This window comes from Diospyros lotus, chromosome 10 (genome assembly GCF_014633365.1).
Source record: "Diospyros lotus cultivar Yz01 chromosome 10, ASM1463336v1, whole genome shotgun sequence".
Taxonomy (NCBI): domain Eukaryota; kingdom Viridiplantae; phylum Streptophyta; class Magnoliopsida; order Ericales; family Ebenaceae; genus Diospyros; species Diospyros lotus.
In genome coordinates, this window is record NC_068347.1 from 24,185,105 (window position 1) to 24,473,462 (window position 288,358).

The 288,358-nt window shown below is 37.0% G+C and overlaps 8 protein-coding genes and 1 long non-coding RNA gene across 32 annotated transcripts; 3 read left to right on the forward strand and 6 right to left on the reverse strand.

Moving 5' to 3' along the window:
• The first annotated feature begins 1,534 nt into the window (after positions 1 to 1,534).
• On the forward strand, positions 1,535 to 7,753 carry LOC127811591 (syntaxin-52-like). 3 transcript variants are annotated; one of them, XM_052351589.1, is made up of 6 exons: positions 1,535 to 1,822; positions 2,683 to 2,904; positions 5,995 to 6,197; positions 6,286 to 6,386; positions 6,512 to 6,556; positions 7,459 to 7,753. In XM_052351589.1, the coding sequence occupies exons 1-6, from the start codon at positions 1,818 to 1,820 to the stop codon at positions 7,588 to 7,590; spliced, it is 708 nt and encodes a 235-aa protein (XP_052207549.1). In that variant the 5' UTR covers positions 1,535 to 1,817; the 3' UTR covers positions 7,591 to 7,753. The 3 variants fall into 3 exon arrangements, with proteins under 3 accessions (XP_052207549.1, XP_052207550.1, XP_052207551.1); XM_052351590.1 differs by having other exon boundaries at positions 1,535 to 1,725; XM_052351591.1 differs by lacking the exon at positions 7,459 to 7,753 and adding an exon at positions 7,065 to 7,452.
• Positions 7,754 to 8,295: 542 nt separating this feature from the next.
• LOC127811592 (V-type proton ATPase subunit e1) lies at positions 8,296 to 28,168 on the reverse strand. 2 transcript variants are annotated; one of them, XM_052351592.1, is made up of 4 exons: positions 28,001 to 28,168; positions 27,722 to 27,858; positions 26,735 to 26,782; positions 8,296 to 8,657 (listed from the first exon to the last, which is right to left on the reverse strand). In XM_052351592.1, exons 2-4 carry the CDS (start codon positions 27,817 to 27,819, stop codon positions 8,591 to 8,593), a joined length of 213 nt encoding a protein of 70 aa, XP_052207552.1. In that variant the 5' UTR covers positions 27,820 to 27,858; positions 28,001 to 28,168; the 3' UTR covers positions 8,296 to 8,590. The 2 variants fall into 2 exon arrangements, with proteins under 2 accessions (XP_052207552.1, XP_052207553.1); XM_052351593.1 differs by having other exon boundaries at positions 27,995 to 28,154.
• Positions 28,169 to 29,387: 1,219 nt separating this feature from the next.
• Positions 29,388 to 43,689, reverse strand: LOC127812055 (DNA topoisomerase 1-like). 13 transcript variants are annotated; one of them, XM_052352342.1, is made up of 17 exons: positions 43,375 to 43,682; positions 41,612 to 42,881; positions 41,190 to 41,384; positions 38,457 to 38,537; positions 33,583 to 33,642; positions 33,383 to 33,477; positions 33,121 to 33,277; positions 32,850 to 32,975; positions 32,468 to 32,548; positions 32,185 to 32,275; positions 31,967 to 32,100; positions 31,016 to 31,084; positions 30,834 to 30,923; positions 30,375 to 30,478; positions 30,121 to 30,289; positions 29,895 to 30,014; positions 29,388 to 29,799 (listed from the first exon to the last, which is right to left on the reverse strand). In XM_052352342.1, exons 2-16 carry the CDS (start codon positions 42,833 to 42,835, stop codon positions 29,946 to 29,948), a joined length of 2,745 nt encoding a protein of 914 aa, XP_052208302.1. In that variant the 5' UTR covers positions 42,836 to 42,881; positions 43,375 to 43,682; the 3' UTR covers positions 29,388 to 29,799; positions 29,895 to 29,945. The 13 variants fall into 13 exon arrangements, with proteins under 13 accessions (XP_052208302.1, XP_052208303.1, XP_052208309.1 ...); XM_052352343.1 differs by lacking the exon at positions 43,375 to 43,682 and adding an exon at positions 42,984 to 43,043; XM_052352344.1 differs by lacking the exon at positions 29,388 to 29,799 and having other exon boundaries at positions 30,121 to 30,296; positions 43,375 to 43,687.
• A 1,885-nt stretch (positions 43,690 to 45,574) lies between these two features.
• LOC127812334 (fimbrin-3-like) lies at positions 45,575 to 56,282 on the reverse strand. 4 transcript variants are annotated; one of them, XM_052352762.1, is made up of 16 exons: positions 56,107 to 56,281; positions 55,738 to 55,802; positions 55,360 to 55,501; positions 55,021 to 55,191; positions 54,533 to 54,771; positions 54,256 to 54,427; positions 54,130 to 54,168; positions 53,876 to 53,944; positions 53,658 to 53,774; positions 53,067 to 53,278; positions 51,887 to 52,042; positions 51,277 to 51,476; positions 49,336 to 49,493; positions 49,157 to 49,253; positions 48,612 to 48,703; positions 45,575 to 46,304 (listed from the first exon to the last, which is right to left on the reverse strand). In XM_052352762.1, exons 3-16 carry the CDS (start codon positions 55,444 to 55,446, stop codon positions 46,008 to 46,010), a joined length of 2,106 nt encoding a protein of 701 aa, XP_052208722.1. In that variant the 5' UTR covers positions 55,447 to 55,501; positions 55,738 to 55,802; positions 56,107 to 56,281; the 3' UTR covers positions 45,575 to 46,007. The 4 variants fall into 4 exon arrangements, with proteins under 4 accessions (XP_052208722.1, XP_052208721.1, XP_052208723.1 ...); XM_052352761.1 differs by lacking the exon at positions 55,738 to 55,802; XM_052352763.1 differs by lacking the exons at positions 51,887 to 52,042; positions 55,738 to 55,802 and having other exon boundaries at positions 56,107 to 56,282.
• A 9,491-nt stretch (positions 56,283 to 65,773) lies between these two features.
• Positions 65,774 to 69,059, reverse strand: LOC127811901 (uncharacterized). Its single transcript, XR_008025799.1, has 3 exons — positions 68,725 to 69,059; positions 66,474 to 66,703; positions 65,774 to 66,306 (listed from the first exon to the last, which is right to left on the reverse strand). It is a non-coding gene; the product is annotated as an uncharacterized LOC127811901 (long non-coding RNA).
• Positions 69,060 to 83,326: 14,267 nt separating this feature from the next.
• LOC127811501 (glycerophosphodiester phosphodiesterase GDPDL3-like) lies at positions 83,327 to 106,706 on the forward strand. 2 transcript variants are annotated; one of them, XM_052351424.1, is made up of 9 exons: positions 83,327 to 83,609; positions 86,579 to 86,872; positions 96,182 to 96,294; positions 96,434 to 96,932; positions 97,424 to 97,462; positions 97,614 to 97,895; positions 99,991 to 100,133; positions 105,149 to 105,632; positions 106,084 to 106,706. In XM_052351424.1, exons 1-9 carry the CDS (start codon positions 83,495 to 83,497, stop codon positions 106,380 to 106,382), a joined length of 2,268 nt encoding a protein of 755 aa, XP_052207384.1. In that variant the 5' UTR covers positions 83,327 to 83,494; the 3' UTR covers positions 106,383 to 106,706. The 2 variants fall into 2 exon arrangements, with proteins under 2 accessions (XP_052207384.1, XP_052207385.1); XM_052351425.1 differs by having other exon boundaries at positions 105,236 to 105,632.
• A 6,623-nt stretch (positions 106,707 to 113,329) lies between these two features.
• On the forward strand, positions 113,330 to 117,548 carry LOC127810896 (pirin-like protein). 2 transcript variants are annotated; one of them, XM_052350487.1, is made up of 6 exons: positions 113,330 to 113,582; positions 113,782 to 113,831; positions 113,970 to 114,008; positions 114,118 to 114,146; positions 115,646 to 115,812; positions 116,887 to 117,548. In XM_052350487.1, exons 1-6 carry the CDS (start codon positions 113,482 to 113,484, stop codon positions 117,392 to 117,394), a joined length of 894 nt encoding a protein of 297 aa, XP_052206447.1. In that variant the 5' UTR covers positions 113,330 to 113,481; the 3' UTR covers positions 117,395 to 117,548. The 2 variants fall into 2 exon arrangements, with proteins under 2 accessions (XP_052206447.1, XP_052206448.1); XM_052350488.1 differs by lacking the exon at positions 113,782 to 113,831 and having other exon boundaries at positions 113,342 to 113,582.
• A 14,624-nt stretch (positions 117,549 to 132,172) lies between these two features.
• LOC127811387 (meiotic recombination protein SPO11-1) lies at positions 132,173 to 139,116 on the reverse strand. Of its 4 annotated transcripts, XM_052351198.1 has the most exons (16): positions 138,970 to 139,116; positions 138,587 to 138,684; positions 138,397 to 138,496; positions 136,039 to 136,112; positions 135,825 to 135,926; positions 135,407 to 135,480; positions 134,802 to 134,818; positions 134,271 to 134,340; positions 134,160 to 134,196; positions 133,999 to 134,046; positions 133,848 to 133,906; positions 133,755 to 133,786; positions 133,568 to 133,673; positions 133,226 to 133,346; positions 133,063 to 133,126; positions 132,205 to 132,958 (listed from the first exon to the last, which is right to left on the reverse strand). In XM_052351198.1, the coding sequence occupies exons 2-16, from the start codon at positions 138,639 to 138,641 to the stop codon at positions 132,832 to 132,834; spliced, it is 1,086 nt and encodes a 361-aa protein (XP_052207158.1). In that variant the 5' UTR covers positions 138,642 to 138,684; positions 138,970 to 139,116; the 3' UTR covers positions 132,205 to 132,831. The 4 variants fall into 4 exon arrangements, with proteins under 4 accessions (XP_052207159.1, XP_052207160.1, XP_052207158.1 ...); XM_052351200.1 differs by lacking the exon at positions 138,970 to 139,116 and having other exon boundaries at positions 132,176 to 132,958; positions 133,221 to 133,346; positions 138,587 to 138,730; XM_052351197.1 differs by lacking the exon at positions 138,970 to 139,116 and having other exon boundaries at positions 132,210 to 132,958; positions 138,587 to 138,730.
• An 889-nt stretch (positions 139,117 to 140,005) lies between these two features.
• Positions 140,006 to 210,470, reverse strand: LOC127811386 (NAD-dependent protein deacetylase SRT1). The gene is made up of 14 exons (XM_052351196.1): positions 210,133 to 210,470; positions 181,002 to 181,031; positions 180,802 to 180,894; positions 151,738 to 151,857; positions 150,218 to 150,318; positions 149,897 to 150,005; positions 149,531 to 149,610; positions 146,997 to 147,075; positions 145,700 to 145,753; positions 144,955 to 145,051; positions 143,798 to 143,880; positions 143,173 to 143,240; positions 141,363 to 141,468; positions 140,006 to 140,299 (listed from the first exon to the last, which is right to left on the reverse strand). The coding sequence occupies exons 1-14, from the start codon at positions 210,229 to 210,231 to the stop codon at positions 140,006 to 140,008; spliced, it is 1,413 nt and encodes a 470-aa protein (XP_052207156.1). The 5' UTR covers positions 210,232 to 210,470.
• Positions 210,471 to 288,358: the final 77,888 nt, after the last annotated feature.

Here is a 288,358-nt window from a genome sequence, read left to right on the forward strand (position 1 = left end):
TTGGATGCATGGTATGTATTAATTAAACTTAATAATTAATAATTTAAATATAATTATTATACTCAATGCTCAATTATAATTAGATCGATGAATGTAATTTAACCTAATGCTCACAATTTACATATACTTACGTGTGATTTAAATTTATTTATTTGTAAAATTTTTTACTAAATTATTGAGTCAATTAATTAAAATTGTAAACAAAAAATCCTAACTAATAGCCCTAACATATCTAAAAAATATAAGAATTAATAATTATTTTAGTTTTGTAATTAATTTAATCACTGTATTTTAAGAAAAACTAAATGAGTCAATGTATTTTTAGATTTCGGGTCAATATTTGATATTAAATTTAAAAAAAATGCTACATAAGTTACTGCATTCTCAAATTTGATGATATATTAGCTATTATGGTAAATATTTTCTTAACTTAGTCCAATGATGATACATATTTTAATTATTTTGATAGCATTAACTCTATATCTAATTAAAATAATCTCATGCAATAAAAAACTTTAAAATCAAACCCTAAACTTAAATTCGAATAATTCAACACAATTATAACATGCTTTTTTTAAAAAAAATAGAATAGTTAATTTTACCTTAAATTTAAAGATATAACGACTTATTTAATAATTTTTTAAATATAATGACTAATTTAACTTAAAAACTAAAATATAGCGAGTTATTTGACACTTTATTCAATTATTTTTAATAAGATATAAACACCGAAAAATAGATTTCATCTTGTTCACAATGGTATATTATTTATTATTTAGTAATAATTTTATAAATTTATTTAATTTTTTATGTAATAATTAAATCCAACACTTAAACTTTAACACAACGGTATAACAATATTTAGAAAAGGAAAATGCTATCGGTACATCATTGTATACATTTTGGGTTACACAATGATGTATCAAGGTCTAAAATGCCCTCATCCAAGGTGGTGAGGCGCAAGAGACGAGGGGTATTTATGTCATTTATGTGTCATATGTAACTCAAGATGTACATAAATGATATACAAATAGCTTGACCATTTAGAAAAAGGTGTTGAGGTTAAATTGATTAGTTATGCAAATATAAAGAATAGTGTTAGGAATTATTATTTGTAATGATATCTTCAATCATATGATGCATTTTTATTAAAAAAGAGTAATGAGACTATGTATAGTTATCTCTCCTATTTAACACATATTTTAATAAAAATACGACACACAAGTGATGACACATTTACCGGTCATGTCTCCTTGCATTATCTATAAAAATACTATTGTTATATAATATGAGTATTACAAGTATTAATGTTCTGAGCAGTGGTTGAATTATGATAAGTTAAGATTTATATAAATAAGTTAGTTGAATTATGATAAGTTAAGATTTATATAAATAAGTTATGGATTTAGTTTTCTATCCTGCTCAATATTCAACAATGATTTATTTTTTTTATTAAAATAAAAAAATACAAGCATAAAGGACGATAATTCAAAAAATATTTAAAGTATTAATAATACGGGCACTATGTGATATGGATGAACTGCGTTCGACGCGTGACGTAAACGGCGACGAGTCGGGTCCCGACAAAGTCTCCTGCTTAGCGGTGGCGCTCCTTCACGCTGAAAAATCAGTTTCGGAAGCTTCCAAATTGCAATCACACCTCTATAATTCCAACTCGCCGATTCCCAATCCTCACGCTTCGGATCTTTGATTTTACCCAAACAGGTGACCATCTCTCTACAATTATCCTTCTCGATTCCTATACCAATTGATCCTTCTCATCTTCTCAACTTTGATGCTCCTTTAGGGCCCCCGATATGAGGTACTATTAAATTGCAGCGCCCCTAGGTCTAGTTTGGTGCCAATTTGATTGTTGATCGTTCTTCTAGGGTTTAATTTTGGTTTGCTTTGTTTGGAAGTTGGATTTCGTTTACCTGTTCCTCGACTTTTATGTTTCGTGTCAATAAGACAACTTTTGTGCTTGAAATTAAGGGTTTTTTTTTTTTTTTTTTTTTAATTTTTATCCTTGGTAACTTTTGGGGCGGGGATTTGTGGAGATGAAGGAAAGTGATAGGAAAAACAAATGAAACAATTGAAGGTAGACTTAGTTATTGCATTATTGTTTGTCTCGTTGAATTAGAAAATGAGAAAAAATTGGTTTGTAATGTATCGAAAAAAAATATATTCGTCATCAGTAAAAAGATGCACTCTTTCAAGTATTTTAACGATGCCTTGCAAAGGATTATGTCCATGTTCTTTGGGCAACCAAATACTTTCATTATATGGAAATATTATTGGAATTAGAAGGTGTGCAGTGGAAGTGGAAAAATGCTGCTGTTCTTGTACATGTGGTTTGCTTCATTTCGTTTCATTTTTAGAGTAGCTGTAATGATCATGCCGTCTTATATCTCTATAAGTTCCTCTGCTTACTATTTATCAAAATTTTGAACATAAGGCCAAATTCCATCTTCTCCGACTACTTGTCTTAAGCCAAGTCCAGGGTTTAGTTTTGTTACTCTTTTTTTTGTGTGTAGAAAGGAGAATGGTTCTGTTGTTACATAACTTATTATCATGTATGTGGTTTACAAGTTATTTTCCAAGCCTAACCAAAAAGAAGGGTAATGTTTCTGAATTATTTTGAATAAAATCACATGTAGAATAATTTTTTGCTGTCCCTTTCAGGTCAATGGCATCTTCTGCAGATCCATGGACAAGAGAATACAATGAAGCAGTTAAGCTCGCTGATGATATCAACAGTATGATTTCTGAACGGAGTTCTTTACCTGCTTCGGGACCAGAAGCACAACGTCATGCATCTTCTATACGGAGAAAAATTACAATATTGGGAACTAGACTTGATAGTTTGCAGTCACTTCTTGCAAAGCTTCCTAGCAAACAACCTCTGTAAGTTCTCCCAACATCATGCATATGTTCAATTATGCAAAGTTGCACGTGTGTGATGATATTTACATGAAACATAGCAGTGGAGATACAAAAAATTTCAAAATTAATTTACATGTAAGACATAAATTTTGTCTTACATTTTGTTAATTTTGAATCTTGTATTGCTTAAATAGTTTTACTTTCTTATGTTTTAGCAACCTAGATGTACAATGTCAATATCTACTTTAATGTGGGCCGGTGGGTCATGATCCTTATTTTAGGACAGTAATGGAAGAGGATATGTAGTTGTTAATGGTTCTTATAGAACTAATTACCTAATATAATTTTAGAGCTGCCAACTCTGAAATATTACTCCTAAAGGAGGAGGAGAAATCAGATTGTGTAAATCAATCTAACCTTAACCCCAACGACCTTTGGTATCCCAATTAAATAGTGATGGAATACAGTTATGGATGGGATAACATAATAATGGGACTAAATAATACTGCCCACATTTGATAAAGGAGGTATTACCTAAATTGTAACTATTCCTTGTTTGTTATCTCAAATTATGAATGAGGTATTATTGGTCCTTAATTGTTGAATGACCAATATGCCCAAAAATATTATAATTATATAAAATATATAAAGTAACGCATAATTAAAAATGAATTATATACATAACATTATAAAAAATAGTTTTGTAAATAGATTCAGTAAACGGTAAGCATATTTATATTATAACAATTTTATATCTCCATCTCAGTATAGAATTGATCAAGGTCAGTCTAAATCATGAGAAAATCCTCACAAATTGTATCATGGGGAAAACCAGCCAGCATGCACAGCAGTGTGATTTGTGAACAGTGGCAGTGGGCAATCAGAAACTGAAGGAGAAGAAGGGCCCAGGTGAGGATCTGGAAATCAGGTCTGAAAATCAGCAATGGACTGAAATAGAAGAGGAAGACTAAGAGTGAAATCAAAGAAGAAGAAGAAGATTGAAATCGAAAAAGAAGACTGAAATTAAAGAAGAAGAAGACTGAAATTGAAGTAGCGGTGGCAGTTGTGGATTGGAGAGTTGAGGGAGAAGAAGAAGGTGGTGGTGAAGGAGGCAGATGATAGTAGTAGTGGAGAGAAAACAGGCAGAGAGGATATGCGCGGATTGAGGAGAGAGAATGTGGCAGTGGGTTTTATAGCAAAGGGAAAAATTGTCCAATCATGATAAATTGTTAATCCTACTGAAGTGGGATTAATTAATACCTGTGTGTGTTTGGGGGGGGGGGGGGGTAATTATCCCACATCAATGTGATAAATTTATCCATGGCATAGTAAATCCCACCAATCTTAAAGTACCAAACACAATAATACTGTGCCAGAAGGTATTACCCACTACTAGTCCACCTACCATATGGCTCATAAGGAATTTGAGTGAGGTTGCATAGATACATTATCACGGTTGAACTAAGCCTGAATGGGACATAACATTTCATGCTTGAGTGGAAATGTGAAATCTAAAAACTTTGATACATAGATTTATGAGAATGCATTTGATAGGAGCCCCACTTTAAGCGTACTTGGCAAGAACCCTTCTTGGAAGCATTGCAGAAAACTGCAGATTGTGAAAGGTATGAAGCCACTTAGAAGCTCTAAATATCTACAAAACATAATTATGCCAAGGTACAGGTAGCAAGTGGAGTGGTTTGGGAAGTAGTGATAAGCACTAGGGAGGTGTCCAACTATTGAGGACTAGAGGGTCAAGGTTAAGGAAATCAAAGGAATGAAAATAGAAACTCTATTGAGTTTAATGGAGGAGCTATTGTGGCAGATTGTTTCTTGTCTTTTCTCTTTGCATGAGAAAGAATAACCTTTATAGCTTTGCAGAATCTTGGAGGTCAAGCTCATCCGTGAACATTCATCAGTTTTGCGTGGATGCTCATCCATCTTGACCCTGAATCACTTGACAATGCCAAATAACACATGCTCAGCTACTTGGTTGAATCATGCTTCAGGCTATACAAGGGTCACTAAACACTCTAACTGAATGTACATAAGAGCACAAAGAGTTCTAACTTGTTTTTGCCACATTAATTTTTGTTGTTAGTTGAGGTAAAAACCCCTTTGAGGGAGGAAAGTTTCTCATAAGACCCACTAATTCACAGGTTCCTGGAGATCTGGTGCAGGTCTCTCAGGTCTTGACTTAAACCTAAATTCCATGTTTGGGCTTGATCCAAGTTTTTCTGTAAATAAGAATTTCATTGAAAATAAACCAATAAGTGTCTACAGCTTAAAGCTTGGGCATGCCCCGAGCTTCACAATGAAAGAAAAAAAAAATGCAAGAGAAGATCTAAACTACTAATATATGTATGTACAGGCCACCTAATAAATATGTTCAAATGTCAGATGAGATCTAAACTACTAATAAATATGTTTTGAGTAGTATGAGGGAGAGTGGCCTGTTTTTTTGGGTGCTTGGGGGTTGGGTTCGGGGGGGGGGGGGGGGGGGGGGGGTGCGGGGGGTGAAGGTGCTTGACTGGGCCAATGATGAATGAGCTACTGACTCATCCTCGAAGGCAGGTGTATTCTCAAGCAAAAGTTGGTGCAACAGAGCTGAGGGAGGTTCCTCATACGGCAATACCATTTCCTTCCAGATGACAAGTCTTGCTGTTTAGGCAAGCAACACACATACATCCAAGAAGATAATCGGCAGAATACTGCAGAAATTGCTTAGCCTGGTGGTGCAATCCTTTTAACATCTAGAAGAATGTGTAGCTTTGAAATCCTAACTTCTACTTTTAAACCATAAATGTGATTATTGAGTTCATGCTTGTGCCACGCACTTGATTGGGCATGTTGAATTTCTTCTTTAGAGCTATGCAACAATATCTAATTCAAATTATTTTAAAGAAAAGATTAGCAATCCCAATTCTCAGGAAACCTTTGAAGTAGTCAATCAGTTTGGTACATGGCATTTCCTCTGTTCATATTTGTTGATCAAATTAGATGATTTTATGGCAATGAGCTGCAAGTTGATAAATGTTTGATAATTTTTGCTGTCATTTTTTTTCTTTAAATCTTTCTTGAAGTTTATTATTATTATTTTTTTTAACACAGAACAGAGAAAGAGATGAATCGTCGCAAGGATATGCTTGCAAACTTGAAATCAAAAGTAAACCAGATGGCCTCCACATTGAACATGCCAAATTTTGCAAACAGAGATAGCTTGCTTGGGCCAGAAAATAAGGTTGATGCCATGAGCAGAACGAATGGCTTGGACAACTATGGCGTTGTTGGTCTTCAACGGCAAATAATGAAAGGCAAGCTGTAACTTCTTCAAAACTATACGTGTCTGATTCTATTTGACTTCTGGGTGATGGAGTTGTGTGTTTGCTGCATTTGAAACAGAACAAGATGAAGGCCTTGAGAAATTGGAAGAGACAGTGATAAGTACAAAACATATTGCTTTGGCGGTTAACGAGGAACTTGACCTTCATACTAGATTAATTGTATGTTTCTCTACCCTTGGTTCGTTTATCTATTGGCCACTTCTCATTTTTATACATAGAAGTATTCAATGATAAAAGAAATAAAGTACAATCTCAGTGTTGATACTTACTCTCCCTCTGGGCAGGATAACCTGGAACAACATGTAGATGTTACTGATTCTCGATTACAGGTGATGCTCATCTTAGTGATGTACTATTCTGAATATTTATTCTAACCTTGCTTGGCATGTGTAGCCTTTGTGATGTAAGTTTTTAGCACCATTAATTCTTCAAAGAATTGAAGTGGGATTAGGAATTTAAAATTTATATCATGTGGGGAGAATGTTGGAAATACATTGCAATATATCATAAACAATACAGGAATATTAAGAGAAACACCTGCTAGTGGAGAACAGCTTACTAAATGAAGAATGTGCATTGAATAATTGTTCACTGGTTGTTTGCTCCATTGCAACCTGAGGCTGCATGGGTTCATGAACCATGATATGGAAATAGCCTTGACAATGTCTGGATAAGGCTTACATCTGCCTTTCTAAACATGCAGCGGTGGAAGCCACATGGGTTGTCCTTCGAAGCAATTGAAATGAACTTATAACTTTGTAACTATGTGGAAATTATTTTTAATATATAACATAGATCCTATGCTGATGGTTTGGAAATATTGAATAACACTTGAAGCAATCAGGCCATGCACTTGTGCTATCTAATTGCCAGGAACGTGATTCGAAACAATTACAGTGAGTTCTTCCACACCTTGTATGGGTATTATTTTCTTAGCAAGTGATAATAAGATGTGTCAAATTTTAATGCATTTCATTTTTTGAAATGTTATGTCTTTCTGTTCTGAAAAAGGGAAGTAAAAATATCTAAACAAAGAATTCAGCAACTGGACATGTTATAGATGTTTCTGAATTGAAACCATTGATTGTGAAACTGGTATCGTAAATGGGGACTAATGTTCAGTTATTGGAGTCTTCACATGCATCTCGATAAAAGTGACTTCAATTTTCTTTTATTTAGGACCTGACTTTCTTATATTCTTCCATGTTCTGTTATATGACAATGCCAACAGCGAGTTCAGAAAAAGCTGGCAATTTTGAACAAACGCACCAAAGGCGGTTGCTCCTGTCCGTGCCTCCTTTTATCAGTCGTCGGGATCGTGCTCCTGTTTGTTGCTATATATTTGCTGGTCAAGTACTTGTAATACAAACGGAACACAAACATCATCTTCCTCTACTGTGTAACTCTGTATGTCGGTGTGGAAGTGACATTGGTTATTTCAGTGTTGAAAACTTTGTTATTGGAGTTTTGTGGTTTCGTTTTCTCATCCAATATAGCGTTGAAGTGGTCTTCTCACTTCACTTGCATGTCTCTTTCAGATAACCGTGTATCGCTTGGACCCTGAACTATATTGATCTTTTCGCCATGCCATGTCCTTCTGGCTTCGGTTTCAATTTCTGGATCGAAAAAATAAATGAAGAAAGTGTTATGGGAGTATATTTATAGTGCCCTGCACTGCATGCAATCCTTATTTATCCAATTTAGTTACTTTTCGAGCAGAGGAACAAATTTTTTTTTAAATAAATGTTCATATATATATAGGGATGGGATTCGATGTGGTTGGGCTTGAAAATAGTTGAATATTGAGTCTTTTGCGTTCCCGTGATGTACAGTACATATTATAGAATACCATTTTTGGTACGGTTTCTTGTAGAAAATAATAAGCCCCTTTTACATTCATTGAATAAAAAAAAACAAAAACGCTGTATAATGTCTCATTTACAGGAATTAATTAACAGAGTGAAAATGTGCTTTTTGTTATAAAAGTGAGTGAAATTATTAGAAAAAGAAACGAGAATAGGATAGAGGGCATTTGCAAAAAGAAAAGAAGGCTGCAAACAATTTACAGTGAACATTGTAATTCTTCTCACTCATGTGATGTGGATTTATTATTACTAACTTTTCAAGATACAAACTGCCCCTCAGCAAATTTTTTCACCCAAGCTTCACATACATGCAGATCTTGAAACTGAAAATGAGAGACCCCTAGAAGTTCTAACAGCATGGTGCCAACCAACAACAATACAGCAAAACCAGTCTGAAGTTATTCACCGACAATGAAATTACATACAAATATGAGATGAATAAGATGGCTCTTTGTTTCCATTGAATCCTCCACGAATGGATGCTTTGCACGTAATACTTCACTCCCCTTCACTCAAAATTGGGACTATGAGTGGTTTCATCTGTGCAAGATACACGATTGCCCACCTGCACCACAAAAGAAGAAAAAATAAGCAATGAATGTAGTTGATCCATGGGAACAAACAATCTAATCTGTTAGCATCAAATAAAAACGAAAACCATAATTCATAGGAGAGTGGTTTTCCCCACGTTTCTCATCTTGTATTCTAGAGACCAACTCATAATTCTATATCAGGTCCTTTGATCTGACCAGGTTAATTCTCTGCTAATTGGGAGAATTAGGGCAGAACTGAGAGAGAAATATAGTGTTCTAAAATGCGCTAAGCGCTAGTCGGGCGCTAGGTTGGGGCCTAATGCCTAGGCAGGGCATAAAAAATTATTTAATTAAAATTTATATTATCCCAAATATACATACATACATAGATGTTCATATATATATATATAAACAAATCATATATATAAAGAGGCTATATATATAAATAAATGTATCTCTATTTATATACACAATTTATCATAAAATTATAAACAAATCACATATATGATATATCTATATATTGTTAGAATTATTATATTATATATAATATTGTGCACATATATATATATATATATAGTCATAAACAAATCATATGCTCGGCTCTCATCAAAGCCTAGTAGGGGCAGGATGTTTGGTCTTTTTCGGTGATCACTACCATTGTCAACTATAGTGTGACCACAGCCCAAGTCAACCCATGCCAATTGACTATCGTCGCCACTGCTTCGCCACTGTTCCATCACCGTCTCCTTCCTTTAGCACTGCCAGATCCTGCTGTTCCATCATCGTTGCTCGTATCCGGTTGTCGGATCTTGGATCCATCCATCTGATCTGGAATGGAGATGGAGTTGAGTGACAGAGAAGCCCAAACCATGGTCACGAGAGGAGAGGATATAAAAGAGAGGGGAAAATTGGGCACAAAAAGCATGTCTGGGAGGCATCGCCCGGGGCCCGATTAATCAGGCCCAGCACCTAAGGGGGCGATTTGAAGGTATTTGCGACAGCCAGGGGCCGCCTAGCACCTTGCCGGCACCTAGGCCGCCTCTTAGAACACTGGAGAAATGTGAGGAAGATTCGGAGTGAAAGGAGAAAACAGAAGTAGGAGAGAGAGAAAGCAAGACTGAGAGAGAGAAATAGAGAATTTCTGGAAAAATGCTTTGATGATCTTTCATTCAGCTGGATTTGGTTTTTATTCTAATCCAGACGGTTTAGTTTGAATAGATTTGGTCATGTCATTATGCCATTGAGTAGAAGTCCTGAGTTCTAGGGGACCTTCAGAAGTGGGGGACTCTAACTTAACGTGCTTCAAGAGTTGCTCATCCTGACACATCGTAGAATTAGTATAATTGAAGTGCTTGCGTTTATTCTCCCTATCATGATCCCTATTCCTGTATTAATCCTTATGAGGTATTCTAACATCTCTTGTGTCTGGTTAAAATTTATGAGTTGGGCTTCTTGTTGGGTGAAGGCCTCTAACGGGTTAGATTCCATAAGAAATGCTGGTACATAGGCTTGAGTAACATAAGGCTGCACAATAGGACCGCTACCCATATAAAGGAACAGATCCTGTATTTTACAAATTCTGTCAACCAAACAGGACTAAAAACTTCTAAGTCATCTTATTCAGCTGAAAGTGGGCTGTGCACTGCACAACCTCTACAGTTGGTTTGTTCTGCCTTCAGTTAGGGCTCTAGCAAGGGCAAAGGCAACTTTGGGAGCCTGATGGCAAAGGTGACATGATCTCAGGAACAGCAAATCAGTGATGCAACAACACACAAGGAATTTGTCCAAGATGCTACAGCTGAAGCAGTGATTGTGGGAGTCTTTAGAATATCAATGACAGCTTTCATTGCAAACAGAACAATAACCATAAATACAAACAGCACATTAACAGTGACTGTAGCAGCTTGAAGACGATCAGAGTTGTGCTCTGATACTGGATGTGATTTTTGGAGAAAGAAGAAGAAGACTAAGAAAAAGAGGAAGAAACCAGAGAACAGGAAATGAAAAGAAAGTAAGGAAGAAAGAAGAAAAAAAAATCAGATAGGAGAGGAGAGAATTGTCAAATAATCAATTTCATTCAATCTTAGTTGTCGTCGTTTTTTTTGTTTTGGTTGATGGAGAAGTTTTTTTTTTTTTTTTGGGGGGGGGGGGGGGGGGGGGGGGATTACACCCATAAACCATATTCCTAGGTTAAAAAAGCTAAAACAACAAAAACTCTTCCAAAATAATCCAATCTATTATCTGAATCCTACAAAAAATTCAGAATAAAAATAATCCTAAAAGTAATCATTATCATACATATCAAGCTTTAATCTCAATAAGTAGGGTCGGCTGATGAATTCTAGCTCACCAATCATTTTATCCATGCCATATCTTTTAGAAGGGCTTTATAACTTCTATCATACCCACATCTAAATGTCACCAAGTTTTTCTTAGTCTTTCTCCATCTCTTTCATTGAAGTTCCATTTTATCCCCTCTTTTCATGGGAGCCTTTATTGATCTTTTCACATAATTAAATCATCTTAATTGTGTCGTAGGTATCTTATCTTTAATAAGAACTGCTCCAACCTTATTACAAAAAACCTTACTTTTAATTTTATCTTTTCTTGTAAGCCCACACATTCATTTAACATCCCTATCTTTGTTACACTCATAATTTTTCTATTTGATGCTTTACTGCTGCTGGTCATTATAAATGTCTTATAAATTTTCCTTTTAACTTTAACGAAATCTTACTATTCACATAAAATGTCAATTTTTTTTCCATTCTAACCATTCTACCTTTAATTTTATGAGTAACATTCTCATTAATCTGCCTATCTTTTTGGATGATTAATCCAAGATAAGAACTGGTCCTTTTCTGGGTTGACTTGATCTTTGAGTTTCATTGTAACATCATCTCTACTTAAATTTCTTTTGAACTTACATCCCATATATTTGGTTCTCAATCTGCTCAACTTAAACCTCTATATTCTACAGTGTTCCTCCGTATTTCGAGCTAAGAGTTCCTGCCTTCTTATCTCATCTACCCCAACAAAGTCATCTACAAATAGCATAAATCAAATCACCTCTACCTTGATATATTTAACAAGTTCATCCATTACTAGGGCAAAGAGAGAAACGCTTAATGGAGATCCTTGATGCAATCCAACCACAATTGGAAAAGCCTTAATATTTCCCCCATATTTTCTTACATGTGTTTCTACTCCATAGTATGTCCTTATAACTGATATATAAGAAATTCGGACTCCTTTATTCTATAAGATCTCTCTAGGGGCTTTGTTATAAGTGTTTTCTAAATCTATAAACACTATATTTAAATCCTTTTGTTTATTCTTATATCTTTACCTTAGGCATCTAAGCAAGTATATTGCTTCCATTGCTGACCTACCAAGCATGAAACCCAATTAATTTTTAGACATCTTGTTTCCTTTTCCTAACCTTTGGTCAAATCACTGTTTCCCAAAGTTCCATAATGTGACTCATTAGCTTGATTCTTCTATGGCTTCCACAATATTTTAAACATCTCATTTCTTTTTTTAAATAGGCAACAATGTGTTCTTCCCACACACGTCCAACATCCTTCTTGATTTAAGGATTACATTAAGGTAACATTTGTTAAAATGAGTAAAATAAAGTTGCATTAAGATAACTTATCTGTAAGATCTAAAACAATTTATCCAAAAGAGTGGAAGAAATAAATTTATTTGGAAAGTACAAAATAAGAAGTCACATGACTTCTTTTCAGATAAATTTAATAAACACAATAGAAATAACTTTTGTTTGGGATATTTTTTATATCCCACTTTTTCCGGTCTATATCTTGGTTAACAAATACTACCTAAATAATTTTGTTGACTAAAAAATGTCCTCTTCTCTTGTGCATTTTAAGAAAGACAACTAAAATTGGAATCCCATAAAACTGATACTTATTGGACCAAGATATCTCTTATCTTGACTGTGTCAATATGAAAATTATCACTAGCTTTGGTGCCCAAAGACCACAATAAGTGCTGGGTTAATCCTTGACTAAGCCCTTCCCTTTGCTGGTACTTGCAGAATCTGGCATGTTGAATATGCAATGATGAGCATTGCTAATCAGTAAAGGTTTAAAAACATTTTCAGGCACGATATGCAATGAAATGCAACAACTTGCTTGTTTGCTGAGGGTCACTTCTGGCTAAACTGACTGGATATCCTCGACAATTGTCTAACTGAGAGGGCCCCTCAAGCTGCTGCGAATGCATTCATCCACCCAACCAAGGATACCACAGCCCTGTTGACCTCGATGCCACTAATGACTTTCTATAGCCATAGACTCTCATGAAAGCTTTAAAAAAATCACTTTAAATGCATAGAAGCTGGAAATTTAATCACGTACCATTTAACTATGTAGTTCATGCATGCTTTTAAAACTAACAGTGCAGTAAACTAGACCTATTTCTTTCTAGTCTTCCCATGTGTGACCTTCTCATGGATTTAATGTCCCTATCAAACAAAACATGAAATGTCGTATTACTAACCAAGTAACCATCTTGGGGTTTATTTATGCTAAACCCTTAAATTCATAGGAATTACATATGATATGCCCTACAAAACAAGTGGACAGAGTGAATTAGCGAAAACAAACGAAAGAATTGGAGGAAGGAGATAGCGGCACGTGGCCAAGCAGGGAGCCCCCACGTGCATGGCCACGACCCGCCATGCAGGCACAGCAACAACCCCGCGTGTGTCGGTGACCACCCTCGCGCCCGCACCGCTGCATCATCGCCCATCCTCGCGCGACACGGGGGTGCCTCGAGCCCATGTTGCCATGTGCAGCCCAGCCATGCCCGGCCCTGCGCGCTGTTGGCCCCCTCGCCCGCCCGTGCTCGCGCCTGCACCCTGGAGTGAGCCTTACACGGGGGTGCCCCGCACACACCCCCGAGTGACCTTCACCCAGTGACCCCTACTCGGGGGTGCCATGGGCACGCCCATGATCCGCGCACCATCACTCCCGTGAGACCCGATCAAAACCACCTCCGAGTTACTTGCCGAAGAAATCAAGTCACTTCACACTTGGTTGTCTCTTCCATCGCTATAAATAAGGGAGTCCTCCCCCCAATTTGGTAGACTATCTCCCACACTCGCATTTCCTTCTTATATTCGACTACTCTATACTTTCGAGATGCTAACTTAAGCATCGAAGGACCTGTGCAGGGATCTTCACCTACGCCCCTAACCGATCTTCTTTTTAGACATGTCATCTATCGTTCTCAATCCACCAGTGAGACTCATCCATTGCTGTCGCTACTCCCGGGAAAGTCATCCATCACTGTTGCTACCCTTGGAAGAGTCATCCATCGCTGCCACTCCACCCCGAGAAAGTCACCCATCGCTTTTAATAGTCACCCATTGTTTGGATAGTTTACACGTGAGTCCTCTTAAGGCGGTTTTCCATCTATAAATTTATTGTTGTAATCGAGCAACAACATCATATTTACCCTCAAATTCCTTGAAAATCTCACTTTAACCCTCAAACTTCTAGAAATTACATGTTTTGACTTATTCTCATCCAGAGGTTTCATTTATGCCCAAACACTTTTTAAATGAACACTAGGGCCCCAAAACCATCCAATATGTACATAAAACCCTTTTACTTTCCTAATTTGCATCTTAGCCCTAAATTTTATAAAATTTGCATTTTGAGCTCATACTTTACCAAAACCTCATTTAATCCCAAAAACTGCACCTTAATCATGTTAAGGCCCTAAAGACTTCATAATAAACCATTTAGCCTATTATTTTCCAAGAATTACACCAAGACCCTTAATATTTCCAAAAATACCACAAACCCCAAAATTTTTCACATTCAACTACACCACAACCTCTATTTTCTTACCTTCTTTCATTTCAGCACCTTAAACTTTCAATTAATTGCATTACAGCCCCTGGATTTTATAAAAATAGCACAAAGACCCCATGGCCAAATTTAGCAACTCCTTAAACTTCAAATTCTTTCAATTTCTTGCAAATTCCTCACTTCCAACCCTGAATCATTGATCAAGAGACCTGATTGAAGCTAAAAACAGTAAGAAATTGGAAAGAAATCAAGCAAAAACTGGAAATCAAACTCACTGGAAAACAGCCCTGTTTTCTGAGTCAATCTGTCCAATTATTAAACTTTTTCTGAACCTAATATCTTGCTAATCCTTCACTCATATAAGTCAATACAGGAGAAAACAGGTACTAGGAGTCTTCCTTGAGAAATTTCAAGCTCAAAATCTTACTGGAAATTGGAGAAAAGTTCACTGGAATCTGGTTTCACTGTTTTCTGGCAAGCTGCTGCTTCCTGCATTTTCGGGCGCTGCTCCAGCCACCTCCGGCAGTCTCCTTCACTGGCAGCTCCTCCTGGTTCCCTGCGAACCCTCCAGCTTCTTCTTTCTTCCTTTTCTTTCTTTTTTCTTCCAGTTCTTCTCATTCTTTTTTCTGGCGAAACCCACTATGCACACACATATATATATATACTTTGCTTAATTACACAATTATCCCATAATTTCATCTTACTTCACTAAACTTTAAATAACCTCACATGGACCCATTCTAAATTCTCCTTAGTTCATTTGGGTCCCTCTTTAATTTTTTTTGGGCCCCCACAAGTTTCCAAAATTCCATAAGTGCCCCCTTTTAAATTTCCTAGCATTTCTTTCTAATTTTGATCCTAACTTTCAAGCTTTAACTTCCTCGTGCTCTCGAGATTTCTTAGGAGATTCCTGAGTCTTACCTAGCTAACACGTCGTCCCATTAGCTTGTTTCACCTTAACCACTTGATTATTCCTAATCAAGGTGATTCAAATGAATTAGTTCTCTAAAATTCACAATCAAATTCTTTGAGTGAATTTCAGCTTATAAATAATATACCATAAAAAAACTAAGTAATACAAAGTATTATATGTCCGAGCTAAAGAACTAAAGTTTAGGGGGTGTATAGTGAATTTACTTACACTATTAGCAATGGAGGGGGTGTTATAGCTAATTTTGGAAATTTTAGGGACAAATTGGGTGAATTCTAAAGTTTAGGAGGAGTTTAAGTCAAATAGCCAAAGTTCAAGAGGTGTATGGTCAATTTACCCTAGTTGTTATTATAACGGTTGGTTATTTGTCATTTATGATTTTATAAGTTTGCACCTACCTCCTTATAGGTACATATTAAAAAGAGTAGTGTATAAGTATTTTATAAGCATTGTGAATAAATGTGCGCCTCATGCCTAAGGCTCGCACTTCGCCTTGCGCCTAGGCCCCAAACATTAATTTGCACCTCAATGTGCCTTGCTGATGCGGTCACCAATCAAGACCTAGCTTAAGGCCGACCTGACCCAAACTGGGCAGCCCAGAACTGGCCTAAACAATGGTACCGAAACAATATTTTAATATTTCATAAGTTTTAGGATTCTACTTGTTTTAGAATTCTACTTCATGTTTGATTAGAGTTTTATTTCTATTAGAATTCTAACTGGATGATTTTATTCTAGTTGGATTTTGTTTCTAAGTATTAGATGGATTAGCCAAAATCTATAAATATACCTAGAAGTTAGGGATTGTAATAAGTTTTTTATTCAATAAATTCCAGCAAACTAGTATGATTTTTTCCAGCAAGTAGCTTCAGTTCTTGCGTTTAGTTGAGAGTCTAGCTTTGACCGTTGAAGTTTGTTCTCTCAAGGGTACTTGAAACTTATTGTTTCAAGGGTTTTTTTGTGTATTTTCTTTACACACGCGCTACACTCTGCGTCAGGTGGTATCAGAGCGGTTAATCAACCAAGCAGATGGCCAATCTTGAAGGTAACGGTAGCAACTGGCCTCATGACAGTGATCAAGGGTTGTCCGCGGTTTGGAGAGCAATCGAAGAACAGCGGGAAGTAACTCGTACTATTCAACAACAATTGGAGCAAATCAACAACTAGTTAGGTGCCCCACCACGAGTTGATGATGATAAGAACTTGAATAATGGGGTGAATCAAGACGGAGTGGGAAGACCACCCATTAATCATGTCCTTGTTAATCCTAGAAGACCAATGATTGAAGATAGTGATGAAGAGTATGATCTTGGTCGAGCAATAGCTAACCCTGGTGGTAGAGGGATTAAGAGGAATGCGCATCAACACAACCATTGGGGCAATGATGTGTATAAACTAAAGGTTGATAGTTCTACCTTTAGTGGAGATCTTGATATTGAGGGGTTCCTGGATTAGATCACTAAGGTTTATCGATTTTTCAAATACATGGAGATCCCAGATGAACAACAAGTCAAGTTAGTAACTTACAAATTGAAGGGCAGTGCATCTGTTTGGTGGGAGTGACTGAGAGAGACGAGATTGAGGGAAGGTCGACACCCAGTTTAGACATGAAGACAAATGAAACAGCTGTTAAGAGGTAGGTTTTTACCCCCTGATTATGAACAATGCACAGGGAATGAAGAGTGTGAATGAATATACTTTTGAGTTTCTAAGATTGGTAGAGAGAAACAAATTATCAGAAAGTGACAATCAACAAGCAACTCATTACTTGGATGGATTGAAGCCTGCTATTCGTGATAAAATTGGGGTTCAGATGGTCTTGAATGTGCAAGAAGCAATGAACTTAGCTTTAAAGGTTGAGTTAATGTTGAGTGAGAGAGCTTGTAATGACAACTATCGCCGGTATAGTGGGAATGAAAATAAACAAGCAGCTTTTGACAGAGGCAAGTCGGTTCAGGGAATGCAACATTGCAATCCACCTAATACAGTCAACCCAAATAAGGCTACAACAGGGGGAAACACTCGAGGTACTACTTTTAATCTTCCAAAATCCAATAACCCTTATGCAAAGCCTGTTCTCTTAAAGTGTTTCAAGTGCAATGAGGTTGGGCACGAGTCTAGTGATTGCCCAAGGAGAAAATAAATTAATATTATAAAAAGAGAAGAGGAAGATGTTGTTGAAGAGGAAGTATATTGCAGGCTTGATGGGCAGGATGACGAAGAAGCGTATGGACATGAAGAGTATACTTGTGTAGTGAGGAAGTTAATGCTATCTCAAAAGAATGAAGATACTACTTAGCGACATAAGCTTTTTCGCACAAGGTGTACGGTGAAAGGAAAAATCTTTGAGCTGATTATTGATAGTGAAAGTCAGGAGGATATTATAGGAAGAGACGTGGTGGCAATGATGCAACTAATTCCTAAAAACATCCAAGCCCTTAAATGATTGGATGGATTAAAGAAGTTGATGGCATACGTGTGGATAAATGCTGCAGGGTGCCTTTCTCTATTAGTAAGTATTTTGACGAAGTTTATTGTGATATTGTTGATATGGATGCTTACTATATTTTATTTGGGAGGCCTTGGCAATTTGATATGGATGTTAAGCACTCGGGTAGGAAGAACACATATCAGCTTGAGAAAAAGGGTGTGCATTATACTTTGTTACCTATGGTGGAAAGGAACCAAACCAAAGCTTCTAAAGTGGAGGGGTGAAATTTTCTTACCATTACACATAAGCACACTGAGTTTGTGAGGGAGTGTAAGGATACCCGAGAGGTTCCTTTTTTGGTTGTCAAGGGGGAGAGTGTGAGTAGATTACTGAAGGTGAATCAAATTCCAGTGGAGGTGTAGGGATTTTTCGAGGAATTTCACAATGTGGTTCCTGAAGAGTTTGCCTATAACAACGTCATGCATAGTTCAACAAGAAGATTGCCATTTTCCATCGTATACATGAAAGTTCCTAATCATGCATTGGATGTGGTAAAGTTGCCAAAGGTACTAGATTTTAGTGTTGTACCTAGTGATTTAGCCGGGTAAGTTCAAGCGATTCAAGAGGATGTCAAGCAAAAGTTGCACAAGGTGATAGTTGACAAGCATAGGAAGCACAAGGTATTTGAGGTTGGAGATGAAATTATGATATTCTTGAAGAATGAATGGATTCTAACAGGAAGCAAAACAAACTCAAACCAAAGAAGTATAGTTCTTACAAGATTACAAAGAAGGTCAATGACAATGCTTATGTTGTGGATTTGCCTAATCATATGGGTATTTCCAAAACATTCAATATTGCTGATTTTTCTTTGCATTTGTCAGATGTTGAGTTGTCATACCGGATCATAATTTGAGGACGAATTCTTCTCAAGTGGAGGTGAATGATGCGGTCACCAATCAAGACTTAGCCCAAAGCCGACTCGACCCAAACTGGGTGTTAGGTTCTGGTCTGACAGTAGGAATTCTTCCGTAAATTTGGAAGAACGGGCAAAGGCGGGAAGCATTGAGAAGGAGAGATAGGGAGAAATTAGAGAATAGAGCTAGAGAAGAGAGAATTGAGAAATGAAAGGGAAATGAATTTGTGGTATAATCCTCACATAATTCCCCATCCTCGACTTATTTGTTATTTATAGAGGGTTTACAAGACTTGGCAAGGCAGTTAGGGAATTTGCCTATGCGCGCACCTTTTGAATTATCCTTCCCTATTTTATTACATCAATGCCACTACTCACCTCTAATTACAATCATACCCTTGGTCTATGACAATTCCCCCCCCCCCTAAAACCTTTCTTGTCCCCAAGAAATTAAAGTAGCCTTGTCATCCTGGGAAACCGTTGCAGGAGGTTAGGGAGATACTCCCAATTGGTGTTGTCCGGGTGTAAGTGAGACCATTGCACGAGGACTTGAGTCAATGGAGCAGTTTCGTTGTAGATCACCGTTTTGTCAAGCACTGCCAAGGGTTTACCCTCCTCTTCTATGTCTTCAATTGGTAGTGGCAATGCACTACTTGCTACGTCTGTCGGATCGATAGACTTCCTTAGGAGCGAGACATGGAACACCGGGTGAAGTCCCACTCCCTCAGGCAACTGGAGACGGTAAGCTACAGGACCCACCCTAGCCAAGATTTTGAATGGCCCATAGAACTTGGGACTGAGTTTAGAGATTGACCCTTTGCGGAAAAGGTGTTGTTGGAACCTTTTGACCTTTAGATAGACCTCCTCCCCTTCTTCAAACTGCCTTTCTGTTTGATGTTTATCTGCCAACTGCTTCATTCTTTGATGTGCAAGGGCCAATTCCTGCTCAATGGTTAGTAGAGTTTCTTGTCTGTGCTTCAAATACTGATCAACTGATGTTTCCGTGAGAGAATAGTGCATTACAGTCGGAATGATGGGGGGCAGGTACCCAAACAGAGCTTCGAAAGGGGTCTTTTTGTGTGCTGTATGATAGTTGGTGTTATACCACCATTGGGCTAGAGCTACCCATCTACTCCAACTTCTTGGCTTAGAGACACACAAGCACCTAAGATAAGTCTTGAGACATTGATTGGCTCTCTCAATCTGCCCATCTGTCTCAGGATGGTAGGCAGAGGACAGATGTGGCTTGATTCCTAGCCCCTGGAATAAGGTCTTCCAAAATTGGTTGGCAAAGACCTTATCACGATTAGACACTACAGCCTTAGGTAAGCCATGTATTTTAAAGACCGAATCCATCAATTTCCTAGCCATTTCAATGGCTGTGAACGGATGAGCCAACGTGAGGAAATGGCTGAATTTAGTCAATTTGACCACCACCACCAATAGAGTGTCAGCCTCCTCTGATTTTGGTAATCCCTTGATAAAGTCCATTGAAATCAGTTCCCACGCTTGGGATGGCATTTCCAACGATTGTAGGAGGCCCGAATAAGGGATTTGCTCATGTTTGCACCTTTGACAGGTAGTGCATTCCATGACAAACCTGGTCACGTCTTTCTTTAACCCCTTCCAGCAGAAAAGTTGTTTGACCCGTTGGTAAGTTACATTGAGTCCTGAGTGTCCACCCATGGGGAGTCATGTAGGCACTGGAGGATCTTCTTCTTCAATTGTTTGTCATTCCCAATAACCACTTTGTTTTAGAACCTCAATAGTCCACCTTTTAATTGGTAGTTAGGGTTAGAAGTTGCCTGCACTAAGATCTTAGTAAGCAACTCTTTGATCCACGGAGTCTGGTTATAGTTGTGGGTAATGTCTTGCACTCAATCTGGAACTAAGGCCGAGATGGCCAGACAAGAGGCTGTACCATCTCTCCTTGATAGAGCATCAGCTGCTCTGTTCTCTTTCCCTTTACGGTAGAGAATGATGAAGTCAAATCCCATAAGTTTGGTAATTCCCTTTCTCTGTAACTGATTATGTACTCTTTGTTGGGATAAGAATTTTAGACTCTCATGGTCTATCTTAATGGTGAATTTCTTGCCTTCTAAGTAATATCTCCATTTTTCCACAGCCATTAATACTGCCAGTAGCTCCTTGTCATATATACTCAACCCCACGTGTCTTGGGGCCAATGCTTGACTTAGATAGGTCACCGGTCTTCCTTCTTGGCTACGCACAACCCCTATACCGATGTCACATGCGTCTGTTTCCAAAATAAACTCCTTGGAAAAATCTGGTAGAGCTAATGTTGGGGCCTGAGTCATGGCTGCTTTAAGAGATTCAAATCCTTTCTCTGCTCCCGGTCCCCAACCGAAACTATTCTTCTTTAGCAGATTAGTTAGAGCCTTGCTAATCACCCCGTAGCCTTTTATAAACTGTCTACAGTACCCAATAAGGCCTAAAAATCCTCTCAGTTCCTTCAGGGTCTTAGGTCGGGGCCAATTCTTCATAGCTTCAATCTTGTGAGGATCAGTACTAACTCCATGTCTAGATATGACATGGCTCAAGTACTTAACCTTCTCTTCTACGAATGAACATTTAGACCTTTTCACATACAACTTATGGAATCTAAGGATCTAAAATGCCAGCTTGAGATGAGATAGGTGTTGGTCTAGGGTGGAGCTGTATATGAGGATGCCATCGAAAAATACCAATACGAATTTACACAGATAGGGAGCAAAGATATGGTTCATTAATACTTGAAATGTAGCAAGAGCATTAGTTAGGCCAAAGGGCATTACCAAGAATTCGTAATGCCCATGATAGGTTTTAAAAGCAGTCTTAGGGCAATCAACCGGGTTCATTCTAATTTGGTGGTAACCGGAGGTCAAATCAAGCTTAGAAAAAATGGATGCTCTGGTTAATTTGTCCAACATATCTTCAATAATGGGAATAGGGAATTGAGTCTTGATGGTTAGTGAGTTAAACTGCCTATAATCCACATAGAACCTCCAAGTGCCATTTTTTTTTTTACTAGGAGGACTAGTGAGGCATATGGGCTTTGGCTTGGTTATACCAGGTTTTTGGATAACATATCTCTTATAAGTTTTTTATTTCTGCCTTTTGTATAGAAGAGTATCGGTAGGTTTTTAGGTTTACTGGTTCACTGTTGGGTTTAAGGTGAATGGAGTGGTCAAGGATTCGATGGGGTGGAAGGGTTTGGGGTGTGGCAAATAGATCATCAAATTCCATTTAACAAATTGTGAATGGGTCTAAGAGGATGTACCTTACTGTCCTCAACTTTCAAGGGATTATCCCCGTATGAGGCATGCTTTTGATCTCCAATTGCCCTTACCCCCACGTCCACCGCATAAATTGAATATAGTTATCCCACGATTGTACTCCCCTGTTCCAGCAGCTTTTGATTTCTTTTCCCCAAAACGGCCTTACATTCCCCAGTTTCCTAACTACCATGTAAATCACTTGTTAGCCCTCCCAGTTAAAGGTGACCTCCAGGGTGTTAAAATCAAACACCAAGGGGCTTATTGTCTTCATCCAATCTACCCCCAAAACAACATAGCACCCTCCCAACTTGAGTATTCTCAAATCAGCCAAAAATTCACGCCCACTCATTAGCCACTTGAATCCCATACACCTGAGTTGACTTACCATCTTAGTCCCATTGGCTATTAGGACTGATAGAGGGGGAGTTTCTTGTAGGTCGCACTGCAGGCTCTTGGTGGTTGCCTCATCTAGGAAGCTATGAGTGCTGCCATTGTTGATCAACACTACTAGATTCCTTTTCCGGACCAACCCCTTCACCTTAATGACCCTACCAGCTGCTTGGCCTTGCAGAGCATGCATGGAAATTTCACCACCTTCATTCCCCTCAAGAACCTCTTCATTTCCTTCTGTCCTAGCTTCCTCCACTTCTTCTTCCTCCTGTCCTTCCATAGTTAGGAGGAGATTCTTACACTGGTGGCCCTGTCCATACTTCTCTCCTTAATGAAAACATAGCCCTAACTGTCTCTTTTGGTCCACCGTTAGGTTCCTTGGCTGTACAAGTTGAATGACCTTACTTGTGGGTCCTCCTCTCAGCCATTGTGAATTATTACCCTTGTGATACCCCCCATAGGTGTGATCCTCCCGGCTACTTTTAGATGACAACCTATGTCTACTAGCAAAGGCCTCCATCGATAGCTCATGTTGGTGAGCTTGTTCAACCGCTTGTGCCACAGTTGTGGGGTACAACATCTTAACTGTCGGCCTAATTAACTCTTCTAGCCCACTTATAAAGCTTGAAACAAAATATTCCTCATCTAAGTAGGGATGGGACAATGAGAGTAAGGACCTCAACTCCTCGAATCTAATTTGGTATTCCTCCACCGTTCCATTCTGATTCAATTTGTTAAACTCCTCAATTACATCAGATCTGGTCTTCTTTCCAAACCTCCAGCACAGTTGGCTAACAAACTCCGACCAACTCAAATCCATCCTACCATGGCTCCAATTTTTTAACCATGCATCCGTCACATCATCTAAGTAGGAATCAACCATACATACCTTATCACCTTCAACAACTCGATGTTGATAGAACATTCGTTCACATTGGCGTATCCACCGCCTTGGCCTGTCCCGATCAAAGGTCGAAATCTCTATTCTCGGACCAAAATGGGGTGGATTAATCCCTCCATAATACCTGTGATTCACTCCTTCTCCTAATTCAGCTTGATCTCCTCCACACCTTGGCTCTTGAGGTCACACTCTGTTCACCGATGAAGTCAAGATAGGTGTCGATGTTGTCCTCGGGGGAAAATTAGTTAGCAAATTGACATTTGGCTGTTGAACAAACATGCTCAAAGCTGCCGTCAATTTCTGGCTGAGTCCAGCGAATTCTTCTTGAATTCCGTTCTACTCCGGTGGATCTCCTCTTGAGTGTTTCGAATTCCCAACTCCATCGTCTCCATTCTGTCATCCACCTGCTCCTGGTGCTGTTGCAATCCTAATTTGATCGCGTCCAATCTCTTCTCCATCTGCTTAGCACACGTTTCGTCAGCCATCACCTCTACTAGGTCGTTAACTTTGATACCAAATGTCAGTTTCTGGTCTGACAGTAGGAATTCTTCCGTAAATTTGGAAGAACAGGCAAAGGCGGGAAGGATTGAGAAGGAGAGATAGGGAGAAATTAGAGAATAGAGCTAGAGAAGAGAGAATTGAGAAATGAGAGGGAAAGGAATTTCTGGTATAATCCTCACATAATTCCCCATCCTCGACTTATTTGTTATTTGTAGAGGGTTTACAAGACTTGGTGTAGCAGTTAGGGAATCTGCCCATGCGCACGCCTTTTGAATTATCCTTCCCTGTTTTATTACATCAATGCCACTACTCACCTCTAATTACAATCATACCCTTGGTCTATGACACCAGGCAACCCAAAACTGGCCCAAACAGTGGTGCTAGAACAATAACAGCCCAAATAGTAGCGCTAGAACAATAGCGAAACTTCATAAATTTTAAGATTCTACTTCATGTTTGATTAAGGTTTTATTTCTATTAGGATTCTAGTTGGATAATTTTATTCTAGTTGGATTTTGTTCACAAGTATTAGATGGATTATCCATTATAAATATACCTAGAAACTAGGGGTTGTAATCAGTTTTTTATTCAATAAATTCCAGCAAACCATTTCGATTTTTTCCAGCAAGCAGCTTCGGTTCTTGCGCCTAGTTGAGAGTCCAGCTTTGGTTGTTGAAGTTTGTTCTCTTAAGGGTACTTGAAACTTATTATTTTAAGGGTTTTTTTGTGTGTTTTCTTTACATAAGAACTACACGTTGTGTCACTTGCGCCTTTGACAACTAACAATACCTTGGCCTCCAATAGTTCTCAAGCCACAACACCCCTTTAGAAAGCCAAAATTCTCTAATTGTGGCAATTTCTACACCACACAAACTCTTTGATTGTGCAATTTTTAATGCTATCAAAAATCTTCATGGCCAACCTCTTTCTAAGCAACATGTTTTGCATTTGGTTCTCCACCATTGCCATTGGCTAGGTTTAAGAGCTAAGGATCCCCCTCCCCTTGCAAGATAACTATGGCCTTGTGGGTTGGAGGCTAGAGCTAGAGGCATCAATATGGTGGCTAGCCCTATTTCTCCTCAAGGGACTTCAAACTAGTAAAGTTGATACCACGAACCATGTCTTACTGCATGCTCAATTGGCTGACTCAACTCTAGAGATATCAAGGCCACTATTCCCATTACTAACTAAGAGCATTTGACTAACAGGTCTTTAACCACATAGAATTGACCAGCTATCCCTAGGCCATGTGTCCTTGGCATATTATGATCAATTTCTCATGTTCCACAATTCCTGGGACACTAAAGGAATGTCTAGGAAGGAATTTTGGGAATCAGTTTAATTCTACTTGTCACAGACCATGACTCCCTGGTGCCAAGGCCCAACCTTGCATTGAGGGTGGTCTTTCAAGTTTCAATATTCCTGCAGGTTTATTAATATATTGGCTATGAGTGCAGGTAACTATTTGGATGCTTTATATTTCATGTTAGAAGCATGTAGCCCAAGGGTTACATAAGTTTGCCCCTCCTCTCTATTCCTCAGGAGTTGGGGTACCACACGAGGGGATCTGCTAGTTCTGTGACATACCCCTTAAAAGACTAGACTAATATCTCTTGCACTGCCAAATAGAATGTTGCCACTTGCCAGCAACTTAAAATGGTGACCCTTCCTATATAACCGCCTCCATTAATCAACAATGGTTCTTCAGTTCTCCATAGATATATAAACTCAACCACATTTTAGATCCACCTTCTCTCTGCTCTAGATTGCTCTAGTTATTCAACACCACTTGCTGGTGATGCTTCACGATAGCATCATCAACATTTTATTAGGAGGTATTGACTACCCCACTTATCCTCCACCCTATCACATGCCACCTAACTTTAAGGGACAAGACAGCTTACTAACAAGGAGTTCCAAACATTTTGGTCTGAGTACTTCATAAAAACAAGGGACCTCATTCTCATCAAATTGTTGTAAAACACTAAAGAGAAAGTTTCAACTTGAGAGAGAAATTCAACCATGGCCACATGCAGTTCCAACCAGGAATGACAAAACAGCAAAAATCAATTTCCACTATACAATCCTTGCTGTTAATTAAGCTTTTTCCAGGTGGCAGATACCCTAGAAAATAGCTGTACAAAGTACAGCCATTTCCAATAAATTTTCTCCATGTAACTGCCAAAGCTGGCAAAGGTATCATTCAAATTAAGGTCTATATGTTCTTCACATAGTGTTACTAAACCATCAAGCCATACACAAAAACCACAGGGAAAAATTAACCAGCTGAGAATAGTCACCAAGGGATGGGGTATTAGTACTAAAAGATTCTGGAACATTCACCCGAGCAGTTTTCACCATCAAGAAAAGGAACAAGGTGGTTATCATACATGCTGGACTGGCTAACACAGGCAATAGATCACAGATAAAATAGCTTTAGCAATATTTTCACATGATGGCTGCTCCCAGGCTCAAATCTATTTCTTTTGTAGTTCAATGTTGTTTCCATACAGCTCTTCAGAGACGCTATGAACTTTTAAAGCCTCAAGACACTTTAATACTCCTTTTGCTTGGGGTAGTCAAAGTCTAAAGAACCTTTGTTTCATGTGGTGACCAACTTGACTTGCTACTTAATAGTGGTTTCAATTCTTTATTAAATGATTTACCTCTGGATATCTTTGAAAATTATATGGAACGCGTGCTGCTGGGCTTTGGGTATCTGACCTCTATTTTCATGGAGTTATCCAACATATTGACATACCATCATATTGTTACATCAAAAACAGAATGTAAATAAAAATGTTCTGAGATCCATGATCACAGTGTCAAAAAGAGTTTAAAGGATGCCATGAGATCCAATTTGTATGGAACATATTTTGGTGCTGAAAGAAAGAAGTTCCACATAAAACTACACTTACATCATCCAACAGCATACAGTTGCAGTAACAACCAGTGTTAGGTGGAGCCTGGAAATCAAGTAACCAAACACAAAATTAGTTATCAAGGAATTAAGAAAAAAATGCTTGGTTGGAAGCTGCATCACATAATACATGCTAAATATGCAGGTCAAGGTGAAAAACATGAATAATTCAACATCATAACTGAAATAAATTACCCAAAGTAAGGTCAACAAGATTTCTTCCTGAGTTTTCTTAAGAAACTCAATGAAGCACGCATATCTAAATATCCAATTCATAGCCTCAACAAGCAATAGGAAAAAGGAGAATACCAGTATATGGAAAGGATGCTGACCAACCAATAAGATATGGAATAATACAAGCTCCTCCCCACCACAAGCAATACGTAATGTAAATCAAGCTCATTCTCTCACGTGACATCAACATCTCCCCCCCCCCCCCCCCCCCCCCCCCCCCAACACACACACACCCACCCACACCCACCAAACACACACAAATAGAACTTCACCAGCTCTACTCAGTCCAGTTAACAGTTAAACATTCCAATCCTGGGAAAATTAACCCAATATAAACATTTAATATACTGGACATCTAAATATGGAACTTGCAAAATGGTATAAAAAGTATCTCATAAAACTAGACACTTCACGAGTTCCTGTACAAGAAAAGTTGAATGAAGGATTGTGTTTGAGAAACCAATAGAAGGCTACTTTCATACCAACCAAAGATTAGGCTAATGATATCTGTTTCTAAACGCACCTCCCTAGACAAATAAGAGTCAAAACCAAATTGTCGCTTTTTTCTCTAGACAAATCGTGAACTGGTTACAATTGCTATTGATACTTAGTTGAGCAAATAGCAAAGTAATTAGCCTAATCCACGTAGCAAGTAAAATCAAACTGGCTGCCGCATAAGAAAAATTCAATTAGCAAATCCAGGGGAAAAGGATCGAGACAGACAGAGACAGAGAGCAGTTGAAAAACGTACAGATTCGTGGAAGGCCCTCTATTGCAGCAGATTCTGGTACAGAGACACGCAATGACTCCAATCACCGCGAAAATGAGGGTAGTCACGAAAAACCCCATCCTGATTCGATTTCACCAATGGAGAAGCCAAACCAAACTCTACAAAGAAATAATAAATACATTACGATTCGATCTGACAAGGCATTGTCACATCCAGTTCGCAAACTGCAAATCCGGAAAATTCACCAAATCGAAAACAGGAAAAGAGACAGCAAATATGAAATTGAACACAAGCCTGTACATAGAAAGGATGTGTATGCGGGTTAGGTGAAGAGAACGGCAAATCTCCGGCGATCGAATCGGCCGCGGTTCTCCGTCGGCGGGAACTAGGGGCTGTGAAAGTTCGGCCTGGCTTTCGTCGATTAGCTGATTAACGAAATAGTCTGTCTCATGAACTCTTCTCCGTCCACAGGAACATGATTCGGTCTCGAATAATTTGGATAGGCCCAGCCCAAGAGGAGAGTCCTAATTCATCTTTCAATAATAAGATTGGCCCGGCCCATTACTTGTTTGGAAAAATTATTTTCCCGTAGGCCCGACCCAACAATCAAAGGGCTAGCCTATGGTTTAACCCCCATATTTGCAACTTAGTTGAGCTCACGGTAGGATTAATTCTAATTTTTATATTAACTGGGAAACTGCATTAGTTATAATTGGATTGGAAATTTTAAATTTAAAATTAATCGATAAAACAAAATCAATCCAACTTAATAAAATAAAATTTGATTAGACTAAGTCTCGATTTTAATATTTATATACAATAAGCAAAACATTAAGATTTATAAAATCTATTTAAATATAAATTTTGAGAAAAAAGGCAGCAAAACTAGGCAAGCAAAACGAAGAAACATATTAATAAATACTGAAGACTTGATAATGTTTCATGAGCAAATGCTCATTAAAAGATCAAAAAAGTTTAAAGACTAAAATATTTTTTTGGAGTAAAAATGTATAAAATTCCCCTTAATTGAGGGGTCTAAAGAACAAATGAAATAACGTTAACATATAAAAAATCCTTCAAGAGTTTTACAAAAATAATAAATATTATTCATGAGATTCTTATTTCAAGTGAATCTCAAAATGCTAAGATAAACATTATTAATAATAATCTTAATCTTAATAGATTTCAAAAAACTCCATACTCCTCTATACAAAGATGAACTACAATTTCAAAATAGGTAGCTCTTTAATATTGATTTCAATATAACATTCAAGTTTTTAGTATTTAACTTAAGTATTAGAGTATTTACATAGAGATTACATGTACCTTCTAATTGTTATATTTCTTATAAAGTGCAAACAGTTTGATAACAATATTTCTAATCAATAAATTTATTATTGCATTTGAATGACAACATTTTATACATGTTGCGTTGTACTAGATTTATAGATCTAATTGTCTAACACAAATTTGATTTAATGTCAATTAAGTTAAAAAAAAAACTAAAGCAAGTGAGATTAGAGAGGTAAAAGATCAATCTACATTGGTTAAGATAAGTGATCGATATTACTCTAGTCCACTCCATGTTACAATATCATACCACACTAAAAATTTATTATAACACAATGATATGACGTCAATTTACTAACACAATATCCCAAATTAAGTTTGCCAGGACAGCATGACATAACAAGAATGATAGCTGCTAATAATAAGCAAAGAACAATGGTCAAGCAGTGAAAAGGCTTGGCTTAATTTCTGGTGTCTATTCTCAGCTTTCTAGCTATGTACCATCTCAGACTACAGAAGCAAGGAGAAAAAAGGAAAAGCTAGCTACAAGCTAACGCACAAAGCCCTCAACATCCACTTAAGCCATTGGCCGGAAAGGCCAGGCCAAAGTTCCTAAACAGTTACTGTTTCACTTACATTGAAAATATGTATACTTTTGTTGAAAAAGGAAAAAAAGAAAATTGCTCTAGCACATATATGTTTGAACAGCTTAAGAGGCCTCAGCAGAGACTGGCACAAAAGAAAATTGGGGCGCCAGAAACAGCTCATCTTATAATTTGATGAAGATGCTCAACAAAAACATGAACCTCCTGTTGGAATAGCCATTAGGACCAAAAAAATAGTAACTTAAATGCCGGAATATTTTCCAGAAATTAAAAGAATAAAAAGAAGATAAGAGGCCTACCAGGGGCTGAAGTGGAGAGGGAAGTGATGAACATGGCTGGCTGGTAAGACCTCAGAATCTGAAGCTGGGATCGACGTCCATTGCCCAAGCAAACTTTGCTAGTAGGGACTTGTTGAAAATCTGTATAGCATATCTTAATTATAAGCATAAAACTTTTCTCAAAATAATTCCTTCAATGAAGATTCGAAGAAGAAAAACTCAAAAGTATGTTAGCAAAGCTCTTCACCTTCTCGATAGGAACTTCTTGTCGCTTGCACCAAGCAACTGTGATCCTAGGATCAAGGTAGTTGATCTTTGACGTACCCAATGCCACCGTTTTCAAATCTTCTTTTGTTTCCTTGTCACGCTCCATCTTCTCAATCTTTGTAGTGGTCTGAGCAATCTTCCTCTCCAACCTGTAAACTAGACTTATTTTTAGGGCCAGTGAGGCAGCATCTCGATAATGTTATCTTAAGCATGATAAAAGTCCCTGGGGCTTACGCTTCAGGGTTCATGTTCTTCTTTGTCTTTCCATCAGCACTCTTCAGTGGGGGCTTCCCTTTCTTCACACGAGCCAAATCTTTTTTTAACCCATCCAAAATGCCCTACAGACAATATAACAGAGTATGCTTAAGAAGCAACAAACACGATAATGCCACATGGCTTAATAATGAACATCAAGGAAGGTTCCCTAAACACGAAATCATTGCATTGTCAAATGCAGAATTTGATTGGATTGCATTCATGCAGGGGGAATAAATGAAAAACAACCACCCAGGCAGGGCAAGCACATACACTGCTCTGACTCTCTCTCTCTCTCACACACACACATGCGCATGTGCGTGCGCACACACAAACAAAGGCCATGACCAGGTAAAACGAATGAAAATCCAATTCCTATAAATGTGAACCAATCCTTCTGTTGAGCTTTTGTTCTAAGAGTCCAGATATTTTCTCTACCTTTAACTCTTCAATCTTTTCGTTCAACTTCAACATTTGTGCAGAATGAGATTTTGAGACGGTGCGTTGATGGTTACAGATGATAGCAACCTACAATTGACAAGAATTTAAATTTGTCAAGAACAGGACAGAAGCATACCACCACTATCTCATGAACATTTTCAAGTAGCAGACAGTCGTACCTCCTTATTGGCATGCTGATAAACAACTACTTTCTCAGCAAAATCTCCACCCCTAGTTTCCCTATTCAACTGTCATCACAAAGAATAAATTTCAGAAAAGAAAATATCATGGAAGAAAACTGGACAGAGACATTTCAGAAGAGGTAGTGACTGCATGTGGATTCTCTTGGAAGAAAAGACATTTTAATTAATAACTAAAATGAATATAAAACAGGTCATAATACAAAGACTTGTTTACACCTTTAGGATGAAACAGCTGTTTCTTGGTCAATGAAACATAAGCTCACTAAAAACATGAATGTTACAAGTCGTGGATTACTTTATGCTTCAGGCCAACTATAACAATCCATAGCCCCCATAACTTAGCCTCAATTTTGCCTCCAGGTGCTAGTACAAAAGTAGCAGGGATTAAGGTTCCATAAGTTAATGAGAGTTGCCTTGCCACTGCATCTGAATCCTTGAAATTAAGTTACCTACTTTGTTACCCCAAGATAAGGGAGATAGATTGCTTTTGCAACAGAATCGAGGAAACAGGGGTAAGTTCAATAGTTGGATTGACTGTCTGACAAAAAGGATATACTAGATCAACCAAATTTATACCCTTGCCACAGAGTACAATTTTTGAGTCCATGCAACAGCTTCAGATCATTCCGGAAAGATGTAAAAGAACTGCAGAAGAGGCAGACTGGATTCAATTTTCAATTGAATTATGATCCTCCTTTCTCTTTAAAGTAAAAGTTTTGCTAAAAACATTTATGGTTACAATAATGTCAAAATTACAAATTTAAACATTTATATATTCTTTCAATGCACCATCAGGTTACCATCTTCCAAATAAGCACCAGTACCAAATCCCTTAGCCACGTTCAACTTAATTAACACAGTATGCACATATCACAGGAAAGAATATTGACTTCAAGGTGTGAAAAATCCCAGCTCCATCTTAATTACCATCTCATCCAAGGTGATAGATGCATTGTACGTACGGAAGACTTTTGCTGTAAGACCGGGCATAAGTTCCTTCAAATGAGCATTGAGTTTACTGGTATCCAGTTTATCAAAGAGATCATCACCACCACTTTTTCCTGTTAAAAAATTAATGAAACATTCTTAGATGTTCTGATTATGAATGGAATAAAACATATTGATACAGTAGCCCATCCACTAACCAGTTCTGAACTGCTGAATTGCCTTGAACACGGGAAGTTCAACTTCAACCTGATTTAGGTATCTAATTGAATCTTTACCAAGGAAGTCAAACTGGAAAACCAGAAAAAAGAAATTTGCTCGTTACTAATTGCAATTAGCAAACAGCATTACATTATTACATGTTTCTAAAGCATCAAAACATTCCAGGAACTTAATTTAGTTCAACAGAGCATGACGCCCATTTTAAATCATTAAAGGTTAACGTTAAAACCCCTGCTATATGAGATATAAAACACATTATACCTTCAGAAAGTTTGGAGGTATTGGCTCTACATTTTCTACTTTCAATGTGCAGCAACCAACAGTATCAGCTTCATCATCATCCTGTAAAATGCCAAACAATGATTAGAAATAGTCTCTATTATATTTGTTGTCACATAAAAGGTGACGTGTATATAGATATATATACACACAAATATATAAAGAAAATAAAACAGTGGGATCACTGTACCATGATATGCATCAATATGTTCACTCAGGATACCTAAACCAGTTACCTGCTTAGGCATATCAAGAATGATGCTCCAAGAAGAAGAAGAAGAAGAAGAAAAAGAAAAAGGGCATTTGCTGAACAAGAGAGTAAAACAAAAACAGAAACAGGATGAACATTTAATGCAAACTATACCTTCTCATTGCCTGCCCTGAGAGCTAGTTTATCAATAAGGTAAGTAGCAACTGCTACTTGCTGCTTTGTGATATCCTTACTTGCAAAATTTTTCGTATAGGTTACTCTAATGCCTTGTATATAGTCCTACAATAAAAATAAAAACTGGGTTATAGCTAGGGATTGGAAAGTTTGGGAAGTTACTATTACACTGGCTGAAAGGGAACAAAACAAAAACAAAATCCAAGAAGACAGAGTTCATTGGATACACATGGATGAAACTTTATGTAACCTTTAACAGCCTTGATTTCTCATATTTCTCCTTGTCACTTTGCCCTTTCAAGGAACTGCTAGCTGCCAAAAACACGTATTTGAATTCCTTTGGATTGATTGGATCATTCCAAAAAGCTAGCCATGTAACTGTATTATCATGCCTGATTTCTTTCCAACTGCAAGCAATCAAACACCATAAGTTAATTTGTTATAAAATGAACATCTTAAATAGAGATACACTGCTGTCCTTTTTCCAATTAAATGATTGCAGAAACAACCACCTTTCACCAGGAATAGGGCATTCTGGAACTGGAGCATCCTTTCCAATATTTATGGTAATATCACCCGCCTGAATACGTTTTTTCAACTTTCCCATCTGAACCACAAAAACTAAATGTCACAATAAGTCCTCAATGAAATTTGTAACTCATCTCAGACTGTATCAATCCATCAATTGTCAGAAGGAAGATAGTACTAGAACCTTTGGGTGCTCTCCACGGCCTCGAAACAAACCAGGTGGTTCAACTCTAAAGTTTCCAACCTGCAGATTTAGAAAGAGTGAGATTCTATTTGTGTGCTCAGAGAATAAGGAATGTGTCAAAAGCAGTTATAGCATTAAATAATTTCATTAACCACAACCAGCAAAACTAATGTGGATGGAAACTCAGATATAACTTTGTTATATTAGGACGGCAGGTACAATAGGGAAATTGTATTCCACTGCAACCAATAAGTTACATATGTAAGCATAATTTTTAAGAGCTTCGGTAGGTCAAAAATTTTCCCTGAGTAAAGGCAAAATATTTTAAATAACGTGGGCTCTGCCCCCACAAGAAAATGAGATTCCTACAGTTGAATGTAAGAATGATATTCCTTCTCAAGGGAGTAGTCTCATTCTGTCTCAGGGAGGTAGGCTAGAATCACACTTCATGTCTTGCAAGGACCAAATGTGGATGAGTTGGGATCGTGGTAGGGAATGAACGGCCTATGCCCTAGTCCTCACCGTGATAATACAAATATCCTGGATAAATGCATTTCATGACTAATATACATGGAGAAAGGAATTATCTTTCTTTCATATCAATCAACTAGTCATGGCTAGTCTATATACACACACAAGGAGATTACAAATCACATCCCTAAAGGATTGTGGTGATCTCCTAAGAATCATCAATCAATGGAAGAAGGAAACAAATAAAATCGAAGAAGCTGTAAATCCTCCTAGATAGAATCCTACTGTACATAGCCTAAAATAGAGAAGATTTTGTGACTTAAATGCTGAGATATTTGATCTTTTACACTCCCCCTCAAGCTGAGGTGAAGATATTGTTCATCCCAAGCTTGGAACTTAGGTCGTCAAAGCTTTTTCGAGGCAATGCTTTAGTTAGGATGTCTGCAACTTGAGAATTTGTTGGGGTGTAAGCAAGTTCAATGACATTTCCTTCAATTTTCTCCTTGATGAAGTAACGATCAATTTCTACATGCTTAGTCCTGTAATGGTGTATAGGGTTCTTGGCAATATTGATGGCAGATTGGTTGTCACAGAAGAGTTTCATAGGGCCTTCGATCTTCATTTTGAGTTCTTCCAATAATCTTTTTATCCAAATCTCCTCACAAATCCTATGAGCCATGGCACGAAATTCTGCTTATGCACTACTCTTGGATACCACTGATTGTTTCTTGCTCCTCCAAGTAGCAAGGTTGCCTCACACATAGGTGCAGTACCCGGATGTAGACCTCCAATATGTGATTGAACCGCCCAACCTGCATCACTATAGATTTCTACCCCTCGGTTGGAACCTTTCTTGAAGAAGAGGCATTTTCCTGGAGTTAGCTTCAAGTATCTCAAGATTCTGTAAACTGCCTCCATATGTTCTTCCCTTGGATCAGTCATGAATTGGTTCACAACACTGATTGAAAAATCGATGTCTGGTCAGGTGTGAGACAGATATATAAGTCTTCCAACTAACCTTTGGTACTGGCCCTTATCAACTGGAGCACCCTTCTCTTTCCTTCCAAGTTTGGTGGTAGCTTCCATTGGAGTATCAGCTAGTTCACACCCAAGCATCCCGTATTCCTTAACAGATCCAAGACATATTTTCTTTGAGACACAGGGATTCCATTGCTAGATCTAGCCACCTTCATCCCCTAGTAAGTATCGGAGATTTTCTAAATCTTTGATCTCAAACTCGTTGGCAAGGATTTTCTTTAGGCCACCCATTTCTTCTATGAAATCACCTGTAACAATAATATCATCAACATGTACAATCAAGATGGACATTGTACCTTTTGAAGACCTCTTCACAAATAGTGTGTGTTCTACTTGACATTGGGAGTAGTCATAAAATTTTACCTCTTGTGAACCTTTCAAACCATGCTTTTGGTGACGGCTTAAGGCCATATAGAGATCTTTTTAACTTGCACACTTGATTCTTTGTAGCTTGTGTCTCAAAACTTGAGGGAATCTTCATATACGCTTTTCTTCTAAGTCACCATTCAAAAATGCATTCTTCACATCAAGTTGAATCAATGGCCAATCTAAGTTTGCTGCTAGAGATAGGAGAACCAGAATGGTCTTGAGTTTGGCCACAGGTGCAAAGGTTTCTTGGTAATCAACACCATAATATTGGGTGAAACATTTTTGCAACAAAGTGTGCTTTATACCTGTCAATACTCCTATCTTCCTTATACTTCATTGTGAAAATCCATTTACATCCAACCGACTTTTTACCTGAAGGCATATTAGTGACTTCCCAAGTTTGATTCTTCTCTAGGGCACGCATCTCATCCAAAATTGCAGCCTTCCATAAGGGATCTTTGAGAGCTTCTTAAATGTTGGTAGGGACTTGAATTGTATCCAAAATTGGCTAACTCAGGTCATTCTCAGGTGTTTCACCAGAATATTTTCAGAAACAGTGTTACCTTCCTTCTTTGAATCCAAGTTGGATTGTTGGTCAGGTTTTGTCAATGATCAATGTTCTCCCTGATCTTGAGCATTTACTCTCCTAGAGTACACACAAAGCTTTGTAGTTGTTGGTAAGCCAACTTCAATAAGGTTAGATGGAAGATGAGGCTCAGATTGGGAAGGAGCCTCTTGGATTTCGAGTAGCTAGACTGGAGTGGGAGGTACAATGACCATAGAGTTTGGAGACAAGGGTGTAAAAGGAGTATGATTACAGAAAATTTCAACATCCCAAGACTACATTCATTGGTAAACTCACTCTCCCCTTGAATGATAGGATTAGGATAGAAGGGTTGATTTTCAAAGAAAGTGACATCCATAGAATGGTAGTATTTTCGGGTCGAAGGAGAAAAGCACTTATACCCCTTTTGATTTGGTGAGTATCCCAGAAATATACACTTGATGGCTTAAGGATTGAATATTCCACGATTATGAGGATGAATGTGTACGAAGGCTAAACATCTGAACACTTTAAGAGGAATAGTGGACACAAATCGAGAATGTGCGTAGATAATCAGGAGAGCTTGGAAAGGAGTTTGGAACTGAAGTACTCAAGAAGGCATCCGATTAATTAGGTAGGTGGCTATGAGAATGGCATCCCCCCAAAAATGTGTTGGAACATTAATGGAAAACATGAGAGACCGGGTAACTTCAAGAAGGTGATGATTTTGTTGTTCGACAATACCATTTTGCTAAAGAGTGTCAACACAAGAACTTTGATAGATAATGCCTTGGCTTAAAAGATAGTCACCCAGGACAGAGTTGAAATATTCTTTGGCATTGTCTGTTCACAGAATTTGAAATTTTGAACGAAACTAAGTTTGGATCATGACATTGAAGTTTTTGAAGACTTGACCAACCTCGGATTTTTCTTTTAGGAGGAATACCCATGTTAATCGAGTGTGGTCATCAATAAATGACACAAACCATTGAGAGCCCAAAACATGTTTTATGCGAGAGGGACCCCATACATTACTATGAAACATGACAAATGAGTGAGAAGGTTTATATGGCTATGTTTGAAAGGAATTGTGAGTATGCTTTGACAATTGACACACCTCACATTGAAGCAAATTTGAATTTTTATTCTTGAATAATAAAGGGAACAACTTTTCAAGATATGCAAAATTCATGTGCCCTAAATGAAAATGGAAAAGCATGGCTTGATTATTAGAATTGAGAATAGAAAAATTAAAAGAGGAACTCCGAGATCCCGAATTACCAACTTGCAAATCTTGTCCTCATGAATAGTTATTGGTGGTGAGTAGGTATAACCCCAAACACTGCCTAGCACTGTCAATCGTTCTCCCCGAATTCAAATCCTAAAATTCACACATTTTTGAAAAATTTAGTGACACAATTATAATCCTAAGTAAATTTGCTGATGGATAATAAATTGCAGTCCAAACAGGACATGTGCTAATTTTAATTTCTTCCCAATATAACTGGTTTAGCTTCAAAAACTGTTGAAGTAGAGGAAATAAAAACAATTAAAGAAAAGATTGCATAGCCTAGAAAGCACAAAATGAAGACCTTTTTCCCATGACCATCATAAATAATATACAAAAAATACATAAAATCCTAGCAAGTATATAAGCAAGTGAAAGCCTGAAAACCATCTGGAAAATTTGTTGGATGGAAAAAGGAGAAAAGCTAAAGGACTTTACTTTATTAGTCTTTGTGGAAAATAGGGAGTAAAGTAAAATAGGTTGAAAAATAGGAGGAATTTTAACTTTTAATGTTTAAACTTTATTAAAGTAGGTGGTGACTAAAGCATCATGGCAAGCATGAAGTTGTGGGTCCGAACCTTCCCGGGCCCCTTGGAATGGACATTTACAGTTATTTCTCATTTACCAAAAAAAAAAAAACTTTATTAAAGTAGGCGAGATATAAGAAGGCATAATGATTTCCATTTCCAGCTCTGTTTTCAACTGGATATAGAAAATAGTAAAAGTGGAAAACGGAAGAGAAAAGCAAAATCAATTTTTCTCTCCCCTGCATCACTTTGCACAAAGTGGAAGAAATAGTTATCACCAAATGCCTCAAATCGTTTAATCAGCATATTGTTCTCAGCAACTAAATTGAATTACCTAGTTAACATATTAGATAGCCTAAGCAGTTCTCTAATCTTAGGTTTCTCATTCAATTACTTTATACTGAATAGATGGCTATGATATTGGCATGCTAGCCTGAGATGTCTCTTCCCTTACGGTGGATGGAAAAAGGAGGGGGGGGAGGCTGCAAACATGCTATGTACTAAAAGATACTGAATGAAATAATTTAGTTTTGTTTTCTTCTTTTTTAACAGGTACACAATAAAATTCATACACACAAAATGATGCATAAGTCCCATGATTCCAAAGCAAGATACATAAGTCCAAGCTAGTGGTAACCTTCTCCTTGACACCATCAACGATAGCCCACATGTACTTCTCCTCCTGCTTCAGTTTCTCTTCTTTCAAGGCCTTCTTCTCCTGCATGAATAGCAACGCTCAGACTTTATTATGAGAAAAGAGAAAAAAAATGAAGACAGATGAAAAGCTTTGTAGGTTGGATGAGACAATTATTGAAACATCCCCATAAAAATACCAATAGTAGTACTATGTTGGTTCTGATGATGAAGTCCTAGTCCACCCAAAAGCATTAGTAGATAAGATAGCGGCATTTCTTAGAGGTGTCATCCCATAATTTCCATTTATAGTGAACAAATGCAAGCTTGTAGCAAATTAATATTTTGAGAGTAAAATCAAACAGATCTTGGAAATAAGATTAAGACAACCAGGAACTTGAACTGATTAATGCTGATTCTTTGGCATAGAAGACTAGGGAAAGTTATTATTTATGACAAACAAGTATGCTTGAATTCAGATATAAATTCAAATTGAATGGAAACAAGAGAGGATGAGTTCCTCCTTGTGGGTATACACGTCACACCCTCAAGGTAGCATGTTGATGTTAAATCACCGTCTCCATAGCTATCTAAATCTACAAAATCAGCCCATCAAGGATCAAGCTCTCCATGTGATTCTGAGTTCATTAGGTCGCATGACATCCTTATGGCCTCCATCTCCAGGTATCCATACTAAATTTAGCAAACTAACACAATTGCCTACCTATGGGTAATTATTATAAGGCTGCTAGAAGCACCTCCTCAGCTTGGCTGATGGATCTCTCTACCTAAGCTCCTCGTAGAGATGAGATGACACATTCTTAGTCAATATAGAAATCTCTATCCAAGTAAATCAAATCAACCACTCATAACAAGGACATTCCGGGCACTCCCTGGATAAGCCAATAAGAACCAAGACAACCACTCTACTACCCCTCAAATACCGAAAAATGGTACTCTCCTTTAAGGATGTTCACAACACCTCCACAACTTGGCCTATGGAACTTTCCACCCGACGGCTCCACTCACCATATGTTCCTTGTCATGTACTCTTTTCTACCATATTGAGGTCAGGACTCCACTTACTTTGCCTCCCAAGCAACAAATGGGAAGATGATTATGATCTCCGATTATTAGACGGCTCCAATGAGAACCTAGGCTAACACAGTCCCTAAGTCCCATCTTCATAGGACTTTATAGACTAGGGATAGAGCTATTAATTCTGTAAGGCCTCCCCTCTCCTTGCTTAAGAGTACTTGCTCTTAACTACTCACAAGCAATAGAGTAAAGCAAAACACCCACGCCTCATGTTCAAGGACAATGGTACAGCTACTACCACCAACGCCGTGATTGATGATGTCACCCATGCCCCTTATTCCCATTTTGACTTGACATCCTTAGTCCCTACCATACAAAAAGGGTCTATCAATTGTGAGTGGAACAGTAGCACAAGAAATCCACAACCACGTACCCTTCATTCAGTCATTCAACAAACTCAGAACACTCTGTCACTCCATCATCTTTTCTTCCTTTAGTAACTTCTTAGCTCTCTTCCTTCAAGGAATCTAGTAGTCTCCACACTTGACAGCTGCTGCAATTTCCAGCAACCTCCAGGCTTGATGGTTGCCAAAATTTCTAGCATGTTCCCCAGCTACTGCACCGCGGACTTTTCACATTAGACTCCACTAGAAAATACCTTGATCACCTGTACCAGTCTGGCATCTATCACATCTTCCTAGGACTTTCATTAGTCCATACATCAAAGAAAGAACCCTCAACATTCCGCTTCAAACAATAGACAATCAGTGCTGGCCCCTGTTATCAAAAAATCATAGTCCAATTAACAAAATAAAGATTAAAGATACAGGAACTTATAGTTATGACTACTTGTTGTAGTTTGTCATAATGAATCTTCTTATTAGTACAGACAGATTCTCTTAAATCACAATGAGGGGTAATTGCAAAATTTGTTTGTACATGAAAGACTAGCCCTGTCTCTCTTTGTTGGTAATCCAAAGATCCTAATTCCCCCATAAAAAAACAGTTTCTTACCCTTTGCTTACTTCCTCAAAGCTTCTGAAAAGTTTTCATTTCAAAATGCCAAACTCGGTGATATCATGATCATTGAGGAAATAGAACTTCCCAATCCTACCACTTAAAGTGGGAAAATCCCTTAATCCAGAGGTGCTCTTGCAAGATCTAATTTAACCAGTAACGACAGGCTCAAAAAACCCAAGTCCTTGAAAAACCCCACATACCAAGTAATTGTCCGGTACACTGCAAAATGGTAGGGCAGCCAACTGTGACACATAATTGGGACCTGGACCAGGTAACGACTTTTGTTTACCGAATCAAAGAAGATCAAAATCAAGAAATTCAAATAATCCAAGGTCAGTAGGTAAAAGATTACATAGATGACAATGATGATGTAAATAATAATTTCAATAACAGATACACTTGTATAACTGAAAACTTGAAAGAATCAGACACTGCAGAAGTTAAACTGAGCTGGAAAATGAAATCATTTGGGGAAGAAATTCAATAATAAGTGCAGTTATAGTTTTTACTAAACTTGTCTACACCACATTGACTAGACAGAAACAGATAAATGGCAATTCTGAAAGTAAAAGAGGTCAAAGTAAGTGAATAGGTTCAGAATTTATGAGCAACTAATCAGGTTGAGCTCCAGCATCATTTTGCAGCACAAAACCAGAAGTTCTTTAGGCAATGAACTTACTTCTGAGCTCATTTGCTTCTTCTTCTCCTTCTCCTTCTGATGCCATTCATATATTGGGGTAAAATCACAACCTTCCAACCTCTGAATTGCATGGTTTTTCCCGAGTATTTTTCTCCAGTCATTCATGAAGTTCTCTTTGAATTTTGGTTTGTTCATATAATCAGTATCTAACATCACTGCAAACATTGTTCCAACCTATAACAACAACACCAAGCATTAAAAACATGGTTGCAACCTGCAAAATAGAATTTATATATAAAAAAGACAACATGAAGGCCACTGACAAAAGAACTTCAATGAATGCAATGACAGCAATACCTTTATGCAAAATGAAATAGCAATAAGAGAATAAATAAGACAAAACCTCCTTGGCAGACTTAAATTTCAAAGATAAACAGAATGAGAGAATAAGTGGGACGAACCTCCTCTTGTTCAGGAGTCAAATCAACTGGCTTCCCCTTATAGAGCATCTTGACCCCATGAGGCTTGTATGCAGGAGGGAAAATGACACCATTGTGGACCAAGGTAGTCCATTTTTGTCCTTCACCAGAGCTAGGGGGCACCTTTGACGACTTGGAGTACTTTGAATTCTTCACTACTTTTGTGGACTTCTTACTTGTCTTTTTGAAAGAAGATGAAACAACTTTTGCTACTTTTTGTTTTCCGGAAGACAATTTATTCCCCAATGTAGGTGACTTCTTCATTCTTTGGGAGATAGGAACATGATCATCATCTTCTTCATCTACCCCTGATTCTGCTTTCTTAGATACTTGCTTGCTAACACTTGGTGAGGTTCCATTAACCAGTTTTGTCCTTTTAATCAAGGACTGACTTGAAGATTTGAATTCATCTGCTGTTCTCTTATTCAACAAAGTAGAAGATTTTTTAAGTAGGTTGTCTTTCCCAGGAGAACCATTTTGTTGAAGTTTCAGTGCTACAGGCTTAATTTCATCAAAATCACAGGACTTTTTATTAGCTGGGCCTCCATTTGACTTCAACTGGAACTTTGATGACAAAGGAATTTCCTCATCTAAGTCCTCATGTTTGATTCTTGGTTTCTGATTTGAAGATGAACCCAGATTAGAATTTTTTGGTCCCTTGTTGGCATTGTTGGAATTTCCCTTTGATAATCCAGTAGAGAGTTTAGAGCTCAGTGGCTTATTATCTTCTGAATCCTCAGAGTCACAATGAGGTAAACCAGTATTGAACAGCAACTCCTCCTTAATAGCTGAGGCGGTATTCTGTTGAGAAGAATGTTTTGACTGATCAGGTGCTGAAGCTGGCATTTTTGAATTTTCCATTGTTCTCATATGTGATGCTGTGGGAGATGAAGTTGAAGTTTTTGGGCTTGCTAAAGGAGATTTAACTGCTGATGCCTTGGCAGATGAATTGGACACTTCAGGATGTGCATTGGGAGCCGATGATGCCATGGTAGATGGAACCAGTTTACCCTTCTGGCAAACGGAGTTCTGACCGTTAGGAGAAGGTGCTTCATCAATCCGCTTCCCCAACTGTCCATCATGCCTTTGAGATGATGACTTCTTCGTTGATGATGTCAGTGGATTTTGCTTTGATGCTGAGCTACTTCGCTTAAAAACTATAGGTGCATCATCATCATCAATCTCATCCATCATTTTAAATTTCATGCAAGCCTGAGCTATTGTCTAGTTGGCATGAATATCACATCAATCTCTGCAAAATTATAAATATTTAAGAAAAGAAGGGGAGGGAATGGGAAAAGGAGGCCAAAGAATGATCTTCTTGGGATTAATTTCAATTAGACAAAAAAGTTACATGAGTACTTCTGCAAAGCTTCCATTCTATGATGAATATATAAATCAGATTCAAGACCAGAAAAAAAAACCACCAAATATTACATGAAGTCAAGCACATGATGTAACTGAATCCCATCTGAGATTCCCAACATTAGTGGAAGAAAACTGTCATCTGATTTTAGAACTAGGAACAAACTCGCCAAAATGTACATCCATATTCACCGTACTTATCATGTATCCATCCAGCTATTATGTATCCACACAACATATGAACAACCTCATTACTCCCCAAACCTAAGCTAGTTTTCAGGTTCCAAACCCTACAATCCAATCGCATTTCGTTCTTCCAATAACAAAATAAACATATGTATGTATATAACTACATATATACAGAGAGAGAAATGCGTTACCTAAACCAAGGTCGGATCTGTGAGGGTAAATGCTACCGGAAGAGGAAGAAAATGCAGCGGAAAGATGGTCTAGAGAGAGAGAAGGGGGGGGGGGGGGGGGGGGGAATTGTCGATAGAACAAAAAGGAACGCAACGCACGAGAACTTGGAATAACAGAAATGCGGTCAAGTCTCTGGGGGGGGGGGGGGGGGGGAATTGTCGATAGAACAAAAAGGAACGCTACGCGCGAGAACTTGGAATAACAGAAATGCGGTCAAGTCTGTGTCTCTCTTTTTCATTCTTCTTCTTCTTTCTCCGTTGCCACTTGCCCCTGAGAAAGCGCCACCGCGACTGGACCGGAGGACAGGTCCCAATGGTAGTGGAGACTCCGAGCCGGCTATTTGAACCCGGAACCAAACGGCCCGAACCGATTTAGTATATTTTTTTAAAAACAAAAACTAATTTGATAATTTCACTTTTCAATTTTAATCCATTTGATTTAGAAAAAAAAGGCAATTTGGTTAATTTGACTCTTGATAAAATTACAAACGTATCCATTACAATAAGTAACGTTATTTTAATTTTTTATTAGGTAAAATTTACTAAATTCCTTTAAAATTTACAATTTGACCAATAACTCTCTTTGACATTATTTTCAATTAAAAAAATAAATTTAGATGCAGAAAAAGAAAATGACTGTAATGCCCAACTAATCTTCAATAATTAAACATAATGTTATTATTATAAATTAATTAAAAATAAAACTAACAAACTTATTATAAAATAAGGTAAAATTTAGAACCGTTTGATTGACTTTTTGTTTTCAATTTTAATATTTTGCAACCAAAAATACAAAAATAGCATTAATTGATTACCCAATTTTGCTTTTAAATATTTTGAAAAGATTTAAAAAATAATAGAATATTAACTTTAAAATATTATTATTTCTTAAAAAACAATTCTTCGTCTTGAGTTTATAGCAATTTTTTTACCATGATTGTTGCCAATAAAGAAAATAATTTCCAACCTTTGAAATTTGAAACACAAATGCAGTGTTTGAAAATGTAATTAAAAGTCACATTTACTAAGAAAAAACAAGGAAAATTAAAAAAAAAATTGTATGTTTAAAAATTTAATTAAAAATGGTGTTTACAAAATAAAAATGCAAGAATATTTGATCAAAAAATTCAATTATTTTGAGATTACTTTACTTCCATAATTTCAAAGATACATTGGAAACTAATATATTTCTATTTTCAAAAATAAATTGAATTTTAGTTAGGTTATAAACTAGTTAACTTTTACCCTTCTTTAAGATAAATTAGAATTTTGTTTGGGTTTAAGGATTAACAAGAGTTGATTATATTTTTACACCTCTTTTTTTTCTATTTCTTCCTTTTAGATCATCAATTAGAACAACTTTTCTCCACTCAAGTTTGATATTTTGAATTTTAATTAATTTATAATAATAGAATTGTGTGTAATTTTTTAATATTAATAGGGACACTACAATATTTTTTTTTTGGCATGTAAATATAATTTTTTAGCCAAAAAATGATATCAAGTGAGATAGTCAATAAAAAATATCCCGGAGATTAAATATCTTAAATTATAAACTTTGAAGAGATTTAATGGTTTTTTTTTTTTATTCTACCAATACAGGCTAATATCTAAAATATCATAAATTCTTTTTTTAAAATACACAGGAAATTTGTCATTTTGTACTCCAACAAAATGTCAAATTAACAAATGGATACTTCGCTATTTCTTAAATGTCAAAGTTATTTTTTGTAATTTTGTTAAACTTCAAGAGCATTTTTAATAATTTACCCTTTATGTAACTATTAAAAATAAGATGAAATTATTTTTTACAAAAATATATTTTAAGGATAAATTCCATCCAACGCCCTATTATTTAAAGAACTCCCTATTATTATTATTATTATTTTAAATCACTATGTTTTTTTTTTAAAATCCGTTTGATCACATCAACTTCCTATGCTTGATATGTTTGGAATGAGCAATAAGTGTTGAAAACTTGAATTCAAAGTTTAATTTATTAAATAATTAAAATTATATCTAAATACATCTTTTAAAGTTATAAATCACGCTAATAACTTTTTTAATTTTCAATCAAAATGTCATCATTCCATATATAAAATTGTAAGAACAATTACAGTATTGCGTCTAAGTAAATAAAACACATACCAACCATCGCTCAAATCAAACACATCATTGATTTATTGCAATTGTTTTCAAGCAAATACATAACCAAGTATTCCATTTACAAAATCCCATCCACGTGGATAGAACAAGTCTAAACAGAGAAGAAAGAAAGAGGGAAAGAAAAGATCATTACCGTGGAAGGAATAGAACTTAAAGCCTATACAAAAGCAGCTTTTGGATCAAGCAGTATACTCCATGGCCGTGCATTTTTCTTTGCTTGGAAAAGACCACATGCAAAATCCAATCCATCTGCACCTTCCCAGCCAACAGCAGTGTCCCTTCTCCACCTCCTTTTGCCTCTCCCATTTTCGTGCAAAATGTGTGCAAGTTGCAGTTCATTCTTTGACAAGAGTTCCTTGCTTGCCGTGACTCGAGCATCCGCGGTGGCAGGATTAACCTCGTTTTTTACCCATAAGGGGACTCCAGCATCAGGCGATAGTGGGATCCTCATTTTCCAACTGTGAGGAGATTGTAGTATCAGACGCCGTGTCATCGATTGTCAAGCTTGAGACATCGCCACCCAGTGAACTTTCATAAATTGTCAAGCTCGAGATATCACCGGCCAGTGAACTTTCGTCTTCGCTGTTGGTGGATGGTGCTGGAGATGCACTAGGAGGAGTAGCAGCAGTGGTAGATGATGGAGATGACTCGGGCTCTTCCCCAAGTTGCTGAAGGCTCCAATACATGATGCTGGCTATAAGAGTGAGGATCATCTTCTGATTTACCTGCCATTGCATGAACAAAATGTCAGTTGTTTGTCCTCTACGTTATCGTTTCTCAAGTGACTCCAACTCGTAGTTTTGCTAAGGGAAGTCCCTTTCGAGATGAGGGCAGAAGTTTAGCCTGCATTTTCCCCATAAAGAAGCAAGTTCGACTTTTGCAAGTTACCCATCAAAATAACGATCATAACAACGATAGTTTTGCATAGGGAAATTGTACAGGTCCTGAATGAATATATGGTTAGGGACTAGAAGGCATAAACCACTATTGTATAATGCAATGTCAACAACTCTTTCTAGATTAGTCAGGCTGAAGGTCTAGACACTAGCGTTTCTAAAAAAAAAAGGGGGGTTAATAGCCTGATTTATTCTGAATTTAGGGTCATTTTGTAATTTTATCCCATTTTAAGAATTGTTTCAACTTGGTCATCGAACTTTAACGTTAGTGTCAATGTTATCCTCAATCGGTCATGCGTGTGCTCCAACATACATGGCGCCTGGAGTGGCGTGTTAATGTGTCCATAATGGACACATTAACAAGATGACGTTGTTTTGTCATGCTGATGCTGCAATGCACAAGGCAAAACAACGTCGTTTTGCCTTGTGCATAAAACACCCAAAGTCATTGTTACTCAAGGTTTCAAAAGAGGAGACGAACTCTACAGCAATGGCGACGCATGTGAGAGAGATGGAAGGCGACGCATGGCGAGAAAGCAATGGTGACGGCCATGGAAGCGAACCACACCGACGGTGACGGAATCGACGCACGGCTTCAATGGTGACAAAATCAACAGCAATGACAAACATTAGCAACAGCTAGGCATCGGCTTCTCTCTCTCTTAGGTAACCCAGCTTCTCTCTCTAGGTCACACGTCAAAATACTCTTTGTAGCTGTTGTCACTGTCGTTCCGTCACCATTGTCGTGCTTCGGTTTCGTCTCCATTGTCGTGAGTCGCTTTCGCCTCCGTTGTCGTGAGTTTGTTCTGTTGAGTTGGCTATCGTCGTTGTGCGTTGATTTCGTCAGCTTCGATGTGAGTCGCTTTCGTGACAGTCGTCATTGCTTTCCCATCATGTGTCTCCTTCTGTCTCCCTCACGTGCATCATTGTCATTATCACTGTGCGTCGATTCTGTCACTTCTGTGGTTGTTGCCCTCGTCGTGTGTCACCTTTTGCCTCCCTCGTGTGCATCGCCATCGAGTTCCTCCTCTTCTTTTGAAACCCTAAGTAACAAATACTTAGGGTTTCAAAATACACAAGGCAAAATGACGTCATTTTTCCTTGTGCATTGCAGCATCAGCATGCCACCTCAACTGCCACGTATGATGGGATACACATATAATACCCTAAGAGCCCAAAAAAGGGTAATATATATCGAGAATAAGTAAGGAAGGAAACAACACCAGCTGGATACCTTTTGGACTGAATGTAGGCAAATAACTCCTGGGTTAAACGTGCTTGAGCTGAGGAAGCTCAGGGATGGGTGACCCCCTGGGAAGTTCGCGTAGGCCCATCAAGGTAAGTTGTCTCGGTCCTTCTTATCGCTCAATGTGGAATATTACATGTGGTATCAGAGTAGACCCTTGGAGAAGGCAGTCCAATAAGGGCGGGGAATGGCGCCAGGGCGCGAGGGCCTGAGCAAGGAGTGGCTCCTAACAGGCTTCTAGGATGGCAGCTCCCAAAGGGGAGAGCTAGGACCAATTGTAAGGTAGCATGACGAGAACGTCATGTGCTCAAGGGGGGGGAGAATGTAATACCGCAAAACCCAAAGAAGGGTAGTATATATCGAGAATAAGTAAGGAATGAAACAACATCAGCTGGATACCTTTTGGGCTGAATGTAGGCAAAGAACTCCTAAGTTAAGCGTGCTTGAGCTAAGGAAGCTCAAGGATGGGTGACCCTTTGGGAAGTTCGCGTTGGCCCATCAGGGTAAGTTGTACCAGTCCTTCCTATCGCTCGATGCGGGATGTTACAACACGCTTGGCTGATTGAGGATAAAATTGACCCCAATGTTAAAAGTTCAATGACCAAATTGAAACAATTATCAAAACGGGATAAAATTGCAAAATGACCCTAAGTTTGAGATAAACCAAGCTATTAACCCAAAAACAAAAAAGTTCCAGAGTTCCTTCCCTTGTCTTTTTGTTGCTCTCTCCTTTGGAGAGAGCCAAAGCAAATTAGCATGTGCACTCCTAAACAAACCACTAGGGTTCCTGACAAAATGAGATGATTTAACAATGGAACCTTCTGTTCTCAATTCAAAAATGGAATTAATGGGAAAACAGATTTGAAACCCCATCTTAATAGCACTCTCACCTGAACTATGTCCTCAGGTAACAAGAAAATGGAACATCCAAGCTTTCGTGCAACACTGATTATGTATGTTGCGTTCAATCTCTTCTCCTCATCTATCACAAACAACAAAAATAAACCAACTTTATAGTCACACAATAACTTTTTCAGAATAAAGAACTTGATGGATTAGTACTCATTTTTCTCCATCAGCTTACACATGATATCCATTCCACACCCCCCCCCCCCCCCAAAAGAATTAAAAGAAAAAGAATCACTGCTGATAATGAAAATAGAGAGAGTGTCTCAACAAATAAAAATTTCCCTTAATAATGACCCGAATATTTTGTTTAATGTTTCCAGAATGTGTAGACCAAGCAGGCTAAGATGGTTATAGCATTCTTAATCATAAAACATATGGACGATATTTTGAAAAGCTACTGCATCTTGTATTTGATCCAGTCATCAACAATATGTCATTTGACAGGGAGGGGTCACATTCCACATTTCCTAAGCCAACTAAAGTTTATAACTTCCGCTGGAACTCTATGCTTTGCAAAAAATCATACCACTTTCACCCTTGGTTACAAGATTCCAATTCACTACCCTTGGCTCAACCGCACTGAGAAGTTCAAGGAAGAATAATCCACTTGAAAGGTTCTTATCCTGATAACGGGACCACAACAGCACTAGTCAGTCTTAATTTAAAATAAACAGAAGGGTAGAAATGAATGTCAAACTTCTTAACCTTAAAACTCTCCATATGAGAATTTCTGCCTGTGCTCTTGACTTTTTTGTTTGCCCAATTCATGATATGAGAGTCAGTAATCTCCTTCCCTTGGGAACACGACCTCAGGTTCTTCAGGAGTTGAAGGATATTCAACCGTAGCAACTGCCATAGGAAAGCTGAGAAAAGAGAAACAGATGATTTGAGCATTTGTATTTCCAATATTTCTTTTCTCTAAAGTTTATTGACAGAACCAATCCAGGAAAAATAAAAGAGCTCCCAACATAAAGGGAGTTATCATAGTAGAACTTCACTTGCCTCAAGGACCATGTTTTTTTGCAATGGCAACCCAAGGTAATACTTAAAAGAAAAATATCTTCATTAGTCCTAACCTTTGTTACTTGGATTTCAATAAACTCCAAGATGGCGTATATTCTGAATTTCTATCTATTATAGTCTTGACCCACAATGGAATTTACAAAATCAGCAGTATTACGCTTGCTTGGATTCTTAACCATAGGGTATTCGGATACTATCACTAGGTTGGTGACACATCATTCATAATGTTAAATTGACTTTTGAAGTCATACTGACAATACAAATCCATGCAAAAGAGCGATGTAGCAAAATTTTACGCTAGAGGCCATTCTTGACGCAATCCTTCAACACCATCTTCATATGGAAAAGTTTCGTGAGATGGTGAATGAAGATAATTGATATGGTCACATTCCATTACATAGTTGATATTATGAAACCAACTTGTACAATAAGGAAACATGAGTAATTGTTTGATCTAACTAACAACTTTACCATTTTCCATCTTTTCCATAGCTTGCTTTACTTTACTTCATTTGGACAAACATGTCTATAGAATACATAATTTTTTAGAGTTACTTAGATGTTCCAACATGACACTTGTTTCTCCACATTCATTGAATAGCTTCAACCAATAATCTTTTAATCTCTTCTTGATCACTCCCTCATTTGCCAACACCTTTTGATTTTTGTTTTTTATGCACTTCAATTGGTTCAAATCCCTTAGTTTTCTTTCTCTTGCTACCAGCTTATATAAATCTCTTTCCCTATCTTTTGTTTTGAGTTAGTGGTAAAAAAAAATTTAAGCATTTGACCTTGCTTTTTCCAAAATATATCCCTTTAGGTTTTCTTTGTTGCAACATGTACATAAAGTCTTAGATCAAGCCCCTCTTAATTTTGATTTTTTATCTTGTATCTCTTCATTCTACCACCAATACTCTTTGATTTTGAGCTTTTGCGTTTAATTCAAGCCTATGTTAGCAGTTAGGAACTTTCCTCTTTAACTTTACAATCCCCATAGTAATCTATTTGAACAACTAATAAACTACTTTTATATGTGACCAAGTGTTCATTCTGATTCTTGAACATGGTATTAGCTATGATGAGATCATATACAGTGGCAAAATTTAAAATAGCTTTTTTCTCATTATTTCTTTCTCCAAAAACCATAACCTCCATCCACATCTTTATGCCCATTCACTTTTCTACACACATGACCATTTAAATCATCTCCTATAATGATTTTCTCTCCTCTAGATATTCCTTGCAAGTTGCAATAGTCACTCTAATCCTCCCAAAATTTTGCCTATATCGCTTCTCCCATCTTGTGGTGCATACGTGCTAATAATATTCAAAATCTATTCTCTTATAACAACTTTAACTATGATATTTCTATCTCCCAACTTTAACAGAGTAACAATATAAAAAACCCTCAGGCATTAGGAAAAGCAATAACATACCTGAAGCAAAAGGAAAGCGTACGTAAAAAGGAGAGAAGAACATTGGGAAATTAACTTATTTTAGAAAAATATCAATTTCAGGCATGAAGAACATTAACTGGTAAACCAGAATAATAAACCAGGCAGAAAGTTAGGAAAATTGTATAATCCATCAGGTCTAGTAACAGCTTGAAATGAAGGAGATTACCACAGATGAGCTTCTTATTCCCTTGTACGATATCATTTCCTGAAACATTCACAAGGGAAAACTTTAAGTGCTTTGCGATCCTAATAACTTGGTTGCAGTTCTCCACTTTTCTAAATGGCATTTTAATAGGAGGTTTAGTTGTCTGTTTCCAGTTAACAGATCCTGGAGAAATTTTGTCCAGCACTTCCAAGAGTATCCATCTGCATGCATGAGGGGTACAAAGAGTTTAAAAGCACTCCTTGGTCTAGGAAGGAACAACTTCATGTTCCAAGAACACTCTGTTGTGGGACTCAGAGAGTTATCAAATTTTGGAAGATTGATTAAGAAAACAACATTCGGTTGGTTATTGTTACACTTGCTGGGAGTTTTTTATCCAAAAAAAGAAAGTCGTTCCATTTCATAATAAATATCATAAAGATTAGAAAATATAGTTAATCAGTTAAGATACAAAAAATAGAAAGAAAAAACAAATGAAGCATATTGGTGACTGCCCTCATACATAATCAAATAATATCCAGATACTCCGGCAGATATCACATATGTATATTTTTTTTTTTTTTTTTAAAAGATGAAGAATAATTAGGGACATGGAACAAAGGTAGAACTATACCCATTTCTGACATCCTCAAACAAGTTATTAACATAAGTAGCAATTCCAAGACTATTGATCCATAGTCGAAAGCATCTTTCATCCCTAGAAAATTGCTCATCATCTGTCATCATATTTGCAAAAGAAAATTTTTTGTTGTCTGTAGAGAGGCCATTCCTGCAAGAAAGATCTATATTTTACCAGTTCTTGAATCTCTCCTACCAAAATATAAAGACAAAATCATCAACAAGGTACAGCAAAAGGAAATAAATTGGCAGATCAAAGTTTAATGCCATACACATTAATGGATCTGCTCTGTGTGTATGTGCATGTGTCTGGTAGGATAAATACCTAGTTTCTGCACAATGTTGAGTTGGAATACCCATGAAAAGATAAAAAGAAGAAATGGCTCCCCAAAGCAGTTATAACTATGAGAAGAGAAAATGAGAAATCATTTGTTCCAGTCAACAATCATGAAACTTCAATGGAAAAAATCTCCATGAAGAGCATGTTCACCCTAAATCACAATTAATAAATGTCCATGTGCCAGCACCAAGAAAATCCCATAGGTCCAAAGGTGTCCACTATCTACTCAATAACACCTATACAACAACAATATTCACAAGCCTTAATCACACAGATGGGGTTGGCTACATGAATGTAGACCTTGAGGCTCCAACCATCGCTATCATTGGCCATATCCTTTGTAAGACTATTATATCATATGTCATGTTAAAGAGTTTTCCACTAAATTTTATTTGGTCTTCCTCTATATTTAGCTACAAACTTCATTTCATTCACTAACCTCACACATATCTCTACCAGTCTTCTTCTCACATATTCCAAACCATCTTAATTGCATCTCTTGCATCTTATCTAAATAGGCACTCCTCAAGCCTTATTACGTATATTTTTTTTTTAATTTTGTCTTTTCTTGTATAGCCACACATCCACCAGAACATCCTAATCTCAGCTATACTCATCTTTTCTACTTGTTGATACTTAATGGCCCAACATTTTGAGGTATATAACAAAGATTGTTTTATAGGTATGGGATAAAAGTTTTCACTTTTTTGCTCTGGAAGAATTTTACGATCGCATAAAATGTTGTGTACAATAAATAAAACTGGAAGCAAAAAATCTTGAACAAAATTTACAAGATGTCATGAAGTTTATATTACAAAAGTAGTCCAGTTCCCACCTCTGATGGAATATTTGTGCAACAAATGCAAGATTCAGATTTGGAGAGCCTTCAACTATGTCCTTTGAGGTTATGTAACATTTGCAGTTCATTTTCTCTGCATGCTCAAGTACCAAGTTAGCCCTTTTTTCAGGATCCTTGGCATCTAAAGTGGCTGGACCGCAATGTTCAGGTGCAAGAACATTAAGCAGATATGCATAAGCTTCTCCATCCTGCAGTGCATGAGCATGTGATATTGGTTTGCAGGAAATTGGTTTGAAGCGGTAATATAATATTAGGTTCAGTGCCATGTGTCAAAATGGACCAAAATGTGATAAATATTTTCAGGCCATGGCAAGGTAATTAAGCAGATAAGACTTGTTCTATATGGTTGTGAAAAAAGGAGATCGCGTGGTTAATAAGTAGAAATAAGGATAATAATACATCTATACAAGAGGTCCTGTACCAAGTTCAATATTGGATATTCTGATGCCTGGCAAACAAACATAACAACAGATGACATACTTTTCCATCCAAACAATGTATATTGAAAATGGCACTCCTTGAGGCTTAAGTAACCCAGTGCCATTTGACAAATAAGGTGCCAGATACCTTTAAATCAGAAGAGAAATTTGTAACAGTTTTCTTGTAGCCCGCTTTCTTAAGATTAAAATTCATCCACTTTAACAAGACCCTTTCAGGGGTTAATCCCATAAGCTCTTCAATATCCTGGAAAATATACGATATATGATGATCATACACCCCTATTCAAATTAACACAGAAACATAAAAATTAAATAATCAAATTCAAACAATCAGTGGTCAATTACATTGTTGTCTTCCACCAATTCTACAAGCTGTGGTGACTTCCTGAGGCTGAGATCTGCCAACAGTTGGATCTAAAGTGCACACAGTTAATACAGTACCAAACAAAGTGAAAGAACTATAAGCAACAATAACTCTTCAAAACTAGAAACTCTATGCCTCTATTTGTTATAACATGCTGCCTTGCTTCTGCGTAAATTTCCCCTTAACATTCTGAAAGCTAACATGCAAATATATGGAAAAGATGATGTATATGCACCTTAATAATTTGACTAGTCAACCCAAGAACCAAATGTGGCTGCAAAATTGAAAAAAGTATATATATTATCACACCATGAAAATCATCATATATAACTGACAAGGGAACTAAAAAAGACAGCCTCACTCTTCCTTCAACCAGATCCTGGTTGCCAATGTTAACCACTGTGCAGCCAATAGCCTTTGCTGAGTTGAGACAAAGGGTATGATTTTCATTCCTTTCCCAAGGGTTGAGTATTGTTTTGATGTTTATAGCTCGTTCATCAATTGTGCCCGGTACAGCAATGTTGATAAGCTTACTGCATTTGCAAGCCATAAAAATACATCAAAACTACTCTGAACTACATTGGCCTTATGTAACATAATAAAGTAGAGTACTATAAAGCACACCCTGCTTTAAGTACCATAGAAGAACTCCATCTTTTGCAAGGTTAAATAGTGCATTTGTAGCTGGATCTATAGGAAGAAATTGCTTCAGAAATGGGTCTTCCCTCAGATAGCTATTGATATGCACAACATAAAATGCTTTCTCTGATTCACTAACAGTGTGAAGAAGAGTAGTCGTGGTAGCCTTAAGGAATGATGATGAGTTCTTTTGACAACCCAATTTTTCTGTTGCTTGAGACTGCAGATACAAATATGTCTGCGCATTCAAATATATTAGTCCTCATATTATTTACAAGCTTGAAAATCCAGTAAGACCGGAAATTCTAATTCATATGCGATATAGTTGGTAAATTCAGTACTTCTAACCATGTGAAAGTAGAATTAGGGCCTAAAACTTGTTATTTTAATTCTTCTTTCCATCCAAATATTTGTTCAACTATGTAAAATTAAAAAAGAAAAAAGAAAAATACATCATATAATATGGAAGAATTGTCACATAACTCACCCTGAGGAAGCCTTCAAAATCAAACTCATTATCCATATCAGAACTGATCTTGCTCAGTATTTCCCTAATATCCTCTTCCTTCAACATGTCACCAAAAGCTTTCAGTTTCACCATTGAAGAAGGCAAATCTCCTATTGTAACTTTACCATTCTGATTCTTTAGTGAAAGAAACTACGAAGAAAAACAGAGGAGAAAAAAATAATAGCAGGGGTCAGCTAGTGTGACAAAATAATCGTCAACAAACTTGCTCAACCAAATCAACTAGCAGAATTCCTATAGTGAATAACAATCTGAATTCTGAAAGGAAATAATAAGAGGAGAGGGACTATAGAAAGATACTTTTGATTTGAGGCTGCGAAGTTCAACCTGTGTGAATTGGCTCTGAAGCAATTGATCAGAAACAAGAACACCCTCAAAACTAGACATCTTCTTATGTAGAACTCACTATCTTGGAGACAAAAATGGATCGCCAGTTTTCTTTCTGCTCAAATTTCAGTAAATTCAGCAAAATTCAACAAAAATATATAGACCAATAATTCAAACAAATACCAGACGCAGTAACTGATATTCGTATCAACGTATTCAGACAATAACAATGGCTAATGCAAGTTGGCAGCAAAATTTATAACAGTCTCCAAATTCAAACATTGTCAATAAATGCTACGAAAATCATTTGAAATCCACAAGGAAAATGTGGCATTGAAGAGAATTTAAAACCTGAAAACCGCAGAAACTAGAGACTCCGTGGTTGGTTTCTTACTTTTATTCAAGATCTTTTGTCCCTAAAGTAACGAAAATAAACTGGTTAAGAAGCAAGGACCGCTAACTAATTAATTAATAGAGTTCTGCCGGCAATGAAGTTACGAAAATGAATTGAAATCCAAAAGAGAAAACACGAAAGAAGAGAATTCGCAAACACATAGAAACCGTGGAAACCAGAAACTCAATAGACTGGAATCTCTCTTTCCTCGAGCGTCGCGGCAAAAAAACTCGTTAGGCACCAATTGTCAGACCTCAAGGAATGATTTGAAATGGAATTGAAGCGAAGAAAGAAACCGAGAGGACTGAAGACAATTCACAAAATACCTGTGGAAACCAGTGATTCAATCCGTTGAACTCCTGGTTTCTCTCTTCGTTCAGGCCTTGGAAAACCGTTCCTCTCGATTCTGATGCAGAAACACGGAGAGTGCATCGAGTTTTGCTTCCACGGAGAGCAAAGAGAGAGAGAGAGAGAGAGAAGGCACGGGAGACACTTCATAAGAGGACGAAGCGTTGGAGAAATGAAGAGCTGACGCGCGGCCGCATGGTGAATAGATGGACGCGCTCTACATGTCAGACAGCTCGCGGCTTCGGTTGCCACGTGTACGGCCACCTCAGCAACTTCGGTGTCCTTTCTTCAACTACCTGCGAACGTGTTTACTGTTTAGCGCCTGTCCTATCATATCAGGCCAAACCCGATACCAGATACTCTCTCCGAAGGTAAATGTGATTCCCATACTTGAATTTGATGATTTTTAATATTAATAATATTTTATATATTTATATTAATACAGTACATAATATAAAATATCACCATAATTATCAAATACTTAAATTAAGTATTGATATAACATTTTTATTAAAAGTGAATCAGTTTATTTAATTTGAATAATAATAATTAAATTCTTACCCTTATTAAATAGTAAATTGAACTATTTTTACTAACGAAATTAAATATACGAAGTTTTGCGAGATCAAATGCCCTTATTTTGTAAATTAACAAGTCACTTTTACCTCCAAATTTACAAATTACCTTTGACTTTAAATCTTACGAATCATATTTAATCTCACATTTATTAATTATATGAAGTCTTGAACCTTAAAAACTATCATTAAAAACATTTAAAAAATCTTAAATCATTAAAAATTATCACGAGGGATATGTTCCATAAAATCAGCAACAATAATCGATCAATCATTATTGCAATCAATACTTGATAGTCACAGCTCTCACCAATAACTACCAACAGTACCCATGGCTAACTGTGAAAGCATGTTTCGTATTAACTTTTAACACTTTCTTAAATGGAATTAACTTGATGTAAACATTTGAATGGTGCTCCCAGCAAGCTTCATGACAGTCATTACTAATTCATTCAGTGTAGGGAAACTTTTAAGCAATGTGGAGTAACATTTCATGTCATGTCCTAAAAACAAATACATTGGTGGCCCATTGCATCATCATCAGTGTAGGGTTATTCTAACTTCTTCTATTTGTTGGTCCACATACATTATTTGTTTTTGACAAAAATCCAAATGCTCTCAACAAATTAAGTTGCATCCTTAAAATTCTAAATGACAAAAGTTATTGACCCTATATATCTAAATGTAACTTAAATAAAAAATATGAAATGATATTTTTCTTTTCTTAGAATTAAAAAAAAAAACATTTGCGAAACACCATTTTTGTCAAAAATAATAATAAAAAAATTAACTTCCTTGTCCTTGAAAATTTTAGAATAGTTAGTCCCCTTTAGTTTCAAAAATTATTTTTTATGTTCCAAAAGATATAGCATTCATTTTTAGAAAATTTAAAAATATAAAAATGATATTTTCTAAATCATAACATAAAGTTTAAAATTAAGAATTTGAGTTTTTTTATTTTATAACAAGAGAAGCAATTATTTAATAGAAAATTTGAGTTCTATTTTGGAATGATTTTTTGCAAACTTGATATAGAGCTCTTGTTAATTATTGTTGGCTTTCTAGATATCCTTGTAGCAAGCCTTCTTTCTTGCAAAAGGGGATCTCTAACCATGCCCTGTGGTGGTTAGTATGTTGGAGTCTAGTAGGTTTAATGGGGGTTCATTCCACTTCCTTAACCATTTGGCATATTACCCTTTGTTTTTTAGCAAAGTGGCTGCCAGTTGGGTTGTGGAGGTTCGTGGGTTTCCTATGTTTAGGTTAGTTCAAAAGCTCAAGGTGGTGAAAACTGCCATGAAGCTCCTCAATAGTTCTACTAGTCATGCTATCGAAGCAGTGGATCTTCATGCTTGATTGTTTCAAGTGTAGCAGTCCCTCATTGATAGGCCTAATGATTCTGCTATCCGTCAAAGAGAGCTTGAGTTGAGTAGGGAATTTTCAGCTACCTTAGCTCAAGAGTCTGATTTTTTTCGTATTCAAGCGCGAGTCAAGTGGGCTGTAGAGAGGGATCGATGCTCTTGTTTCTTCTTTTGAACCGTGATGGCTCATCATAATCACCATCATGTCCTTAGTTTGCAGAGGGCAGATGGCTCAATTACAAATTATAGCAAGGATATAGTGGGCACCTTTATGTCTTATTGCCAACAGCTCTGGGTAGCAATACTCATGTGGTAGATTTTCGTCTTGAAAACAATACCCCTTTTGTGGATAGGCAACTGGCTCATGATCAGTGGACGGGGCTTATCGCAATAGCAACCCCTGAAAAAGTTAAGTAGTCTCTCTTTAGTATGGGCGATGATAAAACGCCCAAGCCAGATGGTTTTATTGTCAAGTTCTTCCAAAAGGCTTGGGAAGTGGTGGACTTTTATGTGGTAGAGGTTGCTCACAGTTTCTTTGTCACAAGTCACTTATTAAAAAAGGTTAATACCACTATCATTAGTCTTATTCCCAAATTTTTTTACCTGGAGTCCCATAGTCAATTCATGTCAATTTCTTTTTATAATGTCATATATAAGGTCATCATTCAAATTTTGGCTAATAGGCTTAAAGCGGTGCTTCTGAGGTTGGTGGATGAGACCCAAACTACCTTTGTGCGAAGTCGGGCGATAGTTGAAAATGTCTTGCTAATGTATGAGTTGGTCCATTAATACCACTTCTACAAAGGTCCCTCATGCTGTGCTATGAAAGTAGACCTAACTAAGGCCTATAATTTTATGGAGTGGGATTTCCTTCTTGAGGTCCTCTGTTTGATGAATTTCTCTTCTTAGTTTTGTACATGGGTTAAGGAATGTGTCATGACTTCTCGTTGTTCAGTTAAGATTAATGGAAAATTGTATAGTTTTTTTCCCAAGTGATTGAGGATTGAGGCAGTGGGACCTATTATCGCCCTACCTTTTCGTTCTAGTCATATAGGTCTTATAGGGCATGGTGTGTCAGTATTCCCAATCTACAGATTTCTAGTTCCATTGAAAGTGTAAGTAGACGAGGATGGTGGTGCTCACGTTTGCTGATGATTTGTTGTTGTTCTCTCATAGAGACTTTTCTTCTGTTAGCATCTTGAAGTCTTGTTTGGAAAGGTTTGCTTATTTGTTGGGTCTTCATGCTAATCCCTTGAAAAACAATTTCTTTATTCTGTGTAGTGACGAGGCTTTAAGGGAGGAGCTCTATCTTGCTTCGGGGTTTGTTTCCTATGAGATATTTGGGGGTTCCTTTGTTGTCCATAAGCCGTCGTATAAGGACTGCAAGCCTATTTTGGATAAAGTGGGGAGTAAAGTGTGTTCGTGGCATAGTCATTCGCTTTATTTTAGCAGTCGACTTTAGCTGGCATATTCTGTTATCTCTATCATTTATTTGTATTGGGCCTCTATTTTCTTTTTACCTAAGTGGGTGCTCAAGGAGCTTGAGTAACTAGTGTGAAATTTCATCTAGAATGGTAATGAGTTGGATTCCTATCAGGCGAAGGTTGTCTGACAATTCGTGTGTTGTCGTAAGAAGTAAGTGAGTCTAAGTCTAAAGCCTTTATATGTTTGGAACTAAGCTCTAGTTGTGAAATGGATTTGGAGATTGCTCCCAGGTGATTATGAGTCGTTATGGGTTAAGTGGGTCCACACTTATCGAATTAAGGACAAGTGTTTTTGGTTTCTTCCAGTGCCTTATTTCTATCCCTAGTACTAGAGGAAAATGTTATATGTTTGTCTTTTGGTGCGTGACAAGTTTGGTTGGAGGGTTGGTAATGGTAGCAGAATCTTCCTGTGGTACGACCAATGGCATCATCTCGAGGTACTAGTTGATAAATTCTATAGCCAGCTGCCCCGATAATTGGAAATTTCTATTTGTACTCGTGTTTTTGAGATCATTGTCGATGGTGTTTGGTCTTGGTCGAATAGGGCTTCCTTGGGATCTCTGGACATTATCCAATAGCGTATGCTTGGCCCCCCATAGGTTGAGCACCATGATGAGCTTCGGTGGCTCCCAACCCCTAATGGATCTTTTTTTTTTTTTGTTTGGTCTGCTTTACAGGTTTTTTGTTGCAACATCTGCATGTTCTATGGCATCGTTTGGTAAGGCATAGTATTGTCATTCTTACTCATGCACTTATTTGCTAGTTAACAATTAGGGAGCCCTTATATTCTTTTGATTGTATTAACCTGTTTTACCTTTGCCTAATAGGTATTTTCTATGCAAAGCAATAGTGGAACGGCATAGCCATTTGTTCTTTGATTGTTCATATTCTAAGCAGATATTATCCTTCTTTGGGCATTCAAATAAATTTGGATGGCCTTGGCAATAATGGGAAATTGAAGTGTTACTAATCATTTGATTTTGTAGGCAATGGTGTACTTTATCTGGAAAGAGCAAAACAACATATGCTTTATGGAGCAGAAGCACTCCTTGTCCTAGTTGACGTATCAGATTTAGTGTGTCGTGTGGGTACGGTTGGTCGCCTTTCCCTTTCCTCATTCCTTTCAGAGCCGCACTCTATGGCACTTTTGGCGACTTCCAATCGACCAGTCCTTTGTACTCCACTAAGGCGTTTCGCTTAGTATCTTGGGCCTACATCATTGATTATGCACTCTCGCTTTGCTGAATGTCTTCTCCACTAGCTTGGGTTACTTAGTAGTGAGGGGGTTGATAGTATACTCCTAAATCAATCTTCTCATAAAACATTTGTATGGGTTATAAGTATGCTAATGCACTCTAAGTTTTCCTTAGTGTCCTTGCTATGTTGATCCTCACTACTGCTCTTTTTTGGGCATCAAGGTCTTCAGTGTTTTTGTTAATCATTAATTGGCCTTTTCATATGATAGTTGTGTATCCTTAGTTTTGAGAATGTTATCTCTCTTCAGTGTTTAGGTTTGTTTTCACTGTTTGTTAGTTTTGTCTCTTTATGTTTTTGTATGGCATGAGATGTTGATATATGATTCAAAATATATTGATATGTTATATTTTATTTTATTAATTCATGTAAATGACATATGGTATATGGTATTATATTTTATGTTAAATAAATTGACAAATATATAGTTCGTGTGCATTTCATTTGCATTGCATTGGGCTAATATATATGTGTTCAATGGCTGGTTGTTTGTGGACCATTGATTATCACCTTAGAACCCCTTGATCCAAGGGCTGCCATCATTTCCCCTCTTTGCATATAAAGGCATTTCAATTGTCTATTAACAAATGAGAAGAGAGAACTTCACACACGAACAAAAGAATAAACCATGCGGGACAAAGAGAGAGATGAACGAAGCGAGAAATCCAACTAGGTATCGATTCTTTCACTATTCTCATGGTTTGGTGAGTATGAGAGATGTATAGAGAGATTGTCGATGTGGGAGTGCAGGGTTGCTCGATTATTGAGCGTGTACTTTATTTTATCATCTTCATTACTTTGTAAGTTGGTTGTCGAGTTTTTTTTTATTTCTTTAGTTGTAATATATCTTTGTTATCATTGTAAATCCATGGTATATTATAGTGGATTGACTAAGGTGAAGCCCTACCATGAGTAGGATTATTTTGATCCAAACACATAAACGTTGTGTTCTTCAATTTTTGTTTTTTGTTGTGTGTGTTGTGTTCATATTTCATTTATTTGATTTGTTCCGATTTGGATCTTGGTACTATTGTAGTTTGTTGTGTTATTTTCGCAGAATATTAACATGAGACATGTTTTGATAATTTGTAGACGCTTTGTAATTTTTGTTTTATGCAAAAATTATTTATAAGAACAAAAATAAAAATCCTAGCAAAAATGCCCTAAGTTATTCCCTCAATCTCTCAACATTATGTTTTCATGAAAAATAATATTCAAAATCACTATATTTTTATTAAAATAATAGTGATTGACTTATGCTACAATTTAAGCCAGCAATTTCTAAATCTATTTGTTTTTTATGTTTTTTTTTTTTCCTTTTACTGAAATCATACCCATATTCGCCGACTCCCTGATAGACGCTCGGCCTAGGCCAAGGCGGTGCGGCCCATGGGCTTCAAATCTATAACAGGATTGCTTGGGCCTCTTCCCTTAACAAGAAAAGCCTTGAATTGGGCCTCCTTTCACATTTTGCAGCATTTCAGTTCATCATTTTCCAACCCAAAAACCATAAACTCTAAAAACTTTTTAAATGCTATTTGTAAGAGTTTGTCGTTTTGTTGGTATGGATCAAATTAAAAAAATTATAATTAAAATCGAAATTCAATATTTTGATTTTAATTTTAGTAATTTAAGTTTGATTTAGTTACGATTTTAGTAAAAATTAAAACCAAACCAAACTATTTTCAATCATAATTAGATGCCTTTTGAAAAGTCAACTACACTTCCCTAAGACCATCTCCAACCCAACCCCAAATTTGGAGTAAAATCTCAAATTTGGGATAAAACTCTCTCCAACCCACTCCCAAATCCTACCTCAAATTTGGGGTTATGAATAATATTACCCCAAATTTGAGGTTGCACTATTTCTTTACCAAAAATTTGGGGTAATATATTTATTCATATTTTGCCCCCTCATTTTAATTATAACAAAATTTAATTCCTTTTGTATCCTACCTTTATATATTTTTACATTTTTATTTACTTATTATTAGTATTAATAATATTTAAATAATATTAATCAATTAATTAATAATAATTAATAAATTTTATCGTGTTCATTATAATGTTTTATTAATTGAGATAGTAAATGTAATGTTTTTAATTTTTAATATTATTGATAATTAATTTTTTTTAGTAAATTATATAATTTTTAGGTAATAATTTAAATTGATATATAATAAATAAATAAATAATTTACATTATAAAAAATATTTAAAACAAAAAAATAAAGAAAAAAAGAATAAACTATTCCTTTACCCCAAATTTGGGGGTTAAGGGTTGGAGAGAAATTAGTTCTTACCCCAAATTTAAGGTGAAGAGTTGGAGATGCCCTAAACATAAACTACTCTATAGGTAGGTTGTACCATTAAATTTCACTGTACACAAATAGAGTGGTGGTTGCTGCTAAAACTTCCATAATAATGCTAAAATTTATGGATTCAACCATTAATGTTATGGCAATTGCCACTATTATAGCTTTTTGGGTTATTGTAAGTATCTGTAAATTTATCTATGAATAGGGACTAAAAATTCTTTTTATAGTTAAAATAAAATAAGCTTCCAATTTTGTTTAGAAAGAAAAGGAATTGATGTAAAAGAAGAGGAATTTTCTTGTAATTTTTAACCACACAAGGGGTGAAATCGTAAACCTGCAAAAGATCGTGGAAATGGAAGTGGGGAAGCGTGCAACTATCCCACTCCAACTTCCTCCATCTCTCTCTCTCTCTACCCAAATGCAATCAATCAATCAATCAATTTTAGTTAAAATTATTTATTTTTTTCATTTATAGATACATTGGAAGCTGAGAGCTTTGATGTATTCAACACCAAATCAAACCTTCATTGGATTGGCTTGGCTAGGCTAGGCTAGTGCATATATTTTATTTAGCCAGCCTGGAAATGATTAAATCTGAATGCAGGTTGCAACTATGGGCTTGGGGGGCTTCATCGAAATATTTTACCCAAAAAAAGTAGATATTTTTGATTGTATTGTAAATAATAAGTGTACTTGTTGTCTTGTCTCTTATATATAAGGTTCTTTTTGTTTTGACAAAAACATATAGCGCCGCGCTTGAAGCGGTCGAAATCTGGCACCATACACCCAGCAAGGCAGACCCACGAACGTCGTTTTCCTGTGAATAATAGAATAGATTCGATAGCTTATGGCCCAAACTAGGCTTCTATGGCTCTCTCTCTCTGTACCCACTACTAACTACTACCACTACTACTACCCGGCTATGAGCTACCTTCGAGTGAGAAACGTGAGAACCTGCTCACGTTACGTGGGACCCGCAGCTTCATGCGCACCCGCACCTTATTCTTGCCTACGTGGAGAATCACACAAACCTCCTTTTTGCATCCTTAACCTTATTAGACTGTACATTAATAAGTCAGGTCAATTTTTATTAATAAAATCTTAAAAATTATATGAATTTTAATAAAGATTATTATTTTTTTTTTTGTAGTTGTGATAACAAAATTTATTATAAAGTACAAAATAAAGACTAATAATGTAATTAACTTTATTAGTTAATTCATCTATTTATTTTTTTTATTTTTATATCTTTGTGTGTCACAAGTATTTATTAGATGCTCACCAGTTAATCAATTTGTATGAAAATGTAAGAAAAAATGAAAATGAGGTTATAAGGGAGCTGGGACCTATTGATTTCTTCAAGAAAGTAGGGAATTTTTTACATCATAATTTGAAACTTTTTTTTTTTATAAAGCTACAAATTTCATCTCATTTTTTAAATTTTTATTCGTTTAATCTTCTATTTTTTATTATTTATATTTTTTAAAACTCACTAAAAATTATTCTTTTAAGCAACGTTTAAAAAGATTTATCTCTAATGACTTGATCTTAATTTCCACCTAAACTCTTCTTCTTAATTTAATTTATCAAGACAAGTCTTTGTGTATGCATTCATTTTATAAATTTAATTTAATTTAATTCATAACTCATATTAAAGAGTTCAAAATTTTAATTTGTTTTAAAATACTAAATTTAGCCTTATTCTTTAAAGAAAAAAAAAAACATGTTCTGACATGATAAACAAAAATCTTTATAAACTTTTAAAATAAATTTTAAGTCGCTATAACTCAAAATACGAACATAAATGTCATTTATTTTCTCCAATATGAAATGACATGCTTTAGATACAAACTTAACTCATATAATGGGTTTAACATGCTCAATGCATTCTAATATCACTTAAATAAAACCTATACATATTTTTAATTCATTACACAAAACATGTATAATATTTACGAAATATGACATGCCACAAAATAATAATAAAACTTTCAAATTAAGTTTCGAGAATTTATTTTCTTTTAGAGCCGTTTGTCTCACTTAAAATATTTGAATATTTCATGAAATAAACTCAAGATAGACCCTCTTATTAATTTAATAAGAGGGTCGTAAGGTCCCTTTTGAGGAAAAATAAACCTAGTGAACTAGTTTTAGTGTCAATCTATTAGACAATTATTATCATTATTTTATTAAATATTTTTTATTTTTTTTACACATATACGTGTACAATATATCGAGTATCGTTTAGTCCATTTTCTTTGTCAAATAAACTATCTCTAATTAAATTTTTTCTTCAACTCCTACTTAATTAATTCTTCTAAAAATGTATTCTCAATATTCTATATAAGATTTTGGGATATTAACTAGGATTGTATTTTTTTCTTTTCTCATCACTAGCATAATCAACTTGAAGATCGATCTACACATTCAAATTTTACCGACAATCTCAAATTATCTCTAAATTAAATTTATACTTTTGTCTCGTAGGGTAGATTCAAATAATTAAATTAGTGTTTAATATATTAAAGAAAATAAGTAAACTAAACGAGAAACGGCAAGCAAGAGCGATTGAGTGAGGCGAACGACCTCAACGACACAAAGTGAGTGACAGTGAGAGACAACCAGCAACAAGTGAGAGCAAGAGAGAGAGAGAAGGGCAAGGCGGTGGACAGCTTGATGCTTGAGCAAGAAAAAGAGAATTTTTAAATTTATTATAGACATAAGTGTAAATCAAAATTAATAGCGTACCAAGACCTTGATTGAGTCTACACAGGATTCGCCCCTGTCCAGGTGCCTTCCATTTCCTAAGTGTTGCAGGATATTTAATTCAGTTATAATAATTTATTGACATTTTTGCAATTGGAATTTAATTAATAAAGGGTTAGGTTTGATCTTGGATTTCTGATGATTTTATTAGAACACGGAGTTGGATGTCTCCGGAGTCCAGCTCAGCTGCAACGTGATGGCTGGGTAATGAGCTGGCTTGGCTTAGGGAAGCTTCGCTCACGCCTCGCGGCTTCTGGATGCTTGTACTTTCATCGTCAACTCAACTGGCACAGGGATCCTTCTTATTATACTAATACCACTCCGCAAACCACCGATATTACCGGGTTGTTGTTTCTCTTTTGTTCTGTTCGTAGCCATTTTGTCTCCTCTTCGTCATCATAAAATGACACGATAATGACATTCCCTGTTTTAGTTTGGACTATAACGTGTTAATATTTTGTATATTATACAAAACATATTATATAGTATGAAAGATAATGTATAACTAGTGATGTAGGGACAACTAAATTTGGTAGCTGCCCCAATCTTGGTTCAAAAGGTGAAATCGCTCACTTCGGACGTCCTCCATACCTGACCCGATAGGACGTGGGGGGTTAATCATGATGACCTAACTGGATGCAGTGGCTAGACCCAGACTCACCGCGCACAAGAATCTCCCTCACTTTGGAGAGAGGTACCCCACACTGTCTCTTGCAAGACTTGATCCTCGATTTTGGTCCAAAATTCACCACGAAAGACACTTTATGCCCCCTTCTTGATCAACTGGGCTGCCCATGCGGGCAGCTATCCCAATCTTAATCCTACCAAAGCTCACATTAGAGGAAAAGTGGAGTTTAGCGACCATAATAATTCCGTCGCTACTTAACTACGACAGATTAATAACAAAAGGAGTTGTGATGGATTTCCAAAAAATAATTCATAGCTATAAAGACTAAATTATTAATAATTGCAACAGATGTAGAGATGAAATTATTTCGATTGCTAAATTTTGCGACGGAGTTTGTACTCCATTGCTAATTCATATTTAGTATAGCAACGGGACAAAATGCCATTGCTATTTAGGGACGGAATATATTCTGTAGCTATATAATAATGAAATATGGTTTCATAGCTAATGTGGAATGCGTGAAGTGATGACATTTCTATTTGGTTGCTAATATTCAATTTTAAAGTAAAAATTTTGTTAAATATAAAATATAATTAGTTTATCATTTATTTTATATATTATTTTATTAATTTATATTTTGTAATTTATTAATTCCACTTATAATATAAACAAGTACAATTAATAATTATCAAAATAGCACTTGCAAATGGAGGAATAAAAAAATAATTATTTATATATTAATACAAAAAATAGAACAATATATTAATATAAAACGTCACATAAAATATAATTAATGATTATTAAATAACATTTGTATTCTTAATAACATTCTCCTCTCAAAAATAGAAGTGAGAACCATACAATTAATAATTCACAACAAATACAAAATAAAAAAAAATGTAACTTATAACAACAAAAATAAAATGAAAATTGATAATTGAAATAGAAAACTAATAATAAATAAAATAAAAATAACTTGTTATGGGATTAGGATGGAACCATAGTGTTGCCAAAATATAACAATTGATATTTGCGATAGTGGGAATGAATTTTTGTTGTCTACTAGCTTTGGAAGGCGTGGGATGCCTTTGAATGAAATGGACCTCCGAAAAAAAAGCCTAATTTCGAGAGGAGATAAGTGGCTTTGAGAGGAAGGCCTCTAGGAGGAAAGATGTGGCTCTAAGAGGGCGACATTCGAGAGGAAATAAGTGATTTCAGGAGATTGGACTACGGGCTGAATAAATGGCCCGATAGGAAGGGACATTAAGAAGAAAGAATTATTCGATTGGCTAGCACTTTGGGAAGAAATCACTTGGCCTAGGAAGCTGACACTTCGAGTATAAATGCTTGGCTCGAGAAGAATGCATTTTAGGAATAAACCATGTTGTTCGACTGGAAGAAACCCAAAAGGTAGATGCACTAGTCCGGGAGGACAATTGCTTACTTCGGGAAGATGGTAATTTTCTCTAGATGAACTACAATCACGAAAAAAAATTAGAAGACTCACGGAAATTTCTTACCCAAGAAGACCCTTCGATACTTTTATACGAGAGTTATAAAATTTCACAACAAAACATCTTGCAAACAAGGTAACCTCCTGATGCAAGTAATACAAATTTCACATAAAAATCTTAATAGAAACTTACAAAGCATATAAAATAAAGATAATGGGTGAATTCAGTCACATCTGTCCAAGTTTCAATAAACCTCTTTATTTTAATATAATACTTCACCTGTACTCTAGATTTTTTGCATCTTTGATTTAAAAGATGAGAAGACTTATTATAGAAAATTTTCTCAACTAACCAATAGAAACAAAGGACACAATAGTTGAACGTCTTCGATAAGTACTTATACTTTATATCAAAAGTTACCAAATATAATGCATAAAGAGAAGATAAATCTTGTAAAACTAATTTTTAAAGATAATAGTATTCTCAAAGAACAGAGACTATCAAGTCAACATGGATCAAAATGAGAACTACTACATGAACTAGAAAAAAAAAGACACAAAAGTTTTGTTAGGGATATAAAAAGTATAGATGCGTACGTTATATAAAAATAACTTGCTTGATACAAGGATATATATCAGTTCTAACCCGCTATAATATAAGAAACGTAAACTACAATATTTAACTACTATTACAACAGTTGACACTATCGACAACATGAGCTTATAATTAGCAACAACAAATGAACAATAACAGAGGTTACCAGACTAAAACAACAAAGCGGAGAAGACAATTGAACAGCAACGCTTGCAGCTGGAACAACAAGGAATCAGGAACAAATTTCTGGAACGTGGAAAAGGCAGGAACAAAAGTAGGTCGAGTCGAGCTTCGCGTTGTCCTAAAGACAGTTAGGGCCCTGCATCGGCAGCAAGCAGATTATGGCGACTGTCTTAGCAGAATGAAACAACATCTCCAGTGAACAGCAGCCACGAACAACCGGAACTAACAGAACTCAGGATGAGTTTGCTCTCAATAAAAAAAACTCGAGATGGGAGGAAAAACTTAAGAGGAGAGAAAACGTGAAAGCTGATGAAGGAATGAAAATTTCACACACATAAAAATAAGCCAACACAACCAATATATAAAGGCACCTCATTCTCTTAGCAATGAAGGAAACTTGGTGACCAAGCCAATCTAGAAGAACTTGAGGACCAAGTAAATCTAGAAGACCTTGGGAGCCAAATAAATCTAGAAGACCTTGGGGACCAAACAAGGAAAGAAAATAAAAAAATAAAAATAAAAGCCACACACATACACACACTCACTTTCAACAAGTTTAATTCTATCGAAAGCGCTAGCGTGCTCCCTTCCATCCTGTCTAGACATCATGAGATGGTTCGATCTGCTTTGCACCCATTTCCTTCAAATCTTGACTCAAATATAGTAACCCAATTTATTCATTATGTCTTGAAATTTCTTTTCGAAATCTTTCTAGCTCAATTACTTTTAGTTTGAGGGTCGTTTCTAAAATTTAGATATGTCATTGAGTTCTCAATTATGCCTTTTTTGACACCCATCTTTCAATTATTTTAAGTTCGAACTCGTTCTAATTTTACGTTAATTTTTTTGCCGTTTCTTTGAAAATAATTTAGGTTATTAGATATATTCCCCTCCCTTTTTTTTTGGGGGGGGGGGGGGGGGGGGGGGGGGGGCGCGGCCATACAACATTGTTATAAGCCGTTAGTCTTCATGGAGATGGAGAAAAACATGAAGTAGATGGTAATGTGTTTTTTTTTCTTTTTTATAATAATGTTTCGTAATGATGTCCTATTATTGCAACAGACTTATAAATTTAGTTAATTAATTTCAAAAATTAAAAATTTGTTATAAAATTTTAACAAACCTAAAAGTTTGAGTACAAAATCATAAAAATTAAAATTTCAGTTTAAAATTATAATAAAACTAAAAATTTAATATCTTTTTTTTATAATTTACCCTATAATTTTTTAAAGCTAGAATTGGGTGTACAGACTAAGTGTAGAAATAGTATTGATAATATTTTTTTTTGGATAAATGAGATGATATTAAAAAAAATTACATGCAAAAGCTGCAATCAAAATCAACGATTTATAAGATCACCAAAATTTATGAAATAAAGTTAGACTAATAGTCTAAAATGCAATAAACTCAAATTGAAGGACCAAACCATGTATTAGGGAAATAATATACACATAATTTTTATAAATTGACGTAACAAATGTAAATTTTATAATAATTTAATTCAAAATTAACAATAGACTTATTCATGAAACTTTTTTAAGCAGAAGTCTTGAGATTTGTTGAAGGGTCTCAAATTTTAGATTTTTTAAAAAAATTTATTGGTAGTTAATTTGTATTATTATATTTTAAAAGGTATACTTTAATATTTTATTATTTAATTTAAGTATACTCTTAAAATATGCATTACTCATATTAAGAAAAACAAAAATTGACTATAGGTTTCTTTCAGCTTTGGCTATTTGACTTATACATTTTTAAAATTTAAAATTCACTTAATTAATTCATAAACTTTCTAAACATTAGTCACGAGACTCATACCACCTACTTTATTACTAACAACATTAAGTAAATTGATGGTACATTTCTTAAACTTTGAGTCTTTGACTCGGTTGGAATTTCTGTTTTTTTTATTAAATCGGTTATTAAATTTTCTAAAAGACTTAGATTAATTTGGTAAAAAAATAAAAATTTAATGGTCCATATGTCAAATATCCAAAGTTTTAAGGATTATTGTTAAAATGTTGTCTAGAGTATAGATTAAATAAGATCAGTTATGGTAGTGTTTTTTGAAAATTTTAGATAGAAGTTGTAACCCAAACTGTAATTAGTGATAAGTTGGGGGTGTAAACTATAAATATTTGAAAGTCTTCATTGGGGTTCTGCCTCCTATTATAAATAGAGGGCAAATGGTAGCAAATGGAGAGAGAGTTCTCATTTTTCTGTTTGTAATGAGTGCTGATTGTTTCTAAGAGAAAGGCTAGGGCTGTTAGCTTTGTAATCTTGAGGGAAAATAATTGGGGCGCTCGGGAATAGAAGGGAGAAAAGGACCGCTACTATACTGATCGATTTCTGAAAATAAAGACTGCTCTCGGGAGGATCTTAGAGGCTGGATGTAGTGCCATTCACATGGCATGAACCAAGATAATCTTGATGTTCTTATGGATGTGTGATTTGTGTTTCTCGTTTGGTTTAATTCTGTTTTGTAACATCCCGATCGAGCGATAGGAAGGACCGGAACAACTTACCCTGATGGGCCTACACGAACTTCCCAGAGGGGTCACCCATCCTTGGATTGCCCCAGGTCAAGCACGCTTAACTTGGGAGTTCTTTGCCAACATTCAGCCCAAAAGGTATCCAGCTGGTGTTGTTTCCTTTCTTACACTATTCTCGATATATACTAACTTCTCTGGGCCCTCGGGGTATTACATTCTCCCCCCCTTAAGCACATGACGTCCTCGTCATGCGACCTTACAATTGGTCCCAGACCTTCTCCCCTTGGGGGCTGCCATCCTAGAAGCTTGCCAGAAGCCGCTCCTTGTACAGGCCCTCAAGCCCCGGCGCCACTCCCCGCCCTCATCGGACCGCTTTCGCCAAGGGTCGGCTCTGATACCACCTGTAACATCCCGATCGAGCGATAGGAAGGACCGGAACAACTTACCCTGATGGGCCTACACGAACTTCCCAGGGGGGTCACCCATCCTTGGATTGCCCCAGGTCAAGCACGCTTAACTTGGGAGTTCTTTGCCAACATTCAGCCAAAAAGGTATCCAGCTGGTGTTGTTTCCTTTCTTACACTATCCTCGATATATACTAACTTCTCTGGGCCCTCGGGGTATTACATGTTTTCTATTTTATTTTCTGTTGATTCTATTAAATCTGTTCCTTAGATCAAATCCGTTAGTGTGTGAGAGTAAGTGTGGTAGAATTTCTATCCAAGAAATTAGTTCCTGCAACCCTAGATATAACAAATTGGTATCATAGCCTATTTCTAGTATCAAGATTCATCAAGATTTCTTCTGTTTTGATTCACAGTCATATAATAGTGTCAAATAATGGCTGCCACTAGGTATGACATAGAGAAGTTTGATGGCCAGAATGATTTCAGCCTTTGGAAGATGAAGATGAGGGCTTTACTAAGAAATTTAGGGTTGGAAAAGGCCTTAGGCAGTGAGGAAAAACCACCAGAATCCCTTACGGATGAACAGAAAAAGGAAATCTGTGATAAGAGAAAAGAAATCAACAAAAAAGTGATTAAATGCTTTCATTGCCATGAAGAAGGGCATATGAAGAAGAATTGCCCAAATAGGAAGAAAGAATCCCAAGAAAGAACCAACCCCAAATGTTCAAACACCATGTATGGTTTTGGCTATGAGAGTGCGGATGTCCTATAGTCTTTCTAGGTATGCAGTAAAAATAGCATAGGTCCTAGGGTTAGGGTGTAATTCTCATAGGAAAAGGGTATTTACCCATAGAGTCATGGTGGAGGGGGGATTAGTTTGTCTAGGCATCAAAGTAAGGTTAAGGGAGTTGGAGATGGGAGAATAAGATGCATGGTGGAGCTATTCCAGATTATTAAGAAGCTGTAATATATATCCCTGTTGTTATAGAAAGCCTAATGTCCTTAGGAATAATTAGATAGTAAGAATTGAAGTCCTAAGAGTTGCTAGGATCTCTTAGAGAGATGGAAGCAACTCTCAAGAATAGAGGTTATGTGGTGCATGCTTGCAGATTCTGTGGATAAACTACAGCCATTGAAGATAGCCTATGATAACTTAGGTTAGGGCATTGCTTGAGGATGGCTCACAATGGTGAGTAAGGACTAGGAAAGGTATCTAAGGCTAGGGATATTAGGAGAGGGGAAAATTTGCAGGTGTATAGGAATAGAAACCAGGTAGTTTGACTAGGTCTCCAAATGTAGAAGTCTCCAAAATCAGTAAATCCCATTAGAAATCAGTTTCTAGGATGTTTTGGGAACCTATCCAGGCCTTGTCTCATGGTGGAGCTAAGTGAGGTGAACCTAGTGAAGATGGTGTGTTCCTAAGGAATTCCCAAGCATATATGAGCTTGCTGGAATTTAGGAAGCCTGCTAGAAATTGCTTCTGGTGTGAAGGGTTAAGTGTGTAGAGTTGTGTAATAGGTATACCTAGGTCTCCTAAAGATAGGGTTCTTACCTATGAGGGAAAACTCTACTAATAGGACATTGAATTAGTTGATTCCAAGGGCAAAGGATGGAATCTGGGATGCTGTGTAAAGAAAACAGCAAAGAGAAACCTTTGGGAATGTCCTGAACTAACCTATGAACCAGGATACAGCAATAGGGAAATCTGGAAAATGTTTTGATTAGATTCATTGTGTAAGCCTGGGCTGAATTGTGAGAGGGAGGAAGCTAGTGTTTAAGATAGTTTTGACTCTTGTAGTGAGGGTCATTGTATACAATGAGGGGAAAAATGTGCGTGCAAGTGTTGTCTTGTATGGTGTAGTCCATGTTGATCAAAATCAAGATTAAGCAAGGAAAGGGAAATAGAATCATCTTGCAGGAAATGAGCAAGGGAATAGAAGGTTTAGAGTGCTGCCTAGGATGGGTAGTGATAGGTCTTAAGTTAAGCTCCAATGAGGTATGGAATGCTGGGTTTAAAAAGCTTATGCACTGCCTTGAGTGCTAAGGATAGACTGGGATATAGAACCTCTTGTATAAGAAAAGGTGATGCACTCATGTCCAAATGAATGGCATAGAGCCATGAAAATTTGGGGAAAGGCTTGGATTTAGATGAAATATCCCTTAGGTTAAAGGGGTGGAGTGCTGTTGCAGTGTCTATTTGTAAATTAAGGAAGTGCTGGGAAATGGGAAAAGTCTAGGGAAATGGCTAGACATGGCCATTGGTTATAGCAGCACATGAAGGCTTAATTTAGATCAAATAGGTGTCACTAATCAGCTAGTATCCATGAAAAATTAAGAGAGAAAAGTGATCTTATGGAGTAACCCAAGGGATTAGAGGTTAGAGGGAAAGGTAAGCAAGGTTTATTGCTTAGAAGGTTTCTCTATGAGTTAATTCCTAAGCCAAACTATTATAAGAATTGGAGTCTCTTATGATGGTCCAAGGGGTTAAAATTGAGTGCATATGAGTAGCTGTATCAATTTCAATGGTATGCCTAAGAAGAGTAAGGCAGCTTCATTGATAGTTATCCAATGGGAATCTCAAGGTGTAGCTGAGGTAGTAATTCAGTGTTTGAGATTGTTGGAAGGAGGAGAAGCTGGAATGATAAGGCATAGAGGTTGGAATAAGAATATGACAGCTTATGGCAGCCTAGGTTACCCTAGTCTTAAGCATATCTTGGTAGACTGATAGGTAGAGATGAGCAATTCTGATTGTTTGAAGCAAACATTAGAGAAAGTCGGTGGTAAATCCTAAAGGATGATTTTGGGAGCTAGGAGGAAGTCTAGTAAAGTTAAGGCCAATCCGGGTAAGGTTCACTGTGTTGTGATGCTGTATAAAATGTTTGGACACTTTGGATTAATGAGTAACATCATGTATGGATTTGGTTTATGGTGGAGTGTGCCTAGTTGGAAGTTATGCATTTAGGGTGTATATGTTGCATTTTGTATGCAGTAGGAACCCTAAAATATAGTCTAGGTATGAGGAGTTGAAACAGCCAATGGGCAGTCCATTTGGCTTAGTCTTTAGTCCCACCATGGAGTATATCAATCATATTGATGTTAGGAAAAGTTACTCATTAGGAAGACCCTTGAGGAGGTAGATAATATCTAATGAGAGTTGCAGGTTTAGTTATTGCAGCTAATTTTATCCAAAGGTGATCCATTGTTATGTTTTACAGCATTGATTTGTTTCTTTGATGTGTTTGTGTTCTTTGAGTGATCAGGTGCAGCAAGAAGAACCCATGAGAGCAAGTCAAGTTCATCTATTGGAAGGCCAAGGCTTGATGGATGAAGGTTGAAGTATACTCAAGACAATGGTGGAGAATTGTTAAAATGTTGTCTAGAGTATAGATTAAATAAGATCAGTTATAGTAGTGTTTTTTGAAGATTTTAGATAGAAGTTGTAACCCAAACTGTAATTAGTGATAAGTTGGGGGTGTAAATTATAAATATTTGAAAGTCTTTATTGGGGTTCAGCCTCCTATTATAAATAGAGGGCAAATGGTAGCAAATGGAGAGAGAGTTCTCATTTTTCTGTTTGTAACGAGTGCTGATTGTTTCTAAGAGAAAGGTTAGGGCTGTTAGCTTTGTAATCTTGGGGGAAAATAATTGGGGCGCTCGGGAATAGAATGGAGAGAAGGGCCGCTACTGTACTGATCGATTTCTGAAAATAAAGACTGCTCTCAGGAGGATCTTAGAGGCTGGATGTAGTGCCATTCACATGGCATGAACCAAGATAGTCTTGATGTTCTTATGGATGTGTGGTTTGTGTTTCTTGTTTGGTTTAATTCTATTTTCTACTTTATTTTCTATTGATTCTATTAAATCTGTTCCTTAGATTAAATTCGTTAGTGTGTGAGAATAAGTGTAGTAAAATTTCTATTCAAGAAATTAGTTCCAATAACCCTAGATATAACAATTATATAGTTACGCTGTTAATATTGGAGAAGTGTTATGGCCAATTTAAAAAATTTAGAGGTTCATTAAATAATTATTAAAAATTAGAAAAAAAATCCAAAACATGTGAAATATATCAAGATCCATTTATTCTAAATAAAAAAGCCCGGCCGATTGTGTGCAGTGTACAATTTGGCTTCTTGGGTGATGTTTCCGCAATTGGCAGTGTCCTCCCGAACAGATCACAACTTTAAAAAAGAAAAAGACAAAACTAGAAAGCTGCAAAAGCTTTTGGGCTTGCGCACGTGAGGGTTCTTAAATGCTTGATAGATGGATGGATGGATAGTTACTGCCTCCGGAACCCACTCAACTCAGTGCCTTCCCATGTGAATTTTCTGTGTCTGCTCATTTTTGGATAATAGAAAAATAATCTCTCTCATTGTTAAAATTGTACAAAAATACCAATATATAATTTTATCAAAATGCAGTCCCTCCTACCATCTCTTGTCTTCGGACCACAGAGGTGATGATTGGATCCAGTTTGTGTCTCTTTTTAACTCTTAATCTTATCTTTTGATAGAGCTTAAATATTTTTTTTGTGATAATTAAAGTTTAAGAGATAAAAAAACTTGTAATGTTATTATTATTAATTTTTTTTATTAACTTGGAGTGTCTGAGTTTTGTCTGACTAATTCTCATGAGCGGATGGCCTTCCTTTCTAATATACCATCATGTAAATTTGAATGCAAATACAGTCTATACATATTTAGAATTTGACATTTGATGTAGTTCATACAAGACTTACTTTTTAGCCTTATTGTTGTCTTTCAATAATATTTTTTCCTTCCAAATCGTTGTATAAATTTGAACTTTAGTATTTTATGTAAAACTTAAAGTGGTTTAACAAATACTTCGCCCCACTATTATAATGTCATTGTTAAACTTTAACGAGATGTTATCTAAACCCCATGAAAGACAAGTGTCATTGTTGAACTTTAACGAGACCCCATGAAAGACAAGTTGGTTGGAGTCGATTTTATTATCAAAGAGTGAAGTGTGCCTTTAGGCCTATCTGCGCCTCTTGATTTGTTGGGCATGGGCTCGCCCATCCACTATGAGATTGCCAAAGATTGTACAAAATTTATTCTAACTACAATGTCCCTTGGTCAGACCTTGTTTTTCTTTTTTTTTTTTAGTTATGTAGATGGTGTTTATTAAACAATATATAAATAAAAAAAATAAGATATAAAAAATATTTTATATAAAAGTATTTTTTATTAAATTTATTTGACATCTCTTAGAAAAAAAATCACATAACTTATTATATGTAATTGTTAAGATAAATTTAACTCTTCTCTTTCAAAAAAATTTATCATGAACTTTATAAATAAGAAAAAATAATTCATATATCTCTCAATACATTCTAAAAAAATTAACAAATAGTCTGATAAAAATATTCGAATGTTTTCTAACGTTATTTTGATAATTCTATATCTTGATTCGAAAAACATTCAAACTTGATTTTAACACAAGTTTATCTTACTCATTTAACAAATAACCAAGATATAGATAGTAAAAAATGAGATATGTAAAATATTTTAGATAAAAATATTTTTTATTGTATTTGTTAAATTTATTTGACACCCCTTAAAAAAGAAGTCACATGATTTCTTTTATGGAATTATTCATATAAATTTATCTTGAACTTTCTAGATAAAAAAAAAATTCATATATCCCCTCAATACATTCTAAAAAATTTAACAAACAGTCTGATAAGAATTTTGGAATGCTTCCCATTCTTATATTGACCATTTCATATTTTAATTCAAAAAATATTTTAATTTTATTTTAATACAATTTAAAAAAAAAAACTCTTTTGAGCTAGTAAAAGAGTTACATTCATATTCCTTGTAACTAAACTTAAATCTCCACAAGTGCAAGTGCTTACACAAATTTATGTGCTTAATGAATGTGCTTGATTTCGGTAAAAAAAAAAAAAAGCATATTTAATGAATTTGGTGTTCACAAAACTAGCATAGTTTTGGATGGACCATTTATTATTACATACTGAGTTGATTATATTTTATTTGTGGGTAACGTCAATGAAATGGGTGTGGCTAATTGCTGACCATAAAATGCTATCTTTTTTATATTTTAGTCAAAAAAAATAAAAAATCAAATCAAACCGGCGTTCACTTTGTGGGTGGTTACTGGTTAGCAAGCGGAATATTTACTTAATTTGCAAGACGCGTTTGGATTGGGATAGCTAATGCCCCAATGCGTTAACGTTGATTGATGAATTAAACGCGTTTTTGGATATATTTGAATATATATCAGCGAAAGCCACCTACAGATGAAGTCACTGTCTAAGTGCTATCCAAACAAGGAGTATCTAGGAGGACTCAAACCCATAGCTAGCTTGCCAGTCCTATAGGAATAAATTCGGCCATTTATGTAATATTATTTTGGTTTATATTCACTTTTTAACTTGGTCATTTATGTAATAATATTTTGGCTTTTATTGACTTTCAACTTACCTACATAAAAGACAGTGAAAGCCTGTTAGATTGGTTAACACGAACTTACAGGAAATAAGTATTTGGGTCTCATCCCTCCTCTTAATTTATTTATGTCTTATAAATTTTATGTTATCAACATAAATAATAGAAATTTTTTTCTTAAGAATGTAATACCCCAAGAGTTAAGTCCAATATTTATTATGCATCGCTATTATGTCATTTTTAAATAAATTGATTGACTTAAATATCAAATAATCTATTAAGAAACTAAATTTTAATATTTTTTTTTTATAAGAAGAACCCATCTAGATAATCTCGAAGTCTAAAATTGGTAAGATATCTCATACTTGAGAAAGCAGACAACGCCATGACATTTACACATAGATTAAATTGTGATAAATCCTAAAACTCTTATAAGTAAGATTGATAAACAAAATTTAAGAAAAAATAATCTTATAGCAAAGCCTCAAATATGTGTTGTTTATGTACATTGAGAATCAAAGAAACAGTCTTTTACGTTTCAAAATTATATATTCTCTCTCTCTCTCTCTCTCTCTCTATTGTAAAAAATTTCACACGTTAGAATTCTTAGCTGTTGGTCAATATACAGCCAACATATAACATCCACACCAACCAGCTGCTGCTTTATAGTTACAAAAAGCATTTTACATTCATTTCGTAAAGTCAATGAAGAAGCGTTTTAAAACTTTAATAATAAAAGGTTTATATTTCTGCACCGTACGTGTTTGGCATAAACGCCAGCTCATTGCCTAACGTGCAACGTTGATTGATCGACCCATATAAGTTTAATGAACCGACTTTACCCCGCTAAGTTTAATCAGCTATTTAAATTCGGCTCATGGTCACGGTGTGCGCATAGCCAAAAGGAAAAATCAATAAAGCCCCGCTTCGCCTCGCCTCGCCTCTGAGTATATTACGATTTTCTCTTATGATGGCACATCTCATCATTATTTTGTAATTAAATAACTCTGTAAAAATTATAATTGATGATGATAACTACTGTCACGATTTAAGAATTGCTCGTGCAAAAAGTTATTCTTAGAGTGGCGCTAGCTTAAAAGTTTTCATAATTAACTTATTTAATTAGCAAACAAAAAAAAACCCTTCATTCAACGATATTATTTTATATCAAAAAATATTATCGGTACATCATGACTTACACTTTATCCTACATAATGTAATTAAAATGTCTAAAATATCATTCACTCAAGACCATGAGACGGTAAGGTAAGGCGATGAGACGCATGACTAAAATACTTTTCACCTATATTGCACTGAAACAGAAACGAAAACGAGAAACATTTTTGATAGGAAACGGAAACGTGAAAACGGATATTTTTAAAAAAAAATAGATATAAATAGGGTCCGAAACAAGAATAGAAAATGTTTTAAAAACGTTTTTGAAACGGAGAAACGACTTCTACAAGGTATTTCCGTGCAACATAACTTTTCACCTAAGGTGGTGAGGTACGAGAAATATTTTTATCATTTATTATATATTATATAATCTAAAATGTAATCAAAAAATACTAATAAGATGATCCTTTTATATCTTTCTTGTATAATAAACATCTTTTATTTATCCTGCTACCAAATAATTTTTTATAAAGTTCTTGTGTAGTACAATTTAATTAATTTATATCCATATTGAAGTAAATAAAAATGACACATTAATACTGACTGAGTTGTCACATGAATAGTAAAAAGATACAATAAATGAGTCTCACTCTAACTGTTGAATTCCAAATAATAAAATTGCCACCAGCCAATGCACCGTCTATTGGTCGCTTTTAATTGATGGCCACTCGGTTCGTTTATAAGTAATCGTCAAATCACTTCTTAAAATAGAACCGTAAATATGATAATTTTTCAAATTTTAGCATCATAATGAGCCTACTAAATTGTTGTGTTATAGGTAAGAATTCATTAAAATATTAAAAAAAAAAAAGTTTAAAATAATTTTTTGGACTAATAAGCTTAAATTTTTAATATACAAGAGGTTCATACAGGTACGCAAACTGAATAATTTTGATATTTAAAAATTTATTCGAAAATTTTAAATAATTATTAATAAAGAATTTTATTTTTATTTTTTTAAATATTAAAATAAATATCATTCATAAGAATCTTAATTCTAAATTAATTAAGATTATTCTATATCTCTCTATAAATAAGTAAATAAATGAACTACGTCACTAATACTAATTTTAATATAATATTAATTATTTTCAATGTTTTATTTAAATATTAAAATATTTGTGAGATAATTTATTTACGCTCTTTGGTTATTTTTTTTATAAGTTCATATAACTTAACGATAATATTTTTAATTAAATAAATTTATTATTATATCACGATAAAAATAATTTACTTCCAATTACAATTACAAATATGACACTAGTCCTTTTTATATGTCATCAAAATGTATTTTCATGTTGGGGAAGGAAGGCAGGCAGGCAGGGTCCCGGTCCAAATAATCCCCCGTATGAAAGCATCCAGCAACTTGCTTGTCATATATGTGCACCTTCTCCGCCCCACATCCCCATCACGATGGCTCTGTTCCCCGTTATCAAATTGCTCACAATTTTCTGCTTATAATCAATACTATCTTTATTTATATGGGCTTATAATCCAGGGGAATTTAATTTAATTTAATTATTGTGTAGTTAAGATTACAGAGAAATGTATTACAGTTTTTTAATATTTAAATTCATTTATTAATTAATGATATAACATCCCGTATCGAGCGAGAGGAAGATTCAGAACAACTTATCCTGATGGGTCTACACGAACTTTCCAGGGGGTCACCCATTCCTGGATTACCCTAGGTCAAGCACACTTAAATTGGGAGTTCTTTGCCAACATTCAGCCCAAAAGGTATTCAGTTGGTGTTGTTTCTTTTCTTACACTATCCTCGATATATACTAATTTCTCTGGGTTTTCGGAGTATTACAAATGATGTGTCTAAAAACAAAATATATTTATCACCAACTAATAAAATATAATATATGTTATATAAAAATAAATTATTATTTTTACTTTAATTAACTATTTGCCTAAACAAAATTTATGCTAAATATATATTCATGTTACATCACATTAACACAAATACAAAAGGAAATATATTGTAATAAAAATAGTGGATTTCCACTTATATTGTATCACTAATTTCGCAGGGGGTAAGCATTTTTCCTTTTCATACTAATAGGTGTCCTTCGGGCTCGGGGATTGGGGACCAAAAACTTGTCCCTTTTTAAAATGGGTCGGGCCCAGTAAGTGGGTCCCATGAGAACGTGACCCGGTTTGCGCGTTCCAATGGTCGCGGCCACGTCGGAAGTTGCCAGATAGTGCTTGGCCAGGTTGTGGTCGCTGCCTAGCTGTCAACTATACGGTGGTTTGGTAAGCCGATTCCTCTCCTCGGCTCGGCTCGTCCGCTTGAGCCATGGACCACTAGATCAATTCTTGACTCTGGCCAGGCCGAGCCTTCTGGCGCCGGCGGGCCTTTCCCTTTCATTAACGAAAAGGCAACTTTATAATTTCCAAAAAAAAAAACAACGACTTTATAATTGCCAAAAAATATATATTTTTAAAGAGAGATTAAAAAGATATATAATTAAAGACTAATAATATTTGAGAGATTATTCATATACTAGTTGTTTAAAAGAACTCATGAAAAATATATAAAATAAAATTATATTAATTTATTTTTTATGAGCATTGAATATTTTTAAATAAATTTTACCTAGACACTAGTCATTTTTGTGAGTGCCATTTTATATGAAATTTTATTGATATTTTTGATTTATTTATTTGTTAAACAACATCCTAATTTTGTTGGGCTATTTTTAGTGTAATTTTAGTTTTTTATAATTTATATTTAATACCAAAGATAATCTATTTTTTCTCTTAACCAAATAGACATATGGGTTCTTTGAAAGAAAAAAAATATGGATCATAAATATCTAAAATATCAAAAGTAAATCATACAAAATATATGAAAAAATAACATAAATTATATAAATTTAGAAAAATACTCATTTATTGTTCATATAAAAAAATTATTTATTTTGCATTATTACCGGGTGATTCATTTAAAAAGTTTAATAATATTCGAATTTAAATCGATCAATTCAGTTGATTATTGAACTAAAGTCTCCTAAGTTTTTTTTTTTTTTATGAGATATATGTGAATTTCCAAATTAAAGAATCACATTAGTGAAAAAAATAAAATTAAGATAAATATATTTTGTAAAACAAAAAAAAATACTTTTGATGAATATTGGTAATCCTAAAACAATTGGAGTCAACGAGAAAAGAAAAAATATCCTTTACCACGTAGAGAGCATAAGTAATAATTAAATTTAAGTATTAAAAATTTGTTTTGGCCAAATTTAGTATAACCCAAAGGTCTACATCTAATCTGTATGATATAGGTATCTTTTACACTTTTGGACATGAATAGTCTTTTTTTTTTTTTTTTTTACTTTAATTTAGAAGTAAAGTCTAATGGACCATGAAGATTTTATGTTGGGTTATCTTTACTGTTTGTAAGTCATTTTTAGTTTTTAATTTTTTAAAATAATAAAAATATATTATCTTTACTATTTTTAAAAATATATTTTTAGAAAAAAAATTATAAAAAAACTTAAAATAATAAAAAATTATTTTGAATATTTTCATCTAAAATAAACTCTAAACTCAAAATACATTTATTTATTTATATTTTATTATTGTAATAAAAAAAATATTATAAAATTCATTAACTTTAAAATGTATATATTTTTTAATAATATATTAACATTAAATGTTTTTAATTTATTAAATAATTAAATTTATTAAATAAAATATTATTAAAAAATTATTTTTAAAATTTGAAAGAGAATGTATTTAAAAAATTAAATATAATTTTAAAATTAAAAATTTAAAAAGAAAGAGAAAGTAGTCTTAACTTCATGGGATGGGAGGGGAAAGAGATTCAGGTTATTTTAATATAATATACACGTGGCAAGCAGAGGTTCCATATTACCCGGCACCGCTTGATTGGCAACCATCAGCTCGCTCGCACAGCGCAGCCGACTAAAAGCCGCATCCAGTAATAATAAAAAAATTGAAATAGTAATACAACCGGCTTTGATTTAATATTAATAGTATAATTATTATTATTGTTATTTTGTTCAAGTAATTATGTGTTGCTGCTGTTTATTTATTGTTCTTATGAGCACTTCCGAAAGCCAAGCTGAAAGGTCTCTCTCTCTCTCTCTCTCCGATCGCTTCTCAAAGCCAAATCTCACATTTTCCGAGGGACGACTGAAAGATCCGACAAGGTTCAACGCCGGAAGTTGCAGAGCTCGGTGCCTATTTGCCGTCGAGATTTGCCGGCAATGTGTAAGTTCCGGTCTCTCGTTTTCTTTTTGCTTCTTTGCTCGTCGGCTGCCTTGGCTGCTGCTCAAGGATCTAGCAATGGAAGCAGAGCCAGCTCGTGGAACACACTAGACGGTGAACTTTTCTCTCACTCTTCATCTCTTATCTTCCTTGGATTTTAGTGCTCACTTACCCTCTACTTATTGCTGGGAAGCTGTTTCGAGCTTCTGGAAGGAAAAGAGAGAGGATGGAAAATCGAAATGGAGAGAAGATGTAGGGAGCTATTTTTGCGAGGAAAATGTGGAGAGTGGCGATTTATTACAAGTGCGAGAAAGAAGCAAAAGGAAAGTGAATTAACGGGAGAGGGAAAAATTCTGTTGTTTTCTCCTTCTTGCCTCAAGTTCTAAACACACGGGTGGAGTCTCCCCCCCGGGGGGGAGGGGGGGACGAGAGGTGCGGGGGCCAAGAGAAAGGAATATTAGATATTCTGTTTTGTCCAATTTTGGTTTCCGAAACGAGGAGAGAGATATGTAGTCAGAAAAATTCCGTTAATTGCTTAGAGTTCCGTTTCCTATGGAGTAGATTCTGCATGTTGTATGTACGCACGTTTCCAATTTCCTCGGCTACCGAACGTAGGTTAGCTGAAATCCATGAATGCACAGGTCTACTAGCTTATGCTATTGTTTGGGTCTTGGTCTGAGAGAATAGGTAAACAAAGGGGAATTAAGAAGAAAGGAAATGAAGAAATTGAAACAATTTTTTTATTTGCTTGGTTTAGAAAACGATTCAGAAGAAGATGAAAAAATGTTGGTAGGGCAACAATTCTTGGCTTGATTGTACATAAATTGTATACGCAAGTGATTTTTTAATTCTTTAATTACCATTTCCCCTGACAAATCGTAGTTGATTTTTTCACATATTTCTCAGTATAAAAACGTGGTAAGATGAGGAATTATCTAAATCAACAGACATTTTAAAGTTACTTACAGAAGTTTTATGGGAATCGTTAAAGTTATATTTTAGACAAATTAATTAGTGTCCCATCTTTTCTCTATAGAAGGAACGGGGATGCTAAGTTTTAGCAATGTGCTACAATTTTGTGAAGAATATTGGTCTTTGTGAGATATACTAAATAAGTTTTTTTTTATAGTTTTGATATTAGTCTAGTTCAGATTTCTTTGTGGTCTTGGGACCATCCCTTGATCATTAGTTATTTCATTGCGTTGATCTTGATTCATTTCATTCTATGTCACTTACTTTTACATGCATGTGTGTGTTGGGGTGGGGCAACAAAAGATGTTATATCTTGTTTTTGTCCATATCTTGAAATATGTTTACTTCAAATTGTTGTTTTTAGGGTAGCTCTAGTATCACTTGTTAGTATCGGATCACACATAATCATACACAGAAATCAAGAGAATCAAGACACAACATTTAATAAAATGTTTCAGTTTCAACGGGATAAATCCACTCAATATAGTTTTTGCATGGAGAAAATTACAAACCTTCTATGTCATAGATTTTGCATGGGCAAAACTGGAAACATTCATAATCCTTACAACTGCAGATAACAGGCCACTTCCACTTGGGGGCATTGGTTATCAAGCTATGACATTCACAGCCACTGTAATTTGGCTACATCTCTCAGACTGAGGTTTTATTAGTCAACAACTATATTAGGGGGTCTATTTATAGATCACAACTCTTATAGGATTGTGTCTCTTACCTTTATCCCTATTTTCCCTCAAAATCAAATTAGGTTTATCTGAGAGACTATATCTCTATTAGATTTGAATCTGAGGAGTTATCTAACAGTTACATTTGCTATTTCCTTTTGTACATTATGTCAGAATCCATTGGGGTTGCTGTTTCCTTTCTTCTATTTTATTTTCTTGTGTGTGCCTATTGGGAGTTGAGGAGTGGGCGTGTATATCTTATGTTGGTTTTGGTTTTGTATGTAATTTTGGAATGAATTTGCTTATAACTGTTATTTTTGTCATTTCTTTTGTTCATGATATTAGAACACATTTCATATGCTGATATGTGAAACCCCATTTCATAGGTGATATTCATCAGCACATGAACGCAGCATTTTGGGCTGACAGTTTTTGATCAATGCTTTGACTTAATGTGTGATAATACCTGTGATTTCATTTGTAATAAAATGAATTCTGGGTTACTTTTATATGTATATCAGGTCAATGTGTTTCCATGGAAATAAAATTAGTTTGAAAGAACCTGATGGAGCATTTGTCAGGAATTTACAGTTTCTTTGTGGAGTATGGTTCTGAAATGGAAGTTGTGTCAGTTCCTTCGCCCATTTTTGTGGTTCTAGCTACTCTCTGGTTCCAAATTCTGGTCGCATTTTGTGGGTGGAATGGAGCAGTTGGATCTCAATATCTTTTAAAATAGGATGTGGAGGAGAAATTTGAACTAAGTTCTCTTCCAAGGTCGTGGTAGATGGATGTAGGAAGTGCACGCATTTTGCCAGGTTTTAATTCTTCTGTTTGGTTGGTGATTTTGGAATTCAAACAAGTCATAAGTTGCTTGTAAGATTAATTGAAGTGATAAGTTTATATGTGAAAGCCTAATATTCCTAGTGAAATTGCCACTGCAGGGATAAAAAAAATCATAGCTATGTAGAATATGGAACTTGACTTAATTGTGCCAGTTCATAAAGTTGTATAGATTGATTTAGCCATATGCTAATTCTTGGATTGGTTTGAAAAATAGTAAATGTTTTTTACTACTGCTAAAAAAATTTCAACAAGCTGTGTGCCACAGCTAGCTCCTTGTCCATGGTGGCCATCCAAAAACGTATGAAATTGAAGATGTATTGAAGACATGTTGTGACCATATGTGTCTTGCCACTGCTCAAAACGTCTCTTAACTAGTTACATGCTTGTTGGACAGAAGTTAACTGCAAAGTTAATTTCCAAATTTCCAGCATTTTTATTGGTTAGTCTTGTCAAATTTCTTAATGATGAATTATTGTGTAAGCTGTCATCTTAAAAAACGTTTTCTTGAATGATCTGTCCTGCAAATTCATTAACCCTTCCTAACTGGGGTATGGGATCTGCAAACTTACGGATTCCATTTTGCAGGAAATGAACCTTTGGTCATAGCACGTGGTGGCTTTTCAGGGCTATTTCCTGATTCAAGTTCTCTTGCGTACCAGTTTGCTGGAACTGTTAGTTTACCCAATGTGATCTACTGGTGTGACGTGCAATTGACAAAAGATGGAGCTGGGATTTGTTCTCCAGATCTCAATCTTGAGAGTTGGACCAACATTGCATTAGTTTTCCAAGATAAGAGTAACACTTACCCTGTTAATGGGGTATCCATGCAAGGGTATTTTTCAGTGGATTTCACCCTCAATGACTTGGCGTCCGTCTATTGTAAGTCTAGATGCCTAATAACTCTATTGTTGCAGTTTCTTGTCATCTTAAACATGTTTCTTGACCCGAAACTACCTTTTGATAATGCTGTATTTGTTTACATATGTGGTGATGGCATATATGTAATCTTGTTAGAACCTCAAGTAGGCATAATTGATAATTAGTCACATAAAGCAACGTTATGCTTTTCTATTTATGGGCAATGATGATAATTTTTGAGGGGTTGAACATAGTTTTCCAATTTATGTGACAATTAGGGTGACTGGTTTTTATACTTGTCATGAATACATATAAAACGGTATCCTACTTGTATCTTGTCTCTTTGTTCTAGCTTCTTGCAGTAGGTGGCATGTATTTCTCCATTTAACAACGTATCAAGCCTTAAGTCCTACTTGGTGGAGTTGGCTATATGGATTCTAGCCTACCAATCATCTTCTTTATTATGGCTATATTTTTTCTAAGGCCTAAGAGTTCTCTATTAAGGTTTTTGTAGTCTTCCTCTACCACTTTTACTAAAAACTTCTTCCGTTCTACTCACTCTCCTCATAGGGCCATCTATTTATCTTCTTCTCACATGATTGGATTATCTTAATCTTTTCTCTTGCATCTTATCTATTTGTTACTTTGACCTTATGGCATATAACATCATTTCTAGTTCTATCCCGTTTGTATGGTTGGATGTCCATTATAACATTCTTATATATTTTATGCTCTTATTTTTCTCATGTTGATGTTTTACTGTCCAATATTTCATGATATACAACAAAACTGGTTTTATGGTTGTTTGATGACGTTTACTTTTAGCTTTAATGGGATTTTACCATGGGTTATTTGATAGGGTGCAGCAAATACATTTTCTTTCATGCAATATGTATTTATTGCACATTATTTGTCAATGCCTGAACACTCCCATTGGTCAACGATATGTCTGAAAATGAGGTATATCTATTGCCAACAAATGATAGTGTTTAGGCCTTGAAAAATACATCTCATCTGAAAACAAGGTGTATTTATTACAGTTTATCTTGTGCCTTTAGGGCAGATGATAGAAAAACCTTTTTACCATAGTATGAATTGATGGACACACTTTTCTATTTTATCAATTATGCCTTAATTTTATGGGTAACATCTTCATTATTCTCTTCATCTTTTGGGCAATTGATCCAAGATATTTGAACTCATTTTTTCTTGGAATGACTTGATTTCAAGGCCCATTATAACATTATCAACAATTTTATTTTTACTAAACCTATATTTCATATTTTTAATTTTCAATCTGCTCAACTTGAATTTTGGATTCTAAGTGTGAGGCTTGTTGGTATTCACACTTTATTTTGTTTCATCTACTAAGATAATGCTATCTGCAATTTGCATACATCAGTGCACCTCTTTTTAAATGTGTGTAGTGAGTAAAGAGATAAGGCTTTACTGCAAATCCTTGATATAATCCAATTGTAAATGGAAAAGTGTTGGTATTTTCTCCACAAGTTCTAACAAGTGATTTGCTTCATAATATTGTTCTTTATTTAATAACCTGACAAACAATTTATTTTTTAAACCATAAAAATTTGTGATTTCTCCCAATCTCCTTTCCTTAATAATTTTCCTTTTTTAGTTACTCATTCCTTTCCATAGAGCAATGCTTCACATGAAGTTTATTTAGTTGTTTCTTCACTCAAATGGAGATCTTTGGAGACTTATTACTTTGAAGTCATCGTCATGTTGTTGATGAGTAATGTAGAACTGTAAGCCTCATCTAACCTGCCATTTATTTCGAATAATAAATAGGGAAAGATATGGGATTTTTTTTTTTTTTTTGAAATAACTAATGGTACTTAGTTCCCATATTTTGATGTGGGATGGGTTGCATAACGGGGCATGAGTTGTTGAGGGAAATCCTTTGGTTTCCCTTATTGGTTGCCCGCTCGTGCATCATGATCTATGTTACATGGACTTGAGTAGGGGTGTCGGATGCTGGTACGTATCTAGACGCCAAACTTGTCAATTTTGTGAATTTTAAGATACACGGATATGTGTCCGAACGTAAGACATAGGTATGGGGATGCAACATAGAGGACAATAAATCTCACTAACATACCCCTACACTTATTTAGTTATATAACTAAAAATTAAGGTTATGGATTAATTCGGACCCATTAATTGATAGCCATATTGATAGGCCACCAGTGTACCGGACCTACCAAAGATGCCACAAGCAGCAACATGCATGAAGGTTAGAATAGGGAATCAGCACATGTTGGTGTAACAACCAGCATGTGTGCATGGGGTAGAATTGTAATCCATGTGCTGAGGGAATAATCTGTATGTGCAGGGGAATTTGGTTAGGGAGGAGTAGAGGAGAGGTATAAATAGCTGAGGAGAAGAGTGAGAGGTTGGCTGGTTTTTGGGTAGAAAATTCTGGAGTAAGGCCTCGAATGCCCTGGTTTGTTCTTGTTTTCTTGCTGGTAATTACTGAAAACTATTGAGAATTGGTTATAATCTTGGTTAACTATCAGGGATCTCACCACATATATATCTATAAATTTAAAAATGAATTCATTTTATATTTGAAATTTACATTACATTGACTTAATATTTTTTTAAATTATAAAGTTAACATATATTCTCTTCAATTGGACTAGTCAAATAAACTTTGATCTATCATGCAAAGATTATCTTTTTTATTCTTTCTTTTATTTTTATGCTTTCTCTGTAGAACATGCATTAGTAGAATATGTGCATAACTGAGATGAAAATGTTACACGTGTGACCATACCAAGAAAGACAAAATGAGAATCAAGGTTATGCATAATAAGGTTGGATTAATGCCTATTGAAAATATGATGCAAGAACTGTGATTAAGATGGTTTGTACATGTGAGAAGAAGATTGATAGATACACTTGTGAGGCGAGTAGATGAAATGGAAAAAAATTGTAGCAAAAAGGGGAGAGGAAGACCAAAGAAAACTTGGTTGAAAACATTTAAACATGACATATGATATAACAACCTTATAAAAGATATGACCATGGATAGAGATGGCTAGAGGTCTATCATGTAGTCCACCCACCTAGTGGGATTAAGACTTGCACATGTTATTGCAATTGTTGTTTTTTTGGGGAAATATGGCTCCCTTTTTTTCTTCTTTTTGATTTTTTGATTGGATGGAACTATAAAACTTATGTATTGTATGTAGTTTGTGAAGATATTGGAGGGACTGATAACTAGTTAGTTGAGTGCTATGAGTTGGCATTGACGTCAGCCTACTTGTCAAAAAGTGGAAAAAAAAGATATTCGATCTTATTCCCCTTGAAGGGTTTGATTGAATATATATACAAGATGTTCAACCACAATATGTAGCTTCCAAATCTAGATTAGGTAGTTTCCTAATCTAGATTTGGAAATATATACAATTTATGATACAACTGAATCATATAAAAGACATAATCTTCTAGAAGATGTAGCACATAAATATAGAAAGCAAGATCAAGCATATCAAGTCCAAAAATATGGACAAGGCATCTCGGGTAGTTTCTAACACTCTCCCTCAAGATTGTGAGTGAATATCATGCATTCCAATCTTGCTTAGTAATCTTTGACACATAGCTCCCGGTAAATCTTTGGTCAAGATATATGCGAGTTGATCACTTGAAGGTACAAATGGGGTGCAAATTAATCCATTGTCCAGTTTTTCTTTAATAAAATGCCTATCCACTTCAATATGCTTTATTCGGTTGTGTTGAACTGGATTGTGTGCAATGCTTATAGCCGATTTATTGTCACAGTAGAGTCTCACAGGTGCTGTCCAATTGATCTTGAGGTCATCTAATAGTATTTTAAGCCATAGTAATTCAAAGATCCCTAGGGCCATTGACCTGAACTCTGCTTTAGCACTTGACCGAGCCACAACAATTTGCTTTTTACTTCTCCAATCCATAAGATTACCTCCTAGGAATGTGTAACATTCGAATGTAGACCTTCTATCCAACGTAGACCCTGCATAATTAGCATCTGTATAGGCTTCAAGAGGCATTGCTTTGCTTTGCCTCTTTTGAACAATATACCTTTTATGGGAGTCCCTTTAAGTAGTGCAAGATCCTATATACTGCCTTTAGGTGAGTCTCCTTAGGATTGTGCATGAATTGACTAACCACACTCATTGCATAAACAATGTCCAACCGAGTATGTGCTAGGTAAATAAGCTTCCTTACTAGTCTTTGATAGGATCCTTTATCTACCACACCATCCTTTGGAATCTCTTAAGCTCAATTGGTGTGTCAATAGCCTTCTACCTAACATTCCTATTTATGTTAATAGATCAAGTATGTATTTCTGTTGGGAAATAAAAATTCCCTCTTTAGAGTGAGCCACTTCTATTTTTAAGAAATACTTCAACCTGCCTAATTCTTTGATTTCAAACTCCTTGACTAGACATCATCTCAATGTTTCCATGCTCTTTATATCATCACCGATTACAATAATGTCGTCCACATATACCAGTAATGCTGTTACCCTCTTTGTAGCTAAGTGATGTACAACCAAGGTATAATCTCCTTGACTTTGTTTATATCCCATACCAAGCATAACCTTTGTAAAGTGGCCAAACTAGGCTCTTGGTGACTGTTCAGTTCATACAAATTTTTTTTTTTTTTAATTTTCACACCACATTTTCCTTAGTCCTTGGCCCAAATCCTGGTGGCAACTCCATATAAATCTTTTCCTCTAGGTCACCATGCAAAAAATCGTTCTTGACATCAAACTGTTGTAGTGGCTAGCCTAAATTAGCAGCTAAGGACAATAGCACCCTTATATTATCTAGTTTTGCAACTGGAGCAAAAGTCTGTGTATATCCTTTAGTCACTAAACTTGCTTTGTGTCTATCTAAGGATAAATCTGACCTGTACTTTATAGTGAATACCTACTTACATCCCACCGGATGTTTCCCTTTTGGTAAACTGACCAATTTCTAGGTTTGATTCTTGTCTAGGGCTACCATCTCTACCTCCATGGCATTCTTCCAATTCTCATTACCTATTGTTTCAGAAAAGGTCTTGGGAATAGTAATTGTGTTCAAGCTAGCGAGAAAAGGCTTTATGCCTAGGAGATAGTTTTGAATAGGTCATGAACAAATGTAGTGGATCATGTCCTTGTTTCCTTTCTAAGGGCAATAGGAAGTTCAAGGTCACAAGTATGAGGTAGATCATGATCACTCGAATCAGATCAACATCAGGTATAATAGATGATGTTTCAGGTTTAGTAGGAGAAATACTTGGAGAAATGGCAGTAGCAGGACGTGGATCAAATGTTGTAACCTACATAGGTGGAGGAACTGGTGTAAGTGGTAGCCTTTCCTTGTATCATGCCTGGTGAGTCCTTGGAGGTGGCAGAAGGGAGAGAGGAAGAACGTAGGTCAAGGAGGAACAAATCCTCATTCCTATCCTTTGGTACTATAGTATCCCCTCCTTTGGTACTATAGTATCCCCTTCAGGATAAGGTCGAGCAAATTAGGGTTTATCCTCAACAAAGGTAAACATCAGCTGAAATAAAAAACCTGTTGGTAGGAGGATGATGGCACTTAGCCTTTTTGAGTTTAGGAATATCCAATAAACACACACTTGAGGGCACGAGGATCCAGTTTGCCTCTATTAGGGTATGGATATAGACAAAAGTGAGACAACCAAACACTTTGGGTGTTAGACAGTTAGATGCATTGAATTCAAGAAAGGCCTTTGTGAGAAGTTGAGTTGGACTTTGGGAATCAAGACTCCTAGAGGGTAGCTGGTTAATGAGAAATGTGGCTATTAAGGTTGCTTCTCTCCAATAATGTTTTGGAACATTATTGTGGAAGACCAGAGCCCTAGTAATAGCCAAAAGATGGCCATTCTTTCTCTTAGTCACTCTATTTTGTTGAGAGGTATGAATACAAGAAGATTCATGGAGTATGCCCCTCTGTTGAAAGAAAATAGATAAGGATTGATTGAAGTAGTCTTTAGTATTATCAAACCTAAACCTTTTTATCTCAACCGCAAACTGTGTTTTAATCATGTTGTAAAACATTGGAAAAACAATGCTCACTTCAGATTTAGTCTTTAGTAGATACAACCAAACAACCCGAGTGCAATCTTCAACAAAGGAAATGAACCAATGTGCCCTGAGATGTTAAGAACAATAGAAGGACCCCATACATCACTGTGAATTAATGTAAATGGAAGGCTACTTCTTTTATTAGGAAGGGAAAATGTGACTCTCTTGTGTTTTGCAAATTCACACACATCACATTGGAATTCCCTAACATCTAGACCTTTGAATAAGAGAGGAAACAATAATTTAAGAACCATAAAAGAGGGATGACCAAGCTGGAAGTGATGAAGCCACAACTTACCTTTATTGGACCGAGCAAGGAATGATATAGGGGAAACTCTCCTCTTATGAGCCTGCTCACTTGGTTTTTCAAGGTAGTAAAGTCCAATCCTTTCCCTAGCACGCCCAATCATCTTCATCGTGTCATGTTCTTGAAATTGACAAAAAGTTGGATAGAAAATGACACGACACTTAGTATCTGAGGTTAGTTTTTGAATGGAGACAAGGTTTGTGAAGAGTTTAGGGACATGAAGAACATTCTTGAGGGTGAGATATCTGTTTATAAGAACATCCCCTTGGCCAACCACAGTGGTTAATGATCTATCAACCATAGTTATTTTTTTGGAACTAGAACATGGTGTATAAGAGATGAATTGATGTGAGGAACATGTCATATGGTCTATGGCTCCATAGTCGAGAACCCAAGTATTAGGGTGAGATATATCTAAAGCATGAAAGGTAAGAGAAGAAGAGATACATGTGAGGGCTAGAGAGCAGGTACCTGTCTCAATTTTCTTTTCTAATGATCTCAACAAACTCCTTAGCTTTTCAATCTCTTCCCTGTTGAGTTCCATTGCATCTATCTGATCTGGAACTTTCCTTTCAGTTGGCAAAGACTTGTCCATGGCCCTTTGGTTGTCCCCTCTTGGGTGGCTTACCATGGAGTTTCCAACACTTCTCTATGGTGTGCCGAGGCTTCCTGCAAGAGGTGCACCACAGCAAGTCCTTGTTGGTCATCTTGTACAAGTTTGATACCTTCTTTTCCTCTCTAGATCCCTTACCTTGATTAGAATCCTTCAAGGTTACGAGGGTTGAGCTATCTATTGGAGAACCATCAAGCATGACTCATCTTCGTCTTTTCTCTGCACGCATAATGGAGATTGCCTCATTTAGAGAGGGAAGATCCTCCTTATCGAGGACTTGTACTCTCACTACATCAAACTCCATGTTTAGGCTTGCAAGAAAGTCATAAGTTCTTTCTTTTTCAACAAACCTCTTTTGTAGAGCCGCATCTTTACTGCATTTCATCTGAATGCATTGGTAGTGGTCTAACTCCTGTCATAGTGTCTGCAATAGATTTACGTACTCAGTGATGGACTGGGAATCTTGCTTGGTGGCTACTACTTTGGTCCTGATCTTATAAATTTGAGCATCATCATTAGGGTTGGCAATGGTTCGGTTTGGTTTCAGTTTTTGCTAAAACCATAATCAAACCAAACTTAAAGTACTAAAACCAAAACCAAACCATTATCCATTGGTTTTAAAGATTAAAAACCATAACAAAACCATTCAATTTCAGTTCAGTTTCGGTTTTAACCATGGTTTTTTTAGTTTGATCCATACCAACAAACAAAGACAAACTCTTGCAAATAGCATTCATAAAAATTTTTGATAACTCCCAACAAATAAAGACAAACTCTAATAAAGTTACCTTCTTTTTGCATAAGTTACAGATTAACTTCAAACTTCTTGGATATAATTATTTAATCGATAAAAACAAAATAATTTAAGATTAGATTTTATTTTTATTTGTTAATTACTTTATAAATGTTAAATATTTTATATATTTGTAATGCATTAGTTAAAATACTTGTAAAAAAATGCATTAGTCAATATATATATTATGTGTATATATAATATATTAAATAAATAAATAAATATATATTATATATATGTATATTCGGTTCAGTTTGGTTTGGTTACCCACACATTTGGTTTGGTTTCAGTTTGGGTTTTGGTTTGGATTTAGTGAAAATCATAGCCAAATCATACTCATTGAAACAGTGTTCGGTTTTTTCCCAAACTAAACCATTACCCAGTCAAACGGTTTTTAACCACGTTGACTGGTTTGGTTTTGCATCGATTCCCCACGGTTTCGGTGTCAATTGCCATCCCTAATCATCATGCACTTTGGAGTATGTGAGCTTCACAACATCCCAAATTTGCTTGGTAGTCTTTAGAAACATGACTGTGACAGTAATCTCTGGCATCATGGAGTTTCGAAGCCAGGACATGACTAAAGAGTCCTCTTCATCCCAGGCTGCGCACGTAGGATCACTCTCCTTTGGCCCGGTTCCAAGTACGTGACTTAGCTTCCCTTTACCTTTGAAAAACGTCTGAATCAATTGAGATCACTTCAAGTAATTCATTTCATTCAACCTGTAGGCTGTTTGGATGTTTTGTAGCTCTCCTCTTGAGATTACACCATTTCTTCCCGCAAAAGGGACCTTTGTTGTGTCATTGGAATCAGCAGAATCCGGCATGGTGTTGTGGGATTTTCGTAGTTATGTAAGAAGATTGAATATCAATGAAGGCCATGGCAGTCGGAAATCACAAAGACTAGTGATAAACTTCTTATGGCTCTGATACCATGTCAAAAAGTGGCAAAAAAAGATATTCGATCTTATTTCCCTTGAAGGGTTTGATTGAATATATATACAAGATGTTCAACCACAATATGCAGCTTACCTAAAATCTAGATTTGGAAATATATACAATTTAGGATACAACAAAACATGTTAAAGACTTAAATCTTCTAGAAGATGTAGCACATAAATATAGAAAGCAAGATCAAGCATATCAAGGCCAAAAATATGGACAAGGTATCTTGGGCAGTTTCTAACAATACTTGAACGTTACGTATACCAGAGGGTTTAGTCCTTGAATTAAACCATTTTGTCTGCCTACCTTACTGAAAATAAGAGAAACGAGAAAAATGGAAAATATAGCTGGTAATTATGTACTGGGTTGATTTGCTTGACTTTCCACTTCAAAATTTTGGATACAAAGATAGTATTACTGGAAATTAAGGAGACTTGACAGCCATAACTGTGGAAACTACTGACGATTATCTGCTTTTCTACTTATGTAACTTTTTGAACTTTTGTTCTTTTTTTTGGGGCAACATGGTCTCCAGCTATATGCTAACACTTCTTTTTTGTTCTGGGCAGTAATTCAGGGAATTTTTTCCCGATCTCCTTTGTTTGACAACATTCCAAATCAAATTCTTATTGTTGAAGATATGGTTACATTCAAGCCACCTGGGTTATGGTTGAATATTCAGGTAAACCTTGCATTGGAAGTTTCTCAAATTTTCTATCATACGAGTGGCTGCCTTCTCTTAGCATTTTTCTCTCAAATCATGCAAGCTCTAGTCTTGCAAGAGGGAGTTGAGACTGACCACTGTTCTGATGCGTTTGCAGCATGATGCATTCTTCAGTCAGCGAAACTTGAGTATGAGAAGCTATGTCCTTTCTGTATTTAGAAGTACTATAGTTGATTATATCTCTTCACCAGAGGTGAACTTCCTGAGGAGTATATTGTCTCGCAAACCACCCAAAACAAAACTCATTTTCCGGTTTCTGGGGAAGGATGTATTTGAGCCTGCTCTTAACCAAACATATGGTTCTCTGTTAAGTAATCTCACATTTATCAAGACATTTGCTTCTGGAATTCTTGTTCCGAAGAATTATATATGGCCTGTAGATGCAAGTCTATATTTACAGCCATATACCTCAGTTGTTTTTGATGCTCACAAAGAAGGTCTTGAAGTTTTTGCATCAGATTTCTCCAATGACATTCCTTTTGCCTACAACTACAGTTTTAATCCTGTAGCTGAGTGTCTTTCATTTATTGACAATGGAAAATTCTCTGTGGATGGCTTGATTTCCGACTTTCCAATAACACCATCAGAGGCCATAGGTAAGCCATTCACTATTCTCATTCTACAAATTTGGTACTCGGTCAGAAAAACTATTGGAAGATGGACATATATGTTATGGTAGTCCTTTATGCCAAAGTCTTTATAACCTAATAATAAATCTTGAAGTATCTTGTAAGTTGAAATATGTCCACACTTCCAATGCACATAACATGTTTTCAGAAACTTTGGATCAAGTGATTCAAGGTTAATTGATCCAAGCTTTCCAGTCATTTCCTTTTTGATGATGAAGGAGGACAATGGTGCAAAACATCTGAATTAGCAGTGTTAGGATGTTGTTACGATTAAAAGTTCAAGATAAACCTACAAGCCACTCTATTTACTAGAATTCAATTGGTTTTCTATTGCTGCCTTGCTTAATTGTTAGTTCTCTTAGCTGTGAAAGGCCTGCTCCCAGGAAAATGACTTAGATTTGTGACAGGCTTTTTGTTTATACAGACAATAATTTTCTCCCTTTTCTGTATTATTTCAGGCTGTTTCTCTCACATTGGCAGAAATGATACGGGACAAGGTATGATGGTGCTTCTTTTTCCTCATGATAGATTTGGTTCTTTCTGTTTTGATTTTGGAATTCTCGTTGTCTATGGTATAGTTACCATTATTGTTTGATGCACCACAATGACTGATTGGTTAACTAGTTTATTTTACTGTCTTCTGTACAGAAAAACCTTTGGTTATCTCATCCCAAGGATCAAGTGGAGACTTTCCTGGCTGTACTGATTTGGCTTATCAGAAGGCCATCTCAGATGGAGTAGATGTACTTGACTGTCCTGTTCAAATGACGAGCAATGGGATACCAATTTGCTTGGGCTCTATTAATCTTATAAATAGCACAACGGTTATTCAAAGTTTCAGCAACCTTTCAACAACTATTCCTGAACTTGGAATCGTAAATGGAATATTTACCTTCAACCTCACATGGAGTCAGATTCAGAGTTTGAAACGTAAGTGAAACATGTTGATCACTTTATTTGTTTTTGGTGAAGTTCGTTCCCCTACTTCAAAGCACACTCTCACACAAAGGGAAGGAAGGAGGAAGTTTAGATTCTTTGAATTCAATGTTTAAATCAAATGGCTATATAGCAAGTTAGTTTATACCCCCTGGGTCTAATATCAACCCTGGTTCAGGTTCAAGGCCTTTTAAGTTACTTTCATTTGATCTGTATTTTGCACGGTCTGAATTTGACTGCTCAAACTCTCACTATTATAGGTCATCTACTTAGTCCATTTGCTACAGAGAGGTGTTGAGACATGTACTTGTGGAATGGGTTTTAGTTACAACTGGGTTAGGATGGGAAAAAAATGATACGTTGGCAGTTTACTTTGGAGCTTTTGTCCATTAGTATACTTCCTACTGAATTTGTTTCTTCATTCCCTTGTTTGTTAAAATTCCTTCAAACTCCCTGCTATTGATCTTGAAAAACAAAGTACACGCGACAAAGTTGTCATGAAGCAAATGTCAAGGCCATGCAAACTATAAATTGTTTTGTAGCAGACCGGCTCTTAAGCTTTTTAAATGAAATTTAAGAAAACTAAAAATCATGTGAATCTACTCAATCAACTTTACAGTGTCTTGCATAAAATGAATATTTCGTTAATTTGAGGATAGCAGATAGAAAACATTGAGTTTGTGGAGAAGAGTCAATAGGACTACACTAGAACTGTTGGTAATTGATACACAAACCTTCTATGCAAAGACACTCAACCCGATGAAAATATCTGTAGGTCCATATGCACATCATTAATGATCCTGGGTATGTATTATATACCTTAGATGTCTGCATGGTAATATTTCTTAAAAACTAAGTATGTATCTATGGATGTAATGATTGGGCTGATACTTGAAAATACTCTCTTGCTTAACTCTCAACAATAAAATGGTGTTAAGAGAGATGGAAGGTTAAGACTAGAGGGAGCAATAGTTCTGTGCACATCAAAATGAAGAAAAAATATAATTTAAATGACATGAAGGAAGAAATAAAGCTAATAATACCTTGATGATTCACTACTTTTAGGTTTGATCTTTACACTTAGGCCCTCTTTGATAATCTTACCTTTCTGTTTTTGGTTTTTTATTTTGAAATTTTGGGAAAAACAGGCTAGAAATGTTGTTTGATTACATATTCTTGTTTTCAAGAAAGTGGACAATGTTTTCAGTCTTAGGATGGAAAATGAATACACAAAAACCATGTGCTCAACCGTTTCCAAAATGTCCAGACCAGGTTGTGAGTTCTGGACTCTTGCCTAGCTCTTGTTGCTGCTCTTGCTTTCTTTTTTTTTTTTCCATTCAAATTTTACTATAATGCTGGCTGTTTCTAATTTTACTATTATACAAGTGTGTGTTTATGAAATTCTAACTGTAAGTGTCTACTATTGAAAGTCACAATATTGCAAAATAATAAAAATTAAAAAAATTAGCTAGTCAAAATTCTTCTTAAATTCTAATCAGTAATATACTTCAAGGTCATAGCAGAAAAGAAATATTTTATTACATTCGAATATTTTTTTCATAAATTGTTTACATGCAGATCAAACAAACAGGGCCAAGTATTAAACATGTTTTCATGCTTTTATTTTTGATTTTTATAGAGCAAAATTTGTTACTGAAGGACATGTTTACTTTTAATTTTTATGAGAAAAAATAAAATCTGAGCACAAGAACCAAAAATGAATGCAAAAAACAAAAAAATAAAAGTTAACAAGATTGTCAAAAATCCTTAGATTCAATAGGTTGCAATTCCTTTAAAAGACATGACACTTGTTATGAGCTGTTTCAGATAGCAGTTGCAATACACTCTAATAATGAAGCACAATTGAAGTTTTGTGCAGGAAGTTGGTCCTCATGGGCCAGTAATAAGGACTTCTCTTATCATATTCACATTTTGCCTTGTTTAGTGAACATTTTTCTGTACATCCGTTTACATCTATTCCTGATGCATATTTTGTTTTTAACACAGTACAACTGTTTGCCTTGTTTCGTCATTGTAAACAATAGTTATTTGGCATCCTTGTGCTTATCTGTGTTCTGTTTTACTGCAGCTGTAATATCAAACCCATTTCCAAACTCCAATTTGCCTCGGGATCCTAAATTCAGAAATGCTGGAAAGTTTATGACACTGTCTGAGTTTCTGGACCTTGCAAACAACGCGAGTTCTGTTACGGGTGTGTTGATAAGTATAGAGGTGAGTTTTATGTCACAGTATCTCTCTCTCCAACCCCCATCCCCACAACAACCCCCCCCGGGGGGCGTGCGCCCTGCCACACCATGCCACAAGCACCAAAGATATCTATGGAATTATATCCTTGCAAGTATATGTGTGTTGGTGTCAGATTTGGAAACACGTGGGCTCTTTGCACTACCTTGCAATGTTGACATATTCAAAGTGGTTAACATACAATTGGAACTTCTTATGCAATTCTTATATAGAATTACACGACTCATTTATATCCATGCATTGAAAAAATACCTAATAAAGTAGCTCATTATTGCTAAAATATCATTTTCACATAATTTTAGTAGCATTTCTGTATAAAAATCTATAAGAATATCATTTTTCTGAACTTAATAAGCTTTACACTAAGGTGCTGAGCTGGAGTTTGAGATGGAGTTTGTGGGATTCTCGTTAATAGTTTCCTTGCTAAATATTGTCTTGAGAAGCTAAATATTGTCTGTACAATTTGGTTTTATGGTTGAAGTACTGTTTGTGTTAAAGTAAGTTCTTCGTTTACGTTCACAGTTGGCCGGAATGAAAGAGAAACCTTTAGAGAAACATGTCAGGCCTCTGAATCTGACAAGGTATTCTCACTGGTTCAGTGAGAATTGGGCAAGAAATTAAGGGAGAAATTGAGGAGAATTGTAGGGAGAAATAGAAGAACAGAGCATGAGAGAGAGAGAGAGAGAGAGAGAGAGAGAGAGAGAGAGAGAATCTGGAATTTTCTATTGATAGTTCATGCCTTGGATAAGGGATTCAGCCTTATATACTGATTACAGCAGTATAATTAATTGATTCCTTTTGTACAATGACTTGGCCATCTTCTAGAACAATTTTGTTACAACCCCTCACAGCCCTAACAACCACAGTACAACCCTTCTTAGCCCTAGGCACATGATAACTCCCCCTCCCTTAAAGGTTTTCTTGTACTCAAGAAATGCTGAGAAGCTGGGCAGCCTGAGGAAACTGTTTGAGGAGGTCTGGTAAGTACTTCCAGATGTTGTTATCTGAGTGGAGGTGGGACCATCTCACCAACACTTGAGTTAGGGGAGCCCCTTGCTTGTAGATAATCCTCTGTCGACTATAGCCGCTAGTTCCTCAATAGGATTGGTGTGTCTAGTAAAGGGAGGTAAGGGTGGGCTGACTTGTTGTATGCTTATTGACCTTTTGAGCAGGGACATGTGAAATACTGGATTAATTTGGCAATCAGCAGGCATTTCGAGTTGGTCCCACCTACACTTGAGTTAGGGGAGTCCCTTGCTTGTAGATAATCCTTCGGTCAACTATAGCCGCTGGTTCCTCAATAGGATTGGTGTGTCTAGTTAAGGGAGGTAAGGATGGGCTGACATATATGCCTACTGACCTCTTGGCAGGGACACGTGAAATACTGGATGAATTTGGCAATCAGCCGGCAATTGGAGTTGGTGGGCAACCTTTCCAAATCTGGCTATAACAGGGAATGGGCCATAAAACTTTGGGCTTAGTTTAGTGACCTACCCTTGGGCAAGAGCCTTTTGATGAGCGTTCTTTAGCCTTAAATAGACTAGATCTCCCACATTGAACTCCCTTTCACTCCGCCTCCATGCGATTTTAGGCAGTAGACAACTCCTTTAGTAACTGTACAACTTGCTTCCTTTTCTGTAGTAAGTATCAACTGTTGCTACTGTGGTTGGGCCAACGATGACTGGTAGGGGTGGAGGTTTGTGTCCATACATTGCCTCGAATGGTGATGGCAGGAGTTGTACCACCATTGGGCCAATGAGAGCCACTTGTGCTAACCCTTGGGCCGTAGGAAACAGAGGTAGCTTAGGTAGGTTTCAAGACATTGGTTAACTCTCTCTTTTTGTCCATTTGTTTTGGGGTGATAAGCAGCGGACATGTGAAGCTTAATTCCCAAAAATTTCAACAGCTCTTTCCATATCAGGCTAGTGAACAACTTGTCCCTGTCAGATACTATATTTTGTGATATCCCATGCAACTTTACCACTTGGCTTAGGAAAATCCGGGCTACCTCTTGAGCTGTGAAGGGGTGGGAGAGACCAAGGAAGTGGGCAAACTTTGTGAATTGATCAACTACCACCAGTATGCTGTCCTTCCCCCTCAGACCTGGGTAACCCTTAGATAAAATCCATTGATATGCTACTCCACGCTTGGTCAGGGGTGGCCAATGGCTGCGGCAGCCCTGGGGTTGCTACTATCTCATGGTTGCATCTCTTACACCAATAGAAAATTTGTTTCACCTTGTAGTAGGTGCTCTGCATGCTTGAATGTCCTCCCAAAGGGGATCCATGCAAGGATTGCAGGATCCTGTTTTTGAGTTAATCACGTCCCCCAATTACCAGCCTGCCTCGGTACCTTAGTAGCCATTAGGTAGTGTGAAGCCTTGTCTACTGGAAGGGTCCATAATCATTTGTTCTAACAGCTCCTTAGTGCACTCAGCCCCTTTATAACTCGCTGTTATTTGCTGATACCAATCAGGGATAACCGAAGTAATGGCGACAGATACTCCTTCAAAACAGCGGGACAATGCATCAGCAGCAATATTTTCCTTCCACTTCTTGTATTATTTGATATAATCTAGTCCCATGAGCTTGGTCATCCCTTTCCTTTGCAATTGCATGTGCAGCTTTTGTTGCAGTAAAAATTTCAAGCTCTCATGGTCAGTCTTTATTATGAACTGATTTCCCTCTAGGTAATAACACCAATTCTCCACAGCCTTCAACACCGCCAGCAACTCCTTATCATAAGTAGTCAAACCCTAGTGCCTAGGGGCTAATGTTTGGCTAATGAAAGCCAATGGTCTGCCCTCCTGCATTAAGACAACCCCTATTCCCATGTCACTAGCATCAGTTTCTAGCACAAATGGTTTATTGAAGTTTGGTAGGGCCAACTCAAGAACCTCTTCCATTGCCCTTTTTAGCCGTATAAAGGCTTCTTCGACCTTGAGATTCCAATGAATACTCCCCTTTAACAGCTCAGCGAGTGGCCTACTAATTATCCCATAATCTTTCACAAATCTTCTATAGTAGCTTGTGAGTCCAAGGAATCCCCTCAGGGCTTTTATAGTGGCAGGCGTTGGCCAAGAAGTCATGGCAGCCACCTTCTTTGGATCTGTGCTAACCCCTGAACTGGAGATGATGTGCCCTAGGTATTCAACCTGCCTTTGGGCAAAGGCACACTTTGACCTTTTAACATATAGTCAGTTGAGTCTAAGGACTTCAAATGTAACCCGTAGGTGATCAATATGTTTGGAAAAAGAAGGGCTATATACCCAGATATTGTCAAAAAATACTAGGATGAAATCTCGGAGATAAGGAGCAAAGATTTGGTTCATCAAGGCTTGGAATGTGGCTGGGGCATTAGTGAGGCCAAAGGGCATCGTTTTGAATTCAAAGAAGGGTTGATATCAGAAATCCTTCTGATCTGATTTGATCATGTCAATCTTCCAACAACATCCTTAGCAGTGAACTTATTGGTTTCACAAGTATACACAATTATTCTGGGGACATCAATTCAGAACAGTACACAGAGCTGATCAAAGCTAATGCTTAAACTCACAGTGGTTAGACGCTTGATCTAGCTTCTTCAGCATAACATCACTAAGGATATTATAGGATCTTACCTTATGGATCCTTCTTCTTCTTCTTCTCTATTCCACCCCTCATTGATTCCTGTCTTGATTAAACTCAATAGTGCTGATTGGACTTTCCCCTCCAGCTAAATCTCTTGTTGCAACCCTTAGATGGCTTCTGAATGTTTTGTATTTTTTGGACTTCTCAGGCTTAATAATTGAAGCTGATACAACTTCCTAGTAGTGGGCGCGCAAAGAATTCCAGAATCTGAGTGATAATGATTTTTAGAAGGAACCTGTGCATGAAAGCAAAAGATTATGTGGTTTAAAAAAAAAAAAAAAAATACCAGGTTGCCTCTATGATGAGAGACAATTTCATTATGGTGATGAACAAATTGCAATAGTAGAGGAGGCACTCAAACAAAATCAAGGCCCAAGGCCCAAGGCCCAAGCCATGTGGCTGCCATGGCCATGCATCATTCCATGCCTAGATGATTAGAGCCTGAATGCTCTTTGCTTATCTCACTTGTGGTTGCTGTTAAGTCCAGTGTTCTCTAGCGCTCTCAACTCGTGTTTCTTAGAATGTGACACCTTATTCAAAAGTCCCGTTAAAACCCAATTAATCTAGTTTTAGTGTTTTTACATGCCAAACAATATACTTATAGAGTCCTAAATAGCATTTCCTGTTAAACATGTATTGCTAATTTGTTTGAATTCATGTTATATGCACTTATGAAATTCCCTTTAAACTAATAAATGTCAAAAATAGGAACTCTATTTTAGTAGAAACTTGACACTTCAATATTAGAGGGCTAGCCTTTGGTATCAACAATAAAATTACTCCTGTGATTGAATGTTCATGGGTTTGAGTTGTGGAAACAATCTTTTTGCCCTCTAATTAGCAATGGTAAGATTGCTCCTTTGTGATTGGAAGTTCACAGATTTAGGTTGTGAAAATCTTTTTTTGCAAAGTAAGGCTAATAGTGTGTATAAAAAACTAATCCTCTCCTTTCCTGACAGGAGGGGCAACAAGGATGCCATGTCACTTGTCAACAAAAAATATTCTTGGGTGAATCTATTTTACTCCTTGCTTGCCCCCTTGGATGGGTCTTTATGAAACGCTTAACTGATGCATGAAATTAGTAGAGATTAATTGAACACTTAATTAGAAGGAAAAAAAAAAAACCCCAGTTTTTTTTGGCTAATTTAAAAAACCCAGTTTTCAACAGGTTACATAATTGATATTTCTTGGGTTCCATGCAGACAGAACACTGATTCGTACTGATAATTGTCACGACACATTCCATTTACTGCACGTGCACAAAAGTTGCATGTATATTTGTGTAGCATTAGACTAGCTCAAATCCTTCTCCTAAACCTGGTGTATTATGCTTCCTTCTATTGCTTCTTATAGGATGCAGCTTACCTAGCGGAGAAGCAGGGATTAGGTGTAACTGATGCAGTACTTGATACCTTAAGAAATTTTACTCGTGATAAGCAGGCAGTCAAGAAAGTAATGATTCAGTCCTCCGACAGTTCAGTTCTGACCAAGTTTAAGAAGGAAAGCAGTTATGAGCTTGTGTATAAGGTTGATGAAAATATTCGTGATGCCGATAATGAATCCATTACTACAATCAAGAACTTTGCCAATTCTGTGGTTGTCAGCAAGGCATCTGTCTTTCCACAGAATCAGGGATTTATCACTGGCATGACCGATGTTGTAAATAAGCTACATGCATTCAAGCTCCCAGTGTATGTGGAACTGTTCAGAAATGAGTTTCTATCTCAAGCTTGGGACTTTTTGTCGGATGCAAATGTGGAGATCAACACTTACGTCCAGTCTGTTAACATTGACGGCATTGTAACAGAGTTTCCTGGGACGGCTGCTAAATACAAAAGTAAGTAAATAATTATTTCTCAACATATCTTGGTAATTGCTCTAATAAAATGAAATCATGTTTGAGATTTTGAGGTTCCACAAGTTTTTGGATAAAATCTTATATCAGTCTGATAGTTAACAATAAGTTTTAATCCACTTCACTTCAGCAAGCCATAATATTCCATTATCTTCGAACTGGAACCGCTATCTGATTATTTAGTCTCTCGGCCTTTTTCTTTATGCTTTTAAGAGGTATGTACTAACACTATGCAACATAAAATGGACATTGGGAGTGGTATGGATTCAAATGATGAGATATAATATTTTCCCAATAAAATGTTTCTCATAATACGATCAAGAACTTACATTACGGCTTATAACGGATTAATGTCAAGTTGATCATTTGGACTAGGTTTAGTCTCATTATTTGTTCATCTCTTAACGATATTTGATGCTTTGGTTGATTGCAGGGAACAAATGTTTAGGACTTGGCAACAATATGCCATCTTACATGCTGCCTGTGGAGCCTGGACTCTTCCACGTGATACCTCCTAAGTTCATGCCACCAGCTGAAGCCCCAAACCCTATACTGAAGGAATCCGATGTGCTTGAGCCGCCTCTGCCTCCTGTCGTGGCGAAAACCCCGACCTCAGACACCGGCAATGGAACTACGGCTCCGGGTCCATCCGCAAGAAACGGGCAGCATAAACTTGTCGCGTGGACGTTCCTGTCCTATCTGACCCTCGTCGCCACACTTTCCCTATTCTGAAATTCATGACGCGAAGAGAATCTTGGTACCCATTTTTTTTTTTTTATTTTTTTATTTTGTTGCTCCGCATGACGACCTGACTAAATGAGCCTTGAGCCTTCTTTTTTATTTTTTTTTGTTTCTTCTTCTTCTTCTTGAACTGCAGCAGATCCCTTGATTTGTCTCCGTCCTTCCCACATTGTAGGTATGTATTATGTTCATTCCGCCGAGTATACCAAACATGGATCTTGAATTCTTGTATCTATTACAAATATTCTTTCGGTTTGTATCCACAAAAACTGCATCTGGCATCTGCATGCTAACCCAGCTTGCTTCTTTGTTTAATCTCTTTTGTTCTTCCAAGCTGCAAATCCTGATCACCAAAAAAGTTGTTTGATTCCCTTAATTGGAACTGCTGATGGCTTTCTGATCACTGGTTTTGGGAAATTTATTAATTGGGTCCAAAGAGTTCAACCCCCCCATCTCTACCTGTACTGTACATCTCCATGATATTTGATGATGCCTCTAGGTAGTCGATGGCTGGCTGGTATAAAATAAAATTTGTTGGATTAAACATGATGAATTCTATACAAATGAATTAAACAAGGGTTGGGTGGGTGGGTGGGTGTTCTAGTTCCGGAGATTTTGAGGGTATGGGAAAAGAAAATTGTAGGAGGCATTAACGTGATGGGAAAATCTGCAGGGGTTGACAATTCAATTGACGTCAAAAGCTGGAGTGATTTGGAGCAAAATAGGACTTAAAAGAAAAAAAGTTGGCAAGTGATGATATTGAGGCTGACCCGACCCGACCCGACCCTTATTGGCTAGGTGGGCTGGGCTGGAAAATCATGGTAAGATATTATACGCATGCACAGAAATGATGGAGCACCATTATCAGAATGGTGAATGGTGAGGCTGAGGCTGAGGCTGTGGCATGCACAGAAATGATGTCGCCGCAGCCCGCACTTACTTCCAATTTGGAACCAACTAACTATTACGGTACGCGCACAATTATTATTATTTTTTTATATAATTTATTAATTATTATTATTATTATCATATTCTGAAAAAGGAAAACATCATTAATTCTAGTTCTTCTTAACCAACAAATTGAATTTGGCTAAAATCTTTCTTTACCCCAAATTATGCAACAATCTCTTTGTCTTTGTCCAACACATTTTCATTTCATTTCATTTTGTTTATAAAAAAGCATTGCAACTTTAAACTTTACCATCTTACCTAATAAAAATTGAATCAGCTAAACTCACATTAAATTTGAAATATAAAATATAACTATACGATAATTTAAATAAATAGATCTAAACATAATTAACATTTAAAAATATAAAGTCAAAAGTATAAAATTAGTCTATGTATTTTACTTTGGGGTTAAATGAGCTTTTATGTTTTTTAAATTTAAATTAAAGACAATTTAAGTATAGAAATAATGACCTTAACAACTCAAATTGGACCCAAACTCAAAGCTTAAATTGATTCCACATTTACAATCACAGCTCATATTTGCATTTACATAATTATTTGCAGTCAAAAAAACTTTATCCCGCTCAAATTAAAAGAAAAAAGCCCTAATAGCAAAGTATGCACCATGTGATCGGAACTTTGATTGAGTTTGATCTTGGAAATTAGTGTTTGATTTAAATTATAATAAAATAAGAAAAAATCATTATACCAAAATTTATGTTCAATAAAAATTTGTGAATGAAAACAGAAATTAAATTGTAATAATTAAATATTATTTTTTAAAAATAATTTTTTATAAAAATATTATATTATTCGTATCGAGTCACATAATATTTATTTGACATAAAAAAAACTGACAGATGGATAACATACTGACATATCAGTAAATTTTTATTTATTTATTTTTATTTTTTTTTATAAAAAAGACACAAATCATCGTCGTTTAAATTTTCTTAGAATGACTTTGATTCTCGAAGGTTGAAGCCACAGCTCATGAGTTGCCAAATCCATATCTTTCGCCACCGAAAGGGTTGACTTTTTAACTCGAATTATTAATATACTAATCAGAAAACAAAACCAAGCCTCTCTCTCTCTCTGTCTGTCTATATATATATATATATATAATATGCCATATATTGTTAAATATTGTTGGCATCTCCGATTTGACTGATGAACGCGAAACTTGATTTATCCAACAGCTGTTTCTGTGTCATGCTTATGTGCTGCTGACCTCATTAATTAATCCCAACTCCTTTCTCTGCAAATTAATAGATATATATATATATATATTCTTGTCAAATTTATTTATGAGCATCAAGAAAACTTATTGGGCCGCTCCTGTATTAGTTTATTAATTATTGTTTTTTTGTTTAAAATGCAACATTAAAGCCTTTAATTGATCATTCTCTCGATTGAAATAAAATTTATAAAAAGTCGAGTTTATATAAAATTTAAAAATTTTAAATTTGAGTGTTGTTAAATTTAAATAATCATTCATTATATTAATGAAAATTAAGGAGAAGATTGAAGACGGAATAGAAGAATGGTAGTGTGAGAGAAAAATTAAAAGGATTAACCTAGTGAGCTTAATTTATAGGATTAATCTAAGACTAATTATAAGATCTAATAAATATAAATAAAATATATATAATTATACTAATAATTCTAATACTACTATTCAAATTAGAATATAGATATCCTATGGATCAAACTTATTAGAAAAGTGAAGACAAAGGTTGAGCAAACCCCATTTTACTTTATTAGCAAATACAATTCGTATGAACTCACTTGGTGAAAGAAAAAAACTATGGTGTTTTTGGGAGCAAAGAAGGTGAAGAAAGAGAAAGGGACAACCCCACTATGGAGTACGTAGGGATATGTCCTCTCTCCCTTTGCCTTTATTATCACCACATCACATGGAATATATATATATATATATAAAAGCAAAGCCATGCATTTCAAAACTGTACTATGGAATTCTTGCAAAGCAAAGCATGCAAAGCTGCATCAACACTTTTCTTTGCCTTGTGGTCACCTCTTTCTCTCCTCATTTGTTCTCTATTTATTTCTAAGGGATTAAAAAAGGGTTGGGCAAGTGCCCATTTTGGTAATTTCTTCTTGAAGAATAAGTCATACCAATATATATATCATGATTATTTTATGAGAGTTATTTTTAACTAAAATTTTAAATTTGATTAATATATATTTTTTCATAGTTTAAGGATGAGATATTGATGTCTCCGGACACAAGTCAAGTGGTTGGGTTATGATAAGTCAGGATTCGTACTAATAGATCATGAATTTGATTTCTTACTCTGCACAGTGAGATAAAGTTTCCACCTACGATTTATCTCATTTATCAAAATCGAGCGATGGGAAACCACGCAAAATATTAATTTTACTTGAAGAAATAGAATAACGATTTAAAGATGTCAAAAAGAATTTAGAGGCACAAGAGATATTGTATTTTAGGTGGACATGTACCACCATTCTCTCATGTCTTAGTATTATGATTTTATTGATAACATCATTAATTCTCTACTTAAATTTATAAATCGTATGATATGAAATCCTTTAAGTATTAACAAAAATAAAAATTTAATTTCTTATCAAAACAAAATTAATAATTAAACTCGGTAACCTCAAATTCGTTAGTGTGTTTTTGATATTTCTTCTACAAATTTACTATCCTATCTCATTTACAAATTAAGGAATCATATACATACACATATATTTATACGAGTAAGTTGTACTCAAATCCAGTGGTTTAGGTAGATTATACAAGCACCCTTAATGATTTATATTTAAGATTACTTGTTCTTATGATTTATTTTTTAAAAAATAAATATATTTTTAATTTAATTAAATAAAATAAATCATAAAAATATCTCTAAAAACAATTAAAACCTTGAGATGTGGTAGGCTTAATACATAATGGGGTCCTTGAGTTCAAGGGAACGAAGACTGTAGTTGAGTAATAAATCGAGGTACTCGAACACTAGAAGACTACATTTGAGTAAATATACAAAATACTCAAGTAAATGAAGACAATTGTCAAGTCGGCATTCCAAATACTCGAGTACATGGTGTGAATAGTCGAGTAAATACTTCAATTACTCAACTAAATAATGGTAATGGCCGATTAAACTCTAAAACCAAGGAGGGGGCGGTTCAAGGTCATGGTAATGGGGCTATATCCCTTCTTGGGCTAAGTTGTTAGATTCTAGAGGACCTTGGATTCCAGCTAAACTTCAGTATGTTTCCCCCTCTAGTTTCAAAGAACGTAATTCAATGAGTAAAGTGTCTTTGGATGTTATTAAGGAGAATATGACACATTAGATTAATTTTTTTGTGGGATATTTTATTGAGAAAAGACTACTATTTCTTGTGATTCCAAATATCATCGAGGTCATCTTTAACAATTGTGATTTTTATTTCTTTTGTTTTAATAAGCAAGACAATACGTTGGGTGTGTTTGACGTTGGGCCATGGGATTTTGGGGGTGGACCATTATTTTTAAGATGTTGGGAACTTGGAATGATTCTTTCACAAGATTCCCATATTTTCAATGTGCTTATGGAGGGATAGTTCGTTAAGGGAATTTAAGTTATTGTCAATAGGTTGAGGAAACCTTTGATTGAGGATAGGACAAGGTTGGGGTGTGCACGTGTTTGTGTGGAGATGCATGTGTCTTATTCTTTTCCTAAATACGTTGAATTGAATCAGTGAATAGATGAATTCACAGGTGATCTTAAAGTTGCTCATTTACTGGTGGAATACCAATGGGTGCTTTCAATCTATACTTATTGTTGTGTTTTTGGTCATCTTTTATTAAGATGTTCTAAGAATTATTTTCAACCTCAGAGTGATAAGAATACAACCTAGATGAAAAAGCCTATTCCTGAGCATAATAAAGAGAAAGGTATTGCGTATGTTCTAAGGAATGAAATAGTTGAACATTCGGGTAAGAGTGGGAGAGAATTATCTCATAAATCCATTATTGAAATTGCTGAACATGCTTTCTAAGTCTATTTCTCGTAAGATAACTAAGAATTGATCTTTAATGTACAATAGATTTTAGTCTCTTATAGGGTAGAGTATAGGTATTTCTTCTCTTGAGGAATTGAACGAGGATGTATTGATGAGACAAAGATGGATATTAAAAAGTATGGTAAAAGGGGTTAATGGGAGGATGTTGTTTTGAAATCTGACATGAGTGAAAGTCCTTGCTCAAAAAACATTCCTATTAAATTTGAGTTATAGTTGAAGAGAGAGATAGAAGAAGAAAAATGTCCTCACGAGAGTAAACAAGGGATTTAGCGAAGGAAGTCCAATGATTCAGGATCCAACTTAATATTGTTTGCCTCTAGTTTTTTTTTTTTTTTAATAAGTTGCGAGGAAAGTTTTGTTTCTTTTTTTTTTTTTTATTTAGTTTGTTTTGGTATTTTCTAGTTGTTAGTTTAGTTTTTTTTTTTTTGAGGTTGCTTGGGATATGCCTTAGCGTAACTTGTAAAAGTTTTATGATTTTTTTTTTTTGTTAATATACACTTACTTGGAAAAAAAAAATGAATGATTAAAAATTAACATAAGGAAGAACATTGTTGTTGTTTCAAGTTAAAGGAGAAATATTAAGTGAAAATTCATTAGATAAAGCATTTACATTGAGAGAATAAGGAAGAACATTGTTGTTTTTTTTAGAATATTCTTTCATTCAATCAATTTTTTTTAGTCACCTTAAATCCTTGGCGTTAGTATTTGTGAAAGCATAACTCAATACAAGTATGTTAAGGAGACTAAAGGTGACGAAAAAAATGATTGAATAATAGAATGTGTTAAAATTTTAATTGAAAGGCTAAGAATCATACTTTTTAATAATCCAAAAATCGTTTTTATGTATTAAATGGAGATGAAAATTTACCCTATTCATCTTGTCCCAAAAAGTGAAGTCGTTCATCCCGGACGCCCCTATTCCCGGCCCGACAGGAATGTGGGGGGATGTTAATCATGGTGACTCAACTGATCACAGCGGCTAGATCAGTGCTCACTGCACACAAGGAGCCCCCTCACTTGAGAGATTGCTCCCACATTGCCGCTAGCAAAAACTCGATCCTTGATCCTTGTCCCAAATTTCACCATCTGCTACCAGTTGAGCTGCCCATGCGAGCTACCCTATTCATCTTACAAATAGAGATAGTGGTAACAGTATAGAAAAATAATATTATTGGTTCTTAAATTTTATTTTTAAAATATATTAATTAATTATTTTAATTTATTATCATAATAACTGAATTTTGATTTTTGTTAAAATTTAATTATTTTTGATATTTTTTTTATCAAATTTTATTAATAAAGACTAATATAATATACATTAATATAAATTTTACTTAATATTAAGATTAATTTAAATATGACAATCAAATGATTTTGAAGATTATATTGATGTATATTATGTCACTCTTTATTAATACAATTTCACAAAAAATAAAAAAAAATAAAATTTGAATAAGAATAAAACTTTAGTTATATGTAATAAAAAAATTTAAGATTAATAGTATAATTAATCTTAAAGTGATAATATCGTAAGTGGGGCCCACAAGAAATAGTGGGCCAGGCATCAATATAGCCCCACCCAATGATCATCATGAATAATATGATGCTCTCAGACGTAGGCATCAATCATAATCCCTACAAACCCAGCCCCCCACCATCCGCGTTGGTGTCATCAAAACCCAAATCCGAAGGAGCTCCTAATCAAATACAGACCATCAGATGCCCATTCAACGGCCACGATCCTCCCATCCAACTTCGCATCATCGCCACGCCACGGTGATGTCACGTGACCACCTCCCTTGATCTCAAGGAAACTCCCCCCGCACCCCCTCCCAATTGTGGGCCCCACGTTTTCCTCCTTGACCCTCTAACTACAATTTCTTAACAACCCACCCCCCTCCCTCTCTCTCCTTCCCTCCCTATAAAAATAAGTCCAAATCTCTCCTGGATGTCTCATATTCCCGCATTAAGGAGAAGCTATACTCTCTCTCATTTGGCAATAGAGAGACGAGATTGCAAGAGCTAAGAGAGAGAGAGAGAGAGAGAGAGAGAGAGTAATTGAATTGAAGCCAAGGAAAAGAACGAGAAAATGGGTGCTGTAGTGAAGGAACCTCGCCTTGTGGTGAGAAAGTTCCTGGCCAGGCCCCAGCATGAAGGCGTTGGAGCCATTGTTAGAAGAAGTATTGGAAGGTAACCCACACACTTCACTGATTTTCTTTCATTTTCTTTTTACTTTCAAATTTGAATTACAATCCCAGTACACCAACTTAATATCAATGGCGCGCGCGTGTGTATATATATATATATATATATATATATTTGAACACGGGAAGTTTGAACGAACGAATTTTGAGCTGTTTGGCTAAGTGGGTTCTGGCTCTTGCTCCAGGTTTGAATTGAAGTACTTTGATCCCTTTCTTGCTCTCGACGAATTCTCAAGTGGGTTTTGGCTCTTTCTGCTCCCCCTTCTCCTACTCTGTTTCTTTATTAAAGATATCCACATTCATTTGTTCCACTATATATATTTGTGATTAATTAGGCTAATGGGTTTTGTGTGTTTCTTGGTGAATTTTGCAGTTTCTGCTCCTGGTGGGTTTCCTGATCATCCACACAGAGGTTTGATTCTTTAAACCGTCTTTTTCTCTGCTGAATAAGAGAATAAATAATATCTGGCATTGGATTCACTCCGCTTCTCTGTTTGCTCCTTTGTATTCACACTTGACAGGATTTGAAACAGTCACCTACATGTTGCAGGTACATCCAAAAGCAACTCATTTTCTTTCTTTTTTTCCTGTGTTTTTCAAGAGAACCCAACATAAATTAGAATAAAGCAGCCGCCATTTTTGTTCTTTCATTTTCTTAATCTGTTCTACTTGTCCATTGGAACAAATGCTTTTAGTATTTGTCAAACGTGATACGCAGATAAAATCGAATAATATTCATGATTTACTTTCATGTGTTGTTTATTACAAGTCACGCTATTTTGTTTAAAATTTTTGTTGTATATGGTTATGTTTGTTAGAGTGTGGGTTTTGGTAACAATCTTAAAGTTACTCCTTTGCAATTAGAGAAAATTAAGTTATTTACTCTCTCGATCCTTGCAAAGCAGAGTTTGATACAACCGGAACTCTTTTTATATAATTAGAATATGCATGCTTTTCTTTTCACAGGATCCAATTGAATTTTGTCAAAATAACAGTAGAACATGTTAATCATTTATGATAATTATGGCATGGTGATTAGTCAGTTTGATGTTAATGGTGTAACTTGAAAGGATGTACCATCTATCTTGTTTGTCCAAATTATGAACTTAAAAAATCATAATCAAGTTGGTGAGGTATAGCTGGCAGCAGATCCAGCTTATATTTTAGGTTCACATATATTGTTTGGTGATGTTTACACATAGTCAAATATGGCCAAGTGCAATTGCATTCTAGTTAAGGTTGTAAATGGGGAGACTAACTGGTTAAAGAAACGTGTTTGTTTGGTAAAATGGTTTCAAAGTTATTTTCAAATTACCCCAACACACTAATTTTTATTAAACATTAAACCATAGAGAAAAATCTTTGCTAATTTCAAATTTGTATGAAATTATGGTAAAAAAAAGGGCGGCATCCCTACGCACTTACCTCCATGCTCTGCTAAACTTGTCGTTTTTTTTTACTTCCCCAAAATATGGTTCCAAAACAATCCAGAAAGCTAATGACCCCCTCATCCTCCTGCCCATTTTAGGCACACATGTAGCTCACCCTGTTTGATTATAGTTCTTGTTTTCTCCTTATCTTTGTTTTGTAACTGGAGATGATAAATAATTTGACAACACAACTGCTTTCAAATTTTTCCACTTTAAGGTGACATTGAATTTTGAAACTAATCAAAACATTTTTCTTTTTATTTTTTCCCAAATCTGGAGTGTTCCAATGTAAATTTCCTAAAATAGTTCTGGAAGCCAATACACTAACTATCTGTTCGAAGCTAGGATTTTTCAGCAGAAGGAAAAATGCAATAACTTGTGCACATAGACTTTTACAGGCTCATAAGAACATTCATTTATGTTTCTCCTTTCCCCCTAATTCCACAAATCTTAATTCCAAACACAATCTGTTAAAACATCAAGACACTAGTTTTTGAAACCATAATAACAACATGGCTCCTCTTTTCTTGCTCCCCAAACCAGTAGCAAGAATGAAGTGAAATATACCTATTGGCTGCTATACTAGAAGAAACTTTTGTTGATTTTGTACTTTGACCAGGGTGCTGTAACACATGAAGATTTTGAGGGGCACAAAGGCACCATAGGAGCGGGTGATTTGCAATGGATGACTGCTGGAAGAGGGATCGTCCACTCTGAAATGCCGGCTGGCCCGGGAACCCAAAAAGGCCTGCAGCTTTGGATCAACCTTTGCTCCAAATACAAAATGTTAGTGCATCCTCTTTTTAACTCCAAATAATAATGTTCAGATATGAAGCATAATATGTAATCATGTGTTGTGGAATTTGTAATGGGTGCCCTTTTTGACACCCGTTCTGTCTCCACCCTCATTCTGTGCTTCATTATTGGATCCCACATTGTTAGAAAGGGCATGGAGCTGTTCTTTTTTGGCTCTACACTTTTATAAGATAGGTGGGATTTTAAGGTCAGATTATTCAAACACCCTTTAAGAGCGTGAAACAGAACTTTTTAGACAAAAATACTAGTATTGATTATGAAAAAAAAAGTGAAAAAATTGACCGACGAAGCTAAACTTGGACTAATATAGACAAAGTTTTCTTGAGGTAAGAGAGAAGGGGGAGAGAATAAGGAAAAGTTGAACATTGAGATGGGGCACACACTACAGGAAGAAAACAAGAGGAAAATAAACGAGGATGAAAATGAAATTTTGTAGTTACCCAATTTGAATCATAGTTGAGGGTATCAAATTTAACAATTTTAAGCAATGTCCACTCATAATTGAAAGGGTAAATTACACTCAACACCCCTGGAGATTGATATAAATACAGGCACTCATTTTTCAGAAATTACATTTTTTTTTCTGTAACTGTTTTTTCAGAAATTACATTAACTACCCTTAATGTTCAGAAGTTAGCCCCTGAGGTTTGAAGGCATCAAAATTTAACAATTTTTTAAGTGATGTTGAGTCATGATTGAAAGGGTAAATTACTCTCAATACCCCTGAGGGTTGATATAAATACAAGTACTCATACTTTTCAGAAATTACATTAACTACCCTTACGGTTCAAAAGTTACCCCAAGGTTTGAACTACATCAAATGGGATGCCTCTAAAGTTCCATATATTTCTTAACAAATATTTGATTAAGGGGAGGGTGGTATAATTTTCTGAATGTGGAAGGTACAAGCTGTAATTTAGAAAAAGCTCAAGGGTGTCGAGTGTAATTTACACTAATTAAAAGGATGCTTGTATAAATAAGCCGACATTTTGTGTATTGATAGAATTCAAACTCGTTCCACTGACTATTTCTCTCAAACCACAGGATAGAGCCAAGGTATCAAGAAATAGCCAGCAAGGACATTGCAGAAGCAGCGAAAGAAGGAGTCAAGGTCAGAGTAATAGCTGGTGAAGCATTGGGAATCAGATCACCAGTCCATACCGCAACACCAACCATGTACTTGGACTTCACCCTCAAGCCAGGGGCTCATCTTGAGCACCCAATACCCATTGCATGGAATGCATTTGTGTATGTGTTGGAGGGTGAGGGCATATTTGGAAACTCCAAATCCGTGGCTGTGGGGCCCCACCATCTGGCCCTGTTGAGCAGTGGGGGGGATGGTGTTGAAGTGTGGAACAGAGGGTTGAAGCCCCTTAGGTTTGTGCTGGTTGGGGGGCAGCCCTTGGGTGAGCCTGTGATGCAGTATGGCCCCTTTGTGATGAACACTCAGGAGGAGATTGACCAGACCATTGAGGATTTTGAGGGTTGCACCAATGGGTTTGAGAAAGCTAGGCATTGGAGGTCTGAGGCCACACTTGCTCTTGAGTATTAGCTGCTACTATTTTTTCTTTTTTGGCTTTTGATTAATTGTTTAGGTTCAACTAAATGGGGAATAACAGTTGTTGGTGTCTGGATATGTACCATTAGTTCAGTGAATCATTAACGTCATGTAGTATATATAATTTTATGGATTACTGTTACTAGTATTTTAGGTTTCATAACTATGGGTCATCAATCTTAATTATTATTAGTTTATAAGAAAAGAAATTTCCTAAATTTACCCCAATGGGATGGTAGAATGTGTATTAAACTTAGATAGGAGGATTCTCTCTGCCCGTCATATTTATGCATATATCCCAGGGAGACTTATTAGAAAAAAAAGAAAAGAAAAATGAGAGGTTGTTCTTTTGTGACCATGGTGTGAAAACAACGTTATCAACAAAGCAAGCAAAAGACTATGAAATATGAGCTTCCTGTAACTATCATAGAATGAAAAATTTCGTGTATTGAGATTAGTCTTTGTAATTAACATATACCATAAGCTTGAGCGTAAAAAGAGAAACTAATCTTTTACCACATCAAGAATATACAAGAATTACCAAATTTCCACAAAACTTTATGCATATTATATTCTTTTTTATATTATTATGTTGTTTTTGTCAAAATATAATAATTAAAATTTGAGGTGGAAATGTCTTAGATTTGCTAGAGCGTTGCGATAAGTAATTGTCAGAAATTTCTTTTGGCTATGGGTAGATTGTCTCAGTTGATGAGACGTTCTCACGGGTAGACTACTTCTTGGTTTCTCGAGGAAAGTGCTTTTGTATTTCCACGAAGACTGCCCTCTTATTTCTCGGGTACGATGTATTTATGTTTTTATAGGTAGACTATCCCTTTGTTTCTCAAGGAGAGTGCCCTTATCTTTCCATGGATAGACTGCCCTTGTGTTTCTTGGGTAGATTGCTCTTATGTTTTCATGAGTAAACTATCTTTGTGTTTTTATAGGTAGACAACTTCTTTGTTTCTTGGGTAAACTATGTCCAGAAATGCATGTTATAAGGTACGCGGGGATTTCTCACCCCCCATATGCCTTCCAACAATCAAGTCAATATAAGAAGAAAATGGTTTCCCAGCTAAACCGTGGGGGTTTTAGCCAGATGCACAAGAAATGCACAGTAAACGTGGTATGAAGACAGAATAGCTGAAGTCACTATCCAAAGGTTAGATCTCCTACCCAAAAAGGGAAATAAAGTATTTATAGGCATGCAAGCCAAGGAGGTAGAAGGGTGACAAGTGCCATTTGATTGTCATGACACTTGGTCAGTGATGAGTTGGATGGGCTTTAGAGGAATCCACTTGGGAGACCCAGTGACCTACAAAGTCTTTTGGGAATAGGTGAGCCTTTTGGCGAGCTACTAGAGCAAGGTATCATGCTTTCAGGAAAGGTTTTTATCAGGGAAACTTGCTAGTCTTTAAGACTTGGGTTCACTCATGAGAGCTTACTTATAAGACTTATATGTTTACCCATGAGATGCCCCAATGTTTTACTCAATAGATGGCCTTAGTGTGTTTACTCGTGAGATGGTCTTCGTGTTTTACCTATGAGATGGCCTTAGTGTTTATCTGTGAAATGGCTTACAAGTTTACTCGCTATATGGCTTGTGAGTTTATTCGTTGAATGGCCTTTACACCTTAGAACACTTGAGAGTTGAGAGAACTCTTAGAGAAGTGTGTGTGTGAATCTAAAAGCGAGTTAGAAATTTTGAGAAAATTTTTACTTTTTCTCTTCTTGAGATTTTTGGATCTAAGTGATTTTGCGTGAATCTACTTGGCATCCTAGCGAGGAACCTAACAGTGAAATCGAATTTCATCAAGATGTATTCTTTCGTTTTTGCTTTCAATTTTTGTAAACCATGATTTATGAAAAATGTGATACTTGAAAATTAAATTTTATTCCGCTACGCATATGATGGGATCTATGTAATCCAACAACATGGACCAACTTCTTATTATTGCCCTCAAAATAACTATATAGTTTCCAAGGTCTATACTAGTTGGGGGCTTAGTATTTACTTGGGCCTAGTCGCTGATCAACAAGGTTCTTTTCGAGGTTGCCGCTTCTTTTCCCTTGCATTATTCGTGGATGTGACATAACAAACTTGAGCCTTTTTCTGGTCCCCTCTAAACTGCCCTATTCCATGTGGGGTGGGAAATTTTATTAATAGGTACCTTGGTGATATCATTGCTTGCATGTTATTGATTAAGGATCTCCCTAGGATCACATTATAGGTTGGGGAGTGTCTCTTGACAACCATGAAATTCACTTGTTGGGTCACACTCTAGGAATATGTGCCTAGCGTTATTGGCAGTTGAATAGACCTCAAAACGGTTACTTCTTCACTAATAAAACTATATAGTGGGAAAGAGATGATCCTTAGATGATCGTGGCGATACACATATTTTCAAAACAATTCCAATACAAGAGGTTAATCAAGCTCCTACTATCAACTAAAATCCTTTCAATGGGATGCTTGGCAATTACCGCAGATATGACAAGTGAATCATCATGAGGCATCAACACATCCCCTTGATCATCTGGAGTAAATATAATAGAGTCTTCATCTTCTTCTACCTGGGCTATTGAGTCAACAAGCAATGCTTGGCGGGCATACGCTTTTTGGGCTATAGAAAAGTCTCTTGCCATGGTCTCGCCCTGCTAAGATCAAGTGGATCCTTTTTCGAGTAGGCTCGTTATCATTTTCTTCTAGTGCAGCAACTGGCTCACCTCTTCTTTGGTTCCCATCTTTTTCTCTCCTTTGATTTTGATTATCACGACCCCCTTGGTTGCCTTGATCGAGCCTAGAAGGCTGCCCCTATTTCCCTACCTGTAACACCCAGTAATCTCGATGTTAAGAGAATGAGAAAGGAAGTGAGAAACTTTCAAAAATACCCTTGAGAAGGTATTAAATCCTTGAGAATAATTGTGCCCTATGAGAGGGGCATTTTGATAATTTGGATAGTGAAGTCCAATAAAGGGTATTTCGATAAATTAGAAGTAATTCCTATGTGGAGTTAGGTGTGTAAGTGAATTAAATCCCAATTTTTGTATTTATGTGGAGATAAATGGGATTAATAATTCACAAGGGGTATTTTGGTAATTTTAGAATAAATTCCATAAAAGAATTTAATTATGAAAAATTAAAAAAATGGTGGATATGCAATTATTTGAAAAAATAATAATTTTTCCCAATATTGGTGAATTAATGTGGTGATGCCACATGGATGGATGAGATGGAACTTGGGAGCCAAGGTTAGTGTCTTGGAGTGACACATGACTTAATGCGGTTCAAGTTAAAGAGAGAGAATTAAATAAATGCAACAAGGAAATGTTAATTAGTCTTTCAAGTATTTAATGATGAGCATGATTATGGTGAATTAAATAAATCCAAAGGAAAATGAAAAATTAGTCACCCATTAATGCTTTGAAAAATATGGGATTTATTTAAATGCATAAGAAATGATTTATGTCTCTCAAATGTGATGGGATGAAATTAGTCAATTAAATAAATGAGAAAATTGACTAATTTTGGGATTAGAAGAATTGATCTAAGAGTGGTGGATAGTTCTTGAAAAATCCAAGGGCTTGGATTTAAATGAGAAGAGCATATGGATTGTGCTTTCTCCAAAAGAGGAGATTGATTTGTTTGAAATAGATGGTTGAGATTTAATCTTCCTTAAGCACATGGATTGTGCTTTTAATGAATGGCCTAGATTCATTCTTGAAGAATGGAGATTTAATATAAAATGGCAAGTGTGGAAGACTTGTCTCCCTTTGGCCATTTGGAGAAAGAATGAAAGAAAGAAGAGATTGGGAGGAAAGGAGAAGAAAAGGGAAAGAGAAGGAAGAAAGAAAGAGAGATAGGAAGAAGTCTCTCATGGAGAAAGGAATGAAGAGGAAGATGAAGAAATCAAGGTAAGTTCCGTTTTTCTTCTCTTTATTTTGGTTTACCTTGGGTGCAAAGTAAGTTGTTTGTTGGAATGCCATCTTAGATGGGAGAAGATGTTGAGGGGAGCTCTCTTGAGATGATGATTAGAAGATTTAAATAATGAGGTAAGGGATAGCCCTATGGGATGGTGGCTTTGCAAGTTGTAAGTATGTATTTAAACTTTAAATGTGTGCATTGGCATGTTGTTTTGTGTTCAAGGACCTATGGCCATGAGGTTGTGTGGGGTAGGATAGTTTAAAGCCCCAAACCAAGGTGGTTGTGAGGATGTGGAAGCCCTAACCATGTTGTATACATACATTTGGCATTACATATTATGTTTTTATTTATACTGATGTTCATTGCACCCTTATTGAGCTTAATGGCTCATGAGGTTTTATCCTCCCCTTATAGGTTGTTCTTGTAATATCTCGAAAATTGAGAAATAAATAATGAATATTAATTTTGGTATTTAAAGTTAGTATGGAATATTTGGGGATTTAAAAGAAAAATGTTTATTTATGTAATTTTGAGGAAATAGGAAATTTAGGTATTTAATTAAATTATTTGGGAGTATTTATGGAAATAAGGAAATAATGATTTAATTTGTATTTTGGTGATTATTGAGTGTTTAGTGTTTAAAGAAAATAATTATTTATTGGGAAGTATTTAGAAAAATAATAAAATAAATTAATTTAGTGATTTTTAAAAATTATGGGCTGAAAGTGAAATAAAGAATAAAAGAAATGGGGGGTGGTGAGTGGCATTTTCAGAATCTTTGGGGTGCTATGCAAATTTTGGGAAGTAGCAGGGAATCATTTTAAATATAATGGGGCACGTTTATAGGTTGAAGGCAGTGAGTGGCGCGGGCAGTCGCGCGCGCGAGCGACCAGGGGAGCAACGTGAGTTCGAGCCCGCGGGTGTGCGCGCGCGCTGGAAGATTTTGGCTGATTTTTCAGCCAAAACCTTGCCCAAAATAGCGTCGTTTTGGGCGCGGTGGGCAGCCAGCAGCTACCACGCGGCACGCGCTGAGCCGCCCACTTCTCTCTCATTTTAAGCTGCAATTTGAGGGTGAAATCGGCCATTTTTGAAGCAGCAACGAGCGAAGAAAAATAAGAGAAGAAGAAGCAACGCGCAGGGCTAATTTTGGGAGAAAATTGAAGATTAAACTCTGTTTAATTGCGTTTTAATTAGCCAGGTGAGTAAAGAAATATGTATTAAACATTCTGTACGGTTAGAATTTTATTTTGGGTCCTATTTTATTAATTTTGGGAGTTTAATCTATTTGCAGCGTGTATTAATTTGGTAGTGTTCAAGCGTGGAAACGCTGTAAACAGTTAAATAGAGGCAAGCTCCCTCTACCCCTGCGATCTTTTTCTATTTTATGAACCCCTTGCATTCCCTTAACTCGTTTTGGTGTTGCGTATTAATTATTTAAAATGAGGATACTATTGGCGTGATTTAATTTAAATTAAATATAAGACTTGTTGGGATTTTATTTACAGTGTGCCTACGTGGGATTTTAGACGGCTAAATTAATTATATTACACGGTAGATTTATTTAATTAAAGCTATGATTTTATTTATTGCCAGCAACGTTTTTACTTTGCAGCGGGAGTGTAGGAAAGGCAAGAAACTGGCTGCACTCCCACCCTGCAATTAAAACACAAAACAAAACACAATAAAAATTTTATATTTTTTTTCTTTGTTTAGGTGAGAGGTTTATACTCGTCAGTGTACGAGTGTAGTTGTAGTCCAAATTTAAATTTATATTTTCTGAATGAGTCCAGGTCGTCCACTGAGAGATTTATTTATGGCAAAATAAAAAGAATGTCACACAAGCACACACGCATTTGGATAAATTGGCAACAAGGTTTTTTATGGTTTTTTAAACAACAGATTCTAGGAAATAATTAAGGCAGTAATTGAAATAAATACTTTAAGTGAGAATATAAAATTGGATAGTACTTGAGTTAAGACAATTTCAGTGCCAACCCGTTGATTCCCAAATTTTAGCATAAAAGATTAGCAACATTAATTTAATTTCAGATATGAGGGTTTGTTATTAAATGCAATTAGAGATGATGATAGTTCTAGGTTAAGCAATCCCCATACATGATATGCGGGATTCTAATTTAAGCAACCACCATAAATTCAATTGCAATTAATACACAAAACAACTAAATTAATCATCCGGGTTTGGGTATGATAGCATTTCCAGTTCTAGTAACTCTCATACATGGCATGAAAGCTCTAAGTTAGGCTTACGCTCCAATCCAAACCTAGTGATTTCTCAATAATTAAGATACACTCATACTGAAATTTAAATTAATGTTACTTATTTAAAGCGTAGCTTTCTTTGGGAATCATTGGCGTTGGACACTGTCCTTGCCTTAACCCAAGATTAGATTTAGCTACTCATTTCCATTTAAAAGTTAATTGACATGAATTTAAACAACGTAATTTAAATAACAGAATTTAAATGACAAGAAATCTTAAAGGCATAAACTAACCGGCCATTTAGGCGGTGAATAATTAAATAACAAGAATTAAAATTGCAGAAATCTTAAAGGCATAAACTAACCGTCCATTTAGGCGGTGAATAATTAAATGACAAGAATTAAAATTGCAGAAATTTAAAGGCACAAATTAACCGGCCATTTAGGCGGTGAATAATAAAGTAATAATAAATGACATAAGAATTTAAAAGAAGAAAGGAAGGAAGTAAGATCACAAGAGAGAATACTAAAGAAAAGGGGAAAGAATAAGAACAATTCTCAAAGAGAGAATTATAAGGAAACAACTAAACTTTGATTCAAGAATAATAATCACACTTACAAATGCAATCAAGTGATCTATTTATAGGCCACAAGATGCAATACAAACCACACAATTTCAATTATTCAACTAGACATAATTATATCTAATTGGCACTCACACACTTAAAGTTAAATAGATTTTAGCTATAATACACACCTAATATTAAATGGATTTTAGCTAAAATACATACCTAATAAAGCACTCATAAAGTTAAATGGATTTTAACTATAATATCCACCTAATAGTTAAATGGATTTTAGCTAAAAAACACACCTAATAAAGCTCTCACATAAAAAATAAAAATAGATTTCTATAAATTGGTTTTTAATCTTTATTAGGATTAAAAATAATTCTTGGGCCTTCTCCAAATAATATCTTCCATGGGTTGCTCAAATTGGGCCTTAATTCTTCATAGGCTTGAATTCTTCATGGACTTTAATTTTTCATGGGTTTGATTTCTTCATAGGTTTGATTTCTTCATGGACTTGAATTCTTCATGGACTTGATTTCTTCATGGATTTGAATTCTTCATGGACTTTAAGTCTTCATGGGTTTGAATTCTTCATGCCTAAAAAAAATAAAAATAATTTAATATTATTAATAAATTATATATTATATATATGTATTGCACATGGCACATATATATATTAGATTATATTATATATATATTACATGCATGCATATAATGATACATATGTATTATATATAATTTTATATATTATTATTATTATTATTATTAAATTTTACTTTAAATTTTCATTTCATTCATTTTTCAATTTAAACTTGCATATAACCATAAAATATATATTAATACCTAATTTAAACCATTTTTAAAATCAAAAGAAGGGTATAATTATAACAAAATTTTTACAAAATTAACCACTAATCAGAAACAACCGTGTAAAGGCAAGCTCTTAACCCTCTTCTCTTGTTCTTCAATTCCCGTGAGAGACTCCGTGATCTCTCGCATTTTATTCCCTCCCTTACGTTAATTCGGTTCCTAGCATTATTTATTAAAATTATTATTCATTTTCTTTAATTTAAATTAAATCCAGAACTTCTTGAACTTTATTTGTTGTGAGCCTACGGGGGTTTGTACCACTCCCACACCTCTTGGAAATGATGTTGAACCCAGCTTGGGGACTAGGTTCCTAGATGTGCGGGTTTATTTTCGATTTTCTCATGTTTAATTATGGTTCGGTTAGAGCTATCGAGCAGTGGGGCAGGGGTTGACTGTTTGGTGACGTTGGGGTAGACTATTGTACGGCCCTAAAGTAGACCGTCGGGTGGACACTCCTAGTCACTGGCCGTTGACCGGTGCCGGGCACTGCTGACTAGCTCTGCTAGTATGTGATTTACTGCACGATTAGATTCATTATATTACTGTTCATGATTTGATATGCACATGGGTACGGATTGCATGTTGGGATATTCATTTATTGAGTATGTTTGGGCACGGACATTCTAGCTTGGTTAGATTGCATCCAGCACGGGCATATGCATCACTTGTGGTTTACTATGTGAGCGGAGCATGGCCTGATGCTTGGATGTATGGGCGTCAGTGTATTACGTTGATGCTCACTACGCCATTGCATTTTTATGTGCATTGCATGGTTACTGATAGTTATTAGTTCTCGGAGGGGAGGACTGTTCCGAGGGAGCCTATGGCTTGAGTGTCGGGAGTACCGACACAGACACACAGGTGACGGGAGCACTGACCCGGGACAGCGCGCGCAGGTTTGTTGGAGATTCATGTTGCCTTTCAGGGCAGCAGCAGATTGGTATGGGACTTGGGTGCCGTGTGTTTTATGTGGGCCCCAAGGACCGGTATGTACTTTTATTTGTACTTTTATACTGTGTTGTGCGTCTCATGGTTTGTGTGTACTTGGGGGTTGGTGTTCTGGGGAGAGCTTGCTGGATATTTTCAACCTTCAGCCCTTCTTTTCTTATGCTTACTGAGTCTCTCGATTCACTTTGCTTTCCATCATTCCAGGTAGTGGCAGCGTGGGCCATGGCAAGGGAGTAAGCTTTTAGCGGCAGAGTCGGTATGGTGTACAGGCAGTCCCGTCAGTCTCTATCAACTCTGATGGTTGTGTAGGGTTTATTCTTTTATTTTTTACTGTGCCAGGTCATACCTCGAGTCTCGTGTGTGTCGGCACAGGAGTTGGTATTCTTTTATTTTTCTTGTGAGTACCCGTAGTGCATGCATGTATATATAGTTTCACTTCCATTGTTTTAAGTCTTGTGTATGCATGCCAGGGTAGTTCTTGTCTTGTGTTCATTCTTTTTCTCCTCCCGTAGGCGCTCCCGTTCAGGTAGTCCGGGTGGTTGGGGATATCCGGACGGGGGTGCTTACAGTTCTTATGTCAAGAGAGAAAAAGAAAAGTTGCAAACTTGTGGTTGGAAGCTCATGGAGTTTATTTATTTTTGTTGTAAATTTATGGCTTATGGAAGTTTATGTTGTTGTGTTTGATTTATGAGATGTAAATTTATTTGGTTGGTAATGACTTGTTAAGGCCTAAGACTGGGTGTATTTTATTTTTGGAGTGTTGATTTTATTTTGAAATGAGATATTAGCTTATGGCATGTTAAAGCCTAAATTGTGAAAGTCTCATTTTTGGTGTGTGTTGTGGGAAGCACCAAAGAAGTAAAGTTATATGGATTTTGATTGGAAATGTGGAGATTTTTTATGCGTGTATGAGGGGCATGAAATCTGGAAAATTTGGGTTAGAAAGCCCAAGAAAAAAAAAAAGAAGTGAAGATGGCAGCAGGTGGTAGCAGCTGGGGCCCGCGCGTGGCCCGCAGGGGGCCACAGTGGGCAGCAACAGACTCGCTGGGCCGCACGAGGGCGCACTGGGCCGCGCGGAGGCGCGTGCGGCCCCTGCAGCAGGTGCACTGCGGGGCCCCGTCGACTATTTTTTTAAAAACAAATTGAAAAATTTGGGATGTTTGGGGCATTTCTAAATTGGTTTTTGGCCCATGAGGAATTTTCAAAATAAAGAGATTTTTTAGGTATTTTTGGAGATAAATGCCAAAATTTTGAGTTTTTCCTTGAAAATTTTTGGGAAATCAATGGGTTGATTGAAATGGTGAAAATTTATGGAGCCCAGTGAAATTCTAGAATGGAAGAAGAATTAAAATAAATAAAAAAAATGGTGTTTGGGCATCTAAATGTGTTTTTTTTTAGCCAAGTAGGATGTGGTTAAAGCCTAATTCTGCTAGTGAATTCTGGGGTTGTGGAAAGGGAATGATGAAACTTAGTTTCCATCTAGGGTGTTTTGTGTTGAATTATAGTCCGCCCTTCACGTCAAGTCGAGCAGGTGGACAATTCGGGTAATTGTTCACGAGTGACACCCATAAGTGGGAAGGGGGCGTCAGACTACCTTTGCCCTTATAGTTGGTCAAGCTACGGTCTTGGTTTGTCCAATATAAAGTGGTTCAATTTCTCTTGGTGGATCAACTACTCAATCTGGTTATGCAGTTCATGACATTGCTTTGTGGAATGGCCTGGGTAATCATGGAACTTGCAAAAGGCATTAAGGTCCATTCCCAATTGTTAATTGGAGCAAGGAGGAAAGTTGATTAGTTCGGTGTGTGCTATGGAAGGAAGGATGATGGTTCGAGATTCAGAGGGGTGTGTAGTTTTCGAATTGAAATTTGTTGAAATCCCTTGCCAAGTGAGCTATTTTCTCAAATCTGTTAGGCCCTTCATCCACATGTCTCTTTCTCTCTTCTTTGTCTCCTTCACACTTGGGGGTTGAAGGTGTTCAATATTTCCATTTGTATAATATATATGTTAACTTGAGCAAGTAGATTTGTTAAGGAAGACGATTGGTCAAAAGTTAAAGACTCTCAACAGTACAGACGTCGTTTCTTAGAGGAATGCTACTACTACTTTGGTGACTTGTAAATCTCGCACTTCCAAAGTGGCATTTCTAAACCGATCAACATACTACCTTAATGATTCATGTGGCCCTTATCAGATGCTGAGTAAGTATGTTGAATCTTTCTTTCTTGGGGTGTTCATAGCAAAGGTTGTGATGAACTCCTTTCGCAATTGATCAAAAGAGCTAATGCGCCCATTTAGCAGCTCACTAAACCATACGTGTGCTTGGTAGGCCAAAGTTAGAGGAAATGCCCGACTTATGGTTGCATCATCCCACCTATATAGGAGGGCAAGAGATTTATCATTAAGCATGATGACTAGGATCTCCCATTCCTCAGTATGTTGGCAACTGCAAAAGTTTAAACCTTGGGGGGTGTGGTTGCCTAAGTAGATCAACTAAAAACATGACCCTTCTGTTATGTATCTCCTCGTAAGAGGTTAGTGTCTTCTTTTGATCCAAAATTTCTTCCACCATTTTCTTTACCTCATAAGCTCCTAAATGATTAAGAATAGTTGCTCTAGTTATAGGAGGTTGTAGATAGAGGGCTCGATTTGAGAGTTCATTTCTTCTTGATGTAGTGCTATCGACTATTTCTTTACAATACATTGCCTTCCCTATTCACCTTTGCCTCTCAGCTAACAACTCATCAGGGGTGAGTACATGGGCCAGCTGCGAGCCATTCTTGTGTCAAACTTCCTGACAATAGCTCATGAGGGTTTCAAAGTAGTATTGAGAAAGTGGTTGCTTCCCTTTTCACTGGCGACTATAGCCTATTCATATAAGTAGTCATATGCCCGGCTAATGTGGGTAGTTCAATGTTGGGCATTAGGTCATGAAGAAAAGATGTTAGTTTTTGTAGTGCCTTTGCATTCTCGTCATTACTCATCTTCAATTCATCATTGCTTTTTTTCATTTAATCATAATTCTTCTTTAAATGCTCATTTCCACTAGTAAGATAGTGGGTGGCACATTTTCGAGTAGTCTTGAAGTCGCTATGGGATTTCTTCTCAGGGTTAACGATTGGCCATATGAACTCGTCCCTAGTGCCCCAAGGCGAAAGAATGTTGTCTCGAAGGGTAAGGCCTCGACTCGGGTGAGTGTTGGTAGGATGGTTCTACTAGCTAATTACAATTTGGGAAGTACATTTGGTCATCTGGATCTCTTACTCCTGGACAAATGGGACATGCTGCATTTTTGGGGGAATTTCTGTTCGTTTGGATAGTCTCCTATCTCTTGAGGTATCCTTTCTTGCGGGTAGGTTTCCTCATTTGGGGTAAGTGTTTCCCAAGAGAACTTCTACAATATGGTGATCTAGGGAATAATGCTATTAAGTTCCCCATGGGAGGTAGCTTGAGCTCTTGTGTTTCTTCATTGATTGCGTGGCTAATTTTCGGCACAAGTAGACGTAGTTGCTCTCACCATTGATTTTGACTTTTTGTCAGTTTTCACAAACGATACCAAATTGTTGTTGTCAAAATACAATAATTAAAATTTACGAGATGGGAACGTCTAAGATTCGGCAGAATGTGGCGATGAGAAACTATCATAAGCTTATTTTGGCTATGGGTAGACTATTTCCATGGGTAGACGACCCATGTGTTTCTAGAGCAGAGTGCCCTTATGTTTCTACAGGTAGACTGCCTTTGTGTTTCCATGGGCAGACTGCCCCTTTGTTTCTCATGTAAACTGCGTCCACAAAAGCTGGTTAGAAGGTACACGAGGATTCCTTATCATGTATGCCCTTCAACTTTCAAGTCAGTAAAAGAAGAAAATGGTTTCTTAGGTGACACATGCCATTTGATTCTCATGACACTTAACTGGTGATGAATCAGATAGGCTTTAGAGGAATCCCCTCGAGAGACTTAGTGACATAGAAAGTCTCCTAAGAACAGGTGGGCCTTTCAACAAGCTACTAGAGCAAGGTATTATGCTTCCAAGAAGGGTTTTACTAGGGAAACTTGTTTACTCGGGGAAGCTTGCTAGTCTTTAGGACTTGGGTTTACCCGTGAGAGATTACATGCAAAACTTATAATATGAATGGAACATGTATAATTTAACAGTCTCACTAATTTTAAACACACCCACCCCAACCCCAAAAAAACAAATAAAAAATACACAGAATCATGCATTTGTTAAAATATTCATCACCCCGACTACAACTACGCCTAATCAAATATACCGCCACGATGCCCCCAGGGCATAGCACGGTTGGTTGTGGGATGGTAGATTGGTACCCAAGGAGCCAGGTTCGAGTCTGGCCAGCCGCAGTGTGGGATTTCTGCTCCTCAGGGGTGGGGTCCTTGTGGGCAGCCAGCACTGGGCCTCCCATTGACCATGGCCGCCGTGTACCTGATTTACCTCCTCTCTCGTGGCGTGGGGCAGTCAGAGAGGGGCCCCCGGGGTGAGGGATTTCACCTTTTGGTACCCAAATATACCGCCACGATTCCTAACTACTCCTGGGCCGTCGTTAGAGGGCTGGGTTTGTGATATATCTGTTCAAGCCCACCCTTATATAACAAAAGCAATTGAAATTCAACTTATTACAAATTTGATTAAAAACACTGGCCTTTTTTGTCCTAAGACGTCTTGGATTTGGTTGACATTTTTCATTCCTATGCTTGCAATGATTAGGACTATTTATGAGTTTATATGTCATATTTGTAGCACCCAAAATTTTAATGTAGGAACATTATTAAAGAAATCCAAAATAGATTAAAAGAGATCCAGATCAGAGAAGGATTTAGTATGAGCAGCTGCCAAATAGAGAATAAGGATGAATCTAATATTTGGAAGGAGTTGGATTCAAAAGTATAGGAGAAATAAACCTATAAATTCGTGTAAGTTTGAGTCCTGGCATATTCATGATCTTCCTCTCTCTCTCTTTCTTTCTTTCTTTCCATAAGATGAAAACAGCAGGCTCTCCGATGAGGCGCAAAGCCAAGAAAGCTTCGATTGCTTATCTCAACAAAGTAAGGAAAACTTGCAATGACTCGGCCTACGAATCATTCTTGCATATAATGGACCAGTGCAAAAGCCAAGATATTAAAGACTACAATGAAGTGTGTGAATCCGTGGCAGCTCTTTTCAAAGACGAGCCTTATTTGTACGTGGAGTTCACAGAGTTCCTACCCGATTGCTTCATGCAAAATGATGCACAAGCGAAAGAAGAGACATCCACAGAGAAGGCGGCTGTTTGTAGAAGGGAGAAAGGTTGCTTTAGGGTGAGCGGAGACAACCCTCATGAGCAGATCTTGTTCAAGTGCGAAGACCATCAGTACGAGATGGACATGCTCATAAGTGGTCTGAAATCAGCCATGGAGCATGCGGAGAAGTTGCTAAAATTCTATGACACGGGAGAGGCCTTGGAAACGTACTTCACAGCTCGTGATATTCGGACCATCGGAGCGCTATATTATGAAGATTTTGATGACGATGTAATAAAGCAGCTGCGAAGGACTCCAGTTGTTGCGGTGACAAGTATATTGCCTCGGCTGAAGGAGAAATACAAGGAAACTGCGGAGTCACGTGAACGCACGCTTGCGTTATGGGCGGCAGTTTACAAGGAGAATCATTAGAAGGCAGTTGATCACGTTTCCTTCTATCAACCAAGTGGGAAATCTGGTGCAGGAACTAAATCCAGTGGCAAGCAGAGAAAGCAGAAAAGCAGAGCAATAGGTGTTGAATTCCACAACTTTGGCACTGGTGGTGCTCTAACCAATTAGTGTTGGAAGATTTTACAGGATCGTCCACGAGACACCAAAAGAGTGTCTGGTGAAATTGGTCAAACCTTTACAGGAACAAATTAAAGGGACCACTGGAGAAAGGCTGGATGATTCTCGGGTAACTGTTACAATAATGGCTTCAGGGGACACTGAACAAGTTGGAGAAACTTGAGGAATTTTAGCCTAGTCCTTCCTTCTAGGATTCAAGATTTCTCTCTCTCTCTCTCTCTCTCTATATATATATATATATGTATATGTATATGTATATGTATGTATGTATGTATTTACATTGGTGTAATTGAATTGAGTGAATGTATTGCTCCTTTGGTTCAGAAAAGAATCTTAAAATCCTTATGAACTTCTATTTTCACCTGAAATACATTACATTAAGTGATCAATTAAGGTACAAAAAACTGTAGGATACAACTCGGAAAACAGACAAAAGAATACAAGAAAATTAACAGATTTGTTATAGGCAACTTATTAGTCACCCCATTGTGACAACTTTTTCTTTCTTTTTTTCTATAGACATGTAGAAGATTACCTAAAAAAAAAAAAAAAATCTAAGTGCACAGCCTTCTGTATGGAAAAATCTGAAAGCACAACTAGCCCTAGGACCACATAACATCTTTCACCCTAAAAGTTGTCAAACCGTCACGAAGAAAGATCAAACTCAATATGACAACAGCCAATTTGTTTGGGACAATAAAATGAAGGCACAACAATTTTACAACTCATATCCCTAGTGTTATAAATAGCCATTGAACACCAGAGATTATTAAGCAGGAATACGTGAAATAGGCTCAAATGAACCCCCAGGTACATGACAGTTAACAAAATGTCAAATTTAGATAGAGCTCTTTGGACAGTTCTCTAACGAGTCAAGGTAATACAGCCCCATAACCCTTAAGGATTTTTATAATAAGTTGTTTTCTCAAATTTAGCTCACCCCACCAGTTGGATTAAGCATTGTGTTGTTGTTGTTTCAACTGAATTAGTAATAAACACAAGAATTGTCTACATCAGTAAGCCGGTTATTTCTATATGGTTGCATGGAAAATTGAAATGTTAAAAAGCTTAGATGTGCAGCACTTCTTTGATCTTTGTTGGGATGTATTCCACAGACAAGAAGGAAATTGAGTGCACAGATAATGCTTCGATCTCGAATTTTACTCCTCTTTCCAGTAGCAACGTTAGTTCCAACCTTACACGAGACCACAACCACATTTTCACAATTATATATGGTTAGTTTAAGAATTGTAGTGACTCAGCAAGATACCCAAAAGAAACAGAAGTCACGGAATCTACCTCCAATGTGGTACTTCCCGCTGTAGGTAACATCTTTGCAACATTGCTTTAATTTTGGACTTGTCTAACAGGAAATTAATATGTACTCATCATAGGGTATGGAACAGACAATTAAAATGGAAGTATTTCTCAAACATAACAGTAAATTTAACCACTACCTCACCTTCTGCTGTCAAAGGGAGGAGGCACTGCTTGGGAAGACCATATTTCTCTGAATCTGAAGGAAAAGCTCCAAGCCAGTGCATATCAGGGATGCGTAAAAATTTTGCATCATAGGCCATTTGCTTTAAGAAGGAAAACAAAAAAGAGAAACAAGAAACAAAGTCAAGCTCCATGTGAAGTCATATCTGAAGTAAGACGAAAAGTAAGCTTCAGTTAACATATTGGTAGATCTCATTCCAACACGAAGTTTGAATTACCAATAGGCAATTTAATGTTCATGCAGACTTAATTATTAACAAAGATATGACAACAAAAACAGAATGCTTTAATCAAAATGTGTTACCATAGAACCAAAACGATATGTGGTCAATATGTCAAAGCCATATGGATCACAATCTACCAAGCAATAAGCAGGCAGACTTAGCTTTTCAATAAGAAGCCTTAAAAACCTGAATGAGTAACAAAGAGATATAAGGACAAAATGAGAAATTGGCCTCAATTTCCAGTAGGATGTTAAAATGAGGCCTTACCTTCTTGTGGGCACATCTGGATAACCTCTTCCCTGTTAAAAGTACATGATTAGCATTTTTTCTATGTTGGGTTTTAACTATAGGCATACCTACTGTGATAATGATGCAGCGGTGTCTGTTGCAAAACAGATCATTTGCTAATCGCTGGAACACTGCAAAATGGAAAGTCAATGATGGGGTTATCATGGATGAAAAAACTGGAAAATCAAGCTAAAATATGAACTTAGTTTAAAAAAAGTTTGACCTGATTCTTTCTCTACAACTAGTACATAGTGTGCAGCACTAATTATATCTATGTGCAAGGATTAAGGAAAGACCAAATTCGAAGGATAATTCTCTTAAGATAGAGTTGATACAAAAAATTAGAAGTCCTCATCCAATAACTTTCCACTGGAGTCTGGATACTTTTGACTTCTTCAGTGTGCACGGGAATAGGGTAAGCCTGCCAAATCATACAGCCAGTAAATGGAGGTGACAACATCGTATTGATAAGAAAAAATCATCTCTTCTTCTTACTGTATTAAGACTGCTCATGCAATCAAATTTCCTTCCGGCTTCTGTGAATCTCAACCAGCCTATCACTAATCTAGCATGGGCAAACGCTAACAAATATCAGGACTGATAACATATCATCATATCAAACATTAACAATCAGATATCAGCCATGAAATCAACTCAGAAAACAGAAAATTAATCATTATCATGGTGAATTTTAGGTATGAGAAAATTGAAACAAAATAAATTCTCTACTATAATCTCCAGAGACTAAAATGGTTTGTGGTTTTTGTATAGGCATCTCTAGAGCATCAGGAGGCCATTACTTGTGGTCCTTATATTACTTCAACCAGAGTGAGGTTGGATAAAGGTCCTCTAATTAGTAAACAGGAAGAAAGAAGTACTAACTTAGGATGGATATGGACATTTTCTGTTGTGGTCACCAGGAAGAGCACATGCATTTAAAATGTAAAATATACTCGAAATACAACATTTAAAAGAGAGTCATCACAGCAACGAATTTATAATTATGCATCTTAAGTAGGTGCCCACCCATTTCCAACTGGAACCTGCAAGAGGAAACAAAATGAAATAAATATTTGACAGAGAACATGCTTAGTTGGAAATTAGAAACTAGATCATCCACTGAGTTCAATTGCAAACCAGAACACAGATCATCTTTGAAATCAGTGAGGAAAACAGCCGGAAAATTTTGTCAATTTTCATGAGTAGAGTTAATGAAACATTTTTCTTAATAATATCAGTTGAGATTTCCAATGTAAGAATGCAGTGGAGCACATTTTATTCATGCAGCCTACAGTACAGCATAATGACTTTGCTTATATGATAAACCAAAAATACTTTCTATGAACTTGCAGAAAGCAAAGGAGGTAAAAACAAACAGATCTCATAAGTGCACAAAAGCAGAAAGATGTTAATGCAGAGTAAATATTCCAATTTGAAGTATAAGACAACATTATATTAAGGAAAAGTAATACAACATGGAGGAATTCAAAATTATAACACCATTAACAGTGTTCAAAAATTCAAATATGGCATTCATGCAGAGCTGATTGCTCAGTTAGCTTTCATTTCAACTAGAAAATAAATAGATATTTGATATAAAATAGTAACTGTAATGAGATTCCAGTATATACCACATTTAAATTGTGGCGACTGCAATGGAGAAGTATACAAATGTCATTTATTGCTTTATCCACAACTGACTGTTCTGTTTTTCATAAAATGAAAGAGGGCATTATATTGAGAAAACATAAAATTAAGGAGAAATAAAAGGTGAGAAAAAGAAAGCTGTGGAGTCTCAAACACAGAGCATCAGACATTGAATACGATGCTCCTTTCTAATTTCAATATCATAAAACAGAATGATTGAACTCAGTATATCTGGCAAAGTAGCAGAGTAATAATTATGGTACATCTTCCACTGTAGAGCTATGAGAGTGGCGAATATAATGGTAATTTCCTATCATAATATAGTATGTAACTCTTGGAGCATATTGTTTTTCTGAACCAAAAAAAGTAAACACATTAATACCAAATAAAATCCAGATTCACCTTGAAAAACAGAAGGATACATATAATATATGTCTCTTTTTGAACTATGCTTGCTTTCTTGCAGAAGCTGCTGAACAATGAGGAGGACCCTAAGCAAGACATCTGAAAATGACGACTATGTAAGCACCTAAAACGAACTGTTTGCTCCTCTTATTTTATTTACTGTAACATTTTTCAGGCACCAGTTGGCCACCAGATGGCAGCTATAACTCACCAAGCCTACGTGCATGGCATTCCCTCTGTAGTGTTACCACTTCCTTCCCAATGGCCAAGTCAGAGCTGCAAAAACTGCTTATGCAAAATAAAATATTTAGAGTGATGAGAACAAATAGGAAATTTCCACTAGGTATACTTTACGCTCTCCCTGGCCCATCCTTTTTTTTTTCCTCTCCTCTTTTATCTACTATAAATCCAACTAGTTAGGGGGACAAGTATGGAATGCCTTTAAAACCTAGCAATTCAATGTGAATTAATTTCAAGAGAAGGTTTCATAAAATCAAGTAGCTTGACTTTGCAAAGGGAACAACAACCATTTTGGGCATCATAAGGGATTTAAGCCAAAAAAAAAAAAAGTGCATAAAAGACAAAAATCGAAAGGTGCAGATAAATGAGGAAGCAATCAAGGAGAGATGATGGAAGGAGTATTTCTGGAAACTATTCAATGAAAGTAAAGTAAAAAAAATTATGTTAGGACATGTTGGTAATTTTGAAAAGGTTAGGAATTATACTACAGATGTATTTGTTTGAACAAAGTGAAGCAAACTATTAAAACAATATAAAGACTATTAAAGTAGTTAGACAGAATCATGTTCTGATAGAAGAATAAAAATCAAGGAAGACAGAGACATTTTATAGTTACTGTGATCCATAAATTGAAACGGATGTCTGATGAGAGAAGTGCACTTTAGTGCCTAGTTAAAAGAATAAAGGAGATGTTCAAAGTTGTGAAAATTATAATGGGATCAAGCCAATGAGCTTTACTATAAAACTTTGGAAGAGAGTGACTGAAACAAATCTTAAGAAGAGAAACCAAGGTCTCCAAAAACCAATTTGGTTTCATATCTAGTAGGTTAACTATGGAAGCTATCTATTTACTGGGCATCTAATAACAAGGTCAAGAGATTAACACATTAATTTGTATAAGGTGTTTTATATTTGGAAAATACTTGTGAAGTCTTCAAAAGAGAAAGGAATCCAGATTGCTTATATACAATTTATTAAAGACACGTATCATCAAGTAGAAACGTGTGTTAAGATTTGTGAAGGAGATATTGGAAATTTTCCTGTCACAATTGAATTACATGAAGGATCTACAAGGAGTCCTTAGCTCTTCATTTTTGTAATGGATGAACGCACATTTAAAAGAGGTGCCTTGGTGTATGCTAATTTTAGATACTATTATTTTGGTAGATGAGACAAAAGAAGGTGTAAATAAAATGTTTAAATTATGGAGCAACACCTTAGACTCCAAAAGTTTTAAGTTGTGAAAGTCAAAAACCCAATATATAAAAAACTAGACTCCAAAAGTTTTAAGTTGAGAAAGTCAAAAACCAAATATATAAAATGTAAGTTTAGTAAAAATGGAATTGTGAACCATGTCGTGATGAGACTAGAAAATTAAGTCATTCTTTAGAATAGATCAATTTAGATATTTTTATCAATTGTTCAAAGAAAATGGGAGATCATTGAGGTTGTTACCCTAGAATCAAGGCAGAATTATTGAAGTGAAGAAAAATGTCCAACATTCTATGCAACCATGAACTCCATTTGAGGCAAAAAGGAAATTTTATCAGACAACTGTAAAACCATCATTGTTGTATGGCTTGAGTTGTTAGTATGAACACATGTGAAACATGAGCATAATCGAGATGGAGATGTTATAATAAATATGTAGCCATATAAGAAAAACAAAATTAGAAAGGAGATTATTTTGTAATACGATTAGAGTGACACCTATTGGAGATAAGATGTGAAAGACGAGATCAAGGTGATTATACATGTGAGAAGAAGACAATAAATGCACTCGGAGGGCAGTAAAAAGATCAGAAGTTTATAGGAAAAGAGGTAGAGGACGGAAAAAAATGGTGGCAAAACCCTCAGATGTTTTATGAATACAATGGTCTTATGAAAAAGATTGTCATGGAGCCAACCCTAACTAGTGAGATTAAGTCTTATGATGGTGATGATAGCGCTTCTTCCCCATTATCCCATAGTTATTTCAAAACAGGTAAACATAAAATATGTTTTGTCAATTAGCTTTTTCCTCCCCTTTGCTTCTAAAGGCTTTCGTTCATGAATTCATATATACAACCCCTATTGCTATAAAAATCAGCCTAAGTGCTTAACTTATCTAAAAAGAACAAGTACAGAACCTAAAGAATTTTCCAGTACTTAAAATCTATGCACCAAAGCATAATTCAGGATTCTCGGCAATTCAGAGTAGTAGATGTGTTGCTCTGATTTCCTTCAGTCGGAACACAGAGTAACTTCACTCTCAAAATCAACTAAATCACTTCCAAGAATGCCTACCAAACAACAGAAAAATTAGACGAGACTTAGAGGAGAATCAAACCAGTTTCCAGTAGCATCCGTGCAGTAATTTCTGAACCGATCGATGTAAACCGATGGCAATCGACCACTGCATATGTGTTCGAGTATGGATCGGGTCAGTTCTGCCATTAAAGAAAATCCAAATTTATCAACGTTATATGAGAATTCACCGTCAGAAGGCTGAAACGGGTTCGATGGATCCACTAGATTACCTCCAATCTTTCTCAGGATATCCCCTGGCTCTGTATTCGAACGCTTTCCGTCCATCTCTCGTGTGACGTTTTCTCAGAACAGGCTAAACGCGTACTTTCTGCATTTAGCATATATTTCTTTCTCACGTTTTCATTCAAGTCACGACTCACAACTCAGAGCACATTTTCCGAACTGCCAATCAAACACCAGAAAACAGAAAAATCGGCGTTGATGCTCATAGAGGGATCAAACCAGTTTCCAGTGGAATCCGCGCAGTAGTTTCTAGATCGATCGATCGATATAAAACGATGGAGATCGCCACTACATATGGTTTCCAATACAAAAAGGAGTTGATTCTGCCACACAGACAGACAAGGAATTGAGAAAGGAAATGAAAATTCACCGTGAAAAGGCTGAAGAGCATTCAGATCGACGACGATTATTTAACGAGAGAAGTTATTTGAATCCATTGAAATGCCTCTGATTTTCCTGAACTCAAACAGATCGCTGGCGTTTCTGAACGCTTTCCCTCCATCCCTTCGGTTTCCCGGTTCTCAAAGTGGGCTAGAGCCTAGAGAAAGAAAAGTCACATTAAATGCGGGCCAGCAGTACGCCTTATTGGACCGGCCCAGTTAGAGAGAGATCTCCAGTGATTTGTTCAAGCCCACCCGTAATAATAATGTAATAGAAGCAATTGCAATGCTTAAAATTCAAATCATTTAATGGGTAGTATAATTCATACATCCGAATCTGCTTCAAGAGATTACTAGTGTCTTACCATGTAATATACCTGCAATGGTGTATCAGCACTAGCAATTTGTCAATCAGTTTAAAATATGTAAGACTTGTCTAGTATATATAGAAACTTAAAATTGCATATTTAAATCTGACGACATCAATAGCTTTAGCTTAGGGGTCACATGCCATATAATTCACTATTTAAAAATAAAAGCGATGATAGCATTATTTTAAATAACTGATCATCGTAATAAGAATTTTCTCAAATATCTAAGATGACCAGTGTGTGTGTGTGTGTGTTGACTCCAGTGAGTTAGAAAAGACTCGCAGTATATCCAATTACCTGAATTTCTCCTTTTCCTTACTTCAAAAAACACGAGAGCATTCAAGCTCATCCATACGGAGTCGCAATCTATTTGATCCACCCCTGGCTCTGACCCGCATAAGCTGTATGTGACTTATCTCAAACAGCTGCATATGATAATGCAAACTATTTCCATTGATAAGGAACACACAAACGTCCAGATTTGAGAATCTACAACATCTGATCAAGATAATGACATTTCCATTTTCCTAATGCAACTGGGGAGACAAAGAGTGTAGTATCTATCAAAATTCACTCAATCCCCAGTGATATTTCTGTAGCCCAACTTCTAGTCAATTAGATGGTATTTACAACAGCAACAGAAGAATCCTTCATTTCATCGTCTCCTGGGGGCTTTTCGACGCTTCTGAGATGTTTCAATTGGATTTACATCCTCACTGCGCCTTTTGGGACCGCCCTTGCTCCGAGAATAAGTTTCTAAAACATTTGAAGTTTTGTCGTACACAATGACATTGGTTACCACCGCATATACGGTGCTCTCGCCTTTGGGAGTTGCAATAGCTTTTCTTTCAATAATTCCATTCTTCCCGCTTGTTTGATCTTGGATGGCCATATCTCTCAGCTTCTGGAAGACGGCATCCTTGTCATACTTACAACAGCCCACTGAAGCCTGCAAGAGCAATCAGGCACTACGTTGTCAGGTTTAGACAACATAATATATTTATTATGACAATATTGACGAGACAAGGACAAGTTTCTCACATTGACAATATTTATAAAAGAAATTTTTGAAATCTCTTTCCAACCAAGAATAGATTTCAAATTCTCCTGCCAAACTATGGCAAGGACCTGTTCTTATACATAATAATCTGGTTCTGAACAATATAAACACTGCAGAATGGAAGTTTCAACCAACAATCAGAAACAAGAGATGCTCCAATAACTGGGATATTATTGTTTGTCATAGGCATTGAAGTTCGATTTCGTTGTGCTAAATAGAATGAAAGCGTGTTATTCTTCAAGAAGAAAGCAGCTGCACCCAGAAGATGACTACCGTCAATTGTCAAACTAAATTTGAACTCCATAAAAAATCACAATTTCATTTTATTGATGAACCACTTCTTGTGACCTTGACTTAGAGAGCCTTGGACCTCTGGTATGAAACATAGATGCAAGGGTAAGGTCAAATTTCAAAACCTAATACTTTCCCATGCAAAACCTACAACTAGAATATACTATCATGGGTTCATGGCCATCATGGGCAAAATGTCATCTTTAATCAGGATATAGATTGGTCTCTACTAATGTTTGAGCTTTGTTGAGAGTAAAAATAATAATATAAAAGATAATATTAACTCTCTATCTACCTGCTTAAGCTTTTAAATAAGATAGTAGTTATTAGTTAACAATAATATGGCACTAGAGCAGGCAAAGGTTCTAAATTAAAATGTTGTTGCTAACTCAATATTTAAATAGTTGCTAGTGTCTGGACTAGCTATGTATTGAAGTTTGGCAACACATAGAGGGTGTGTTGAGGGTTAAAAAAAAAATTATATATATATATATATAAAGATAAAGTTTACTCTCTATCTATGAACTTAAGTTTTTAGATGAGATGATGGTTAACAATTTAACAAACTTAATTTTATATGACTAAAAACCACAGGGTAAATTTCAGTTCCCTGAACCTAAAAGAGAGGGGGATGGATAGGTTGAAAAAGAAATCATTTCACCTGAAAATCAACTGAGAATTTGATTTGTGTACGCGCACAACTGCAACCTTCGCTGAAGTTCAGCTTCAGAAGGATTTCAAATGGCTTTGCTGTCCTCACTGTCCTCCTGATATATGAATACAGTCACTATAAGGACAATGAATAAGAATACACTGTAAACCTTAACACCCCCCCCCCCCCCCCCAAATCTGCTAAAGTAAAGGCATAATACATGCATGTTTTTCTCTCTTTTTGGACTAATGTATCTACATGTTACAGACTGATTAAATTAAATTTATATCGTCCAAAAAGGAAACTCTTGTATTCTTTTCATCTCCAAGACACACAGCTAAAACTTAGAAAGCATAAATGACACTGTACATCCAAAGATCATTGAGAAACCAAGCATTAAAGCTCAATATTTGAAAAGTTCTATATAGGCTTCATACCCTCACCTTTTTTTAATCAAATAAAACAATTTTTTCTAGAACAAAGTTTATATTCGCAGAGGGTAGGTTCTTGATTTCAAGAACCTCATGCTGGATTGACATTTATATGCTCTCCTATTGTAGGGGGTATGAGTTTGGGGATTCAGAAGCCTGACATCTTAAATGAAGCTTTGTTAGGCAAGGAGTTCTGGAGGTGCACATGTGATCCTGACAAATTTCAGAGGACTTTTTGGGGAACTACACCAGCTCAACTAGAGATAGGAAATCTCCACTTCCTACACCCATCATGGAAAGAACTCCAGGCATTATTGGATAATTTCAGTTCCTATTGTCCTTTGGTGGTGGGCAAGCAGACAATTCACTTTTGAAGCCATAATTGACTCAGGGACTTGCAGTTGAAGGTCCTTCCTACTCTAGCTAGGACAGTACAAAATGGAAGAGCAAGGATTAGCAAGTCTTTGGGTAGACCGTGTGTGAGTCTTCTATGATATCAATTTCAGGCTACAGCAAATTAGGAGCTGGACTTCATAAATCTTATGGCTATGCTTTATTCTACCTCTCAAATTTGGCCAGGGGAAGATGTTGTCTGCTGGACAAGATTGAAGACAGGTGTTTGTACTTACAGAACATTGTTGACTAGGGATCTTTAATACTTGGTAAGTTGTGCTTGCAGTATGTATTCCCAGGAATGTGCATCAGTGCATGCAACCTTCTTGCAGGTGAGAGGAGAAAGAAAATCTTGGAATTTGGTCACACAAGTCCTGATATGGTCGATATGCAAATAGTGCAACAAGATGTTAACAGAGGTGGGAGATGTCACGACTTAGCTAGTTATTTTTATTTTTATTTCTTCCAGATTATGTTATTTTGCAGGAGAGTTAGTTATTGCTTTTATTATCTGACTATTCTCTGTTATGGAGTGATTAAAGGAGCAGTTACTTGTAGTGGAGGAATGGTAACTGACTTGTAGAAACTGTGGATAGCTTATATATAAAGTTATAACCACTTGGCCGATCATTATGATTGTTATGAATTAAAGATATCCCTTTTCTCTGCAATTCTCCCTGTTTCTCCTCATTTCTCCCTCTGTTTCTTCCTCATTCTGTCTGTTTCTCCCTCATTTCTATCTCTTTTTCTCTTACTCTTTCGATTATATCTTAAAGAGTTAAACCTAGTTAGGACCAGGGTCCTGACAAGGGGAACATATTTTAAAATTAATATGCAGTTGGTTCTCAGCTGGACCGACACATCCTTGCTCAAATTTCTAGACTTCAATGTTTTTTCAGCAAATGTTGTTGCAAAGAACTCTTTCAATATAGATGATATCAAACTGACACTGACTAGAACAATATCAAACTGAGTATGGAAATGACTGCCACTACCTTTTAAGCTGAAATGGTTGTTTCTGAAGCAAAGCTGCTTTCATGTTTTGCCCTCCAGAAAAGGAAACCTAGGATGATGCAAACAGGACAGATGGGTTAGCCCAATGCCAATTTATGAGATGCCACAAACAGAAAGATAATTAGGCAAGTAGGTGAAAGTTAACCAGCAGGTGTCGATGGAATCATATAACTAGACCTTCCAACAGGTGCTGAAAACAAGTGAAGGAAAAAAAACAATTGGCATAAAGATAAAGCATTGCAATTTTTTTAGTGACTGGTACAACATTCCACATAAGAGATTTTCCAACCCTCCTTCGAAACTGTTGAAGATTGTGAATTTTTTCCTAAATATGGCTCCTTTCCTAATGTCTCCTTTCCTAAATATGTTCTCTTCCTATTATTGGAGATTTCTTGTTTATCTTTCTTTCCCTGTTGTATATTTCCCAAGATATTGGGATATAATCTCCCAATCTCTGGTATATATTGTAAAGGACATATTCAATTCAATATAAGAGAAGAATTATTTCTTTCTTCAGAAAAAATAGCATAGTATCCCATGCAACATGTATTTACTTGGATATTCATACTAGATAGGAGTATGGCAAGTTTGTAGAATTAAATTCACCTCAACTGAATTCACGAATGGCAATGTAGCTTTTGTTCCATGCACGCTTGCTACCTTGAGGCTCCAGTTCCAATATCTTTTATCTGTAATCAAAGGGAATGCAGTGTGAGAGCTGCAAACAAATTTTGGACGACTGAATGACATGGTGCAAAGAGAAAATAGTTGCACACAGACAATACAATCCTTCCACACACTTTGTAGCTTCAATTCAATTGAAACTATGTGGAGAGGGAAGCCATTTCCAATGAGATTACACAGAGATGGAATAATCATATGAACCTCATTCCAAGAGTGGGCAGAGGGGTGAACATCAGCATACATCTTAAAGCCCAACCCCAAGGAAACAAGGGAATTCCAGATATATTATACAGGAAATCATTTTACTTAGAAGAAAGGTAGAATGACAGATTCAATGCCAATACGTCAGCACTCCACCCCATAATGCTGCCCTTCCATCCCATCCATTATTCCCTTCAGTCCCAAATATCAGCCTTGTTGATGCTTATATTTTACAAGATTTCACATTGTGAAAAGGATCTTGGTCGATGCCCATGCTTCCAAGGAATAGGCCAGTAAAGATGGATACTTACCCTGCTTTTATTAAATATGGACTGCTAAACTACATGAGTATCAAGGTATTGTAATTTGAGATCTATATGAATGAGACAACTATGTGGGCATGGGGTATAACCAACTGGTGTTCAGGCATAGTTTTATTATTTGAACCATCTGAACGAAGTTCTAGACAGCAAGAAGCTTTCTAGAAATAGGGCATTATTCAAGATCATAAAGAAAGCGACCAAACTGAACCTTTCACGGAGACATGGTAAAGCAAAGTCATCAATGCAACAGCTTGAGGTTATGACTATCAAGAGAACATATTTTTATGAGGAAAATAACAATCTAAATGTGAACCATGTGTAGAGATGATAACATTGGCATTGCATGCCTGAGTAATTGTGTAGTATGATCCTAGAACTCTCTTTTCTTTCTTTTTTTTTCCCTGTGGATGAATATGATCCTAAAATTCAGGATAGCCATTTAGGAAGCTCTTTATAAGAGGCTTTTGCTGGAATAATGGAGAGTATCTCTCATCTGTAACTCCAGATCAAACCCACCAAAAAAAATACCTAGGAAACAAATCCGGAGAATATTACCTAAGCTCAAGGCTTGAGTAAAAAAGGTCTGGAAAAGATCAATTCTAACAAATGGAGGAATCTTCAAATTGAGCATGTCCATGACTCCTGCAATAACCTGTTCATACTCAAATCAACAAATGGATCTAGATAACACGAGTTAATGTTAAATATAGGCCTGTAATTAGCAGAAGTAAACAGGAACTGCAAGAGCAAAATTGTGTGATAGATCAGAAAAAACTATACTGAAAGAGAGCAAACTCTTCACATGAAGATAAACTTTTATATTGCATAATGATGGAATTTTAAAATCATCTTACTATTGCTACTTTGGGTCAATATGATATGAGAACAGACAACTTCTACATCATCATTCATAATCATCACCACCATTAACCACACCTTATCCTAACTAAGTTAGGGCCAGGGCATGACATTCATAATGTCAATTGATTTTTGAAGTCATATTGACAACACAAATCCATGTAAAATAACAATGTGGAAAATTTTATACCGAATGCCCTTCTTGATGCAACCCCCTAGCAAGAGAATGACAAGATATAGTTCCAACATCATCTTTATATGGAAAATTTTCATGAGATAACAATGAATGAAGATAATTAATGTCGTATTCAATCACATAGTTGATATTTAACTGATATGGTCATGTTCCATCATATAATTGATATTGTGAAACCAACTTGTACAACATGGAAACACAAATCAGGCAAATTCTTCATTAACTGAAAAATACCAAACATAATACCTTGTCCACAAGCCCATGGATCACCAAACTTGCTTTCTTGTCCTTCGGAGTTTTCTGTAAAATTAACGGGAGAAAAAGAATAGGAAACTTAAGAACTAATAGATTTTCCATAAAAGAAAGACGTTAGCACAAGTCCATACATAAGTATTGCAACCTCAAGGACAAGTTGCATACATGCTTTATCCTATAATGTATTTTATGTACACCAATATCTTGTCGAGGATACAGAGATTAAGACATCTCTTGGTTACAGGGGGATCCATGGCATATAATTGCTACATCTACTTATTCTCGTTTTTGTGATGGGAAGGTTACAGGTTTGAGTTACAGAAACAGCCTCTTTGCAAAACAAGGGTAAGATGTGCATAACAAAGAACCTTCCCTAATTTTCACAAAGTAGGGAGTCTCGTGCAGTGCAGTGCAGTGGGAACACCCTTTTTTATATCCTAAATATAATAAAATTACTTTTTGGAAAAGAAAGAGAAACCAAACCAACCTCAAAATATAAACTTCTTTCAGAAAACAAACAAGCCTGAATAAAAAATGTTAAGAGTAATCTATTTTAGGACCTTGAGGAATCCTGAACTATGGTTGGTCTCAATTTCGGTAGGAATTGACAATTATCCAAACTAAGGGAGATGAGTTGCCTTATAGTGCGGCAGTCACTAGATAGATGGGGAACATTGGAAAATTTTCCAATTGCCTCCATATTGGACCAATTTTGACATTTCGTGGATTAAAGAATCCACTTTGGAACAAACATGGAGATTAGTTGGAGGTTCCCTTGAGAATGAACTCTGCAAAATTATGTCATGTACCGCCTAATTGAATTTGTAATTTGGGGAAATAAGGGGGGGGGGGGGGGGGGGGGGGGAGTATAACCGGGCGCGCATGCTTGGTGCAAGTTGGCGTGAGTGGTTAGGCTGTTATGATTTTGGTGGGAACAACTCCCATTTGATTGTGGGGAGATCAGTATAAATAAGGACTGATCTCACCCAATGAAAGGTATGAATGAGAATAGTTTCCATCTGGAATTCTCTCTCTCTCTCTCATTTCTCTCTTATCTCCCTATCGTTTTTTCCCTAATTCTCAGAATTCTTGAGAATCCATTTGTCAGATCTCTAAGCTCTGACAAATTAATTGACTAGAACAGTTGAAATGACATTTTATCTTTCACTTTCAATGATAGGAGCCTATAATAAAACAGGAAGGGATACAGCTTTTACTTTGAAAGAAATTGAGTGGAAATGTGATTCCTGCCAAGTTGATCTGATGATACATAGGAGACAGGAAATACCTGAAGATTCACAATTACAATCTTTCCTCCACCACGAAGAGATTTTAGAGGCAAATTGCATGCAGGAGTAATCTGCAAACTGCAAAAGTAGCAAATCTCATGATCATTGGATCAACGCAAGAAAGAAGGATAGCATGGATCACATAACAGGATACTCAAAGCATCAAGAAATCAAGTTTACTCAATTACTTTTAGAGGAGAAGCCAGCATAAAAATTTTCTGTGGCAACTCTGATCTATAGTACTATAGAAATCCAGTTATGGACTCGTAATCATGGCAGTTTCCTATTAACAACAATGAAGATCACATGTTTCCAACATAAGCATGAAAAATTTATAGAAGAACATGTCAAGCCAGAGTTGCAGATCTTTTATTCATGAATCTAAAAATGTGTGTGTGTGTGTGTGTGTACAAAGATGTGCAAGACCTGTAATCATGTCAACTGGTAATTGTGGTAAGGGGACTTGAAAAACCTCCCAGTTTATATAGTTAATTATCTATCATATTTACAAAAATTAGTTAGCTAAGAACAAGTTTACAGTTTCTGCAATTTCTGGATATTATGCTGTAGGTTATTCATTACTGTAAAGGAAGAATAAATAAAATTCATGTTATAATCCTGGTTTCATAGTACTTTCCAAAATCTAATCTGTTGGAAAATGGCAATCCAATCTACTAAAATATCTCATTCATGAATGTAACTGAAACTAACAGATTGTGCAAAATTTATTCATCCAAAATTCAACATTATTGTGGTGTCATATATTTCAACAAACCAATATTACCTATGCAGTTGACTCTTTAACTTCCATCAATATAATGTTTCTTGCCCTCCTGGTTCATATGATGCCACTAGCTGATAAAATATTTTAATTCTGAGTATTGCTAGGAGTCATGACTAAACTGATGATGGTGTCATCAGTCATGTGTCACATCCTCATTGGAGGAGATGCTAGGCAAAGAAGACAATAGTACATGGTCTCCTTAGGCTCTTCCAATGAGGAGGCGCCACATGACTGATGACAGTCATGACTCCTAGTATTATTCTTTAATTCTTTCAATTTTGACAGGTCTGAATCACTAGTTCCTAAAATATTTTGCTTCCTAAACTCTGGATATGACAGTTCAGCCATCTGTACTCTAGCTGATGGTAAGGCCATCTTGTGTTAATATGGGCTCTTTATCCATCCTCAGGTACCTGTAGCCGCCAGATGTGACAGGTAAGGATATGGCATGTCATGGTAAAAAGAAATTTTCAAGACATTAACATAACAAAAGTAAGAGATAGGAATGCCATTGCTCCTAATTTCCGTTTAGTTTTAAGTGCATTTCTAATAACATCATGTTCTTTTTAAATTCACATCTTGTTTACATAACCATACCAAGGGTTTGAACATATATCTCATTATCATTATCCTAAATAATGGGCTTATGAAGATCAGATACATAAACACACATTTGCATCTGATACTCATTAAGTCCATGTGACATGAGGGCCACAAACTCTTGTTGTGGGTGAATATCATCTGTAGCAAAGAACCTGATCTTTTTGGACAAAGAAATCTTTTCCAACAACTGAATTTATAGTACCCCAAGGTGTTGCCCCTTAATACTTTATTAGATGTTAAATCTCCCACTATTTAATCCAAATTGGGGGTGAGCAAGCAACTTTCAAATAAAATTTTTGAAGAAAAAATATAAGCTTTTTTCTCCATTAAAGAAAAAAAGAAGACAAGAATATTCTTTGATGGTCAAACCTTACAATGTAACACCTCCTCAGCCCAATACATCTTTTTCTTAGTAGGCCCCTACTTTCCGACAATAATCATTACAGGCCTTCTCAGCCATCATCAATGTCATTTAAATCAATGAACATATGACCTTATTACTTTGCTCTTGCAAAAAAATATCAAAGCTGTTGATTAGTAAGAGACTTCAGTAGCGGGACAAGGCATATACAGTGCTTGCCTACTTCAAATGCGAAGTGAGACTGCCTTTATAGTATCCGTATATACTATTGATTATTATAAACAATAATACAGCAGTCACAAGTTTCATCCTCTAGGTAGGTTGACTACATAAATTCTAGTTTTCCAACTATCCCTATCCATGGTCATATAATGTCTGTAAACCATACCCCATGCCACATTTAAGGGTTTTCCAAGTTTCCCTTTTCTTTGGTATTTCTCTACCTCTTCTGCCATAAATTTCTTCTATTTCATCCACTCACCTCACAGGTGCATCTATTAGTCTTTTTCTCATATGTCCAAATCATCTCCTTCCCATCTCATGGATCACTAATTATTATCATACATACATATCAAACATAACACAATACATGGCATAGAACCATCTTATTCTTCTATTTCATTGGTAGATTTCAAAGGAGAACTAAATGTGGGAATATGTGCTCTGTGGAGTCTGTCAATTGGATCTTGTTTTTCTGAATACAAGTGTACGATCAATGTTGCCCTTTATAATGTCTTTCTTTACCTGCTTTAAAAAACCAGAAAGTTACACAACATTGCAGTTACCTTGTCCCTAGGCATAATACAATATCAGCAATTTTGCAGTGCTTCTCAGCTGGATTCATCTCCTTTGATGGCAATGCATCCTAGAGAGAGAGAGCACAATAAGCAATGTATCAGCAAAATGAAAATTTGGCACTTCAGGTCTTTCAGATGTATTCATAAACAGAGTGATGGTAATTCACTCAATATGATCCTATTCCTGTAACAAACAAGAATCATTTCAAACCATATTAAAACCAAACAGATCCACTACAAGTGTTATGAGCATCATGACCGGATCATCTCAGTTGCCAAACGCCACAAATACAACATAATTTTCCAACACTAGCCTTGATGATAATGCAACCAATCTATACAAAAAATCATTACCTCCCAGTCAAGAACTGTGTCCTTAAGCCTTGCAACGCAAACACCACTAGAACAAGGCCTTGATGTCTCCTTCAGTCCAATAGTTTCCACCTCGAAATCCCGAAGGTACCTTCACAAAATTAAAATTTATAACATCAAATTTTAATAGACAAATAGAAATCAGCTATATAATAATCTAGCATGTGCATATACTGGGTAATGGAATTGAAACCAAGATATTTAACTTCAAAAAATTATAATGACCTAGAAAAGGGAGAAAATTTTGAAGCACCTTGAGCACCAATCAAACAACAAAAGGTTTCAAGATGAAGAATTTCTTACTCAACTCCACAGGAAGGGCATATTTCCATGAAAGAGTTCCCATGCAGCTCAGAAAGTTTCTCCCTTGGTATTCCAGATCGAAGATGGAGGCCATCAATATTCTAGCATTTAAAAGTACCATTGAGCAATGGAGTTAACCAACTACATATCCTCAAATATAAATGCAGTGCAGAAAATGTCAGGTCAAATACAATGGAAAACTATACTTGATAAAGCGAAAGTAGCACATGCTAATGTACTTTTGGAACAGTGCAACTTTCTATGCTAAAATTGTAATCAAACAAACCTCCAAACAATATCACTTGTAAAGTTACCACTTGTCCCAAAAACTTTTAACTGTAGGGAAATGGGACCAACACTATATATCAAATAGTCCAACATCCCCATTAGCATGCAACCATGTGGTTGTAGGTGGATAAATCTAAGTAAGGTGCACTAGCACACAGAACAAGAGTGCACACCACAAAATAATGGGTGGGCATACTGTGTTAAGCTACTCACCCCAAAAAGCCAAAATTGTAAGTAAATAAGCCCAATAATGTATGTCAAACCATCCAATGTCACCCTATGAGAGAAGTTTAACATCAGCACAAGAATAGTTCCTCATCTTAAAATTGTTAAACATTGTTGTAATATTAAGTATTAATTCCTATATTATCAAAAACAAGACAGACCAAGATATTATCCTTCTAAAATGGTCTAGGAAGAGAAAGGTAGAGAAAATAAATAATTATTCTTCCTCTTCTACCTTTTTTTATGCAAAAGCCATAATGAAGATAACCTAAAGAGGTATATTTTGGCCAAAAAAAAGCAAAGAAGACAATTAGTGTACCAAAGTCAAAAGGTTATGAAAATTTATATCAACTTGATACAAAAGATGGGGAAAGATACTATAAACCTAGCTCAGGGAAGAAAGAAAAACAAAGGATTTGAGCCAAGTGAAATGCATCACAATAACAATCACAAACCTTAATCCACTAGGTGGGGTCAGCCAAGTGAAATACATAAAAGGCAAAAACCACAAAGTACTTGGAAATGAGGGGGGCAATCAAGAAGAGATGGAAGTTATTCAATGAGTGTTATGTCGAGGCATCTCATTAACACTGAAGAAAATGGGAATCACACATTTTATAGACATCCAAGTCAAATGAGATAAATCATGCAATAAAAAGATGAAGAATAGTAAAGCAGTTGGATTAAATAATATCCTGATAAAAGCATGAAAATGCATGGGAGAAGAGGGCCCTTTTAGTTAACAAAATTATAAAATGTTATCCTTAAATCAAAAAGGATGCCAAACAAGTGGAAGACAAGCACTTTAATGCCTATGTCTAAGAATAAAGGAATATATATCATCATATGAGATATCAAATTTACAATTCCACTTGCTCAAAAACCAAAAAAATGAAAATCACATGGGAAAAAGCTCCTTAAAGTATTAACGGAAAAAAAAGGCAAAAAGCTTCTTTAAGAAGACAATGCTATATCATATAAGGGTTGAGAAGGAAGTGCATCAATACCTGGCTAATAACAAACTTTAAGATACCAGCCTTCTCTAGTTCAACTAGAGCCATGTGAGTCATGCTTGGCACTGCACGATGAAATGGCAATGATGCTTCAGGCAAGGCTCTGCCTTCCCGCTGCAAATTAATGAAGACAGGATTAAACAACAGATTGAAGTGCAATTAGTTGTCATTACAACCCCCCCCCCCCCAACCCCCCCCCAAAAAAAGAGGTGTCTGGCCCCATGTGAGAGCCTTTTAAGTTGATAAAGTAGAGAAACAAATCTGTCAAACATACAATTCATAAGACATGTCAAAGCAAAACGAGTGGACCACATACAAACTGGTCCATCCCACAAGATTTTGAAGTTAAATTTTGGTATATTGTCCATTATAACTCCCCTGATTTTTTCACTATGTATTTTAAGTAATGAAGAAATTCCATTTTTTTAATTAAAAAAGTAACTCCTACATAGGCCTTCTTTTCTCTCAGTCTCACATCTTGTCAAGTGTTAGTAGTGTTTGAAAATGTAGCCTAGGCAGCCACTGCGATTAAGGGCAATTGGGCACCCCTAGGTGCCGGGCCCAATTTGAAGGGCCCAGGCGATGGCTAGCCACTTGGGTTGCGCACAACCTAGGCTGCGTGGTTCCCCTTTCCCTTTCTCTCTCTGGTTGTTCGTCGCCTGGGTTGTCTCTCTCTCACCACTGCCGCCAATCTCGTCTCTTGGTCGTTCTCTCTCGCCGCTGCCGCCGATCTCGTCTCTAGGTCATTCTGTCTCGTCGCCGCCAATCTCATTTCTTGGCCATTCTCTCTTGTCGTGGATCTCGTCTTCCTCCAGTACGAATGGATTGCCCCTTGCTGCAACAAACGTTGTTGTAACAGCTATTTGATGTTGCTACTACTTGCTACAGCAAGCAATAACATTTTTCCTACGTGCCCTAAGCGCTAGGCCCCAGCCTATCACCAGACTAGCACCTAGCGCGTTTTAGAACACTGAGTAATTGGATCTTATCCACCATTTCTTGCCTGTAGATCAATTTACTTATAAAAAACTATATTATCAACACTTTTTTTAATAAATAACCCAAAGCTCTCAACTTGTTTGTGATAGAACCTTCCGGAATATGTAACATTTTGTTCATTCTTGTTTCCAGTAGATAGAATGTGAAATATTTATGTTGATTCCTAGGTAAGATATAAGGAATGATTGGCTATAATCTTAAGAGATTCACTAGTCAAATCATCCTTGGTTTAGAAACTAATCTTATCTTTAGTTTTTAGAAACTATTAAGATTATTCTTTGACTGGTTTTTAGGATACTTTCCTATCCTTTGCACAATCAACCTTTCCCATATTTTGTACAGCCTAATCTTTATATTCTCATCGAATGGCTGAAGGTACATCTATTAAGAGTCATTTAATAGTTTTTAAAGATATTGTTTCTGATTTGGAAAGCATGGAGGTTAAATATGATGATGAGGATTTGGGTCTAATTTTGTTATGTTCTTTTCCGACCTCGTATTCAACTTTTAGAGACACCATACTCTATAGTCGGGATACTCTCACCTTAGATGAAGTTTATGATGCTTTATTCTCGAAAGAAAAAATTGATAAGCAGTTATTGGGGACTTCTAAGAATCAAGGGGAGGATCTATTGATTAGAGGGGAGAACACATGATAGAAATTCTGATGGTAGAGAGAAAAGTAGATCCAAGTCTAGGAACAAAGAAAAAATTTGTAATTACTGTAAGAAGAAATGACACATAAAGAATGAGTGTTATATATAAGCTGCAAAACAAACTTAAGAGACAGGAAGCCAACCAAAAAGGAAAATAATCAGAAACTTTAGGAGAAACCAATGTTGTTGAAAATAACATTAGTGATGGGGAACTTATGGTGGTTATTAATGGGGTTACTAAACCTAGTGAAGATTGGATGCTCGACACAACATACACATTTCATGTCTCCTAATAGGAGTTGGTTTTCGACATAGAAGACTTTAAATTTTGACAATGTGTTGATGAGAAATAATTCTTTTTATAAAATTGTTGGCATTAGAACTGTTAAAATTAAGATATTCAATGATATTGTTCAAACTTTAACTGATATCAGACATGTTCCCGATCTCAAGAGAAATCTTATTTCATTGAATACTCTTGATTTGAATGGGTACAAGTTCATTGGTGAAGGTGGAGTTATTAAGATCAGTAGAGGTGCTCTTGTTGTGATGAAATGTACGAAACAGTACGGTCGATTGTATGATCTATAGGGTTCTACCGTTACAGGTGATTTTTCTATTTCTACTTCTTCTTTATCTGATACCAATCTCACTCAGTTGTGGCTAGAGATGGCAAACGGGCCGGGCCGGCCCGCCACCAAGTGGCCCGCGGGCCAAGCGGGCAGGGCCAAATCAGCCCGCTTAAAAACGGGCCAGCAGATTGCTAACCCTAGCCCGGCCCTACAAGGGCCCGCGGGCCAAACGGACAGTAGGCAGTGAGCGAGAGAGGGCGAGGGGCGAGACTGAGAGCGAGGGGCGCGGGCGACAAAGGGCGAGCGAGGGTGACTGAGGGGCGAGGGAGGCAAGCGAGGGCGAGGGCGAGGGCGAGGGCGAGACAGAGGGCGAGGTGAGGGCAAGGGCGAGACGAGGGTGAGGGCAAGGGCGACAGAGGGCGAGGGCGAGACAGAGGGTGAGGGCAAGGGCGAGACGAGGGTGAGGGCGAGGGCGACAGAGGGCGAGGGTGAGACAAAGGGCGAGGGCGAGCGAGGGCGAGGGCGAGGGCGAGGGCGAGACAGAGGGCGAGAGCGAGGGGCGCGGACGAGGGCGAGACAGAGGGCGAGGTGAGGGCAAGGGCGAGACGAGGGTGAGGGCGAGGGCGAGACGAGGGTGAGGGCGAGGGCGAGGGCGAGACGAGGGTGAGGGCGAGGGCGACAGAGGGCGAGACAGAGGGTGAGGGAGAGGGCGAGATTAGCGGGCCAAGCAAGCCAGCCCGGCCTGCCACCATTTGGCCCGCCGAGCCAAGCGGGCCGGGTCAAATCGGCCCGGCTTTAAATGGGCCAGCAAAATGCTGGCCCTAGCCCGGTGTCGGGCCAGCCCGTCGGGCCAAGCCCATTTTGCCATCTCTAGTTGTGGCATATGCGTCTTGGACATATGAATGAAATAAGTATGGCTGAATTGAGCAAAAAAAGACTTCTTGGAGGGGCAGAGTACTGAAAAATTAGAGTTTTGTGAGCATTGTGTCTTCGATAAGAAAAAATGGGTCAGATTTACCAAAGACATTCACAATACAAAAGGTATATTGGACTATGTCTATTCCAATCTCAGGGGTCCGACCAGAGTACCCTTTGCAGGTGGTGTCAGATACATATTGACTTTCATCGATGATTTTTCTAGGAAAGTCTAGTATTCTTCTTGAAACAAAAGACTGAAGTTTTTGTTACTTTTAAGCAATGGAAGACTATGATTAAGAAACAAACCGACAGACAGATTAAGCATCTCCGCATAAATAATGGTTTAGAATTTTGTTCACGTGAATTTAATGATTTCTATAGGAAAGAAGGAATTCTAAGGCATTTAACAATTCCAAGTACACCACAACAAAATAGTGTAGCCGAGCAAATGAACAGAACCTTGATAAAAAATGTACAATGTATGTTGTCTAATTTCAATTTATCTAAGTCTGTTTGGGCCGAGACTGCTCATATGACATGTTTTCTGGTTAATCAGTCTCCGTCATTCGCTATTGATAAGAAAACTCCAAAAGAGTTATGGTCATACTCCTGGGAATTATTCTGATTTGAAAATTTTTATATATCCTACATTTGTTCATGTTGATAGTGGTAAATTAGAACCAAGATCTAAACGGTGTCCCTTCCTTGGTTATAAATCTGGTGTTAAGGGTTATGAGTTATGGGATCCAAAAACATCTAAAGTTGTGATTAGCAGAGATATTATTTTTTATGAAATTGCTATGCTTCGTGGTTCGTCTGCAAAAGTATCTAACCCTACAGGTAACCATAGTTCTGATATTTAGGTGGAGCTTGAAATCAACGAGGGTCAAACATCTAAACCGTCGTCATCATCTCAGATTATGTCAAGCCCCAAGTCAAGTCCGAATACAAGTGCTGGTCCATTAGATTATTGTATTGCTAAGGATAGATCCAGAAGAAATATCAAGTCTCCTCAAAGGTATGTTGAAGCTGATCTCGTTCATATGCTTTGAATGTGGCTGAAGATATCGACTGCAGTGAAAAGCCTTCCACTTATTCTAAAGTAGTTAGTTGTGCTAAATCTGTGAAATGGATTACTACAATGCATGAAGAGATGGAATCCTTACACAAAAACGGTACTTGGAAATTGACGAAACTACCCGATGACAAGAAAACAGTTAAGTGCAAATGGATATTCAAGAAGAAAGAAAGTACACCAGGAGTTGAAAAAGCGAGATATAAAGCTAGACTCATAGCAAAGGGATACGATCAGGTTCCAGGTGTGGACTTAACAAACATATTTTTCCCAGTTGTGAAACACAGTTCCATCCAGGCACTACTTGATATTGCGGCCATTCAGGATCTTGGATTAGAACAATTGGATGTTAAGACAACATTCTTACATGGGGAACTTGATGAGGATTTCTGTATGCAGCAACCAGAGGTTTTGAATTTCCAGGCAAAGAAGACTATGTGTGCTTGTTGAAGAAGTCTCTATATGGCCTGAAACAATCTCCTCAGCAGTGGCATAAAAGGTTTGATTCCTTTATGATTAAGAACAATTTTGATAGATGCAGTTATGATAGTTGTATCTATTTTAAAAGGAACAAGAACAAGTCATTTATATATCTGCTTTTATATGTTGATAAGGATGAGATAAGGAGATTGAAAGCTCAACTCAACAAAGAATTTGAGATGAAAGATTTGGAAGCAACGAAGGAGATACTTGGAATGCAAATTTCAAGAGACAGGGAGACAAATAAATTGTATCTAAGTCAAAAGAGATATATTGAGAAAGTCTTGACTAAATTCAATATGCAGAAGGCTAAACCTGTGAGTACTCCGTTAGCCGCACATTTTCAGCTTTTATCGAGCTTATCTCCTCAATCAGATGATGAAATTGACAAGATGTCAAAAATTCCATACTCTAGTGCAGTGGGTTGTCTCATGTATGCTATGGTTTGTACACATGATTTGGCTCATGCAATAAATGTGGTTAGTAGATACATGGCTAACCTTGGTAAAAAACATTGGAAGGCAATCCAATGGATTCTCCGATATTTGTGTGGTACCATTGATGCTTGTTTACAATTCGAAAATACTAGAGATGGAGTTATTGGTTTTATTGATTCTGATTTTGCAGGTGATCCTAACAAGAGAAGATCTCTTATTGGGTATGTGTTCACCATTGGTGGTTTTGCTATCAGTTGGAAGGCTACCTTATAGTCCACCATTGCCCTATCTGCTACAGAAGCAGAATATATGGCAATTACTAAGGAAATTAAAAAAGCTATTTGGCTATAAGGGTTGATGGGTGAAATCAGTGAAGATCTTCATGACAATACAATCTATTGTGATAGTCAAAGTGTTATTTTACTTGTTAAAGGTTGTCTCGAGTATATGGTATAAGAAAAAGATGATGGCAGTAGCAGTGAACGATGGCAGTTCACTAGAGTTCCTTTTGAAGATTTTAGATAGAAGTTGTAACCCAAACTGTAATTAGTTATAGTTTGGGGGTTAAACTGTAAATATCTAATAATATTTATTGGGATATTCACCCACTATTATAAATAGAGGGCAAGGGGTAGCAAATGGAGAGAGAGTCCTCATTTTTCTATTTGTAATGAGTGCTGATTGTTTCTGAGAGAAAGGCTAGGGCTATTAGCTTTGTAATCTTGGGGGAAAACAATTGGGGCGCTCGAGAATAGAAGGGAGAGAAGGGCCACTACTATACTGATCGCTTTCTGAAAATAAAGACTGCTCTCGGGAGGATTTTAGAGGTTGGATGTAGTGTCAATTCAATTGGCATGAACCAGGATAAAAGGTTGTCTTCTTATGTGGTTTGAATGTTTCTTTCTTATTCTATTCTTACTTAAATTCTGTTGTTTATTGATTGTTTGTGTTGTGGTGTGTTGGGCGACGAGTTGTGAGTGTTTTGGAGAGGTGTTTGATTGGTTTCTTTGAGGGTTTTAAGGTTGCCAATGCTCCCAATTTATAAGAAATTGGTATCAGAGTCTGGCCTTTCATCAAGAACCATCAAGAACTTAGAATTCCATCACACCTGCAGGAATGGCTTCTATAGCCTCTGTCGCACGGTATGATGTTGAGAAATTTGATGGCCAAAATGATTTTGGCCTATGGAAGATGAAGATGAGAGCCTTTTTGGGAAATCTTAGTCTGGAGGAAGCCTTAGAGGCTGAAAAGCCTATGCCCAAAACCCTAACTGAAGTCCAGAAAAAGGAAATTAGAGATAGGAGAAAAGAAACCAACAAAAGAGCCTTTAACACCCTTATTCTAAGCCTAGGAGACAAAGTCTTGCAGGAGGTGTCAAAGATGACAATCGCAAAGGAGCTTTGGAATAGGTTAGATGCACTTTATATGACTAAAACCCTCTCCAACCGACTGTTCTTGAAAACAAAATTCTTTTCTTTCAAGATGAGTGAAAATCAAAGGTTGCAAGATCATATGGGCAGTTTTAATAAACTGTGCTTGGATCTTGAGAATATAAATATTAAGTATGAAGATGAGGATAAGGCTTTGGTCTTATTGCACTCTCTTCCTAAGTCCTATGAGACCTTTGTGGATATCTTGAAACATGGAAGAGATAAGCTGACCCTAGATGATGTGATAGGAGCTTTGAATTCCAAGGATTTGCAGCACAAAGTAGAGTCCTAGAAATCTGCCATAGAAGCTTTGGTAGTGAACTTTAGAGCAGAAAAAGGATACCCTAGTTTCAAAGGTAGGTCTCGATCTAAGTCTAGGAGTGGCAAGAAAGTGATTAAATGCTTTCATTGCCATGAAGAAGGGCATATGAAGAAGAATTGCCCAAATAGGAAGAAAGAATCCCAAGAAAGAACCAACCCCGAATGTTCAAACACCAGGTGTGTGGTTTTGGCTGTGAGAGTGCAGATGTCCTATAGTCATTCTAGATATGCAGTAAAAATAGCATAGGTCCTAGGGTTAGGGTGTAATTCTCGTAGGAAAAGGGTTTTTTACCCATAGAGACATGGTGAAGGGGAAATGGTTTGTCTAGGCAACAATCTAAGGTCAAGGAAATTGGAGATGGGAGCAATTAGGATGCATGGTGGAGCTATTCCAAATTATTAGAATTTGTAAAATATGTCCCTGTTTTTAATAAAAAGCCTAATGTCCTTAGGAATAATTAGATAGTGAGAATTGGAGTCCTAAGAGTTGCTAGGATCTCTTAGAGAGATGGAAGCAACCCTCAAAATAGAGGTTATGTGGTGCATGCTTGCACGTTTTGTGAATAAGCTGCAGCCACTAAGGATAGCCTATGATAAGTTAGGTTAGGTCATTTCTTGAGGATAGCTCACAATGGTGAACAAGAATTAGGAAAGGTATCTAAGGCTAGGGATATTAGGGGATGGGAAAATTTGCAGGTGTATAGGAATAGGAACCATGTAGTTTTGTCTAGATCTCCAAAGTAGAAATCTCCAAATCAGACCTTGTATATGTCAAAAGCCCAATAGAGATCAGTTTTAGGATTTAGGGTGACCTATCTGGGCTTTGTCTCATGGCGGAGCTAGGTGAGGTGAACCTAGTGGAGATGGTATGTCCCTAAGGAATTCCCAAGCGTATATGAGCTTGCTGGAATTAAAAATAAGCTTGCTGGAAATTGCTGTTGGTACGAAAAGTTAGGTGGAGCAGAGTTGTGGAATAGGCATGCCTAGGTCTTCAAAAGCTAGGGTTCTTACCTATATGGGAAAACTCTACCAATAGGACATGAAATTAGCTGATGCTAAGGGCAAGGGATGAAATCTGGGATGCTGTGTAAAGAAAACAGCAAGGAGAAACCTTTGGGAATATCCTAAACTAACCTATGAACCAGGGTATAGCAATAGGGAAATCTGGAAAAAAATTTGGTCATATTCATTGTGTAAGCTTGGGCTAGATTGTGAGAGGGAGGAAGCTAGTATAGTTTTGGCTCTTGCAGTGAGGGTCCTTGTGAACAGTGACGGGAAAAGGGTGTGTGCAAGGGTTGTCTTGTATGGTGAAGCCCATGGTTGATCAAAATCTAGATTAAGCAATGAAAGGGAAGGAGAATCATCTTGTAGGTAATGAGCAAGGGAATAGAAGGCCTAGTGTTGCCTAGGATGGGTAAAAGATAGAATCTCAAGTAATCTTCCAGTGAGGTATGGAATGTTGGGTTTGAAGGATGCTTAGGCTCAGGTCTGAGTGCTAAGGAGCAGGCTGGAAAATAGAACCTCTTGTATAAGAAGAGGTGATGCACTCTTGTTCAAATGAATGGCATGGAGCCATGTAAATTTGGGGAGAATGTTGGACTTAGATGAAAGATCCCTTATGTTAAAGGGGTGGAGTTCTGTGACGTGTCTATTTGAGAATTAAGGAAGGTGCTGGAAATGGGGAAAAGTCTAGGAAAAATGATAGACAAATGGCCATTGATTAAAGCAGCACATGAAGGCTTAATTTGGATCAAATAGGTATCACTAACAGCCATTATCCAAGTGGAAACTAAGGGAAAAGTGATCTTATAGTATAGCCAAGGGATAAGAGGCTAGAGGGAAAGGTAAGCAAGGATTGGTTGCTTAGAAGGTCTCTCTAGGTATGAGGTATGATAGTAGTTCCTTAGGTAAGATATAAGATTGGAAGAGTCCAAAAAGGTTAAAATTGAGTGCATAGGGAAGCTGTGAATATTTCAGTGGTATGCTTAGTATATTGATGGGCAACTTTATTGGTATTTTCTCCAAAATAGAACTCTCATGGTGCAGCTGAGTGTTTAGATCAGTGTTTGAGAGTGTGGGAGGAAGGATAAGCTGGGAAATACCAAGGCATAGAGATTGGAATAGAGTTTGGACAGCTTAAGGCAGCCTAGGTTACCCTAATTGTAATCATATCTTAGTAGACTGGTAGGTAGAGATGAGCAATCATGTTTGTTTGAAGCAAACATTAGAGGAAGAACAGTGGTAAAGCCTAAAAGGCCGGTTTTGGGGAGCTAGGAATAAAGTCTAGCAATGGAAAGCCTAATTCAGATGAGGTTCACTATGTTGTGATGCTGTGTAAAAAGTTTGGACACTTTTGGATTTATGAGTATCATTGAGTATGGATTTGGTTCATGGTGGAGTGTACTTAGTCACTATGGAGAAACCAATCATATTCGTGTTAGGAATATATCCATTAGGAAAATCCCTTTAGGAGGATAATATCTAATGAGAGTTGCAGGTTTAGTTGTTGCAGCTGATTTTATTCAAAGGTGGTCCATTGTTATGTTTTACAGCATTGATTTGTTTCTTTGATGTGTTTGTGTTTTTTGAGTGATCAGGTGCAGCAAGAAGAACCTATGAGAGCAGCTTCATTTCATCTATTGGAAGGCCAAAAGCTTGGATGGATGAAGGTTGAAGTATACTCAAGACAATGGTGGAGAATTGTTAAAGGTTGTCTCGAGTATATGGTATAAGAAGAAGATGATGGCAGTAGCAGTGAACGATGGCCGTTCGCTAGAGTTCCTTTTGAAGATTTTAGATAGAAGTTGTAATCCAAACTGTAATTAGTTATAGTTTGGGGGTTAAACTGTAAATATCTAATAATATTCATTGGGATATTCACCCACTATTATAAATAGAGGGCAAGGGGTAGCAAATGGAAAGAGAGTTCTCATTTTTCTATTTGTAACGAGTGCTGATTGTTTCTGAGAGAAAGGCTAAGGCCATTAGCTTTGTAATCTTGGGGGAAAACAATTGGGGCGCTCGGGAATAGAAAGGAGAGAAGGGCCACTACTATATTGATTGATTTCTGAAAATAAAGACTGCTCTCGGGAGGATCTTAGAGGCTAGATGTAGTGCTAATTCAATTGGCATGAACCAGGATAAAAGGATGTCTTCTTATGTGGTTTAAATGTTTCTTTCTTGTTCTGTTCATACTTAAATTATGTTCTTTATTGATTGTTTGTGTTGTGGTGTGTTGGGCGGTGAGTTGTGAGTGTTTTGAAGAGGTGTTTGATCGATTTCTTGGAGAGTTTTAAGGCTACCAGTGCTCCCAATTTATAACATTACTCACTAAAGATCAAATGTTTCAAGAGAGAATGAAGTACATTGATGTGCGATATCATTTTATTCAGGAGATTATTGCTCGTGGTGAAGTTACTACGAGAAAAATCAGCACCCATGATAATCCTGCAAATATGTTGACCAAGTCCCTGCCTATTGCAAAGTTCGAGCACTGCGCAGATTTGGTTGGTATTCGTTAGGGAGATTGATTCTCCGTGATTTCGTTAGAAGAAAGAATTTTGGATAATTTCGTTTGTGGATTTAGAGTCAAGGTGAAGAGTTGTGATAATTATGACTCAAAATCCTTATTTATCTGTGATTGGGTTTCCTAATTTGACCGTAATTATGATTTCGAATTTGACTGTGATTATGATGTTGTCAAATTCGATTTTATGTGAGATTTATTTCATCTGGAGGAATATCCTCATATATCATCTTCTGATCAGAATATGATTTCCTGTGTATATCCACAGATGATTTTAGATCTATAAATAGGAACCCAGGTCACATGGAATTAAAACACAGTGTGTGTGTGCGCGCGCGCGCGCCAGTATCACTTTTGTACTACCAATATTTGGTTATTGATATTTTATTCTTTTTGCTCGTGATTTTTACCAATTTGGATTTTTCACGTTAAATTCTATGTTCGTTTGTGGTTGATTGGTTTAATTGTTGGTTTGTTTTCGATCCAATTTTGTAACACATTAGCATAAAGTTTGACCAATGTTGTTAAAGGCGCGCCTAGGCGCAAGGCCCCTCAAGGCGCAGCCATCTCGCCTTGCCATGTCTAGGCGAGGCAAGATCCAGCCAGGTGCGCCTAGGCCCTTCAGGCGCACATGCCCAGCTGAAAAATCAGCATGTTTTATTTTTTAAACATTTTTGTTAAAACTTAAAGGGAGAAAATAATAAAATACAATATTGAAAAGTCAACAAAACTCAAAAATATGATGTTCCAGCTCATCTGATTTCTAGAAGGCCAAGAGACTACACCTCCAAGGCTCCAAAACTCTCTTACGTAGCACTCTTTTCTCTTCACAACATAGCAACTACAACTCCTCAAGTTCTTCTCTAGTTCTCCAATTCCGATTGACATGCTTCTGCTTCTCCAGGCCAAGGTAACATATCGACAATCCCTTCTTCTTCTTCTTCTTCTTCTTACGCTGCTCGCAACTACTAGCCTGCTTCTTCTTCAGCAATCCTTGTTACTTCTTCTTCTTCTTCTTCTCCTTCTTCTTCTTCTTCTTCTTTACACGGCTGCTTCTTACGTTGCTACTATCCTTCTGCTCCTCCTCCTTCTTCTTCTTCTTCTTCTTCTTCTTACGCTGCTTGCAGCTACTAGCTTGCTTCTTCTTTAGCAATCCTTGTTACTTCTTCTTCTTCTTCTTCTTCTTCTTCTTCTTCTCCTTCTTCTTCTTCTTTACACGGCTGCTTCTTACGTTGCTACTATCCTTCTGCTCCTCCTTTTTCTTCTTCTTCTTCTTCTTCTTCTTTTTCTTCTTCTTCTTCTTCTTACGTTGTTGCTGCTGCTATTGCTAGCCTGCTTCTTCTTCTTCTTCTTCTTCTTCTTCTTCTTCTTCTTCTTCTTCTCTTCCTCTGCTGCTTCTTCTTCTTTCTTACGTTGCTGCTACTTCTTCTTCTTCTTACGCTGCTGCTACTACTAGCCTGCTTCTTCTTCTTCTTCTTCTTTCTTACGCTGCTACTTCTTCTTCTTCTTCTTCAGTTATTTTTTTTTTAATTTTTATTTGTTGATGCCTACTGCTGCTTCTTCTTTTTCATTTTTCTTTTAACATTTTTTGGCATAATTTAGCCTTAGTCTTTACAAATTTTCAAGTATACTCATATAGAACTACAACATATAGAAATAGAATAGAAGTTTTTTATTTGTGGTGTTTAAATGTTGATTCTTTTTTCTGATTTGTTGAAATATGGTGGAATTTAATTTGCTAAAATTTACAGGGATGTCATGAAGTATGTTTAGGTTGTGATTTATTTAATATATGTTGAATTCTTGAATTTTTTGATAACATAAATGTTGATATGTGATTAGGATCTATTTTATGACTTATTATTCAATTAAGAAGTATATTTTTCTTTCTTCTTAGTCAGCATGCGCCTTGCACCTGCCAGGCACGCGCCTCGCCTTGCGCCTTAGGCTCCAAGACCCTTTGCGCCTTGGGCCTTTAACAACACTGAGTTTGACGACTTTTTGATTCTATTTTCACATAAATTTCATGTTAGTATTCTGGTTAAATGTTTTTCTAAGAAAAATTCTGCTTCCTTAAATCATATCAAAGATGAGAGTTACAAAGAGGAGCTCCACAAACTGAAACAAGAGGGCTCGGTTATGCAGTACCTAGTCAGGTTTGAGAAATTGAAAGCACTTGTGCTCAATTCCCATCCAACTTTGAGTGAGTCTTATTTTTTATCGAGGTTCATTAATGGTCTTAATGGTATGTTGAAGCCTATGATGAGAATGATGTTTCTAGCCACGATACAACAAGCAACTGAGAAGGCTAGGCTGCAAAAATTGGTGCTGGAAGCCATTTATAGAAAGCATGGGTTATCGCCTAAAGGTTATCTTAAGAGTAGCCAACAGATCGAAGGAGCTTCTAAGGCTGCTAATCAAGTAGTGCAGGAAGCTAATGAAGTAGCATTGGAAGATGAAGATGGTGTTCATGCAGCTGATGAGAAGTATGAGGGTGATGAGGTCCTAAGAATAGGAATGGTAGCTACAAAGAATGAGGAAAAACTTAAATGGGATCGGGTAATTCAAAATGATAAGAAAGAAATGGTAATTGCTAAAGAAGCTATTGCGGTTCCACTAGAGAAAAGAATCTGCTAAAAGCGAGCCTTTGGTGTACACCAATAATCAAGAAGTAAAAGTACTCCACTGGAGGAGGTCTCTACTGAAGATGAGGAAAGAGGCGAGGTTGTGAAGATAAGAGAGGATACGATTACATCAATCACTAGAACTGGAAGAAGTTGTTGAATTACCTACATTAGATCAGGTAGCTTCCACCAAAAAATCAGACAATGGTAAGGAAATTAGTGCTTTAATCAAAGTGAATGACCAATGAAGCACAGTTCAAGGTTGGTTAAAGATTAATGGAGGGTGTTTGCGTTTGGAAGAAATTGATCACATTGAAACCTTCCAACAATATTTTCTTGATATGGAGCAGAGGAGGATGCAGAAGGAAAAAGCGAAATGAGATGAAAGAAAGATGGTGGAGGAATTTTTTGTTAAGGGGAACGAGACTTACTGTTTTGCTTGTTCATATTCCCATGGGAGAGCAGCAGCATCGAATCAGGTTTTACACTGCAAAGCAGTTTGAATTCATCTCAACTATTGGAGATGACATGGTGGAAGGTATGACAGGTCAATTGGAATTAATTTTGATAGCAACAGGGAATGGGTGGATGGTTGAACTAGATGTTGCAACAAATCATAGTATTGCTGCTTTTGGAGAAAAAGAAACGGAAATGCAAAAGAGAAGGAACATAACAACAAAAAGGAATGAGCCTAGAAGGAGAAAGAGAGAAAAAGAGATTAAACAAACAATAAGAATGGGAATTGGATGAAGAAACAATGGCTCAACGGTAATAAATTTCTTGGGGACAAGAAACCTCTCAATGAGGGGGGAATTGTCATGACCCTAGGAACAATAGAGGGGTAATATTGTAATAGGATTATAATAGTTTGTTATGAGATATTTTACAATTTGTTAGGAGCACATGGGTGCTGTTATGAATGCAATTAGCAACCAGCTATACCTATAAAAGGGCTACTAAAAGAGAATGAGATTATCATGTGAAATGAGATTCAAATCCATCCTTTCTAATTCTCTCTATCCCTCTCTCAATTCTCTCTAATTTCTCCCTCCCTTTTTGCTAATTTCTCTCCCTCCTTCAATTCTATCATTCTGATTTCTCCCTTAATTCCAGTCAAAACCCTAGGTAACCCTAGGAATGTGACAGATATCATTCGCATATACAATCAAAATAACACTCTTTCCATTTGCTACATGTTTTGTAAACAATGTATGGTCCACCTACCCTTGTTAATATCCTAACCGATTAAGAGTCATGCTGAACTTCTTGAACCATGCTCTTGGTGAATATTTCAACCCATATAAAGACTTCTTAAGCTTACATACCTTCCTAGCTTCCACTTGTTCAAATCCAGGAGGTCATATAGATTTACTCATTCAATTCTCCATTGAGGAAGGCATTTTTAATATCTAATTGATGTAGAGTCCATTCTAGATTGACAGCAAGAGAGAGTAATGCCCTGATAGAATTTAATTTAGCCATGGGAGAAAATGTCTCTTCATAGTTAATCCCATGGGTTTGGGTGAAACCTTGGGCCACCAATCTAGCCTTATATCTATCAATACTCCCATCTACATATTTCATTGTGAATACCTATTTGCACCCAACCACCTTTTTTTTTTAGGGTAACTCTACTATATCCCAGGTATTGTTGCTAACTTATGCTTTCATCTCCTCTAAAACAACAGCTTTCCACTTTGGATCCTTCAAAACACATTGGATGGCCTTAGGAACTTCAATTTTGTCTATACTTGCAGTAAAGGCCTTGAATTATGGAGACAACTTTGAATAAGCCAAATGATTAGAAATAAGGTATTTAACACGAGACCTTACAGCTAGATCATCAACAATGGTAATGTGGTCCTTGGGTGGACTAGGCTCCGGATATAGTGCTTGGCTGTGTTCAGGTTGTTGAGGATCTTTAGGCTGTCGAGAATAAACCAAAAGTGGGTTTTTAGGAGCTGTAAAGGAGGTTTCAGGAGCTGTAAGTCGATTGAGTGGGTTTTGAGGAGTTGATGCTGATGCTCCCCCTTGAGAGCACACAGACAGCTGGGATTCAATAGGGTTAGACATTGGAAGAGAGATGGTGAGATCCTAATGCCTATCTGCACTTGCAGTCTACCTTGGAAGAAATGTATTAGGATAGAAAGGTTGATCCTCATAAAAGGTTACATCAAAAGACACAAAAAACTTCAAAGAGGAGGGGCAATAGCACTTATAGCCTTGTTGGAAAGGAGAATACCCAACAAAAATACACTCAAGTGCTTTATGCTCAAATTTTATCCGAAAGAGATTGTGATTGTGAACATACACGGTGCAGCCAAAAACCTTGGGGAAAAGAAAAGTAAGGAGGCAAACATAAGGAAAAATATCACGAAGAGTGCTGGGGGTGGGGGGTGTTCAAAACTGAAGTGCTTTGCTAGGAAGATGATTGAAGAAGTAAGAAGATGTGAGAATGGCTTCCCCCTAATAAGAATTAGGAACATAACTAGTGAACATCATGGCTTGGGCAACCTCTAGAAGATGTCTATTTTTTGTTTCAACCACCTCATTTTGTTGAGGGGTATACGGACATGAACTTTGATGAAATATGCCATGTTCAAAGAGATATTGAATGAAATCATGAGAGAAATGTTCATGGCCATTATTGGTTCAAAGGACATGAATGGGAGATTGGAATATATTCAAGATAAGTTTGTGAAACTGTTTGAAAATGCTACTAGTCTCGGATATTTCTCTCATAAGATAAACCCAACCCTGGAATGATCATCAATAAAGGTTATAAACCAACGAATACCTGAGACATTTGAATGTCGAGCAAGACCCTAAATATCACTATGAATCAAATGAAAAGGTTTAGATGATTTGTAGGATTGTATAGGATAATGAGAGTGAGATTGTTTAGCAAGAACACACTGCTCACACTTAATAGGAGGTTGCTCTTTGTTAATGAAAAGATGAGGATACAAGAATTTTAGGTATGTAAAACTAGGGTGTCCTAGGCATTTATGCCACATCAATATATTGGCATTAGAAGTTACAGCAAGAACTGTTTTATTTCAGGGATGATTTTGAATGGCTGCACCATCTCCTAAAACAGGGTAAAGACCATCTTTTTCCTCAACACCGCCAATCATCATTACATGTAGAACAAATTTCAACTTTAGTTTCAATAAACTAATTGTTCCATACCCCAAAGCAGGAGAAGTAGTGCCATTAGCCATAGAAATATTAATGGTAGTACTACAAGTTGTATAATCTGATACAGAATTAACTAAACTTGTCAGATGATCGGATGCACTTGTATCCACTCCAAACATGGTCAGGAAGCTTTGGAGATATCAATGAGTACCAAAAAATACCTTGTTGAGTAATTGAGGTTGCTGGCTTAAAAGCAACAGGAATTGAGAGTTTTGTACCTGTGGTTTGATTTAGTAATATGTAAAAGACTTCAATCTACTCAATTGATAGGTTTAGGTTTGTGTTTTTTCCGATTTCAGTAGGACCTTCTGTAACATAGGTTGAACGGGTTGTTTCTTGTTTATTTTGTGCCTTCCAATTTGTTGGCTTGCCATGAATCTTCCAGCATGTTTCTCATGTGGTATGATTTATTATAGTGATCACACCATTGTTTATCCTTTCCTTAATCCCTAGACATAGTGCCTTCTCTTTTGATTGTAGCAAGAGCAGAACTTTGAGGGCCTAAGTGTGGGTTTGTAGGTTGAGCGAGCATTAATTTCTGCTTGCTTTCCTCTCTCCTTACTTTAGCAAATATTTCTTTGAGTGTAGGCAAAGGTTTAGCACCTAACAATCTTCCAGGAACTTCATCCAAATCCGAGTTAAGACCATGAAAAAAATCAAAAACACCATCCTTCTCTAGCATTTTACTATATTTTATACTATCAGCTGGACAATCCCAACTAAAATTGTAGAATAAGTCCATCTCATGCCATAATTTTGTCAAAATATTATAGTATTCAGTAACATTAAGGTTACCTTGTCAAATTGTACGAATGGTTGACCTAATTTCAAAACATTAAGAGGTATTTTCTAAATCCAAGTACATCTCATGTACTGCATCTCAAATGTCCTTTGCAGTCCTGTAAAAGAGATAAGTTCCACCAATCCTCAGCTCCATTGAGTTGATAAGCCAAGCCATAATAATTGAATTTTCTGCTTTCCAGGTGCCATAATTTGCTTCTGTATCTGGTGGGATAGGAATACTTCCTGTCAAAAATCCAGCTCTTCCTTTCCCTTTGATCACTAGCAAAATTGATTGAAACCATTCTTTGAAATTACTCCCATTCAATTTATGTTGAGTAATCTATAAAGAATGGTTGTCAATGGGGGTTGTAGAAAAATTCAGTTGTGGATGAGGGTCAGAAGAACTAGTAGTCGAGGCATCGGTTACTGTTGGGGTTGATTGGTTTCCAGCATTGCTTCACTGATTGAAGAGTCTGGCGCTCAAGATCTAGGCTACCAAGACTTTGGCTTTGATACCATGAAATAAGCTAAACCTTAGGAAAGCTTACTTAATCTCTTATTGAATTCGAGTATGGGATATATATACACTAGAAACCACCTAAACTATTTCCTAAAAATCAGGAACAGATTTGAATTAGACTTTAGAAGATAAAACAAATCAACTGATATTTAAATTTCCAGAGTTATCTTTTTCTTTTCAGCAAGCTGCCTCATCCCTTTAATCTTAGAAACTTCTCTATCTTCAAACAACAACTTTATCCACTAATCTCAGGCATTCCTTCTACCTATTCCAACAGCCCTTTTGCAAAGGAAGGCTAAGGATGCATACAAAAAACAATCCTCCCCTAACCCTCACAAAGTGAGAAGCCTTGTGTACCGAAGAAGTACTTTATCTATTTCATATCCATATATTTGAGCTTCTTAGCTGTAAGGGTCATCCATGGGCCAAGTTATTATTTCGGGTCTCATATGCAGTTATCATTAGCTGAACACATTGTAATGTGGAAGCATGTCATGTTTAAGCAGCAGTTAGTTGCTGCTGTTTCTGTTGTGTTATGTTGTTATGTTTGGATGTATTAAATTCAAGTAGTTATGCTATTAGTTATTCTGTTAAGAGAAGAGGCGTGATGTGCATATATATATACAGCTCACTCTCAGTCTCTGTATCTTTTGAATTCATTTTTCATAATTAAGAAATTTCATGCAAGTTTTCTTTCTTCAATTTTCTCTCTTGCACTTTTCGTTTTATGCCCTAGGGTTTCGTTCCATGGTATCAGAGCCATTGTTCTACCTCAATGGCCTCTAATCCCATTCTTAGTTCTTCTTGTTCTCCACCACCTCGCTCATCTTCTTCCTTGTCGTCTACCTCGCAATCAGAATTTGTTGAAATGGCTAAGGCATTTAATTTCATTCCAATCAAGCTGGATTCCAGCAATTATATCTTATGGAAAGCTCAAGTTCTTGCTACGATTCAAGCTTTTGATTTGACATCCTTTCTGAACAAATCGTCACCTCTAACGAAGTTTTTGGCTGATCCAGAGTCAGGCGAGATCGAAACCTCTTCTTTTGTCAATCCAGAATACCTGAACTGGATTAGATCTAATTAGTTGTTGCTTGACTGGTTGTTCTCCATTATCGACAAAGAGGTATTAGCGCAGGTGATTCACTATGAATCATCTGTTAAAGTATGGTCTTCCTTGGAAAATCTCTATTCTCGCAAAACTATAGCTAAATCTTTTCAATTGAAGCAGCAATTGAGGTCAGTTAAGAAAGATTCCCTCTCTATTAATGATTATACTTTAAAAATCAAGACGATAGGGCACGCTCTTGCAGCCATTGGAGAGCCTTTACAGGATAAGGATTTGTTGCTTGCTATTCTAAATGGATTGGACTGACTACAAAACAATTGTTAATCTTATAACCTACCAAATGAATGAAATTGATTTAGAAAATGTGCAGTATTTTTTATTGATGCATGAACAAAGGTTAGCATCCAAGAATTTGCCACAAATCTCAGCCAATTTCGATTCTGTTATGCCTTCATCCATGAATATTAATGTGACTTCATACTCATCAAGAAATAGTACTGGATCTATTAATAATCATAGAGGTGGTTATATTTCACTAGGTGGTAGTTATGTCAATAGAGGAGGCCGAGGTAGAAGTAGAACATCTAGAAGAAGAATTTATTGTCAACTTTGTGGGAAACTAGGACATTTTGTAGACAAATGTTATCATAGATTTGATAGAAACTTCCAACAAACACCTAGTCAAGGTTTTGGAAGACCTAATTCTGCTACTGAGACTAATCCACGTGCTTATATGGCCTCCCTTAGTGATTCTAACGAAGCCTACATGAGTGAAATAGGGTCAATTCATGGGACTCACTATGGCACTCTTTCTCAGCCATCAGAATACCTACTTCAAAATCCTCTATCTGATCCCTCCTAGCTTGTTGATTCAGCGGAACAAACCACATCACCTCCAACCTCAACAACCTGTCCCTGCATTCTCCATACAATGGTGGTGACAAAGTGACCATGGGCAATGGTAAGCCTCTTCCTATATCTAATATTGGTTTCAGTCAATTGTACACTCAATCCAAACCTACATCTATTATCTCATTAACCTCATGTTCTTCATGTTCCTAGTATGAAGAAAAACCTTATTAGAGTTTCACAACTTACTCGTGATAATAATGTTGTGACTAAATTTGATTCTAATTCTTGTGTGGTCAAGGATAAGGATTTTAAGCTAGTGCTACTTCAAGGACACCTTAACGATGGACTTTACTAGCTAGCTCCAGCACTTGATCCTGCTGCTCACAGCCAACTTTGTTTTCTAAACCTGTTGCTTCTTTGAATACATGTAATAGACAATTGGACACATGTAATAGACAAAACTCATTTACTCATGAGCTGTCCAATAATGTTAATGTAGCTCAAACTACTGCTAGTGTCTGTCAGCAATGGCATGCATGATTGGGGCATCCATCTTTTCATGTATCGTAATCTATATTGAATAAAATTCATGTTTCTTGCTCTCCTTCAGTTCTTCCATTTTGTGATTCATGTAAACTTGGTAAATTGCATCAGCTTTCATTTGTTGATTGTGAAATTAAGTCAACCAAACCTTTAGAATTGGTATATTCAAATCTTTGGGGACCATCTCCTGTTCTATCTACCGAAGGGTACAGATATTACATTGTTTTTGTGGATGCATACACTAGATATACCTGGCTATATCCTTTGAAACTCAAGTTTGATGCCTTGTCTACTTTTGTTATGTTTCACAAGTTTGTTAAATTCCAATATCAAAACAACCTTAGAGCTTTACAAAAGACAATTGGGGGGCGGGGGGGGGGGGGATTTAAAGCCTTTTTACCCTATTTACACAATCATGGTATTCAACCTCGATTTACTAGCCCCTATACTCACCAACAAAATGGTGCAGCATAAAGAAAACATAGACATGTTGATAAAATGGGCCTAACTCTATTGGCTCATGCTCATATGCCTCTCAAATTTTGTGTAGAAGCATTCCAAACTACAATTTATACCATAAATTTGTTATCAACTTCTCCCATTCAATTTAATACCCCATTTGAGTTACTTTACAAAAAACCACCCAATTATTTCATACTTTAACCTTTTGGTTGTGCTTGTTTTTGTTGGAAAAGACTCCTTGTTCAAAAAGGAGAAGACTCGAGATAATGCAGATTTTATTCAAGATAATATTCTTATTTAATTTAAGTTTGTGTTGTACATTAGATAAAGACTATCATTGCTGTAAATTAGGAGAAAATCTAGGAGATTTTATAGGAATTTTCTGTATAAAAGTTTAACACTAACTAATGGAAGATTAAGGAAGAAAAGTTGAGTTCTCCTACGGTATTTGTTCATGGTATCAGAGCCACGGTTTGTGGACTCTTTTTCATTCGTGTCTTCAACTCCTCGAAGGAGTCTTGAGTCGGAAGAATGGCAGGAAAGGTCTAGTCCAGTGAGACCTCTTCTGCAACCTCTCCGATCAACTATCATGAATCCATTATTCCAGCAACAATGGATAGCCAATCCCTCCATATCACACAACACAAGTTAAATGGGGCCAATTATAGAAAATGGTCACAATATGTGCTATTAATTGTTAGAGGGAAAGGTAAAGAAGGCTACCTAACCGGTATTACGCCTAAACCGAATTCAAAGGCAGCAACATATGGCATATGGGAAGCTGAGAATGCCACGGTTATGGCTTGGTTAGTGAACTCAATGGAGCCAAAGATAGGAAGGACTTACATCTTCTACAAGACGACTTGTGAGATTTGGCAAGCAATCCAAGAAGTCTACTCTGATTTGGAGAATACACCTCAATCATTCCAGGTTAGATCACTCATACGAACAACCAAGCAAGGTACAAACTCAGTCCCCAAGTATTTTAATACCTTAACCAAGTTATGGCAAGAAAGTGATTTATTTCATGAGATTAAATGGGAGTGTGCTGCTGATAGTACAAAATATGAGAAGATGGTAGAGAAAAAGAGAGTGTTTGACTTCCTACATGGTCTAAACTTGGATCTAAATGAGGTTAGAGGCAGATTGTTGGGAACAAAACCTTTCCCAATAATGAGAGAAGTATTTGCAGAGGTTAGAAGGGAAGACAGCTGAAAGAAGGTGATGTTCTCGGGCTTAGGGCAGTCTAACAATGAGGTATATTCTTCAGCCTTAGCCCTAAGTAGTTTCCAAGGAAAGCCATATGCTGCGACTAAAGGAGAGAATTCCAAAGAAAAACAATGGTGTGAATACTGCAATCGGCCATACCATACTAAGGATACATGTTGAAAAATTCATGGAAAGCCGACTGGATGGAAACCAAGTCAAAGAAAAGAAGCACAATCAGCCTATACGATGAAAGCTGAAAAAGGAAGTGCAGCAAATATCAGTCTAACTGCTGCTCAGATGGAGGCTCTACAAAGCTTGCAAAACCAAACCAAGGTGACTCAAACTGAAATCCCGGAGAATCCTAATCCAACAATGTCTCTGGCAGAAAAAGGTACTAAAATATACTCTCTAATGTCTCAAAAATGCCCTATAAACTGCTAGATCATAGATACATGTGCTTCTGATCATATGAAAGGTGATCTAAAATTGCTTTCTGATTATAAAACCTGTGATAAATTGATTAATGTTTGTTATGCCTGATGGTACCATATCCTGCGTAAAGGGAAAAGGAACTGTAAATCTTGGAGAATTATCCCTTAAATCAATACTTTATGTGCCAAATCTCCAATGCAACTTACTATCAGTTAGTAAGTTAACTCAAGATAAAGATTGCATGGTGACATTTTTCAAAAATTGTTGTATTTTTCAGGACCTAATCTCGCGGAGGAAGATTGGTAATGCTGAGATGAGAGGAGGACTTTATCAAACATCAAGAGCAAATTATTCTTCTGTTTTTAAGTCATTTATTTCATCTTCCTTGTCTGTGGTTTCTAATTCAGATTTATTGTTATAGCATCAATGTTTGGGACATCCAAGTTTGGATTATCTTAGATGTTTGTATCCTTCGTTTTCTAGCAATAAGATTCAAGATTTCATTTGTGAACATTGCATTCTTGCAAAACAAACCAGAACCTCTCATCCTAATCATGCTTATAATCCTTCAAAACATTTTCATCTTGTTCATAGTGATATTTGGGGGCCATCTAGAACCTCAAATCTCAATAACACTCGATGGTTCATCACTTTAATCGATAACCATACACGAATATGTTGGGTTTTCTTAATGAAAGACAAATCAGAAGCTTGTCTTGTATTCTAGAATTTTCATCTCAAGATCAAAAATGTCTTTCAAACCCAACTTCATATATTGAGAACCGACAATGGAAGAGAATATTTCTCTAATGATTTCAACAAATACCTAAGCGAGCATGGTATCATTCACCAAAGCTCATGCCCATATACCCCTCAACAAAATGGGATAATCGAGAGAAAGAATCGCTATCTTCTTGAGACAACAAGAGCCCTTATGTTTACCCATTCGGTTCCAAATTCCTATTGGGGAGAAGCAGTATTACCGACTGCATATCTCATTAATAGGCTTCCCTCAAAGACTCTAAAGTTTAGGACCTTAGATGTACTTCTTGAAACTTTTCCACATCATAATAGAGTGCTAAACTCCCTTACTCCTCGAGTGTTTGGCTGTATTGTTTTTGTTCACAGCAATGTGCCAACACTGTCCAAGTTGGATCCCAAGTCTACCAAATGTGTATTTGTGGGGTACTCACCTAACCAAAAAAGGTATAAATGCTACAACCCTAGTATCCGAAAAGATTATTATTTCTTGTGATGTTTCATTCCTTGAGAATAAGTCATTCTTCCATGACAATTCCCAGCAGAATTTCACTGAAACAAACACCTCATTGGGACCCATTGATACCTATTCCAAATTTGTCTCCTAGTGTCCTTACACCTATTCATGACAAAGAATCCTCTCAAACCACATCTGAACCTTGTCCAGCCCCTATTCCTTCACCTCAAACCTGTCAAGGGGGAGAAAATAAGGAAATCAAAAATCAGGAGGATGATCAGCCCTAAAGTAAACCACCTCTAAAGGTTTACTCAAGAACTCTTGATTCTCAGCTTGCTAACCTATCTGAACTTTGGAGAAGTCCTGAAATTACCGAGAGGAATACTGAAGGTATTAACACTGAGCAGGAGGCAAACAGGGAGCAGAAATCAGATCTTGATATTCCTATTGCTTTGAGGAAAGGGACCAGATCTTGTACTGAGCATCCTATCACCAATTTCCTAGGATACTCCAGATTGTCCCCACAATTCAAGGCCTTTACTATCAGCATTGATAATGTGAGTATTCCTAAGGATATTTATCATGCTTTACAGGAGGAAAAATGGAGGAAAGTTGTAATGGAGGAAATGCATGCTCTAGAAAAGAATGGCACATGGCACATGGGAGATAGTGACATTACCCAATGAAAAAAACATCATTTGGAGCAAATGGGTCTTTATTGTTAAGTATAAATCAGATGGAAAAATTGAGAGATACAGGAGCAAATGGGTATTTACTGTTAAGTATAAATCAAATAGAAAAATTGAGAGATACAGGCTAGGGTTTGTAGCTCAAAACTTTACTCAAACTGAAGGCCTTGACTATGAGAAAACTTTTGCACCGGTGACCAAACTTAATTCCATTCGGGTGATACTATCATTAGCAGTCAACTTGGATTGGAAACTTCACCAATTAGACATTAAAAATGCCTTCTTGAATGGTAAGTTAGAACAAAAAATTTATATGAGGATTCCCCCAAGTTTTGAAAGAGAAGATACAAGAGAGAAAGTTTGCAAGCTAAAGAAATCACTATATGGCTTCAAGCAATCACCAAATCACCAAGGGCGTGGTTCAAGAGATTCAGTGAAACTTTACAACAACTTGGATACAGACAAGGACAAGCTGACCACACATTATTTATAAAGACAGATTCTAAGAAAAAGAAGACCATTCTTATAGTCTATGTGGATGATATAATTATCACCGGAGACAACCATCAAGAGATTGAATTATTGAAGCATCAACTAAGAGATGCATTTGAACTTAAGGATTTGGGAGATTTAAAATATTTCTTGGAATTAGAAGTAGCAAGAAGCAGTGAGGGTATTTTCATCTCACAAAGAAAATTCACTCTTGATCTTTTGAGGGAAACTGGTAAACTCAGGTGCAAGCCAGCTAGCACTCCTTTAGAACCAAATTGGAAGAATAAAGATGAAAGAATGGAGAGGAGCAACTTGATATGGGCAGATTTCAACGTCTAGTGGGAAAATTGATCTACTTATCTCATACAAGGCCAGATATTGCCCATGCGATAAGTACAATCAGTCAATTCATACATTCTCCAACCAAAAGATATCTAGAAGCGCTTATCATATCCTAAGATATCTTAAAGGCACATATGGGAAAGGATTGTTGTTTAAGAAAAGTAGTGAAAGAGGAATAAAGAGCTATTCAAATGCAGATTGGACAGGATCTGTTGAAGACAGCAAATCCACATCAGGGTATTGCACAAAATTATGGGAAAACCTAGTCACATGGAGAAGCAAAAAGCAATAGGTTGTTTCACGTAGTAATGCCGAGGCCGAGTATCGATCCATTGCACAGTACATTTGTGAGATAGTTTGGTAAAAACGGTTGATGAAGGATATGGACATGCCAATCACGGCACCAAAAATACTTGATAGCAATAGTAAATCAGCTATAAGTATAGTGAATAATCCAGTACAACATGATCGGATGAAGCATGTGAGAATTGACAGACATTTTGTCAAAGAAGAAATAGAAGCAGGAGATATAAGACTAACTTATGTTCCTACCAAAGATCAAGAGGCAGATATCTTGACCAATGCAATGCAGAAACAAGGATTTGAAGTAATAAGAGACAAACTGAGAATGATAGACACCTATTCACCAGCTTAAGAAGGAGTGTTAAAAAAAACTCCCTATTCAAAAAGGAGAAGACCCGAGATAATGCAGATTTTATTCAAGATAATATTCTTATTTAATTTAAGTTTGTATTGTACATTAGATAAAGACCATCACCACTGTAAATTAGGAGAATATCTAGGAGATTTTGTAGGAATTTTCTGTATATAAGTTTAACACTAGCTAATGGAAGATTAAGGGAGAAAAGTTGAGTTCCCCTGTGGTATTTGTTCAATTTTTTTTTCCTTAGATCCTATAGCAAGCACAAATTTGATTTACATTCCATCAAGTGTGTGTTCCTTGGATATAATCATTCTCAAGCTAGCTACAAGTGTTTACATCCATCGGGAAAGGTTTATGTCTCTAGGCATGTACAAATGAGTTTCCTTTTCCTTCGTTGTTTTCTTCTCCTATTGTCTCTCAATCATCTTCTAATGGGTTCTCTACTAATTTCTTTCAATCTCTTCCTTCTTTTTCGTCCAGTTCTCTATCTCCTCGAGAAGCACAGCCCTTAACTCCTGCCTTGTCACCCTCCATTTCTACTAACCCTTATCTTTTATCTCCTGCTTCTTTGGCTCCTATTCATGAGCCACAACCTATTCCTTCTCACCCACCTCCAACTCCCATTTCTTTGCATAAATCAAAACTGGTTCAGCCCAGTCTGTTCATCCTATGCTCACTCGATCTAAGGCTAAACAACTTGTAACCTCCTCACCACATGCCTTAGTGAGTACTCTTGAACCTAGTTCAGTTCATGAGACTCTTTTAGACTCATAATGGGTGCAGGCTATGGAGGAATTCTTAGCCCTGCAACGTAATCACACTTGGGACCTTGTTTCATTTCCAAGGACATGAATCTTATTGGCTGCAAATGGGTATTTCGGGTCAAGTATAAATCTGATGGATCTATTCCTAAGCACAAGGCTCAATTGGTAGTCAAGGGTTTTCTCCAAACACCAGAGATAGACTATGCAGAAACCTTTAGCCCAATTGTAAAGGCACCAACAATTAGGGTGTTGTTTTCTCTAGCTGTCACTTTTGGTTGGGATATCTAACAAGTGGATGTGAACAATGCATTCCTTAATGGTGACTTAACAGAGGCAGTTTTTATGTCCCAACCTAAGGGTTTTGTGAACTCCCAATTTCCTTCTCATGTGTGCAGATTAAGAAAGTCCCTATACGGTCTTAAGCAAGCTCCTCGTACTTGGTATATAAAATTAAAAGCTGCCAAAAAGAATTGGGGTTTTTCTAGAGCTACATCTGATGCCTCTTTGTTTATTAAGAGGAACACTGAATATGTGTTGTTTGTCTTGGTTTATGTTGATGATATACTCATTACAGGATCAGATTCTACTACACTAAAGATGTGTATTCAAGATCTGGACACTCACTTTGCTCTTAAAACCTTAGGATCAATCAATTACTTCCTAGGGTTTGCAGCATATAGAGCTGAGAGTGGTATTTACTTGACCCAAGCTAAGTATACGTTGGATTTGCTAAAGAAGGCAGCTATGCAAGACTGTAAACCTTGTAACACACCTATGACCTCAGGTATTTCCTTAACTGATGAGGGTGATTCCTTCTCCAATCCATCATTATATAGGACTCTTATTGGCTCTCTACAATATTTGACGTATACACGCCAAACATTGCCTTTTTGGTAAACAGATTGAGTCAGTTCTTATCAACACCTAAAATGCAACATTGGTGTGCCTACAAACATTTACTTAGGTATCTTAAAGGAACTGTAAACGTTTACTTAGGTATCCTAAAGGAACTGTAAACGTTTACTTAGGTATCTTAAAGGAACTGTAAACGTTTACTTAGGTATCCTAAAGGAACTGTAAACGTTTACTTAGGTATCCTAAAGGAACTGTCGGTTTGGGTTTATTAGTCTCTCCATCTCCAAGTGATCTATCCCTATCAATATATACAGATGCTAATCATGCAGGCTGAAGGTTACAAGAAGATCTATAAGTGGGCTTTGTGTGTATTTTGGATGCAATCAAATTGTATGGGGTTCCAAGAAACAAACAGTGGTAACTAGATCAGTTGGGGAGGTTGAGTACCGAGCAATTGCACAAGGTGTAACTAAACTATTATGGTTGAAGTCATTATTTTCAGAGTTGGGATATCCCTATGGTGCTAGTCCTAAACCTATTGTGTGGAGTGATAATTTGGCTACTAAGAGCATTGCTGAAAACCCTGTGTTTCATGCTCGCACTAAGCACATTGAGATTGAAGTGCATTTTGTTCGAGAGAAGGTGGAGAATGGTGAAATAGAGATAAGATATGTTCCTACAACTCAGCAAGTAGCTGATATTCTTACAAAAGGGTTGCCAAGAGATCGGTTTCAATTTTTGTGTGGAAAGCTTGGGCTAAAATTTTCTCCAATGCACAATAGCTCTATTGACTCTACAAATAGTACAAGGATCAAAGATTTGTCTTCTAATATGGAGTCTGATTTGAGGGGGAATGTGGAAGCACATCGTGTTTAAGCAGCAGTTAGCTGCTGCTGTTTCTGTTGTGTTATGTTTGGATGTATTAAATTCAAGAGTTATGCTGTTAGTTATTCTGTTAAGAGAAGAGGCATGCCGTGCTTATATATATACAGCTCATTCTCAGTTTCTGTATCTTTTGAATTCATTTTTCAGAATTAAGAAATTTCGTGCAAGTTTTCTTTCTTCAATTTTCTCTCTTGCACTTTTTGTTTTACGCCCTAGGGTTTCGTTTCATGTAATAGTTACAGTTCTCAACTTCCTAATCTTAGAGTAATAAGTTTTAATAGAATTAAGAGGACCCAGCAACCTTTCACTTATCTACAGAATTCTTGTATTCTGCAGTTGAGTTTTTATTTAACTCTTGTGAAGCTTTTGTGGTTATGATTGTACTTTCTGATCTTCACCTTCAAGATTTACTACTAAAGATTTCTAACTGATATTCTTGGGACTCTCTTCACAAATACTATTTCTGTTTTACTACTGAAAGACCTAGAATAATCCCTGCTGCAGCCCCCAAAACCTAGTCAAACAACCCAAAATCACAACACCTCTTCTTAGCCTTCTACATCTAACTTTAAACTCTTACCATCAAGGACTGTTGGCTCAATGTTCCTGCAACTATTAAAAATCAAGCCAAAATAATTTTTCCCTATAACTATAATGCTAACAGAAACCCTATCATGGGCATCATTGTCATTAATTTCCCAAAGCTAGTCCCTCAAAGTTTTTCATTATCAATGATCTTGTTATGTTGTTAGATACCTTCTGTACTAGTAATCCATTTCCAACAATAAATTGGAATTGTCAGGACCAAGAAGACATGTCATCAACTTGGCAAACCATTAAACGAATTAGTACTTGTTAGGCTTGAACTGCAGCTAGGCAATATTTCATGCTACCCAAAAAATCAAATATATCAAAATTCAAAAGATTTTCCATTTAGAAGTTTGCTTCAGTTGTTTTTCTGAAACACAAAATCTCATCTTAGACAAACCATCAGATGCAAGGGTTCATCAGTTCAGTTGCAAAAAAGGATCACGATCTCAACCTGAAGCGTCCAAATACCCTTGGGACCACGAAAGTCAGGTATACCACAAGAAGTTGATATTCCAGCTCCAGTAAACACCACTAGATGCTTGCTCTGACAATAACACAGACAAAGGAGATGAATTTTTCTTAGTACAATAATCAGACAATATACTATAAACTGAAAGTGAGATGAGCGGATTGAGGAGTATAGAATAGAACCTTCCGTATCATCATTGCAAGTTTTGTGATCTGCCATTGCACAAAGTAAAACCCAGTGAGAGAAACAAAATAAGCAAAAAGTATGAGGAATTCTCATCTCTCCAAAAGCAATAATCCCTAGGAATCTGAAGTAGATAATAATCTTAACAGCAATCATTTTTTAGAAAGAAAAGCTAAGAATAATGCATTTCTACTGCTAAAATATGAACAAATTGACAAGAAATATGACAAAAATACAGAAATGCAAACACAACACTGCAGATTGCAATGAAAAAGAAATAAGAAAAAGGTAAAGAAATATAGTGAAGCACAAAAAAGAATGAAGCAAGGGGAATGCCAACGTCAACAGTCAACAGACATACATTACGGGAGAAGGTAGAGTTCTTCAGTTTCTACTTAAAACAAATGTGTATAATCCCCCAAGTGAATCCATATAGGATTTATACCAACAATTGCACGGGCCACATCTTTTGCATCCACCACTTTATCACTAATAGACTCTTCAAATGCAATCATGATGTAAACAACAAACTTTATTATTATTATTATTGTTATTATTATTATTATTATTATTATTATTATTATACAACAAAAACAATAATCACAAGCCTTAACCCCACTAGATGGGGTGAGCTACATGAATTCTAGCCCTCCAACCATCTCTGTCCATGGTCATATCCTCCATAAGGGCATTAAGTCCTTGTCATCTTTAATGGTTTCCCGTCAAAATTGCTTTGATCTTCCTCTCCCTATTTTCCTACAAACTTATCCAATTTCATCCACTCACTATTGTTCATATTGTCACCCAAAATTGTATACATAACACTTCAAGCCTTACCATAAATTCTAGCTCGTCAACCATTTCTATCTATAGCCATATCCTCTGCAAGACCCTTATAAATTATAGCATACCTAAGAGTTCCCACCAAGTTTTTCGTCCCTTCTTCTATCTCTTTTGCCAAAGACTTATTTTGTCCAAGACCTCTATCATTTCTATTTCTAGTGTCATCAATCAAGATATAACATGCAAATAACATACACCCATGGCTGTGAGTCTATCCATCACAAGAGCAAAGAAGTAAGGGTCGGACACAAATCCCTAATGTAATCCAATTATAATTGATAAATCCTCAGTATCTTCTCCACAAGTCCTAACATGCATTTTTGCTCTCAATAATACATGTCCCTAATAACCTATGTTTAAGTAATTTGAACTCTTTACTTCTCCAACACCTTCCAAAGATTTCTCTAAGGACTCTATCATAGGCTTTTTCCAAGTCTATAAATACCATATTCAAATCTTTCTTTTATTTCTAGATCTTTCCATTATACATCTTAGTAAACAAATAGCTTTCATTAGTGACCTACCAGGCATAAAGCCAAATTGGTTTTTAGAGACCTTAGCTTATCTCAATCTTTACTCAATTACCCTTTCTCAAATTTTTATAGTGTGGCCTATTACCTTGATCCCTCTATAACTTTCATAACTTTGAACATCTCCTTTATTCTTATAAACATCCACTAAAATACTCTTTCTCCTCCCAATTGACAACCATTTTGATTCATGAACCACATTTAATGTTAACTAAAAAATACCCTTCTCTCCCATACATTTCCATGCTTCTATCAAGACATTATCTGGTCCAATTACTTTATTATTCATCATTGTTTCAATGCTTGTTTTATTTCATTTAGACACGTATTGTCACGCTCCTAGGGTTTTCCTAGGACTAAGAATGGAATTAGGGAATAGATCGAGAATGAGAGAATGGAAAGGGAGGGAGAAACTAGAAGGAGGGGAGAAAATTCAAAGAATGGAGGGAGAATTTCAAAAGAATCGAGAGAGAGAACAGAATTCAAATTAATTCATTTAGTCATAAGCCCTATTCTCTACTTCTTTAGCTTACTTATAGGTTGTTACCTCCTTTCAATTAGTAATAAACTAAAAGTACAATACTACCACGACCTAAGATACAACAAAGGAAAAAATACGTGCAATAGAATAATTACTCCTATGCCCCTGGGGTCATGACAATCCCCCCTCCTTGAAAGGTTTCTTGTCCTCAAGAAACTTATTTCAACAAGGTCATTGTTTCTTTATCCAATTCCCATTTTTTCTATTGGTTTATCCTTCACCTTTTCTTGTTCTTTTCTCTTACTTTCCTTTTCCTTTGCTTGTCCTTTGTTTTTTCTTCAACAATATTATCAAGCCAAGACCGGATTTGACGCTATAGGTCACCAACGAAAATAGGAACAATAAAAACAACAAGAGTCTTGTTCTCGATAGCAAAAAAACCATTCCACCATCCTCTGTTCATCTCATTTCAATTTTTCCTTCTACATCCTCTTCTATTCCAGATCATGAATGTACTGCTGGAGAATTTCAATGTGATCAAATTTCTCCAAACACAAGCATCCTCCATCAACCTCTAACCAAACTTGAATTCTCCACTGGTTATTCACTAGGATTAAGGCACGGGTTTCTTCACAATTGATTGATTTTTCAGTCAGAGTTATCTGATCCAGTGTAGGTAATTCAACATCTTTTAGTCCTGATGAAGGATTGTCTATTCTTTCAAGAAAAACAGATTTAAGATCTTCTAAATTTAAGGTTGTTGTGATCGTTTCCATACCAACATCTTTAACTTCCGAATTGCTGGCGTACATCTCAATTTCATCTTCAATAGTTACCTCCTCCAATGGTGTTACGTTGATGTTTCCAGCAACTGCCTTGGCATCCGGAATTGCTAGACCGAAGGTAATAGGTAGGATTCCAGCTTCTGCGAGTATCAGTTCAACAGTGGATTTTGAAATAGGTTCCACTAGTAGGTTGATCTGGAATTTCTTTGACATCAAAATTTGTAAGTCATCTAACTTGTGGGAGAGGTTAACAAATTGATTGCGTGCTTCCTTGATTTATATTCTTGTTGCGCAGCATTCTTCCATGATTGCTTTTCTTGTCGCGGCGTCTGCTCGATAGCAACTCGCCTCCACTTGAAGTTGTCATGGTTTCCAATCGTTTCATCTTATTTCCTTCTTTCATAACCAGTGCATGTCTCATTCGTGCACCTTCTTCCATCTTCACTGTTGCCACAAACTTCGACTGACCACTATGAAGAGCGCTTGAAGATCACCTGCAGACCGCCTAACTCACAACCGAGGACCGATCGAACACTAATTGCCGAGAAGCATCAGCAAGCAACAATCGAGTACCGTTAGAAATTAATAGTCAAGAAGCATCAAAAATCATTGCCAAGAGTCAACCTCCTACTTCACCCTCAGAAGTTGAACCAAGAGTTGTTGCTCCGCCTTCAAATCTGAGTCAAGAATTGATCAAAGGAACTCGCCTGGCCTGCTTCGCCCTTGACAGTCGAGAATCAACCTGTAGGTATCGCCTCTAGGATTAGCTACTCTAGATCTGCTTTGACTCTAGATCAACTGGCTTCTCAACCTTCCATGACTTAATCGACTCCATTCAGCCACTTGATAATTGCTTGAATTCAGTGCTCTGATCTGAAACAGTTTTCTAGAATTTGCCTTCCTGAATCGCAGCACCGGAGGAATGCAGGTCTGGATAAACAATTGGAATGTGCCTACAAAAATTTAAACAGAACTACTACAAGTTTGTCGGAATCATAGTCGAGGATAGCGTCGCTCTAATACCAATTGTCACATTCCTAGGGTTTTGTCAAGAAAAACATGAAAAATGGCTTTCAATCTCATTTCCCTTGAACGGTTAGATAAAAAATATATACAAGACTTCCTACCAAATTAGAAATTTTCTAAGAACAGAAATAAGAAAGTTTCCAAATTTAATTAGGAAACTTAGGATACTACAAATATACAACAATCTATCTTCTAAAAGGTACATCCTTGATTTAGAAAACCAATATCAATCAGTGTCAATCAAACCCAATCACTGTTGGTCCAATCTTATTCGAGAATAAGGACAAGATTAGTTGCTTCCTCATTTACACTCCCCCTCAAGATTGGGAGTGGATATACATCCCAATCTTGCCCATTAATCTGTGAAAACTAGCTACAGGAAGACCTTTAGTCAACACATCTTCCAATTGATCACTTGAGGAGATATAAGGGGTACAAATTAGGTCACTGTTCAGTTTCTCCTTAATGAAATGTCTATCCATTTCACCATGCTGTCTTGTCATGTTAGACTAGATTATGAGTAATGTTGATTGCTAATTTATTATCACAATCAAGCCTCATAGGTGTTGTCCACTCAATCTTGAGATCATCCAATAATATTTTCAGCCACAACAGCTCGCACATTCCTAGGGCCATAGACCTAAATTCCGCTTCTACACTAGACTGAGTCACTACACTCTGTTTTTTGCTTCTCCATGTCACCAAATTTCCTCCTAAAAAGGTACAATAGCCCAATATGGACCTCCTGTCCATAAGGGATCTTGCATACTCAGAATCCATGTAGGCTTCAAGTGACATAGCCTCTCCCTTCTTGAACAAAATGTCTTTCCCAAGTGTTCCCTTTTAATTTAAGTAATGTAGGATCCTATACACCACCCTTAGGTGAACCTCCTTGAGGTAGTGCATGAATTGGCTGAAAACTCCCACTGCATAGGCAATGTCTGGCCGAGTATGAGCAAGGTAGATTAAGTTCCGAACCAACCTTTGATAGGACCATTTATCAACCATGTTGTCTTCTAGAGCTTCCCCCAATTTGTGATTTGATTCGATAGGCGTGTCCACTACTGTAATACCCAGGAATGATTTGAGGATATAAACGGTATTTAGTGAAGGGCATAAATGGACTTTGTGGAAAAATAAGACTATAGGGTTCACTAACGCAACTTTGGACAATCGAATTAGTCAGATGGAGTACCCTGGACCCTAGATAGCCAAGGAAAATGGTATAATATCTACAAGTAATACGAGTTATGATTTTAGGCATCAAAAGAAGTTGGATCGGGAACGGCTCCCGGTACAGCTAAAAAGGCAATTGTGACTTAGGTTGAAATATCGAATTATCGTACGAGGCATCCGGGAAGTCAATGGAACCCCGAGGAAGTTCATATTTGGCATATAGAGTAACCCTTCAGTAGTTTTTGGATGAAACAAAAGGGTTTGTAGCCAAAACGAAGATTCGGACCTAAGTGCAGTTTTTCGAAATTGACAGAGGGAGATCGAAACGATATTTTTTCGGAATTTTAAAGAGAATGTTTTAGAATATTTCAAAGGGTTATAAAGGTCTTTAAAGAGAAGTTCAATTTTTGAGCCAGGGGCAAAATCGTAATTTTTTAGGTTGGGGTAAAAGTGTAATTTACCTAAAAATTAAGGGCATTAGCGTAATTAGTCCATTTTTTTAGGGACTAAAATGCAATTAAAAATTAGTCTGGGGACCATGTTGAAAAGAGTTAAAGTGCAATTACCCAAAAATTCGGGTCAAAGTGTAATTATTGAAACCTTTTTACTAAGGGCATTTGGAAAATTCAGGAAAAGCCTCATAAATGACTTTAGTGGTAAAGATGAAGTTTCATGATGATATTAGAGATAAGATGAAGCCTTATGATGACGTTAGAGATAAGATGAAGGCTCATGATGACTTTAAAGATAAGATTTGGATAAGATTTGATTGGATAAGATAAGATTTGGATAAGATTTAATTGGATAAGATTTTGTTGGATATGATTTGAATAAGATTTGATTTGGATAACAATGATTATATAAAATCTTAGAAGATTTAGAATGATTGTAGAAAATCTTAGAAGATTTGATAATGATTATATAATATCTTTGAAGATTTACAACGATTGCAAAAGATATTAGAAGATTTGAAATGATTATAGAAATTATTAGAAGATTTACAATGATTGTAGAAGATCTTTAGAAGATTTGGAATGATTGTACAAGATTTTGAAATATTTGAAATGATTGCAGAATATATGTTTCTTGGTGGCTAAGTTTCCAAAACCTATAAATAGGGGTTCATAACCAAAGGTTTGCCATTCGAAATTTTGAGAAGTTCGTGCCAGATAAGAGAGCTTCGGGTTTAGTAGATAGAGGGCTTTTTAAGCATATGCGAAGCATCACACGCGCAGAGCACTTGGATAGCGTGTGAGGGCGTGTAAGGAGGTGGTTTGGTCAAAAAACTTGAGGAGTTGCACAAAAGTTGAGGTTCAGCACAAGATTTGAGGCATTTGAGTTTTCGTTCAAGGTGAGTGGTTTGATTCTAGCTTTACCTTGTCTTGGAAGTGTTTTTAAATGCTTGTGGTGAGTTCTAGCGAGCGGTTTCACCCTCCTAGACTTAGATTGTTTTACCAGGCTTTTACTTATGAACACTGTGTCGACATTCGCTGCATTGCATTAACTGATTTATTTTAAAATGTTAGTGCATGGCGTGTGAATTTTCATATCGTTTGGGGTCAAGTTTCATTGCATTGTTGGGTTCATACAGGGCGGGACGGGGTCTTCTTGGGAATGGGACACGGTTAGTCCTGGTGATCGGGTGACACGGCAGGGCACCCGGGGCCAGTACTAGTGATCGGGTGACACGGTAGGGCATCCGGGACTGGTAACCGAGTGACACGGTAGGGTACCCGGGGATTAAGTATGTCAGGGAAATTTCTCAAGTTAGACGTGTCTTGCATGTTGTCGCTTGTCTGAGTATGCCATGCTCGTGTGTCTCTCATGCATTGTATAAACTGTTTCATACCGTCACTTAGATGTTTTATCATCTAACCTGGGCTATGCCCCTGGAACGTTTAATGTTCCAGCCAGGTACTGCTGCGAGGGCAAGGATGTGGCCGGTTGAGAGCCAATGGTACTTAGTTTGTTAAGTCGTAACCTTTGGAGGCTTTAGTATGTATTTCAGGTTGCAAATGAACAGTTGTATAATAGCAATTTTATCATTTGATCTGTATTATGTATTTTGCTATGGAAACGCAATGTAAGAACTACAGTGTTTGATATTAATGTATCCGCTGCGTTGTATTAAGTCTCGTTTAGTTTAAGATTATTGATCTTGATAGTTAAACGGGCAAGGCTGGGGTTCGCGGGGTTTGAAACTGCGTGTAAAGATTGTTCTTGATACACCGCACGTGTTGAACTTGAAAAAAAAAAAAGAAATCCCGGGAATACCCTTATAGTGACACGCCTGGCGAGACGGGGTGTTACAACTACCTTGCAACCAAGCATTCCAGTTTCAGTTAGGAGATCCACTATATACTTTTATTGAGAAATAAATAGTCCCTTTTTTGAATGTGCCACTTCTATGCCCCAAAAATATTTCAACTTCTCCAAACCCTTGATTTCAAATTCACTTAGCAAACACTCCTTTAACTTGCTCGTGCCTTCTTCATCACTACCAGTGACCACGATATCATCCACACATATCCTGTGGCCGAGTGATGGATAAATAGTGTGTGATCCCCTTGGCTTTGTTTATAACCCTATGCCATGCATTACATTTGTAAATCGGCCAAACCAGGCCCTTGGGGACTGTTTCAGTCCATATAGAGCTTTTTTCAGTTTGCTTACTACCTTTTCCTTAATTGTTGGGCCATACCCTAGATGTACTTCCATGTAAACCTCCTCTTCCAATTCCCCATGCAGAAATGCATTTTTGACATCATATTGTTGTAGTGGCCAACCTAGATTAGCTGCCAGAGATAGGAGGACCTTGACTATGTTTAGTTTTGCAACTAGTGCAAAGGTATCCAAGGTAGTCTACCCCATATACTTGGGTACACCCCTTAGCCACTAGCCTAACTTTGTATCTATCCAAAGACCCATCGACTTGTATTTCACCGTATATACCCATTTGCAGCCTACTGGATGCTTCCCTTTAGGTAACTGCAATAGCTCCCGTGTTTGGTTTTTTTCTAGGGTTGCCATCTCAGCTTCCGTGGCATTCTTCCAATTCTTATTCCTTACTGCCTCAAAAAAGGTTTTGGGTATAGGAATGGCATAAAGATTGGTAAGGAAAGCTTTGTGTGGGGATGATAGCTTAGAGTAGGACAAGAACAAGTGTAAAGGATGTTTGGTGTAGGCTCTAGTACCATTTCTAAGTGCAATAGGCTAATCAAGATCACTATTAGAGGTGTTTGTTTCAGGTATAGGTTCAGTATGTTCACCAGGCTCATCATCAAGTATAAAAGAATGATCAAAGGAGTTACCTAGTGACTTATCCGTAGGACTTTCTAAACTGTCAGTGTTGTCTGAAGCAGAGTTAGGGCTTGCCTTAGATGCTGAGGATTACATAAGAGCAGGGTTACCTTTTCCTTCTTGAGTACACCTGCAATGGTCGAGGAGTCTCGGGTGAAGATTCCTCCGATGTCATACCCAGTGAGTCCTTCAAAGTAGTTGAGGGGATTGTGAAGGAAGATAACTTAGAGTCAGTAAAAGTAAAGGGCTAATCTTTGGCTATAGTTAGGTTATGTTCCTAAGAATTGAACATAGGACACACCCGAATATCTTGGGTTTCTAGTGGTCAAGACACATGAACATTGGGAAAGTGTTTGATTAACATTTGAATTGGACTGTGGAACTCAAGAGTTTGTGAATGTAGTGTGTTGATCAAGAAGGTGGTTGTTAAAGCTGTTTCTCCCCAATAATGTTTAGGAACATTATGGTGGAATAAAAGAGCTCTTATAACAGCTAGGAGATGGACATTTTTCCTCTCAGCCACTCCATTTTGTTGAGGAGTGCAAGGGCAATTTTGTTGAGGAGTGCAAGGGCAGGAAGACTCGTGCATAATGCCTTTTTGTTGAAAGAAAATAGATAGGTTTTGATTGAAAAAGTCATTGACATTATCAAACCTAAACCTTTTTATTTCTACCCCAAATTAGTTCTTAACCATGTTGTAGAATATAGGAAATACTTTGCCTACCTCAGATTTAGTTTTCAACAAATGTAACCATAGCACCCTTGTGCAATCATCCAAAAAAATAATAAACCATCGTGCTCCAAAAATATTAGGAACACTTGATGAACCCCAAACATCACTATGGATTAAAGAGAAAGGTAGAGCAACTTTCTTATTAGATGGAAGAAAAGACACCCTTTTATGTTTAACAAACTCACGTACAGCACAATGAAAATTTTTAAGACCTAGACCTTTAGATAAATCTGGAAACATCACCCTAAGAGTTTGGAAGGAAGGAAGGATGGCCAAGCTAATAATGGTGTAGCCATAACTGGTCTTCATTAAACTGAGCCAAGCATGATATTAGAGGAAATTTCTACCTTTTTTCCTGCTCACCCAGCTCCTTAAGGTAGTAAAGTCCAGCCTTGGCCCTAGCAAGCCCAATCATCCTCTTCATGCCATGTTCCTATATTTCACACAGATGTGACTGAAAAACAACACTGCAATTAGTGTCCAAAATGATTTTTTGAATAGAAAGGTTGGTAAATAATTTAGGGACATGAAGAACATTTTTTAGGGTGAGATGTTCATTAAGGAGAACATCTCCTTGGCCAGCAACAGTGGTCAAAGAGCCATCTGCCATGGTGATCTTTTTGGAGCTAGAACAAGGGTTATAAGTAATGAACAATTGAAAAAAATGAGCCATGTGATCAGAGGCTCCAAAGTCTAGGATCCAAGAGTTTGGGTGAACTATTTATGAAGCGTGTAAGGAAAAAGAAGGGAAAGAAGTACATGTGCGAGCAAGAGAGCAGGTACCTTTCTCAACCTTCTTGTCGAGTGATCCCAAGAAATTCCTCAACCTCTCGATCTCAGTCCTATTTAGTTCTAGTGTCTCTCCTTGTTCTAAATCCTTATCCTTGTTCTAAATCCTTCTATTCAAGGAGATGATGGTTGCTGGCCATGTACACCTGACCTTGCCCTTGGCTTCTTGATGGTCCTCCTTTAGTTGGCCTCCCATGGAGCTTCCAACATTTCTCTATGGTGTGCCTAGGCTTCTTGCAGTAAGTACACCATAGAGAGTCTCTATCCACAGCTTTCTTCTCTTCTCTAGGACCTTTGCTCTGATTTTGAGCCTTCATGGACACCAAGGCAAAGCTTTCCAAAGGGAAGTTTCTAACATAACTCCCCTTCTACCCTCTTCTACATGCACTATGGAAATAACCTCATTCAAGGAAGGCAAATCCTCCTTACCGAGGATTTGTACCCTTACTGCATCAAAATCCATATTGAGGCCGGCTAGGAAGTCATACGTCCTTTCCTTCTCCACAAATCTTTTATGCAAGGCAACATCCTGACTGCACTTCATCTTCAAGCATTGGTAATGATCTAACTCTTGCCATAAGGTCTATAGCAGATTAGCATATTCTGTAACAATCCTTGTACCTTGTTTTGTGGCTACCTCTTTGGTCCTTATCTCATAGTTTTGTGCTGCATCGCGAACTTTGGAGTAGGTAAGCTTGATTGCCTCCCAAATGTCCTTGGTTGTTGTTAAGAACATTACCTTATCATTAATCTAGAACCGTGGAGTTCCATAACTAGGACATCACCAAGGAATCCTCCTCGTCCCAGGCTACAAACGCTGGATCTCCCTCCTGAGGGCCCATTCCCAATAAGTGGCTCAACCTCCCTTTTTCCTTTAGGAACGTGCAGATTAGTTGAGACCACTTTAAGCAGTTCTTACCATTCAACCGGTAAGTTGCTTGAAGGTTTTGTAACTCTCCCCCTAATCCTCCACAATTGGTTCCAGCAAATGGAATTTCCGTTGTATTGTTGGAATCGACTGAGTATAGGGTTTGGAGTATTAGACATAGTGTGGTTTGGAGTATTAGACATAGTGTCCTAAAAAGAAGATTGATGAAGGCCATGAAAAATCAAAAACAGCGCCTATAATCTTACGGCTCTGATACCATGTCAAGGAAAACGTGAAAAATGGCTTTCAATCTTATTTTCCTTGAAGAGTTAGATAAAAAATATATACAAGACTTCCTACCAAATTAGGAAGTTTCTAAGAAACATAAATAAGAAAGTTTCCAAATCTAATTAGGAAACTTAGGATACAACAAATATACAGCAATCTATCTTCTAGAAGGTACATCCTTGGTTTAGGAAACCAATATCAATCATTGTCAATCAAACTCAATCACTGTTGGTCCAATCTTGTTCGAGAATAAGGATAAGATTGACTGCTTCCTCGTTGAAAGGTTTTCCTAGGACTAAGAATGGAATTAGGGAATAGATCCATAGTGAGAGAACGAAAATGGAGGGAGAATTTCCGAAGAATCAAGAGAGAGAGAAAAGAATTCAAATTCATTCATTCAATCATAAACCCTATTCTTTACTTCTTTAGCCTACTTATAGGCAGTTACCCCCTTTTGGTTAGTAATAAACTAAAAATACAATACTACCACAGCCTAAGGTACAACAAAAGAAAAAATACATGTAATAGTACAATTACTCCTATGCCCTTGGGGTCATGACACATACGTCTATAGAGCATGCAATTCCTATCTTTGTCATAATTATTGAAATACCCCCAACATGATACCTATTTCTCCACCTTAATTGATAACTTTGAGAAATAATCATTCCATCTCTCCTTAATTGCTCCCATTTACTAATACTTTTTAATTTTCATCTTTTATGCATTCACTTAATTCAAATCCCTTGTTTTTTTCTCTTTGCTTTAGCTAGTTGATATATGATTTTAGCAAAGAAATCTAATGCCTTATTCCTGATTCACTGCCTCAATATATATACAGTTAGGAGGAGCACTACCCCACTTCCTTAAAACAAGGAAGCACTTAGCTAACCATCTAGATCACTCACTAAGTCCATAACTTAGTCCGCTACTAAGTAAATAAAACTGGAAAAAAAAAAAAAAAAACATCAGCAATTACATGAAACAAATAACAATAATTTACACATCAAATAATTTTATCAAACTTATCTATTATTCTCAACACTCTCCCTCAAGCTAGTGAATGGATGTCTTTCATTCTCAACTTGCTTGTTAACCTTTGAAATGCTGCTCCCGAAGGACTTTTAGTGAGAAAGTCTGCAAGTTGACTTCCTGTAGTCACAAATAGAGTGCAAATTAGACCACTCTCTAGCTTTTCTTTTATAAAATGCCTGTCAACATCCACATGTTTAGTACAATCATGTTGCACCAGATTGTGTGCAACATTGAGTGCTGACTTGTGGTCACAATATAGTTTCATAGGATCCTTCCATTTGACTTCTTACTCCTTCAAGTCACAATATAGTTTCATGGCCATTGGGATTTGTGAGCTACTACATTATGCTTCTTACTCCTCCAAGTCACAATATTTCCTCCTAGGAAGGTGCAATATCCAAATGTCGATCTCTTGTCATCTATTGATCTTGCATAATCAATATTCGTGTAGGTTTCAAGAGTTAGTTCTTGTCCTCTTTTGAATAGAATTCCCTTACCTAGTGTGCCCTTCAAATAATGCAAGATTCTATACATTGCTTTCAGGTGTATCTCCTTAGGATTGTGCATAAATTGACTAATCACTCTCACTGCATATGCTATGTTCGGTCAGGTATGTGATAGATAAATGAGTCTCCCAACTAATCTTAGGTAGAGACCTTTATATGTTGCAACATCTTCTGGACTACTACTTAGTTTATGATTAGACTCAATTGGGGTTTTAGTTAGCTTGCACCCTAGCATACATGTCTCGGTTAACAAATCAACAATATATTTCTGTTGGGATATGAAAATACTTTGTTGTGAATGAGCTACTTCAATACCCAAGAAGTACTTCACTTTGCCTAACTCTTTAATTTCAAATTCCTTAGTTAAGAACTACTTTAAACTCTCCATTCCTTCCAAGTCATCTCCTGTCATTATGATATCATCTACATAAACCAACAAAATAGGGTATGATCTCCTTGGCTTTGTTTGTATCCCAATTTTAGCATGGCTTTGATAAATCTCTCAAACCAAGCTTTTGGTGATTGTTTCAACCCATATAAGGCCTTGTTTAACCTGCATACCACATCTTTTTCTATTGTTGAACTCACTCCCGGTGGAACCTCCATATAAATTTCTTCCTCTAAATCTCCATGTAGAAATGCATTTTTCACATCAAATTATTGTAGTTTCCAACCAAAGTGAGTTACTAGGGATAGTAAAATCCTTATGGCATTCATTTTTGCAACCGGGGCAAAGGTTTCAAGATAATCCACACCATAAGTTTGGGTATAACCCTTAACAACTAGTCTTGCCTTGTATCTTTCTAAAGACCCATCTGAATTGTACTTTAACTGTAAATACCCACCTACACCCCATTGTATTCTTCCTTTAGGCAACTTTACTAGATCCCATGTGTTATTCTTTTCAAGTGCCTGCATCTCTACCCTCATAGCATCTCTCTAATTCTTGTTGCTTAATGCCTCATATATTGTTTTCAGTATGGGAATTCAGTTAATGGTAGTGAGAAATGCTTTGTGACTAGGAGACAAATTTTCATAGGACATGAACATATGCATGGGATGTTTTGTATAGGTTCTAGTTCCTTTACGGGTAGCAATAGGTAGGTCACAGGAGTTGGATTGGTCAGCAATATTTTGTAACATCCATAGATACAAATAATCTTTTGGTTGCTAGATGAAAACACTTATACCCCTTTTGAGTAGGTGAATATCCCACAAAAATACACCTAAGAGCTCTAAGATCAAGTTTTCCCCATTGTTGGGAGTGTAAATGAACAAATGCTACACACCCAAATATCCTAGGTGTAAGTCCACTAGAGGTTGAAACTTGTGGAAAGAATTGATATAGCAATTGGGGGCTTTGAGAATTCAGACTCTTTAATGGCAACCTATTCATTAGATAAGTTGCAGTAAGTATAGCTTTCTCCCAATACTGTTTTGGCACATTCTTTTGGAATAAAAGAGCTCTAGTGATATTTAGGAGATGCACATTCTTCCTTTCAGCCACCCCATTTTGCTGTGGAGTATTCACACAAGAGGACTTATGAATTTTGCCTCTTGCTTGGAAATAGGAAGTAAGGAACTGATTGAAATAGTCCTTAGCATTATCTGATCAAATTCGTTTGATTTCCACATTGAATTGAATTTTTATCATGTTATCGAAAACTGGAAAAACAGAACCCAGATTTATTCTTTAAAAGATAGATCCAAGTGGTTCGGGTGCAATCATTAATAAATGATATAAACCACCTAGTTCCAGTTATATTAGGAATGGATGATGGACCCCAAATGTCACTATATATAAGAGCAAATGGAAAAGGACTTCTTTTCATATTAATTGGAAAGGATGCCCTCCTATGTTTTGCAAACTCACATGTCACATTGGAAGTCTTCCCCATTTAATCCTTTGAACAATAAAGGATACATGATTTTAAGAACATTAAAAGCAGGATGACCAAGTCGTAAATGTTATAGCCAAACCCTTTCTCTATGTGACAATAAGGATTCAGTCATACAAGAAATGGAAGAGAATTTGTCTGCCCTAGTCTTCTATCCACTTTGTACCTTAAGAAAGTAGACACCTTCTTTCTCTTTAGCATGCTCAATCATCTTTCTCGTTTCCTGCTCCTGAATTTCACAATGAGAGGGATGAAAAATCACCCTACAATTAGAATCTTTGGTGAGTTTCTAAATTGAAACAAGGTAAGTAAATAGCTTAGGTATATGAAGGGCATTTTTCAAGGTAAGAAACTCATTAATATAGACATCTCCTTGTCTTGCCACTGTGGTGGTTGTACCATCGACTATGGTGATTTTTCTGTTGCTAGGACAGTGGCTATATGAAACAAATTTTTAGGAGGAACAATTCATATGATTTGTTGCCCTTGAATCAATAATCCAATCACTTGAGAGAATAGTATTTGAGGCATTTAGAGCATGAGAAAATGCAAAAATACCTAAATCAACAAAAGTACAGATACCTGATCCAGTAAGCTTCTCTAGGGATTCAATGAGTTGCCTTAGCTTGGTAATTTCCTCCTTGTTGAATTCAGGTATCAATAGTTTCGTAGGGTCTATCTCTATAGCTTGTTGTGTGCTTGCCACATAGGTCTGCTCATGCCTCTTCTACTTGCCTGATCCCCTTCTGCTCTCAGCTTGAGGTTTTCCATGTAGTTTACAGCATTTCTCTATAGTGTGTCTAGGCTTCTTGCAGCAGGTACACCACAACAAGTCCTTGTTCACTCATGCCCCATATGTGGTTCCTTTAACTTTATTTGCTTGGTGAGCACTAGATTGCTGCATGTGCACATTTCTTATCGTAAGTGCTGAATTCTCCATTATAGGAGTCTCAAGCATGATTCCTCTCCTTCCTTTCTCAGCACGAACAATAGCTAGAGTCTCATTTAGGGATGGCAAATCCTCTTTCCCAAGTATCTGTATTCTTACTACATCAAATTCAATGTTTAAACCGACGAGAAATTCATAAATTCGCCCCTTTTCAACAAACCTTTTGAGTAGAGTTGCATCCTCACTGCATTTCATGTTAATGCACTGATAATGATCCATTTCATGCCATAAAGTTTGCAGAAAATTGGAATATTCAATGATAGACCTACTTCCTTGCTTTGTCGTTGAGATCTTAGTTTTAATCTCATAGATCTGGGCAACATCCTTCACTTTAGAATAAGTCTTCTTGACTGTATCACTAATTTTAGGAAGCATTGAGTTCCATAACCAAGAAATTACCATATAATCTTCTTTATCCCAAGCTTCAAACATTATGTCTCCTTGTTTAGGTCTGATACTAAGTAGGTGGCTCAACTACCTCTCCCTTTTAGAAATGTACGAACGAATTGAGACCATTTTAAATAGTTCTTACAATTTAATCTATAGGCTACTTGAATGTTCTACAACTCTCCAATTGAGGAGTTGTTCTTGTTCTCCCAGTTAACCGCTATTGGAACTGGTGTTTCAGATGCACCACTTGATTCCATTGAGGAAAACATAGCTTCTAGGAAAATTGAACTTGATTTCTTGAGTCACGAGATTGCTAGGATTTGTTGTCGCAAGGTTGATAGCTTCTCTAAAATAGGATTTTATGGCTCTGATACCATGTCACAATTTTAGCAAGGAAATCTAATGCCTTATTTCTGATTCACTGCCTCAATATATATATACAATTAGGAGGAGCATTACTCCACTACCCCACTTCCTTAAAATAAGGAAGCACTTAGCTAACCATCTAAATCACTCACTAAGTCCATAACTTAGTCCACTACTAAGTAAATAAAACTGATAAAAAAAAAAAACAAATCAGCAATTACATGAAACAAAAAACAATAATTCACACATCAGATAATTTTATAAAACTTATCTATTATTCTCGACAATATATATATATATATTCTCTTTGCATCACTAACTGCCTCATTTGCTTCTTTTTTGCCAAAATATACCTCTTCAGATGTTCTTTGTTATGACATGCATGTAAAGTCTTGTAACAAACTCTCTTGGTTTTAATTTTTTTTTTCTTGTACCTCTTCTCTCCACCACCAAAACTCTTTTTGTTTTTTTGTTTTAGAACATTTCCTTTCGACTCTCCCCAAATCGTTGTAATTGTATTTCAAATGGCAATAGCCATCTTAATTCACATTTGGTTAGGCTCTCCTAAAATTTACTTGCTTATCACATACCTGTTTTTCACCTTTTAAATCCCACCATCTAATTATTGGGTTTCATGTTGTATCATTCTTCCTCCATTTTTTAATATTAACATCAAGGACCATAAGTCTATGCCAAGTGGTTTAGCATTTTACAGATATAAGCTTACAATCCCAGTGCTCCTCTTAACTCATGTAGAGGCTCTCCAGTTTAAGCCAAATTTCAGCAATTGTCTTCATCTTGGACACCTCCCTTAGCACCTTGTCACTGAGACTTAGGATTAATGTGTTGTACGCCTTCTTGAGTATCTCCCTCTTCTGTTCTGCCATGTAGGTCTTCAGCATTTTAGCTTCTCCCTCCAATGCCTCCTCAAGGCCAAGATTGCTGAGGAGTGCACACATCTTCATCTTCCAGAGGGCAAAGTCATTTTGCCCATCAAACTTCTCTATGTCATGTCTAGAGGCAGATGAAGTAGAAGCCATGATTGGCTACCGGGTTGTGTCTCTCCCCTTGAGTCTTTCTTGAAATCTTGAATGTGGAAGACGGTTGTTCTGATACTAGATTGTTGTCACAATTCCCGCTTTCACACACACTAGGATATCCCTTAAGAATAAGACACTCACTCACACGAAGTAGGACAGAATTTTAAGAAACAAGAAAACAACACAGAACTCAAATACGTGACACAAAAAGATTTATCCTAGTTCGGATCTCCTTCTAAGAGATCCTACATCCAAACTGATGAGGGTCTTAGCTTCACTATCTTGAAATTAGAAGAACAAATTACATGCACTGCACTCTCTCACAGCCCTATACACAAGTTGTCCTAACCAGAGATTACAAAGCTATAACACAAACTTCTCTCTCGCATACAGAGCACATGCTCTTTCTCTCAAGATAGAATCAAACCAGTAGTTGGAATGACCCCCCTAGCCCTTTATTTATAAACCATAGAGGGCGGGAGTTACAAGGATTTAAACAAAACCACTAGTCGCCTTATACACGTGGCGGTTACCGTTACAATATGTAACTAAAGGACTTCCAGAAGCCTGCTGATACTCGCATCCTTCTCTGATTCTTTCTTCTCCCGAGTCTCAAGACTAATTCTAGGCAAATCTTTTTACACATATGCCATGGCAAAATCTAAAATAGCTTTGTCCTTGTTATTTATTTCTCCAAATTCATAACCTCCGTATACATCTTTGTACCCATTCACTTCTCTACCCACATAACCATTTAAGTCAGCTCCTATAATGATCTCTCCTCTTAAGTATTTCTTGCACTAACCCCTCAAAATCCACCCAAAAATTTGTTTTTATTAGACCTCTTTACCCAACTTGTGATGCATGCATATTAACAATATTCATAGTGTCTTTTCCAAACAAGAGTTTAGTTGCAATAATCGGTTTCATATTCTCTTCATGTTCACTACCCCATCCTTTAAAATCTTATGCATAATAATTCTCAATCCATTCCTTGCACAATCCTTCCCTTAGTACTAAAATTTACATCCAGATTATGTCAACATTTTAACCTACTCTCCAACCCATCTCATCTCTTTGAGGAACTTAACATAAATTTTTCTCCTGATCATCATACTGACCTCTTCTATAGATTTTACTACTAAAATCTCAATGTTCCATGATCCAACCTTCAATCTATGATCATGAATGAACCTTTTTACTCCCTTCCGTCCGTAAAGTATGAGAACTCTTGTTTAAAGATTTAACACTATATTTGGGCACCAATACAATGGCCCTAGCACATTTTTTAATGCATTAAAGCAATATAGTGCATTGTTAAGAGGGTTATGCTCCAACCATTTTCTAAATAAGAGGAGCTTTTAGCTTTTATTTGAACCCGCTGCAAACCCAAATCTCAAAGAACCCCACAACAAAATAGCTAGAGAAGGCCCAATATTGACATGTTTTATGAATTGGTGTAACCAATGACAGATATTTGGATGCATTCTACTTAGTGTACTCCCATGGGAGAAAAAAGAAAAGAAAATTTTGGTATTGTTTTGTAAGAAAAGGGTTTTCTTTAACTAGAAAAAGAAATTGTTTGGAAAAGAAAATAACTTTTTCGTGCATATTTTCCAAAGGAAAACTCATGTGTTTGCTTGTATCATAATATATATTACATATTAATTGATTATTGAATCACCCTGTATTTATTATATTAGTTTAGATCATAGGTTAGCATCAAGCAGTGTTCGAAAACTCGGCCTAGGCGGCCGCCTAAGCAGCGCTGAGGCGCTAGGCGGACACAGACCGCCGCGATTATGGCCTAATCGACCCCCTTAGGCGCCGGCCCGGCTAATCAGTACCGGGCGGCCGCCTAGCCGATTAGGGTTTTTGTTTCCCCTTACCTTGTCGATTTTCCCTTCTCTCTCTTGCACACCACCGCCGACTGTCTCTTGTCGAGTCGCCGTCGCCGTCGCCGTCGCTACTTGCCCTTTCTGTCAAAGCCTCTCTCATCGCACACCGCTGCCGTCTCTTGCGGAGTCGCCGTCGCCGCTTTCCATTTCTGTTAGCCTTTTCGTCTCACGCTGCCACCGCCGACCTTCATTGCACTCTGCCTTCCAGCTCTCTCTCTCGTCTTCCTCACCCTGCGGTAAGCAATAAGCAAGCAGCAAGCACTCGCGCTTGCTGTTGCCTTGCCTTTTTTTTATTTTTGTTAGTTAATTTATTATTTATGTTAATATTTATTAATGTGTGAATTTGTTATTTAAATATTTATTATTATTTTAAATATTTTAATATTTGTAACTTGTGAGCAAACAAGTTAAATGTTATTTATATTTTAATATTTATAACAACTTCTTGTTGCTGCATCTTGCTATTGTTGGTTCTTGGCAAACAACAATTTATTTTCTCAAGCTTAATTTCATTATTTCACTTGTTTCAACTTTAATTTACTTAAAAATAACATCAAAATGTTTAAAATAAATAAATAAATAAAAATTTCTAGGCCCCACCTAGTCCCCGCCTAGGCGCCCTAGGCGCTAGGCCCTAGTCGGGCGCCCGACTAATGCCTAGCGCGTTTTAGAACACTGGCATCAAGACTGATGAACCAGTCTATTCAGAGGAATTTGGATCGATATTGTCTCCTTTATGGGGTATGCCTCACACATTTTTTGTGTGGGCATGGTCGATGTTATTATTTCATTTATTTTGTTAAACATTCTTGGCAGTCAATTTTGTCACCTACAAGAAGAATTGCATCGTGCATTGGTTTGGTTTATCTAACGAAGGTTGAAATTTTGATGCATTGGCTCCACTTACGTTTGTTATTGGCAATTGGGATTGATTTATAATAACTACATTAGATATGCTTGGCCGTAGTGAGCCAACAATTCACCAAGGGTCATGCACAGGTCACGAGTCCCTATTTGGGTCATGACACTTAGCAAGTCATCCACATAATCCCTCAACAATTAGATTTTATCAATCTTACAATGCTTCCCCTAAAGATTTTGCAAATATTCTCTCCCTTAAATAAGTTCTTTTTGCAAAATGAACCAATTTTTAATAGACCAGAGATGAAATTGATGGCAATTAGAAGTTCCCCAATTGCAAATCTCAAACCCACTCCTAGGGCACTCTAAAGCATAAATGGATAGATAATTAATGCTGAATTAGAACCAATGATTATGTTACTCAAACTATAAACAAAACATGTAGTGTAGATTTCATAGCTTGCCCCAGTACATGGTATAGCAGGTGTAACCTTTGTAGCTGACATATATCTTTTACTTGGCAGTTCTATGACAAGATATGTTCAAAAAGTAACAATGCAATGAGTTTCTGTTCATTTGTTAAACAAAGATAACTGTGTACTTTTAGCATTGCCAAATTCACCATCCAAACTAAAAAGTAAATTGCATACTGCACAAAGCGTGCTGGTGATCAACACCGGTGCAATCAATTTGACCAAACTAAATTTCCCTTAGGGACCAACCACCACATTGCAATAAAAGGATCCCCAAAACAGATGGCATACTTAGTGAAACAGGATAGTGATCAACACTGTGCAATCAATTTGACAATGTTTCATTTGCCTTGGGAGTTAAAATTTAAACCACCACAATACAAGCAGGAGAATCCCCAAATATTAACTCCAAGAACAATTAAACTCCAAACACTCCACTATTAGGCACCAAGCAAAACCTAATTAACTATAATCTGTAATGCAGTTTCAAGCGATCATCAAAGGAGTCATCCAAAACAAGTGACAGGAACAAGAAATCATGTATTAAAGAAAAATGGAAATAAAGAAAAGACAGATGGGAAAGAAATACTACTTTTTTTTGCAAAATTTGAGGGCGGTCGAAAATTTCCAATGCACCCAATTCACCCACATCTTCAATGTGAGTCAGCTTCTCAGCGAAACCCAGAGCCATAGTGCCTTTTGCGAAGCTTATCTTCTTCTCGCTCACTCACTCTCTCTCTCTCTCTCTCTCTCTCTCTGAAAAGCAGATTGAAAAATGAAGAGGCAGGGGAAGCAATGTATTCAGCCCTTTCAAGAGCCTCCAAACAGCCAAAAAATGCGGCAATTCTTTCCACGGTGTGATATATAAAAAGAATTTTCCCCCATATGAATTTACTATAATGCCCAAAGCCTACCTTTTTGGTTGGTGCTTTTTTTCAGATTTTTCATAGGTTTCATTGTTTTGAAAATAAAAACAATGTTTAATAATGGACAACTGGGTTAGCCCTTGCTAAAAGCAAGGGCGAAAGTGGGATTTCACCTACTTGCCTGACTGGCAGCTGACCTAGTTGGCCCTTTTATCACTGTCCTTCTGTAAAATTGAAAATAACAAAAGTGTTTATACATTGTTTTCATTTCAGTTTTATTTCCTTCCACACTGACTCTCCAACGACAATCTTGATCACAAGATGAGTTGTCAAGACGCTCAATGACTTTCATGGAAGTTATACTCATTGGCACGGTAATGTGAAGGGTATGCATGGAAAATAAAATTTAAAAAAAAAGTTATTTAAAAAAGTACATGTTTGATTTTTCATTTTTAAATAAAAATGAAACGTGAACAAAAAATAAAATCAAAATCAAAGCTAAAAATTAAAAGCTCTGTCTAACACCTCTTAATAAGAAAAAATCATTGTAACACTTCAAATTGGTAAAATATTTGAATTATTCAGTTTCTATATACCATGTGGTTGAACATATCATTGTTTCACTTAACTTCTATATAAGTTAGACAAATGGACTTGAGTGAAAATTGTATTTGTTGAGCCAAAAAAACAAATTGACTGAAAATAATTTAATATAAAGATGGGGGTTCTTAATCCAAATCAACTGCATAGGATGCACATTATGTGGACATATTGAACACAAATTCTGAAAAGAATTTTGTGAATTTAACTCACATTTAGGTAGAGTTTAAATATTACTTTTCTTCTCAAACACAACCTTATTAAATATTTACTTACAAGAGTGTTCCTAGTGTCTTAATGGGGAAAAAAACACATCCTTTTTATATAAAACGCTGAGATTCTTATATTTGTTAATATTTTATTAATGTCAATTATGTAATCATACAGTACTTATACCATAAGAATGTGTTTAACTTCAAGCAAAACAAGCATATTTTAAAAGATAAAACTTAGATTTGTATTCAATTTTGAGATAACATTATATTTGAGTATGAATCAATATTTTAAGCATGGGACCAAGAATCAAACCGAAAAGGGGAGAGGCTTACGGCTGATGCAAACCAGAAAAGAATTCATTGAAACTTGGATTTAATTTTCACCAACTCCAATCAAAATTACAAGGAAAAAAACTGGGCATTCGAGAGGCCATTAACTATCCCTAAGAACTGAATCCAAAATTGTCTTACCTCCTACAAATTTGTCCCTCCCCTATATTCTCTTCCCTCCTCCTCTAACAGAATTCAGTTTCGCACCTTCTGGGTTGTTACACAACCCAGCGATTTTTCGCACTCTACCCATACGCACATGGCTGATTGTTATGCTAACCAGCCAATTTACTTTCCTACTCTTGCCCCTTGGATCGTCTTTGATACGTCCAATGAACCAGGGGCCTATCATTACTCCCCCCCCAAAACTTTCACCTTGTCCTCAAGGTGAAAAACATGGAAATTGTTGTTAGATCAAGTGGTAAGGCTCCCAAGTAGCTTCTAACGGGGGTAGCCCCTTCCATTGTATGAGCACCTCTAATCCCTGTAAGTTCTTCCCAGTTCCCAGCCGAACTCCGAGCACTGCCTCCGGTTCCACCAACATCTCAAGGTCTTCATTAAGCTATCGAGGAATCTCCACATTAGCTTTCAATGCCCCTCTTGCCTCCCGTAGTAGAGACACGTGGAATACAGGATGGATAGGGCAATGAGGTGGCAGTATCAGCTTATAAGCTACCGGGCCTACCTCTTTCTCAATTTCAAATGGACCATAATTTCGGGCAGCCAAGGATTTCTGACGATAAGGCCTTAATTTCAAATAAACCAAGTCTCCTTCTTTGTACTTCACCACCCTTTTTTTCAGAACTGCTCCCTTCTTCATCACTGCTTGTGCTTTCATCAATTGTGCCTTCAATTCCTCAAGGATTAAATCTCTCTCAATCAACTGCTGCTCCACCATTGAAGCAGAGGTAGTTCCCTTCTCAAACCTCAATAAGGATGGTGGTTCTCGCCCATACACTGCTTGAAATGGAGTCACCTTGGCAGCGGTGTAGTAGGAGGTATTATACCATAATTCAGCCCAAGGTAGCCATATGTACCATACCTTCGGTTTTGAGGAAGCAAAACAGCATAGGTAGGTTTCTAAAGTCCAGTTAACTACCCCCGTTTGCCCATCCGTTTGAGGGTGATAGATTGTGCTTCTATTGAGTTTGGTACCTTATAGTCGGAACATCTCCTCCCAAAATTTGCTCATGAAAATTTTGTCTCTATCTAATACAATGGACCTTGGCATTCCATGAAGTCTCTCCACTTCCTTAATAAAAATTCCTACCACCTCCCCAGCTATAAACGGGTGTTTAAGCTTAATGAAATGCCCGTACTTACTAAGTCTGTCCACCACTACCAAAATTGAGTCCATCTTGCCAGACTTTGGCAATCCCCCTCAGTGGTTGGAACAAGGTTGCATCAAGTTCAATAATTTTTATTTTTAAATAAATATATAAAAATTAGAATTATGATATAAAAATACAAAATTATAATATCTCATACAATTATACATTAAAATTTAATATTTAGGTGAAAAAAACAAATAAAAACTTTAAATGTAAATAAAAACAATAAATAGAAAACTTCCTTGATTTGAAGATGTTTTTGCATCCAACATTTCTCTCCTCTCTCTCCTATCATCAATTTGTTATTACTCTCACTATTCACCACTTTTCTTTCTTCCATATTGATGCGGACACTAATCAAGACCCGGCCCAAGCCAAGCTCGAGCCGACCACGCCGGAATAGTAACACCAGAACAATATTTTAATACTTCATATGTTTTAGAATTCTACATGAAATAGAATCCTAAATCAAGTTTGCGGACACTAATCAAGACCCGGCCCAAGCCAAGGCCGAGCCGACCACGTCGGAATAGTAACACCAAAACAATATTTTAATACTTCATATATTTTAGGATTCTACTTGATTTAGGATTCTACTTCATGTTTCTACTTGATTTAGGATTCTATTTCATGTTTGATTAGGACTTATTTCTATTAGAATTCTAGTTGGATTTTGTTTACAAATATTAGATGGATTTAGATTAGCCAAATACTATAAATATGCCTAGGATTTACAGTTTGTAATCAAGTTTTTCTCAATCAAATTTCAGCAACCTATTTGGGTTTTCTTAGCAAAACAGTCTTGTTTTTGCATCTTCTTGAAAGCCAAGGTTCGGCCATTGAAGTTTGCTCTTTCAAGGGTTTATTTTGGTGTGTTTTTTTCACATACTCGTTACACGCTGCGTCAGGTGGTATCAGAGCGGTTCATCAACCAATCAAATGGTCAATTTTGAAGGTAACGGTAGCAACCAGCCTCATGACGGTGATATGGGCTGCCTGCGGTTTGGAGAACAATCGAAGAACAACGGGAAATAACTCATACAATGTAGCAACAATTGGAGCGAATTCGCAACCAACTGGGCGTTTTACAACGAGTTAAGGATAATCGAAATCGGACTGAGGGCGTGAATCAAGCCGACCACATTAAACCAGGAAAACCAGCCATTAATCCTGTCCTCATTAATCCTAGAAGACCAATGATGGATGATAGCGATGATGAGGATGATCTTGGTCGTATGATAGCCAACCCTAGTGGTAAAGCGATTAGGAGGAATGTGCAGCAACACAACCATTGGGGAAACGACGAGTATAAACTAAAGAATGGCTTTTCGATGAGTTTGGAACTTGATTTTGAAGATTATGTTGTCCCATCAACCTCAACGTTTGCAAACTCAAGTCTGATTTATGCTGCTAACATGACAGAAACTCCAAGGTTATTGACTCATACTGGGGTATTTTCCAGTCCCGAGGGCTCAGGCATTGCTTCGCAATCCAAGGATGATGGTGTTTCTTCTGATCGGCTTGCAACTGTAAAGGAGATGGAGGTCATGGTAGTAGATCCTTCTACAGTTTATTCAGGCTCTGACATGGTTGAATCAAAGGCAATAAGAACATATTCACCTTTGCGATTACAAAAGCAAGATGGTCATAGGGGTCTCTTTGTGGATAGGGGTGTTGGATCTCCCAGACTAGTTAACTCGGGCAATGCAACTATTTTTGGTATTAATCTAAAATTATATTCCGAAACTAAGAATGATGTAGCAGTTGCTGCTATAGCTTATCAAGTGCTTAGACCAAAGGAGGATTCAAGCATCAATATTTTAAATGATGGAATGACTAGGTAGTCATGGAATAAGCCTCTATTCGAAGCAATTGCAAAAGAATACTTCTTCAGGCAAGAAAAATCTACAGATGAATTCGAAAACTATTGAGGAGTCAAAATCAAGAAAGCTGGTGAAAGGAGAAGGACCTGTGATAAAATTTACCAGATTAGAAAAGCACTCAAGATGGAATGCTCAACGTCCTCAATCTAACAGTAATAATACAATGGAGGCAGATGGCAACAAACACGGTAATGGTTGGACCCATGCCAACGAAGATAGGGCTAAGAGGGGAAGAAATGTTTTTGCTCATATTCCCTTAGCAGAAAAGTTCAAACGGTTCAGGACGATGTCAAGCAAAAGTTGCACAAATAAAAAGTATAAGGCAACAGCTGACAAGCATAGGAAACACAAGGTATTTGAGGTTGGAGATGAAGTCGTGATATTCTTGAAGAAGGAACGAATTCTAGCAAGAAAGCAGAACAAGCTCAAGCCAAAGAAGTATTATCCTTACAAGATTACAAAGAAAATCAATAATAATGCTTATGTTGTGGATTTGCCTAATCATATGGGTATTTCCAAACATTTAATGTGGCTAATCTCTCTTTGTACTTACCGGATGTGGATTTGTCATACCCGGATCAAAATTCGAGGTCGAATTTTTTCTCAAATGAAGGTGAATGATGCGGACACTAATCAAGACCCGACCCAAGCCAAGGCCGAACCGACCACACCGGAATAGTAGCACCAGAACAATATTTTAATACTTCATATGTTTTAGGATTCTACTTGATTTAGGATTCTACTTCATGTTTCTACTTGATTTAGGATTCTATTTCATGTTTGATTAGGATTTATTTCTATTAAGATTCTAGTTGGATTTTGTTTACAAATATTAGATGGATTTGGATTAGCCAAATACTATAAATATGCCTAGAATCTAGAGTTTGTAATCAAATTTCAGCAACCTATTTGGGTTTTCTTAGCAAAACAGTCTTGTTTTTGCGTCTTCTTGAAAGCCAAGCTTCGACCATTGAAGTTTGCTCTTTCAAGGGTTTATTTTGGTGTGTTTTTTCATACACGCGTTATAGGCTGCGTCACATATACTACTTAGTACTCACTAATTCATCTTCTAGGATATCTTTTCATCTCTGCTTTCTCCCATTTCTCTCTCCATATGCTTTTTCTATTTGTATTCCCCTCTCTAGTTTGTCTTCTCCTCCACCACCACCCCTCTCTCTCCATAAGCGCTAACTGTTCGTCTTCTCCCCCTCTCCATGTTTGTAAACTTTATAATGTCCTCATCAATAACAAAAGTAGATGTCAATTGTAGAATCAAAAAGTGGGTTCATCAAAGGGGGTCACGACTCATGAGTTCAATATCTTCTACTTGAAATCTTTCTAATTTCATTTTAATTTTTTTTTGTGAAATCAATTCAAAAGATTCACTTTGGTTTGCTAGTTTTGTGTGAAGGGCCAAGCAATCGAACAGTTTTCTAGTTCAACTACCAATTTAAGGCTAAAATCATTGATTTTTCACTTGGCCAATTTTAATTACTAAACCAAACCATTCATCATCTCAGTTGAACTGGTTGAACCAGTTGGTCCTGTCCAGTTCTTATAACATTGGTGTAAACCAAATACGGAGAAGAGTTCTTTTTGTATGAGTTGTGCTGAAGAATTCACCATAGCCTACTAATTACCATCTCTAGAATTGAGAGTGTTGATAAATTTAAATTAAACTTTATAAGATGACTTTCTTAATAGCAACTAAATCACTGAAAATGAATTAAAATACCCTCTTTGTTCTCTTTTAGGATGAATTTTTGTCTTGACAGTATTATCTAGTAATCCAGTTGAATTTATTATATTATCTTTTTTTTTTCTAACATTTGCACTCTGTTTCAATTAAGGGTACACTTGCACTTTTTGCTTTGCCCTTAAGCTCTATAAGGCCTTGGTGCTCAAGCGCACTTAGAGCATTAAAACCATTGATCACATCCAACACTTCTGTAGATTTTTGTCCTATTAAAGCCTCAATATTTCATGATCCAATCTTTAATCTATGATCATGGGCTAACTTTTTGACTCGCATCCATCCATGAAAATGTGAAAACCCTTGTAAATTTAACACTACATCTAGGCACCAATACAACAGTCCTAGCACATTTTTTATTGCATTCGGGCGATATAGTGCATCACTAACAGGCTCACAGTCTATCTATTTTCTAAAAAAGAGAAGCCTTAAGCTTTGACCTGAACCCCCTACAAACCCAAAACTCAAAATCCAAAATCTAGGATCTTAACTAAAACCAAATTTGTACTAGCAATCTACAGACCAACCCAACCCAGAAACATGACTGCTAAAGTAGGCCCAAAATTTGGCATGTTTTATGCATTGTTATGACCAATGACATATATTACACATTCTGTTTAGTGTACTCCCATGAGGGGAAAAAAGAAAAAGAAACGAAAATTTTGGTATTATTTTGTGAGAAAAATAATTTCTTAAACTAGAAAAAATTGTTTGTAAAAGAAAACAACTTTCTTGTACATATTTTCCAAAGGGAAAACTTATTTTTCATATAAACTCGTGTTTGCTTGTACTAATTATGTCATAATATATATTATATATTAATCGAGTTATTGGCTACCTCTATATTTAGTATGTCTAGGATCATAGGTCGGCTTCAGGACAAACAAACCAATCTATTTAGAGGAATATGGGCTGTTATTGTCTCTTTTATGGGTATGCCTCATAAGTGTTCATGTGTAGACATGGTCCATGTTATTATTTCATTTATTTGTTTTACATTCTTAGCAGTCAACTTTGTTACTTGCAAGCAGGATTACATCATGCATTGGTTTGGTTTATCTTAACAATGTTGAAATTTTTTATGCATGTCTCAATTTAAGTTTGATATTGGAAATTGGGATTGATTTATAATAGTGCATTAGATACGGAGACTTGCTTGGCCCTAGTGAGCCAACGGTTCACCCAGGGTAACTTTAGCATATTGCTGATTCAAAAATATTGCCCATTCACACCAAACATATATGCATTTATGACAAAGCCAATTCATCATTATGCATGTTGATCCACAATCAAAATCCCAGATAAGAACTTGATGCATTTGTGTCCTTTGATAACTGCGTAACTTTAGCATCGGCAAGTTCACCATCCAAACTAAAAAGTAAATTACATACTGCATGAAATGTGCTAGTTATCAACATCGGTGCAATCAGTTTGACACTAAACCACCACATTTGCAATAAAAGGATCCCTCAGTAAACAAACAGCATACTTCATGAAACAGGACAGTGCTCGACATTGCTGCAATCAATTTGACTAAATTCCATTTGCCTTGGAGTTAAATATTTAAGCCACCGTAATGCAAGTAAAAGAATCCCCAAATATTAACTCCGAGAACAATTGAACTAGAAACACAAACACTCCACTATTAGGCAACAAGTGAAATTCAATTCTAAATGTGAACCTAAAATGCCAATACCCGAATGTCAGATCTCACCAAGAACTAAACAAGACGGCTTTCGCGGTTCAAATGAAGTTCAAAAATAGAGCTTTATCACAAAACCTAAGTAACAAGAATGTGTACTGCAGTTTACGGGATCATCAAAGTAGTCATCCAAAATAGGAAGTGACAGGAAGAATAAATCACGTATTAGAGAATAATGGAAAGAAAGAAAACAAGAGAAGGAAAGAAAACACTACTTTTTCTCCCAAAATGTGAGGTGGGTCGAAAATCTCTGACATTCCAACGTTGCCCACATCTTCTATGTACGAAAGCTTCTCTGCATAACCCAGAGACATTTGGGTTTCGCTTCGTAAACCCTCTCTTCTTCTTCTTCCTCGCCCGCGCTCTCTCTCTCTCTCCCCTTCCCTCTCTGTAACGTTGATCGAAATATGAAGAGACAGGGGGAAGGTAAGCTGTGTTGCTAAAACTTGAAATGTTTTTAGAGTTCTTTTCAGAAGACGAGTCCAACGCCAACAGGCAACAGAGGCCAAAAATGCGGCAATTCTTTCCGCTGCGTCCTGTGAAAGAATTTCCCCAATTTTGAATTTACTGTAATGCCCAATGCCTACTGCCAACTGTAATGCCCAATGCCTACTTATTTGGCAGGTCAGATGCCATTTTCGGCTTCTTTTTCTTCAAAACAAAAATAAAAATAAAATTAACGATTGATTACTTAATTTTAAAAATAATATTTTTTTTTCTTTTAAATGCAATGCTAAATGGGCCAATTACATCAATCAGCCCAATTCCGACTCTCCCTCTCACTCTTCCAGCTATAAATATTATGAGAAATAAGGTATTAAATTTATTATTCGTATAATACAATATCAAATGCCATCAAGTAATATTTATATTTTATTTATTATTTTAATTTTTTAAATTTATTTTCAAAATCTACAACCACGTATTATTATTAAAATAGTATGAATCTTTATTCACTCCTTTTTTCTCATATATATATATATATATATCGTCTAATGTCAGAATTAATTTTACAATTATGTATACTATAACTCTTATAAAAATCATGACATATTTTGTTCAAAACTATTTTTCTCAAACTTAGCCTACTAGTTAATATTTTTAAAAATTACCTTAAATGTTTTTATGAGGGAAACAACATGCCCCATTAAACAAAGCACTATTTCTTACATTTGTGAGCAGGTGATTTAAAACTGAGATGTATATTTAATTTTGAGATAAATTCATATTACACATACAAGGCCTTTTTCTTTCAGTTGTGATAAAGAATTCACCTGTATTTAGTGCACTAATTAATTGCCTTCCCTACAATTGAGTGTTGATAAATTTAAATCAAATAAACTTTTAAAAGTAATGAAATATATCATTAAAAATAGAGTAATGCTATTTATTAGAAAGTAAAAATGTATAATGAAAAAGTATAGACATGTGCACATTTTTTTAATAAAAATATGTCAATTAAATTAAAAAATTATTTATAATTTAGATAAATAATATTATTCTTGAAAATATCAAACCACGTAACGATATGATTAGAATAGATAGAAATTCATAAAAAAATATATATAAAAAAACAGTCACTAATTATCCCATATAATGAATGAAATTTCACTGTGCATATTTGTGCTGTGTTTCATAGTGGGAAATTTTAATTTTTTATAATGAAAAAACAATTTTATTATTTTTCACTTTCAATAAATTTAATTTTTTTAAAAAGTAAAAACAAACAAACAAACACAATATCTATCAAAAGACAAATAATAAATAATTCCCGGGCGTTATTAAAGGAATGTGAATGAGAATGGGCTGTAATTTTATGAGCAAAAGAAAACACGAATGGGCTGTGCTTGGGCTGTTGACAGCTCATTTTGATGATGATGATATGCTTATTATGGCTTCCACTAAGTAAATAGTTGTCTTAATGGGCAAGTGTATATTTATCCACCTAAATTATTTTCCTTTTTTTTTTTTTTTTGTAAGACCTTAAATTATTGGAGATTTTAACCGTGTCTCTCAACTTACAAAATCATTATATTTAAACATCTTTTAAATATCTACAATACACAGGCATGCCTTAAGTGCTTGAGAACCAAAAATAGCAAACGAAGTCCAATAGCCAAAAGAAGCAATAAATGACGAAGCAATAGAGAACAACACCAATACCGACACTGCTTCAAACCCCTACTTATTATTGAATCGTCGACGAAGCAAAGAACGACACTGGTGTCGCCATCAACCTCCTATCTATCTAATTGAAAAAGAATTAAAAGAAACAAAAACCTAAAAAAATAATGAAGTGGGTTTTATCCAAAATTGGGAGAGTTCATGGGATTGGGATAGATCACTGCAGAGTCAGCAACGCCGACAATGGGGTAGAGTTATAGACCGTTGGAGAATGAGCGAAAGCGGAGTCTTGGTGATACCGTGAAGGTAGTGGATGGAAGAATGACATAGACTATAACGCCCCCACTTCTTGGGTGTATTATAACTTGATACAATTCTAAGATCATAAAATTTTTTTCTTTCAAACTAATACTAAACCACATCCTTTCTCAAATCCCAGAATTCTCGTACATTTTATCTCGAAAGATAATCATTATACACATCAAATGTGGAAACAAAGATCGAACCTGATGCCTTAACATTAATCATAAATTAGTTCTTACATCATCGTACCTCAACATAATTTAATACAAGACATAAGTTCTCAACATTAACCCTAAGTAGGGTTATACATTATTATTCCTTAAAACGTTCAGATTTCAAAGTAGTAGAACTTAAATACATAGGTTACATAATATACATTTCATTTATCATGCACCTTCCTAAGTACCATTTCATGCATCATTCATCCTCGTGCCTGCTATAATCTCTATCTGAAAAGTTTGAATATTCTAAGAGCAAATCCCAAGTTAGATGATGAATCACCTAACTAAGGGTACATAATGTTATATTATGTGTGTATGCAATATCTTACTCATCGTAGGTGTCAACTGCACCCCTCATGCTATCTACCATTCTTATGGCCACCTCTTTCGAAGCCGAGGTGTCTGAGGGCACCCTTGGTAAAGTAGCGATGTCAGTTCGTACTCCATACGGCCTCAATGCGTGTGATCAATGATATCATCATGTACATATGTATTTCATAGCATGTCATGTCATGTGTGCAGTCTATGTGATGGATGCATACCAGAACATGTCAATATGATGTAAGCATTCCCGAAAATCAGGATTTGAAACATAAATCACCTACAAACCAAGCATTTTTCATAAAACTAAATTAAGCGAAAAATACCACTTACCTTCTCAAGCTTATCGGGCCACCTCGATATTCGTGCATTACCTCGAAATACGTGCATCGCATCGATTTGCATGTCGACCTCGAAATTCACACAAGTCACTTGAATTTAAGCCTCAAAGCATTATAATCACCATATTTATTTAAATAAATATTAAAATCTATTTTTTCATAATTTCTTGCACTTTCTTTAATTTTCTCTCTATTTCTTTATATTTTTTCTCAATAAATCAAAACTAAATATTTCTAAAATATTTTCTCAGATATTTCACTATGACAATTCATAAAATAATATTATTGAATTTCTGAAATTTTCTAAGAAATTTTACTTACCTTAACTTAGCATCTCTTATTTTCTCGATATGCGTGTCATATCCTCAAAACGCGTGTCCGAACTATTTTCTCACCCAAAATCTCCGAAATATTATTGAAACATAATTTCCTTTTTTTCAATTTTTTTTTAGCATTTTTCTCTATTTCTTTTTATTTTTTTCTTTCTTTTCTTATTCTTCTACTATTCATCATCTTCTCTGCTCCTTCACTGCACTCGCGCACAGCTCCACGCGAACCAGCCACACCGCTGCCTTGCTCAGCCGCCTCCCACCGTGTAACGCCCCGTTTTTCGAGAGCGTAACTCAGGACAATTCTGGATAATTTTTTTTTTCTTAAAACTATTGTTAAATCATATCACTGCTCTTATCCATCCCAAAATTTTCATTTATTTATCCACAAGGAGAATCATCATAAACATTAAATGCAGAAGCTAAAATCGAACATAACATCATAATATTAATCATAAATCAATTCTTATATCACGGGAACATAAATTTCTCAACATGACTTAATACATAACATAAATTCTCAACTAACATTAACCCTAAATAGGGTTCTACATCATCATTTCTCAAAATGTTCAGAATTCGAAGTAGCAGAATTTAAATACATGAGCAACATAACATACGTTCAACTGATCATACAACTTATCATGCACTTTGCTAAGTGTCATCACATGCCTCATTCATCGTCGTTTCTACTACTATCTTCATCTGGAACGTTTGAATATTCCAGAGGCAAAGCTCAGGTTAAATGATGAATCATCTAAGTAAGGATACAAAACATTTAATGCTCGTGTATGTATGCAATGCACATAACATCATAACTCTCATGTTTGGGTCGACTGCACCTTAAGATTACCAGTCATTTTTCCAGTCTCCCTGCCAGACCGAGGTGTATGGGTACACCCTTGGCAAAACAACGGAGCCAATACCTAATCCCAAAACCATGCAACGTATGACCGTGAATCTTATCATCCTCATATGCATATTTCATAAATCAAACATGTAAATGCAACTTACATGACATACTCATATCAAGGCATGACAACATGATAAAATTATTTACGTAAAATCAGGTTTTAGATCAAACAACTTACAAACCAAGCATTTCCATAAAACTAAATCCAGTTAGGAAGTACCACTTACCTTGCAGAAAGACAATTTTGCCCCTAACATAACTTTGCCTCAAAATTCGCGTCGAACTTTCAATCATACTCAATTATGAATTTCGGCGTACCCCGAGCATCATAATTATTTAAGAAAATCAGATTTATAATTTTCTCTAATTTTCCTAATGTCTCTCATTTCCTCCCATTATTTCCTCAAGATTATGAAATAAATACTTTCTCATAAAATTTTCTCAATTTCTCTTCTCAATAATTCCTAAAGAAATATTCCTAAGTCCCATAAATTTCCTCATAATTTTCAGAATTCATGTTCTATTTATTTTTTATTTTCTCTTTGATTTTCAAGCATCTGTTGCCTCAAAAATCCATAATAAATACTAATCATGTATTTCTCTTCCAATTTCATCATCAAAAATTCTAAAATATCATTCTCATATTTTTGAAATTTTTGAAGATAACTCACCTTTCCGCGGAGCAATTCGATATTCTTTAATATTGCGATGAAATCTCGATTTGCGTATCCAACAACACCTTTTGTCACAAATTTTCACACAACCTACTAAACACAGCCTATAGAATTTTTCTAGAAATTTCTTGGTATTTTTCTCTCTCTATTTTTGTTTTCTTTCTCTTTTCCAAATCTTTCTCTCACTCTCAAAATTTTTTTTTCTTACGACCTTTCTCTGTCCAATCTAAGTCCTCAAAGCTTTCAAGTTTTCTCTATTTATAGAAGGTTGAGTTAAGCTTAGCATAACTGTAGTGTCCCATTATCTTTAATTATTTTGTCACATTTTTTAATTACTTTTCACTAAATCTAACTAAAAATCTTTAATTATTTATCCACACCTTACTTTGTCTCCCACATTTCTCAATTATTTCACCCATTATCTTTGATTATTTGTCCACACCTTACTTTGTCTCCCACATTTCTCAATTATTTCACTTATCATCTTTAATTATTTTTCATTAAATCTCACTCATAATCTTTAATTATTTGTCCACACCCTACTTTGTCTCCAACATTTCTCAATTATTTCACTCATTATCTTTGATTATTTGTCCACACCTTAATTTGTCTCCCATATTTTTTAATTATTTCACCTATCATCTTTAATTATTTTGTCATCTTTTTTAATTATTTTTCAATAAATCTCACTCATAATCTTTAATTATTTGTCCACACTCTACTTTGTCTCCAACATTTCTCAATTATTTTACTCATTATTTTTGATTATTTGTCACCTTAATTATTTTTCACTAAATCTTCTTCTAAATAGATTATTCTTTTATTTAATTCATTAATTTTAAACATATTTTTTTAGCCTACTAATTAGCCCATTTATTTAGCCTTTTATTTTTTTCAATTTAACCCACTAACTCTAAGCCCATTTCCTTAGTCTTTATTTTTCCAATTTAGCCCACTAACTCTAAGCCCATTTACTTAGTCTTTATTTTTCCAACTTAGTCCACTAACTCTAAACCCATTAATTTTTTTTTTCCAATTATAATCTCTAATTGATGTTAAAAATAAAAAATTAATTATTATTATTATTCTCAAAATACTAGGATATTACACACTGCCACTACGGTCGGCATTGCCGTCACCGGTCACCACCGACTCCACCGCGCACCGTTGTAGCCACCGCGGTCGGCCTCGCTGTGCGCTGCCACCGCCGCGCACGCAGCGACTTGGCTGCTGCTTGCTTATGCCTTCAGCTGCATCCAGCCATCGCAGCCTCGTCGGCCTCCATCGCGGTCCCTGCCCACCGCCTTCGTTGGCCCCTTGTAGCTCGCTTTCGAGCTTCCATGGCAGCCCCTGCCCTACTCGAACTTGCGAGACCTTGCTGCCATGGCTGTCGCAAGCTGCTGCCTCCCTCTCGGCCTCTTCTGCTTCAGCACACACACTTTCTCTCTCTCTGATGCTCTCGGTCACCACTCTCTGCAACTTCACATTTCATTTCCTCTTGATGCTTCTCAATCGGCCAAGATGGCTGCCAATTTATAGGCAGTGACGGCTTGAGCTTCACGCACACTTAATACACAACGTGCAATCCCCCAAATCCTGCTGCCATTTCCTCAAATCTTGCTGCCATATCTTCCTTAAATCTAGCTGCTCAAATCCTGCTACCATTATCTTTCAATTTGTAGCAAAATCTCGGCTAAAAGATGGCCTCACATGCACACGCGCACAACCGTATATATACATATATATATATAAATATATATTACACTTTAAATTAAGAAAATTTACATATTAAACCTCAATTTTATCATAATATCACTTGGGTAATTTTTTTATTACAACTATGCCCTCAAATATCGATTAAATTTGTATTTTAATACCGAAAATCCATAATTAATAACTTAAATTTTACTCGATATAGACTAGGGGTGTTCGCGGTGCGGTTTGGTCGGTCCGAATCATTTTCAGCACGCCAAACCGCTAGTGCGGTTTTTCAACCAAACCAGACCGGTCTGGTTTGGGTTCGGCTAAACCGCGGTTTGAAATGTTATTTAAAATTACTAAAAAATATATTTAAAAATGGTAAATAAATACACAAATATTGGTAAATAAAGACAATTAAATGTAAATAAATAGGAGCAAAAAATAAAGACAAAATAGTGTAAAACATAAATAGGATGGGCTGCCAATTATTAAATTTTTATAATAATAATTTTTTTTATAATTTTTTTTATTAATTTCTTGGGCGGTTCGATTTAAAACCGAACTGCAAACTGTCCAAACCGCAAACCGTGCGGTTTGGACAGAATTCAAACCGTTTTCGATCGCCAAAAAAAAAACCCGATCGGATCGGTTTGATTCGGTTCGGTTTGACCGATTTCTGCGGTGCACCGATTTTTTTGAACATCCTTAATATAGACGATTTTGCCTTTGCGTTCTCTCGGGACCTTTATTTCATCTCGAAACAACTGAAGGGTTGATCATTACCCAAAATTGAAGCCCCCTAGGGTTTCGTTGATTTTTCGGGAGCCTCCTACAATAATTCGATTTTGCAGCCTAAATGGCAGCTGCATTTTAGCTGTACCGAAAATCGTTCCTGATCCGATTTCTTTCGATGTCATAAATCTTATCTCGATATGCTTGTCAAGACTATATAATTTTTCTTAGACAATTTCACTCTGTGATATTCCCTGCAGTCGATTCGATACGTATAACTATTATCAAATCAATTTTTCGGTATTTTAAATTTGGCCTAAATTGCATGACAATGTTACGAAAATATGGGTTCTTAGTTTTTTCTTACCCTCCGTGAGTTGGGGCCTTAGCTTGCCCGACCCAACTCAATTCAGTTCAATTCAAGAAAAAAAAATATATAGATATATTTTTTTTTATATGTTTAGTGGCGTTTGGAGTTACGAATACAATTATCAAAATTAATTGGTAACTCTTGAAATCGATTTATTTAATCTCGATTCAAATTTCAGTTACGATTTTATGATTAAAATGAACATTTTTGGTTTTTATGATTAAAACCAAACATTTGCTTTTATTGTCGAATTGAGTGGCTTTCCAGTTCATAGTTTGTTAGCTATATATATAGCTGATCGTTCTTCCTCTAAGATTATCCAAGTTTCGAGAATCTGAACTCTCTTTTCTTTGTGCATCAAAGTTCTCGTGTCAAGGAGAGCAAGTGTCCAATAAAGTTCTATTAGATTCGGTTGTTCGTGGTTGCAGTTCAACCGGAGTCCATCGTTGTATCCTACTGAAACAGTCACCAGAGTCTATGTGTGACCAATGCAGGGAGAGTTCTGTCTTCAAGACAGCGCTTCTGGCGTGCCTTGATAGCTGATGTCCCCCTGTTTTCAACTCCTGTTTCGATTGTTGTGGTTGCTCGTGACATCCTCCTAGACGGTTGCTGTTTTTCAGCCGAGTTTCTGATTTGCTGTTGTATCTATTTCAAATTATTGTAATCCAGTTAAATAAGGTGTTGTGTTAGTCAGAGTGTTGCTGTTAAATCTGTACATATTCCTGCAATTGTTTCAACCAAAATCACAACAACGATGCTTCTACTTCACGGCATTGATGCGGGTCTTATCTTCAAAAATCAGGTTCCTCTCAAAGATGAATCCAAGATGAATGAATCTCAAGACTAAATCCAATAAAGCTATCCTCAATTTTAAAAGATAAGGTAATAAACCTTCACAATTAATACTTTTTAGTAATGGGATGGAAATGAAAAATGTTGGTTTTTTAATTCTGGAGCTGGAAAAGTATTAAATTTAAAGTAACGCAAATGTTTTCCTTATTTGGAAGAGTAATGAAAATAGATGGACTGGGAGGATATCCAATAACAAATTTCATTTAAGTATGTTTTATGGGATTATAGAGTATGATTAAGTTGAGAGTAAATTGATTTTTTATAAAATATTATTGAAGCTAATTTTGTCTAACACACAAAATTAAGGACTATTAACTTACAGAAAATTATTCTAAATGTTGTTACAATAATAGAAAATTAGAAATTGTATTCATATAGATTTTTTTTTTTAAATTAGAAAACATTTGTATTGAAAATCAGTTCTGATGTTTTCTTTGTTAAATTTAGGGGGTGTTTGACTTATCGATTTGACCGTTTATAAGTTGGTGTAACAGTTTAAGCGTTATAGAATTTATTTTATTACGTATTTGTAAAACATCTAAGAATTTAAAAATTATCAATCTTATAAATTATTTTAACAACGTTTTCAATTAACTGCTCCCCAAGCTTTTTCAAATAAGCTGGTGGTACCTTATTTTGTTAATCAAGTAAATTATAAATTTATCCTCAAACAACTCAAATATTTACATTATCTCATCTTTCTCATATCTCCTTCTCTGGTCGCCTCCTCCATTGCCGATTGTCATCATCGCCTCCTCTAGCCTAGCATTGTCCCTGTCACCTGGATCTCCTTATTTTGCGTCCATCGCCGCCTCTTATATCTCATTTTTCTGTCACCCATTGTCGTCACCTCGACTGTTGCCATCCACCCTTCACTATAAATATATATATATAACACATATGTAATATTGAATTTAACATTATACATATATATATTTTAACTATCATTGAATTAATATATTTAATATTCTTATAAAATAAACTTAAATTTAAACATAAAATATTATATTAATATATTTTTAATAATTATATATAATTTATTAACATCTAATGGTAAAAAAATTATTAGTTGAATATCAATTTATCATTTATTTTTATTAAAAATTAGTTATCTTTTGTTTTTATTAAAAATTAGTATTTTTATATATTTTATTTGTATTGTTCAACAATATTTTATTTTAGTATTTTTATTAAGTTCTAATAATTTATCAAGTTTTTTAAATTTCACACAACTTATAAATAAAAAGACTTATAAACTATTAAAAAAAAAAAGGTAAGCCAAACAGCCTCTTATTACCATTATCTTCTAAAATTTTTCCAAGTTCTCTTCCACAAAATCTCCCTATTTTCTTCACGTTGTTTTCTTCTTGAAGGGAGTGCGATTTTGTGCACCTCCTTTAACAGAGGTGAACGTCACCCTTATCAATTTTGTGGAGCCCTTACCTCTCTATTCTCCTTTTCGCTTTCATTTCTCACCTTTGTCCCATTCCATTTTTATTCTTTTACATGTCTCTTGCCACCTTTTTGCCATCATCGCTTGGCCCATGTTGACTGTCGTTGCATCATTTCTCGTTGCGGAGAAGGATAATGCATCAACAATTAACGCGTGTGTAGTGAGGTGAGACAAGGTGAGGAATGACACAACAACGATCGACGTGCAAAAGGCGAGGTGGCGATGGAGAAGGATGATGCAACAATGAGAAGGTCGATGGTGAGAGCAAGGTAAAATGAGAGAAAATATAGGAAATATGAGAAAGACAATGACCCCCCAAATAACTTTTTCACCCCCCAAATTGAGGGGGTGATGGTCACCTCCATTAAAGGAGGTGCACAAAATTGCACTCGTCTTTTCCCTCAATTCCCTTCCTTATTCTTCACATTAGAAGTGTCGACTATTTCTATTATCTTCATTGTTGCTAGCCATTGTTGTCATCTCATATTCCTCTATCAACATCTCTGTTGGTCCCTTGAGGTATGACTACTCAAGAGAGGGGGTGAATTGAATGTTTAAAATTTTTCTCTATTTTAATAAATATTATTAATTAATTATTTTCTCTAAGAATATATATAAATTATTTTATTTTAATTAAATTTTTGTTATTTAATTTTAAACAAATTAAGATTTTATAACTATGTATATATAAGTTTGAGATTAATAAATTACAAGCCACGAGATATAGCAAGAATAAATAAATTAGGCATATTACAATTTATAGTGGTTCGATATCTCCACACACACCTACTTCACTCTCCCAAGGTTTCAACCACTCTTGGAGTTCCACTAATCTCACCAAAGTTTTCACACTAGCTCACATTGAAAACTAGATACACTCCTAGATTACAATGGATTATAGGAAAACCAACAACACCAAGGTTTTTTCCCTAACTTATCTTGAAAACTAGATTTACCTATGTTTTAACGGTTCTCGGAAACTTATACAATTCACAATAGTAATTTAAATGTTACAAATAATTTGTCCACACTTGGACACAAATAAGCAATTAAGAACAAATTATACAAAGTAATAATATTTAAATAAATAAATAAGTGGTGACCTCAGTTTAAATGGAGAATATCGAATTCGGTTTTACAATATATTTTTCTCCTCTTACCTTGTGGCTCTTCAATAGATAAACAATGAATTTTTGAGAGCCTTGAAATACTTGAAAATTAGTTTGAGAGCTTTTGATAGCTTTGAATGTGCAATTGATACTCAAAAAATGAGTTTGATGGGTATTTATAAGTATTTTAGCCATTAAAGAAATGATTAATATGAAATTTGAAATTCAAAAAATGTTTAGACTTTCTTCAACAATAAAAAAACATGTTTTTCCTTTAATTCAAAATAAATTTACTTTTTGTATGAGAAATCAAGATTTGAAAATTCAAATATAAGCTTTTGAGACATAAATGATTAAAACAAGAAAACATGTCTAAAAACAATCTCATTTAATTCAAAATGAATTTACTTTTTGTATGAGTAAAATAAAACATGTTTAAAACCAATTATTTTTAATTCAAAATAAATTTATTTTTTGTATGAGAAAGAGAAAACATGTCTAAAAGTAATTATCTTTTAATTCAAAATAAATATACTTTTTGCACAAGTAATAAAAGCATTTATCAATAAATAAAAATTCAAACATAAATTTTTAAGACATAAATGATCAAAAGAATGAAACATGTTTAAAGACAATCCACCTTTAATTCAAAATAAATTTACTCTTTATATCCACTTTTAATTCAAAATAAATTTATTTCTTTTATATAAGAAATAAATATATTTATATCATAAAAATATTTGTATTAATCATTAAAATTTAATTAATATGAGTAAGTTGGCTCAACAATCTCATATTCAGAATAGCAAGTTTGTTGTTGCCATCGTTGCAAATTGTTTGTCATGTGCCAACGACTATCGTGATTGTTGCCGATCATTGCAAACCTTTTAGCTTCCGACAATGACTATTCTTGTAATACCTCGAGAGCCCAGAAGTTAGAATATATCGAGGATAGTGTAAGAAAGGAAACAACACCAGCTGGATACCTTTTGGGCTGAATGTTGGCAAAGAACTCTCAAGTTAAGCATGCTTAACCTGGGACAATCCAATGATGGGTGACCCCCTGGGAAGTTCGTGTAGGCCCATCAAGGTAAGTTGTTCCGGTCCTTCCTATCGCTCAATACGGGATGTTACAATTCCTTTTCTTCCAGCTTTGTAGGCTTGTTGCCGACTGTCATAGGTCTGTCGCCCACCGTCGTGAGTTGCAGATCGGTCGCAATTGTGATTGGCGAACCCTCCATTTTTAGCTTCTACGCCATCAATGGTTAATTTTAGTTTAATTTCTCAATTTGAGTTCTTTTGATACAAAATTGATTTGCACTTGAGAGTTTGATCCTTAGTATGATTTTGTTAATGTGGATCGGGCATTATGTTAGCATTTGTTTTGTAAATTTGTTTTAACTTAATTTTAATTTACATTAATAATTTATTTTATAAAAAAACACCCAATTCATAAAATATATACAATCAACCTTGCATGATTTTTAAGAGAGTCAATTTCAAATCATTTAAGGTGTGTTTGATTGGAATTATTTCTCATATAAAATGTCATATCAATGAAAAAAATTTAATTCTTGTATGTTTGATTGTTTAACATTTTTCATGAAAAATTTTCAAGATACAACACATTGAAGCATATTTTGACCAATTTTTCATAAAAAATTATAATTAGGGGAGGTGAGAATTGTTTTTCATAGAATTAAAAAATATTTTTCTTTTCCATCTTTTTTCAATCTAACACACCCTTAGAGTTATTATTTACTTAATAAAAATATAATAAATGGTTTTACAAAATAAACAACAAACAAAAAGAGTTAAGGATATATTAGTATTAATTTATTTATTTTATTAATGTTTCTATGTAGAAAATTTCTTAATTTTAAAGACGTTCTCCCTTTTTTTAAGATTAAAATTAATTTCATACTTGATAAAAATAAACGTATTTTTCATTTTCTTTTCTTTAGCCTCTTACAAAAAACAAAATATAGAAACAGAAATAAAAAACAACAAATATTTTTCACAAATAAATACCCCTTTTTCCATTCATTCTTTTGGAAGAAACAAAATATAAGAGTTGTTTAGTTGTAGAAAATATTTTATGTTTTTTAAATCTCAATTTTTTATTTGAAAGAAACTAGAAAACTTTTTTTTTTAATTTTATACTATAAATTAAAAGATGATCTTTTTGATATTTATTAAAACATAAAATATTAAAATAATTTATATTATAAATTAGAAGTTAAAATAAAAAGTATTTTCTAAAACTAAATGGTGCCTAAGATCTTAATTATGTTCTTAAAAACAAACATGTCATTAGAGAGTCAATAGAAAATGATTCTATCCATTTGGATTAAGACCATTACTATTTGAGTGTGATTTTGTTCATCTTGGGATGACTTTATCTTAGAGGATAAAAAAATTATTTTGAATCTCTTTTTCTATCTCATTTCTCTTTATTCTCTCTTTTTTCTCATTGTCGATGATTGTCTCGCACAACAATGAGGGGAGGCAATGGGTCAGCATGGCGAGACGATGGCAAGACAATGGTCGACAACGAAAGAAGAGAAAGAAATAGGATGAATAAAGAAGAAGACAAAAAATAATCTTTTTACTCCAAAGTAAAGCGAGGGGAACAAAATCGCACTCTTACTATTCAATCTCAAAACCATTGAAACTCTTTCACCTCCATTGCTTCTTTCCCAAATACGTCAAAGATTAAATATCACGTTTGTTGCCCCCCGGAGCATAGCTGGGTGGCAAAGGAGAGAGATGTAAGATCATGCTGGAGGTCATCAGCGTGGATTCGATTTCTGGAAAAAACATATTTGTTTCCTTTTGGGGAAGGATCTTGGTGATGTTAGTGGAGTCGACTTCAAACCCTGACCACCTAGACATGTCCCGCGATTTACTTGATAGCAGTATTGAGAATTGAGGAGCCAGAGTTACTATCCCCAGATTAGTTAGGCGCAAGCCTGAAACTAGGTTATATATATATATATATATATCACGCTTGTTCAGCATGTGGGCCACGCTAGGCGACTAGCTAGGCCTAAAATCATCATCGATGTTTGCTTGACAGGAAAAGTAGGTGCCATCAATAGAGTACTACTTTTGACAAATTGAGAATTTGATTCATGTCAACTTCCATAAGTAAATTAGTAATTTCTTCCTCAAACGTTATATATTAAAGGTAGATAGTTTATTTTCATTGCTTAAGTTCGTTTGAATATACAACTATAAGGGTACTCACGTTTGATTCCTCAAAATTTTCATGAAAAATGTTTACTTTTCGCCTAAATTATAATTTTTTAGGTGGTTAATTAATTTTTTTTAAATAATTTATTTTTCAACTTTTGCTCATGTAACTTAATTTTCTTTCAAATAATAAAAAGTATCTTCTAGAGTAAATTGATTTTTTTTTATGAAAAACAAATATTTATCTTAGTAAGGATTATCGACGACAACAAATAATGAGATTGAATTGGGAGATTTGGAGGGCAGCAATAGAGAAGGAGGAGCAATAGAGGGCCCAGATGATTGCACTTGTGACGAGGAGGAGGAGGGTGGTCCAGACCCAGTAAGAGTAATAGTAACTCTGCCAACTGCGACTATGGCGTGGGGGTTGGAGGCGGCATTGTGCATTTGGGACTTGGTGGACGGGTAGACCTTGTCTACCATACCAAAGTTTGGGATTGAGAAATTGCCAATTTTCATGAAAAATAATGGCTATCAAATAACAAAAGTTGGGGAAAATGATTATTTACATGAAAAATAAAGACAATCAAACATTAAAAGATTGAAAAGTACAATAATTTTTATGTTAAAAATTAAGCTAATCAAATATATTTAATTAACAATTTTCATATAAATAATTTTTAGTCAATTCAATTACCTAGAATTTATTTTTTTTTCATACAAGTTTCATGTTTATAATCAAACACACTCTAATTTATTTGCATTTCTTTTGAATTTTACATTAGTTTGACTTGCTTTGTAATTGAGAGTTGGCATCATAAAATGTCAAGTTTGATGTAAAATGGTGGTTCGAAATATAAGTATGCTTATGTATTTTAAGTAATTATTTTGAGAAATAATCATATATTTTTATCATAAAATATTAATATTTGTGTTAAAAGTCAAATAATGACTAAGGAGGTGAGGGAAAATAATAAAAAAAAAAAAGTCTATGTGCTCTCTAAGTATTTTTCTAAGGAAGTAATCAAGTGTTTTGATCGTAAAGTGTTGACATTTGTTTTAAAAACCTGAAAATACTTAGAAAGGTGAGAAAAAGTGTGATATTTATTTTCAAAATTACAAATGGACTTTATTGGCAGTTTCTTCGAGCATGTTTTACTTTTTTGATTATGCAGTGAAAGAGTGAAGTTTTTGAGATTTTTGTTTAATGAAATCTTAGGAAAAGAAAAATTCCGAGGTCTTGATAATTATTTTAGATGCACAAGTCTTTTACATTTATAGAATTTTAACTTTAGTAGAGGGAGATCAACACTAAGTAATATTCTTCATTTTTTTTTTACTTTTAATATGCGTTCAGAGAAATTATAAAAAAATGTAAAGACGCTATGCCCCTACGTTAACGTATATAGGTCACGAAGTATATGTCAAGATTGTACAGCCCAACACGATGGTGAAGTTTCCCACAACTCTATCGCCTGTGGGAAATTATTGGTGGATGGCATGGCAACCAGAATGATTTATTGGTGGATGGCATGGCAACCAGAATGATTGATAATCTAATATGGTTTCAGACAGGCCATCGTTTGGTTTCAGACTCTTGGCTGGCGGGCTGGCTGTTGGCTCGTGCTTACATATATAATTGCTCGTCATCAGGTTTTTCCTTCATATTTAAAAAGGCACTAGTGTGAATTTGCAAGTAGCTATCCTCTACAGACTACATGGGTTGTACTATAATTGGCTTTTGGTTACCACAAAGACCACGACTTCTAGTTTAGATGTATCTATCTCAAAAATGTCAGATTCAGTTGAATTTAAAATAGTTGAATTTGAATTTGGAGCCGAAGAAGACTTCAAGAGGAGCCCAGAACAGAACAGTGTTGCTGCCTATGGACACTTGAATTATTATAAAAGGTCATTTTTCAATCAACATCACATCAGGGTACATCGCGTTTATTTTTGACCAATAATCACTTTCAATGCTGAAGAAAATAAAAAAAACTCCAAACGGGTCACCCATCATCTTCAACTTAATCTTCATCTTCATCTTCTGGGGCTAACAAACTACGATGGCAAGAGTTGAAACGTCGACAAAATGAAATCATCAAAATCGAAGGATTGACTAATCTTAAAACTTATTTAAATTACATTAATCATATATATATATATATATTTTAAAAATAACACTGATTTCTTTTAAAGCTGACTCATATGTAAGAAATACTCAATACTCTAGCAAAAGTGTTTTATTATTCTGTTAAGATTTTTAAAACAGTCCAGTTAATTATATAAAAATAAAAAAAGGTAAAAATAAAATACTGAGGGCATTAAAAAACTATTGAAATAGTGAAAAACTAATGTTGAATAATAAACCCTAAAAATTGAACCAAATCAGTCGCACCTTGAACAAAATCGTTAGAAAATTGATACAAATTTAAGTTTGAAAATCTTCAAGAGTTATATATATATATATACAGAGAGAGAAAGAGAAAAATTAATCATCGTCACACTATCCTTGTTATCTTTACCCTGTCATCTTTGACCCCACAAGATGTTACTATCATTGTCGTCATTACCCCCATCATCTTTAACCCCATATATGAACCCATAAGATTGATCTGAGTTCATAAGATCCATCTAAGTTTAATTCAAACCTAAAACACATACACATGTGTATATATAGAAAGGAAGAGAGTATATGTGTGTATAGGTATGAGATTTAGCTTATGGCTAAAAAACTGTTTCTAAATAAACCAACTCTAATCAATGGCGACGATAGGGTTTTTTTGCAAAGACCCTCATTTCCGTCATCGATTAATCGCCTCCATCCCTATCATTGTTAAGATTGATCTTTTGGATTGGTTTTTACAGGAGATTGAGAGATTAACAAAAAAAAAAAAAAAAAAAGAGAGAGAGAGACAATTCTCAAGGCCCAACAAAAATATTGAAAAAAAGTGTTATTGAAATAGGATGTCACTAGAATTGATGTGCAAAAAAAGAGAGATAAAGAGACATTAGATGAGGGAGAAGTGGGAAAAAAAAATAAAGGGAAAATATAAAGTGAGGAGAAAAGGAGAAATAATTTAAATAAATAGATAAAACGGTTAATTTGATTGTTCTAATAATTTCAAGGGAGGCTGATGCTATTTTTTAAAATACAGGAATAGTTGGTATAATTTAAACAAATCTCAAATATGGTCTCTAAAATTTATTCATAATTTTAAAATTACAAAAGATAAATAGTAAAACAAAGTAAAATAGATGAATCGAGCTAATGAGTCGCACAATTAAACTTTGGGAGAAATTGACTAATCATACATGTTTTTTTTTAATTTTTTATTATTCATTGGATAACCAATGCTAGAATTGATAAAATGTTGTGAACAAATTAAGCTAGTTGATCAACACGGATAAACTAAAAAAGCTTTTAGCATTTGGCCAATGAAAAGAAAATTAGAGAAGGAAAGTTTGATAAGGAGACAAAACTTAGTGACATAAAGGAAAATAGAAAGTAGAGGAGTAATGATGGTTACGATGATGACTAATCCTAAGAAATGAGAGGCAGTGGGAAAAGTGATCATGATGTTTATCGATAATCCAAATAACAATGAAGAAAAATGAGATGAAATGAGAGAGAAATAAAAAATAATAATTTCGTGTTGATGAGATATGTTAAGGTCATGATCAATTTAAATCAACACACATAGATTTATAGATGGGAATAGACCAAAATTAATGGATTTGGCTATGATAGACAAACATACCGGCTATGAAATTGAACCCAATGTTTGATTACCACAACTATGAGACATGATTAAACAAGCAAGATGAGATATAAAGGAGATGAAAGTATTTTGGGTATTTAAAAAGTTATGAAGTGATTGTTTGGCAAGAGAAAATCGCAATAATATTTTCAAAGTAAGGATATGTTGTTGTAATTTTCTCATAGCTCGCCGGTACTTATGTTTTTAGGCAAAATCTTAAGGGTAATTATTGTATTTTACCTTTACATTTTAGGAAAAAATTTCACAAATAACTTAGGTTATATTTTATGGAAATCTTTTGTGGTTTAAAATTGACATTTAAGGTTTTTGTGATTTATTTTTTTAACAACTTTTCCATTAAGTCAAGCTATTACTTATATTAAAAACTTAATAAATTTCACTCAAACTTTATGTGGTATTCATTTAGTTTTGTGGAGATCTCACGTGGTTTACATTTATTTTTAAGATATCACATGATTTAAAATTAGCACTTGAGATTTGTTAAAAATTAGATAATTTTGATAAATTAGTTATAACATTAAACTCAAAGCTAACGGAAGGGTTTTGAAAAAAAGAAAAAGAAAAAACTACAAGAACTCATATTCTAAATGTTAACCAAAGTATATGTGAAAATTATTCAAACCATACTTAATGCCACACTTATTATTTTCGTAAATTATATAGATACTCCTTTAGATCAGGTGAAATTTAAGAGACCTTATTTATATTTTACCAAATTATATTAACCTCAAATGTTGTTAAAAATCAAGGTAAATAACCATTTTTTTTCTTATATATATATTTGATTTATTATCTATTTTTTATTTCAAAGAAAATAAACTAAAAAAATACTAACGGTGGTTGTCAGTGTTGAGCGAACCTTAGTGAATATTAAGGTTTATCTTGTTCAAAACTTTACAAATAGCTACGATGTTTTTTATCGAAAGTAAAAATATATAAATGAATTTAACTTATGTTTAATTTTCTTCCATTTAAATCTATAAATAAGTTTATGGTGACAATAAATTAGTCATTAAGTTCATTGTGTGTATTTATGTAAGAAAGAGAAAAGAACGAAAAAAAGAGAAAAGGGATAACACGTTTATACTGTTATTATTATTTTTAATAAGAAATGTTAAAAAAGAAAAATAGTAAAAATGAGATAGAAAGATGAAACAAAAAAGAAAAAAATGAATACATGTATTTTGGTAATTTAAAAACCTTAAGAATAATTTGTGAACCACGGAGTTGTAACTGTCTCACTTGATTGGAAAATGTTGTAAATTTTTGAAATGGAGGTAAGTATTCTTAATTTTGTCAAATTTTATAGGTGTTTAATGTAATTTATTATCATTATTATTATTATTTTAAGGTGCGGGTTCGTGTGGTGGTGGTGGTTTGAAACTGAGATAGGAACGACAAAGGGGTCCACGCCGTTACCTACACTGACGTGATCGCCTGACGTGACGTTTAATTATCGAGGGTTTCTCAACGCCACGCGTGCGATTACAATTCGCCTCTTCTTCCACGGAAGCACTCGAGTGGGCTCCACCAAAGCGGGACCCAAGTGACAGATGATATGCGCGTTATGGCGCACTTAAAGATCCTCTCTCTCGCTCTCTCTCTACCAAGATCAAATCCTTTCGTTCGCTTCAGTGGTGGTGGTAGTTGCCGCGTCTCCACTCCCTCTCTCTATCAAGTGCCTCTCTGCTTCGACTATAGGTAAAATCCAGTAGTATTATCGATTTGTGTCGTTTGTTTCGATCAAGAAATTTTATTTCGGGTTGTTTCTGTCTGCAAGTGATGCGTTTATCTTCCGGGATTTTCGCCGATTCTGTTTTCTGGCAAACGGACAGCCTCTTGTCATTTTAACTTGGCTATGTTGCCATTCCATCTTGTGAATCATAACGAATTCATGCTCTGGTTTATGTTTGTCTGCTTTCTGTTCTATGAAAGTTCGTTTTGGGCTTTTTTTTTTCTTGTATCAGTTTAAGGCGCATCTTTATGCGCAATCAGGTTTGCATGAAGCCTGAAGAACAGTACAACCTGGGCACGTCCGGTTAGATTTAACGGCCAGTGCATTTCAAGCTGAAGTTTGGCCCCCCGAAATGTTTGTCCTACTAGCTTATGTGTTCTTTTGTCAAGAACTAAAGTTGTCAGTTTTTCTGCTCTTTTTTTCTCCTTTAGGCCATTTTTCCAAATTTATTATTGCATATAGTTTGTATACATTTAATGTGGAGTGGGTGATTTTCCGTGTTTGCATTGATATTATTTATTGTGTGTGTGTATATACATATGTATATGATGTGATAATATCAATGCATTGAAAGGAAATATGGCAATGCTAATTGTGGAGTCACAGGTTGGGTTTGATGCTGACATGAATGGTTTATCCATTTCATTGTGTCCTTATGCATACATTTTGACCTTCTGAACAACCCGATGGACAGTTATTATACCTTTTGTCTATCTATTTATCTGTTGATGGTTAAGCCCTTATATAATGCTTAAATATCCAAATTGTTCAGTTGAGTATTGACTGGTTAAGTGTAAAAGTCAGGTTTTGGAGTAAAGCACATTATTTCAGGATAACTGACTTCATGCCTGTCCATGTTGGTTCAGCTCATAAACTTGTAAGGTTGAAGGTGGGGCACAAAATTTGCGGTCAGATTCATTTTCGGTTTGATGGACCGAGTGGTTGCTGAAAATGGAGTTCAACAGGTCAAACTACTTTCTGCAGTCAATGAAGAACACGGAGGTCTCATAGTGGAAATGAAGGAGCCTATGGACTCCGAGACCTTTCATTCTCTGCTTAGAGCTTCAATATCACAGTGGAGGCAACAGGTTTTTCTTCTGATCACCTTCCATAAGCCTGAAATAATACTTGCATAGTTTCTTGTAATCTTATATGACGACTCTTCATGGAATTAGTCTTTAGGACTTCAAAAAGGCATCTCAAGTGCACACGGCTCCCTGATTTGGAAGGTCACAGGAGGGTCATTTTCTATATACTTTTTGCAAAGAGGCTGTTTCCACAACTTGAATTTATGACCTTCTTGTCACAATGGAGCAATCTTACTGTTGTTTGAGGCTTCAGTGTTGAAAAATGAAAGACGAAAAAAATGGAGGATGAATTTTTAGGCCAAGTGGACAATTCTTTTAATTGATGGTATATTCTGTCAGGTCCTGGGATCTGACAGGGCTAATTCTCTCCTAATGGCTAGAATTAAGGCAGAAATGAGAGAAGAATTTGGAGAGGGAGAGAGAGAGAGAGAGAGGAGAATCGAGAGAGAGAAGTCAGAAATTTGCTGAAAAATATTTCAGTGCCTTCTCATTCAACTGGATTAGGTTTTTATACTAATCCAGGCAGTTAGTTGGCGCCAATTGGACTGCCAGAGACAAAGTACAACTCAAGCAGCTTTCTTAAGTACAACAGTTACTCCTTAACTTCCATACAAAAATATTAAGGAATCCCCTTATACAACATTAGGGTCCTGACAATTACAACATCACCCCCCCTCCCCCCCCCAAAAAAAAAAGTATTTATTGTCCTTAAGAAATGGAGAGACGTCGGGCAGCTTGAGGAAATTGAGTAAGTAGATCAGGCAAAGACTCCCATGTATTGTTATCTAGGTGGTGGAGAGTCCACTGTACCAACACTTGTGTTAAGGCAGCCCCATGCCTGTAAATGACCTTTTTGTCTAAAATGAAAGCCGGTTCCACAGTGGGAGAAGCATCACAAACAAAGGAAGGCAAAATAGGACTAACCAGCTGTGCTCCCACTGATTTCTTAAGCAGTGAGACATGGAACACTAGATGAATTTGAGTATCAGGAGGCAGCTGGAGCTTATAAGCTATAGTTCCAAACTTAGCTACAATAGGAAATGGGCCATAGAATTTAGGACTTAGCTTGGAAATCTGCTTGTTAGTAAGAGCCCATGGATGGGAGTGTTTCAACTTGAGATAAACCATATCTCCCACTGCAAACTCCCTTTCACTTCGTTTTCGGGCAGCAAACTGCTTCATCCTATTTTGAGCAGTTGCTAGTTCCTTGCGTAACACCTGTAAAACTTCTTGTCGCTGCTGTAAACAAGTGTCAACTGCAGCTACCGTTGTAGATTCTAAAGTGGCAGGTAGAAGGGGAGGTTTATAACCATATAAGGCCTCGAATGGGGCATTTTAGTGGAACTGTGGTAACAAGAATTATACTGCCACTGAGTTGAAGGAAGCCACTTATGCAAACCCTTGGCTGTAAAAAACAAAGACAATGTAGATAAGTCTCTGAACACTGGTTTGCCCGTTCTGTTTGGCCATCTGACTCTGGGTGGTAGGCAGTAGACATATGTAGCCTTGTGCCTAAAGATCTAAACAGTTCCTGCCTTAGTAAGCTTGTGAAAACCTTGTCCTTGTCAGAAACTATGGATTGTGGCACTCCTATAACTTGACAACATGATCTAAGAATGTCCGAGCCACTTCCTGTGCTGTAAAAGGATGTGAGAGACTTAGAAAATGGCAAATTTTTTAAACCGATCCACCACCACTAGAATACAATCCTTGCCCTCTGATTTAGGTAGTCCATTTACAAAATCCATGGATATACTCACCCAAGCCTGCACAGGCATTGGCAATGGCTGCAATAAACCAGGAGCTGCCACTGTTTCATGCGTACAGCGTTGACACACATCACAAGACATGACAAAATCCATCACATATTTCCTTAAATTGGGCCAATAAAATATCTACTTCACCTTATGGTAAGTGCTCCTTATACCTGAGTGACCTCCCAAAGGAGATCCATGCAAGGCTTGCAGAATTTTATTTTTGAGCTGGTCACAGTCTCCTATCACCACATGTGGAACTTAGGCCAACTTGTCTCCTTTGCTCCACATCTCCAGATCTTCCTCCTGCAGGATGATTCAACACAGCAGCTGATTATTTCGTCGCCACTGCTTGAATTCCTTGTTGATTAGAATTCAGATTTGTTCCTCTTAAAGGAATTTGCTGTTTTCTCATTATTGCTTCTACAGTTAACTCCTGCAATCTTGCACTGTCTGCAGCTTGTTTTATGGTCTTTGGTTGAAGCATATTGATTGTAGGTCGTAATTCTTCGTTCAGGCCACTAATGAAACGAAGTATGCCTCAGTTAGATATGGATTGAGATTCAACATCAAAGACCTCAATTCCTCAAACTTCATTTGATACTGCTGGACGAAACTTTCTTGCCTCAGTTTATTAAACTCCTCCACTACATCCGTCATATTTCTGTCTCCAAATCCTGCACAAAAATCTTCTACAAAATCTGTCTAGTTGTAATTGTCTTGTAACCAGATCCAACTTTGAAACCAAGAGATCGCCACATCATTCAGGTATGCAGAGGCTAAGGTAATCCTTTGCTGATCCAATATGTGATACGAGGTAAAGAGCTTCTTACAACGCCTAATCCACCACCTTGGATTTTGGCCTTCTAACATAGGAATGTCCAGTTTTGGCATTGGAAAATAAGGCTGATTAGGAGCAGCTTGTATTTCCTGCTGCCTTCCTATAGCTCTGTCCTCTACATTCTCTCCAATTACAGCAGGTTCCATTTCAAAATCCAAGGAACCAGCTGTCCTAGCAGCTGATCCAAATCCTTGAAGGATTGGATCAGTCCTCTCTAGGAGGAAAATCATGAGATATACCCACCTGAGGCATTTTAGAAAAACATCAGCATGAATCCATCCAATCTCCTATTAATTCCTTCCACAGAGGCCTCCAATTTTCTGTCCAACATCAAGGTCGCCTCATGATTCCAATTGGATCCTGCTTCCAGAGAATCCACTTGGCTTTGCAGATCTGACACTGTTGCATTCATCTGTTGCAACTGAGACTCAAACTATTTCATGTGAGCTCCATCAGCCATGGCAGAAATTGTACAAGAAACAGATTTTGGTGGCCTAGCATGAGCTCTGATACCAAATTGTCAGGTCCTGGGATCTGACAGGACTAATTCTCTTCTAATGGCAAGAATTTGGGTAGAAATGAGAGAAGAATTCGGAGAGAGAGAGAGAGAGAGAAAGAATAGAAGAAGGTGAGAGGAAGGCAAATCAAGAGAGAGAAGCCAGAAATTCACTGAATAATACTTTGATGCCTTCTCATTCAACTGGATTAGGTTTTTATACTAAATACTAATCCAGGCAGTTAATTGGTGCCAATTGGACTGCCAGTGACAAAGTACAGCTCAAGCAGCCTGCTTAAGTACAACTATTCCTTAACTGCCATACAAAAATATTAAGGAATCTCCTTATACAACATTAGGGTCCTGACATATTCCTATAAATATAAAATGTCATCTGAATTATTTATTATAATTTATATCTGATGCTAGAAAACACTGTTTTAATAAGATACAATATTTTCATTAAAGAAACTTACAGATGAGCAACTCTTGGATAGGAGTAGTAGTAAGTGGATGTCATTCCTAAATGCAAAATCTTTTTAATCTGTGTACTGGTCAGGTGACTTTTAAATCTCCACCTGAAATATACTAGAAAAGCACTCATCATGGTAATAAAACACAATATGGTTGATGTCAATTTTTGGGCATTGATTTTGACTATCTTAGTAGACCAGTTTTTGTTAGTTATGGTAAAATATATAAGGTAATAAAATTGAATGCTGGATCTAGCTCTCCATCATCTCAACTCAGCTGCTATGGCTGCATAGTCTGTTTATGTCATTTCCAGTAATTTTGATATTTACCTAAAATTGTTGAATGGAATAAGTTTGTGACTGAGACTTGAGGTCCTGCATCAAGTAGGAAGGAGTTGTTACATTGTGGACTAAGAAGTGGAAGTTCTTATCAACTCTTCTTCAAGTAACAAGTGAGTTCATTCAATTTGTCAAAAAGAGTTGCAGATCAAATAACCCCCTGTATAAATTTAGGTCTTAATTTGGACTTTGCAATACAACATTTCATTGCTAATGCACATCAAGAACCAGTTACCTTGATGTATGAGTAGTAGGACCATTGTGCAGCTGCCTAGCTCTGAGGCTATCCACTCAATTCTCTCACAACTATAGCCCTTTTCTTGCATGCAAGTATAGTTATTAGGGTTTTTCTGGGAAAAAAGTTGTTTTATTTAACCTACCCATATGCTGCTGAAGATGGGATCTCTTAAATAGTGCACCAAAGTGGGTGTTTTTCGTGCATGTTCTGTGTTTAAATACCCATGCTTTATTTAGGTGCTAATTTATTTCTTCACATAAAGTTGCAAAAAAGATGGTATCTAAATGTACTTTTTCTCTTAGCAAAAAAAAAAAAAAAAAGGGTACTTTTTCTGAAGTGGATAACCATGTAGATGGTAGCACTACCACTCCTGTATAACAGATTTTATGCTCTTAATCTAGCTCTCTACCTGTCTATGCCCTCAAATAGACTAACCTTTTGTTTTCCCTTTAACCTTCATGGTCACAGAACTTTGTTGCCAATCGTAATTACTGTTTTTTTTTTTTTTCAACAAGTCATGCTAGAAATTTGTGGTTTTCATTTTGGTCAAATTATTAGATTATGATATAATATGAAGCCTGATTTGTTGCCTTTGGATTAACTTGCTAGCTTGTTCTACTTTGCAGGGCAAGAAGGGCATTTGGATCAAATTGCCCATTGGACTTGCAAATCTTATTGAGGCTGCAGTTAAGGTAACTGGTAATTGCTTGTCAGGAATCTAGGATTCATCTTGTAACTTAGGGATCATAACTATGACCAACAACAACAACAACTACATTCACAAGCCTTATTCCATTAGGTGGAGTTGGCTATATTAACTCATAGCCCTCAATGACTCACTTGATGGTAAATTGCTTCTTACTTTCTGGATTCTAGCTTTACTAGTTACCATGAGCCAGTATTGCATGCCTTCCCCTTAACTGACTGGAAACTGAGTTCATGTATATGATATTCCATTTGAATTGATGCAATTTTGGCGTTATGCAATTTGATATACTTTTTACTCAAAGATGCTATAATTATACTAGCTAACTCTTATCTGGCAAACTTCTGCTCTGGAATGGACCAGCTGAAAGCCTGAAACTGATCTTGGTTACAGAATCTTAAAAAATTGATGTTGAACAAACTTAAGATATGGGAGTGCTATAAACCTGAACCCACATCTTTTAACAAACCTAACTACTAGAAAGTAGTCCTGTTTGCATCATTAACTCTCTTTAACAATGGGAAATAGTGACAGTAGGCTTTGTTTGTGGTAATTTTCCTGTATCTGGTTCTTTTATTACTTTGATGAGTATTTTGTTTTGCCTGAACTCTCTTTTGCTGATCTGTTTTGTTGGTGGCAGGAAGGGTTCTGGTTCCACCATGCTGAACCTCATTACCTGATGCTTGTGTACTGGATTCCTGAAACAACTAATACTATCCCTGCAAATGCTTCACATCGAGTACGTGTTGGTGCTATTGTGATGAATGACAAAAGAGAGGTATGATTCAGTTACAATACTAATTAATATGGTGAAATATATGCCTTACGCATATTCATGCATATTCAGCAGACTTATGAGTTCAGAACTTACGCGGTCACTTTCTTGAAGAGACTTTTCTGTTAACTACTACACCTGTTTGGACTTTTAGAATATTCCATGCCACTGTACTGTTTCGGATGGTAGATTTTTGATAAATAGTATGAGAGTGGTCCTTCAGGTTCATGCAATGTGTCATGTACCTAGGGTTTAGCCTAAGGCTTGGATGGGAAATCAGAAGAATCCCAGGGGTTCAGGATCAATAGCAGAATGATTGAAGGGGGAATTGGACAAAAATGGGGGAGATACTATATAGAAATGAGGGAGAGTGTAGATCGGAACAGAGAAGGGAGAGAATAGAGAGAGAGAAAGCAGAGGGAAAGAAGGGAGATTGAGAGAAAATTTAGAGCGGAAAATCAGAGAGTTTCATTCATCAATTCAAAAACGTATCCTTATAATCCCCAGCTGTGGCTTATATAGCCTAACAGCCTCCCATATGCACCCATGTGCATAACAACAAGCCTAACTAAGGTGTGTTGGAACATTCCTCCAGCTAACAGCCTCCCACATGCACCCATGTGCATAACAACAAGCCTAACTAAGATGTGCTGGAACATTCCTCCAGCTAACAGCCTGCTGATGTGACAATCCCTTCCCCTTAAGGCATTTCTTGTCCTCAGGAAATGTGTAACAAGCTGGTTGTGTTGGGAAATGCCAAACCTCCACAGCTTCCAATATGCTTTTTCCTTCTCTTCCACAACTTGGATGGAGAAGTTTTGAAAAACCTCTGTATACATAACAAATTTGTAGTAGTTCTCATGTACACCTCAATTGGAACACAACCAAAATCAATTACTCTCTATTGGTCCAAATGAGCAGCTGAAAGTTGTCGGTTGTTGTCCTTACCAACTTTCCCCATAGTTTCTTCAATGTGGACTGGTGCAAGTCCAAAAGGTTGGCTAATTATGACCCTAACTTCCTTTAATATTTCGTCACCATCTAGCAAAATTAAGGACGTTAGACATGCATCTTTAGTGGCAGTTAATGGATTCCCGATAGACCAATTGCCATTCTTACTTGCAACAATATCTGCAAATGCCTTTAAATGCAATAATGTAGAAATGTCAGGTCTAGGGGTTGCTGTGGCATCAATTCCAATCATCACTTCATCCTTCATCACCCTAGACATAGATCCCAATTGGTTAGTTGGAATGAGAACAAACAAGGCAGTAAGATCTTTGTCCTCCACATCAGAGCTTTCGACTCCTTTAACTATTTCCCTTAGCTGAAACCGTACTTTTTGAAGCCATACTTTATTTGTTGAAGCCATACTTTCTGTCATCTCTAAAGCAATGTTTTGCTTAACTGGCACAAAGTACCTGTCATAGACCGAGGGTGTGATTGTAATTAGAGTCGAGTAGTGGCATTGATGTAACAAAACAGTAAAGGAATAATTCAAATTCCTTTAGGCGCCAGGCACGCGCATGGTTAGTACAGAAACGTTAGCTGACCAATATCTGAAGGACCGACAAGAAGCTCTACTAACCATCAAGCAGGAATTGGACCTCGCAAGTCAAAGAATGAAGCAGGTGGCGGATAAACATCGAACAAAAAGGCAGTTTGAAGGAGAGGAGGTTTATCTTAAGGTCAGAAGATTCCAGCAGCACCTCTTTTGCAAAGGCCCAATATCTAAGCTCAGCCCCAAGTTTTATGGGCCATTCAAAATTCTAGCTAAAGTGGGACCTGTGGCTTACTGTCTACAGCTGCCTGAGGGAGTGGGACTTCACCCGGTGTTCCACGTTTCCCTTCTGAAGAAGTCTATTGGACTGACAGAAGTAGCCAGTAGAACACTGCCAATACCAATTGAAGACATAGAGGAGACGGGTGAACCCTTGACAGTGCTTGACAAAAGGGTGATCTACAACGACACTGCTCCGTTGACTCAAGTACTCGTGTAATGGTCTCACCTACATCTGGACAACACCACATGGGAGTATCTCCCTGACCTCTTGCAACTGTTTCCCCGAATGACCAGGCTCCTTTAATTTCTTGGGGACAAGAAATGTTTTAGGGGGGGGGGGGGGAATTGTCATAGACCAAGGGTGTGATTGTAATTAGAGTCGAGTAATGGCATTGATGTAATAAAACAGTAAAGGAATAATTCAAATTCCTTTAGGTGCCAGGCGCGTGCATGGGCAGTCTTTAACTGCCACGCCAGCATGTAACACCTTATAAATACCAGAAGGTCAAGGATGGGGAATCATGTGAGGATTATTTCACAGTTTCCTTTCCTTCTCATTTCTTAATTCTCCATTTTCTAGCTCTATTCCTTACTTTCTCTCTATTCTCTCTCCTCAAACCTTTCCCGCCACAGTTCATTCTTCCAAATTTACAGAAGAACTCCTGTCAAATCAGTGCCCGACAGTACCATAACCTTCCTTGAAGAATTGAATTGTCTAACTCATGCAAGACTTTGTTTCCAACCGTTAAGCTTGCTTTCATTCTTTTTTGTGGCTGTCCTCCGATTACATGTTGTCCCATACTTCCTTATCAAGTCCACACACCTTCACAACATTGGAAGATATTTCAGCTGAGGATATATCTCCCATCATCCCATTTCCAACAATAGTAGGGGACTCCAATTTCTTTGCCAACCAAGAGTTTCTCCGACACTGCAGTTCACCAGTTGTAATTTGAACAGATAAAACAACAGAAAAATCTTCCTCCCGAGTTGTTTCCTGCTCATTGCCGTACACCCAAGAATTTTCTTTCACCATTTTCCCCTCCAATGGTGTCCCTGTGTCCATTCCTGTAATTGTCCGTCTTGTCCGGACATACCAATTGCATAGGAAGAGATGATAGAGTTCCACAGCTTCCTCAATGGCTAAATCATGGCCTCCATCACGACCTTCATTCCCGACATGATTTATAGCTTGCTTATTAGGTGAGTCATTAGCTTTATTCGGAATCAAAGGCAATAGAACTATGTCCTTCAGAACTCCAATATCAATTCCATTTCTCACAAAATTTTGATCCAGGACCCCATCCAATCCTTCAGTCCATGCACTAGCTACCAGAGGTAATGTGTTAGCCTTGGCTTCCTCTGTCACTTCCTCAAATACTCCCTCATCTTCCTCTTGCATCCTTTCAGTAGGTGCATCTTGAGGTCTTATTTCTTCTTCTAGCTTCTTGATCATTGCAGCAAAATTCATCTCCAATTCTAGAAATTTTGTGCTGTCTTCTGTTATTCCTACCCTCTGACTGACCACATCAATTTTTTCTTGTTTTGGACTTCCGTGATTATCATCTGGAACATCCTTATCAAAAACTTCTTTTCCAAAGGAATCAGATTGTTCCTTTGTACTTGTTGTCCTAGCCACTAGATCGTTACCACTTCCTTCTAGATAATGCTTTTCACTGCCAATATTATTTTTGAAACTACAGTCATCTTTCTTGTCATTGCTGCTCAAATCAGAATACTTTTTTTTCTGTCCAAAATCTGAAGTTAGTAGTGAATCGGTCTTCCACAATCTTGACTTCTCCTTAGGCAGCTTCATTTTCAGGAACTCCTGGGGTTGTAATGCTTCCTTAACCTCACCCCTCTTATTATTGTATTTTGCCTTATACATTCCAAAATCCATTTATGAAAAAACAGTTTTGTCTCCCTTGTCTCTCTGCATTGGACTTAGAGATTTGCCAATTGAGTTTTGATTCCGTGGACGAGTTTGGTACGGATTGGCAACTAAAACAAGACTTGATCCAATTCTTCGAGGAGAATAAGGATTATTCGTAGGATTTGGTAACTTGTCTATAATAATTGGATCAGAGTATTCTTTGGAAAGCAAACAAGCAGGTAATCTAACCTGGTTTTGTTTAGCGAACATTGTCATGTATCGGTCCATCATCTATCTTCTAAAATCATCCCAAATCTCATGTGTGTGACTAAACTCTTCTTGCAATAGATCAAGAGCACTGTTCAGCTTCTTATCCACTGTCGATTCTACAGATCCAATACGGTTCGGCCTCTCCCTCATCGTTCCCGACACTTGCTGCCATTGAGATTCCATTTGCTTCATCCTAATGTCATTGGCCACTAGAATTCGTATCGCTGGTGGATAATTGATCGCCTCAAGGATCGATAACTGAGAAACCACCTCCGTTGGAATTCAGTGAAATTGAATTCGCTGGAATTCAATGAAACTCAGTTTGCTCCACCTGCAGCTCGCAGCTACTTCCTGAAACTCCTCCTACAACTCGATCAACCTCCTTTGATCTGCAACTGAATTGTCAACTTTGTTCTGCAACTGCTATCTTCTCTGATTTGCAATTGATCGCCAATCAGGACAGACGGTAGCCTCAACTCAACAATTTCCCAATCCAAGCTGATCATTGGAAATCACTGCAACCGATCGCTATGGATCAACTAATGCTCTAGACCTGCTTCACCATTGATCGGCGAGCATGGTTGATATGTCTCAAATCGCTGTTAACTCACTTTACCTAAGTCAGTTGTGTTGAACAGCAGGTCGGACAATAGTCATCGTTTTCCGTCGGAAATTAATCAACAAGAAAACCGCCGAGGAACGATCCTCTGATACCAATTTATCATGTACCTAGGGTTTAGCCTAGGGTTTGGATGGGAAATCAAAAGAATCCCAGGGGTTCAGGATCAATAGCAGAATGATTGGAGGTGGAATTGGACAAAAATGGGGGAGGTAATAGATAGAAATGAGGGAGAGTGTAGATTGGAACAAAGAAGGGAGAGAGAGAGAGAGAGAGAGAGAGTGCAAAGGGAAACGGAAGGGTGATTGAGAGAAAATTTAGAGAGGAAAATCAGAGAGTTTCGTTCATCAATTCAAAAACATATCCTTATCATCCCCAGCTGTGGCTTATATAGCCTAACAACCTCCCACATGCACCCATGCGCATAACAACAAGCCTAGCTAAGGTGTGTTGGAACATTCCTTTAGCTAACAGCCTTCCACATGCACCCATGTGCATAACAACAAGCCTAACTAAGGTGTGCTGGAACATTCCTCCAGCTACTAGCCTGCTAACGTGACACAATGCTACCAATTCTGGCAGGAAAAACAACCCTATAACATGTCTGCTCTGGCATGACAGTTTAAAGGCTACTCATGAATACCACTTGATATTTTACCTTGTTATTGAAAGGAATTAGAATATAAAACAATATTGTATGCTTGACAGAATTTAAAATGTTAACTTGAATTCCTAACCCTTGATCTATCTCTGATGTGTACAAAACTCAAGCAATTAAATTTTTAAAGAAGAAATCTCTACCTGCTAGCAATTAAGTTCATGCTGATTGCACCTTTGAGAAACATGATCCATAGCAGCCGCATGCACTCCAGGCCTTTAAGCGTGTCCATGTATAGTGAATCGACAACTTGATATTCTCATTACTCTCAGATCTCTATACAATAGTATGAGAAATAATAGATCCCTTGCGTCCGTTTTCAGCTCTCACGCATCCATCTCTCTCACGACCGTCGGCCATGCTATCTCCTCAGTTTGCCATCTCTTTCTCGATCGTCCGTCGGCCATCTCTATCTATCTAACGACTGATCTTTCATCGTGTCCATTTTCTCTGGTTTAGGGTGTACTCATCCTTCTGTCAGTACCCATTTCTATGCCGCCCTTCCTCTTATCATCAGGCGGCCTGTTCGTTGCAATGGAGAGGGTAGTTTTGCAATCAGTCGAGTGGAGGTGCTAACTAAAGATGTTGTTTGTGGATAACATTGGATTGAATTCGTCGAGGGGATCCCTTTACAAGCTGTTCTCAGATTTTGGCTACGTTATGGACGTGTTCATTCCTAGTAAAGTAAGGCCAGGAATAGACCATGGGTTTGGATTCGTGCGGTACAAGTCAAATACGGAGGCTGAAAGGGCAGTTAAGGCCGAAAATGGTAGGCTGTTGCATGAAAGAAGGCTATTCATCAAATGGGCAAACTATGTCCAAGTTGGTAGCGGAAAGGGTAGAGCCTTGGGCGGGAGAAGGGGGACATCCTCACTAGGTTGACACTTGGATACCATTAACCGATCTTTTGCAGACGTGGTTAGGCAAAGGGGTGGCGATATAGACCGAAGTGTGTGTTTGGGGGGGGGGGGGGGGTGCCTCCCATGCATATGCCTCCCATGCATACTTCCCTTAATTTGTCTATCGATACTGGTTTGGAGGACTGGTTACAATCTTGCTCTGTTGGGTATGTTCGGACCAGGTTACTTGCTAATTTCCTAGGTGGAAGGCATCAATGTTGGGACATATCGTGTGGTCTTAGGCCAATGCAGGGGAAGAATTTTCTTATTGTATTTTCGAGTCCTGATGCTAAGAGGTCCTGCTTGTCGGGGCATACTAAGTGGTTTGAGCATTGGTTTGAACGAGTTTTTGATTGTGATAAGCTCTGTGTGATCGATGAGAGACTCTCGTGGCTAAAATGTCGAGGTCTTCCAGTGGCTGCTTGGACGGAGGAAAACCTCAAGTCGCAGGCTGCCTTGTGGGGGGATTTCATTATAATGCACTTGGACTCCTAAGAAAAGAGGGTACTGGATGTCGTTCAGTTCTTGGTTGCAACAAGGCATTCAATGATTAGAGATGAACGGGTGTCGATATTTGTGGATGGCAGGGAATTTATTGTGCAATGTGAGGAGGAACCTACTGTGTGGAATGATTGGGACAAAGTCAATCATCATACGTTGGACTTTTCGGTGAAATCTTCACATGCCCCTGCAGAGTTACCAATTGTTGAAATACTAGGTGGCAGGAAGTTGGTGGGAAATGTGGAGGGTGGATCTACTCCCTTAGAAGTTGCAGGGTGCAACTTGGAAAATCATGGTTGGCGTCAAAGGGAGGTGGGTGGGGTGGACGGGCAGGTGGGAATTGCTTGCGTGAAAGTGGTAATGGAAAGATTACTTGCTGATTTGAATAGTCAGATGCCTAGGGGGAATGATGGGTATAACCCTCGAGCAATGTCCGCCTTCAATGGGCATGATCTTGATGGTCCTGCTTGTGAGTTGGATGGCTCCCTTGGATGCGAGTTGGGCTTCATGCAAGGGTGTAGGGAGGTGGGCTCTGGCCTTGATTCGAAGGGCTTAGCCTCTCCCTTGCCTGGATTAGATGGTATCCATGGGGGGACATTCGCAGAGCACCACGTAGGTGATGATCATTTGTAGGGTTAGGTCGATAGAAGTTGCTAGGAGATACAAGCTATTGGAGGTCATGTTTCTGCAATGGGGGTGGGAGTCTCGTCCACGGGGGCCAATGGTGAAGTTGATACGGAGGTTGTTCCTCCCGAAAAGGATCCCCATCCACTTGTGGGGGTCCAGGGGAGCTAGTTCTTTAATCTCCGATCTTGGATCGGCCTAGACGAGGTTTATGTACTCCAAAAAGAAGAAGAAACCAGGAGTGGGTGCTCCTGTTCATGATCAGGGTGGCTGTGATCGGGGCTGAGGAAGAAAGGAATCATCTCCATGATGGGGTAACTTCAGATCCCTACGCAAATGCGGTGGACACTCTAAATTTGGGAAAGGCCTTGGGGCTGCAAGCTAATGGTAATGAGGAAGAATTAATTCAGGCACTGGTGACTTGGGATGCTAAGGATATGGAGGCTTGGGAGCAGGAGAAGGGGAGGGACGCTGTCCAATGAAGATTATGTCTTGAAATATTCGGGGATTGAGGGCGGCCTTGAAAAATGGTCAGTCCTTAGGCTTGTTTGAAGGAGGGGCATTGAGTTTGTGGCGATTTTGGAGTGCAAGTTGGCTTTAGTTTTGGAGGGGGAGGTAAAGAAGATGTTTGGGTTCTCGGATTTTGGGTGGTGTCTTGCTGAGGCAGTGAACTTGTCGGGGGGTATCTTGGTTATTTTGAATAATGATAGGCTAGAAGTCCATCAGCAGTGGAAGTTCGGGGCATGGGTTACAGTGGAATGTACTTGGAGGTGTTTGGGGGTTAGATGCATGTTGGTGGCAATCTATGCTCCCATGAATGTTGGGGTTTGGGAAGAGGTATGGTCCCAAATTTTGGGGTTTTTGCAAAACTATTGCTTGCCTTTGTGTATATTTGGGGATTTCAATGAAGTGCCTAAAAGAGAAGAGAGGTTAAGTGGGCTGGTCTTGGCAAGGGGTATGAGAGATTTTATTGGTTTTGTTGATTGTGCTGCTCTAATAGAAGTTCCTTTGGAGGGGAGGCTGTTTACTTAGGCAAACAACTTCAGTGCTAGCAAAATTGATAGATGTTTTATATCTTCGGAGTGGCTGATGGCTTTTCCTGACTATAGGGGCTACTGAGCTATGTTGCACGAAAACACCTCATAGGAGCTGTTTCCTCGTTTCCGAAATGTTTCCTATTCCCGTTTCCGACTCTATTTATGCCTATTTTTTTAGAAGAATATCTGTTTCCTATTGGAAACGTTTCCCGTTTCCGTTTCTGTGCAACATAGTTGCCGAGGGGCTTGTTTGATCATTGTTTGTTGGTCCTTGAGGCTAGTATAGTGAATTGGGGCCCCAGGCCTTTTAGATTCTTTGACTATTGGCTCATGGTCTTGGGGTTTGGGAAGATGGTGGAGGCTTGGTGGTCCTCCTAGGCTTCTAAGTTTGTGGGCTCTTGTTGTTTTGTGGATAAGTTGGAGGCTCTGCGTAGTATGTTAAAAGCAATGGAACAAGTCTTCAGTGGGTAATCTTTCGAAGCAAATAGAAGCGATTGAGGTAGACATTGATAAGGTTGACTTGGAGCTGGAATCAGATCCCTCCAATACAGGCTTGAAATGTAGGAGACGGTTTTTGCAAGTTGAGCTTTGGAGGTCCTCTAGGCTCAATGAGTCTTGTTGGCGTCAGCAATCTAGGATCACCTGGCTTCGCGAAGGGGATAAGAACACTAAATTCTTTCACTTGTCTTCCTCGGTTAGGTGTAGGCGAAATTATATTGGGGCTCTCAGAATTAGGGGGGGCTATGGTATCAGACCTGAAGTTAATTAAGGAGGATATCATGGATGGTTTGGCAGGTTAGTTTTAGGACTCGGGTTTAAAATAGCTAGGAGTCTCTTGCTTGGTCTTTAGGAGGCTGTCAGCTGTGGTGGCTTCATCGTTAGAATCCCCTTTTTCATTCGAGGAGGTTAAGAAGGTGGTATGGTAATGTGAAGGGAGTAAGGCAGCTGACTCTGACGGGTTTAACTTTAACTTTATCAAGAAATTTTGGCATGTTTTGGCTCCAGATTTTATGAGATTGGTTCAGTACTTTTATGACTTTAGCCTAATTCCAAGGAAGGCCCAAGGCTTGTTTCTTACGTTAGTCCTAAAGTCTGATACCCCTCAAAGTTTAGGTGATTTTTGGCCAATTAGTATGGTGGGCTGTGGTTTTGGAGCCTTAGCAGGAGAATGCTGCTTCTTGAAAGAGAAGAGTCTATCCGGGCTAAGCTGGTGAGAGTTATCTCCTAAGTTCATTTGGTAAGTGGGAGGAGGGATAGGGTATTTTGGTTGCTTGAAGAGGCTGGTTCCTTTTCGTCGGACTCATTCAATGAGAGGCTTTGCTTACTGATGTTTGGTTCCAATGTCCCTCAAATTAATTCAGTGGCAGCTCGTGTTTGGGGCAGTTTAGCTCCTCCAAAAGTGGAGTTGTTTGTGTGGCTTGTCATATGGGGTTAAATTAACACAAAGGACAATTTAGGTAGGAAAGGATTTCTGCAGGGAGATGATTTGCTTTGCGTCTTTTGTGGCTTTGTCCCAGAGTCTGTGGACCACCTCTTTGTCCATTGTGAGGCTGTCTTGTGCTTGTGATGGCAAATCTTTAGTTGGTGGGGCTATGAGTGGGTTTGTCCGAGATTAGTTAGGGGTCTATTTGAGCAATGGGATTTCTTTGCTCGGGGTAAAGGTCAAAGGAAGCAATAGGATTTCTTTGCGCTATGGACAATGTGGCTGGAGCGGAATAGGCTAATTTTCAAAGATCAAGGGTCAAGTGTGGTTGATATCTTTAACTTGGTGCTTACTAGGTTAGTGGCATGGGTGAGGGCTGTGGAGCCATCTTTCCCTTACTCGGTGGAAAGATGGCTCCAAGTTAAGGATATCAAGCCTAGAGGCTTGTTTACTATAAAGTCAGTTTTGGGTTGTCGTTTTCCCCCTAATGGCTTGTGTGTGGGGGGGGGGGGGGTGTTTTGGATGGTATAGTTTGTTTGGAACTCTCTTGTTTCGGGTCGTTGATGTACATTTGCTATGCTTTCATTAATATAATTGTGCTTACTTATTTTAAAAAAACCCTAGCACTCTATATGTAGATAACTTTATGCTTATTCAATAGGATTGTAATTTCATAATTACAGCTAGCCCTTCTTATAATTTCCAAGTTGCACTTTCATCGCTTATGCATTTGACCCTTTAGGCTTTACTTATACTAAATTGGTAGTAGAAAAATATACTAACCACTTTAGTATTATAATTAGAACTCTTTCTAATTTGAACTAAAACTCTTATAATTCATTCTATAGGAAAATAATTCTCTAAGCTTCTACAGATAATGAGCGGTGCCAAGAGTATATCATGACCACCCAGATTAGTATCAATTTGGCTATGAACCCTTTTTCTATCAAGTATTGTAATCCACTAGGGTATGGAATGTCAAACCTTTAGATTAAATTGTATGTGCCCAATGTAGTTGGTGTTAACTCTTCCTTTGACATTATTGTCTGATCCCTGATCTGATTGGTAGGTTTTTCCGTAATTGAAGAAGAACTGAAGTAGGCGGGAAAGTCGAATAAGAAAAGAGAGAGAGAGAGAGAGAATTGAGAGAATTAGGAGGGAAAAGATTAGTGGTAATTTCCTCATATGATCCCCATCTTCGGTGGTATTCTCTTATTTATAGGAGAGGCAGTTATTTACATCTTCTAAAACAACCAAGTGGCCATGTGCACTTGGTTCTAATCCCCTGCATATAGCCTCTATACAATTGTGTAACTACCCAACTAACCCAGTGTACCCAATTAAAAGATTACCTTCTCGGGCTGTGACAACCCTCCCCCCCTTGAAGTATTTATTGTCCTCAAGAAATTAGAGAAGGCTAGCCACTTTGGGATACTTTTGGAGAAGGTTTGGAAGGTACTCCCAAGTGGTGTTGTCGGGGTGCAGATGTGTCCATTGCCCCAAGACCTATGTGAGTGGCAGTGAGTCCTAGTAAATCACTCTCCTTTCTAGGATTGCTTTGGGCTCCACTTCTAATATGGGATCTTCAATTAGTTTTGGTGCCTCCTGGTTGCCCGCTTTTGTTGTGCCCATGACCTTCTTTAAAAGGGAGACAAGGAACACCAAGTGTAGCCTTACTCCATCAGGAAGTAGCCAACCTATAGGCCACGGGACCCACCTTCTCAGTAATCCGAAAAGGCCCATAGTACTTGGGACTGATTTTAGATATAGGACCCTTAGTGAAAAGGTGGTGTTGAAACCTTTTCACCTTCAGAAAAACCTCCTCACCCACCTCAAAATTCCGATCTGTGTGGTTCCTATTTGCCATATGTTTCATCATTTGCTGAGCTAGGGTAAGTTCTCTCTTGATCACTTGCAGGGCCTCTTGTCTGGCTTGCAAATATTGATCTGCTGTGGTCTCGGATGGGCTGTAGTGCATAATAGCAGGGATGATAGGGGGTGCGTATTCGAACAAGGCTTCAAAGGGAGTCCTTTTATGGGCCGTGTGATAGTTGGTGTTGTGCCACCACCGTGCCAAGGCCATCCATCTATTCCAACTCCTTGGTTTGGTAAGACATAAGCACCTTAAGTATGTCTATAAGCACTGGTTCACTTGTTCAATTTGCCTATCAGTTTTCAGGTGGTAAGCTGATGACAAACACAGTCCTATTCCCAGCCCTTGGAATAAAGTTCTCCAGAATTGGATGGTAAATACCTTGTCTTTATTTGAAATCATGGCTTGTGGCAACTCGTGTTGCTTGAATACATTGTCCATCAGCCTCCTGGCCACCTCTGTAGCAGTAAAGGGGTGTGCCAATGCAATGAAATGGCCGAACTTGGTTACCTGATCTACCACCACCAGAATAGTGTCAAAACCTTCCGACTTGGGCAACCTCTCGATGAAGTCCATGGTAACTTGTTCCCATGCTTAGGATGGTATCTCCAAGGGTTGGAGGAGTCTCGGGTAAGGCACCTGCTCATGCTTACATCTTTGGTAGGTGTTGCACCTTAGAATATACTTTGTCACGCCTTTCTTGAGCCCTAGCCAGTAGAATAGCTACCTAACTCGGTGGTAGGTTACATTCAACCCTAAATGCTCTCTAATGGGGGAATCATGTGGAGATTGTAAAATTTGCTTCTTCAGTTGCTCATCGTCCCCGATCACCACTCTACCATTGTATCTAAGCAGTCCTCCCTTTAGAGTATATCCTGAGTCATCTTGGGGTTGCATAGATAAGCGGGCCAACACCTCCTTGATCCAATTAGTCTGCTCGTAGCTGCTGGTTATGCCCTGCAACCAATCGGGTACCAGAGCTGAAATTGCATGGCAACTTCCCTCCGTCTCCCTTCTAGATAAGGCATTTGCCACCAAATTCTCTCTCCCTTTTCTATAATGGATCACATAATCAAACCCCATGAGTTTAGAGATCCCCTTCCTTTGCAATTGATTGTAAGCCCTTTGTTGTGACAGAAATTTCAGGCTCTCATGGTCTGCCCTAATGGTGAATGGTTGGCCCTCCAAGTAATACCTCCACTTCTCTACTACCATGAGGATGGCCAACAACTCTTTGTCATAAATACTTAGGCCAATATGCCTTGGGGTAAGAGCTTGACTTAGATAAGCTATTGGCCTGCCCTCTTGAATTAAGATTGCCCTACCCTTGTGTCATAGGCATCCGTCTCCAAGATGAACTCCTTAGAGAAGTTCGATAATGCTAGGATGGGAGCTTGGGTCATGGCCTCTTTAAGGGACACAAAGGCATCCTCGGCCTCTACTCCCCACTGGAAGTTGTTCTTTTTGAGCAAGATGGTGAGGGGCTTACTAATCACACCATACCCTTTTATAAACCTCTGATAGTAGCCCGTGAGTCCTAGGAACCCCCTCAACTCCTTCAGGGTCTTAGGTTTTGGCCATTGTGTCATAGCTGCAATCTTTTGGGGGTTAGTACTTACCCCTTGGCCAGATATGATATGACCAAGGTATTCCACTCTAGTCTCTGTGAAAGTACACTTGGACCTTTTCACATAGAGTTGATGGTGTTTGAGGATTTCAAAGGCCTTCCTTAGATGGTTAGGTACTGGTTTAGGTTAGGACTGTAGACTAGAATGCCATCGAAGAAGACCAGGACAAATTTTCGAAGGTAGGGAGCAAAGATATGGTTCATGAGTGCTTGGAAGGTTGCAAGTGCGTTTGTGAGGCCAAAGGGCATGACCAAGAACTCAATAGTGTCCTTGGTGGGTGTGAAAAGCTGTTTTAGGGTAATCTTCAGGGTTCATTCTAATTTGGTGGTACCCTAAAGTGAGGTTTAGCTTGGAAAAGACAGAGGCTTTATATAGCTCGTCTAAGAGATCCTCAATAATGGGAATGAGAAACTTATTTTTGATGGTTATGGAGTTGAGCTGCTGGTAATCCACGCAAAACCTCCATGACCCATCCTTTTTCTTTACTAAGAGAACCGGGGATGCAAATGGGCTCTGGCTTGGTTGGATTAAGGATTTGGACAACATCTCCTTGATCAATTTCACTATTTCAGCCTTTTGGACAAAGGAATATCGATAGGCCCTGAGGTTGATAGGTTCACTGTTTGGTTTGAGATGGATGGAATGGTCAAGGAATCTAGGAGGGGGTAGTGTGGGCGTGGCAAATAAATCCTCAAACTCCATTAACAATGTGTGAATTGGGCCATTAGGGTGTACTTGAGTGGTTGTTGATGATAAAGACTTGGCCATGTTCTGCCCGCCACTTCTTTGTCTTCCTGTTGCATATTCCTCCTCTTCCTCCACTTCTATTTCTCGGGCATATAGGGAGTGTAGCTGCCCTATTAATGTGCCCCCTTGCTCCAATAATCTTTGCAATCTCTTTCCTATTACCGCCTTGTATTCCCCTGCTTCTTAGCACCCCACCGGGGTCACTTTCTGGCCTTTTCTATCAAAGGTGACTTCTAATGTATTGAAGTCAAATATGAGGGGACTTACAGTTCGCATCCAATTGATCCCTAGCACAATGTGGCATCCGCCCAACCTTAAGATTCACAGATCAACAGAAAACTCATGCCCATTCATCATCCATTTGAACCCAACACACTTAAATTGACTCACAATCCATCTCCCATTAGCTATCAAGACCAATAGTGGGGGCGTCTCATGTAAGTTGCATTGTAGAACAGTGGTGGTTTCCTTGTCAAGGAAACTATGGTACTGCCTCTGTCAATGAGGACTACCAATGTCCTATTTCCCACTACCCCTTTCACCTTGGGCACCTTGCCTGAGGCCTGGCCTTGCAATGCGTGCATGGATAATTCACCGCCCTCTTTACCTTCCACAGGTTCCCCTTGTTCTTCCTCATCCGCTTCTTCCTCTTCTTCTTCTCCTTGGCCTTCCATTATCAATGACAACCTCTTGCATTAATGCCCTGGGCCATACTCCTCCCCACACTTGAAACAAAGCCTCAATTGCCTCTTATGTTCTATAGGCAAAGCCTTGGCTGGGGTTGGGCTTGGTGGATTCCTTTCGGTTAATCCGCTCCTTGGCCAGGGTTGGCTACTTTCTCTATTCATCCCACTATAGGAAGCCTTCTCTCTACTGCCTTTGGTTGATAGGCGGTGCCTCTTAGCGAAGGTCTTCAATGATAGTTCATGAAGGCGGGCTTGCTCTGCTGCTTGTCTAGCTGATGTCGGATAGAGCATCTTCACAGTAGGTCGGATCAGGTCATCGAACCCACTAATGAAGTTGGACACAAAATAGCTTTCATCCAATGAGGGATGTGCAAGGGATAATAAGGACCTTAGCTCTTCGAATCTCATCTGATACTTCTCCACCATTCCCCTCTATTTCAACTTATTGAATTCCTCAATGACATCAGTCCTTGTCTTCTCTCTGAACTTGTTGCAGAGGCCATTAACGAACTTAGGCCAACTCCATTCCGTCCTTCCTCGACCCCAATTTTGGAACCAGGCGTATGCTACATCATCCAAGTAAGCAGCCGCTGTGTTCACATTCTCCCTCTCAGCCACCCACTACTGGTAAAAGACTCTTTCACACCGTCGAATCCACCACCGGGGTTTGTCCCTCTTAAACGAAGGAATGTCCATCTGTGGCCCAGGTATGGTGAAGTGATTGCCCCCAATTCCTCGGTTCAAATTGTCTTGCTCTATCTCCATTCTTTCTCCTGTCTCTCCTTGATCGTGGGGTCTCTGCCTCTCCCTTGGTGTCATCAGAATTGGCGCCAATGAAGATCTGGAGGCAAAATCTGTGGGGAGGTTGGTATGAGGCTACTGAGCAAAGATGCTCAAAGTAGCACTCAATTGCAAGTTGAATTGCTGACTTAGTCCAGCAATCTCCTCTCGGAGCCCACTTACTACTCGATCCACTGTCCGGTCCAAATTGGCCGCATGCTCCTACTGGCTCTAGTTAATCTCCTCTTGCGTGTTCCTGATGCCCAATTCCAAGATATCCAAACGATCCTCCACTTGCTCTTGGTACTGTCGCATCCCATCTTCCATGGCATCCAACCTGGATCCTGTTTGTTTCGCCTTAGTTCCTTCTGCCATTTCCACAGCCCTTAGGTCGTCGGCTTTGATACCAATTGTTAGATCCCCAATCTGACCGGTAGGTTCTTATGTAATTGAAGAAGAACCGTAGTAGGCGGGAAAGTCGAATAAGAAAAGAGAGGGAAAGAAGAGCGCGCGCGCGCGAGAGAGAGAGAGAGAGAGAGAGAGAGAGAGAGAGAGAGAGAGAGAGAGAATTGAGAGAATTAGGAGGGAAAAGATCAGTGGTAATTTTCTCACATGATCCCCATCCTCGGTGGTATTCTCTTATTTATGGGAGAGGCAGTTATTTACGTCTTCTAGAACAACCAAGTGGCCATGTGCATTTGGTTCTAATCCCCTGCATATAGCCTCTATACAATCGTGTAACTACCCAACTAACTAGGTGTACCCAATTACGAGATTACCCTCTCGGGTTGTGACAATTATAAACTCTTTTCTAATATTCATACCACCTTGGTTAAGGATTTCTAGTCTAACATCTTAAAAGATCACTTAAGATCTCTTCTTTTTAAATGAGGGTGATAGGTTCCATGTTGCATTCACATGTCTCCATGCGAGATGCACCAAGCCCAACTCTGCATACCTATATTTTTGATTAAAACACAAATACATATGCATTGTCAAAGCATGATGATCTATACAAAAGACAACCATGATGCTCTCAAGTCTAAGGATCACATGTACAATTGTAACTAAGAACAACCTATTGATACACAAACATGTATCCACTTAGGTGTTCTTAATTTGTGTCAAGTTCAGTGAAAAACTTGTTCTCTAACAAGCTCTCATATGCCTGTCCTAGTGTCACCACACTAATGGACAGAAACTTACTATTCTGTAAATAAGAAAACTTGGCATGTGCTAGTCTATTTGGATTATCAACCCCCAATCAATAATCTTATGTCTAGGAGCATTCTAGAAATAAATTATGAAATTAGTCTCTGATTCTCAATTAATTTTCTAATCTTTATCTCTATGGATTTATCATGTATAAGCTAGACATATCATTGCATGATAAAATAAGCAATGCTCTAAAATAATAATTCAATAATTGGAAATAGTATTTAGTACAAAGAACCAACCCTAAACATCGTCTCTTGATTGGCTTCAAGTAATTTACCTTTAAGCATAGTTTGCTTCAAGTTCCCTGCTCGTTTTTATGCTGAAATTGATCCTTCAGGGAATGCGATGTAGTAGTTTCACAATGTGTGTTGTATTTTTGCAGTGTATAGGATTCTTTAGTTTATTGCCTTGTTATGTTTTGTTTTTGGTTTTGAACTGAGAAAGCAGGTTTCAGTTGCTTGTGGTCCAGGAAAACAATGGCTTCCTCAAAGGCAAGGGTGTGTGGAAGATCCCTACAGGAATTGTAGATGAGGTACACACCTAACAATATTTTCTGCAAGTTTAAACTGTAAATTTTCTTAATCCATCATTAAGTTATGTTTTTTAATCCACAGGGTGAGGATATCTTTGCAGCAGTAGTAAGAGAAGTAAAAGAAGAAACAGCAGTACGGATCAAAATTGATATTTTCTTTTTAATACTTCTTGATAAATGTGCCACTGACTGTTTTGGGAATATTGGGATTGTATCATTTCAGATTGACACAGAGTTCGTGGAAATACTTGCCTTCAGGTGTGTATTTGGCATAATCCCGAAGTAGTTTCCCTCAGAACTGATTTATTGTCATAGTTTTGAAATCCAGGATTCTGTCGTGATAGCTAGTTGCAAGTGAATTTGATAAAGTAGCCTATTTAATTTGTTTAAATTCACATACGATTCAGTTGCAAGTAGACAAATTGTTTGAAGAAGTTACAATATTTTTCAGAAAATCTGTTAGTAGTTTTGAAAACAGAGTCTTCAATACCGAAAGCTCTTGCCAACTATTTGCAGTTGGTTATGTAAAATCTTGTCTTGTAATTCAGCTTTATCCAAGGTCATAATGTTTGGCTAAACCACATGAAATCATGTTTTTCTTAACCAGTCACATCTCTCCTAAGCATTTATCTGCCGTCAAGATGATGTGGGACCCCACATGATAGTGAATTTAAGTGATTGTCTTGTTAGTTTAGGAGTCTTTGATTTTATTAGAACTTACAGGACTATATGGATGATTTTTATGGAATTAGGGTATGATGGTAATTAGAATTATTTTTCAAGGACTTTCAAGTTGTTGTAGGGGTCTTATCATGCTTATAAATAGGCCTCATTGACATAAAACAAGCTAATTCCTTGAAGATGAATAATTGTTGAATCTTTGAACATTTTCTCTCCACCAGCCTGCTTCTCTTCACCTTCTCTGTCTTTCCAATGAGTTCTGTTCCGCCTTTCTGTTCATTACTGTCTGCTGCAACTTCTCCCTTTTTAGTTCTGTTGCTTGGTTTTCTTCTCTTTCTTTCTTGTAACTTCTTTTTCTTGTTTGCATTTTGTTCTACTACTGTGCTTTCTGTGTCTCTGCTACCACTGCCACATTTTTTCTTCTACCATTGCATTTCTTAGCTTAGCATTTCTCGGAAAAGCTCAAGTTCAAGTTTCTCTAACAAGAGAGGATTGATGCAGTCAGTTACTATGAAGTCAGATCAACAAGATGGGAAATTTTAAATGATCAACCTTATCAGGTTAGCTGCGTTAGCAAATCTCTAATTTTGTTGGGACTGTTGGAGGATTAGTGTGGAATTTTAGTGGTATAAGGCTATTATGGCAATTAGGATTAGTTTTAGAGGATTTTTTTATATTTTAGGAGGCTTATCAAGCCTATGTGGACACATTACGAAAAGAGTCATGTATCCTTCCAGTCACTAGAGCAACCTTACTGTTGCTGACAAGGCTTGCTCTCTCTCTCTTTATAGTGGTTCTTCTTTTCCTCTCATTGATTACTAAGCTGCAAGTTCTACTCCTTCCTCTGTTTCCCTTTTTCCCTCTCGTGTTCTTCCTTTTCCTCTCTTTTCTTTCACAAGTCCAACATTAATCTAACTTTCTTGTGGACCATGAATGCTTTCTGAATGATTGTGTTAAAAGATTCCTCTAAACATGTCTAAACCATCTTTTCTTTTCTTTTTTTTTCTGTGAATAAAGAGATTAAATTTGAAATTTTTTATGAAACTTATCAAATTTGGACACAATAAATGAATGAAAATAAAGAGAAATTTGGATATTTGCCTCGAGTTGAGACAAACAGGACCCCGCTAAAGCAAGTTATTTTGTTAATGAACTAAAACCTTGGAGATATTCACTTGTTTATTCCTTTCAATTTACAGGCAATTCCACAAGTCATTTTTTGAGAAGTCAGAATTGTTCTTCCTGTGCATGCTGCATCCACTGTCCTTTGACATTCAAAAGCAAGAATTAGAGATTGAGGCAGCCCAGGTAACTTAATTAGGCAACAAACATAAGCCGACATCTAAAGATGAACATTTTCTAACTCTCCTTTTCTTTAGAGATAGTGTAGCTGCACTTTTACATTATAACAAATTGAGTGTGTCCTTGTTATTGTTAACAAAGAATTAGTGCGATAAGGAAGTGAACAAAATAGGATAAACCTATGTAGGGTTTCTTAGGTTTAACGAATTATAGGAAAAATATCAATCATACCATGTATTGAATTATGCATCCTGTATTTATACAAGCATGTTGCTGATCTACTTTATAAGAGATTAGAACTCTATCTAACTTTGAATTCGGTATAGATATATAGCTACTATGATAACTATTGTTCCCTATTATTTTGGTATATTATCTCTATAATCTTGGCTCCTCTAATTTCTCCTATTATCTAGGAGCCTCGTCTTCTTTATCACCTCAATCTTTAACCTCTCCTTATCTCTATCTTCTGGCAGCACTTCTGTTGATGTATCTTCCTTTGTCACGTCTTTATGACAAGGCCTAGGCTGTTTATCTTCCTGTTCATCATTCGGATTTCCAACACCCCTCCTCAAGCTGGTGAATAGATATCTCTCATTCCCAGCTTTCTAATCAGTGTTTCAAACCTTGGTCTTGATATGGCCTTTGTAAGGATATATGCTTCTTGATTTTCTATAGGAACATAAGTTAATTTGATTCCTCCTTCTTCAATTTCCCTTTGTATAAAGCTTTTATCAATATTGACATGCTTCATTATGTCATGTTGTATGGGATTATTAACAATGCTTATGCCTCACTTGCTATCACTATATAGCTTTGTTGGTAATGTTAGAGGCATTTTCATGTCTTCAATTAGCCTCACCAACCAAATCAACTCACAAATACCTTGGGCAATTGCCCTAAACTCCGCTTCGACACTGCTTCGTGCCATTACTGTCTGCTTCTTACTCCTCTAGGTTACTAAGTTTCCCTCATAGTTCAGTGCAAAAACCTAATGTTAACCGGTTGTCTGTCACGGATCTTACCCAATCAGCATTAGCATAGCTTTTAGCTCCTTTTTCATCAATTTTCTTGAACAATAACCCCTTCCCTGGTGTCCCCTTTGGGTATCTTAAAATGTGGTAAGCTGCGTCTAAATGTTGTTGAGTAGGTGAGTGCATGAATTGGCTCACAATGGTCACAGCATAAGCAATATCCAGATGAGTGAGAGAGAGATATATCAACCTTCTAGCTAGCCTTTGATACCTTTCTTTATTGACGGGAGGATCATTATCTTTTATAAGACATTTCTAATTCCTTTCTAGAGGTGTGTACCTTGGTTTACAGCCCATCATGCCTGTATCTTTTAGAAGATCTAAGGTATACTTTCTTTGGGAAATTAGGATACGTTGTTTGCTTATCGCCACTTCCATTCCCTAGAAATATTTCATAGTTCCTAGGTCTTTAATCTCAAATTCTTCCTTTAATCTCTATTTTAGTGCTGCAATTTCCTGAGTATTATCACCAATGATTGATTATATCATCCACATATACAATTAGGATGCACCTCTTTCCATTAGTTATACATTTAATAAATAGTGTGTGATATGCTTCTCCTTGTGTATACCCGAACTTAGTGAGTGTAGAGCTGAATTTCTTAAACCATGCCCTTGGAGATTGTTTTAGCCCATAGAGAGATCTATGTAGTTTGCATACCTTGCTTGCCTTCACTTCTTCTTCAAACTCAGGTGGTATCTTCATGTATACTTCTTCTTCCAATTCCTCATTTAGAAAGGCGTTTTTGATGTCAAACTGGAATAATTCCCAATCCAAATTTACAGTAATAGATAGTAGTACCCTTATGGAGTTTAATTTTGCTACAGGAGCAAATGTCTCCTCATAGTCTATCCTATAAGTTTGAGAGTATCCTTAGGCCACTAACCTTGCTTTATTCTTGTATATGCTACCATCTGATCTGTATTTGATAGTGAAAACCCATTTACAGCCTATAATCTTCTTGGCTTTAGGGGATCAACAATGTCCCATGTGTGATTTTCAATTAAGGCTTTCATTTCCTCCATCACAGCTTCCTTCCACTTAGGATCATTTAGAGCTTCTTGAACATTTCGAGGGACAACCACTTTCTCAACCATTGTTGTGACGGCCTTGAATTGTGTAGATAATTTAGAGTATGTTAAGTAATTGGAGATAGGATACTTAACGCATGACCTCACCCCTTTCCGGATAGCAATAGGAAGATCTAGATCATTGTGACTTGTAGCATGCTCCTCACTTGATGGACCATCCTTTGGTTCTAACAATTTGCTGATTTGAGGAGCAGGACCCTTGGGATACTCGTGTTTACTAATAAATTTTCCTTGCAACAGAAAGAGCACAATATGTGGGTATTTAGATTGAGTATTATGCATTGATACGTGCCCTCTTCAGATGACTGGCCCACTTCAGATGATCCTTTGCCCTGTGCTTGCAAGTTTAGGGTGCAATCACCGTTGTTCATGTCTTGGTATTGGACTCTAGGAAAGAGTAAAATCATTAGTTTGGATGATGATGCGTAGAGTCTAGATTGGAAAAAGCTTTCTTTATTATGTCTTGCATTAGAGTCTGTAGATTGTGAGTGAAAGTGACTTGACATTTTACTCTTAGAAGGCATTGCTAGTATTGTGAAATTGTTATATGGAACTTTTTTATTTTGCATACTTTGTTATTGGGTTGGGTAGAAGTGTTAAAACGGGTTGTACTGCCTATGGGCACCCTGGCTTAGCATGAAATGTACCATGCCTAGGCATAGCCTAGCAAAGTGAATGGCAAGTGACTTGTCATATTACTCTTAGAAGGCATTGCTAGTATTGTGGGTGTTACGAACAGCAAAAGACTCAAGGAAAAACCAGAACAAGTTCAATCATAGAAAAAATTTGAAACATACCTTTAAGGTCGGAAGCATACATAAACACACACGGAATATAAATATAAATCGAAAGAATAAAGGAAAGAGAAGAGGCCAAGGATTTACTGTGGTTCACCTCAAATTAGGGCTACGTCCACGTTGAGCTCCGATGAGAAGAGCTCACTGCACTACGTATGAAAAAAGGAGAATACACCCTCAAACAACTCACAATCACTCTCTGTACATCAATGGTTCTCTATCAAAAATGCCCCAATAATCACAAATACAGATTAGAGGCTAAATCCTATAGAACCAGAGAATAAAGAAGAAATCCTATACAAAGCATTTATAGAGCAAACGAAGGAACCCCCCAAAAAACCCTTGGCTGATCGAGAAACCGTCACCCTTTTTCCCCTTTTTCTCTTCTGTTGCTTCAAATCCTTATGCGAGTGATAAATAACAATTCTGGATCAGCTGAGATGGAGCCTCATACAGGTAAGATGCATGGTCGAGATTTGATTGTGCAAGACAATCAATATTCCAATGGAAAGGCAACCGGACACTTGATGGACAAAGGGGATGGTTTCCGTGTGTGGCCATCCTGCAGGCGCCACAAGCCTGCAGTTGCGACACGTGGCCATCCTATCCCCTAGACCAAACGACACCGTTTGATGGTTCAACTAAACAACATCAATCTCCACCTTGAACTCACATTCTTATATTTGTGCAACATGCTTCCATTCTCATCTTCACTGCTCGTGTTGGTTGTTTGATCAACCAACTCTAACATGCAGCAAGTCCAAGCAATGCTTGAACTTGGTTGCAGTCAACACCTTTGTATCCATATCTGTTGGGTTATTTTCTGTAGGCACCTTCTGAATGTTCACAATTCCATTAGCTACCAAATCTATTACATGATGATACCTAACGTCCGCATGTTTTGTTTGTTCATGGTACACTGAATTCTTGGACTGGTGAATAGCATTTTGACTGTCTGAGAATACCACCACTTTGCTTTGAAGCAAGTGGATCTCCTTTAAAAGCCCTTGAAGCCATATGGCCTCTTTGAAGGCATTAGTCACAGCCACGTATTCTGGCTCAGTGGAAAACAGTGCAACTAGAGGCTACAATTGCGACTTCCACTTGATGTAGTTTCCACTCAAGGTGAAAAAAAGGCAGTAGTAGACTTCCTTTAATCTCCGTCCCTTGCAAAATCAGAATCTATGAAACCAACAAGATCAAGTGTATCATATCTCTTCTTGTAACTGAGACCAATGTTTACAGAACCATTTATATACCTTAGCAAATATTTCAGTGCATCCCAATGTGGTTTCCCAGGGTTTGACATGAATCTACAAAGTGAGGAAATTGCGTATGCAAGATCAGGCCTGGTACTAATCATTGAGTGCATAATGGTTCCAATTGCATTAGCATATGGGATATTTTCCATTTTAACAATTTTTGAGTTAGATGTAGGGCATTAAGATTTAGTTAGAACAAAATATCTAGCTAAGGGAACACTTGCAGGTTTGCAGTTATGCATTCCAAATTTGTGAACAACTTTTACTAGATAGTCATGCTGTTGAATTTTTAAGCTGAATTTACTTCTATCTCTCTCTATTGTCATTCCTAAAATTTTCTTAGCAGGTCCTAAGTCTTTCATATCAAAGTTTGTATTTAACATTGATTTTAATTCACTGATTTTTGACTTAGACTTGCTAATTATCAGAATATCATCTACATATAACAATAGATAAACGGGAACATTAGAGAGCATGAAATAAAAATAGTTATCATATTAACTCGTAATAAAACCAATCCCTAGGACAAAGCTGTCAAATTTTTTATACCATTGCATTGGGGATTGTTTTAAGCCATACAAAGATTTTTTCAACAAACATATATGCTCAGGTTTAACAGGGTCAATATATCCAGTTGGTTGAACCATATAAATCTGTTCTTCAAGGTCACCATGCAAGAATGTTGTTTTAACATCTAATTGTTCTAATTCTAAATCAAATTGAACAACAACAACAAGCATCATGCAGATTGTTTTAAATTTAACTACATGTGAGAAAATTTCATTGTAGTTTATATCCTTCCTTTGTGTAAACCCCTTAGCCATTAATCTAGTTTTATATCTAATTGGGTTAGTGGGAGACATACCTTCCTTTAGCTTGTACAACCATTTGCACTGGATTAGTTTTTGCTTCTCAAGTCGAGGGACCAATTTTCAGGTACCATTTGCCCTGAGAGAGCCCATTTCCTCGTCTATGACTTGCTGCCACTTGTTGCATTCTTGGGAGCTGACAACCTCGTGGATGGCTCACTGCTCCTTAATTCTATTCCTGCAACTAATGCACAGTAAACCAAATCTGAATAAACATACCTAGCAAGAGGTCTTATAACTCTCCTGCTTCTGTCACGGGTTAATTAGTAGTCATTGAGGTTTTGAGGTGAGTTATGATGCTTTAACTCAATCTCAGGGTCATCTCCTTGTTCCTTTTGATCATCATCATGATAAGAGGTATGATCCTCATTGGACATAGGCAAGGGAACTCCTTCTTGGTTAGGATCTAATGAGGCAGGAGCAGCTGGCAGGTTGTTACTTCCTGCAAGTTGCTCCACCTCAATTTGAGAGCCTCCTAAAATGACACAACCATTTGGATTTTTCAGTGTGTTGGTTTCTTCTGTATTTTGTGATTTACAAGGGAAAATGGCCTCATTAAATATGACATCTCTACTGATAAGTATTTTGACTCCACCTGATTGTCTCTCCCATAGTCTATAGCCTTTGGTCCCTTCTTGGTAACCAACAAACACACACTTCATGGACCTAGGTTATAGTTTTCCTTCAGATTTGTGGGCATAAGCTTCACAGCCACATACTCTTAGGTAATTTAGATTTAATTTTCTACCAGTCCATTTTTCTTTAGGGCATTTAAGATTTAATGTTGTTGAAGGGCTTCTATTTACTAGGTGAGCAGCAGTTGAGAGAGCCTCACCCCAAAAGGACTTAGGCATATTAGAGGTGAATAAAAGACACCTAACTTTTTCAAGTAGAGTTTGAATCATTCTTTCAGCTACCCCATTTTGCTAGGGTGTATTCTTAACTATTTTGTGCCTAAGTATACCTTGAGTGTTACAAAATTCATCAAACTCTATGATGCAGAACTCTAAACCATTGTGTGTTCTTAAAATTTTAATTTTTCTATCAGCTTGATTTTCTACTATGGTCTTCCAAGTTTTGAATTTTTCTAAAGTCTGATCTTTAGTTTTTAGTAGAAACACTCAGATCTTCCTAGTAAAGTCATCTACAATAGATAGGAAATACCTATTACCACCGTGAGTAGGAACCTGAGAAGGTCCCCATACGTATGCATGTAGGTATTCTAGGCATGCCTTCGCCAGGTGAGTTCCTTTATGGAAGCTCAGCCTGTGTTACTTGCCCAGAACACATGGCTCACAGAAATCAAGGGATTCTACAGGCACTGATCCAAGATAGCCTTGGTTTGATAGTGCCTGTAGACCTTTTAGGCTCATATGACCAAGCCTCAAGTGCCATAATTCAATCTTATCAGTATTAATAATGTAGACATAATGCATGTTGACAGAGGGATGATAACAACCATTCAAAACATATAAACCATTTTTTTTTCTTAGCACCAGTTAGGATTAAATCATTTCCTTTAAATACATGCATAGAACCATTTTCTGCTCTATAAGAAAATCCTAATTCATCTAATGTACCAAGAGAGATCAAGTTTCTTTTCAAACCAAGTACATGTCTTACATTAGTGAGAGTTCTTGTTTTATTATCATGCAATTTGAGTGATATGTCACCAATACCTTGAACGCCATAAGAATGGTGGTTACCCATATAAACAGTTCCAGTTTCTCTGTTATTAAAATTTTGAAACCAATCAATGTTAGGACACATATGAAATGAACAACAAGAGTCCATAATCCATTCATTGTCAACAGAGAAATTAGACACAGTAAGCACTTCATCCAAACAATTTGAGTTATTAGCAGTTGTGGTCACATTCCCCCATTGTTTTTGTTTTATGATGAAATCATAGCAATACTTTTTAATACAACAACATATCCAGCCTTTATCCCATTATGTGGGGTCGGCTACATGAATTCTAGACTTCCATGTATTTCTATCTTTTGTCATATCTTCATTGAGATCCATACACTTCATATCAAACTTTAATGTCTCCCTCAAAGTCTTCTTAGGTCTGCCTCTACCTCTTTTTTTGATTAATTGTTCCATTTCATCAACTCTCCTCACAGGAGCATCTCTTGGTCTCCTTCTCACATGACCAAACCGTCTTAGTCTAGTCTCTTTCATCTTCTCCTCTATTGGCACTACTCCTATCTTATTACGAATAACTTCATTTTTAATTTTATCTTTTCTTGTATGGCCGCACATCCATCTTAACATCCCCATCTCCGCTACACTCGTCTTTTGCTCATGTTGGTATTTGACTGCCCAACATTCTGAGCCGTACAACAAAATTGGTCTTATAGTTGTCCTATAGAATTTTCCTTTCAATTTTAATGGGATTTTATCATCACATAACACCCCCGATGCATTTCTCCATTTTAGCCAACCTGCCTTAATTCTATGTGTGACATCCTCGTGAATTTCTCCATCTTTTTGAATTACTGATCCCAAATATCGAAAATGGTCTTTTTTTTGTAAGATTTGGTCTTTCAATTTTATTATAACATCCTCCACTCTTGCATTCTTACTAAATTTACATTCCATATATTCGTTTTCTTTCTGCTTAATTTAAATCCCTTAGATTCTAAATTGTTTCTCCATAACTCAAGCTTAATGTTCACTCCTTCTTTTGTTTCATCCACCAACACTATGTCGTCTGCAAATAGCATACACCATGGCACCTCTGTCTGAATATCTTTAGTGAGTTCATCCATTACTAAAGCAAATAAGTATGGACTTAGTGCTGAACTTTGATGCAATCCTATTGTAATTTTAAACGGTTCAGTATCCCCTCCGCATGTTCTGACCCTTGTCTCTGCACCATGATACATGTCCTTAAGGGCTTGTATATAGGCTATTCGGACTCCTTTATTCTCTAAAACCCTCGATAATACTTCTCTAGGGACCCTATCATAGGCCTTTTCTAGATCTATAAATACCATATGTAGGTCCTTCTGATGATCCCGATACCTTTCCATTAGGCGCCTCAGTAGGTATATAGCTTCCATTGTTGACCTGCCGGGCATGAAACCAAGCTAATTTTCTGAGACCTCTGTTTCTTTTCTGAGCCTCTGTTCTATTACTCTCTTCCAGAGTTTCATGGTATGGCTCATTAACTTAATTCCTCTGTAATTTTCACAGTTTTGAACATCTCCTTTGTTCTTATATATAGGGACCAAAGTACTATTTCTCCACTCATCTGGCATCTTTTTTGATTTAAGAATCGCGTTAAATAATTTCGTTAGCCAGGAGATACCCTCTTCTCCCATGCATTTCCATGCTTCTATTGGTATATTATCCGGTCCCACCGCCTTATGATTTTCCATGCATTTCCATAGCAATACTTTTTAATATGCCCCTCATTTCCACAGTGATAACATTTCCATTTTTGCTTTCCCTTCTTTTCTTTATTTTTATCCTTTAGCCTTGACCCACCACATTGATCAGTATTTTCCCTATATTATGTCTTTTATCATTTTTACCCTTAACAGGTTATTGCCCGATTTCTTAGATGTGTTTAATTCCAATTCCCTAGACTTAATGCCAGAAATTACAAGATCCAAACTAAGTACAATACTAGTATATGGTAAAGCATGCTTAACAACAACGTAATCATTAGGTAAAGAATTCAACAGAATCATAGCTTCACTATCACCTAATGTTTGATCAGTACCTCTTAATAACAATACAAGCCTAGTAAATTCATTAATATTTTCATCCATAGATTTAAAGGTATTCATCTTAAAATTAAACATGCCTTTCAAATAAACTAAATTAGGTGCAGTCATAACAGAAAAAAGAGAATCAAGTTTATTCCTAAGGTCAAGAGGGTTAGTCATAGTCATACCTTCTAACTTTCGTATTACACTGTCACTCAAATGGAGGAATATTAGATTAAAAGCCTCCTCTCTGATCTCATTAGTCCTAGCAAGTTGATCTACGGATCATTTTCGATCATCTGGTTCAAGTGCTATGAGCACCTTATGATGAGAGAGAAACACTCTCATTTTCTTTTTCCAGCTTCCGAAATCACTTTTTCTATCAAATGTTCCGATTTCAAATTGGGTAGAAACCATCTTCGCCTTGCATGAAGATAACCTAAGAGACTCTAGACTCTGACTGAGACACACACAACGAATACCCACTGACAAAGACTCTCAAAAACTCTAGACCACACAAACAGGCGAAACCCTAGATTTGAATCGACCAGATTCATATTGAACTTTGTAACCCTAAGAGACGATCTTAATAATCGTGCTCTGATACCACTATTACGAATAGCAGAAGACTCAAGGAAAAACCAGAACAAGTTCAATCACAGAAAAATTTGAAACATACCTTTAAGGTCAGAAGCATACACAAACACACACGGAATATAAACATAAACTGAAAGAATAAAGGAAAGAGAAGAAACCAAGGATTTATTGTGGTTCACCCCAAATTAGGGCTACGTCCACATTGAGCTCCGATGAGAAGAGTTCACTGCACTATGTATGAAAAAAGGAGAATACGCCCTCAAACAACTCACAATCACTCTCTGTACATCAATGGCTCTTTATCAAAAATGTCCCAATAATCACAAATATAGATTAGAGGCTAAATCCTATAGAACCAGAGAACAAAGAAGAAAACCTATATAGAGCATTTACAGAGCAAACGAAGGAGGCCCCCCAAAACACCCTTGGCCGATTGAGAAACCCTCACCCTTTTTCCCCTTTTTTCTCTTCTGTCACTTCAAATCCTGATGTGAGTGATAAATAGCAAATTCTGGACGGTTGAGATGGAGTCTTATAAAGGTAAGATGAATGGCTGAGATTTGATCGTGCAACACGATCAATATTTCAATGGAAAGGCAACCGAGCGCTTGATGGACAAAGGGGATGGTTGCCATGTGTGGCCATCCTGTAGGCGCCACAAGGCATCTTGCAGTTGCCACACGTGACCATCCTATCTCCTAGACCAAACGGCACCGTTTGATGCTTCAACTAAACAACATCAGTGGGATTGTAATATGGAACTTTTTCATCTTGCATATTTTGCTATAGGGTTGGGTAGAGGAATCAAAATGAGCTAGACTGCTTGTGGGTTGCTTGGTCCACAACAAAATGGGCCGTGCCTAGACACGGAATGACCTGCTTGCTTGTTAATTAAAAAAACATTTTTTATAATTTATAATTACAAATAAATATAGAGGTATGATTTAGCATGTACATTATCTTAGTGTATTGTTTATAATTATGTAGATTATATTTTGCAAATTATAAGTTTTCTTTGTCAATATTTTGAGACGAAGAAAATCATTTGAGGTATTATTCAATACAAGAATTATTTTATATAATTTTATCATCTTATGTATGATTTTTTAGTTATAGTAAAAAAAATGTTTTTTTTTTTTTTTAATTTTTTTAAAAATTCAAAACAGTTGGCCAAGAGCCTGGCTGGTGTGGCACAACCCACTTGGCCCTTGGGCACGGCACAGCACAATTTACATCTTAGGGTTGGGGAAGGGACATGACATTGTTGTCTAAATACCTCTAAATGTGGCACAGGACATTGTTGTCTAAATACCTCTAACTGTGGCAAGTCGATGAGGTCCGTCTGTGTTTTGCTTATGGGAAATGGTGATGATGTCACCTGGGTGCATGAGAAAATTCTTAGGGGCTTTTTGACAAAATTTTCAGATTTTATTTTAAATTCTTTTGTGTTCAATTTTTATTTTTATTAAAAAAATGAAAATAATACCATGTTACTAGACAACTTTATTTTGTTTTTAGTTTTGCTATTATTAATGAAAACATAACATGTTTGACAATTTTGTTTTGTTATTATTTTTTGTTCTTATATTTTTTTTTCTCCCTACACCTCCTGCTGCTGGATACTCTTTTGACTTGTCAACAGTGAGGGTGGAGGAGAGGGAAGAAATAAGAACAAAAACGAGTAACCAAAGCCATTTTCTGTTTTTGCTGTCAAAAATAGTGAAAGCAAAAACTGAAAACTAAAAAAAAAAAAAAAAAACTGGATTCAAATGGGCCTTTACAGTTGAGTACTGACAACTTGAATAAAGAGACTTCATGTTTTGGTGCTGTTAGTTATGCCAGTGCGGTGGAGAATCTGTGAATCATCAAACCTCTTCACTGTGAGGTTTTTAAGAAACTTTGAAACTTTTTAGTGTCAATTTCTGGATATCCTATATAGCTGGTGAGGTAGAGGTGGGGAGTTGTGGATCACCTATTGTTGTCCTTGTTTGCTTTGGCTAATTTGAGGAGAAAGCAAGAAGAGGCTTTTGCAGGGTACTTGATATCCCAATGCATTGTGTCACATTCCACCCTAATTTTGCCCAATGGAGGTTTGGATTAGGCAAAATCCTTCTTGGTGCTGTATATTTTGTAAAGTGTGTAGAATGCCCTAGAGGATTCTAGAAAGTTCTAGGATACCCTAGAACGTTCCAAAATGTTTTAAAAGACACTAGAAATGTGTAGACTAGCCTAGAAAGGTCTAGATTATTCTAGAGTAGTCTGGAAGGTTCTAGAACACCATGGAACCTTACAGTGTAGAATATTCTAGAATATGGTAGAGATGGGAGAAGCTTTTGGAGGAGTCATGACCACCATAGGATCAAATTGATCTACGCTGTCCATTGGAAGGCTATAAATAGGAGTAGACATTCATTCGTAGGTATGAAGCAAAATCAGAAGCCTTGTAAAGCATTCTTTAAAGCAATAGAAGTTCTTTGCTTTCCAAGCTTCCTTTCAAGTGTTCTTCTTTTGTTTTCGCATTCCTTCTTACCTTTTAAAGTTCTTTAGCTATCTTTATAGCTTGTTTGAAGGATAGGCTGACTTGGTTGCGACAGATTGTGACTAAGTGCTGTACAGTCGTTGGTAAAAGTCCAAGCCCGTGACAGTTTGGTATCAAAGCCTGGTTCGGCTTAAGGGAGGATATTTCAGCTATGTTAATAGCTAACAAGAGAGAGGGCAAGTGGTAGCGATGTTACCATCCACGAGGGAAGGGAAAAGGAGACGAAAGCTCCTGAGGGCAACAAGAACTGCAGGGAGAAGTCTAGGGATGTCATGGCAGACATGAATGTAAGGCTCGCTAGGGTGGAGCTTGCTATGGCCGATCCGATAGATCAGTTTGAGGAGTTAGGCTAACGCATCGAGAAGCTTGAGGGTGGACAAGAGGAGCTTCATGGGGAGATGCAAGGATCCTTGAACGTGGTGGTTGAATCATGTGCTAGCCAAGGTAAGGACCTCAAAGACTCTCTCCTTGGTGATATTAATGCCCTTAGGAGTGAAATTGTGACTCTTAGGGAAGATATCATAAAATTGGCTACCGAGCTGGGGGGATGTTAAGGGAGATTGGACCCTTTGTAAAATAGCGGTCACACAAGGGGGAGTTGTTGCCATGCACTCAACTCCAACCCCTTCGAAGGTGGAAATTCCTAAGCTCAAGGCATATAAAGGGTTAAGGAATGCAAATGAGATTGATAATTTCCTTTGGAGCTTGGAGCAACACTTTAGAAGTGTCAACATCCTGGACGATGCGAAGAAAATCGACCATGCGGCCCTCTACCTAGAAGACACTGCGATGGTATGGTGGAGGAGGAGGCATGGCGAGATAGATAGGGGCCTTTGCAACATTGCCACTTGGGATGAGTTCAAGAAGGAACTCAAGCGACAGTTCTACCCGGAGAATGCTGAAAATGAAGCTAGGGCAAAGCTTCGGCACTTGATACAGTGATGCAGCATTAGGGAGTATGTTAAGGAGTTCTTCGAGTTGATTCTTGAGATCCTCGACTTCCCCGATAAGGAGGCCCTCTTTACCTTCATGGATGGGCTACAAACATGGGCAAGGTTGGAGATCCAACATCGGGGAGCACAAGACCTTGACAATGCCATTGTTAATGCCAAATCCCTCATCGAGTTTAGGAAGCCTGAGAAGAGCAAGCCACAAAAGAGTTTTAAGGGCAAAGGAGGGGGAGATAGCCATCAAAGCAAGTAGGCAACAAATGATTCGGTAAAGTCTAAGGTAGACTTCAACAAGGGTCAAAAGAGCAACAAGGATAACAAAGGAAGTGGAAGGCCCCATTTGAAGTGCTTCCTTTGTGAAGGGCCGCATATGGCAAGGGATTGCCCAAAAAGGAGCAAACTTTCAGCCTTGATTCAGTCAAAGGATGAGCAACCGCGGCAATATGAGGAGACTAAGATGGGTTTTTGCATATCCTTAATGCCATCAAAGCCAAGGTGAAAATACCCCAGTCTGAGAAGAAGGGACGATTGTATGTAACAAACAAGGTTGGTGGACATGAGGTTCGAACTTTGGTAGATACAGGAGCTACCCACAACTTCCTTGAGGTGAAGGAAGTTGACTGACTTGGCATCAAATATGAGGAGGAGCAAGGATGGCTTAAGGCAGTCAACTTTGAGCCCAAATTAGTTTTTGGTCTTGCTCGCGGAGTGAAGGTGTGCCTAGGTGAGTGGTCTGGCCTTATGGACTTTTTAATTGTGCCAATGGATGATTATCCTATAATACTTGGCATGGAGTTCATGGATTGAGTTAAGGTTGTGCTTATCCCTTTCGCCAACACAATGTGTATCTTGGAGGAAGGGAATACGTGCATGGTACCTTTGTTGCAAGAAGCAAGTCTCCAAGCCAAGACAATTTCAGCCATACAACTTTCCAAAGGCATAAAGAAGGCACAACCAACTTTCCTTACTACAATAAAGGTAGACGAGTCCAACAGTCCAAGCTAACTACCAAAGGAGATTAAAGGGGTCCTTCAAGAGTTTAAAGATGTCATGTCTGCCGAATTGCCAAAGAGATTACCAGCTAAGAGAGAGGTGGATCACCACATTGAATTAGAGTTGGGAACTAGACCCCTGCTACGGTACCTTACTGCATGGTGCCTTCAAAATTAGAGGAGTTAATGAGGCTATTGAAGGAATTGTTGGATGTGGGGTACATCCAACCGTCGAAGGCACCATATGGAGCACCCATGTTGTTCCAAAAGAAGCACAATGGGTCACTTCGATTGTGTATTGACTATCGGGCGCTCAACAAGATCACGATGAAGAACAAGTATCCCTTCCCAGTCATCGCCGACTTATTCAATCAACTTGGTGATGCACGATGGTTTTCAAAGTTAGATCTAAGGTCGGGCTACTACCAAGTAAGGATTATTGAAGGAGATGAGCCTAAGACGACATGTGTTACCAAGTATGGCTCATTCAAATTCTTAGTTATGCCCTTTGGTCTTACTAATGCCCCAGCTACGTTTTACACACTTATGAACAAAGTCTTCCAACTGTTCTTGGATCGCTTTGTCATGGTGTACTTGAATGATATTGTGGTGTATAGTAAAACACTACAAGAACTCATCCAGCACTTACGACAAGTCTTCCAAGTTCTAAGGGAGAATGAGTTGTATGTGAAAAAGGAGAAGTGTGCATTTGCAAACAAGAAGTCACATTCTTGGGGCACATTGTTGGAAGGGGTAAGCTTTGCATGGATCCAGCTAAGGTGCAGGCAATACAAGATTGGGAACCACCAAGGAAGGTGCCAAAGTTGAGATCCTTCCTAGGTTTGGTTAACTACTATAGGCAGTTTATTAAGGGCTACTCTTCTATAGTAGCCCCATTGATAGATTTGCTTAAGAAAAATCAGCCATGGGATTGGGATGAGAAGTGCCAAGAAGCATTCAAGATGTTGAAGAGAGTTGTAGTGGAGGAACCTGTGTTGGCTCTCCCTGATCACACCAAGAGTTATGAAGTGCACACGGATGCTCCTGACTCTACGATTGGGGATTGTTGATGCAAGATGGCCACCTAGTTGCCTATGAGAGTAGAAAGCTCAATGACACCGAGCACCGTTATATAGTCCAAGAAAAGGAGATAACTGCAGTGGTGCACTGTGTAACATCCCGCTTTTCCAAGACGTGTCACTATGCTGGGATTCAACATAAAAATATATATTTTATTTCCATGATACATTTCTTAACTCCTAAAGTACCATATTTCAAAGAAAATTCCCTACATATCATTACAAATGCAGAAATAAGAATCGAAACCTGATATGGTACATAACCAAATTAACTTTAATCATAACATATGAAATCGTACCATAGTATAACATTGCATTTTCAAACAGAATACATGGAGAACCATCTCTCGGATGAACAACTGTGTCTCAGATATAATCAAAAGATACCTCAAAATAACATTGAACCATAACAGTATTACATGATCGATTCTTAAACATCATTCGTAATACGTAACATTCTTTTATTTTACGAGATTGTTCACCAATAGAATATAAGTTTCTGAACATGACTAAAATATATATGAAACTTCATGAAGAAGCAAAATACCGAAACAACTTACCAAACCCCATCGAACACGTCATCTCGTGTTGTTACATCTCAACCACTTCCTTGCCTTTGCTACAAGTCTTAATTGGAACGTTTGAATGTTTTAAGGGCATAGCCCAAGTTAGATGTTGAATCATCTAAGTGAGAGTTCAAAACAGTTACATGAATGCTTGATGCAAAGACATGAATAAACAAATACCCTAGTGTAACTTCTTTGGCTATCCAGCCTGACACGGAACCTTAGGCAGTCATCCCGGCATGCACACAAGGCAACGAGACTCCTATACGTTGTTCTGGCAATACCCTTGGGGAATTACGGCTACATTATCAGGGCGACATCCTATCCCAGTCACAAGTAACGATATGCCAACAATATCATACCAAGTGAAAAATCAGGACTATCGATGCAACAATACATGTACAGATATGTCAAGATGCATATAAATTACATATAACATAGCAACATTCATGAATAACATGCTCAACATAGGCAAAACATAACATGTATAAGTTTTTGGGGAAAACCACTCATCTTAACTTAGCCTCTCAAGCTTCCTCTGTATGCGTGCCATAATCTCGAAACACGTGCCCAGATAATTTCCTAACTTCAGCATGCTCCTCTAGCCCCAAATTAATTCCTAGAAGTTTTTGGAATTTTTCGGAAGCTTTTTCCTATTTTTCTCCATTTTTTCCTCATTTTCCCTATTTTCTTCTATTTTCCCTTTTCCCTTTCCTTTTCCTTTTCTTTTTTTCTTCTCCTTCTTCTTCCTCCTTCCTTCTTCTTGTGCGCGATCCGCCATGCCCAACTAACACACAGCACCACCGCCAGTTGCTGTCGCCCTCGTCGTCCACCGTCGCCTGCCCACACGCCACTGTCGGCCGCCCTGACTGTTGCACAACCGTCGGTCATCGTCACCTCTGGTGCGGCCACTGCAACTGGCCTCCCCTGCGCGCTGCTGCCTCCGGCCACCGACATCGCCGTTGCTCGCCGCGACCACCGCCGGTCGTTGCTGTCGCACCCAACTCTCTCTCTCAATCTCTTTCCATTTCTCCTCCCTCTCTTGGCCAAGCTCTTTGCCTATTTATAGGCACCCACTGCTTGCACTCCACAAATGTATATGTATATATTATACATCAAATCTTATCTCCAATCTTTTATCTCAATTGCTCCAGATTTCTTACAGATTTCCTCAAATCTTGCAGCCAATTGCTTTGCAACTTGCAGCAAATCTTGGCCATCAATCTTTCATACCACTTGCAGAAGGCTTAGCCACGAAGCTTCACAACACACGCGCACATACATACATACATATATATATATGTATTACACTATGACATAAGAGAAAAATACACATTTAAACCCCAAATTTCATCCTTATTTCGTTTAGATAATTCTCTAATTGCAATTGCACTTTTAAACATCAAATTAATTTGCATTACGATACTTAAAATCTACAATTAATAACTCAAAGCTTACTCGATAAGCACGTTTTTGCCCCAGTGTCCTCACAGGACCTTTGTTTCATCCCGAAACCACTTCAAGATTGATTCTTACATAAAAGCGGAGCCCTCTCAGGGTTCCGTTGACTTTCTAGAAGTCCCTTGCAATAATTCAGTTTTTCAGCTTGAACCAAAGTTGTACCGAAAACTATCTCTGTTCTGATCGCTTTCAGTGTCATAAATCACGTCTCAAGACACTCGTCAATGACATGCCTTTCTTCTGAGATATTTATGATCTGGGGCATTCCCTTCAGTCAATTCGGTCACTCATAATTGTGAGAAATATACTATAACCCTAAATTATTTGAAAATTTCACTTACAACACAAGACAAATTATACATGAGTTTTTTAGAAAAATCCCAGGTATTACATTCACCTCTCCTTAAAGAAATTTCGTCCTCAAAATTCACATATGACCGATCAAGAAATTAAAACACAGCTCATTATCTAAACACCTCATCACATATCGATTCAATCCTTAACAAATACCCTAGTTTGCATTTATTACACGCCCAATGCTTACGAGCATGCTGTGTCATTTACAAAATTTTCTATTATGGTTCTTTATAGACGACCACACATCTCCCAAACTTTAGGCACGTACATTCTACCCAATACTTGAGAATGCCACCTTGCATCTCAAAAATTAGAACCCTTGGGCTAGCCACGCTCAACTATCCATAGACAAATACTTGTCACCTACATATGTCTCCCATATCTTGTTCACCAGATCCAACTAAACTATTAAGCCAACGATAAGAACAGACGATTCCTTTGGCACTACACACACAGTCACTAGGCAAAAGCCTCCCATAACTACCACTCACTGGCCATCCACCCAGTCATAGTAGGCACACTCCTACTTAAAACGTTAGGCACCTCACTGCCATGCCCCGGGTGATACAAAGTAGTGCAATCATAGTCCTTGAAGAACTCCATCCACCGTCACTGCCTCATGTTCAGCTTCTTCTATGAGAACACATACGTCAAGCTCCTTATGGTTCGTGAACACATCAAATGTCCCATTGTACCGGTAGTGTCTCCATAACCTCAAGAGCACATACCACAGCTGCCAATTCCAAGTCTTACATTGGGTAATTCACTCTATGCCTTGGCGTAATCCATATATGACCACCCATTCATGTTGCATTAACATGCAATCCAAATCTTTGAGCTATCACAAGCTCTTCCTGCATCTGGCAAACCATTTCTACTTGACTCTCTTCACGAGTCCCCTATCATAGATACAACTATTTCGGAGAATCCCTTCACGAATCTTTGACAAAAGATTGCTGAACTCAAAAGTCTTTCAACCATTTTACGGATAGTTAGGGATCCTATTACAGTGCTCCAATCCCTTGGGACTTAGATTCTAGGCCTAACATAACAGCCACGGTGCTACCTAAACTTTGTGAAGACGATGAGAATATGGAAATTGAATAAGACTTTTATTCCATAAGTCTTACTACCCTTTACATGCTTAGTCCCTATTTAACATGAACGAAGAGAACAAATATGGAAACATAAAATTACACCCACATAATCAGCCCCAAATAATCAACCTAAACATTCCAAATATTGGGTCTCTCAATCTCTATCTCTTACCACAATCTCCTCCAAATCCCCTTCAAATCATTCAGGATTTTAACACTCCCCCTCAAGTTGGATCATAGATGTTGATCATGTCCAACTTGCAGATAAACTCTTCAAAGCTAGACCTTTGTAACCCCTTAGTAAATATATTTGCCAATTGTTCTCTAGTAGGAATATAGGTCATGCAGATTGTCCCTTTCTCAATTTTCTCCTTTATAAAATGTCTGTCAACTTCTATATGTTTAGTCCTGTCGTGCTGAACAGGATTATGAAAAATACTGATAGCAGCTTTGTTGTCACAATAGAGTTTGATGGGGAACTCTACTGTGGTATGTAGTTCCTCCAAAAGCTTTTGTAACCATAGCCCTTCACACATCCCTTGTGCAACAGCTCTGAATTCAGCTTCAGCACTACTTCTAGCTACTAGATTTCCCCAAACATAGGTACAGTAGCTGGTAGTAGATTTTCTGTCTTCCGCTGAGCCTGCCCAATCTACATCTGTATAGATCTCTATCTTCTTACTGTCTCCTTTCTTAAAGAATAGACCTTGCCCTGGTGAGCCTTTCAAATATCTGAGAATCTTATACACTACTTCTAGGTGACTCTCCTTTGGTGAATGCATATGCTGACTGACAACACTTACAACGAAAGCAATGTCAGGTCTAGTGTGAGATAGGTAGATCAATCTTCCTACTAGCCTCTGATATCTTTCTCTATCCATAGGCATTCCAATGTCTTCCATTCTTTTCCCTACCTCGATCGGGGTATTGCTTGGCTTGTAAACCAAGCATACCGGTCTTAGTCAAAAGGTCAAGAACATACTTTCTCTGAGAGACACTAATTCTCTTCTTGGATCTGGCGACTTCCATTCCCAGAAAATATCACATTTAGCCTAGGTTTTTTTATCTCAAACTTTGTGGCTAAGACTTTCTTCAACCTCTCCACCTCTCTTATGTTATCTCCAGTGAAAATGATGTCATCGACATACATGATCAGAATGGTCTTCCTTCCATCATTGGATTGTTTGAAGAACATAGTATGATCTGACTGTCCCTGTTGATATCCTTGATTCTTAATTACCTTCGCAAATCTATCAAACCAATCTTCCTTCTTTTCCCTCCTTGTAAAATCCTGGTGGTAGTGTCATGAATACTTCTTCCTCTAGCTCACCATTCAGAAAGGCATTCTTGATATCAAACTGATGGAGTGGCCAGTCCAGGTTTGTTGCCAAGGACAAGAGAACTCGTATAGTATTCAACTTTGCTACTGGTGCAAATGTCTCGGTGTAGTCAATATCATATGTTTGAGTGAACCCCTTTGCAACTAGATAGGCTTTGTACCGCTCTACTGTGCCATCCGCCTCGTACTTCACCGTGAACACCCACTTACAGCCCACTGGTTTCTTCCCCCTTGGCAACGTCATCACCTCCCAAGTTCCATTTTTTTCTAATGCCCTTATTTCTTCCATTACTGCTTCTCTCCATTTTGGAATCTCCAAGGCTTCTTGAATATTCTTAGGAATCTGGATTCTGTTAAGGTTAGACGTGAAAGCATGACACTTGGCAGAAAGAGCATTGTAAGATACAAATTTTGAGATAGGATGGAGAGTACATGAACGAGGTTGTTTTCTAAGAGCAATGGGTAAGTCATCGAGATTTTTTACCTGGTCAGGATTAGGTTTTGGCTCATGAGTAGTCGGAGTTATCACCAGTTCAAACTCTTTTGGTGCTTCGGATGCAAGAGTCTTATCGGGCTTTGATTTAGGTCTCCTTGAGTAGATAAGTGGTTCCCTGTCTGTTTGGTTTCCCACATCTCCCCCTGAGTTCAAGATTCCTTCAGCGTTGAACAAAGAAGGGGAGGATATATTGTAAGGGGTAGACTCAAAGATCGCAACATCGAAGTCGGTGTTTGAGGATCGAGCTTCACTCAAGGACTCCCCCTGAAGCGAGTAGTAGGGAGTATGCTCAAAAAATGTGACATCCAGACTAACATATAATTTCTATGAAAGAGGGTCTTGACATTTGTAACCCTTCTGAGTAGGGGAGTAACCAAGGAAGACACATTTGAGGGCTCTCGGATCCAACTTAGTACGTTGGGAGGCGTGAATGTGGACAAATATGGTGGACCCAAAAACACGAAGTGGGAGAGATGAACTGAGCCGAGAATTAGGGAAGATCTCCTGGAATTTTTAGGGAAGGGTTGCAAATGAGAGAATTCGACTAGGCATTCGATTGATGAGGAATGCAGAGGTCAAAATGGCATCACCCCAAAAATTATTTTTCATGTGAGAGATAAACAGTAGGGCACGAGCTACCTCAAGTATATGTCGGTTTTTCCGTTTAGCAACCCCATGTTATTGGGGGGTGTGAATGCAAGAATTCTGGTGAACAATGCCTTTGTCTTGAAGATAGGGGCCCAAAGAATGATTAAAGTACTTAGTGCCATTATCAGTATGAAGAATTTGGATTTTTGTGTGAAATTGAGTGTAAATCATAGTGTAGAAGTTCATGAAAACAGAACTAAGTTCAGTTTTATTATGTAGTAAATACACCAAACAGAGACGAGAATGGTCATCAGTAAAGGTAATAAACCATTTTGTGTGGGTCCTATTGGGAACACGTGAAGGCCCCAAAAGGTCACTGTGAATCAGAGTAAAAGGCAACGATGGTTTATAAGGACATGAGGGAAAAGTAGTGCGAGGATGTTTTGCAAGTTCACAAACTTCACATTGTAAATCCAAAGGAGTTTTATTCGAACAAAGTGAAGGAAACAAATGTTTTAAATATTAAAAATTTGGATGACCTATTCGTTTGTGCCAAAACAAAAGGTCACTATCCCTAGATACAGAATTACAAATAGAAAGATGACATTGTTTACTCATGTGAGCGTCATCAAAGTAGTAGAGTCCCTTGCATTCCTTAACATTGCCAATCGTCTTCCCCGATGATAGATCCTGAAAGACACAATGGGAAGACAAAAATGTAGTTGAGCAATGAGATTGGTTGGTTAGCTGACTAACAGACAATAGATTGCAAAACAGATTAGGAACATGTAGAACAGACTCCAAAGTAATAAATTTAGAGATACGAATACTCCCATTGCCAGCTACTGAGGATAAAGTACCATCTGCAATTTTTACTTTCAAGTTACCAACACAAGGTGAATATGTGGAAAATAAATGATGAGTATCAGTCATATGGTTGGATGCGCCAGAATCAATAATCCAGGGAGTACGGTGCGAAGTAGTACTAAGAGCATTCAAAAAAGTACCTTTGTGGGCTAAGGAACCTGATGGCGGAGGCGTAGAGGATTGACCCGAGGCTTGAAAAGTTGAAAAAAGAGCATATAACTTCTCAAGTTGCTCGGGGTTAAAACCCCCAATAGAGGCTGACTGAGTATGATGGGCTGTTTCTATTTGTTGTTCAGTCAAGGCCTGGTACCTATGAGATTTATTGGGCTGTCTGAGCTTCCAATCAGCAGGCTTGCCATGTAAAATCCAACAGGTATCTTTGGAATGGCCTGATTTTTTGCAATGGTCACAAAATGGCCTTTTGTTTTGTCATAGCCTAGATCCTGTGGGAGGCCCATGAGTCACAAGGGCTGAAGCCTCAGGCCCAAATCCAATTTTCTCCTTCATCATCACCTTCTGCCTACTTTCTTCATGCCGAATTTCGGAGAATACTTCTCGAATGGAAGGTAATGGCGGGCAACCCAAGACTAGGCTCCTCACACCGTCGAGTTCTCTGTTGAGCCCAGCCAGAAATTCGTACACTCTCTCGTTCTCCATCATTTTCTTGAATCACACATTGTCACCCGTGCACTCCCAAGATTCTTCACAACTGAGATCCAGTTCCTGCCATAAACTCAGCATCTTCGTGTAGTATTCCGTCACCTCCCTTTCTCCTTGCTTCATCTGCCACAGCCGAGTCTTGATCTTGAAGATTTGAGAGGCATTCTCGGCGTCAGAGTAGGTTTCGCGAACGGCTTCCCACACATCTTTTGCTGTCGGCAGGAACATGTATGTTTTGTCGATTGCTGGTCGCATGGAGTGGATCAAGTAGGAGGTGATGAGGGAATTCTCAGACCGCCATTTCTGGAAGACCGCCACCTCCTTGGAAGATGGTTATTTGATCTTGCCAGTAAGGAATCCCAGTTTACCTTTGCCGTCGATGACCAGCTTGATGGATTGGGCCCATTCACGGTAACTCTTCCCATTCAACTTTTCTACGGTAAGACAAATTGAATAATTTTCAAACCCGTCGGTCGAACCCATGGAGGGGGTTATCTCTGATTCTCCCTGTTGAGTTACTGACTGGGTGGACTCATGGCTGTCAGCCATGGCTTGCTAGAGTTTTTCAGAGTGACCTGGGCTCTGATACCATGAAGACGATGAGAATATGGAAATCGAATAAGACTTTTATTCCATAAGTCTTACTACCCTTTACATGCTTAGTCCTTATTTAACATGAACGAAGAGAACAAATATGGAAACATAAAATTACACCCACATAATCAGCCTAAACATTCCAAATATTGGATCTCTCAATCTCAATCTCTTACCACAATCTCCTCCAAATCCCCTTCAAATCATTCAGGATTTCAACACTTTGACATCTGATTATCTTCGTAGTTCACTATGTAGCTCTGACTCATGGGCCTTACACCCATATTGCGAGCTGGCCTACCAGCCGTTCCAGTCATTAGTCACATGCCCATCACTAGTCTTCTGCCTTGGTCGTTAGGCTCGGATCCGCTCTTACAGGCTACACACCCATGGTGCTATCATTAAGCTATAGCCTCCTGTCCCGTCTCTGAGAGTTACAATTGTCCCAACTTTCGTTACTTTTGGTACCTCTTATAGTATTAGCCTTAATTCCAAACCTCATGGATCCTTGATCCTCTTTGGAGTTACACTTACTTAGGTTACCAATCTTTGCTTGGATCCACCTTTTTCCAAAACTTCGAATCGTCTCCCGAAACTTATCAGGACATCTGACTTTTCTGAACTCCCTAAGCTCATGGTGCCTATGATAATGAATTTCGATCTCATGTTCACCCTTATGGAGCCTCATGCTCTCATCACCTTTGTTACGACCTAGCAACAAATCTCGGTTACAACACCCATCATGATGCTGCCAACAATGCCACTCAGGACCACCAAAACTCACCTTCGAAGAATTTGGTGTACAACTGGTGCTCCCTAAGAGTTCCCAACATTATCTTGAATGTTCCTCATGCATTTCCCTATCCAAGGAGTACACCAGTATATTATCAACAAATACAATCACCATTGCGACTTTAATGCAACTGGTGGATCATAAGGCAACATCAAATCATATCTTAATTGTCATTCAGGAATGTCTCATTCCCTTATCTTACCCTTGATTGCACATCAATCTTAGAAAAATATCTCAGCCTCTTGCAATTGGTTAATAATTCATCATTTCGAGGTAAAAGATATTGACTCTTAATTATCATTCACTGAAAGCCTAATAATTTATATCCTCAGTCAAGCCACACATAGCTAAGCATCTAATAATCTCAAGCTATCAATGGAAAATTCATACTCATTATTAAGAAATACTCTCAATAAATTTTTCGAGAATACATTCCGGTATTTCTCTCACTACCTCAACTTTCTTACGGCTTTTCACTGACCGCTTGTGCCTACACCACATATCCACAAGCTTCTTATATGCATAGCTCGCTAACATGATCTTTAATGATTGTCCAGCTATACATCTCATAATTTGCCCATTAGTGCTAACTAGACCAACCGTTTAGCCATACAAGAGTTCCTTTCTTCAAAATCAAAGATCCTGGATCTCTAATAGATTTAGGTCTATTAGGAATGAAACATCTCCTACTACAACCTATCATCCTAGCACATCTGTCATCACCTATTTCTCTCAAGCTTGTCATAGATTCACATAACCACAAAGACAAGAATTTATAACCATCCCATTAACTAGAGCATGTAGGTACTTACGTCACCTATAGTACTCCAGTCTTCGCTGATCATGGGTTTCACAGCTTAAGAGATTCAAACTCTATTATTTCCTAAAGACTCGCTGGATTTCTTCTTGAAAAACTTTGAAGTCTCATCACGAAATCCTTAAATTCTCAATGGCCCTTAAAATCAATCCTTTAAGGAAATTCCAAATCGATTTATCTTTAAAGATCTCAAATTAGATCACGTTACCTGGTTCCAACCATTTTCTTATATGCTGATGAACAACCGAACCTCAAGAACCTACATGGATTCTTTTCTTAAGTATACCTTAAATCCAAAATAACGATTTAGGTCCCCATACGGCTTGCACAAGGCATAACTTATTCACGTGTCCCTTCTCACAGACTTTCGAATCCCTAAGCCCACTTGGCACACTGAACTGTAGTCACAATCTCAGTTGCCTAGGTCTTTCATCATTTTCTTTATGGTCGTTACCACCTAACAAGCAACTCTTGTGAGGTACAATAATTCTACCTTGAACTGAGATTTCCATCGCACAACTCATCATCAAGGCTCTAGGTTAGCCATGCTCTACTACTCGAAATCTTTCTCACCAAGATTTCACTGCCTTACGTATTTCCTTCTTCAGATCCAGCTAAGTGTTGGCCTGCGACCATTAAATTAGTCCTTCCTAGACACTACACTCACCGTCAGCCAACACACAGGCTGTCACCATCAACCCGATCACATAGTAGGCTTACTCCTACACCAAGCGTCGACCCCCACACGGGTACACCCCGAGTGAACTGCACAATCTTGTCGTAGTCCTCCAATAACTACCATTCACTGTCGCCGCCTCATGTCTAACTCTTTCTGCAAGAACACACGTCCTAGGCCCTCGTCACCAGTGATTACATCACCAAATAGGTAGTGCCTATACGGCCTGTGAGCATGCATCAAATCTACCATATCCACTTTACATGTTGGATAGCTCTTTCCATGCAACCCAACTCTATCCTCGAGGCATATGCCCAAAATGACCTATCTCATGATCCCTCTAGCATTGCCACACTAGACACTGAGGTTAATCTACCCCTTGAGCCTCACAACGCTTATCTCATGGAAGAACGTTTCACGATTGACTCCTTTGTGATATGCCACAATTACATACTAGAACTTAACATATCACAATTCCCTCATAGTGTTTCCAACACCACTCATACTTGCATTCTCAAGTCATTTCTCAACTAAAGAGTGCATTTGCATGACGTCTAATAAAGACAACCTCACATCTTACCAATAGATTTTCCTTGCGAATATCTTCATGTTCTTGCAACGGCCATCCATCTTCGACCTCTCACTTAACCCAATCCCTTGGATCTTTGATCTACACATCTCATTTTCAGAGTCACTAAATTATCCTTAGATTCAAATTTCGATGATTCATATCATCCATTTTTGAACCTAATATTGACAGCTTGGTTATGCCACATCAGACTAACCATTCACTCGATCATTCGTGATATCCTTACATTCGAACCATTTGACCCTATACTTGATTTGTTTATACAAACGATTTGATCTGCGATAGGTTGGTTTTATGTGGGAGGTTCGTCCCAAATTGTTTTATACCTATGCATTAAATTTCGTGCGTTATAAATTCATGCATTGAAATGTTGATTTTAAATTATGCATGTTATGTGTTGTGGCATTGGCATGTTTATGTGTTGTCCATGTGGGATGTGGGTTGTCAACTTGTGTTATGGCACTTGAGTGATAGCACTCGGGATGCATGCCAAGGATTAATGCTATGTGACCCACTTGGGATGGGGCTAAGACGGACATTACCCTATGGTACTCAAGTGGCGGGGCTGAGAGTGGACACCACCCCAGGTTCCTTTGAGAAATAACATTATTGTTGAGGTGAACGTTGATTCCGGGGACAGTGCTGATGTGATCCTCTTGTGGCCAGGGTTGTGTTGAGATCTGGGATGCTTTTTGAGTGGGAACGTAGTGCCTGACATGATAGTGGGATGATTCTCGGGTTCATGTGTTGATGTTGTCCCTCTTAAGCAGAATTGTGTTATATCAATGTGTCGTCGTTGTTATGTTGTCTTTAGATAGATTGCATTTTCCCTAATTAAGGTTAAGTGTTGTGTGAGATTCTCTTGAGTTGGGACATAGTGGGATTTGTCGGTTTTATTCATGGTTTTGCATATATTCATGAAAATATTTTTTAACTCTCGCTTAGATAATTCATTATCTAATTTGGACTTTGTCCCTGGAATATTCAAACGTTCCAGGTGAAAGTAACGGCGCCAAAGGAAAGGAGGTTTTCAAGACATAGTCGTCGTTTCGTTGAAAATCTTTAGCATATATTTTGTCTATGATCGAGGTGTTAGTAGTAGTTGTTGAAAGATGAGTCTCTATGTATTTTGTTTTGAAATGTCATGTCAAACAATGGTACGGATTCTATATTATGAATAAAAGAATTACGATTATGTATCATTGAGGTTTCAATCTTGCATCTGCTGATATGATGATATTACTTGTCTTAGTTTATTACTGTAAGTTGATATGCTGAGATGGTAGATCAGGATTGTCGGGGTTTAATTTATGTTAGAGTGTATGTTGAAAAAAAAAAAATATCCCCGAAATCTCGAGTTAACGTGCGCTTTGGAAGAACGGGGCATTACACATTGCTTGTGAACTTAGAGGCATTACTTGTTGGGATCCAAGTTCATTGTGATGACTAATAATGTGGCTATAAGTTACTTCCTCAAGCAGAAGAAGTTGACGTCGAAGCAAGCTAGATGGCAAGATTTCATGGCTGAATTTGATTTCGTGATGGAGTACAAGCCAGGGAAGGCCAACTTAGTGGCAGATGCACTAAGTAGGAAGGTCGAGCTAGCTGCCATCACTCAACCACTGTTTCCTTTGGTAGATTGCATTAAGGAGGGACTTGAGCATGATTCACAAGCCAAAAGTTTGGGAAAATTGGCGAAGCAAGGGAAGACGCGCCGATTTTAGCTAAGGGATGGACTGCTTATCACCAAAGGAGATCGCCTCTATGTGCCAAAGTGGGGAGGTTTGAGGAAGGAGATCACCAAGGAGTGCCACGATTCCAAATAGGCAAGACACTCATGTATGCATCGTACTATGGCACTTGTAGAGGATGCATATTATTGGTCACAAATGAAAGACGATGTTGAACTTTATGTGAAGACTTGTCTTGTGTGCCAACAAGACAAGATTGATCATGGTCATCCAACGGGATTGCTAGAGCCATTACCCATTATGGAGAGACCATGGGAAAGTGTCTCCACGAACTTCATTGTGGGCTTACCAAAAGTTGGTGGGTGTGGCAACATCATGGTTGTGGTGGATCGCTTCAGCAAATATGGAGTGTTCATCCCTATGTCAGTTAAGTTTAATGTAGAAGATGCAGCGAGGTTATTCTTCTGTCATGTGGCCAAGTATTGGGGGATTCCACAAACTATAATAAGCGATCAAGACACCCATTTCACTAGGAGGTTCTGGACGAAGCTATTCAAGATATTGGGGTCTGAGCTTAACTTGTCGTCAGGCTTTCATCCGCAAACTGATGGCCAAATGGAAATGGTGAATACCTTATTGGAGATTTACCTTAGGCACTACATAAATGCTAACTAACGGGATTGGGTGAAATTGTTAGACATTGCCCAATTCTCGTATAACTTGTAAAAGAGCAAGTCCACAGGGACAAGCCCGTTTGGGCTAACAATGGGGCAACAACTAATGACTCCACGCACGTTGGCTATGAGTTATAGTGGAAAAAACCCGTATGCTTACAAATTTGTCAAGGGTTGGAAGGAAAAAGTAGAGCTAGCATGATCCTACTTGTTTAAGGCAACCAAGAAGATGAAGAAGTGGGCAGATAAGAAGTGGAAGCACCGTGAGTTTGAGGAGGGAGACTTAGTGATGGTGAAGCTCCTTCCCCATCAAGTCCACACTTTCTCACATTATTATAAGGGCCTTGTATGAAGGTATGAAGGACCCTTTCCAGTGGAAAAGAGGATCGGAAAGCTAGCATATCGGGTCGGGTAAGATTCCCATCACACTTAGAGATTCCCCTAGTGTTTCATGTGAGCTTTTTGAAACCATACCATGCCGACAAGGAGGATTCGAGTAGGGGTGAATCTTCAAGAGCTCCTGCAACCATCACCACGTTGCACGAGCAAGAGGTGGCGGAGATCTTAGCTCATCGAGTCATCCCGAGGCGTGGTACTCACCCAAGCTACACAGAGTACTTGGTGAGATGGAGGGGACAATCGAACAATGAGGTTAGTTGGGAACACGAGCTTGATTTGTGGCAGTTTAAGCAGAAGATTAAAGAATTTCACCAAGGCCTCACATAGCCGCAATGGGTGTTGTGTAAAGACTGTTTTAGATCTCTTTTCCTATGTGATCAGGTCAAGATTAGTTGAGGAAGAATTGGTCATTTACGGTTAATAAGCCACCTGATTTTGTGGGGTAGTTTTTGATTCTATTATTAGCAATATCCATTTGTATTTAAGCCGGTTTATCATTCAATAAATGTGTGTAGAGCAGTACCTTCTTCGTATAGATCCTTCAAGTGGTATCAGAGCCCTTTGTTTTCTACGGGACCTGCCTTGCATCTCTTGAAATCCTATCTCTTCTTTTGTTCTTTCTCAAGTGAAAGGCAAAGGTACGGTTCTTATAAATACTTATGCTGGAGTTAAGCACTTATCTGATGTGTTATACATACCAAAGCTTGTCTTAAATCTTCTAAGTATACCTCAGTTGGTGGAAGAGAAATTAATTCTGCATTTTGAGGATAATGCATGTCTAGTTTTGGACTCTAATGGTACTGAATTATTCAAAGTCAGCATGAGGAATAGAAGTTTTCCATTGACGTTTATGAAGTTTGAAATGCAAGCAATGTCCAGCACTATGAATGATTTTGAGTTGTGGCATAAACGGTTAGGACATTGCAATCCGAAAAACCTGAAACTCTTGTCTGAATTTGGGTCTGGTTTGCCATGTTTTGAAACTACTAATACTGTATGTGAAGTGTGTCAATTCGGAAAGCAATGCAAGCTTCCGTTTCATTCAGGAAACTCTCGTCGAGCTTCTGGAAAATTGGAGCTAATTCATAGCAATGTCTGTGGTCCCATGAGAACAGAATCTCTAAATGGAAGTAAGTATTTTCTTTTGTTTGTTAATGATTTCTCACGTATGATATGGGTTCGATTTCTGAAGCAGAAGGCTGAAGTTCTTTGCGAGTTTCAGAAATTCCAGAAATTAGTTGAGAATGAATCTGGTTGCAGGATTAAGAGATTTAGATCCGACAACGGTGGGGAATATACTTCCTCAATGTTCAAGGATTATATGGCAAAGTGTGGTATTCATCATGAGTTTACACTGCCTTACAGTCCGCAACAAAATGGTGTTTGCGAACGGAAGAACAGAACAATCCTTGAGATGTCTAGGTGTCTGTTATTTGAGAAGGATATGCCGAAATTCCTCTGGGCAGAAGTCGTAAACACGGTTACTTATATCCTAAATCGTTTACCGACAAAGGCTCTCAAACATCAAACACCATATGAAGCTTGGACTGGAATAAAACCCTCTCTCAGTCACCTGAAAATTTTTGGAAGTCTTAGCTACGTCTTGAACTCAGAGGTTAACCACGACAAGTTTGACTCGCGAGCTGTAGAAGCAATTTTCATTGGCTACTGCAGTAACCAAAAGGGATATAGGTTGTTTAAGCCTGCAACCAGAGAAATTGTAGCTTCGAGAAATGTCAAATTTGTTGAGAATAGCAAGTGGGACTGGTCTAAAAATCGAGGCATCATTGAACAGCAAAAGAAGACTGTTTTTCAGCAACCAGAAGAAGAAAATTTTGAACGGAATGCTGAATATTCAGATGCAGAATCTGAAGTAGCAGTTCGTGGAACACGATTTCTTGCAGATATTTATGCTCGATGTAATGTTTCGATTCTTGAATCAAGTTCTTATGATGAAGCGGTTCAGATTGAAGGCTGGCGTAAAGCAATGAAAGAAGAATTGAGAATGATCAACAAACATGAGACATGGGAACTCACTGACAGGCCTACAAACAGAAAAATAATTGGCCTAAAATGGGTTTTCAAACGCAAAGAAAATTCCGATGGGTCTTTAAATCGATTGAAAGCAAGACTCGTTGTCAAGGGCTACAATCAAATTCCAGAAATTGACTTTACTGAAACATTTGCACCAGTTGCGCGACACGAGACTTTGAAGCTTATTGTTGCTCTCGCAGCTCAAAGTCAATGGAAAGTCTATCATCTGGATGTCAAGTCAGCATTCTTGAACGGGTATCTTGAAGAAAATATATATGTAGAGCAGCCTGAAGGTTTTGTGGTGCAAGGAAAGGAAGAAAAGGTGTACAAGTTAAAAAAGGCTCTCTACGGTTTGAAGCAAGCACCGAGAGCTTGGTATGGTCGTGTCGATTCACATTTGCAAAAACTATTTTTTCAAAGAAGCCAAAGCGAGTTCACACTTTATGTAAGGAAGAAGCCGGGCAAAATCCTCATTGTAAGTATCTATGTTGATGATATTCTGGTTACAGGAAATGATGAGCAAGAAATTGTTGAGTTTAAGAAGGAGATGCAGCGTGAATTTGACATGTCTGATCTGGGTGTTATGTCCTACTTTCTTGGAATTGAGATAGAGCAGCTTCCGAGTGGCATCTTCCTCTCTCAACGGAAGTACATTTCAAGTGTTCTCAAGAAGTTCGGAATGGAAAATTCTAAAGCAGTTGCAACTCCTATGGCTACTAATGTGAAGTTTTCTAAAGCTGATGGAACTCAAGGAGCTGATAGCAAAACTTTCAGAAGAATCATTGGCAGCTTGCTCTATTTAAGTACCACCAGACCAGATATTATGCTAGCTACTAGTATTCTCTCTCGGTTTATGTCAAAGCCTTCAAAGAATCATTTTATTGCTGCAAAAAGAATACTTCAGTATCTGCAAGGCACTCGGAAGTTGGGTATATGGTTCTCCGACACTGCCAATCAGGAGCTCATTGGCTACGCTGATTCTGATTGGGGTGGCTGTCCAGACGATTCCAAGAGTACTACAGGGTATGTGTTTGCTTTTGGAGCAAATTTTTTCTGTTGGAACTCTCGGAAGCAAGAAGTTGTAGCTCAGTCTTCTGCAGAGGCAGAATATATTGCAGCCTCTGATGCAACAAAACAGGCTATTTGGCTAAGAAATGTGCTTGCAGATTTGGGTCAGGTTCAGTCAGCTCCTACTGTAATTCACTGCGATAACAGTTCAGCAATTGCAATTAGCAATAATCCTGTATTTCACGGCAAGACCAAGCATATCAAACTAAAATTCCATTTTCTACGAGAAGCAGTACAAGATCATGAAGTGTTGCTGTTATATTGTCCGTCAATTGATCAATTGGCAGATTTTTTCACCAAGCCATTGTCAATGGCAAGGTTTGAAAATTTGAGGTTGAAGCTTGGAGTCACCAGCAAAAGAGCTCAGGAGGAGATTGTTGTGTAAAGACTGTTTTAGATCTCTTTTCCTATGTGATCAGGTCAAGATTAGTTGAGGAAGAATTGGTCATTTACGGTTAATAAGCCACCTGATTTTGTGGGGTAGTTTTTGATTCTATTATTAGCAATATCCATTTGTATTTAAGCCGGTTTATCATTCAATAAATGTGTGTAGAGCAGTACCTTCTTCGTATAGATCCTTCAATGGGGGCATTGCATAATAGGTGGGGGAGAATGTCGCATTCTGCCCCAATTTTTCCCAATGGAGGTTTGGATTAGGCAAAACCCTTCTTGGTGTTGTATATTATTTAAAGTGTGTAGAATGCCCTAGAGGATCCTAGAAAATTCTAGAATGTTCCAGGATA

Bases quoted from the DNA above. Each gene is read 5' to 3' on its own strand.
- LOC127811591 (XM_052351589.1), top strand. The intron at 2,905-5,994 runs GTAAGTTCTCCC...TTTTTAACACAG, and splicing joins CTTCCTAGCAAACAACCTCT to AACAGAGAAAGAGATGAATC. The intron at 6,198-6,285 runs GCAAGCTGTAAC...CATTTGAAACAG, and splicing joins TCAACGGCAAATAATGAAAG to AACAAGATGAAGGCCTTGAG.
- LOC127811592 (XM_052351592.1), bottom strand. From the start codon at position 27,819: ATGGGGTTTTTCGTGACTACCCTCATTTTCGCGGTGATTGGAGTCATT. The intron at 26,783-27,721 runs GTACGTTTTTCA...CTTGATTTCCAG, and splicing joins AGAGGGCCTTCCACGAATCT to GCTCCACCTAACACTGGTTG. The intron at 8,658-26,734 runs GTAAGTGTAGTT...TTTGTGGTGCAG, and splicing joins ACTGTATGCTGTTGGATGAT to GTGGGCAATCGTGTATCTTG.
- LOC127812055 (XM_052352342.1), bottom strand. From the start codon at position 42,835: ATGAAATTTAAAATGATGGATGAGATTGATGATGATGATGCACCTATA. The intron at 33,478-33,582 runs GTTCTAGTACTA...TTTGTGGTTCAG, and splicing joins GCCGTGGAGAGCACCCAAAG to ATGGGAAAGTTGAAAAAACG. The intron at 32,549-32,849 runs GTATAGTTTGCA...GGCATTTTACAG, and splicing joins TCAGGGCAGGCAATGAGAAG to GATGATGATGAAGCTGATAC.
- LOC127812334 (XM_052352761.1), bottom strand. From the start codon at position 55,446: ATGTCTAGTTTTGAGGGTGTTCTTGTTTCTGATCAATTGCTTCAGAGC. The intron at 54,169-54,255 runs GTGAGGCTGTCT...TCAATTTTGCAG, and splicing joins AGGATCTGGTTGAAGGAAGA to CCACATTTGGTTCTTGGGTT. The intron at 53,945-54,129 runs GTGCATATACAT...TGTGCACTTTAG, and splicing joins TGACTAGTCAAATTATTAAG to ATCCAACTGTTGGCAGATCT.
- LOC127811501 (XM_052351424.1), top strand. From the start codon at position 83,495: ATGTGTAAGTTCCGGTCTCTCGTTTTCTTTTTGCTTCTTTGCTCGTCG. The intron at 86,873-96,181 runs GTAAGTCTAGAT...TGTTCTGGGCAG, and splicing joins TGACTTGGCGTCCGTCTATT to TAATTCAGGGAATTTTTTCC. The intron at 105,633-106,083 runs GTAAGTAAATAA...GGTTGATTGCAG, and splicing joins GACGGCTGCTAAATACAAAA to GGAACAAATGTTTAGGACTT.
- LOC127810896 (XM_052350487.1), top strand. From the start codon at position 113,482: ATGGGTGCTGTAGTGAAGGAACCTCGCCTTGTGGTGAGAAAGTTCCTG. The intron at 113,832-113,969 runs GTGGGTTTTGGC...TGAATTTTGCAG, and splicing joins TGCTCTCGACGAATTCTCAA to TTTCTGCTCCTGGTGGGTTT. The intron at 115,813-116,886 runs GTTAGTGCATCC...CTCAAACCACAG, and splicing joins CTTTGCTCCAAATACAAAAT to GATAGAGCCAAGGTATCAAG.
- LOC127811387 (XM_052351198.1), bottom strand. From the start codon at position 138,641: ATGGACGGAAAGCGTTCGAATACAGAGCCAGGGGATATCCTGAGAAAG. The intron at 135,927-136,038 runs GTGAGTTATAGC...CGTCATTTTCAG, and splicing joins ATGCCATGCACGTAGGCTTG to ATGTCTTGCTTAGGGTCCTC. The intron at 132,959-133,062 runs GTAGATTCCGTG...GTCTCGTGTAAG, and splicing joins CGGGAAGTACCACATTGGAG to GTTGGAACTAACGTTGCTAC.
- LOC127811386 (XM_052351196.1), bottom strand. From the start codon at position 210,231: ATGTCTCTGGGTTATGCAGAGAAGCTTTCGTACATAGAAGATGTGGGC. The intron at 145,754-146,996 runs GTATTTCCTGTC...TTAATTTTACAG, and splicing joins TTGTAATTGTGAATCTTCAG to AAAACTCCGAAGGACAAGAA. The intron at 140,300-141,362 runs GTGAAATGATTT...TTGCTCTTGCAG, and splicing joins AATTCTCAGTTGATTTTCAG to GCTTCAGTGGGCTGTTGTAA.